We start from the raw sequence: 273,111 nt of genomic DNA, 5'->3' as shown, positions 1-273,111 counted from the left end.
GGAGCGCGTGTCACCGCCGCGGCTACCCGCCTGTCACGCCGTGGGGCACCGCCGTGTCACCCCCCCCGCACACACGTGCCCCCGCCACGGGGCAGCTCCCCGCGCCCCCAGACCCACTCGTGTCTCTTCCTTCCCCCCCCCCCCCCCCTCCCCCGGCATGTCACCCTATAAAGGCACTTCCCTGCGCCCCCAGCCCCACCCGTGTCACCCCCCAGGGCACCCCCGTGTCACATGCACACACACGTGCCCCCCCATGGGGCACCTCCTCGCACACCCTGACCCACCTGCGTCACCCCCCCGACGTGTCACCCCATGGGGCACCTCCCCACGCTTCCAGACCCACTCATGTCACCCCATGGGGGACCTCCCTGAACCCCCAGACCCCCCATGTCACCCCATGGGGCACCTCCCCACCGCCCCAGACCCACCTGTGTCACCCCCCCACCTGTGCCACCCCATGCGGCACCTCCCTGTGACCCCAGACCCACCTGTGTCACCCCACAGGGCAACTTCCCGCACCCTCAGACCTACTCATGTCACCCCACGGGTGGCCTCCCTGCCCCCTCCATGTCACCCCCCTGTGTGTCACCCCATAGGGCACCTCCTCACACCCCCAGACCCACTTGTGTCACCCCCCAGGGGACCTCCCTGAACCCCCAGACCCCCCTGTGTCACCCCATAGGGGCACCTCCATGTCACTTCTCCCCCATGTCACCCCACAGGGCACCTCCCAATGCCCCCAGACCCACTAGTGTCACCCCCCCCGACATGTGTCACATCCCTGCATCACCCCCCTGTGTGTCACCCCATAGGGCACCTCCCTGTCACGCCCCTGTGTCACCCCACAGGGCACCCCTCTGTGCGCCCAGACCTCCCATCACCCTATGTCACACACCCCCCCCATATCACCCCCTCCCCACGTCCCTCAGTACCCCCCTCTGTCCCCTGCTCCCCCCCCCCCCGCTGGGAAGGGGACACTGAGCAGCTCTGCCCAAGGTCAGCGGTGGGCTGGGAGCCAGCCCAGCGGGGACAGGGGACAGGACAAACCCTCCGGAGCCGCCACCTCCAGGCCTGCAGCAGGGAGGTGGGGACACAACCAGCAGCCCCCACCCGCGACAGGTCCCTTGTCGATACCCACCATTCCGCTCCAGAGTGAACGGCTCCCTAAGGCCCGTTTCCTGCAGGTTGCCAGGCTCATCCGCGTGGAACACCGGCTGCTGTGGGGCGGCAAGGCTTTAAGGAAGATTTTGAATTAATAATAATTTTTTAAAAAATTTATTAAAGGAAGAGAAAGGAAAGGAAAAGCTTTGACCAACAGACACCCTGGGGCTCCCAGGGGGTCTCTGCTCCAGCCCTGCAGACCACCATCCCTGAATTTCTCCATTTTCCCCCCTTTTTTTTCCTTAAATAACCCCATCAGCTCCTCACTGGGGGACCAAGGGCTTCACCCCCCCCGTCCTCACCTCCCCCCAGCTGGTGGGAGCCTGGGGGGAGATGGGGGGGATTCTGGGGGGGAGGGTGCGTGTGGTGTGTATCAGTATCACTAACCCCATTCTGCAGGTGGGGAAACTGAGGCAGGATGGGAGAAACCTGGCTGTGAGTGAGGATGGGGGGGGCCCCGGGCCCCAACCCCACGTGTGGGTGGGGGGCGAGGCAGGGTAGGGTGCAGGGGGGGGCCGCCCCCCCAGCCGGGCCCTGCCACGCGCTGGCGGCTGCACGCTCCGCAGCTGCTTTCGTTTTCCCCTGCTGCAGCCGGGGGCACGCCCGGAGCCCCCCCCGCACTAAGATCAGGCCCCAGCGCAGCCCCCCTCATTCCCCAAAACCCCTCCCCACCCCAAAACCACCCCAAAAACACCCGCAACAGGGATATGGGATGTTGGGGGGGGGGGGGGGGGGGGGGGCAGGACTCCAAACACCCCCCCATCCCGTCCCACAACAGACACGAGGTTGGGGGTGCCCCTTCCTCCAGCCCCCACCCCTTCCTCCCTGTGCCCCCAAAACCCCCACTGTGCTGACACCCAACCCAGGGACACCCCCCCCCAGGACCCCTTCCCCCCCCGCAAGATTCCCAGCCCAACCTCACCGACACCTGCCGCAGCTCCATGAGTGGAGTGAGTTTCTCCCGGTCTCTGCAGGACGGCCTGGGGGGGGACCCCACAGCACCAGGAGATGCAAACCGGGACCCTCTCCCCCCCAGCAATGTGCCACCGCAGGAGCTTCACATCAGGCACCCCATGGGGGGGGCACAGTACCAGGAGGGGCACCCAGTCATCCCCCCCCCCCCGAGCTCTCTAATGGCACAAAAATTCTGCAAAATCCAGTTATTTTTCAATTGTGATTTCGATTTCGCCAGCGCTGCCCCGGGGCAGCTCCCCCTCTCCCAGCCCCCACCTCCCCCTGCTTCTTTTCACCCCAAATATTGAAAAGCCATAAATATTTCACCCCAAACATTTGGGAGGCGATCCCGGCTTCCCCCCGGGGGCAGGATTTTTAAGGCACTGCACTGTCCTCAGACCCCGCATCTGGAGCTGGATAATTCCCGTATCGCCTGCTTCCACGGGATGCAGCCGATGGGCAGAGCCACCGGCACGACCGTGTCCCCAAGCACCGTCGGTGACATCGCTCCCGTCCAGGGAGCCAGGATACGCCGGGATTCCAGCTCCGCAGGGGTTAAAGCCACCTGCGGCACAACCAAGAAGAGGGGGAAAAAGAAAAAAAAAAAAAAAAAAAGCTGTAAATGTAAAGTGCCGTTTATTTATTTAATTTTTTTCCATGATGAAAATATTGAGTATTAAAAAAAAAAAATAATATCGATAATTGCACCAACAAAATGCTCGACACTTTTTCCTGCTCCTCCTCCAAAACCCAGCACCAAAACCAACTGAAAATACCCTAAATCCTTAGGAATTGTCCCCATTCCCCATCTCCCATTTAAATTAATAGTCAAACCCCCTAACAACGAGCACCCCCGGGGTGCCTTGTCCTGGACACACCCCCTCCCCAAATCTGGGATCATCCCCCCGGGTTTGCCTTTTGTTGGTGGGGGGACACAGACACACACACTGCAGCCCCCGGAGTTTATCCCCGAGCAGGGCAGCGCCTTCGCTGGGGAAGGGATGGGGGGACGAGGGGTTTGGGGGGTTACCAAGTCACAACGCTTGCTTCTGGGGGCTGGGGGGGGGGCCGGCACAGTGGGACTCCAGCACAGGCAGAGGGGACATCAGCCGCCAGCCCAAAGGGGCAAAAAACTAGCCTGAAAAAGAAGGAAAACGCACCCAAAAATGTCCCCCTGGAGGGCTTGGGGATGGCAGTGCAGGGGAGTGAGACACCCGAAAATATGGTGGCAAATGAGGTGACAGCGGGGACCTGCCACCCCCACAGCACGGCCAGTGGGGTTGGGGACAGATCCAGCCAGGATGCGGCCCCCGGGGGGGTTCGCAGGGTCCTTCCCGGGCAGGAAGGGAGGTGACAGGGAGGGACCATCGGCCACGGTGACCTTGGGACAACGCGGGTCTCCCCGAGTGGGTTCATCCCCTCCCTGCAGCACCGAGCACCTCCCGGCCAAGGGGGGGGGGGGGGGGGGGTCCAACGGGGGACCCCCCAGGGCTCTGCTGCAGCCACGGTGGCCTCGGCCACTCATGGGATGGGCGAGAGGCAGCCAGAGCGGGGAAAACCCAGAGCCTGGGGGGCACTTTCACCCTCCCCAGACCCCCAGGAGACGGTGGGGTCAGGAGAGGGACCCACGGCCATCATGGACAACCCGCCTCTCCGGGCTGGAAGGAAAACCGTGCTCTCCGTCACCTAAAGGTGACAGCCACGGGGCCCTGGTCCCCGGCAGCCACGCAGCTCCCCCCCAGTCCCCTCCCACTCCTCGCCCTGCGCTCGCCTCATCAAGACCCTTCCCCAAATCCCCCCCTGCGTGACAAGGACAGGCTTTAAACCAACCGTTAAAAACAAACAAACCCAAAGAAAATACAAATCTCTCCTCTCCCCCACCCCGCCACCCCCAGGCTGGGAGAGAGCTCAGGGCCACGGTCTTCTCCAGCTCAGCCATAAATCACCCCGCAGCGTGCCCGCCTCGTCCCCAGCGGGACGGTGACGCTGTTTGGGGACACCCCGGACAGGGTTTCTCCATTCCCGGTGCCACCGATTTCCACGTGAAAACCAGGGAGGGGGGGAAGCGCCTGCTCGTCCCCATCCCCTGCCACCATCTCACACACACGCGCAAGCGTGCACACACACACACACACGATTATTTTCTTTCTTTCTTTTTTTTTTTTTTCTTAACCCAAGTGAACATGTTTCCAAAAACACCAAACCAAAAAAAAAAAAAAAAAAAAGAGAAAAATTAACCTAAGCAGCACCACATTTCCCAAGTGTCAGGAGCTCCAGAGCTGGAGCAGAGGCCTGGAACACCCCCACATCAAAAGAAACCAACCCCGCTTCGGCTGGGAGGGGCGGCCGAGAGAGACGCTTCCGAGGGGACGGTGCTTTGCCGCTGGGACGGGAGGCGAGCTGGGGCCGGGGGAACCGTCATTGACCGAGGGAGGGGACGCGGTGACGGAGGCAGATGTGCTGGCACCGGGCAGGCGGGGGGGGGCTCGGCCCTCACATGGCAGCGCGGGTGGGCGTGCTGGGCTGGTTCAACCGCAGCGTTTTGCAGAGCCAGCCGGCGAAATCCACCTCCTCCACTTCCGAGCGCTTGATGAAGGTGTGACTCTGGAAGCCAAGGGAAAACAGGGTTAGGAGCATTGCTGGCTGCTCCCCGGCTCCCAAAATCCAGCCCTGTGCCGTGGGCGAGACCCCGGAGAGAAGAGAAGACCCTGGTATGACAGCTCAGGTTGCTCAAGAAGATTTTGGAGAAGTTATTTGTACCTTGGAGGCCTGTGGCTGGGATTTTAATCCATGTAGTCGACACTGGCATGGGAAGGAAGACTGAAAGGAGAGCGGAGCCTGTGCGGCCCCTGCCTGACCCAAACGCAGCTCCCTGGGGGCAGGCAGAGCAAGGTGCTGCAGCTCCTGCACTCCCCGGGGTCCCCGCTCGCCCCTGGCCAGCAAACCCCTCTCCCCCGGGGGCAGAAGGGAACGGAGAAGGACAGGATGACCTTCCCACAAGGGCATGGGGGCACAAGGACACAGGCCACCTCCTTCGCAAGGGCTACGTGGGAGCACCCAGATGTAGCTCAGGGGCTCAGCACAATGCTGAGGTCGACATGGTTAAACTGGGCTCACGGAATGGTTTGGGTGGGAAGGGACCTTAAAGGCCACCCAGTGCCACCCCCTGCCCTGGGCAGGGACACCTCCCACCAGCCCAGGTTTGCTCCAAGCCCCGGCCAACCTGGCCTTGAACCCCTCCAGGGATGGGGCAGCCACAGCTTCTCTGGGCAGCCTGGGCCAGGGGCTCACCGCCCTCACAGCAAACAATTTCTTCCCAAGATCTCATCTAAATCTCCCCTCTTCCAGTGTAAAACCCTTCCCCCTCGTCCCATGGCTCCCCTCCCTGCTCCAGAGTCCCTCCCCAGCTTTCCTGGAGCCCCTTTAGGGACTGGCAGGAGCTCTAAGGTCTCCCCGGAGCCTTCTCTTCCCCAGGCTGAACCCCCCCAGCTCTCTCAGCCTGTCCCCACAGCAGAGGGGCTCCAGCCCTCCCAGTATCTCCAGGGCCTCCTCTGGCCGTGCTGCTGGGATGCAGCGAGTTTCTGGGCTGCCAGTGCCCGTTGCCGGCTCATATTCGTCCCATATATTCATATTTATCGGCCCAGCTCAGGAGGTCCCAGGCACCTCCGCAGACACGGGACAGGCGGGTGGTTCCCATCCCGGGCTCCGCACGGGCCAGATACCATCACTGCCTTTGAATCAAAGGTGAGTCACTCCCTCTCCCAGGCTCAATTTGGCTCATCTTAAGTTCAGCCTGGGAGTTTCCAGCCTTTTGACCAAGGGAAGCACGGAGAGACGGGACGGGACAGCAGATCTGGTGCCACCCCACTGCAGAAAGAAAATTGCTCTCCCCCACTTACCATCAGCATCTTCAGATCTGCCCGTTCTGCTGGATTTTTAATTAAGCTGAAATGAGAAGAACAAGAGAGCAAAACCAAGGCTGAGACATTTCTTGTGGGAAACCGATTATCCAGCTGGAGAGGTCTCCAGCTTCACCCAAAGCCACTCGGCCTCCCGGCTGCTTTCCCCAGGAGCCCAGCAGGATGGAAACGGCTCAGAAAACGCAGTCTCCAACAGCCCGGCTCCCAGGGAGAGCTGCAGGATCCATCTCTTCTAGATCGTGTGGGTGAACTGTGCCCTGCAAATGGAGAAAAGGACCTAGTGCTTGGCAGGGATTAGTGATTTTTTTTTTTTTTTTTTATAACATCCAATCTCTGTGATTTAATGGGGGCTGCGGCAGCATCCTCAGGTGTCCCCCCGCACCGCATTGGAAGGTCGGGAAGTCGATGGTGAACGCCTGGTGCCTGCAAGGCTGTGGGGTGACTCACAGCCCCAGCAATCTGCTTCACCATCCCCCCGCCAGGCTCATATTTAGAAGGTGCTGGGATACTGCTAAGCATCACCGCAAATAAACTGCCTTTATTCCAACCCTTCCCAAGGCAGGAGTTCCCAGCACAATGCTGAATCCCGCTGCAGCCAGGGAGAGATCACCTCCGGAGCACGGAGAACATTGCGTTACGCTGAATATTCTGGGTGGAGCTGCCGCCTGCAGAGCTGTGGGGGAGCACATACAGGCCTCCACCTGCAGCCGTAAGATGAAATCCTTACCATTTATTTACAAACTCCTGGAAATCTTGCGTGAAAACTCCATTCGGCAGCTTGGGAGGTGGCTGCAGAGAAAAGGAGAAGGGTTTTTTGCATCACCGTGTCAAAAATGAGTCAAAAAGCAGAGTTTTACCTATAGCCTTTAATGAGCTGCAGAAAAGCTGCGCTCTACAGCCATCCTCCTCCTCGCTGCCCTTCCCCACCAGGGACGTGCTCCCTGCCATTTCTCACCCTGGCAGCAAACGGCCGCCCCAGCACGATGCCCAGCTGGGGGGACCCCACACCGAATGCCTGCCAAAGCCGGGAGACAGAAATTGCAGCGTCACAATTCTGGATCCAGCCTCGCAAATCCCAGCTCTGGCAACGCCTACAGCGGACGAAGCCATTCCAGAAACAATAGTTGGGGGTCAACTCCTCTCACCTTGAAAGGGGAAGCTGCTCTTTCCACTTGCTGGTGGGATGGACCCTACTTTGCAAGTCTGGTAGGACATTTCAACCTGGGATTTTAGGTCACCCTCATTCAGAGGGCTTCATCCCAGAAAACATGCATGACCTCGGCGTTCATCCTTTGCTGATCTAGGGAGGAGCACGTTTGAAACTGCCGGCTGGAGAAGGAGCAGGTTATTACAGCCAAGAGCTCCCCTCTTTCAAGGGTATTATGAACTTCCCCCTGCAGAGCTTTATTCCACAACCAGAGACACCTTTGTGGTACAGAGAGATGGGAACAGGGGAGAAGGAAAGGACGCCTGCAGCTCAGAGGGGCTCGCTATCCAAAACCCCCCGTTCAAGCAAAGGTTTTGGAGCCCACCCTGACTCAGAGTGGACACGGCACCGCGGTACCTCAGGGAAGCCCCAGCAGAGCCGACAGTAAAGCAATACCCACCTCATTAACTATATAATCCAGCAGTTCAAAGATGGCCATGGCAGGCCGGTTGTCCATCCCATGGCCTGCGTGGTTAAGATGACAAAAAGAGTGGTGAGAGGGTGTTCGGGGACAGCGAAGGGCCTCATTTTGTGTGAGCAGCATGTGTGCCGCAGGACTTTTGCCGGGAGAGGCAGAGGCAACCCACCTGGGAACTGACTCGCGGTTAAAAAAAACCCAAGGAAGAGAAAACCAAAAAGCATTCCGAAGTTTCGGATTTCTTTCCCTGTGCCTATAGTCCAGATTTATTTCCTAGCTTGGAGCATTTGGAGAGCACCAGGCCATCTGCCGTGGCAGGCTGGCAGTGCTTCTACAGCCTTCTGCTTCCAACCAAATGGCTCAAGCGGAGCCTCCTTCAAACCTCCATGCCAGTACGTCTATGAGAGCTCCCAGCAAAGTTTTTCCCAAAAAGTTGCCCCTAGCTTGAAAGAAATCTTTTGGGAGCACGGGCAGAGCCCGAGAAGCAACACGGGCTGTGACAGAGTCCCTCAAAGCATCTCCTCCAAGGGGTCCACATCCCAAAAGCCTGTGCCGTGCCCAGCACGGAGGGCTTTGCTGCATGGCCTGAGCCTTCTTGTGGGACGCAGCAGGATCTCAAGGCTAAACTGAGCTCTTCAAAGCCATAATAGGCCCTGGTTGGCATCCTGAGAGCAATCTCATCGCCTCCCCGCGCAAGACCAGACTCCCGCCTGCACTCGTTAGGAATTACAAACCTCCACGGTAGAGTGGATTCTGATGGAACATTGTCACGGTCCCATCTGCTCTGCAGAGAGAGGCCTCCCTAAAAACACTCACCTCCCCGCCACAACCTCATCCAAAGCGGCCTTTGGCTAACCCAGCTACACCAAACAAAACCCGACCCCTTCTCCCCCACCTCTGCGTGTTGTTTCCAATGCATACGACAGCCCCTACCACTGACGGGGCGTCCTGGGGGCCTGGCCCGCGGCGAGATGCTGTGAGACTCTCCCTCCGCCCCGTCCACCACAGGACGGCCAAATATTGCTTCCAGTTCCTTGGAGTCTGGCGGGGGGATTGGGTACCTTCCGATAGACAGCTCCACTAACGACAGACCCATGCTCCAAATGTCGGACTGGACCGAGTAGTGGGTGCCCTGCAACCGCTCGGGCTGGAAGGAAAGAGCACAGAAACACACGTCGACGCAGAATATCAATATGCAAAGTCATAAATATCATGCGCTGAAATTAAATAGGCGAGACGCGATATCCTGACGGTCTCTGCAGCTCTGCTCTCCACCCTTCCAGGGAAAGGACTGTCCCAAAGGCGTCATGTGCAAACATAAAGCACTTCCATGCATCTAATCAACAGCCACCGTTGAGCAGCATTTACAGCTGCTTATACTTAGGAGTCCAGAGTACACAGGAGGAATCTATTTCCCTGTATGCCGAGAGCTAATGAACTAAATTTATTAATTAGATTCTTTTTTCCTGGTCATTCCTGTTAATATCCAAGAGGAATTTGAGGAGCAGAAAACCCACTCTAGGCCTTTACCATTGAAATAAAAAAGAAAAAAAAAATAATAATCAAATGCAAGTCATCCATACTGGCAGCCTTAAGTCAGCTGTACCCAGTGGCTGAGCATGGAGGAGATGTTACTTTAATAGCCACTGTCTAACTATAACTGTACTTGAGTAACCATTCCCAAAATACGAGTGCAGCTCAGACCCAAGCACAGGAGCGTAGTCCGACGGCTTCCCTAATAACCCACCGCTCGCTCCCAGCCACGACCGCGCACGGTGCAGGGAGAAGAGCCCCCACCTCCCCTCTGCCTTTCAGCCGGCAGGACCTGGGGACCCGGAGCCAGCCAGGGGTCATTTTATTGTCACCGACACCATATTATCTGCAGTTGAGCTAAGGCCGATTATGTCTTTCATTTAGAGGAGAGGCACAATCAGCTCTTCCTGCAGTTCACGCTGCCTGGCTGACTCTCACCTGGCTTCAGTTTCCCCTTAGCCTCCGCTAGACTGGTTTTATGCCCTTTTTGCCAGCAAGTGCACACAGTCAAAGCAGCAGAGGAGGTGCCTGTATCAGCATCCGTGCCCCCTCCGCACTGTTTCTTGGACAGAATTTTGCATACAGAAAGAGAAGATGTTTTTGAACCCACAAACACTCTCCAAAATAAAATATGGAAGTATTCATAGGATCCGAAATGCCTTTCTATAAAAGTCTGCACTTCCACATGCACCATTGCCAGCCGGGCACAGGCTGGAGCCAACAGGGCACCCAACTCCTCGAGAGGAACAGACACCTCTGCATCCTCCAGCGCCGGATAGTGCCTCGAAGCACTGGGCTCACCCCTGATGTGAGCCAGGAACAGGGTGGTCCGGGTGAGGATGGAAACACACAGCAAAACCGTGAGCAAATGGGACACTACACTGATTCTGTAAGAGCCGAGTTGAACCCAAATTCTAAAAAAACCCCAATGAAAAGTTGAAAGGAACTTACAGACATGTAGGACCGAGTTCCTACAAAAGAGTTTGCCATGGAGTCAATGAGTTGACCGCTGACCCCAAAATCACACAGCTTAATCTCTCCTCGAGAATTAACCAGGATGTTAGAAGGCTTCACATCTGATAACAGCAAGAGAGAAGAGCGTAAACACGACTCTAGGTAAAATACAGGGCTCTTGTACCACAGGCAGTTATTTTTAGGTTCCTCCTCTCACCTCTGTGCATGATTTGGTGCTTCTCTCTCAGATACGCCAAGCCTCTCAGAACCTAGAAGGAAACCAAGGACAGGATGAGATCAGGGCTGGGGAGGGAAGTGCCTTCCCTTTGGCAGGACACGTTGCATAAACTCTGTGTGCCGCCACCCCGCAGCCTGGCGAGGAAAGCTGCCCCGTAGTGTCCATGTGTTTCAGAGTTTGCAATTTATCATCAAGTCAACCACAGGTCTCGGGTTTACTGCCCGAAAAAGCTTCTCCCAAACCCTCTCCAGGAGAGGCCAACACCAACCTTGGTGCAACACAAGGGGTCAGAGCTACAGAGAGTGGTTGGGAATACGCCTTCCCCCTCCCCGCTTGCACACACCACTGCCTGTTGCCCTAGGTCAGGCTAGGAAAACATGTACGGGGAAACGAAGAAAGCTTCCTAAGGCAACACAAGCATTATTCCCAAACCGTGCCCAGCAAATCCTTTCTGGAATCCCGGAGAGCCGCCGTAACTCACCGCTATACTGACTTTCCCCAAGATCTCCTCAGGAATTCTTTTGGCTTCTTTCAAGACTTGATCCAAAGAACCGCCATCCTAAAATAAAGAACATCGAAATGACCAATCTCCGGCAGGAAAACAGAGCAGCTGGCTGTACAGGAAAGCATGTCCAGGGAGGGCATGCAGTATGTGAGCAGTACACAGCATCCCCGCTCGGCTGCCTGCAACGTCTCAGCATCAAGCACACTCCTTTTATGGCAGAAAAAAAAAAATAAAGAATTGTATCTGGTGATCAGAGCTCAAGCTTCTTGCTGAAAACTATTTTAATGCTATCTTCTATCAGCTCTACGTCTTGCTAGTAGTTCTTAGCTTCCTTTCCCCTAGTGGTAAATGCGAAGATGATACGGTCAGCGCTGATCCGGAGAAGCGACAACACTGTTCTCTGCCAGAGACAACAGAAAGCGCACACTGTGCTTCACAGCGAGCTCCGTAGGGCGGCAGGTTTACAACATTTCCGTTTGGCCAACCCCCAAACCTCTGCTTCCGCTTTCCAAAAAGTCGATCTGTCTGTCATTTCGATGCCTAAGCAGGACGTGCGGCTCCTACCAGGAGCACAGTGGCCTCACTGCAGCCAGAGCAAGGCGCCATGGCAGCCGCCAGCACCAACCTCTTTCACCTGCAATTTCAAATCTCAGGGAGATGCGATTTGGAACAGTCCCGGGAGCAGCAGTTTGCAGAGGAGGAACGGGGACTCACCATGTGCTCCATGCAGATGGAGATCTCTCCGTCGCTGTAGAAGGCTCCATAGAAACCCACGATATATGGGGAATTACACTCATGCAGCACCTGCAGCTCTCGGATAATCTGATTCCTGATGGCCGGCTTGATTTCTAAATGAATCAGCTGCCAAGAAAGAAAGAAATATTCAAGGTGTAACAGCTGGAAAAACTTAGAGGAACCAGGTGAGCAAGTCCTGAGTGTTAGAAACAATAAAAACAAAACATCTTCAAGGGAAGCTCTGCTTGGGCATAGACTTTTGACCATTTGCAGACTAACAGGGATAAAGGGAGAGGTAGGGCCCCGGGCAGCCTGTTAGCGACTGAAGCAACTGCTGGCCATGCAACACGCGGAGATCACACAGGACACGGAGCGGAAAGACAAGTCAGAAGTTTGATGCTGATCTGACTCAGCAGATGGGAACATTTTCACAAGCTCCGTAGGTGTTGTAAGAAAAGGTGCTCCGATATCAAGGAAACCACAGAAAGTAAAAAAAAGAAACCCATGAAGATTATGCACATGAAAGAGCAATTGCTTTATTCCTTGGGCTCCACGTAGTCAGTTAACACAGCTGTGGGTAGGGGAGCCAGAGGCTAGGAAATATCATGGCAGGTCAGAAAAAAAAAAAAGACACTGTTACCGTAAGCTCTAGGACACCCAACCCCGGGGACGTCTGTCCTTCCCGCAGACCTAGGAAGGCCAGTCTCTGCAGGAAGGACAGCCGTGCTGTCCGACGCCACAGCTGGCCTTCGCTTCAGTTTGTGAACACAGAGCTCCCAACAATCTCAAAACCACCCACTGATACCCAACACTCCCAAATCAAACGCCCTGGAAGACTCTGAGAGCTCAACTCTGTGTGAAGCCACCCAGAGAAGCAGATTAGCTCACGAGATCCACTAAACCATCCCAACAGCAGGTGAGACCAGAGACTTTCCAGGAAGCTGTCCTCCAGACAAGCAGCCGCGCTGTTCTCACCGAGCACTGCCTTTCCGAACAGGCAGGCGAAGCATCTCTAGTTTTCTGCTATAGGGCACCACAGTAGAAGACGTCGCCCATAAACCCACGTCTGAGGGGAACCACTGTCACGGCTGCTTGGCACTACCTTGGGGATCTGTTAAGTAGGTGGCGAGGAAGGTGCGTGTGCCAAACCCATCCCTCCGCCTGCCCTTTCCAGTCCTCATTAGCCACGACCTGGGAGCCTCAAGAGATCTGCTTCTATGCAGTTTAGCAGAGTTCATTAAAACCAGCTTCACTGGAAAAAAAGAATAAACTTATGTTTTCACACAAGGTGCACAGGGACCTGCTGCAGAGAGCGCAGCCTCTCCCAGGGGAGGACTCGGAGACAGGCAGAGCAGCTCAGAGATGAAGTAGGAGAGGCTCCACCTAAACCTGTCTGGGGGCAGCCAAGACCTTGGTCCTGACCCTGGCAAGGCAGGTAGGGTGCAGATGGGTCACTGCAAAGAGATCCCAACCGAAGCCGGCTCTCCCAGAGCCAGGGCAAGTGCCGGACCCCTTCCAGCATGATGCCACAGCCCACTCCTCCCATTACCTTCCGTGCCATAACAAGCCCTGAGGGTTTGTGCTGCACTTTGGTGACCACACCGCCGTTGCCAGCCCCCAGTTCGGAGATCCTCTCAAAGTCATCGTCCTTCAGCTCGCCAACTTTGGCTTTCTGTGTGAGGAAAGCTTCCAGGCGCTTCTTCTGCTGCTCATCCAGCTCCAGTTCCTCCAGCTTCTTCTGAAGGTCCACAAGGTTTGCCCTGGAGAGGGGAAGAGGAGACGGGAGGGACAGTCAGGAGACTGCGAGGGCAGCACCAGAGAAAGAGTTAGGTTTTTTTTTAGGGAAGCAGAGGGAAATAACTGAAGAGTGTTGTCTGACACATACTCAGCCCCTGATATAGCAACGAGACCAAAGCAAAGCTCTGGAGAGAGGCAGGGCTCAGCTCCAGCACTGACAGGGACACACAGACAGTGAGACCCATGGTGCAATGTCTGCCCAACACTAACATCTCCTCTGGAGAGGAGCTTTAGTGCAGTCAGCTGTTTTGGGAAAGCCAAGGAGTAGGGAAAATCCTTCAACTCTTAAAGAGGCAGCACAGCTCAGCCCAGAGAGAATGGCAGCACCAGCACCCTCTCCCGACACAGGAAGCCAAGCTTGTGTTTCACTGCGAAACACGAGAAGGGTCCAGCAACCCCCTGCTCTGTTAGACACCCCCCTCCCCACCCCACCGAGCACAAAGGGGTGTCTGTGCTCCCCCAGCACCTGCTGCCCAGCTCCCATCGCCTGCACGGGCTCCAGCTGCTCTCTCCCATTTGCTGCCCACCCCCTTATCTCCCCCCCACTCAGGGCAATGGTTTTGTAGGGCCCCCTTCCACCCAGCATCCCCATGCGATGCTCTGCCTTCCCCCAGCACTGCCACGTCCCCCTCTCCACCACCCCACGCATCCTGCCCACCCAGCCCCAACTACTACCCCAAATCCTCCCCCCTCAAATCCTCCCCGCCCAAGCCCAGCCCCAGCCTACGTGCCCAGGCTTGGTCCCCACACACCCCAGGCCTCAGCTGCCCCCAGACCCTCCCTCAGCCTCCTCTGCCACCCCCCAGCAAACCTGGGGGTCAGAGCAGCCTCCACTCGCTACCCATCCCATCCCCACCTGTCCCCAGCCCACCCAGCCCCTTTAACCCCCAACCTGTCCCCAGCTCCAGCTCCCCGACCCTTTACCCACCCCACAACACCCGGCTGGGCCCATCCAGCACCGGCCTGGCCTGGTTCCCGGACTGTCTTGGCCCCCACAATCCTGCCCTTGCCCCCCAGGCCCGGTGCCAGCTTATATCGGCGCCCCCAGGCGCGAAGGCTGGCCTGTTCAGCCCCTCACGCCTAGTGCCCGACCCTCCAGGTCCGATGCCCGGCCTGTCCCGGGTCCTCCAGGTTCCCCAGGCCCCATGTCTGGCCTGTCCCGGACTCCCCAACCCGGTGCCCGGCCTGTCCCGGCCCCCGCAGGACCCCCAGGCCCAGTGCCCGGCCTGTCCCGAATCCCAGGCCCGGCACCCCCCGGCCTGCCCTGGCCCCACAGGCCCGGTGTCCACCGGTCCCGGTCCCGGTCCCTGCCCCTCGGCAGCAGCCGGGCCAGGTGCCGGGCCTATCCCGGCCCGGCCCGGTCCCCCCAGGCCCGGCGCCCCCCGGCCCGGCCCGGTCCGGTGCCCCTAGACCCCTCAGGCCCGGCCCCCCCAGGCCCGGCGCCCCCCGTTCGCGGCGCAGGCTGGGGCGGGCCCCGCCGCCACTCACTCACTCTGCGGAGCCGTCGGGGCTGGGCCCCTCGGCCGCGCTGGGGGCGATGTTGAGGGCCGGCAGCACCGGCTTCCTCTTGGCCGGCATGGCCGGGCCGGGCCGCGCCTGCGGGGCCGAGCGGGGGCGCGGCCGCGCGGCGCGGGGGGCGCGCGCGAGGGGCGGGGCCGGGGCGGGGGCGGGGCCGCGCGGGGGCCTATCGGGGGCGCGGCCGCACGGCGCGGGGGCGCGCGCGAGGGGCGGGGCCGGGGGGGCGGGGCCGCGGGGTCTCGCGAGAACTCGCGGGGGGGAGCTGGGGGGGGGCTCGGCCATGGCGGCGGGGCCCTGAGGTGGGGGAGGCCTGACGTGCGGGGAGGCAGCAGGCGGCAGCTGAGGGACTGAGCGAGCGCTAATTACCTTGGCAGTAATTAGCGACCCAGCAATTAGCAGGAGCCCCCCAGCCCCTGCCGGCCCTGCCCTCCCGCCTGACCCAGGCAGCAGCTCCAGAGGATGCTCGAAGGCCTTAATGAAGCCAGGCAATTAGCAGCCCCCGGGGGACACCATGGCGCCAAGCGGGCGGGCGCCCTTTGCTCGGTTCCAGGGGTTCCCGTCTCCACCACGGGGCCATAAACCGGGGAGCGGTCAGAGGGCGTCGAGCGGCAGATAACGGGACGAGGCCTTGTCCCCGCGCCACGCCTCGGTCACCTGCTGCCTTACTCACCCGTCCCCTCCCTGTGTGACGGGGACCTGGGGGGTGAAACCCTGGGGGACCCCGTGAGGAGAGGCTCTTCTGGAGGGTGACAGGGGTGACTGACACCCTCACCGTGGGGTGGTGGGGAGGGATGAACACAAACCGTAGGGAGTTCAGCCCCACAGACGGCCACAGGAGGAAACAGGCTGGGAGGGCGCAGGCAGCCCTGGTGGCAGGCGCAGGCAGCAGGACCTGGGTGTCCGGGCCAGCCCTGGCCGCAGGGAGCAGAGGGGACCAAGGTTTGTTGTGGAGGAAACCGTAAGTGGTAGAGTGCCAAGTCAACATATTCCCCGGATGTTCTCAACACCTATAAAATGTGATTAATGCTGATACACTCGTCTGAAAAAAAGGGAAATCGTCCCTAAAAATGGGTGAAAGTTCACGGGCAGCAGAGGTGCCCGGACTTCGCTCACCAGCCCCAGGCCCCTCCTGCCCCGCTTGGCGGAGGAGGACAAAAACATTTGGCTAATGAGTTACGGAGCGCAGCGGGTCCATCCCCAGGGCGGCCCTGCCATCGCTCACCGCCGTCCCCAATCAGGGATGGGAGATTTTGCAATCAGGGACGTTATTTCTGTGCAGTTGGAGTTTAAACTTTGCCACTCGGGTCAGGGCACTACAGAGGAGGAGGAGGAGGTGGCGGCTGGGCTCGGTGTCTACCCCGCTGCCCTGCGACCGAGTGGGTTGAGAAGACAGGACAGGTCTTTGGGAGTGGGATCTGACACAGGTATGTCCTGGCTGCCAACGCTCAACGGGGTCCCTCTGCCTGATAGTCCCACAGGGGCACCAAGGCTCATTGGAAGGGCTGAGGATGAAGGACAGGGTGCAGTAAAGCTCCTTGCCTGGGTTGGCCAGCCAAACATCACGGTAATGACAACCGTCCCCAAACCTGGCTTGAAGGACACTTGAGTCTGTCTTTAATAGGGTGGGAAGGGCAGTTGGGTGATGGGTTGGGTGGCTGGGGGAAGTGGGTTGGGTGGTGGGTTGAGTGGTGGGTTGGGTAGTTGGGTGGTGGGTTGGTCGATCAATCAGACAGACAGTTGCCTGATCATTCAGTTGGCCAGTGGGTTGGTTATTTGGTCAGTCGGTCAGTTGGCCAACAGGGTTGACCATTTGGTCTGTTTCTTGATTGGTACATTGCTTTGGCTGGTCAACCGGTTTGTCACTTGGTCAACTGATTGGTCAGCTGGTCAGTTAGTTGGGTTGTCAGTCAGATGATTGGCCAGTTGGGCCACTGGTCAGTTGGCCCATTGGTTTTCTCCAAGCCCGGGGTCTCGAGCACTGCCTGGGGTGGCAGTGACAGAGCAGGGCTGAGTCCCCTCCTTGGGGCTGGCCGGTGGCAGCAGTCTCCTCCCCCTCCGCTTGCCACCCAAAATGATTAACCTGATCTTCCGGAGCAGTCACGCACATGGACAGGGCTGGATGGGGGAGGTGACCCAGCCCTTGGGTCTGGGCGCTCATTGCGCTCCTGCACTTGGGGGGCACAGTGGGGCTGGGGCTGCTTGGTGCCTGTGGAGAGCCCCTGGTTCTGCAGTTCTCTTGGGGGAAAAAATAGAGGATTTGGGAGTTTCAGCTGCTGGAAGGAGACGGGGGGGTGCCATTGCCGTGCCCCTGAGTCCCTGCATGCCTGTGCTGTCCCTCCCGCAGGTAGGGCTTTGCCAGATGTGCCCACATGTGCTCACATACAGGTGCTGGCGCATGCGTGTGCACGTGTTCACGCACCCATGTCTGCATGGGCACACACGTGCACATTGCGCGGTCGTGTGGTTGCATGGACACGCAGCTCCGCACACGCGTGTGCCAGCCTGGCCTCGTGCATGCATCCGCATGGTCACACGCATGCACATGTGTGTAGATACACCTCCCCATGGTCTCGCACACATGTGCCCGTGCCCAGACGTGCACCCCGATTTGGGGTGTTCCTGGGGCTGGGGGTGGGGGGGGGAAGGTTGAGGGGCAATCGCGGGGACTGGCTTATGGACCTGACCTTGCCATCTTGCAGCCATGGCCTCTGGCGTGGGCAGCCTCGACAGCCTCGACCTGCTGGACCTCCTCTTCGACCGCCAGGACGGGATCCTCCGTGGTGTGGAGCTGGGGACGCCGCTAGGCACCTGGCACGAGGACGGGGTGAGTCTCCCAGGCTGAGGGGTCCCATCACCACCTCATCCCTGGCTCTGGCGGGACAGCCCTGTCCCCACGCCTTGCCCGAGAGCTGGGACCACCCCACAGCGCGGGCAGCTCCTGTGGGAACCCCACGGTGACAGGCACCCGTGTCCCCACAGCGTGTCCAGGACAATGAGGACTTCCTCAGCTCCATCCTGGGCTCTGGGGACTCAGTATCAGATTCACCCAGCTGGTCCCCAGCTGCCAGCGACAGTGGGGTCTCTGAGGACCCCCCCTCCGACCAGCTCGACAGCCCCCCCAGGTGCTTTGACAGGGGTCCCAGCGAGGTCCTGTACCCCTATGCCAACGCCTGCCGAGCTCTTCCTGTCCCAGGGGGGGGCAGGGTCCCACAACCTGACGTCTCCATCGACCTGGGTGAGCCATGAGGGAGAGACTGGTCAAAGGACCAGGCTGGGGGCACTGGAGGGACTGGGGAGGACTGGGGACAACTGGGGAGCTAAGAGGGGATGGGGGAACTGGGGTCTCTCAGGCATAATGAGGAAATTAGGGGGACTGGAGGGAACTGGGCAGACTGGGGAGAACTGGGAGGTACGGAGTACTGTGGGGGGAGCTCAGGGACATGGGGAGAGTTTGGGAACTGGGGTGAACTGGGCAGACTGGTGTTGGTGGGGGAGACTGGAAGAGGAGGGAAGTTTGGAGGGACTGGGGGTGTTGAGGTGGGCTAAGCAGCGTCGGGTGTTCTGGGGGGACTGGGACAGGAGCAGAAGGACAGTCTGGGGGGACAGAGTCCAGGGCCACTGGACTGGTAGGTGGCAGCAAGGTACCATAGCTCTGGGGCCATGGCAGGGGTGAGGGTCCTCCCCTGGGGATACTGGGGGACACAGGACTGCTGACAGCCTCTGCTTTCCCCTCACCCAGACATGTGGCACCCCGGCTTCTTCCTGGAGGAGAGCCAGGACCTGCCCGTGGTCTCTCCACCCGCATCCTGCACCCTTACCGTCAAGGACCTGCTGCTCTCGGGCAGCTCTGATGCTGTAAGTCCCCGCCTCTGTGTCCCCATCCCTCCTTGTCTCCAACCTTGTCCCTTCCTGGACCATGACCCCATCCCTGTCTTCATCCTCATCCTCATCCCTGTCCTTTCTGGACCACAATCCATCCCATCCTCACCCTGAAGCACAGTCCCATCCCCATCCTTGTCCCTTTGCCCATCCCTCCCTGTTCTTGTCCCCTTCCCTGGATCACGGTCCCTTTTCTCCCCATCCCTGCCCCTTCCTGGACCATGATCCCCTCCCCATTCCTGTCCCCATCCCACTCTGTCCAGTCCCCACACTTGTCCCCTTTCCATGGTCCTATCCCTGTCCTTTCCTGGACCATGATCCCGTCGTTGTGGTCCCCACCGTGGTCCCTGGGGTCAGGCGTGGGGTGACCCCGCCGCCCAGGGCCGTCACCCACCGATGGCCCTGCAGCAGCCACAGGTGCCCGGCTCCCTGCTGAGGCAGAGCCAGGGGCAGTTCCAGGAGCTGGTGCTGACTGAGGATGAGAAGAAGCTGCTGGCGAAGGAGGGGGTGTCCCTGCCCACGCAGCTGCCCCTCACCAAGGTGGGTCCCACCATGCCTGGGGAGGGTGCGGAGTTGGGGGGGGTCCCAGCCCCAGCAGCCCTGACCCCCCCTGTGTCCCTCAGTATGAGGAGCGGGTGCTGAAGAAGATCCGGCGGAAGATCAGGAACAAGCAGTCGGCTCAGGAGAGCCGCAAGAAGAAGAAGGAGTATATCGACGGGCTGGAGAGCCGGTACGGCCCCCAGACCCCTGCTGCAGGCACGGCTGGCCAGTGGTGGGCATGCTGCTCCCTGCCAGCCCCCCCAGCTGTTTCACACCCCCCTGACTTCATCCCCCCCTCCCTGTCCCCCAGGATGTCAGCCTGCACGGCCCAGAACCAGGAGCTGCAGAGGAAAGTCCTGCACCTGGAGAAGCAGAACTCGTAGGTGTTCCCGGGGCAGGATGGGGACAAGAGGGGGTAGGATGGGGCTGGGACTCCCCTGTTCCCCCTGGCCAGACCTGCTGGGGGGCAGGAGGGATTTGGGGGTGTTCACGGGCTCTCGCTGTCCCCAGGTCCCTCCTGGAGCAGCTGAAGAAGCTCCAGGCCCTCGTGGTACAGTCAAGCAACAAAGCAGCGCAGACGGGAACCTGCATCGCGGTGTGTGGAGCCCCCGACCCCCCCCACAGCCTCCTTGCTTCCAGGGAGGGAGGCTCAGACCCACGGAGATGTGCTGGCAGGGGTGGACGGAAGGGCAGACAGAGGGATGGACTTGTGCTAAGGCACAGGGGTAGATGCTTCAAGGATGGATGGAGGGATGGAGGGATGGAGGAAGGATGGATGGAGGCGCTGTCAGGGGCACTTGCACAGGGAGGGATGCAGGGACACAGTTCTGGTTCTGCCACCAGCCCCTGCTCGAGGAGCCATGTCCCAGAACCTGGTCTCTGCCCTCCACCACTGCGCATGGTAACGTCCCCTCTCTGTCCCCAGGTCCTGCTGCTCTCTTTTGCGCTCATTGTCTTCCCCTCCATCAGCCCCTTTGCCCCCAGCAGGGCCGAGGCAAACGGCGACTTCGGACCTGTGCGAGGTGAGGGCTGTGCTGTGGCTGCGCCGGGAGCTCCGGGCACTGGAGCGGGCCCTGACCCTCCTTTGCAATTAGTTTTCTCCAGGTCCCTGCACAATGCGGCCGCCTCCCGCGTGGCTTACACACAGCCCCAGGCCGGGGACGAGAAGGCCCTGGAGCCGCTGTGGTCTGAGCGCCTCGGAGAAGACCCCGAGACCCTGCATGAAGCCTTCGGTGGCCACGCATTCACCTCACGCCCGGACAAAGTCTCCCCCCGTAACAGCACGCAGCCGCTTGCCTCGGAGGGGCTGAGCCACAGGGATGGGGATCAAGCCGACACCATGTCTGGGGACAGCACCGCGCCGCACCATGGCATGGCATCGCTGGCTTGGACCAAGGCTGGCCACAGCAGGCCCGGAGCCGGCTGAGGAGCTCTAAGCAGCACCCAGGGACCACGGGGGATGCAATGGGGTGGCTCAGCACCCCATCCCCTATGGGATGAGCCCTCGGGGTGGCCCCTCTAGGATCTGCCTCCAGGGGTGGGCAGATGCTGGATCTGCTTGGCTTTGCTTGTATCTGTGAACTGGGACGATGAGACCGGTTCCCACTGGCCTTACTGGGAGGGAAGGGGCTACTCCTGGCCCCTGGGTGCAGCAGGAGTTGTGGAAGGGACACAGGGTCGCTCTCAGGATGGGAATGAGGAGCCCTGGGCTGTCTGGCTATTGATGTTGCAACTGGTTGGTTTTTTTTTTTTTTTTTTTTTTTTAAGCTTTATTTTAATCTCTAAATAAAAAGTATTTTGGAAAAAAAATCCACCTGCTTTAGTTTAATGCAGGGTGACCTAGAGGGTTTCAAGAACCTTTGGGCCGGGGCCGCCTTGAGCCCAGCTGCCGTGACGCAACATCAGTGTCCAAGAGAGCTGGAACACACATCCAGCGCCAGCCGAGGGCTGCCCCGGGCACAGCAGGAGGCAGAGGGGAGGGCGGGGGGACCGGGGCACCATCCCCCAGCCCTGCGCCAGGCCAGGATTCAGCCACCACCCGTCCCCTTCCCTGCCACCACCCAGCGACATCCCCCCATCACCAGCAGGACCGGGAGCAGCTCTGTGGGCAGATCGCAGCGGCTCATCCCAACCCCTGCGCAGCTCCAGCTGCGTTTGAGATGGCATCAGCTGCCCCCAGAGTCGCTGCCGAGCACCCTCATCCCTCTGCCCCTCCGGGGTCTGCTGGACCCCCCAACTGTCTCCTCGCAGAGAAGGAACCGGCTGCTCGGTCCCTTTCAAGCAGGGTCGGTGGGTGCAGCTGCCCTGACACACGTGATTCGAGTGTATTTAATACTTACATAAAAAAAGGGACAATGTTTAAGGGTATAAAAAAAAGTCGGTAGGAAAAGCGGCACGGACGAGTGTCTAGACAGACAGGGAACAGTCTGGGTCAGATAAGGAGAGGCTCCACCTTCATCTTCTTCACCGTCGTTGGCCCCGTGTCCGGGCTGGGACACTCCTGCTTCAGACTGTCACGGCGTTCCACCTGTGTGGTCCCGAGGTCGGGGCACAGCCCACCCGTGCCATTGTGCTGGGAGAGGGGCTCCTCCTTCAGCAGCCCACGAGCCCCAGGGTCAAATCCGAAGAGCTGTTCGGGCTTGGGGAGCTCCGCGCTTTCCACCACCACCGGCCCTGTCCACTCCGGGACCTCCAGCCCCAAGTGCTTCATCAGCTTTGTCATGACATCATCGACGTAGGCGTGGATGCGCAGGTCGGCCTGTCTGTCCTGGGGCGAGCGAGGGCAAGCGCAACGTTAGGGGACAAACAGAGTGTGCGGGGACAAACATCCCCTCCCAGGGAGCGCGTGGGGACAGGGGTTGGGTGATGGCTCAGCTGCACGCGGGCTCCCGGGCTCCTGTCCCTTCCCTGAGACACCATCATCCCTGGTGGAACACGCACTGACCCTGCCTGGCACCGCTCCCTGGCCACGCCGCGGGCTGACAGCGCTCTATCAGGGTGTGGCAATGAGATCCCCACCTTGAAACACAGCCCAGAGACGGGGACGCGGATGCAGAGCCAGGCCAGCGAGCCCAGGCCAGAGTGGGACAGGGACAAAGGAGCTCTAACGACACCCCTGAAACCCCCCAGCTCTGGTTATTCAAAAGACTTCGGACAACGGTGGCACCAAAACCAGGGCTGAACAGGAACCAGACGCCTCTGCCCTGTGGCGTGGGTTACATGTGTGCGGTTCTTGCACCGGAGGATACGTCAGGATTTGGGCCGAGTATTTATTCCGCTTTTAAAATTTACCTTCCATTTCTAGGTGTTTATCAGGAGTTGCAGGTTTAAGCCCTCCAACAAGGGAAGCCCAGCCCGTTCGATCACTATGTGAGGCCGCTCTCCCATCTGGCCGCCTGGGAGGGGACAACGTGCGGGGACTAACCTGTGATGGGGCTGGAACAAGTGACCGAGGGGAAAGGAGCAGCACAGAGCAAACTGCTGTGAGCGCAGAGCAGCGAGGACGCTCTCACTCACGTGTTTGGTTGCTTGTAGATTGACTATGACCAGCTTCCCTCCTCTCTTCTTCGTGATCAGCGGGAGGTTGCCGCTGGGTTTGATCTGCAGAGAGGTCCCCAAAGTGACGGAGAGATCAGCTTTCCTGCAGGGAGAAGACAAAACATCCAGGGCAGAGAAAAAGCCGTGGCTGCTCCAGTGTGGACTCTCCCAGCTGCCCAGCCGGGACACAAAGCTGTGGCCGGAATTTGCAGTGGTTTCTCTCGGCCGCTTTCCGGGGAGAGGGCTGGGTGTTGCCGTGCTGTGGGTACAGCCTCAGGGCTGTGAGGCACAAACCACGATGAAGAAAGCCAGGCAGGGTCAGCCCAAGGGCCTGCGTGGTACGGGCAGAGGATGGGGAGCCCGCGCAGCCTCCCGGGTCACTGCGAGCACTGCGAGCCGCAGGCGTCAGCAGCCACCACGGCACGAAGAGCCCAAGCGCGGTACCTGCAGGCTTCGTCCGCCAGCGTGAGGTCGCGGTCGGGCAGGGAATCTTCCCAGTCCAGAATGGTGTCTCTCAACTTCCCTCTAGAAAACACACACAAGGTCCATGGCTTCCCCTGCCAGGCAGGGACAGGCAGCAGAGCTGTCCCGCGAGAGGGGACACTGACCCAGATCCTGGCCCAGCACTGCGAAGGGACAGAGAGAGCCCAGACAACCCAAGGGGACTCACCGGCAGGTGAGGGGAGGCAGAGAATTCACCCGCGTGAGGGATTTTGTGGCTTGTGCTGCAATGCCACCAAAACCCTGGCTGTTTTGCCGTCCCAGTTCAGAGCTGGGACATGCTTTTCACTCCCCAGTCTCAGAGCTGAGCCAGCAGAGCTCTGCCCCATGGCCCAGAGCCCCTGGCTCTGCTGTGCCGCCTGGGTGAGAAAAGCAGCTGGGCCCAGGGTGAGGAAGCACGAGGGGCACGTGGAGCGTGTCTGGATGCCAGATCATCTCAGGGTACCTCCAGCTGCAGAGCTGGAAACACTACGCCACTGAAGGCAAGCAGCAGCGGGGCAGCGGTGGCCGTATCCTGCTGGAGGCGAAGGGGCTCTCTAGAGCTGCCATCCCACAGCCGGACATTCTCCAGCACTAGGACACACTCGAGATTATCGGCGTGACTGGGACTCCTTGGAGATGTGGGTGCTGGCTTCCTACCTGGGCTTTTGGAGATCTCCCCTACGCCCTCTGCTTCTTCACCTGAGCTGCAGGGACTGTGAGCCCAGCCCTGCAAAGCCAGGTCTGCACACCAGAGCCACCCCCTGCCACCCCCCGTCCCCTCGGGAGCCCTCGTCCAGCCTCCCAGCAGACGTACCTGCAGGCCCGCAGACCCCGGGCTTTGGTGACGCTGCACAGCCTGCCCGTTGGCTTCAGCCCCATGCTGCCCACCACCGTGTCCCGCACGTACTGCCTGCAGGAGAGACGGTGCCATTCAGGGCCAAACACGCAGGGAGGTGGCACCCGCTGTGACACACCCCCCCAACACAGCACACCTCACATCACGGGCACTGGGGGAAGCAGGTGGCGGCTCAGAGCCACAAGCAATGACTGGGGCACCTCAGTCCTCCATCGGACTCTGCCTGCGTCTCCAACCAGGCGCTGCTGACAGCAGCCCCACAGCTCTGCCACAAACCGGGATGGAAAACCCAGCTGGTAGCAGCCTCCTCTCCTCTCTCCAGCTGGCAGCACAGACCCTGCCGCAGGCAGCCCTGCTGGCACATCCGCCTTGCCAGGAGGAGCAGGATTTGTCGAAGGCCGCCCAGGCAACGGAGAATTCCCAGAATGTTCCTTTCCCACCATTTGACAGGGTTTAGGATTTGGAAGGACAGGTCTGTCCGTGCCTCCACGCACACTGCACCAGAGACCTGCCAGGCAGAGCCCCACGGCACGCGCAGGGCCTCCATCGTTCCCTGGGGACAACAACAAAGCCCCCACCTCGCTGATGCCCTCCCCAGGCTCAGGGCTCACGTACTTGCCGCATTTCACACACTCTTCCACAAACATGTTCCCATGGAGCTCAGCCAACTTGTCCCTGCAGGAGAAAACAGGCAGAAGTGAGCTGGGGAATGGTGGAGAGCCCTGGAGCAACCGGGACAGCTGCCCAAAGCCCCCTCCTCACCAGGGGTCCTGCATCTCAAGGGCTTCCCCACTCTCCAGCTCTGCTGGATCAGACCTGCCAGGTGATGTGGGGTGACAGGGACCCTCTGCCACGGCCTGGGGAGAGCGAGCCAGCACAGGGCCAGCACTGAGGGGAATTATATTAGGTATAGACAAATACGGCTGCATCGGAGCAAGGCACCAGTGCCAGGCAGGCTCTGGGGACACTGGGTGCCACAAAATGACCTGGCCTTGCTGCAGGGAGGCAGCTGGTCGTTGAAGGCGGCTGGTCCAGCCACCGAGTGTCGGGACTTCCCTGTGCCGAGTGTGGCCATCACATACAGGCCAAGCAGGCGCTGGCAAAACTGTGGCACACTGAGCACCTCTTTGTGCATTTAACACAAGAAATACCGTTCAAAGGGAGTTTGGGCAGAGCCGTCCCTCTCGCGGGGCAGGGGAGACCCAGAGGACACGTTCAGATCCCGGCAAGAGGCCTTCTGCGCCACAGTTTCATCTCCATCATGAAAGCACTATGCTATGGCCACCACAATTGGGACTAAGGGGAGGAACAGCACGTCCTGGCTTTTTAATTTTAAACATTTCCTTCCGCAGCACCAATTCTAACCCCTGTTCTGACCCAGCCTCAAATCCCTGCGCCCAGCAGTAACCAGGATCTTTGCTTTTCTCAGCACTCGGTGTTTCTCTCTGTCCTTGCACGGTTCCAGCCCTTTGCCACTTGTTTTGACTAGAACTCCCCTCAAGCTCAGCGCCAACCTCAAAGCAGAAGGCCAACGCTCTCCCGACGAGCCCCACGGTGACTGGGAACCTCCTCCAGGGCAGATGGAGACAGGACTGACTTGATTTCCCCCATTTTGGCCCCAGTTCAGCGGCGCTTACTTAAGCACATGCTTTGCTTGGGCGGAAGAGCTGCGCTGAACCAGAGTGGGAGCCGGTGGCAGGAGGCTGTGGGGAGCACGGCTGAGTTCTGGTCTTTAATTCCTATTCTTTTTCCCATGGTTGTTTAGCTTAAAAAGGCAAATGTGGCGCTAGGAGCAGGAACCAGGACTCAGGGCTTTTCATAATAGGAAATACCCCCCGGAGGCAGCCCTCTGCTCAGCCCGTGATGGCTGAAGACATTTGTGAGACGCATCTTCTCCCGAGGTCCCATTCATGCCCCTCATTCTCATCCCAATTACCTTCATTTTATTTTCTTACTTGAATTCAGCTGCTCTCCTCTTTCCTTTCCAGGCAGCTTGCCTCACAAGGCAATTGCTTACTGGTCTTAAGTGCTGGAAATGGGTTTTATAACAGGCTGAAGTTTCTTGAAGGGAAAAAGAGCCTGTTGCCGCAAGTGCTAATGGAAAGGCAGGGTCCTTTGAGGACATCTTTGAAATGGCCACCGCGCTGCTAAATGCACTTCAGTCCCCACCCACGCAGGGAGTGGAGGACTTGTACCCTCGGCTCCCGCACGTCGCAGCTCCCCGCAGAGGGAACACGGCCACGCAGGATCCCTGACCTCATCGCAGCGAGCGAGGAAATCGGAGACTGCAGCCGGTAAGTCAGACCAGTTCCAACTGCGGGACCCTCTCTCCCTCTCGCCACCCTTGCAGTTTTGCAAATGTATTGAGAGGAAAAGTATTTCTTTAAGGTATCTTGGGCCCAAGCGTGCTTCCATCATTGGGGAAGCAATGCCTTTATTTTCTCTCAAGAAATTCAATTTAAGGAAACTAAAATAGCACAAGATCCAGCTCTAGCAACGCTGGTAAAACTGGGCGACAGGCATCTCTGCGAGCAGCGGGAGTGGTTTCAGATGCTCTCATCCTCCCTCCTGTCCCTTCACCCCTCTGGGTGGGTACAGAGCAGCAGAAGGGACCGTGTGCCCCGAGCGCGGCTCTGAGCGCAGTTCCCAGGAGCATGTGCCCTACTTGAAGCCGACGTCTTGCTCCCCGGGCCACAAGCCCCCAGGCAGCAGCCAGCCAGGCTGCTCACAGTGGCACCGTCGGCTACAGCCACTCAGCTGGTGGGTGGTAACATGCGATGGCCCAACACCACGACCTGTTCGTTCTACTTGTGAACAAATGGCTTCTGGGGGTGCTTCTAGAGAGCATCGAGGCTGACTTCATTTCCTCACCCTCTGAATTATTACCATACCCTCCCTGCTCTAAATTCAAGCTGGTTTATGTACCCGTTCCCACACCGGCACATCCCAGTTTCCGCTCCCAATATCAGCGGGCAGACGCCTTCCAAGCCAGCCTTGGAAATCAAGCCCCAGCATCAAACGCTTGCCTGCGAGGCCATGCTAATCGGGCAGCAAGACCAGCCACGTGGCAGCGGCGGGGACAGGCACGAGGGACCCGGAGACAGGGCGGGAGAGGCAGTACCGTGGGAATCCTGAACGCACGTGAAGGCCGTCCACATTCTGGCTGACCAGGAATTTCAGGATGCCGACTCTCTGCAGCCCCAGCAGCGCCATGTGAGTCTTGGAGGGCCTGGCATTCTCAAAGGTAGTGTCAAATTTTGGGGAGAGCCCCTTCTCTTCCATCGTCCAGACACCATTGGGCCCCCTGTACCAACAGGGACAGAAAGAGCAAGAATTGAGAGATCAGGATCTAAAAACGCAGTTGTAAACACACCATAAGCCCTATCAATGGTGGATGAGCAAGGCACTGCGAAATGAAGGTCGTGGATCACCAGCGATTTTTGTTGTTAATGCAAGCAGAGCGCACGTAGGGCTTCTGTGGGTATGGCCTAACGTCAAATGGGTGTGCAGGAGGGAAACAGTATTTTCAGCTGGATCCAGGACCAGAGAAGAGGGATGGAGTGGGTCTGGCTGGGGTAGCAGGAAGCACAGTCCAGAGCGTTACAAGACACGAGATGGACTGGGAGGAGGTACCATCCTCCCAGCCCCTTGCCTGCTGCTCACCGCCCTTACCTGAAGTCAGGAATCCCCGAGGAGGTGCTGATTCCAGCCCCCGTGTGAAACACCACGTTGGAGGAACTCCTGATCAAGTCCGCCAGCTCCCGCACCTTCCTCTCCACTTCCTCCGGCGGGTCAAAAATCTGAGCAGAAGAGACAAACCACATGGGAATGGAGAGATGCAGGGATGCATCCTACACACCTCCCGGCACAAAGACCCAGTAAACCACGAATCCTTCTTATCCACCAAAGAAAAGAAGATTTGTCATTCCTTGATGACAAAATCATTTAATCGGAGAGAAACAGTGTTATATAAACCATCTCCACACAGGGTAAGGGCTAAAAACACCTAACGCAGAGGAGCGTATTTATTGCTCTTGCTGACAGGCAGCTGATACCCCAAGAAGTGGCTGGGCTCCAGGGCACCGCCGGGCAGCGGGAGGACAGGAGCGAACCCGGTGCCACCCCACGTGTGCCCAACTCCAGCTGTCACCGGCACAGCCACTGGCTCTGCAGACAGGACAGTGCCGAGGGACGGCGAGCGGCGCGGGAAGCCATGGAGGTGGGGGACGCGGGGACGCTGTGGCTGGATGGGATTGTGTGTCCAGCCGGCTTTCTGGCAGGGGCACAGGGTTTCATTTCTGTGAGATGCTTCTCCAGCCCGGGCTCCTGGGGACAGGGACTGAGGACAGGCCCCTTGTGACCCTGTTCCTTCACCCCCCCAGGCTCAGAACAGGCGCCTGCATGTCCCTGTCCCCTCACCCCAAAACCTGTTTTAAGCTTCCCAAGTACTGCTGAGGGCTGGGATCACCCCCACAGCGCCCAGACAGGCCCCTCACACCCACCCCCTGAGGGTCCCCGCTGGGGATCAAAGGGTCCCCGTACGGATGGGAGCCCCTGTTGGGGGGGCACAAAACAGGGGGATAGTGCTGGGCTGGGACTACAAGGAGGGAGCTATGGGGTAGGCCTGGGGGGACATGGAGGGAGCCACAGGGATGGGGGTACAAGGAGGGAGCCGTGGGGCTGGAGGGAACACAGAGGGAGCCATGGGGTGGGCCTGGGGGAAGGAGGGAGCCATGGGGTGGGCCTGGGAGGGGACATGGAGGAAGCCATGGCGCTGGGCTGGGGGAGACATGGAAGGAGCCATGGGGTGGGCCTGGAGGAGCCATGGCACTGGGCTGGGGGGAACATGGAGGGAGCCATAGGGATGGGGCAACATGGAGGGAGCCATGGTGCTGGGCTGGGGGAGACAAGGGGGCAGCCACGGGGTGGGGGGACAAATAGGGAGCCATGGGGTGGGCCTGGAGAAGCCATGGCGCTCGGCTGGGGGGGACATGGAGGGAACCGTGGAGCTGGGGTGGGGGAGACAAGGGGGGAGCCATGGGATGGGGGGACAAGGAGGGAGCCGTGGTCCGGGCCTGGAGGAGCCGTGGGGCTGGGCTGGGGGACACGGAGGGAGCCGTGGTGCCGGGTTCCTCACGGGAGACCCCCGCGGGGCCGGGGGCCCGGTTGCCATGGAAACCCGCCGGGCCGCCGCAGGCCCCGGGTTGGGGCCGGGACCCCGCCGCGCCGCGCTCACCTCGGGGAGGCCGCACTTGCCCTTGTCCGAGTAGGGCGAGAGCCCGGCCGCGTAATTCACCGCCATGGCCCGCCCCGGCCGCCGGAGCGCGCATTGTTGCCGGCCCCGCGGACGGGCGGAAGCGCGCGGGGCGCGGGGGCGGGCGGGGCGCGGGGCAGGGCGCCGCCGCCGCCATCTTTGTGCCGGGCGAGAAGGAGCCGCGGGCGGGGCGGCTGCCCTCACCCTCCCGGGCCTCGGCTGGATCCCCCCGTCCAGGGCTGGGATCGTGGGCGGGGGGTGTCAGAGAAGGGCAGGGGGTGTCGGAAAGGGCTGGGGGTGCCACGAAAGAGGAGGGGTGTCAGCAAGGGCAGGGGGTGCCAGGGAAGGGCCTTGGGTGCCATCAAGGGCAGGGGGTGCCAGGGAAGGGCAGGGGGTGCTGGAAAGAGCTTGGGGCTGCTGTGGAAGAGGAGGGGGTGCCATGAAGGGCAGGGGATGCCATGGAAGGGCTGGGGGTGCCATGAAGGGCAGGAGGTGCCAGGGAAGAGCAGGGGGGTGCCATGAAAGGGCTGGGGGTGCCGGCAAGGGTGCCAGGGAAGGGCAGGGGGTACAGGAAAGAGCTTGGGGCTGCCATGGAAGAGGAGGGGGTGTCAGCAAGGGCAGTGGGTACCATGGAAGGGCTGGGGGTGCCAGGGAAGAACAGGAGGTGCCATGGAAGGGCTGGGGGTGCCATGGAAGGGCTGGGGGTGCCGGCAAGGGCAGGGGGTGCTGCCTGGTAGGGACCCATCTGTGCCCCACACGACCCGCAGCCCCAGACTCCCGAGAGGGCTTTGGAGCCTGACCTGGCTGCCCTCAGACCCCCCCAGCTGCCCCTCCAGATCTGGCCCTGCCATGCCATGTCCTCTCGCCTCCGTGCCCCTGGGCATTTCAGGGGTGCGGGCTGACCCCCTCACCAAACAGGGCTGGTCCCCCCGGAGCCCCCCCGGCCGCCCGGCGCTGCCAGCTGTAACCGCAGCCGGCCGTAACTCAACTCCCTGGCGTCTGGTGTCCCCCTCTCCGGGCACTGCGGCTGGTGGGGACACGCGGCCGGCGAGGACGGGGCTCCAGGAGCAGCGGATCTGGGAGTGGCTGAGCCGATATCAGTGGGGGAGAGACCCTCAAGCACGGCCGTCCTCCATCCAGGTGCCACAGGGCTGAGGCTGGAGCCGCCATGAAGAGCCTGAAGGCCAAGTTCAAGAAGACAGACGTGAGTGCCATTCCCAGGGACATGGGGATCTGCCCTGGGATGTCCACGGGGACACGGGGTGCTTGCCCTGAGACGATCCAAGTTTCACAGGGACACACGGACCTGCCCTGGGATGTCCATGGGGACATGGGAACCTGCTGGGGGCTGTCCCAAATTTCACAGGGGCATGGGGATCTTCCCCAGGATGTCCCCAGTGTTACAGGGACATGGTGACCTGCCCTGGGACATGGGGTGGCTGCTTACCATGGGGACAGCAGCCCCATGAAGGTCGGCACTGCTACCCTGGCCAGTGGGATCGCGCTCCCAATGCACCCAAGGGTGCTCCCGGGGCCATCTTTGGGAGCGGGGCAGAGCAAAGGAAAAAAGGCAGCATCAGGGAGAGGAAAGCAGGTCCCAGGTCCCCTCCTTGTCCCCTCCCTGGGGACAGCTGCCTGCTTTCCGGCTGCCACAGCCAGTGGAACCAGCATGTCGATGCTCCTCAATTATTCAGCACCATCCTGGCACGGTGCCGCTGGCTCTCACCATCCTCTACACCAGGCAGGGGGTGACAGTGCTGTCCCCAGTGCCCATGGCATCATCGGGCAGGCATGTGCACTGGGGGACACATGGACGGGGACACACGGACACAGGTTGAACCCCCCCACGTGGAGTCTGTGGGCCTGCCCTGCTTGGGGTGCTCTGTGCCTCAGTTTCCCCACACTGCCCTGGATACTTCTGTGAGTGGGGAGGGGTGAGAGGTTCCTGCTGCCCCCAGGGGCTCTTCCAGGGACCCGTCGCATTTTGGGGTTCCCTCCTTGAGGGGAGTTTGCCAAGCCCCCGAGGTGCAGCCAGGGCGTCCTGCCCCTCCCTTGGCTCCAGTGCTGCGGGGGGAGGAAAGTCTGTGCCCCCCAGGGCAGGGGGGTCCCATGTCCCTCTCAGGGAGCAGGATCTGGGTGGCAGGAGAATGCTCATCCCTTTGGTTTGGGGGTGCATTGCTGCCTCACCTTGAGCATGGGGTAGGAAAGCTGGCCCCCCCTTCCCCAACCCCCAGCTCCCACTTTAACTGGGACCAGCCTGGGTGCTGGCTGGGATCTTGGTACCTGCTCCGTGGCAGGGATGCGGGGATGCCTGAAGCTCTGGATGCTGAGAGGGAGGGAAGGAGGGAAAGAAGGAGGGACGGAGGGATGGAGGGAGGCGGATCCTGGCTCCCACTGCGGCAGGAGCCAGCCCCCGCCCGGGCAGCGATGCTGGACCGAGCTGGGGTCTGGGGTCCACGGCCTGGAGCCCCAGCCTGCCCTCGCCCAGGCGGGGGGCAAGGGATGCATGGCTGCCCGCCGCCTCCTCCTCAACACCATGAAGCAGATCTGCCTCTGTGCGGCTGCCTCCTTCGCGGTACGTCCCCGTCCTCCGTCTCCGGTCCCCTTTGGTCCCATCCTCGGGGGTAAGCCATGTCATCCCCACCCCACCTGGGCCCCCTCCATCCCCATCCCTGTCCTGGGGCTCGGCTTCGTCTTCTCCAACCTGCTTTGTCCTTGCATGACAGGGGTGTGGGGGGGAGCAGGCACCACCCTGTCAGTTTGCCCAGTAACCCTGGGAGACTGGTTTATTCCCTGCCCCTGGACGGGGTCCCCTGGCCCTGCGGGGCTGGAGGGGCTTGCAGGGACACCAGGCTGGCACAGTGGCACAGGTCCCATGCCTGGCACCAGGCACCAGGCTGGCGAGGGGCAGGATGCCAGCAGCTCCCAAAAGGTGACATCCATTTCCTGCTGCTGCGGCCGCAGCAAGCTCCGGTTTGTCATCACGGGCTGCGGGGTGAACCCAGGGCTTCCCGTGCTGGTCCTGTCCTGCTTCTTGGGGTCCACAAGCCCTCCATCCAGTCCCAGTCCTGTGCAGGGGATCAAACCAGGACAGCCCCATAGATCCCAGGAAGGCTGGAGCCATCCCAGGGGACCTGCTCTCGCTGCCGACTGTGCTCACCCTGACTTCACCCCTTCCTTGGTGGGGAGCAAAGCAGGGCTTGGAACGGGCTCGGTGGGGAGACCTGGGCAGGGATGGGGCTCAGGCACCTCACGGGTGCTGGCTGTGTTTAGCGTTGGGGTCACTGGGATGGCAGGGGCAAGTAGGCAGTGTCGGCTCGCTTCCAAATCCTGGCTGGTCACAGCCCATTCACAGCTAAACTGGAGCAGCTCTGTAAATCTGCTGCAAACTGCGGTGGGGGGAGCTGAAGGGGATCCTCACCCGAGTCATCTGTCCCAGCTAAACCCTCCATAGCTGGGGGCCAGACACCAGAGCACCCAGGAAAGGGGTTGGCCCAGAGGTGGCCACGCCAAGGGATAGGGATGGGTGGAAGAGAGCAGCGATGGGGATGAGGACAGGCACCGACACCCAGCCCAGCACCCTGCCTGTCCCTGGGGACGGCACACCCATCACAGCCTCCTCTGGGCTTCATTGCAGAGCCAGGACTGGACCAAGAATGATGAGAAGCTCCTGCAAGCTGTGGACTACAACGATGCCGGGAGGGTGACATCTCTCCTCGTCCGCAAGGGCCTGGTCGCCACCAAATTGGACTCGGAGGGCAAATCTGCGTAAGCGCTGATCCATATCCCCGGGACACCGGGGATGCAAGGCTGGGGACAAGGCTGGGGGCCAGGGACATGAGTGTGACAGCCCCCGGTCTTGCTGCAGGTTCCACCTGGCCGCCATGCGGGGGAACGTGGACTGCCTGGAAGCCATGCTGGCTCACGGCGTGGATGCCATGACCAAGGATAGCTCGGGTGAGGGCATGGCCACCATGCACCCCTGGCTAATGCCATGGACCAGGCGGGGCCACTGGCACTCCGTGGTTGTTGCCACCCTACCAGCAGGTGTTGAGGCTGAGGGGACAGAGGTGACACCTGTGGGGGATGTAAATTGTCCCAGCTTTCTAGGGGGACTCAAGCACTGACTGATGGTGCTCCTGGGGATGTCCCATTCAGACCCACTCCAGCAGAACCTCCTGTGTGCCCATCCGTCCGTCTGTCACCCAACTGGTCCCCTCTGCCACAGACCCATCGTCTGTTCTCTGACCTGTCTGTCTGTCCCTCTCCCCAGGTTTCACTGCCCTGCACCTGGCTTCCAAGCATGGCCACCCGCAGTGCGTCAGCAAGCTGCTGCAGGTACCGGGACTGGGAGCATGGTGCTGCGAGGGAGGGAGGGTGCTGTGCCAGTGAGGTGTCCTCTCTGTCCTTTAAGTCCCTTCTCTCACCAGTGGTGTTGGTTGACATGGTGGTCCCCGGCTCTGCCCAGCACTCTGGGGTGCTGCCTGCTCAGCTCTCCACCGTGCCAAGGAGCCACGTCCACTGGAATAGTCTGTCTGTCTGTCTGTCCCCTGTCCTCCTGTAACCCAGGCTCTGTCCTTCAGGCCTCCTGTCCTGTGGACGTGGCCGATGGCAGCGGCCGAACAGCGCTGCACCACGCAGGTGAGTGGGGACAGTGCCAGCCCCGTCCTGCTCATGTCCCGGTGGAAAGCAGAGTGCTCAGCCTCTGTCCTTCTCCCCAGCGGTCAGTGGCTGCATCTCGTGCTCGGAGATCCTCTGTGATTTCAAGGCTCCCTTGAACATCAAGGACAAGGTGAGATCGCTCTGCTCCTCGCCCTGCAACGCTGTGCAGAGCAGCAAGGGGCCAGGCTGGGCCTGCCTCTGAAATGCAGCAGCTTCTGGGGTGGAACGCAGCAGCTGTCGGTACCTGGGGCTCCTGGGGTGAAAACACACCATGAAGTGGGACATGGAAATTTGGGAGATAACGGGAACAGGGTTCCTCACGGGGGGATGTGAGCCTCGTCTGCGCAGCCTCACCCAACCTGACCTTGCCCAGGATGGCTCCACGCCGCTGATCCTTGCTGCCAAGATGAGCCACTCAGAGCTGTGCCGGTACCTGCTGCACCGCGGCGCGGCTGTCAACAGCCAGGACCTGCAGGGGAGGTGAGTCTACACTGGTGGGGACTGGGGGCAGAGGGGGAGACAGAGGGAATGGCCCCCCTCACCTCTCTGCTCACCACTCTGCTCAGGACAGCCTTGATGCTGGCCTGTGAGAACGGCAGCGTGGAGACGGTGGAGGTGCTGGTCAATGCCGGTGCCCGGGTGGCCGTGGTGGACTCCACAGGTCATGATGCCGCGCACTACAGCCTGGCCACCGGCAACGCTCTCATCCAGCACTTCCTGCAAGAGGCTGCTCAGCGCCGGTCCTGGGCCAGCGGTAAGGCAGCTGTGCTGCTGGGCGCTCCTCGTCCGCAGGGCATGGACCCACGGGGGCATTTCCACCCTGCAGGGTACTTTGGGGCAGGGATGTCTAACCCATGGCTGGAAGAGGCTGAGCAAGGCTGGGGGGGGCATGTCTCCTTTTCCCATGTGCTGGGGGTGCCTTTGCCCATGCTGTCACCAGCCAGGGGCTGGGAGGTGGTGCTGAGCCTCGGCTGCCTGTCTGGGTGTCTTGCACATGCTTGCACACACATGTTCACACGTGTGCGTCAGCCAGTGTGTTTGTACGCGTGTGTGCATGCGTTTCCTCATGTCTGCACACGTGTGCGTCCCTGCAATTACAAACCCACGTGTATGCCCATATTTGTGTGTGTGTGCCCCGTGTGTGCACACGTGCCCCCCCGTGTACACACACGTGTGTTGTGCCCCCTGAGTGCCCACCCCTGTATGAGCACGTTCGGCGGTGCCCCTGCACACGCGTGGGCTCTGCCTGCTGCGCCCACCCCTACGATCCCCTAAACCTCCCCAATTTCTCTTTTCTCCCTCTCTGCCCCACAGAGGAGGAATCAACTGAGCAGACGTCCCAGGTAAGGGCCTGCCGGGCTGCCCACCTCTCACCAGGGCTGGCCCCAGCCTCTGGGTGGGGGTCTCCAGGAGCCCTGGGGCTCCCCAAGGTGGCAATGGCTCAGGAAGGAGGGAGGCCACTTTAGATGTGATGTCCCCATTGCCCTGGTGTCTCCACAGACGTCTTCGCCCAGCCAGTCATCTGTCAGGGAGAAGAACAGCACCCCGAGGAAGAGGAAAGCCCCTCTGCCTCCCCTGGGCACCCCCAGCCAGGTGAGAGGGGTCCCCCTTAACTCCACAGCTTCACCCGCCCCTGCGGAGGAGGTGGTGCTCAGGGGCTGGTCTGAGCTGCATCAGAGGCTTCGTCCCCGCTCCCGGGGCGCATGCACGCCCCAGCCCCCCAGCCCCTGCTGTTGTCAGGGCTATCAGCACCTTTCTCTCCACCTGTGGTCCCAAAACACACCTTCACCTGGGGGGCTGTGCTGGCATTGGGGGGGACGATGCCCTGCTGGAGCCTTTCCTTCTCTCTCTGGTGTCAAAATGTGCCCTGCACACCCCCGGAGAGCTGCCACTGAGCCTGCCACAGCCCCCCTGCTGAGGATGGGCAGGAGGGGGCTGACAGCAGGGAGGGGGATGGCAGTGCCCGGCACTGAGGCTTGGTGGCCGCTGATCTGCAGGAGGACCGGGATGCCTACGAGGAGATTGTACGGCTGCGGCAGGAGCGGGCCCAGTTCTTGCAGAAGATCCAGGGCTTGGAGCAGCAGGAGAAGCAGAGACGGGAGGTACCAGGGAGCTGCAGGGTCATGGGGGAGATGCCACCATGTCCCTAGGGAGCAGAGGGGACAGGAGGGATGGGGACAGCATTTATCCCCCTCTGTTTTCTCTCTGTTTTCTCCTGCTAGCAGGCAGAGCTGGACGAGGGCTCCCTGCGCTCCATGGAGAAGCAGGTGAGGCTGGTAAAGAGCTCATGGGTAGCCTCGGCTTTCTGAGGGGTCCTGGTGCTGGGGATGCTGTCAGGACTCCAGTGGGAGCAAAGGGGACTCCATGCTCGTGTCCTGCCCCACAGATCCGGGAGCTGGAGGAGCGGCTGGCGGCACGGGATGGTGAGAAGGAGCGGCTGGGCAAGGAGGTGGAGGCTCTGCGGAGCCGCTTGTCCTCACTGGAGGTAGGTGCGGGTAGCAGCTGGCAGTGCCAGGGGCTGGGGTGCGCAGGGACTGACGCCCACCACTCTGCACCCCCAGAACGAGAAGGAGAACACGAGCTACGACATCGAGACGCTGCAGGACGAGGAGGGAGACCCGCTTGAGTTCCCAGGTAGGGCCCTGCCTGCCTCCCAAGGCCCCCCGTGGGGCTGGGCAGCCCTCGGGGAGGGGGCACCCCGTGGCGGGGAGTGGGGACATGGGCAGACATGGCACCGAGAGTCCCTGCACCCTGCAGGGGCAGAGCTGCTGCTCTCCAAGAAGACGCTGAGCCCATCGGCCGAGGAGCTGCTGGCCACGCTGCAGGGGCAGGTGCAGTCCCTCACCGTGCAGAACAAGGAGCTGAGGGAGAAAATACAGGCAAGTCCCCGTCTGTCTGTCTGTCCCTCCTCGCTTCTGTCCCCTGGCCCCCGCTGGCCTCACCGTCCCCTTGGCAGGTGCTGGAGAACTACGAGCGGGACGAGAGCCACCCGTCCACCCCGGGGGACTTCGTGCCCGCCAGCCTCTACAACGCTCTCCAACGCGAGCTGGAGCGGCTGCGAGCGCAGCGCTCGGAGCTGCCACGGGGCACAGATGCGAGGGACGAGGCCAGCGGGCAACTGGAGAGGCAGACCGGAGCCTCGGAGCAAGCCCCGGAGCAAATCACGGAGGGGAGCACGGCGCAGCGGCTCGCCGAGGAGCCGGCCTGGACCTGGGGCGAGTGCAAGGCGGCGCTGGGCGAGCTGCGGGTGCCACGCACCCAGACCTCCTCCTCCTCCTCCACTGAGCAGGAGGCCAGCGCTGAGCTGGTGGAGGCCCGGGCAGCCCTACGGCAGGCGCAGGCGGCGCTGGAGGAGCGGGAGCAGCGGTTGAAGGAGCTGCAGGCCCGTTTGGAGGCGGGTGCGGAGGCTATGGAGGCGACGGCCTCCCTGGGGGCCTCCCTGGAGGAGGCGTCGAGGGAGAAGGAAGCCTTGCTGGAGCGCTGCGGCCGGGCGGAGGCAGAGGCGGAGGCCCTGCGGCGGGAGCTGGAGGCCAAGGTGCGGGACTGGCGAGCGGCCGGCGGCCCCGAGCTGGAGCCGGGGGTGCTGGAGCGGCGAGTGGCAGAGCTGGTGCGGCAGCAGGAGGAGGTGACATCCCAGCTGGGGCAGCTGCGGGAGACGCTGGGTCGCAGGGAGGCTGAGCTGGGCACCCTGCGGGAGCAGCTGGCCGCCCGGCCGGTGGGACGGCGGGAGCACGAGGAGACGCTGGCACGGCTGCGGCAGGCGCAGGCGGAGGCGGAGGGCCGGGTGCCACGGGAGGAGCACGCCCGGGCCATGGCGGCGCTGGAGGAGCAGGCGCGGGCGCTGCGGGAGCGGGCGGCTCAGCTGGAGGCAGCGGTGGAGGCCAAGGGGCGTGAGGCCGCCCGGCTGGAGGCCGAGCTGGTGGCAGCGGTGCCACGGGGAGAGCACGAGGCGGCGCAGGAGGGGCTACGGGCTGAGGCGGCCAAGCTGGCCCAGCGGCTGGGCGAGCTGTCGCGGCGGCACGAGAAGACGTGCGAGGAGGTGTTCCGGGTGCAGCGGCAAGCCCTCTTCATGAAGAGCGAGCGGCAGGCAGCGGAGGAGCGCCTGGCCGCCGCGCAGAAGCAGCTGGCGGAGGCGCAGGACGAGGCGCGACGGCTGCGGGAGCTCCACGGCCACGCCGAGGACTCGGCCCGGCTAGTCAGGGACAGGGACAGGAAGGTAGGGGACGGGGAAGAGGTGTCAGGGGGTGGCAAGGGGCTCCTGGGAAGGGAGATGGTGGCCTGGGCGCTGCTTGGGTGGGCTGAGCTGGTCGGGCCGGAGGGGAGATGGGCTTGGAAACATGCACACACGCATGCGCACAGATGTGCACACACATGTACGTACACACAGGCATATACCCACTGGCATGGACCTGCCCATACAAATGTGCTTGCCCATGGGCACATGGCAGTGGCCACGGCCATGGGTGGACCCCGGGGGAGTTGGGGCTGAAGGGTCCCTGTGTCCCTGTAACCTCTGTGCGCTGTGCAGATCACTGAGCTCTCTAAGGAGGTCTTCAGGCTGAAGGAAGCCCTGAATGTCCTCCCCGAGTCCCGGGGACCGCCACAATCATCCCCTGACAGTGCCACGCTCCAGGCCAGGATCCGTGCGCTGGAGGAGAAGCTGGCGGTGGGTGCCTGGGCGTTGTGGCCATCACCTGGAGGGTTCTGGGCTTCCACAAGCCCCCGGTCCCACGCTCAAACCTGCTCACTCTCTTGCAGGAGACAGAAACGCGGCACAGCAAGGTGGTGACGCTGTACCGGAGCCACCTGCTCTACGCAGTGCAGGTGAGGTGGGGACGTGGCTGTGGGGGAACTGGGGACACTGGTATGGGGAATTGGGGCGCCAGCCAGTCACACGTTGATGCCCATATGCATGTGGGAGGCAGCAAGGGGCTGGATCCAGCGACTGCCAACCCTGGGGTGATTGGGCCACACACAGAGACTCCCTGATGTCCCCTCTGATGTCCCCACCAATGTCCCCTCCACCCCAGGGCCACATGGACGAGGACGTGCAGAGAATCCTGTGCCAGATCCTGAAGATGCAGCGGCTGCAGGAGCAGGGCAGATGAGCCCCTGCCAGCACGTCTGTGCCACGGGGGTCGGTGGCACAACTGGTGACACAGCTGGGGGCCCAGGCCCATGATAGCACCCTCTGTGTCCCTTTGCTTCTCCGGGCAGCACCCTGTCACTGGCACGTGCACCCCCCACCCACCCGACACTGGGGGCCTGTGCCAGCCCCCCACTGCCCCCCGCACCCCACCACAGCAGCAATAAAGTATTTATACCCACACCAACAGGACGGCTCATCGCTGGGGGGACGAGGGTGGGCACAGGGTGCTGGGGGCTGTGGGGAAGGTTGGTGGAGCTGGGGACAGTAGGGGATCGGTGCCATCACCTCCTCCAGCCCCGATGTCCCCAGATGGGGGCAGCTGCCCATGAAGGAAGCGGGGTGGTGGCGTGGGAAGCATTGAAAGCCTCTTGGCCAGAGCCGAAACCGCTTTCCTGCGGGTCCAGGGCAGGGAGAGGCTCCGTGCACGGGGATCCCTGTGGAGCCACGCTGTCCGGCAGGTCCCCACGGGGGACGGCGTTTCCTGCGCGAGGAAGTGGGCTGAGGCCGGCCGGGGCTGCGGCTTCCCGCACCGGCGGCACGGTGACAGAGCCTCTGGTCCCAGATACCTGGCCCTGCTGCGGTGAGCATGACGGGGGACAGGGCTCCCCATGGGGCTGGGGGCATAGGGGAGTGCCAGGGGCTAGGGTTGGCCCCACAGCCATCTGGCTGGGGAGCATCACAGGGAGCCCCTTGTCCATGATACAGGGAAAGCCAGGCATGTCCCCCCGCGGGGCTGAGCCAGCCCACAGCCAGGGTGGGCGACGACAAGGGCAGGATCCGTCCCTGTGGTGCCGGTCTTGGTCACAGCAGGGAACTCAGCTCAGCCCCCAGGCTGGGTTTTGGGGGGGGTCTCTGTGCCCTGGGAGGTGGGGGCCATCCGAGCCCACTGGCCCCTTTCCTGGCCAAGGCCCAGAGTGACTCAAAACCCCGATTCCGGGTACAGGACCACAGGGATGGCTGCAGGTCCCCATGGGAAACTGCGGTCACAAAGCACCGCGGGTGCTTTGCTCCCGCCTCTGCCTTCTCCTTCCTCCTGGCAGCTGGATCCAACCACTGCGGTGAGAAACCATCGCCTGTCCCCAGGGCATGCGGCAAGGCCAGAGGAGAAACTGAGGCGTGGCACTGTGGGGTGGCCCAGAGACGGGCTTGAAGCCCCAGCTTTAGGGCAATGTCCCTGGACCACCTGGGGACCTGTGGCCGTGGTGTCCCTGCTGTCCCCTCCCCTGGGGTTTGACCATCCTGCCTGTTCCCACAGGTTCCTGGAACCAGGCATCTCTGCTGAGTGTCCCTGACATGAAGTGGCTTTGGGTGGTGGCTTTTGTGGCACCTGCCTGCACCGTTCCCTACAACCGTACAGTGGGCAGCACTGGGGATGGAGGTAGGGGGGCTGGGGACAATGGGGACAGAGGTATGGGGGCACGTGGGACTAGGGATGAAGGGACTGTGGCAGCTGGGATGGAGGTATGGGGGGACCTGGGGGGACGAGCAGGCTGGGGACAGAGGTATGGGACATGGGGGACGGTGGAGAGAGGGACTGGGGGGACTGGAATGGAGGTTGAGGGGAGGTGGGGGGACAAGAGGGCTGGGGACAGAGGTATGGGGACACGCGGGACTGGCCATAAAGGGACTAGGGGGCTGGAATGGAGATATGGGGGTATCTGGGGGAACTGGAGACAGCAGGACTGGGCAGACTGGGAGCGCTGGGGATGGGGGTGGAGGGAGCAGGGATGGAGGGTAGGGGCTCCAAGGAGACTGGGGACACCGCAGGAACTGAGGACAGAATAATAGGGCATCTAAGGATAGAGGTATAGGGACACTGGAGGGATTGGGGACATGGGAGGACTGGTGATGGAGCAGTAGGGACACTGGGGGTCTTGGGGACATGAGGGGACCAAGGACATTTTCACAGGGGCTGGGGACATTGGGGAGGGAGGGGCACCGGGGTGCTGGGAACAGAGCTGGGGGGCCCAGGGAGGTGCAGACCCTTCCTGACCCTGTGTCACCCCCTACCAATGCCTGCCCCTGCCATGGCATGTCCCCTGGACCCCCCTGCCAGGGACCGCTGCAGGGAATGGGGGGGTTGCCCCAGGGGGTGCAGCCGATGCCCACTGCCATGTCCCCCAGCCCGCTGCGCCCTGCAGCATGGCACCCTGGGCACCGAGGTGCTGCTGCGGTGCCCGGCCGCAGCGGGGGGACTGGCTGAGTGGCGCCGGGGGGACACTGTCCTGGGAAGGTACCCTGCACCGGGGCTGGCCCTCCCCAACGTCAGCCTGGCCCACGAGGGCCACTACAGCTGCCACCACCCTGACACCGGCGAGACCTGGGACACCGTCTGCCTGCGGCTGGGCTGTGAGTGACCCTGGGACCCTATGTGTCCCCTGCTGCTGGCTGGAGGTCCCCTGGGGAGGCCAGCAGTGGGGTGATGACTGTCCCCTGCCCCAGATCCCCCTGCCCCACCGGCCGTGGAGTGCTGGGCCATCAGCTACCCGCAGGCAGTGAACTGCTTCTGGGTCGTGGCCCCCGAGCCGCTGCTGGACACTGACTTCGTGGCCACGTACAGGTCAGTGGCAGGACCCAAGCCCCGGCTCAGCCCCCCAGGCCTGCATCGCATGTGGGGCTGCAGGCAGGGCAGCCCACCCAGCTCCCCTTCTGCCCCCCAGGCACAGTATGGGGGGGTCCACGGAGATGGGGGAATGCATCCGGACGGGGCCACGGAGCTGCTCATTTGGGGACGTGCAGATGTTCTCCCTCATCCCCTATGTGGTGAATGTGACGGCCATGAACCCCCTGGGCGCTGCCTCCCGACTCCTGCCCTTCCTCCTGGAGAACATCAGTGAGTGCTGCTGACAGCTGGCTCCCCGCAGACCCCTCGCACTTAACCCCCCGCCTCCCAAGGTCTCAGAAAGAAATTGTTTGCTGTGAGGGGGGTGAGCCCCTGGCCCAGGTTGCCCAGAGAAGCTGTGGCTGCCCCATCCCTGGAGGGGTTCAAGGCCAGGTTGGACGGGGCTTGGAGCAACCTGGGCTGGTGGGAGGTGTCCCTGCCCAGGGCAGGGGGTGGCACTGGGTGGGCTTCAAGGTCCCTTCCCACCCAAACGATTCTGATTCTGTGACCTCTGCAGCCTGCATTGCACAGCTCAGTCAACGGGGCTGGTGGACGCAGCGCAGTCCCGTGCCAGACGCCCCAGCCAGCACCTCACACCTTCGTTGTCTCCCTGCTTCGTTAGTAAAGCCGGATCCCCCCGAGGACCTGCGGGTCTCACCCATCCCTGGGGAGACCAAGAAGCTGCTGCTGGAGTGGAGCCCGCCAGCGTCCTGGCCCTTCCCGGAGTACTTCCCGCTGAAGTATCACATCCGCTATGCCCAGGAGGAGGAGAGCTCTGTCACCAAGACGGTACTGTCCCCCCTGCTGCATCCCACACCCTCCCGCATGGGGTAAACTGAGGCACAGCTGAGGGATGCCCCCCTGAGCAAGGCTGTGTCCTGCCCCCCGGCCCATGGGTGCCCCCAACCCCACTCTTCCCCCAGATCGGGCCATACGAGCAGACATCTTACACCCTGACGGGAGTGCAGCCTGGCACCCTCCACCGCATCCAGGTGGCCGCCAAGGACTTCACAGACTCTGGGGAGTTCAGCGCCTGGAGCCTGCCGGCCTCGGGGACGCCCTGGATGGAGCCATGACAGGCAGAGCAGGGCGAGTGTCCCCTTCCCCATCCTGCTGCTCTCCCTTGTCCCACCGAGGGACCCCACGCACCCCAGCCACGCTGTCCCCGTGCTCCCAGCAGCATGGAGCCACTGGTGGTGGAGGGACCTGCCAGAAACAGGCAATAAACCAGCTTGAGGCTCTGATCCCCGTCCCGCTTTGGTGATGTTTTCCGTCGAGCAGCCCTTGGGGACGGTCCCTGTGAGGCCGGATGGGGCCAGGCTGGCGCTGGCCATGGGCAGGGGGGAGGGCACAGGCTCCCACCGGCTTCCAGAGCACAAAATGAGAGACTGTCGTGGCTACAGTGCAAGAAAATGACAGGTAGTTTAAGCTGGCTGTCACTGTCTTTCGGGAGACAAAACACAGATAATGTTATACATACAATGCTGATCAATAGCTAAAGGGGGGGTGTCAGGAGGATGGGGCCAGGCTCTTCTCAGTGGTGCCCGGGGACAGGACAAGGGGTAACGGGCACAAACTTGCCCATGGGAAGTTCCATCTCAAGACGAGGAGGAACTTCTTTGCTGTGAGGGTGGCAGAGCCCTGGCACAGGCTGCCCAGAGAGGTGGGGGAGTCTCCGTCTCTGGAGACATTCCAACCCCGCCTGGACGCGTTCCTGTGCCACCTGCTGTGGGTGACCCTGCTGTGGCCGGGGGCTGGAGGAGATGATCTCCAGAAGTCCCTGCCAACCCCGATGTTCTGTGGTTGTGTGACCCCGCCATGCCCCACACTGGTTCCCCCCCACCCCGGCCTGTAGGGCCTCCATCGCCCCTCTCCACGGTCTGAGGTGGTCTCCAAGGCCCACACCGGTCTCCAGGCCCCGGGCGACCTCCCGGGGTCCCGCTCTCGCCCCCGGAACCTTCCCTCAGGTCTCCGCGGGCGGGCGGGCTCTCGGCGAGGGCACAGCTCGATGACGGACGGCAGACACAGCCAGTAGCAGACGAAGATCCGCCCGTCAAACCAATGAGCGGGGGAGGGGGGCGGGGCTACTTCCAGGAAGTGGCGGGTGGCATTAGGCCTGAGGGGGGTGCGCGGCCATGCCGCAGCGGGAGCCGGTGGCCGTGAGCCGGGGGGGGGGGGTACAGAGGCCGGGGGCGCTGGGGGCCCCCCGATCACTGTTGAGGGGATCTGCATCCCTTCCCAGGTCGGAGGGGTTCCTGACGGCTGTAGGGGGGGGTCCCCAGGCTGGGGGGGGGGGGCGCTAGGTGGATTCAGCGGGGGCAGCCGGCGGACCCCGTCCCGGCCGCGGATCTCTCGGGGGGGCGGAAGGGCCGCGGCCCAGCCCCGGGGCTCTGCGGACGGCGGTGCTGCCCCCTTGTGGTGCCGCGCGGCGCGGCCGCGAGGGGGCGCTGTTCGGACATGCGCAACGCGAGGGGCGGGCCGGTGTGCGCATTGGCTGGTTGGAGCCCCGTGCGCATGCGCAGCGGCGGCTGTGCATAGCGACCCCCCGCGCATGCGCAGTGCGGCCGGCCGAGCCCCCATGCGCTGTGTGGCTGGCGGGGCCGTGGTCTGCGGGCAGCGGCCTTCTAGGGTGCCTCAAAACATTGCACACACCTCAGGAGCTGCAGTCTTTGGCGTGGCCCTCTTCACACACGCTCCTCTTGCTCTCTCAGATTGCTCATATTTTTATTTTTTTTTCTCTCAGCCGCCTCTTGTCCCTCTGGCCCCTTCAGGACCTTCCTGCTTCCCTCGCAAGGCCTTGCTGACTTCTTGCTTGTGCCCCACAGCCGTCATCTACCTCTGTAGCTCCCTTTGGATCCCTCTTGTTTCCTCAGAACCTTTCCCGAGGTCTTTTTTGTGCCCTGGAGCAGTTTTCGACCCCTGTGCTATCTAGGATGAGTCTGTCCGGTCCCTCGCCCTGTGATGACATCTGAATCAAGAAATCACAGGCTGGTTTGGGTTGAAGGGACCTTAAAGCCCACCCAGTGCCACCTCCTGCCCTGGGCAGGGACACCTCCCACTACACTGGGTTGTTCAAAACCCATCCAACCGGTGCCCTGCTCAGATCCCACCTTGAGTTCCTCCTCGTTTCCCCAAGCAAGGGAAGGTGAGGGCCACCAGCAGCTTTCAGACCTGGCCGCTTCTGTGTGGGAAGCCCGAGGTGGTGGGTCTCTGTTTTGGACCTGGGCTCTGGCGAGGAGCTCGGTGAGGATGAAGATGAGGTGGCAGAGCAAGCGCAGAGCCCCGCAACCACCCTCACCCCAGCGCAGCCCTTTCCAGGGTGCTCAGGAGGCCCTGATGACCTCCAGACTTCCTTGGCACCTTCACCAGCCTTTGTAGGAGCCCGGGCTGTGTCCTTCTGCCCTTCAGACAGCCCCAGCGCCTTCACCGGGCTTTGCCAGGGCCCGGGCAGTGCCTGCTGTCCTTAAAGGGTGTTTTGGAGTTCATGTCATGCAGTGAAGTTCCATCTTGCTCCAGCTGATGGCACGATTGGGAGGGTGTAGAGCAGAGATTTTTTTCCCAGGAAGACAGACGGCGTGTTGGACATCTTCCCGGTTCTCCCGCTCGAGTATTTGATATTGTGCAGCGTGGGTCTCAGCCTCGCACCACGCCGGTATTCCCACCAATAATGAGTTCAGAGAAGAGCCTGTTTCTTATAAAATGAGAAAATAAATACAAGCCAGGCCAAGTCACTAGGTCAGAGATGAGACAAGAGTTATCTGCAGGACAAGCAACCGACAGTTTGAGGCTGTAAAGGACTTCCAGCCACAGGAACGGGCTCCCACCAGCAGGAGTTAATGGTATGTCAGTCCACAGGAGAGCTTCCTTCCACAGCATATGTGTGTTTGAGGCAATAATCCCTCCAGGGTTTCAGCTCCTTCTGTGTCTGACTTACAGCTGTGTAACCTTCCAAACACACAGCAAAGGCATTTTTCTCTGGGAAAGTGTCAGCTCCCTTTGGCCTCACGCTGACAATCAGCCATTGTGTGTCCATTCGGTGATCCAGAGCACACTAAAAGAGACTCCAAACTGGCTGGGCTGAACACCTGGGCTTTCCTGGTGCCGTTGTGTAAGCCAAATGTCCTTTGAGTTAATACCGTGGTGTATGGGGGGAAATCGGGTGTCCAGGAGGGGAAGTCTTCGCAGTTTGGAGCAACGAATGGCTCAGGAACGTGTGTAGGTTAGGAATGCATATTTGCAAGGACTTGCAACGGCAAAAATTGATTATACATATGGGGGCAAAAAGTCCACCTCCTGATTTTCTTTGCATTTTGTGGATTGTGCTGTTTGAGGAAGAAAAAAAATATATTACTTATTTCAGGGAGGCAGAGTTTCTTAGTACTTAAAAGCCAGGAACAATTATTTTTCTTCCTGTCTCTGTCACTTCCATCAGCGTGTGACCTTAGGAAGGACGTCAGCTTTGCTGCAAAATTTCCATGTCTTTAGGATGACAATAATAATTAATACCTCACAGGATGCTGGAGTGGAACTAGTTAATATTCAAGAACATCTTTAATCTTTTTGTTGACTCAGATCATAATAAAGCCATTGCTTGCAACACAAGGTTTGCATTCTAAAATCAGTTTAAAATGGCATAAATTCCATATTCTTTCTAAAATGTGATGGCAAATTCATGAGAGCTTTTACGGGATGGTTCCTGTCATCTGAACATTATGTGTAGTTTTTGTTTGTTTTCTCTTCATACCTTCTTAATAAGAAATCTTTGAATTTCGATTCTGATTAAAAAATGTCCTTGGCGGGGCAGTTCTTTATTGTTGCCTGGCAGCTCTCATAGCTTTCACAGATGTTTCTCCATCATTTACATTCAGATTCCATTTCTGCAGTTTTCTCTGTAACCAAAATACGCCACTTTATTAATTTCTTTATAGAAACTGAGTTTTTGGAATACAAGGCAGCGACCTGAGGCAGTTGGGGTGTGTGTGGTTATCGTATCTCCATAGCTGGCGAGGAACACGAGGAACGTGCGCAGCTACAAGACGAAACCGTGGACCAAAGTTTCGCCAGATCCTTTTCCAACAGGTAACGATTATCCCTGAGTGTGTTGTGGAAGGGACCTGCGTGGAGGGAATCGTTAGGCTCGCTGTGACAGTGCATGTGCTTTTCTGCCGCTATGTCATAATGTGATTTAACTGGGGTTTTTTATGCCAGCAACACAGCTGGTGGCAGACAGGGAGTATGTAACTAAAGCTGTGATTTGGTAAGAAAGGAGCCCACATACCCTGACTTTCCTGGGTGGAGAGCTTGGCAGTCCTCTGATAGATCCTTTCCAGCTTGGGTTTTTCTTTCTCTTTGGCCTCAGAAGAAGGGGCCCGCTGGGGAGCTGCCCCTTTCCAAACCTTGTCTCTATCTTCTTGCACCTTCACAAGGCTCCCGTGTTTAGTCTGGGGCTTGCTGTAACTTAGCAGCATTAGGGAACTTAACGATTACAGTAACCTGCAAGAATGCCTGACTGAAAACCCCTCTGTGCCAGGCAGAGGGGCTCCACTGGGGCGGTGAGGGGTTCCTGGTGTTGTACCCTCCCTCTTTTCCTTTTACAGCACTTCGAAGTCTAATAAAAGCTGCTGATTCCCGTTTAATGGATAACATTGGTTACTAACAAGCTCACCTCCCTCTTAAAAAGCCAGCGTCGGTCTCAGGAGATCTAATTTAGGAAGCACATGTAAGGCAAGGGTGTCCTGCAAGGGCCTCTGGGGTGGAAGCCACACCACGCAGTGCTCCAGGCTGGTCAGCTGCCAGAGCTCAGAGTATTTTTATCCACCAGCCAAGCTGCCAGAGGCTCTCCTCAGGCTCTGCACCACCTGAGCCTTGTGCAGGGCAGACTTGCCTCTACAACAAGCTTTAATTCTTCCTGAGTGGGGCAGGGACTCCCTGATGGCAGCATCCAGCAGCGAGCACTGGTGGTGGAACAGACTGGACACTGCAAACAGAAAGGCTCCTTTGGAGCCTTGTGCTACAGATCTCTTCTGGTGCCAGCGCTGGTACAATGTCAGCTTGCCCAGTTCAGTCTGGTCCACTGGATCTGCAGTCTCCTCCTTCTGCAGGTCCTCCATCCTCTTGCTTTCTCAAGGCATTGGTGCTCGCCTGAGGGACCAGTGGATTCTGCTCTAGTCCCCATTTCTCCTTCGCCATGGGGCTGAGCTACCACCTGCTTTTTCTCCAGGGTTTTGCTAGAGGATGATATCGTGCTGCAGAGCTCAGAGACTTTGATCACTTGTTGTCAAATGGTTCCAGCAGAGGCAAGGACGCGTTTCACTAGAGCAAAGCAAAACCACTCTATTAAAATACAGAGGGGAAAGGGCTCTTTCGGAATGCATGGCAATGTTTGGGTGTGGAAAGGTCTGATATAGTAAAATCTGTTTCGCTAACAATGACATCTGATTTCAGTGATATTTCCCATAAGGTGCCATTGTCCTCCTCAAAGTGGTGAGTGATGTTGGAGGACACCTGCGTTCTCATATTGAGTAATATGGAGAAGACTTAAGTGTTACTATGGTCATGCCGCTGGTATAATGCAGGTGTGTATGGGCACATCAGCGAAGATCACCGCTGTACATCGGCATGTGCTTATAGTCGCTGTCTGTGGCCGCCTGTGCTCTGAGCCATCTCCAGCCCCCTCCCTGAACACCACACACATTTCAAACCTGCCATTTCCACTCTGCAATACGGCAAAGGAATCCCTCCATCTGCGGCCTGTCGTTTGCACGAGTGACAAGTCTGTCAGAACACCACAAAAGCACGACATCCGTAGCCATGAATGCTGTTGTGATGTGAGTGACATGAAGCTAGAAGGGATCTTGGGTGTCTAGAGACAATCAGGAGACATGAAAGCAGACAGCTTCACCCTGTTCAATATGGTCTTCTTTAAACTATGTTTTTACTTCAGATTTGGGCTGCCAATAACTCATTCAAACAATGATCTAATGCCTATGTGAATGTTTGTAAAACCTCACTGCTCTGGCAGGTTGAGCGCTTGCCAAAAAGCAATCACATGTAATTAGGGAGAAGGAATTTGAATATACTGGCCTTTCAGTGCAGCATATTTTCCAGTTGTGTTTGTACCATTTTAACTATCTCATTAACTGGGGTTGTGCTCCGTGTTGGGGTATGTGTGACTTGCTCCTGTCTTCAAAGGGATCTTCTCTGTAGACAGCACTGCCAAAAACCTGTCTGCAAACTGCCTGGGATGTGAGGTACCTGTGCTGGACTGTTCCGCGGTTGTGCCCAACGGCATCACTGGTGTGACTTTTGAGGGATGTAAGTATACGAGGAATTCCTTATACACTTCCCTGGGGCCACGGTTCTTGGAGGCAATGGAGACTACACTGCGATCAATCAGTGGCCATACCCTTTCTGGGAAGAACTTTGTTCGTGTCTGAAAGCAAGATGGAGGAAAAGCTTTTCAGTCAAGCAGGATAATGAGCATCACACACTTGTGACAGTTGGTAAATGGCTCAATGAGTTTCCCTTGCGTTCAGCACTGGCACTGGTTACTGCTCCTTTTCCGTGGTCAATGACGGAATGAAGAGGAGAGAGCCTGGCACAGGCACTGCCCCAAATGGTCTTTCAGGTTCTCAACTCCCTCCACCTTCCGGTGTTTCCTGCTGTGCAGAAGGTTCCTGAGGAGGCTTTTCAGGCACGTTGAGTCCTGAACGAGCATTGGGAGCATCTAAAAGCTCTGCAGGAGTCCTTTTCCCAGGAGAAGGGGGCCACCACACAGCTTGACAAGGCCCCCGTAGGACTGGCAAACAGAACTGTTAAATGGTCATTGCTCACCTAAGGAGAAGTTCCAGCTCAGGGGGAAATTAGAGCCCGCCTGGGACAATAGATCCTTGAGAACTCCAAAACACCTGAAGGGTTGGTACCAAAGCACAGTTGATATCTCAACTCAGGAGGTCAGGGACACAGACAGGTCAAGTCCTGTGAGACCAGGACTCATTATTTATGGGAGGAAATTTTTTCCTGAATGTCAGAGAGGAGAGGTGGATTCTGCTCTCTAGTGACCACTGGAGTTTGAAAGCCTAATTTCCAGCTAACGGTCACCACACAAACTTGTGCTGAAGAACCTGACCTAGTTTGAATAATTAGAGGTAATTGTCAGCTCTTTCCAAATGACAAAACCCTTAATCACCAGCAGATGCTTCGCCAGCCTCACAAAAAAGGCTGGAAACCCATAATGGGATGGGAGTATTGTTGCCCCAGAGGCACCAAGTTTCAGGAATGGGCAGGGATCTTCCTTAGGGTCTTTTCCAATACATGGTTGGATGCTCGGACTGGGGCACTGATTCAAGCTCATGGACTGGGCATCTCTCCAGAAAAGATGTAAATATGCCATGAGCACATAGATGACTGACACTGACGTATCAGAGAACAAGTTCAAGTGAAATGGGGAGCTGGAAGTTTGGGTTGCTCCATGGGTTCCTGTTCCAGATCCCGGAATCTAGAGACTCACATCCCTCAGCTAGTCTGGGCTGTCCTAAAGCTTTTGGAGCCCCGGGCATGGAGGCTCTGACAGATGCCTGTGTGCTCTGTGGCAACAGATCCTTGGAGCTGTCTGCCAAGTGCACTTCTGGGAAGCAAAGGCGGCCCCGAGTTTCAGTGGAAACCCCAGAAGATCTCTGGAGATCTGTGTTCTGCCAGCAGAGCGTGGGAACCTTTGACTTGGAAGGCTGGTATTTTCCAGTCCATTTTGTTGGAAGGGGCTGGACTCCCAGGTCCTGGGGGCGGTGAGGCAGAGCTGAGGGGCAGCCGGGAAGGGAAAATACAAGACTGCAAGAAGCTGGGGACTACTCCCAGTCACAGAATCACAGAATCACAGAATCACAGAATCACAGAATGATGGGGGTCAGAAGGGAGATCATCTCCTCCAACCCCCTGCCACAGCAGGGTCACCAGGAGCAGGTGGCACAGGAACGCGTCCAGGCGGGGTTGGAATGTCTCCAGAGACGGAGACTCCCCCACCTCTCTGGGCAGCCTGTGCCAGGGCTCTGCCACCCTCACAGCAAAGAAGTTCCTCCTCATGTTGAGATGGAACTTCCCATGGTCAAGTTTGTGCCCGTTACCTCTTGTCCTGGCCCCGGGCACCACTGAGAAGAGCCTGGCCCCATCCTCCTGACACCCCCCCTTTCAGTATTTATCAGCGTTGATAAGATCCCCCCTCAGGCGTCTTTTTTCCGGACTGAACAGCCCCAAATCCCTCAGCCTTTCCTCATCAGAGAGGTGTTCCAGTGCCCTCAGCATCTTGGCAGCCCTTTGCTGGCCCCTCTCCAGCAGTTCCCTGTCCTTCTGGGACCGGGGAGCCCAGAACTGGACACAGCACTCCAGCTGTGGCCTCCCCAGGGCAGAGCAGAGGGGGAGGATGACCTCCCTCCACCTGCTGGCTACCCCCTTCTTGATGCCCCCCAGGATGCCACAGATAGGTGAGATGCACAGACAGTGCTTTCTGTGCATCTCACCTATCTGTGAACCAGGCACCTTATGAACTGTGCCACCCTCTTCCCTGCATAGTTGTTATCTCAGCATGGGAGGAGACTGCTGAAATAAGAGGGTCCTTGTAGAGCTGACGTTAAAAAAGGACCTGTCTGCAACATCTTCCCTGCTCTGGCTTGAGCTGCAAAGAGCGAACCCTCCACTCTCTTGCCTCATCCACTAGCCAGAGGAAAATAGTTCTGAGCCCCGTGATTCTGCCTCGCTGTATCCCCAGGCCATCTCTCTCCCCCAGGAATGTCTCCCTGACTCCTGCTGCTGCTTCCCTGCAACAGGCAAGAGGTCACAAGCTGCGTGTCTCCATCCTTGTCACTCAGGGATCTCAGGGCGATGCTGCACTCTCTGGCTTTCTTAACCTCTTTAAGCCCTAGTTTTTTCTTCCAGGGCTTAGTTTCTGTGGCACTTAAAGGTAGTAGTGGCACTATTTCAGTTTTCCGATCATGAGCTAATTGAGTCTAATGTGAGCGTGTGACGTTGGCTACACTCACATAAAGCTACACCGAGTTCCCTCAGGTTACACCGTAACCCCCACTGGAGTGGGAGTTGTTTCCAAACAGGCAAAGCCCTGAAGAAAGGAGACAGTATCTGATGGGGTAAGAATATCGATGGGAAGAGCAGGAGACACGGCACTACCTGAGATATCCCGGTCTTAGCGAGGCACCTGGAGGTGTTTAGACACTCCGCATAAGTAGGAATGGGTGCTTCTGGAAGGATCTGAACCCACCAGAGAATTAGTCTTCATTGCTAATTCCCTTATGTTGACTGCAAGTGGTGGCTAGGTGAGATCTGACTTAAGAGTTATGTGAAATGTAGGAAAAGGAACACTCCAAGATGATGCGAAGGGGACTGGCTGAGGGGAAATGGCGGGTTTGCTGGTGTGATGCTACCTGGCAGTGCTAAAAGAGAACAGACGGACAGGGAGCACGCCGGAGCATTTGCAGTACTGCAGGAACCAGGGCTCCCAGGGGTGTTTTGTCTTCTGTACAATTAGTTGGTGAAAAGTAAAGCAAAGGATGGGAAACCCCTGGAATCGGTCGAGCAAGGAGTTGTCCTTCTACCCAAGCAGAGAGCTGTGAGAGACGTACTTTCCAGAGAGGGTGCTGTAATGATGCGCTAAGATTGCTCTGAAGTGACTCTCGGCACATTTGGTGCGTTTTATAGCACACTAATATTCATCTATTCCTGTATAACCGCCTGCAGTGGGACTAATAATCAAGAATCCTGACTCTAAACCGACGACTCCCTTGGGAACGTGTCTGGGACGAGACTTACTCTGGGGTCTTTGAAGCGAGCAGTAATGTGGAAACAGTGACACCAGTGCAGTTCCCATGAAGTAGGGGGTCTCCCGTGTGGGCTTGGGTGTGGAGCTCTTCAGCCAAGAAAGGGTGAAAAATGAATCATAACACCTTTGGGGAGAGGTCAGTCTTCCCATGATGTGTTTGTTTAGGGCTTGGCTGTTACTACAGGAAGAAAAACCCCAGAGCAGTGGCACAGTGTGTGGTGATCAGAGCTCGTAAAAGGGGAGGTGGAGGGGATGAAGAAGCTCTTCCAGTCACACAGAGGAGGACAGTCACGCAAAGAAAGGCACTTTCCAAAGTCCTCCAAGGACGTTCATACGCAGCAACTTGCAGACTGGGGAGATCGTGGCTCTCCTAAACCCTTTTGTATGTATCGCCTTCCCTGGGTCTTGCTGATGGAGTGGGAAAATCCTGCTGTGTCCCACGGGGTCTGGAGACAACAGCAAGAGCCAGAAGGTGTATAGCCATGAGTCATTCCCAGGGCAGTGCCTACAGCCCCCTCGTCACAGCTGATGCCTTCCCAGGTCTGGTGAGTCTCAGCCGAGTGCTTTGCTCCATCCCAGCCATGCTCACTCCCAGACGCCAGCTTTCCCGTGTCCTGGTTCTTGTCCTGCCCATTCAGGCTGCCTCCTCCGCACCTCCACATTGCTTGGGAGAGGGTTGGCTGCTCCCTGCGGTACAGAGAGCTGGTGGGTGGGAAGGACAACACAGCTCTCTGGGCAGGACCCAGAAGGAGACGGTCACCAGACTGCCAGTGACAGAGCTGGGGACAGGCTCGCCTTGGACGTGACTCAGGCAGGACTGAGCTGAAATGGAGCTCCTGGCCCAGGGGCCCCAGGTGAGGCTGGCTGGGGACCGCTAAGTCCCACGAGGGCACTCAAGACCCTGACAGAAACGCATCACACAAACTGGATGTGGCCTTAAGCAAAGGCCATTTCTCCACTGCTGTCTCCTGCCAGATCTTCCCAGCCCCGACTCAGGGCCTCATATACCCTTTAAGATCTGCTGTTCATGCGTCTCTCCCCAGAGAAGGGCTGGGACGCCGCCAGACTCCAGCAAACCGTTCTGACCAGTCACCCAGTGCTGGCAGGTTACTTCTGCTGGAACAAACTCCATCTATTGCCTCTCTACAATGCTCCTAGCCCAGACATCCTCCTCCGCTCTTACTGCCAGCGTTGTAATGAAAAATGGCTCTTCTATTATGTCTGCTTCCATTTGAATCCCTCTAGGAAAGATCTCGTGTTCTCCAGCTCTTTGCTGCTGAAATTAGCACTGGCATCCTGCAGGATTTCAGGGCTTGACTCTCGCATCTAGCACTGGGAAGAGTTACTGAGGCTGCGGAGACAAGATGTGTTTGAGAGCCAAGTGTCCAAAAGTACACGCTTAATAATAACACAGTGAAAAGGAGGCGCTCCGGCAAGGCAGCGAAACCATCCTGCTAAGGATGGAAAAAAAAATATATATAAATGCGTTTTTGGGGTGCTTGCACAATGCAGAAAGGGTTAAACTGTGGCACAGCATTTGGGACAGCTGCAGAATGCTGGAGTGGGCACTGGGATTGGAACCAGGATGACAGTTTTAGGTCACTCACAAAGCTTTCTAATTACGCTTTTTTGGAAAAAAAAAATGGTGTGTTTTATTCTGTAAGTGCTGAACATTCCACAATTGCTGTGTTTAATAAATACAGCGGGGGCTCCTAGGAGACTGAATGGGGCTGAATGAATGAAGTATGCGAGACATCTGAAACCTATTAGTTGGAGCAAACTGTTAGAGAGGCAGGAATTCTTCTCTTTTTAAAAATATTTATACATTTTGCTTTAATGTCAGGCCAACATCTTATTTGGGGTTATGTTCCAGTGGAAGGAAAGGTGTGTCGGGGGGAAATGCAGGGGGAGGGGAGGTACATTTTTGGTTCAGTCCCAAAAAGAGCAGAAGGGCCGTGTGGCTTTAGTAGCATACTTTCCTCTCGGAATTGAACCCAGCACATGGAAACACAAGGCGACATTGCCCCGGCCTCGAAGGGGGATGAACGTCTTGGGACTCAGTTCATCCTGGTGTGCGTTTTGGGTAGCCGACTGGGCTCGTCAGACCTGGAGCCCCCTTGCCTGGGACACCGGGAGAACTCTGCAGCCCTCACAAGATTAGGTTTATGGATGCCGTGAGACTTAGCTTGTTTAATCTGGTTTTGATATTTAGAGAGGAATTAGAGCGCATGGCCAGCGTCTTCTCCAACACGTGGACAGCTCCATGAAGTCAGACTGGTGTCCAGCACCAGCAAGAATGACGCCACATCCCTCCCTGCTCTGTTCAGCGCCCTCTGACGCAAGGTTTCCACCCAGGCTTTTCCTTCTAGTGCAGAAATTAGCTCATCTGCTTATTAAAAGGCAGAAAAATAGGGAAGATGGATGGGAAGAACCAGAGAACAAGCAGAGCTAACGGCTTGTTAGGACCCACTTCACCTGCACAGATGTCTCTGGAAAGGGGTTTAGCAGAGTTGACAACACCCACCTTCAGTCTGGACATACTTTATGCTGAATTTTCCCTCTTTAGTGTCAGCCTCCATTGCGGAGAGGCCAAAGAGCCCCTGGAGAAGCAGTGGAAAGGGGAAAGGACCCCACCCGGCTCTGCGTGCTGTTCGACCCAGGGTGTGCGCACACGGCCATGGGCAGAAGGGAGCCCAACAAGCTGCCAGACTTCCTTGACTTTCTAGGGGCATGGCCGCAGGACTGGCTCTGCTCCTCTAATGTGTCTACATGTGTCAGCTCAGTCCAGCCAGGTCCAAATATGAGTGGCCTGGCTGCAGATGTGGGCTTTGTCTACTCTAATGTTCGTATTTATGGAATCATAGAATCACAGAGTGGTTTGGGTTGGAAGAGACCTTAAAGATCATCCAGTTCCAACCCCCTGCCCTGGGCAGGGACACCTCCCACCAGCCCAGGTTGCTCCAAGCCCCGTCCAACCTGGCCTTGAACCCCTCCAGGGATGGGGCAGCCACAGCTTCTCTGGGCAACCTGGGCCAGGGGCTCACCACCCTCACAGCAAACAATTTCTTCCTAATATCCAATCTAAATCTCCCCTCTTGCAGTTTGAAACCGTTACCCCTCGTCCTGTCATTATGCTCCCTGATGAATAGTGCCTTCCCATCCTTCCTGTAGGCCCCCTTTAGGGACTGGAAGGCTGCTATAAGGTCTCCTCGGAGGTCTCCTCATGGTCTGCTCTCTCTTCACCACCTGCCACTTCATCGATCTCGCCTCCATTCCCAGCTTCTTTCTCCTCTTCTAAGATGTCTACAAACAGTGAAATGCGCAAAGAGTCCCAGGAGACCTGGGGAGGGTAGGGGTCTTCTGTCTGCATACCATCACCCATCTTCCGAAGAGAGCTGGAAGCCCTGTAGGACCACACAGTATGACTGTCCCCACTCACAGGAGCTCTGATGAAGGAATGACTGCCCTTACAGCCAAGTTTCGGCTGTCCACATGCGCTGCAGGTCTGTGCAAGTTTCTAGCTTCCAGTCATCCAGTGAGCTGTGTCCTCCTCCAACTTGCCGTTTGGGCTGGGGTCTGGGGAGACCCTGCCTTGTAGTTAGTGAGACATCTGTTCCTCACACAGCCCCTTCTGGAGTTCTCAAGGGGCCATAGTTTCTTAGATTTGATTTCTGTGATCACATCTGGGAGGACAGGAGATGTGGGGTTGTGGGTGCTCAAGGGTCAGCTGGGGAGAGAGGGGAGCGGATGTTGCCAGAACATCTCCAAATTTAGGCCGCATGTTTCCTGCTGGAGGTCGGGGTTAGGGACTGATACCTAGAGCCAACTTGTACAAATTGGTGGCAAGTCTCCCAACCTTTGGTGCTTCATTTATGTTTCATGATCTGTTACCTTTTCCAAGACACGGAGTGACATTTGAGCTCACCTCTCCTTGTGCAGAAGCTTTGGACCAAAGCTAAGGATGGTGTCAGAAAGGTCCAGATTATGCAGTATTTTCCAACTGATAAGGGGTATGTAAATTATTCCCGCTTTTCTGTAATTCAGGGTGAGCTTTATTCAGCCCAATTTTATTGCACGTGGCACACATTCATACTTAAACTCACCCCCTTCCTTTCAGGCTTCCTGAAGCTAAAATGTAAAGTTTTAGGAAACTCAGAAATTCCAAATGTCTTCCATTATCCTCCTAATCTTCCAAAACCTATTAGATTGTAGGATATCTCTCCGCTGCATAGGAAACAGATGTTCTTCTTGCAGCGGGGACATGCAGGAGGCATCATTAAATTTGTTTAGTTTAGAGTGTCTCGGAGATGTGATTGTTCTTCGTGGTCACAAGTTGCTACAACCTTCTACGTGTGAGCTAGGGTCTGGTTGAATTTAGAGCGGTGCCAGTAGAGAATTTCTGTCGAGTTTCTTTTCACCATTAGTAACCATCCCTTAGCCGAGACTTTGGAAAATCATTTCTGGGCGGTTTTGGATTGCATCTGTTAGTCAGTTTGGAGGTGGCTGCTCTGAAAACATGACTGGGGCATGGGATGAGGCTGCTTCTCCTTTTAGTAAGGAAATAGTGTAACCTACAGATCCAGAGGGTCCATGAATGGATTTAACTCTTCCTAGAGCTGTCGTGGGGGAGGATTTAATTCTTTCTAGAGCTGTGGTGGGGGAGGCACTGAGGAGACATGGCATTTCAGCCCTCTGATCGCACTTTCTCTGGGGCATCTCTTCACCATCAGTAGGAGGATCTTGGTGGGTTTCAGTGTGGTCATTTTTGTGTATCTGTAACTTGTTTTTTCAGATCTCCTTTTTTTTTTTTCCCCTTCCTTTTTACCAGGTTCAAACAAAATTGTGCTTTCACTAAAGACACCAAGGGAGGTACCAGTGCTATTTCCAAAATTTCTTTCTTTTCCTGCAGATTGGAGGTTCAGAGTGTGCGTTCGTCTGTGTGTATGTGTGGGTGGTGATTGCATTTCAGAATTTCCAAGACTGTTATAGCTTTTACTTTTTTTCCAAGCAAGTTAGTCAAATAAGAGTTCTCCCTCTTGAAAGATCTAGACTCCACTTGGAACAGAGGTCTCCATGTATAAGAGAAGCTGAATAAAAGCTTCTCTCACTGGAGGAGATTATTTAAGGGTTAGACCAAAGCAGAACAACGTAACAACAAACACAGAGAGGGGACGCAGCGCTGTTTTATGTGTTGGACAGATTTTCCACCCTGAATATGTGTTGGTGGGAGTGCCAGGGACAAACGCTTTGGAAAAAGTGTCTTAAGCGTGAGCCAAGACTTTCCTTCACCAGCTCAGGTGTACAACGTATCATGACCTTAGTCTTGCTCATACGTATTTCTGAAGGTGTGTCTCATCCGAGCCTCTTGGGAGCACCATTTCCTCATCTTGTGGGACTGTCTGGACACGTTACCCTCCAGCCTCCCACCCTGCAGCTGGCCTTTGAGGAGGGCGGGTGCTCCCTGGCTGGAAATGGGTTGTTAGGGGGTGAAGTGACCCATGTAACGTGATGAAGATGAGCCGGAGCCTCGATATTGAATGGAGCAGCCCTGTCAGGTGCTGAGCAATTGCGGAATTAAACACAATTCTGTTTAATTAGAAGCAACTTAGTGCTCTAGGTCAAGAAAGGCAATGGATGGAAGCATTGCCAGAACTGCAGTCTTGGGATGATGGCAGGAAATTTAAGTGATGGTTTGAACATTAGACACAGTGACTGTGAGGACAGGCTGAGAGAGTTGGGGGAGTTCAGCCCGGAGAAGGCTCCGGGGAGACCTTCCAGCCCCTTCCAGTCCCTGAAGGGGGCCTATAGGAGAGATGGGGAGGGACTTTTTATGAAGGAGTGTAGCAATAGGGTGAGGGGGAACGTTTTTAAACTGGAAGAGGGGAGATTGAGATGAGATCTGAGGAAGAAATTTTTTGCTATGAGGGTGGTGAGCTCCTGGCCCAGGTTGCCCAGAGAAGCTGTGGCTGCCCCATCCCTGGAGGGGTTCAAGGCCAAGTTGGACGGGGCTTGGAGCAACCTGGGCTGGTGGGAGGTGTCCCTGCCCAGGGCAGGGGGGGGCACTGGGTGGGCTTTAAGGTCCCTTCCCACCCAAACCAGTCTGTGATTCTATGACTGCTGGAGGGCATTTAATAAAGTCGTTCGAATTGATGCAAAGGAAGCTCTCCAGCGGACGTCAAGGGTTCAGAAGAGTGGGCAGCACTCTGGTCTGGGTTACATGATGGGTAAGTGCAGTATAGTAGGAAAACGGGGTATGACATCAAAACCATGAGTGACTCAACAGCAGGTGGACTGTGCTGTGGCTGACAGTGCCAGACAAAGCACAACGTTTGCAAATGCGCAGGAACTCCAGTGGCGTGTATAACTTTGGGATGTGCAGGTGTGCCCAGCCTGGACTGCAGGCAGGAGAAGTTTGGAAGAGTGACTTTTCATAAGAAAAATGTGACATCAGAAACTGCAGGATCATTAAGTCGAGAGCAAACCCAACACTTGTTAACTTTACGTAGGGAGCCAGTTGATACCAGAACCAGTGATACTAGAAGTAAAAGAAAGGCCACAGGTGTAGATTAACCAAGTGAGGTCCAGCCTTACGGAGAGGATCTTATCCCCATTCCCCAAATCACGCCGCTTGAAAAATTTGTCCTGTTAAGAGATTAGAAGTGCAACTGGAGGTGTCCCTGCCCAGGGCAGGGGGTGGGACTGGGTGATCTTCAAGGTCCCTTCGAACCTAAACCATTCTGTGATTCTGTGATTCTGTGATTCTGTGGCTGCCGCTCCTTCAGCCGCAACGGGCCGTTCTCTTCCTGAGCTGTGAAGGGACTTGCTCTGCATCTCTCGCAAGCTGGTTTGCCGTGTTGCAGTGGCCTGTTGGAAAAAAAGCAGGACTTCTCTGTTTTCTCCTTAGCACTGAGGGAGAAATGCTCAGACTAACCCCAGCAGATCCAAACGAGCGGAGTGGGGAAGTGGCCAAGAGCTTGGAAGCGGTTCTGGGCTCCGAGCGGAGCGCAGCCCTGAGCTCAGTGCTGTGGCAGCTCTCCACATGGAACGTGACGGCTTTGGAGAACTGCACCTCTGCAATCCTCAGTTCCAGGAATGTTCTAGGAAGTGGGCAGAATCCTACTGATTTTGGTGAAAGCTGGAAAAGCCTGATTTCCCCTTGAGATCGCCTGTGGTCTCTCATAATGCCGGTGTGGCACAGCAGCCACGGATGATGGTTAGGGCCAGGAGACCCACCGCCCCCCATTTAACCTGTGCGCTTTCCTCTCTCTCCTTCTCTCTCATTCCACCAACCCTCTTTCCCTGCAGCCGGCAGAAAATAGGCTTTTCGAGTCGATACCAAAATAAACATAGCACTGTCCAACGTGGGAGGGGAGAGGGAAGGGGGAGACGGTGGGGCTCAGTTGTAAAAGCAGCACAGTAGGAGAGGGTTGCGTATCCCCAGCCTTGCGAGTGCTGGAGGTGATGCAGCACAGTGAAATACCACAGGGATCAGCAGAGCTGGGACGGGACCCGAGTCCTTTTCGAGCTCCTACGAGTGTTTATTGAGGGATTTTTCTCCCTTTTCACTTGGGCAGAGACACAATGATTGGCGCTGAGCGTCTGGGGTTTGTTCCAGGGCACTTCTTTTTAGTGATGGGGAAAACATAAGCAATTAGAGCAGATTCATTTCCCTACTTACGAACAAGAAAATGCAACGGGAATAGTGCAGGAAGCAGAAAAAGAGGCTGGTGGGGGTGAAAGGTCTTGCAGAAGATGCATGTGGTGGAAGGCAGCATGCAGAAATGGCTAATAATGTTCTGGACGTCTGAATTCTCTCTGCTAGTTCAGATTTCATCCACTCACTGGGAAAGATTAAAATCGTGCCGTTATATTTGCTTTTTGCCTAATTTGATTCCTCTCCCCAAGCAATATATATACATAAATAAACAGTTTGAAAAGTGGATTCAGCCTTTACTATGAAGAAGCAACCCATGATCCTCTAAAAAACCCCTGGCAGAGCTGTTTCAGACAGTCCTGAAGCAGTGGGATTAGATCTAGTTTGGATTTTTGACTTCTTTCCGTCGAACGCCCATGCTCATTCCCTTCAGCAGGCAGCTGGAATCCCAGGCGCACGGTGGGAGGCTGGCTGCTAAAGAAGAAATGGCAAGGAGGGATATTCAGGAATCTGTAATCGGGCATCTGCGAGGCTCTCGGCACCCTGCCTATGCCCTCTTCTGCTGTGCGGGCGATGTGTCTGATCGCCTTCTTACCTTTGTAAAGCTACTTCTGTCCCACGGTCCTATTCCACTGACTATAAACACTTTGTCCATTCGGTCTTTATCTGCAAACTTTTTCTGCTCTCAGCACAGAAAGACAACATTTCATGCCCCCGTGTTAAAAGCAACAACAATTAATACAGCATTTCAGAGAACGTGACTTTTCTGGGGTTCCACCCCTCCAGCCATGGATGCTTTTGCCCTCAGACAGGATTCCTTATCCCTGGGATGTCTTCACAAATTGGCCTCCTGGCCCTGCCTGGAAGGGGGTCTGCCTGTTTACGCTCTGCTGTAGAGCAGGGCTCATGCAGGCTGGATTGTATTTGGTGGGGCTTTTGAAGTGGAAACAATGCTGCTGGGATGGAGGAGGTTGGCAAACACGGAATGGCCAGACGCGTGGGAGGAGGAGGAGGAGGAGGAGGAGGAGAAGGAGGAGGAGGAGGAGGAGGAGGAGGAACGGGCCGGTCCCATGACTTTGTACCCAAATAGCCATCCTGAACTTCAGCGTGCTGAGTTCCCTTCCCCCTGAAAAACCAGTCCATACATTCATGTCATCTAGAGTTCACATCCCCATAAAGCAAATGACCTGAAACTCGACTGCCTGGGCTCCCTGACAGGGGCAGCTACAAGGTGTGACTCTTCTTTGGAGGAGAAGAGGCTTGATCATCCTGAGCCTTGTGAGAAGGCTGACTGGGACAAGCCAAGCAGGACTGTGTGTAGCTGCCTTGCCCCAGGCTCTGGCCCATTGCTCGCCCAGCTCACTGAACTCTGCCCATCTTTCTGCCACCTTCCCGTTCCCCGCACTGTCTCCAGGTATCCAGGAGTCAACTCAGAGGAACCTGGTCCTAGCCCACGCCTGAAATAAACTCTGGGACACCCGTAGAGGAGGAGGATGTTGGAGGGGTGTGCTGGACAGGAGAGCAGAACCACTCTCACGCCTGGAGGCGCCAAGTCCTCCATGCTGAAGCTCAGGCAGGTTGAGTCCAGCCCAGACATCTGGTCCTGCCTTGGGTCAGTTTGCCTTCGAAACTTCATCCCTGTAGCTCCAGAGCTGCTAATGAAATGACATATGTTTGTGTAAGAAGAAAAGTTTATCTTTTCCCCGTTACTTTCCCCCATCCGTACTGACATTTGATCAAACGCTGGTTCATTGAGGCAGGTGCTCTCAGAGATTTATACGGGCCTTTATGCTACACACGTCCACCTTCTTTTGTCTCTGCCGGGCAGACAGACCTCTTCCCTGCACACCAAAGGCTGTCAGGAAATTGCTTGTGAGCACAAAGAAAGCATGAAGGACTTTGAAGAATCCAACTGTAGGGGCTGAAATTGTTTAAGAGGGGAGATTAGATAAAATATTTCAGAGCATATGGGGCTTCTTGACCACTCCACTGTTGCCCATCCCCGGCTGTCAGACCCTGAGCAATCCCAGAAGGAGTTAATAGAGAGCTGGGCCGGAGCCAAGAGCTCTTGCCGGAAGCTTATCTTCCCCACCAAAATATCTGATGTCTGCGGCTACGGACATGGTATTGTCCTCATAAAACACAACAATAACAACAAAACAAGCACTGCTATTCACAGCTCGGTAACAAGCCATAAAAAAAAAAAAAAAAGAGCACTGGAAATGTAAGAGTATTTATTAAAATGGAACCATGTGTTTCACATAGTCCTGTCTTCATAAGCTTGTGCACATCACATTGATGTTTATGTTCTCCTCTGGTGTGTGAGGGGTTTTTTCCATGCCTGTTAGTGATTAGCCGGAGGGAGCCTGAATGAACTCATGTCTCCAGTGAGTAGGACCAGGAAACCCTGCACACGCTGGGTGATATGCAGCTGCAGGAAAGACACAAACTTCCTGCAGAACGGCCTTGCTTGTGTCCCGGCAGAAACAGCCAAGGAAACACAAGAGACAGGACTGAAAGGAAATGAGGAAAGAGAAAAGTCCAGGGTGAAAAGAGAGGAGAAAATTCTCCCCTGGCTCATTGCATAAAGTGTGAATTCAACCTCTGGGTTGAGATTCTTCCCTGGAGATGTCCCCTAAGGCTCATGTGAATCTGGAGCAACCCTGTCCAGTATGGCTTCATCCAGTGAGGCACAGAGATGGCTTGGGCCACTGGCAATCTATATTTATGGCTTAAGCACATCACCCTCGCCTTCTGATGGGGCCCACAGGAGAGTCAGCAGGTCTCTGGGGTCTTCACCACCCATTTGGTGTCCAGAGGAGGGCAACCAGGCTGGTGACAGGGCTGGAAGGCATGTCCTCTGAGGAGCGGCTGAGCGCTCAGGGTTGGTCTTGTCTGGAGAGCAGGAGGCTGAGGGGCGAGCTCATGGCTCTCTGAGGAGGGGACTTGGAGAGGGAGGTGCTGAGCTCTTCTCCTGGGGATCCAGGGACAGGATGCATGGAAATGGCTCAAAGCTGTATCAGGGAGGTTTAGACTTCAGCTTTTTGTTGAGGCCAGGTGTGATGGACCATGTAGGTGGCAGCTTTGGAGGTATCTCAGACATCTGTGCTGAGTATCCCACCTGGAGCACTGTGTCCAGCTCTGGAGCCCTCAGCACAAGAAGGACACGGACCTGTTGGAGTGGGTGCAGAGGAAGGCCATGAGAATGATCTGAGGGCTGGAGCACCTCTCCTACAAAGACAGGCTGAGAGAGTTGGGGGGGTTCAGCCTGGAGAAGAGAAGGCTCTGGGGAGACCTTTGAGCCCCTTCCAGTCCCTGAAGGGGGCTACAGGAAAGCTGGGGAGGGACTGTTTGCAAGGGCATGGAGCCATAGGACGAGGGGCAATGGTTTAAACTAGAGCAGGGCAGATTTAGATCAGACATGAGGAAGAAGTTCTTTACACGGAGGGTGGTGAGACACTGGCCCAGGCTGCCCAGAGAGGGGGTGGAGGCCCCATCCCTGGAGACATTCAAGGCCAGGCTGGATGAGGCTCTGAGCGACCTGATCTAGTTCAAGCTGTCCCTGCTCGCTGCAGGGGGTTGGACGGGATGGCCTTTAGAGGTCCCTTCTGACCCAACACATTCTGTGATTCTATGAAATGCACACACGTGGGATATTGTTTCTTAAATGAGGAGACCGACCCTTGAATAGACTCATTGTTAACCCTTCAAGCACAAGCAGAGAAGAATAGCCAGTTCTGGTCTTTAAGAGGGGTCTTCAACCCGCCTGAAGCCATCGGGGCACCAGCACGAGATGTGGCCAACAGCGCTTGTGGGTGACATGCTGGTAATCGGCCTGTTAGCTCCCTGCTCCGTGCTGCTGTAGAGGGATGCTCACGAGCGCTGACAGGCTCCGCTGCTCGCTGCAGAACACTGAGCACAGCCCTGCTGTCGCAGATACAACAGCAGCTTTGGTGAGTCTGCTCTTAGTCTTTTTTTAAAAATACAGACATATCAGGAAAGTTTGGAGTATAGATTTGGACAGGAATGCCCAGGGAAATAGTTTCAGAGGAGGAAACCCAGGGGAAATGGGTATTAAGATATTTTTAGCTGGAATTGTCAATGCCATAGTTGTCATTTTTATCTGGATGAACAGCCTGGGGAGGGACCGGGAATTCGTCACACATCCAGGAGTGATGACATTTGCATGGTTATACAGCTTCACAGAGCCCGGGGCCAGAAGGGACATTAGATCATCTAGAGTGACCTCATATATATCAGAGATTACTGAATTTCACCCATTTATCCTGGTACTGAGCCTAATCCCTCCACTTGACTCGTGCATTTCCTCCTGCAAGACATCCAGACTTGCTCAGAGGCATCAAAGACTGGGGAATCCATGGCTTCCTTGGCAGTTTGTTGCGATGGCAAATCACTGTTACTATCAAAAATGCTTTCCTTATTTCTTATTTGTAATCATCCGACTTTGCATCCAGCTGATCATGTTTTTTTCCCCGATGAGAAAGAACTCTCTTTTAACCCGCATTCTCCCCTTCCCCTGGTGATATTCCTGCATGGCAACCAGTTTAACCCTCAGACTCCCTTTTATTTCGATAAATGGAGCAGATTAGCCTCCCAGCCTTGTGGCCAGGGACTTTCTTCAGGCCTTTGATCAGTTTTGCAGCTCCGTTTTACAGCCGCTGTGCCTCAGCTCACTCCCTTTGATGGCCCTGTCCTTATCCTTGTCGAAGATTTGTCCGATTTGGGGTCTGCAGATGTTCCTAGCGGTACTTTCACATTTTTATCTGCGCCTCTGATGAAAGCATGGAAGGACACAGAGCCATAAATATTATTATACGCTCACGGTCCGTATTGATGACTGTCTTAACTCGTAACCTGTTCAGTACCCACCCTACCGATGCCGTTTGTGCAGTGTCTGCTCTGCCAGCATTTTCCCTGTTACACCCACACTGTCCTTGAACCAAACTTGTTTATGAAACCTTACTAGTGCAGCAAGCTCCAGCCGTATTGACCGATGTTAGCTCAACCACTACCCTTTAACTTGTCATTAAATGACTCCCACAGATCTTTATTATAGACAGCAGAGGGAGCAACACAGGCCGTACCGTTAAGCCTGTGTTACTCAGGAAGTCATCTTCGATTGTCGTTCTGTTCCTTCGGGCTTTTAATTCCCCGTCTCGGTGAAAGTCTTGAACATGGACCGTAACGAAAGACTCGCGGGAGTGGTGGCACACCAGCACCTTTCCTGGCAGAGCTCCCGGTCCCCCCACCAGCTGCACCAGCCCTCCAAGGCCAACATCCACCGCCTGCACCATGTCAGACGTCAGCCAGGAACTGCCTTTTTCAAGCGAATAAGTCATGTAGGTGTTGGCACTGAGGAAAATTCGCTTCTACTGTTAGTTCACAGCTGGCACCAGGCAGAGAGAGCTGAGAAGAGAGAGGGTGTTTTGCACCTCCCAGGGAAGGCAAAGAAGTCAGAGCTAAACTATTAGCTCAAACCTATGTATGTTAAAAGGAAACAGATTTGCTGCTGGCTCTTGGTTTATTCTCTCATTACATTCAACTGGAAAAGAGACCCTGCAGGCGACGGACTAAAGACATTCAGGTTACTATGGCCAAACAATGACATCAGCTGATAGACTAACTCATAACAGAGGGTGATGGTGACTCGCACACGACCCTGACAAGCAGAGCCTGTTAATGAGCCAAACGAATAAAAAGGAAAATCTATTTCCCCAGACTTTGAAATATTAATAATATTTGCAAGAGGACAAAGTAATGATGCAACTCCCAAGAGACACAGGATGATCTTCTGCCAGACAGCCCAAGACACAAAGACATCTGCTGCGTGTGTTTCTTGTGAGGACGCTGAAGGCTGCTCTGATCTCATGGGCTGAGACAGGAATCCTGCGTCCTTCTGCTGCTGGCCCTTCGTAGATGGCCATTGTAACGGAGTGGTTGGTGGACCCAAATTTGTTCTCATCCCTTTTGGTCTGTCTGTGTTTTTCAATAATTCATTTCAAATGCATCCTGAAGATTTTGGGTTCCTCTTAGACAATAGGGTTAGACCGGACAGACCCTTGCCTGGGGCTGGCCGTTGGTCTGTGACAGTCTGAGCCGATAACATGGCTAGTACCAGGTTTGGACAAGCCAATGAAGGGACTTCCAGCTGGTTACCATGCACTGTTCAGGGGATAACTGAGGTCGTGGTCCAGTTTAGATATCACTGCCTTGTTCTGGGGCAGGAAGAGAGTTTAAGGGATCTGGATGTGATCCATGACGTGACGGTTGTTTTCAGGGCAGGAGAACAGACCTTGTATTAATTTGAATGGAGCTGCATCCCCCTTCTTTTGGTGTAACATGACTTGTGGGCGGCCGAATGGGGCTTTGCTCAAGCGTTTAAAGTGCTGCAGTTTACTGCAGGGAGAATCCAGGGCTGAATTTGCTGCCTGGGATGGTTTGTTGTCTGTGGCACTGGACTGCAGTTGTGTGATGGTAAGGCTGTTCCAGCACACGCTGTACTGTTCCAGCTCCAGTGTTGCCTGTGTGGTCTGGCAATGCTCGTCGTACAGATGCAGTTTTGTGCAGCACCTTCTGTGGAGGCAAATCTTGGGACAAGATGTGAGGAAAAGAACGCCCGGGCAGTATGAAACCTGAGAGAAGTTTGCATTTACCAACTGGTGCTGCACGGGCAAGCAAATCAAAGTCTGTGGACCTCCTTGAACAGAACAAACCAACCGCTGTATTACAGATGACGTGTCACCGTAGAAGAATTATAGAGGGTCCATCCAGGGCAATGCAGCCGCATGAAGCAATGCGTGCCCCCTCAGGCGGTGATGAACAATCTGGCTGGGATATGATAGAATAGTTTGGGTGGGAAGGGACATTTAAAGGCCATCTAGTCCAACCCCCTGCCATAAGCAGGGATGTCTTCCACTAGACCAGGTTGCTCAGAGTCTTGTCCAATTGACCTTGAACCCCTCCAGGGATGGGGCATCCACAGCTTTTCTGGGCAACCTGGGCCAGGTTTTCTCATCGTAAAAAATGTCTTCCTTATATCTAGTGTGAATCTTCCCTCGTTTAGTTTAAAACCATTACCCCTTGTCCTATTGCGACAGGCCCAGTAGCCCAGTGGGCTCTTCAGTGCAGGGCTCCACCTGAATGAACGTACCGTGCTTCTCAGCAGGTCGTTTGTCCAGCAACCTTTCCAACAGGTCCTTTGGATGCAGCCACACAAGTTCTGGAAGTAGAGTACTCGACACTAAGCCACGCCACACCACTTAGCCTTGGGGCCAAAGAATAGTGCCTAGTCCATTTAGTTGCTAATATGGACATAACTGCTGAGAACTTGCGTACAGTTTCCAGTGCCAAGAAATAACTGATAAATTTCACATGGCAACTCTCCACATAAAGTAAAACGTGCCGTAGTTGAAGTCAATCACTGAAATTCCATGCAAAACCCTGCCACTGCCCTTCTGCTCTACCACATTTCCTCACGAGATATTTAAACCTGCTCCCATCCAACCTGTGGAGGGTGACCCGGCCGTACGTCCACCTTGATGTGCCGCTTGATCTTCTAATTATTCAGGAAGGTTATGGAAGGGCCTGTCTCTGGTATTCTGCAGCTGTAAGCTGCTGAGATGCTACGATAGTTCAGCTGGTGAAAACAAAAGGTCACCTAGCAAAACTAGAGATGATCCCATTCCATCTGTAAATCATTAAATGAAGTTTTTCGATTAAATATTTGCTAGTTCAGGGTGAGTCTTTCCTCGTGCTTTTTCAAAGAATAAGCTCACACATTTAGAGCTTGTCTGCAGTGCTTTTCCCTGCCCCATGCGGTATGCAAAAATACTTTAATCTGACCTTAAATTACAGCCAGCTCTGAAGCAGAAGGCTGCAGTTATTTGACAGCGTAGATCATTGCCTTCAGTTTCAGAAGTAGATGCAGAAAGAAGCGCTTGGGGAAAAAGCAGGTGCTTATAGCGAAGTTGGATTGTGGTTAGGCCGCTCTCAGTACGATTGGCCAACATTACTTGTGCTGCTGAAAATGGACCGCTTGCTGGGTACGGGAGAATGACTCTTAACATGTTTTGACAGTCTCGGTGGTATGTGGGAGCCTGGTGGCCATATGTGCAATAGAAGTTGACAAGTAGGGTTTTATTTAGCTTGCCATGGTCAGGGAGCTGAAATCTCCGTTATAAATAATTTGCTCAGAGATGGGAAGACTTGAGTGAAAACACACAGGATTTCCCATCTTCTGTGTTAGAACCGGGCAGGACTGAAGACAAGCCAAGACAGGACGTAGCGCCCAGGGGGACTCCTCCACGTGCGAACGTGTAGGAAGCGCGGCGTAAAACCTTCACAGGACATCCACGTCTCCACCCAGGGGTTCATCTAGCGCATCCCTGGGCAGACACACAGCTCCAAAACCGGTTTCTTTAAAACTGTCTGCTTTGAGTAGAGATTGTACAGAGTTCGAGAAGGCATCATGTGAAAGAAAACTATTAAAATTATTAAAAGGGAAATTATTAAAAGGCATAATGTGAAAGAATATTATTAAAAGGCAAAAGGCCTTTGCTTGAGAGTGAGTAGAGTCCCAAGAAAGAGCCGGCGTTACAGTGCGGGATCCGATCAAGGAAGAACAATGCTGCTTTGACACAGCGTTCTGCATAACTGCAAAAATTATCAAACATAAATATACCGTGCTTCATGTTTGCTTTTAAAGCGCTTTACAGACCTTGGCTTGCTAGTCAGCGGAAAGCTCTAGTGCTGGGTCAGAGGACACTTTCTTTTCAGGGACATTTCCAGAATTTACTAGGTTGAGATGGGTTAAAAATGTCTGCATTTGAAACACCCATTGCCAGTCCAAAGAGGGATGGTGGGAGGATCCCTCATGGCTTGTCATTCACGTTGCACGCCTCATACTCTGCTCTTGCCTTTGGGAGTCCTGAAGAATCCCTCGTTCGAACGGCGCAGTACCAAACATGAACAAAACTTCAGAGCTGCATGGTCTCCACCAACCTGAATTGTTTTGTCTACTGAGAAAGGAAAACAAAATACGATATAACCTCATGCATTGGCAGAGAACACAACAGATGACCTCACAGGTCTTTTCCATGTGAAAAAAAAATCATACACAAGACAGCTTTTATTCTCCAAGTAATTAACCCAGCTGCTTTCACCTTTACATAATGGGATGCTTGTTATTTGCCCCTCTGCAGTCCATGAAGATGTGAATTCAGTCTGGAAGTGGGACTGGACAATGTGTGAGGGGGCACCTCATTTGGAAAACACTCATTAGTCACACAGACCGATGGTGCCTTGAAAGCCAGTGGAGCACCTGGCTCTGGACACGCACAGGGGACTTTCTGGATCTGTGGTTATCTCTGCTCCGCTCTTGCTCAAGACTGAGATGTCTGTGAGACACCCTCCTTCAGGACTGCAGACTGTGAGAACTCCTTCATACCATGAAAGTCCCAAAAGATCTAAAATCCTGCTCCTCCAACACAGGTGATGTTCATGACAGGGATATCAGAATAGCGTCAGCTCTATAGCACAGGTCACCATAGCGCAGTGGTGGACTGCACCTGGGCCCAGCTCACAGAGCAGTTTTATCCAGACCCCAAGAACCCTGGCAGCACACATAGTTTGGTCAAGACTTCTCATTTTCTCCTCCCAAAACTGCCCAAAACTCTTCAGCCTTTGGTCACTAGTTGATCTCCCAGCCTACCCCTCCTGCTTAAAAACCCAGACAGACAGAATTTGACACGGAGCTGTCGTTTTAATCTTAAAACCATAGGCTTGTGTAGGCTGGAAAGGGTCTCCAGAGATGTCTAGTCAACCACCTGCCCAAAGCAAGTCCAGTTTGAGCACATTGTCAGTCTATGTCGAGTGGGAGTTGCCTCCAAGAATGGAGACCCCATCATCCCTCCATGCCTCTTCACAGTGTTTGACTAGTCTTTGTACAAAAAAGCTTTTATATCTGAGCAGAACTTCCCTTGCTCCAACACGTGTCCATTGCATCTTGGCCTTTCACTGCGCACCTCTGATAAAACAGTCTCTGCCTTCTCTGTACCCTCCTGTTAGGTGGCTGGAGACGGTACCAAGATCCTCCTCCCTCTGCCGTCTCTTCTTCTCGCTGAACAAACTCATTTTCCACAGCCTCTTCTCATACATCATGTTCTCCAACCCCCTGACCATCTCAGTGGCCTCTGCTGGACATACTCCAGTACATCAGTGTCTTCCTTGTACCGGGGAGCCAGAAACTGGAGACAGTGTGCAGATGTGGTCTCACAAGTGCCGAATCGAGGGGAAAAATCACTGCCCATGACCTGCTGGCTGCACTCTTGCTGATACAGCCCAGGATGTGGTTGGTCTTTCAAAGATGATGGAGAGCAGCCTCACGACAACTTTGGCCAGCGCCATCAGCACCTTCAGATGCATCCCATCTGGTCCCCTGCATATTTTTGTTTGGGGGGGGGGAAAAAAAGTCTAAGAAATATTAAAACGTGAAGTTCTCAATCTCCAAAACATATATGTCCTTTGTTTTGACTGAAAGAATTTGTGGATGGTTCCAGAACTTCAAACAACATTTTTTTCAGAAAATTTGCATTCCACGGGAAAATTCTACCCATCACCATTTCAGATCCGCTTGCAAACTTTATGAAATTGAGCTTATCGTAATTTTAACTGATCTGTCCTTTCTTGCATGGTGTAAAAAGACCAGTAACCACTTTACAATTGAAAAGGGGGAGCCCTCGCCCTCTGCTCTCTCCAGTCCCTGTGGGTTCATTCGTTTGCTCTGTCTCCTCACACCAACTGCTCTGGGCTGGGACTGTGCATGAGCACGGTCGTGTTTTTTACTCATTTGTTTGAACTCGAAGGAAAAAGAAGGACGTTCTCTCCCCTGAGGAATGACTCCGACCTGTGCCTTGCTCACGGCTGCGCTCAGAAGTGTGTGGATGTGCTTGAAAAGCAGGCGCAGAGCTCTGCCCGATCTTCGTCCTCAAGATAAGCTAGCTGTGGATTTCCCCACACCGATACTTCTATGAAGTGAGTCGTAGGAAAGGATATTACAGCTTTCCCTAAAAGTATCCTCTTGTTTTCACTTGAAATTAGTTCACATGGAATTTGCAGACTTTGGACCTTCCACGGGGGAAGTACGCTCATGTGGTGACTTGTGGATTGCTGATGTCCTAAAGAAAATTCCAGCTTCTCTATCTGAAAATTGTTTTTAGGCTTTGCCTTGGCAGACCTAAGCAGTAAGTGGCTGGAAATCCTGCACACGGCATTGAGCAGAAGTTCCTGGGATCTGGGGAGTTGGTCCAGTGTTCTCCATCTGTTCCAGCACCGTTGCCAAGTTAAACTTCTGTGCTACAGATTGCACAAAGGGGAGAAAAGAGCTACAAATGAAAAAAAGAAAAAAAAAAAAAGGTTTGAAAATGGGGGACTTTTTGAATTTAACCAAGGGAAAGGAAAGTAACGTGGGCCTCTTTGGGGCTAGAGCAGAGAGCTGTGGTGGGGAGACTTCCCATCTGCCTGGAGCTGACCATTCCGTGGCTGTGAGATTCCCCCCCCCACCACGAGCGAGGGCTGGATGCAGACCCCAGCCCACCTGAGGGCAACAAGAAAGGTGTTTGTATCCCTGATTTGAATTTCAGAGGAAATGGAGGGATCGCCTTACTCCTGGCAGGAGAAAGAGGCAATTTTCATTCTAAATAAGGCAGCTCCCATGTCAAAAGTTCCACAGTGAAATCCCACTGCACTCACTGCATGGCTTTTTATGAATAAAATCTTAATAAATGTCCAGTGCTTGATTTTTCGCAGCAGACTTGCCTGGCTTTGATCTACACTTGCCTGGGCTCGGCACGGCTGCTGCTGTCTGCCAAGCTAAAGAGAAAAAAAGTTACTTTCCTTAGGTTTAAATAAAAGTGTGTTTTTTTAAACACTTGGCTGTTGAGTTGTGTGTTATACATCATGCCTCGGCCCCATCCCTGCTCTCCCGATCCAGAGCGCACACTGAAACAATTTCCCTGTGGTTTCCCTCCTTGGTGGAGTCAAATTCCTAGAAAACAAAAGGAATGTTGCAACTGTGGTCACAAGCTCTGACTGCAAATCTTACACACCGACGGGAGCCTTGGCTCGAGCAGGACACTGATAGCAGCTTATCAGGAGTGGGCACCTCGGGTTTGATCCTTGCTGCTGGGGCCGGCCAAGCAGACGGGTCTGTCCAGTTCAGTAGACATCCCGGTTCCCACAGGAACATAACGCCTCACACGTGTCTGCAAAATTAGGGAATATTTCTACGGCCCTGGGAAAGGCAGAAAGCAGCGAGGATCTGATCGCCTTTGTTGGCCTCTTGCTCCCATCCCTGAGGTCAACTCCAAGCTTCCAGTGACTTCCAGTGGCAAACCCATCAGGACCTGGCTCTGACCCGGTCTTATCTAAACGCCCCTGATGAAAACCCAAAATCTTGGGATGGCGTCCAGGCTCTCATCCAAGTTAATCCACCTGGAACTCAGGCAAAGCTGATAGAGCCGAGGTTCATCTCGTTGGTGTTCAGGCTGTGGCTCCCAGCCCAGCTGGACCCAGCTTTCCTCCATCTGCCCCAGAAGGCTGATCCAGGTGGAGAGGTGGGCTGGGAATGAAGTTGTCATGCCCACCAAAGAGGTAATGCTACTCTTTGGGCTTGTGCAAAGCAGTGTGACAGCAGTGTCAGCATGTCCACCGCCCTATGGCTCTGTTCCTTCAGGTGTCCCAGGCTTCTGCCGCAGCAAACCAGGAAAACCCTGGGAAGGAAGCTGTTGGCAAGTGTCGTCCGCCCAGGCATCCAGAGCACAGGGCTGTCCCCTGTAGCCAGCACGCGCTGCCCAGGTGGGATCCTGTCCTGTTGCAGAGGGAAACGTGGGCTCTTCTCATCGCTCTGAAATGACTCCAGCGGGACCTGAGCAAGACCAGCCCCACTGCAAGGGCAAAGCCACTCCAGGCTCCGTTGGTGTCTATGTGCCATCCAAAATAGCGGTGGTTCCTCTGCCAGCTTGGAACTGAGCACTGGTAGCGTGAGCATCAGAGAGACCGGAGGATTGCTCCTGCTCTGCATGTCCGGAAGACAGCTGCCTTTTTCTGCCCGACCTCAATCTTTTCTGTCCATCATGAACGAGTATAAAATCTGGACAATGTGATGCAAAGGGCAAAGAAAAGAAGTAAGTGCCACCCACTGCTCTGTGTTTGGCCTTTCAGCAACTCTGGTTTTATCAGGCCTTTCTGCTTTTGGAAGTCTATGAAACAGAAGACCACTTTAACTACTAAAACACTCTTGTTTTTTGCACGAGCAGCAGCAGGACCTTTCACATCCCACTCTGTGAGCTGTGAGCAACAGCAAGGCTGGTGGTGGTGGGACATTACTGTCCTGCGTCTCTCCCCCTGGTGCCCTCACCTTTCTCCTCTCCCCCCATCTCCCACAGCTTCCAGCGCCTGCAGTAACACCCCCCACCAATGCCCCGAGTGACTGGGTTGCTCTGTGCACCAGGAGGTGGATGGTAGTGCCCTCTCCGGTCCCTCTGCTGCCTGTCACTTGCTGTGCTGGCAGCCAAATGCCTGTCCAAAGCCACCAAGCAAACTCTGGCTCTCTAGAATTACCATGATTAATGGTAAAGTGTGCCCACTGGGGACATTTGCAGTAAGATTCTCCTCCTCCCATAGATCCTGCTATAGACCCTCTTACATGAGTTGGAGAAGATCTTATGGAAGAGCATTTTTTCATAAAAAAAAAAACCAAACTTGCTTTTTTGTGGGCAGCTCCTCCAGGGCTCGCCCCAGGCAGTGACGGATGGATCTGGAGACTTTGAGGGCTGTTTCATGCCAGCGTGCGAATGCACCTGGGTTGTTTGAAGTATCAGCCATAGGGTGATCCCTTGGGATAGTTTGGGTTTTTAGGTGAATTTTAAAGGGCATCTAGACAATGCGCAGGAGTGGAGACATGCAGTATTCCGGGAGGAGCCACTGCTATTTCCCTTTGTCAGTAGATGGGCCACCTTGATCCCCTTTAGGGCATCAGCTGGCCCTGCCCCAGGCAGATGGCTGCCTCCTATTAAGTGCCCACCCCATCCCAGGGTGATTAATGACGGAGAAAATTTCTGGGGGTGGCAGTAGATTCATTGCGGTGGAGATCAGAGAGAGTCACATTTTCATGACAAAGGTGAGGTACTGGCACACCATTTAACCCTTCCCCGCACAGCCTACGCCGCTGGGGCCTTAAGTGGGGCAGCGGTGCCCAGCACAGCTTCTCCAGCGGTTTAAACCTCATTCCCTGGGCTCATCCGTTCCCTTCTGCTGGCTGCGGGAGTAGAGAGTTCATGTCCTGAATCCTAGCGCCTTGATGTCCACGCAGGACCTTTTTTACTATATGTTTTAGGCAAACAAATGTTACTGGACTCAGCCAAAGGTGAGGCAGCAAAATGATCTGGGCTGCATTATTTAGAATGTCAGATAATCATTCTGTGATTCATGTCAGAATGTCAGATAATCATTCTGTGATTCTCTAAGGTGATAAAACAGTCCGTTTTGATGTTAAAACCCTGTTGATCATGCTAGACTGTACGCTAAACTGCAAAGCAAGTGAAACAGTTAATGTTGTAGAACAATTTCCCAGAGGAAACCTTTGTCTGAATTTGTTCCTGACTGTGTTTAAATGCTTCATGTGGTGCTGCTGGCTTCCACTTTTGATCTTAAATAAGTTATGAAATTTGATGAGAAGTTTCTGGAAATTCCCTGCGTCTGTTTTTGACTCCTATTCACTGCAGAAGCATGTTTCAATGGAATATGGCATCGTGCCCCCACTTGGGGGTGTAGAAGCCGAAGCACAGAGAGATGTCATGATCATCCCTCAGCAGACCTGAAGAAAGACGGAACTTGTCTCTTGGGCTCTGTCTTGATCTCACAAAAATCACTTATGCTGGTAGAGCACCCAGAAACAGCATCACAAGCATATTGGCTAGGCGTGACAGTACGTGTCACTCATGCTCTCTGGGTATGCTGAGAAGGCTTTTGCCACAGGAAAAGCACAAGCAGATGCATCTGCCCAGACGATCAGCCATTCTGCTGCCATGCCAGGTTTATCTGGACATGGGTCCCTGCATGCCGGCTGCTCGGCCCCTGCCACACCAGAGCCTGAATTGGAGGGTTACTGCTTTGTACTGCCAGCAAACCCAGCCTGGAAGACAACCCCGGAGCTCTGTTCGCTTGCAGTGAAGCAGATTCAGGGGATGTGACTTCCCATTCCACTACCCAGCTTGTGGGAGCCTGGTCTATCTCTGGACGAGTCCTGTTCTTAGAGGGACAGGACTCTGGCCACTCTGGAGCAGCTGCAGGAGAAAGGGATGCTCTGCAGGTTGTTCTGGGCCCAAGGGACACCCACCTGTCTTTCAGGAGGAGTTCAGGGCTCACAGCTCCATCCCAGGTGGAGCATCTCTGGCTCCCTACCAAGGAGAGGTGGAGCCCGCAGTCACCTTTGCACAGACATGGCTATCTGGCTTCTTAGCATCCTTCTCCTGGCCTCCTCCATCCCCACCGTCTGAGCAGCTGGTCCTGGTGATCACCGCTCTGCCCGCAGGCAGCATCTCATGCTGCGTGGCACCACCAAAGCTCTCAGGTAGTGCAGGTTTCTCAGCCGCGTCCACTTCACCGTGTCATCCTCAGACCATTATACACCATTCCCTTTAAATAAAAAATCTCTTAATTTCTTAGTTTCAAAGCTGGAGTGAGCAGCTGTGGGCTTGCCAGGACACAGCCGTGCAGGGAGCTTGGAGCAGCAGCCTAAATCCCACATTCCCTGACCTCAGTTCTCAGCAAGAATCTGAACATAAGAGGCTGATCTTGATATTTGTTTTTTTTCTAAATGACATCACGTTTAAGAACTGTTGCTGTCCTGACAGCAATTGTGTCATCTTGCAAGAAGCAACATGTCCTAATTTTAGCAAACGCGTTTTTTAGATTACACTCGGTGAAGTCAGAACTGGAAAAGCTAAAGCTACTTTAACTCAGCTTTGCTGTGTGTTTTTGACGATCACTGATATGACTGAAGACACCAGCTACACTTTTATGCAGAAATATAGGAAAGAGGGGTAATAATGTGTAACAGCAGAACTGGCAATGGTGAAAAAGACAGAAAAAGCCAAATTCCTGTCTCTCATTATACTTATATTCGTAAGATCCTGATATCGTGTATTGCCCAAAGAGCCATGAAAGAGCCAAGTCCAGCGTTAAAAAGAAAGTTGAAGTTAACAACTGTCTAGGTAACTTTAAACATCCTCCTCTGTGCATTTTCGTGATTACCTCGACATCAATTAACGAGGATCTCCCGCTATTTTACCAGAGGAATGTCACGTGCGGTGCGTGCGATACCTGGAGCTCACCAAAATGAAGAGATGGGATCTTTTTCTCTGCCTTCTCAGACGGTCCTATGCATTATTTATTGCCCGCAGCTCAGTCCAGGCGCACAAGAGACATGGCAAAAATTGCCGGACCAATACTACAAAAAACTTGTAAATCTCTACTGAGTTTGCCAAATAGCTTTGACAAATAATGAATTATTTGCAAATCTTTCGTTTCACTAATCGTAAAATTATCTGCTGCACTTTCTGCTCTCAAAACAACATTTTAGCAGCTTGAATAGATAAAATAATTTAAAATTAATTAAAAACCCCTCCAAAACCAAAAGTAAGGGCATTGTTTAAAGTCAAATTATATGTTTATGTCAAGCTAAAATGTTCATCAAACCACCCCTAAATGGGTCTTCCTTTCTCTTCCTGTATTATTCAGTTTGTCCAGTGCAGCAAAAAAAAATGTACAGCTCTATTCTAAGCACATAATTAATAATAATAATTAATTACAAGCATTTTCCACTCTGCTTCACATGTTAGAACTGAAACACTTCACAAGTAGTTTATCTTCATGACAGCCCTGTGAACTAAGGCAAGGCGTTATCCTCCTTTACAGGCAGGGATCTTAAATGCGGCGCAGTTGGCATGAAAAAATATTTGCTAATTTTGAGAGGCTGGCAACTGATTATTTTCTAGGATATTAATTTTACAGCAGATCGCCCGCTTGCAAAAAAGTTTGGGCCCTTGGAGTTTTCAGTGGGTTATAATTTGGAAGGCACAATGGCCAAGCTAAGGAAATTTCCCTAACTTAATTATGTTTGTTAGTTAGGCAGCGTTAGTTAAAATAGTGGTTACTGTTCCTGTCCTATAGCAAACTTTGCTCCAGCTGGATCTGTTGTGTGATTGATACTTATCTGCCTGTTATTCCTACAAACAGGGATTCTCCATTTGACTCTTAAATACTGCAGAGGGGCAGCTGGTTTTTATTTAGGGTAATTTTGTGTGGGCTGCTTGGGAGTGCATTTAGCTGTCCTGCTGCTCCTCACTCTTCTGAGCTTTTCCCTTGCAGAGTGTTCTGGACCAGGGAACAATCCAGCTGACAAACATCAAATGTTCCACCACCTCTTGTTTCAGAGGGGGCTGATGTGCACCCCGGTATTGCTTGAAACAAAGAAGACTTTCCTCCAACTCTTTCTCCCATCCCCAGCTTGACGTCTGCCGTGAAGTTCCAGTGGATGCAAACAGCAGAGGTAGGTTACCAGCTTTGGGTATTCATAGAATCACAGACTGGTTTGGGTGGGAAGGGACCTTAAAGCCCACCCAGTGCCACCCCCTGCCCTGGGCAGGGACACCTCCCACCAGCCCAGGTTGCTCCAAGCCCCGGCCAACCTGGCCTTGAACCCCTCCAGGGATGGGGCAGCCACAGCTTCTCTGGGCAACCTGGGCCAGGGGCTCACCCCCCTCACACCAAACAATTTCTTCCTAATATCCAATCTCAGTCTCCCCTCTTCCAGTTTAAAACCATTCCCCCTCGTCCTATGGCTCCCCTCCCTGCTCCAGAGTCCCTCCCCAGCTTTCCTGGAGCCTCTTTAGGGACTGGAAGGGGCTGGAAGGTCTCTGCGGAGCCTTCTCTCCTCCAGGCTGAACCCCCCCAGCTCTCTCAGCCTGTCCTCCCAGCAGAGGGGCTCCAGCCCTCCCAGCATCTCCGGGGCCTCCTCCAGCCCCACTCCAACAGATCCAGTTGCCTTCTCCACACTGCCTGGGACCTGGTAGAGCCAGGAACGATTGGGGTGAATGTATTACTGTGCACAAAAGCAACGTCAAAACACCCAGCCACCCAGGGGGAAAACAGATGGGGAACTAGACAAACGTATACAAGTGTTTGTAACTCCCTGTGGCCAGCAACAAGCATTTGATGGCAGGGAAATAAAGAGCTGGTTGGAGGTTTGAATGAGACTTTGAAGGAGATCTTGCTGGGATGCCTGAATCCTGGGGCTTGCTATGCCCTAATCACATGCAGCTGTGCTGACAAGCCCTGCTCTAGAAAATCAGGGAGGGAGCTAAAAGCATTGTGTTCATAGAGGTTTGCATATGTTGGAGGGATTAAAATGCTTCTTAACCCTCCAGAGTGGAATGCAGAAAAAAGAGGAGTGTATTTCCCTCGCGTGGCAGTCACTTGTAGGGCTGTGTCCCACCGCAGCCCGCGTCGAGAGCCTGCAGAGAGGAGAGCAAACGCACCCGGGGAATGGTAATGAAGTGTGTTCTCTGAGATCAGTTATGTGTGAATTAACAGAGGAAGCGGATTGAGCAGGATCATGCCAGAGGTGAGACACAGGATAGCATCTATTCCAAGCACAAAGAACGGTCTTCACTAGCCCAGATACCCTAGACTGCACACCCAAATAAAATCTAACTGGCATTTCAAATGCTTTCCAAAAGTAAAGATCTGTGGTTAACTTAGCACCTGGAAAAGAAAGAAGAAAACTTCTCCATTTATGTAACACCACCTGCTTTGGACACTTGAAAGTCTGTTTTTTTTTTTTTTTTTTTTTTTTAATATTTGGTGGTCAAAAGTTGCAGATGGATTTCTGGGAGTTTCTGCAAATATAACAAAGACCCTGCGTGCATTTTTAGGTGTCAGAATACCTTTAACTATCCACATAAACGATGGGAGGATCACAGTATAGGACTGAGCAAGGACTAAACTGGACTAGATTGGAAAGGGAATCTTTTGCCTCAGCAGTTGTCACCAACTTGCTGTGCCCGTGAGAGGGAGGAAAATGTAGTTTCTTGAGCTTTCGCTGCTGTTCCGCTCTGTGCGATGCCCCGCTTCTGCCCTTCTCGACCAGGTGAAGTCCACATTTACTTTAAACTGAAGTAGATATGGCAGGATCAGGCCCAGGAAATAGTTTTTGTATCTCGTTGAGCTCCACGGAGCGCTGCAGACGTGTTGACAGAGCTGCATTCCTTGCAACGCTCCATTATTGGCTGCCTGTGAAAACGAGCTCTGCCTTTTCCCTGTTAGTCTCCACAAGTTTGCTGTTAATTAGGCTGAGCATCATTCTGACTTCTATGAAGCTGGTAGGGGGTTGATTAGGAAGAGCGAAAAGAACAAAGCAGGCAGCGAGGACATTTCAAAGAGCGGCAGGAGGAGAAGGGATGACAGTCTCCCTGCCAGCTTGGGGCTTGCCCTGGAATTTCTGCACCTCTGTGAACCGATCCGATAGCTGCATTTGAACCCTCATCCGCCGGGTGTAAAGAGGTAACGGAGCTCTGAGCCAGATGGTGGGATAATCGGGAGGCGTTCGCCTCACCCGGTGCGTCGTGCACAGCTGTTTGGGTTCCGTTTGGTGCAGAAACTTCTCTCTACCTCTTTGACCTGAAAAGCAGCTTGATTTTGGGCTTTCTGGGGAGAATTCTGGCACCTCCGTCTGTCCACGCTGGGGGACTTCCACCTCCTGGAAGAGCTGCGGGTGTGCAGAGGCACAGAGCAGAGGGAGCTCAGAGGAGGGAGGGCCATGTGCACTTTATTATATCTTATTTAAAGAAAAGCCATCAGTAATGATTCCTAAAGTAAGAGGAAAGATTTCTTTTTTTTTTTTTCACTGTACAAAAGAGTGGAATTAGACTCAGAGCTGGCATTCAGGCAAAGTTCTCCCTTGGAAGAAATGCTTAATATCACCAACGTACTTTTTTTTTTAAATATATGTATTTTTTGCTTTTAACTTCCAAAACTTTCTCTTCTGGAGCTGAGGTAACTTTTGAGCATGAAGGTCCTGGGCTGGGTCACCCATCCTTCAAGCCATCTGTCTTTCCTTAATTGTTTCACATTAGTTGCACTAAGTACAGGAAAATGATCAGCAAGAGAAGTGACTTTTACTTGAAATCTCTCTTCTTTTTTTTTTTCTTCCCCCTTCTGTTAACACACCATCATTTATTTTTTTTTAAAAAAAAGAAGAAGAAGTCCCAAATTGAAACCGAATTATTTTTCACCAACTCTTTTGATGTGAAGCCACTGTTGCTAATGCCCTCCTGCCTCCCGCAGCTCCAGCCTAAATTTGGGACAAGCCCTCACCGCATCCAGCTGAACGGAAAACGGTCCCTAATTAACCGAACCAAACGAGTCCTCGGCTGGGAAGGAATGGCTAGGTGATAATCATGTCTGCATTCAGATGTCTCTTGCTAAAACCCAACCTCTCCCCCAGCCCCTCCTTGAAGTTATAAACTTTTGGCTGAAGAATGCGGTAGGGTTGTCCTCTCGCTACTCCCACTCCTCCTGCACCCCTTTCCCCGCCGCAAGGCCCTCCCCCTGTCCAATTTGGATGAGGCTGTACCTTTTCTTCTCTCCTTCAAGAGTGAGGGTTTTATTCCCTTCTTTTCTGCCCAGATCTCCACTAAACAAAGGAGCTCTGGGCACATCACCAGTTCCAGGACGTAAAGGTATTTAAACAGTTTCAGACTAAATCCAGAGCTGCATAGCTAAGAGCTGATTTCTTTCTCTTTATCTGCCTGATTGTTTGTCTGCCTAATTGTATTTTATTGTGTTTTGCACATTTTTTTTAATTGATTGATTTTAATTTGCACACTCCAAGGCATGGGTTTGAAACGTCTTTCCTGATTCCCTCCAAACTTGCAAATCAGTTTAAAATCTGATTTAGTGATTGATTCTCTCTTTGCTTTGTCAGTGTATTTCTTACAAGTGGTGTTTGGTGGAATTTCTCAGAGCTGAAAATAGATTTTTAAGGCTTTTTTTTTTTTTTAAAAAAAAAACAACCCGCTCTTCTGATGGTGTAAATGACTTTTCCATACTCTCTTAGTAAGACGCGTGTGAACGCTCTCAGAGTACGTGCCTGTGTATCGATCATTTGTCATGCTCCTGATTTCTCTGCAAGGAAATGGGTGCATCTGGACTTTCTTCAGTTTAAATTTCTGCACCAAGGCTGGAAATCTCCCGAAGTGCAAAACTTTGGGCTTTTCGTGACTACTTATTTTTATTTTTTTTATCCCCCCCCTCCATCCGTGCTCCACCTCGGGAGCTCTGTGGGAGCGGAGGAAACCCTCTCCCTTTTGTCTGGCGGGCGATAATCGTATCCCAGCCCTCGGCGGCCAGGCGTGTGTCGGGAGCCCCAGAGCTCTCCGGGCTGCAGGGAGGGCAGTTTCTTTGTCTCTGCCTCTGCTCCCAGCCCTGCCTTTTCCCTTCCCACTCTTGTCTTTCTCATTCCCCGCGTTTGAAATATTAGAGCCTGAAAAATGCATGCCCTCGAGAGCTCAGAGATTCCCAGCCGGGACGCTGTGAGATGTGTTTTTTAGTTTGGGGGTTTATTTTTTAAAATATTATTTTTCCTTCTTTGGTTCAGACACATTTTCTGCCTTGTCTGGGCTGACTTTTTTTTTTTTTTTTGCCTGCTTTGGGGCTGGGCTGGAACTGCTGTGGGAAAGCAAGGGGGACAGTAAGGGGAGGCTCGGGGGCCCCGTCCCTCCCCGCAGGAGCGGGCGCCGAGCCGCCCGCAGAAAGCAGCCGAATATTTCCACTCTGGGAAGGGGAGACCCGTGAGGATTTCCCTCCTTCCTGAAGGAACAAACTTTTGGGGGCCCGAGGTGAGAGATGCTGCTTCCTGCCCCTCCGCCGGCCAGGAGGAGGGAGGAAGGGTTCCCCATTTTCACGTGCTGGGCTGGTATTTGGGGAATGGGGGGGAAGATGGGGTTGTGGGGGAGGAAGGGGTAGAGTCTGTGGAGCACCATGTGTTTTACAGAGCCTTTTCATCGGGGTTTCTCCTCACCTCCCTGCTCTCCCGGCCTCGCAGCCCTGCCTGCTCCCGGCACCCCTCAGGCCGGGCCCGAGGCCGTCTGCCTCCTCACAGCGGGGGCTCAAGGGATGGCCGCCCGGCTCCGGGGGGGTCTCTGCTGGGCCAGGGTCCATACCCCTTGCCCAGGGCTGTTCTCCTTTGCCCCCAAAGCCTCTCAGTCCTGTAAGGACTAAAATAAAGTCACTCCAGAGGTGGCCATGGGCTCTCTCTCCCCTCAGGGCCCACAGCACGGGCTGATCCCCTGCTCCCCCCTGGGCTCTGCCCCTTGGCTCTGCTTGCCCTGGGCCCATGGGAGCCCTCCGCCATGTTGCCCACCCCCGTGGGAAGCCGGGCTTGTGCCTTTTTCCCTCAGGAAGGGGCTGTGTTCATCAGGATGGACTCTCTCCGGGGGATGAGGACCTGCCCTGGTGTGATTCAGGGCCAAGCTCTGCATCTGGCCACTTCCCGGCTATGGCCATCTCATAGGCTCGGTTGCTGGCCCCAGCCCCGGGGAGCTGGCCATGTTGTGCTTGCCCCAAGATCTGTCCACAACCAAAAGTGTGAGGGGTCTCCTTGCTGACTCCATTGGCCCACTCCCGCCCCTGTGCAGGGGCTTTGGACCCCATATCATCTCCTTCCCCATGGCCTCTCATGGTTGGCTGGCTGTCCCAGCTCAGGAGCTCTTCTGCATCCCTCCACCTTCTCCTCCCTCCCTTCACCCTCTGTGGAAACCAGGCTTGGCTTAGTGTACCATGTCTTCATGCTCTAGCCCCAGCTCACAGTCCTCCATCTCACGCCAGGCCACGATGACCCTTTTGCCTGCCTTGGCAAAAGGGTCCCTCTGATGGGTTTGCCAGCAGACCGCTGCCCTCAGAATTACCGGTTATCTGGGAGGTTGTTCTCCAGCAACCTTTCTCCATGCCGTGGCCTGTCTGGAGTATGATGCAGTAAACCAGAGCTGTGGGAGACCCGGGAAGACGGTCCATAAATAGGATCTGCTCTTTCTTGAAGTTCTCCTCTTGCTTCATAGTCCTTTATCTCCCGTTCCTCCTCTGAACCAAGGCACTACGCCAGGGCAGTGTCATAACCCACCACCAAGGGCAGAACCATGACTTTTGGAGATTTTTCTCTTGGTTCCCAGCTCTTGGGAAAGAGAGGTTTGGCAATGCTGTGGTAGGGAATGATGCTGTGAATGTGTTGGCGCCATGTACAAGGAGCCAAACTCGGTGGGACTGTCTGACCCCACTGTATTAACTCTGGGGAGGGGCTGCCTGGGGGGATCAATCATTTTAAAAATGCAAAAGCCCTTAAGAACCTTGTGTGTCTCTCTTTCTTTCCTCTGTTTTTGCTTCTAGAAAGAGAACGGCAGGACGGCACCTCGGCACCCAGGGGCTGCTGCCAAAAACCATCCTCCACCAAGGCAGCAGGGACCCTCCAGCTGGAAGAAGCTTTCGGGACAGCCGGGGGAATTGAGGAATCCGTGCCATCATGGGGGTATTATGGCTGGCCAGGTTCATGCTGGGATGTACAGCAGTTATGTATGTGGAACAAGCCCAGGGTCAATATGAAGGGGACTTGCAGACAGATAGATTTGCAGGCTACGAGGAAAGACAGCCAGCAAACAGAGTGAGAAGAAGAGGCCAAGACACTTTGCGAGGGTATGTTTCATGTTCTTTTCTATTTTACAAAGCAGAACTTGGGTTATTATCATAGCGCATAGAGACCTGCTTACAGAATTGCCTTTCCTTGAGCGCAGGAAGGAGTCTGCTCTGCAGACCCACGGTAGGAGGAAAGCTCATGCCACAGGGGACAACCAAGCAGCCTCCCATGGGAGCAGAGAGCTGTGCACTGAGCTCTGTGAGGGGATCGCAGCACCTTAGGGCTCACCGGCCAGGACTGTGAAGAGCCATCAACACCCTGGCTGTTTGTGGGAGGGATGGCTGTGTCTGGGCTTTCCACCATGGCTAGTGGGGATGCTGTCAGCTCAGGTTTTGACCCTGGAGTCACCTTCGCCTCCCTGCTACCTGTCAATGCATTGGGCTGTATTGAAAGGTTATTGCTTCTGACGGCCGCTTTTGCGTGATGATTGTTGCTAACGGGAAGGTGTCACACTCAGTCCCTTGTTGTGCAGCATAGCTGTGGCTTGTGGTCTCATCTGTAGACAAATTGGTGTGAGAGCCGGACCTGTGAGCATTTTCCACCTGAGGAGGGAGACAGGGCTCAGTTAGAAAATCCTGAGGCTTGTGCTGGAGCTCAGCTGTGTTTGCATGCTCTCAAGATGGTTCCTGGCCCCGGCACTGATTCAGGGTTATTTTAAGTCTCCCTGGCTGTAGTTCTTGGAAAGTGTTCCTGTGTCAGTGGGCAGAATCAGAGCAGAACGTGATACACGCGCGAAGCCTTGGCTGTGCCAGAGTCCTCCGGCACTTGCTGGGGAATGCTGCTTGAATGGGATGGAGTGCCGCGCTTTCAGCCCAGACAGTCAAATGTGCTGTGTTTGGGCTGGAGCTGGAACATAGAGCCTGGCCGTCGAGCTGCCAGGGGCAGGGCCGTGGGGCTGGCGGAATCTGCTCTTGGAATTCAAACGTGCGTGGCCACTCCCTCCTGCTACGGTGGATTTGGAAAAGATGGACGGCAAGTGTGCTGCGGGTTTGGTCTTCTCAAAACCAGCTACCAAAAGCAGCCATCGGCTCACTCACAGGGTAAGGACACCCTGTGTCTCCCCCAGTATGACCCATAAGTAATTTCACCGTGCTCCTCTCTTTGAGTCCATCAGCCCTCAGATAAAACACCTCAAATCTCTATGACTATTGGGGATGAAAGCTGTTTCTTGAAAAAGATGGGATGACAGTCTACCAGATCCAGAGACTTCTGTTCAGCCCACCAGCCCAGGGCTATATGTGATCGATTACTGTGCTTATAATGGGAACAGAAAGAATTGGAAGGAGTTGATGTGTGCATGGTTAATCCTGTCTCATGCAGCCCTGTGAAGAGAAAGGAAGGGCAGAGCGAGGAAACGATGAGTGTTTCCATTCCCCCTGGGACCCCGGAGAAGGTCACTGCTTTCCAGGGGTCTTATGGCACTCAGTGACTTAGGTGACCAGATCCTGTTTTCAAAAATGATTTACAGCTTAAATCCTTTAGACTTTTGGTGAGTCTAAAGGGTCCAAATCCCAAGTGCATTTTAAAAATGAAGCCCAGATTCCCAAGTTAGAAGTTACTTCTGGAAACCCTTCTCTACTTTAAAGCCTCAGACATGGACTACCATTTAAGTAAAGTAATACCAAACTATCGGTTGTGTAAGTTCTTAGAGGCCACACAGTAAGTTCGAAGCGGGATCAGAATCAGGCCTGAAGTGTTTGGCTCCCAGTCCCCTGCAGGGAGCTGGGGACCACACTGCTACCTCCTTCATTTTCTCTTCTGCGTTCCTCATGCCCTCTGAAGCAATTGCTGGAGGAAAAGAAAAAAACCCTACTGGGATAAGTGCAGGGTCTGTTTAGGGAAGTCTGCGCAACTAAATTTAAGACAACTGAAGAATCATTGTTTCTTGGCCCTTGGGAGAGCAGCCTTGTTTCAAGGGAGGGAACCATGGTGGACAACACAGGGGAAGCTGGCGAAACTCTGAGTGGCTGGAGCTTCTGCCCCAGGCGCTTCCCACGCTCCGTGTCGAGCGACCCTGACAGTCTCCTAGGCTTTGTGTCCAAATCTCTCCTTCAGGATTTCCACCCCTTCAGCAGTCGCTCTCTTTAAAATCTCTATTTTACAAGCAGATAAAAACCACTTGAGATGAGAAATCTATTGAAGAGTGATGTTTTAAATAATGTCTACTGGGCTTAGAAAGCAGCTACAGATGTCACCAGCTGCAGTGCTGTAGATGGGTCTGGCAGCCAGTGAAAGCCATCTCCTGCAGAGCCACAGACCCAGTGATTTTTGTTGTCGATTCCCCAAACAGTGCTAGTCCCTCATCCTTTATGCTCTGCCTGGAAACAATTCTGGAGAGTTGCAGTTATGGATCAACATCTTCCCCCCCCCCCACCTGAGTTTGGCTGCCTTAAGGGACCAGGGTTCTTTGCTGCAGTGAAATTCAACTGAGTTTGACACGCTTCTTTGTGTCACAATGTCCGGTTCGGTTTACTCGCAGACTAGCACTGCAGTAGCAAAAGAAATGAAGGAACAGTGGGTTTGCTTGGTGCAACTTTAAATGTAAAGGAAGGTAGGGTTGGTTTGGCTTTCTTCTTAAATTTGGTGTTATTTTACAATGTTGGCATGCAGGTGGCTTATACTGACTATGGTGATTTGTGGAATTAGCTATTCCATAATGCCACGCCTCTAAACACACATCTGAATGTCTAAACACACTTATCTGTGGTGTCTGTTTTAATAGTTTACGACATCATTTCAAATATTTGCTTTGGCGTTTGCTTTCAATGACCCACAACTTTCAGGGAGATAGACTAATTTCAGTCTGACTTCCATCTAAAATATCTTTGGTTCTGAGGCTTCCTTTGGTTCTGAGGCTTGCATGAAAGGAATTTAAATGGAACTGGAATTAAAATACAGCAAAGCTTAGCTGCATCACATGGGCCTGAGCTGGCAGCTCCCCTGGTGAGCCCTGGGCCACCACCCCCAGCCGCCGTCCTGAACACTCTGGTTTCTGTGAGAACGTTCAAAAGTTTGTGTATTGGTTCTGGATGGGCGGAAACAGAGAAACAGATTTTGAGGGTTCACTGGATAGATCTAATGGTGACACAGTGCAGAGTCCTCTTCTCCTTTGTGGCAACCTTCTGCTCAGGGCTTCTAGGCTGTCTAACCCTGGATTATTTGTTCCTTGAAAGCATTTGTTTTGCCAACACAAGTTAATAATTGCTTTCTTTTCATGCACCATGCTTGATACCTTCTATCCTGCCAGGTGTCAAAGCCTTTTATGATATTAACATGCCATTTGCTGATAATGTTTTCCATGTCAGAAATACTTTTGCTCCCAAAGCAGAATATGACAGGCAGATACATTAGAGGACTTACGGGACAGCCCCCTATCCCCTGACAAGCTACATCTGGCTCTTTTTCTACCGTTTCTTCTTATATGTGCCTCCTTTTCTCTTGGGTGGGTGAAACCGTGGATTCCCTCCATCTCTAACTTGTGTTATATCACAATTTGGACAAGAAAATAGAATGAGACTGGAACTGCACGGAGAAGTGTGACCCAGGTGTCTGTCTTTATAGGGAAATTTTTACCAACTCTGGAATAATCAGATACCCAAACATAGTAGATTGCTCCTTCCTTCATTTTCTCTGAAATATCTTCTACTCCTACACATAGTGCAAATAACTTCTTGTGGGTTTCCCAGGCAAGTCTTGGGTAAGCCCCAGTAGCACAGGATATCTGCTCTCTTTTGGTAGCAAGTTACTTTGTGTGAAGTGTTAGTCGATTAGTAGTAAAAGAAATACACAGAACCATTTAATATCATAGAGTTCGTAGTGGGAAATTGCTCTCTAGTAACTCCGACGTGACCAACACAAGCTGAGACCTGGAGTGAACGGGCTGTGTGCGAGGACGGTTGTAGATGTCTTGTTGGTTAAAGAAGCTTCAGCAATGCAGGAGGAAAGACTGTATATGGTTCTGCTGGAGACGTTTATTTGGAGCTCCGTTCCCATCCCAATCCCCTTTATTAAAGGGATAAGTCTGAAGTAAATGTAAAGCATGAAATAAATGCAAAATAAACAAGGCTGTTATTCACCAATGCCTTTACAAATAACAATTAATAAAGTAATGTGGGGCAATAAATCACAGCCAAAGCCATGATTTAATCTGTCCTTAAACTCATTAAAGTAGAGACAATTTAAAATGACCGTCTCCTGAAAGGAACAGCACTGACAAATCCATTTATGAGGCAGGATTTGAATGGGATTATTAGTTTAATGAACTATTGAACAGTTTCCAAGAGCAAGAATGTGTTTAACAAAGGGGAAAGAAAAGATGATTAGTCTGCAGCCAGCTGAGCTGTTTGCTGGCAGCATGATTTCCTGTAAGTTCACGGCTGCCTGTTTTTTCAAGTAAGAATAAAGGCTCAGCTATAGCCTGACTTTAAACACAACTAATTATGTCAAGCCCATTAATTACGAAATGGCCACTGCAATTGAGAAGATGGATGAAGGGAGGATGTTTGGGGAGGCGTTTGCCATACCTCTTCCCTTGCTCTGACTTATGCAGAGAGACAGAAAGTGTCTAAATTAATCGTGGGGAATGGGGAATACGAGGAGTTTCCAAGCTGCTCTCCCGTAGATTTTTTTTTTTTTTTTTTGACACCTTCTTAGTTTCCAACTTGCCATTGGGGATGGAGAGGAAAGGCACATTGTGTACAAAAGACTGCTGGGATGTCAATGAGTTCTCCCTAAGCTTGGAAGCTCAGATGCAGTGGAGAGGGAAAACCGCGGGCAGTGATTCTGGGCCACATGGCGCCAATTTAAACTGGACCTGACACTGGGATGGTGTTTAATGTCGAAGGGAGACTGCACGTAGCAGAGATGAGCTTCACCACTTTTGCCGTTCACTCTGAGATGTGCACAAAGAGCAGACGATTTCCAGCAGTGTGTTAATCCAGCTCCATCCCTGACGCTACAGTTCCACAAGCATCTTGCTACAGGCGTTACAAAAGGTTTTTTTGGACCAGTAGCAATTGTAATTTTCTTCACTCTCGCTTTAGGTTTATCAGAAACACGTGCCTTTAAAAGGAGTTGATGCCCAAAGCAGAACCGGCACTGTCAGATGTTTCATGATTCAGGCCCTGATTCTGCCTCTGCCAAGTTCGAGCATAACATTTGAGTTGACTTCACGGAAAGGAATAAGCCCGAAGTGGGAGTCGGCAAATCTTTTCTGCAGTGTTACCATCTCCGCTGCTACTGTAAATCTAGCGAGAGGTATTGATTTCCTCAAAGTCTCGGAGTGGAGTCCTTTAAATGCAGAAGCTCAGTTTTCATTCCTTATTAAAAAAAAAAGATTTTTTGATCTTGAAGTTGTAGAAAACTCTCTTGAAAATGAAATCCTGGTAAGAGTAAGAACCAAGGTGCTACGAAGAGGCAGTGGAAGCTAAAATGTCCCATTGCTGTAGTTTAGGCAACCAGACTCTGTCCTACTGATTGTGTGGGTTGGTTGTGAAAAAGACTCTGTAACTATGGTGATTTAAATACTTAAAAAAGCAAATTTGTGGGATGTGTCACTAACTACACCAACTGAAACTACACGCATGTGTAGCCAAAGAGTAACAACAGAACTCCAGTACTTATTAAAAATTGCCATCTGAAATGGACTGTGCTGCTTGTGGTTGCCCACATCTCATTGCAGTTGGACTAGATGATTGTTATAGGTCCCTTCCGACTAAAATATTTTATTCTGTTGTATTCTGGTCTATTCTAAATACCAGTTTCCTCACAAGATGGTGAAATGCATGTTCACAGATGCAGAGAGGACTCTCCCTCTCCAAGGAGGTAGCTTTGGCGCATCTCCACTTAGAAATGATGAGGAAGAACATGGCAGGGGAGAGCATGGTTAAACTCTAGCAAAGCTTTCTTGCCTTCTCCCACCATGTTCCTGCCCCGGGCAGGACACGGGTCTCCGTGCACCAAGGCTTGCTAAAGCTGAGTTTAGAGTGCGGGTACATCCCTTCAGTAAAGGTGCAGCTGGAGCTTCTGTCGCTGTGATCCAGTCAACTCTTGAGCACGTCTCAGCTGCTTCCAGGTCCACATACTCCACGCGTGTAAACCTTGATATGTATTCATAGAGCCAGACGTGAAATACTACAAAGAACAGAAGGAACAAAATTAAGGCAGCAGCTGGAAACTTATGACTTAAGACTCTTGTTCTTAAATTTTCCTTGTGTCTTGATTTATATTGTGAAATGGTTGATCTTGGACCTCTGGCCCAGGCTGGTTTCTCTTGTTATTGGCAGAAAACGTGAAGGCAAGTATTGGCATGGCAAAAGATTATCTGGCGTAGAAGTTAATAGGTTATATGGGTTTTGTTTGGAAGTTTTAAGAACTGGATTTGAAGTTTTGATTTATTTCGGAATTTAAGGGGAGGAGAAAAAGATGGAAGAGTTGGTAACGCTGCTTTCCAAATGAAAGTGTTAAGTAGTTCCTGGAAAACAGTTGCGTTTTTAGTCTTTTTTCAAAGGAAAGTCTTCTGTGTGGTTCCTTGCTGATATATATGATTTAAACTTAAATGTGCACAAATAAGGGAAGATTTTCCCTACCATCACTCATAAAAAATGTGTGAAGATCAGAATAAAGGGGGAAAAATAGTATTATTGATGAAGGAGTATAACAAAAGATTTTATAGACCCCCTTTGCTAAAAAAAAAAAATAAATAAATATTGTAAACATTATTGATCTTGAACTTGGCATTAATCTAAGTAGATGGAATCCAAATCCTATACAGTCTTTGTAAGACTTCCCTTGCATTTTGTTGCATTCCTTTTCCGAAACCGAATAGTAATCGTGCATATTTTAAAAATTATTTCCATTGTTCTCTTTTTCATAATTTTCAGGTACAATTCGGGTGTCTACCCTGCAGTTGGCTCTGTGTGGCTCTGGTCACCTGAACTTGGGCAGCGCTTTGTTGTGAGCATAGAGATTTATTTTGGTGTCAGCTAGTCACCTTGATGGCAGCCAGGCAACCTTCTCAGCTTGGCTTTCTCTCCACGTGTGTGTGTCCGGAGTCCACCTGAGCAAGGGGTCCCAGGAGACCTCTGCCTGGGTGCAGGGATGATTTTTGAGCCACGGCTGCAGTTTTGTACTGGGGAGGTCCCTGATGGGGCTTCCCTTCATTGTAGTCTCATGCTCCATCACCTTATTGGTGACCTTACCGATAGCTGCATCTCAGCAGGAGAAGGCAAAAGGGGGCTGAGATACAGAGATCTGGAATGTTTCAAGACTGCATCTTTGTATTTAAGATGGCCCAAAAGCTGCCTTCTGCTCTAAATTAGAGTAGGGAATTCAAGCCTGAGCGTGGGGGGAGGAGAAGTACCATTGAACATTAAATAGGCCCATTTAATGCTCTTTCAATTTCAATCCAAAGACAATTTAATATGTATTAGAAGTAGAAATGTAATAACCACCTGGAAAAAATAAGTTAATTTCTCCCCATTTTCTAATAATACAAAAATGAAGACAGTAAACACCTGAGTAACTTCGCTTGAAACTACGTAATTGCTCAGTTAAAAGGCTTATATTTTGATATCATGCATTTTGCTGGTTGATTAAAGAGAGTGCTAAATTAGGTGTCAAGGCTATCTTTGGTTTCAGACCATTCATTCTCTAGGAAAAAATAACTAAACCGTAAAAACAGAGATGAAAATAACTACTTAAATTAAGGCTTCCTTTCTGTTAACTAAAATAGCCAAAAAATAAATAGATCTTAAATCTAGAGCCCCTCCTGGGTTCTGGGAGGAGCAGCAGTGGGTGATGTATGCTTCCACCTCTTCCCAGACCTCCCAGTTCCCTTAAGGAGAGCTTCGGTGGAGGATCAACAGCTGAATTCAAGTGCTTGAAAGGCTCAGCTTTCTTTGAGTATCTTATGTCAAGGTCTTCTGGGTCCCAGCTACTTGCCCTGGGCTCGAGCAGAGACCAGGTCAGCATTGCTAATTAGCGCAGATGAGAGATGCTCAGTAACGTGCCAGGGTTTGCTCAGGAGGGAGCTGTGCACCGGTTCACACCACCCTTATCCCTGGCGATGGAGGTGGGCGTGCTCCAGAGACCACGGAAAGTAAAGGGTCTCCAGCAGGAATGTGAGAGACACCATAAGCCTGGGGCTTTGGTGGGAGCAGAGAAAAATGTTTCTGTTGCCACAGATGTATTTCTGGCTATTACAGGTATTGCTGAGAGTCTTGGGAAAGCAATCTGTAGCTCGGCTCTGCAAACAACTTCAGGATGTCTGAACTCTGAATACTTCAGTGCTTGCAATATTAGCCGGCTGTTAGCAGTTTTAAGGTGTGTGACTTCTACTGGTGGTAACAGAACCTTATCATCTCCGCACCTTTCAAAGTGAATTCTTAGAACCAAAAATAATGGAAATTACTGGGACTTGAACTCTTTCCTAAAAGCTAAACAGATGCTGGGCTGCTTTGCAGAACAAGAGGATGATGTTTCAGGTGGCAGAGGCTGGGCACCTCCTTTGCAGGACCGAGTCGATATCCTTAAGTTAAACGGGGCTGTGCCTGGCTAGGAACTGCTCAACTTTCTCTTTTGCAAATTACTTATCCAACTGTATCCATTGCATGCACACGTATAGAACTGGGGAGGTAACAGTGAATGTACAGATAGCATAGTCCTAGGCTCATAAAACTGATAAATCACTGAAATAAATACTTGCAGTACATTTGAGGGATCTGGTAAGTCAGGAACAAGGAGGACACAAATATGTTCCCCTTTAGGCCAAGGATCCAAGTCAGCATTGTTTCAAATCTGTTCTCACAGACATGACACAATCCCAAATCCCTCTGGGTGGGGAGATGCAAGACCAAAAACCACTATCACATTTGGCAGTAATTATTGTCCCCCTGGCGATCTCCATTGAGGCCAAGGGTGACTGATGCCTGCAGTGGTGCTCCCCAGTTATTGTGAGAGATGATCCCTGGGGCCCAGCAAAGAATCAGGCTAAGATCAAAACCAAAAAGAATCTTGAATTATAGGAAAAATTTCCAGCTCGGGCGGAGAGGTAGGATCATCATCCCTGGAAAAGCCACATGCTTAAGTCGTATAAGACTGGAGAATGTAGTGGTGATATTCATACGCGTTCATTTTATTTGACTCTCTGCTGGGGCATGATTTTCACGATAAGAGGAGGGCTGCACGGGGGGGGGCAGATACTCCAAAACGAAACTTCTATATCTCTTCCCTAAATTAGCTTTTCTGTGGATAGAAGACAGCTCTCCTTTTTGCAATATCAAATCAGAAATCCTCGCTAGCCTGGCATTAGCTAAATTGTCACTGAGTTGGTGAATTTACAGCACAGGGTGGCTCTGCATGGTTTGGGGAAATCTAGAGCAGTATTTGGGCTGATGGCCGTTCCTAAAGCTGAACAGGTAGAAGTGCATTGAGAATTGGCTTAATCTGTAGCTGGATGGTTTGATTTCCCCATAAATATTTCTAAGCTGAAACTTGAAGACAGAAAAAAAAAACCCTGAAAATAAGGGAAGGTAGGAACTATGGGCATGCCAAGGGGTTTCCATTCATCCCATGGAAATTGTCAGAATTGCTGCAACCCAAACTGGATGCGTTTGGAGAGCAGAAGAGAGTTTTCCATGTCTATCAACATACTCAGAGAATAGAAAGAGAGAACAGAAGAAAAACTGAGATTGAGCAAGTTTAATAGACTCCTAAAATTAGGAGAAGCAGAAGATGGGGAGATAGCTCTCCTGGACCTGCTGACCATGCTTCTCCTCATCTAGCCCGGGATGTGGTCTGCTGCTGTGGTGGATTTCTCCCATCTATTTTGAGGACCAGTGTCACGGATGGAGTGTCTTACCTCTCGATCATTAGGTTTGTCACTGGGTAGCTAAGTTGTCGTGCTTCTCATCCTGAAATCACCGGGTGTTGATCCCATGTGCTGGTGGGAAAGTTGCTGCTCACCCTTTCATAAACCACTGGGCTCCAGCCCTGCTACGAGCCTGCACAGTTGTACTTTGGCAGGGCAGCAGGGTGGTTTTTACTGAGTGTTTTGTTTGAAACACTTAGAGAAAAAGGAATTTGTGCTTGGTCACTTGCCTGACTTGCATCTGGGATCTGGTAAAAGCACAAGCCATACTTTTATTAACAAAGTCTTACAGGAAAAAAAAAAAAATGAAGCGGTGTGAATTTCTGAGAGCACCTACTCTGTGATCGTCACTTGTTCTCATCACACTAAAGAGAGCAGAGAAGACCTGCAAGAGATGTGAAGTGTTGGCATCTCTGCCCTTACCGCGGGACTCAAACTGGGCCAGAGAGCCATTGCTCCGTGCAGCCGGACCCTCTTAGCTCAGATTCCTTTTCCCATGGAACAGGGAGTATCTTGGAAAGTAGCGCTCGGGAGACAGTCACAGCACTGAGAACCTGTTTTCACCCAGCAGGAAGAAGCTTTGGGCTGTATCAAGGAGGGAAATAATGAATGACTGTGATAAATATGGAAAAGGCTCCCCACGCTCAGGTAGCAGATACCCATCCCAAACTTTTCCAGGCAGACACAAAGAAAGCGATGAGCTGGGAGAAGCGTTTGCTGACCATGCAGCCAAGCAGACTACTTGCAAGGTCACAGCTCAGGGAGTCTCAATCACTGGTCAAGGGCCTCCACTTGGTGAGAAGAGCAGGAAATTGGCCCAAAGTAATGAACTACAGTGAATTCTTCCTGAATTAATACATTGAATCCCCCTGGATGAGGCCAGCGAGAAGGAGAACATGTGAGCAGCCGGGGGAGCAATCCCTGTGCAGAGCAGAGCATCTCTGAGAGTTACCCCAGCCCTGGCAAACCACCAATTTTCATTCACTTCTGTCTTCCTCTAATTTAAGGAATGGAAATGCCGCTTCCGAAGGCCAGTGACAACTGAGGTACACTGATTGCTCATGACAGGGGAGACAAATCCCGGGCTGCTGTTCCTGCTGTCTGGAAATCATAAGCTACGTGGAGCCAGGGGTTCATTAGCTGTGGGTCCTGCTGGATGGCAGGAGAAGTGCTCCTTGCAGGACGCTGCCGTTATTACACAAACCAGCCCTTTAGAGACCCTGCAGATCTTTCTGGAGAAGGTTTGGAGAGCTCATTCTGGCTGGGTATTCTTTCTCCCATGGCTGGAGGAGTGGACAGACCTGCGTGCCTGCGTGTGAGGACATAGCTGTGGGTAAGCAGGAAGCTCAGGGCGACTTAATTTAGTTTTTGGCTAGCATTTGTGTCTGCAAAGCATTCTCAGCCTGGACTTCACACGCTGTGCTGTCTGCCCTCTCCTACCTTTAACAATGAGTATAATTCTGCTGGGGTCACACTAGGCATCTGACAATAATTGGCAGGACCTTTTCGGCTGCTTGCTCAGCTAGTAGGCAACAATTCAGTGCTCCAGGCTGTCTTTCCCAGGCTGCTAACAGGAACAGGGTGCTGCAGCAACAGCCAGATGCCGCTTGTGTTCTGTCCCCACAGGAGGGCTGGCACCCCGAGCCTGTGGGCAGTCTTGTGGTATGGAGCCTCTCCCGGTCCTTGCTCATGCCTCCGACTCCATTGTGGATTTGGGAGAATGGCTTCTCTCGCTAACAGCCATGCATTTTCACATCACGTAGCCACAGCTCAGCTCCAGTGGGTTTTTTTCTTGGCATCTCCCAGTTCTCAGATGGAGCCACTGCCAGCAGGCAGCATTTGGTGCCATCAATTGAAATTCAGGCTTACTTTGTCCCTGCTTATCTTTATAATCCTATTGTTTATTTAAAGTGGACAAAGCAGGCGCTATGGCCAGCGTTGCTTTTCCCTCTGTCCTTTCTTAGCATCACCCTTTTGGCCATATTCACATTGATTAAAATAGTTCTCCGTAGCAGCTAAGCACTTTCAGCCCTTTCCGAAGCTGCGCAGAAGGTGATGAGGAAGATGTGCCTCATATTGGGAGGTCTGTTTTCGCATCGGCTGAGCCCCGGGAGTGGACCAGGAGTGCCGTCCTTTGCCAGAAAGGTCTAGCATAAACATGTCAGCTCTTATCTCCCTGGCTCGAACACCCAAAGGAAAAGTCACGCAGGCATTAGCACCATCTCAGCGGTACAACCATGTCTCGCCATGACTCCATCATGTCTGGGTAAGACCCCCTCGCTACTGCTGGCTGGCAAGGAGGCAAAGCTGAGAGTGAGTAGGGTAAAAAAAAAACAAACCCAAAACCTTTTGATTTTTAATTTAGGACCGATTATTATGAATTTTCTTGATAGTTCTGAAATGTTTGCGGATTTTGATTATCAGAATGTTATGGGCAGGTTTATTGAATTTAAATGCTTTTTCCTCTAACCTTGACCTTCCTATTAGCTCTTCACCACAAACGATGGCTGCAGTTTTCTGTTTAACAACTAAATAACATGCCTTTTATCCACACCTTCTTGCTGATGAGAACGTGGCTTTCCAGCTTGTATTTCCCAGGAGATAACTGCTATTAATTTTAAAAAACAATTTGGTCACAACTTTGCTGAAGATGTTTTTTTGGGTTGTTTTTCTTTTTTTTTTTTTTTTTTCTTACAAAACAGCATTCTCTTTACTGAGTTCTTGCTTTGGAATCTAATTTCATTCTCCCTCTAGGTCATTTCTGTGACACCATTAATTTCAAACCATTCAAAATGGGTTCTCCCCCGTGTTTTGTTTTGAAACTCTGCTAATTTTTAGCATATGCTTATAAAGGTTCAGTTTTGGAGGAACAATATGATCTTGCAGTTTAGCCTACTCTGTAACAGGGCGCCCAGACCTCTCCCAGGATCCCTGCACAGGGTCTTGGCTGACTGTCGTTTAGAAAGAGGTGGTACTTACCACCATAGTTTAAAATACCCACTTCATTATCAATTTCATTCGACCTCCACTTTCTTCGGTCTTAGTCTATGGGATTGATGCCAGATACCACTTCCTTCACTGATTTTTCACACAATCACTGAATTTTGGGTTTGGCAGGGCCCTCTGGAGATCATCTCCTCCAAGCCCCGGCCACAGCAGGGTCACCCACAGCAGGGGGCACAGGAACGCGTCCAGGCGGGGTTGGAATGTCTCCAGAGACGGAGACTCCCCCACCTCTCTGGGCAGCCTGTGCCAGGGCTCTGCCACCCTCACAGCAAAGAAGTTCCTCCTCGTCTTGAGATGGAACTTCCCATGGGCAAGTTTGTGCCCGTTACCCCTTGTCCTGTTGCCGGGCACCACTGAGAAGAGCCTGGCCCCATCTTCCTGACACCCCCCCTTTCAGTATTTCTAAACGTTGATAAGATCCCCCTCAGTCATCTTTTTTTCCAGACTGAAGAGACCCAAATCCTTCAGCCTTTCTTCATAAGAGAGGTGATCTGTGATTTTGACAAAAAACCCTCTTAGTCTTTTGCCTGATAAAATGGCTTTATAATATTCTTTACTCTTCAATAAGGCTTGCAGTAGGCTGAGGCCGGGGTGTACTAAGTCAAGGGCTGTTCACATCCGTGTGTTGAAAAGGGGGAGCCAGCGGACAGATTCAGGTGGAAGTCAAATTGCAATATTTGATGCCTGGTTAAGAGTTGTCTGGACTGCCTACACATTGCATGGAGGGTTCTGTATCAAAAAAAGATCATCCATTCTGCATGCTGGGAAGCTGAGGGCTGAATCTTAGGCTTTATAGGCCCTCCATCTGCTCAGAGTGAACTTATCTTCCCAGTTAATGCCAACCACAGACATATGTCTACTTCTAACTGGAGATTTACTCTTGAAGAGCAGTGGCAGTGCTAGCTAGCTTTGTATTTTATCCAGCCTAATGCAACCAGGAACGGCAATCCAAGATGTTCCCCCATCTGCAGGGAACCTTAATCCATATCAGCAGAAACAACTCTGCATTCAAGGTCTCCTTTTAACTTCTAAGCACAGGAGAAGCAACAGATGCCCAGCCTTTTGGGCTCTTTTGAAAATGTGGGCTCTTTTGAAATCAAAATATAGATTTACTCTCCACCTCCAGCCATAGCACTAAATTATTTTAGCGGAGCCCTCGATTCTATGTTTGCAGGGCTGGTGCAGGAGGCTCCACAGAGAACTGGGCAAATGCAGGTCATATGGAAAACCAGTTGCCACAGTTTCTACACTGGTCACTGCGTGCTCTGGGAAAACTAGAACTGGGAAGCAGAGCAGCACCCTTCATTGCACAGAAGGTCATCCACCGTGGTCTGTGTTGCTCAGGGATCTTCTAGTCACCATGAAGAGGAGAAGCTAGGATTGCTTTTACATGGGAGCATCATTGCTCAGGAGAGGGTTCTTAAAGTCTGCTCTCAGTCCGGCTTGGTGTTCTTGTCATTAATGCCAACACTGCCCAGTTCCTTTTTCCATGGGAAAGCATCCTACTTCTTCCACGTTGGAAAGGTACACCTGCGGCGTGTCTGCCGCACATCTGCGGTGTGTGTCCGCACACATGCTGCACTTCTGCTGCCTCCCCGGTTTGTGCCTGCGGCGCCTCTGCTCTGTGTTTGCTGATGCGACTGCTGTACATCCAGCAGTCTGTGTAGCTATCTGCTGCGTATCTGCTTCACGTTTGTGGTGTGTTCTCTGCACACGTGTTGTACGTATGCTTCATCTCTGCTGCATGTCTTCTGTCTGTCTCCTGTGCATCTACTGCAATCACGCTGAAGGTGGAGGACTCACGTATGCCTGGGTAATGGATTCAGGGTGTTCTGGGATCCACTAGCCTCTCCCCAGCCAGACAAGGAATCTGCTACCCTAAAGCACCACAAGTTCCTGCCAAAATCCAGGCTGGAATCTGGTCACCTTACAGGGTAACACTGAGGTTGGTTGTTGTGCCCAGGGTGCACAGCCATCCCAGCACCCTCTGCCCTCCCGCTCCCAGCTTGCTGCGGGAACCTGAGAATGGCAACTGGAGGAAGAAAATCTTCAAAAAAAAAAAAAAATCCCCTCCACTCAGGCACAATTTCTGGGTAGAAACAAAGAGGAGTTTGGGAAAGCAGAAGGCTCTGAGGAGACCTTATAGCAGCTTTCCAGTCCCTAAAGGGGGCCTACAGGAGGATGGGGAGGGACTCTGGGTCAGGGAGTGTAATGACAGGACGAGGGGGAACGGTTTCAAGGTGAAGGAGGGGAGATTTAGATTGGATATTAGGAAGAAATTCTTTGCTGTGAGGGTCGTGAGGCAGTGGAACAGGTTGCCTGGAGAAGCTGTGGCTGCCCCATCCCTGGAGGGGTCCAAGGCCAGGTTGGACGGGGCTTGGAGCAACCTGGTCTGGTGGGAGGTGTCCCTGCCCAGGGCAGGGGGTGGCACTGGGTGGGCTTTAGGGTCCTTTCCAGCCCGAACCGTTCTGTGATTCTGTGAAAGCAGGTTCATGGCACCCCTACTGTAACAGACCTCAGGATTTGAGGAAGGCCAAGCAGGACAAGCCCTGCAGTAAGATAGTTACTATCACCAGCCCCAGGCAATCTGCTGAAGTGGTTGATGAAAATCTTAATTAGTAAAGATTAGAATGAGGATATAGAAATTTTAGACAATAGAGCCTGACAAACCAACCTGATATTTTGCTTCTCTTATAAAAGAGAAAATTAAAGGGTGCTGTAACAACCTACATGGGTCTCCTGGGCAAAGAGACTTTGTTACCAAATAGTTCTTCAGATTTAACCAGATTCAATGGCTGAAAGTAGAAGCTGGGATAGACTCGGACCCCAAGATAAAGCACAGAATTTTAACAGTGGGGATTATTACTCCCTAGAAAAACTCCAAAGTGTATGTTCTTTCGCTGGTGATTTTAGTTCAAATTCTCTTGCTTTCCTAAAAGATGTGATCCCCCAGCAAACCTCCCAGAAGAGGTTGGAGAGTTGCTGGCCAAGGTCCAGGCAAGGTCTAAACTTTCCATCTACACTCACCTCTCTTCGGCCTTCTCCCGTCTGTCCGATCCTGAGTTAGAGCCCCAGTATCTCTGCAAGGGGCTGCATTCTCCTGATTCCCCACTTGGCAATGTCACAAGAGTATGAACATGGCATAGGTTTGTGGTTTTTGTGTTTTCTTTTGGGAATTTTTGGGGGGAGGTCTGTCAGTTCATGTATGGATGTGTGGCATGGCACAACATGGTGTAAATGCCATGCTGAGGTGTGTGCTCCTGATTCTCTGCTATGTGACATTGATTAAACCATCCAACAAACAAATGAAGACAAAGAAACCCATGGGCAGCCTGTCTGATGGACAAGTGGGAGTGTGCAGGAGTTTGTTATTGTAGAGTCAGAAAGGAAGAGCAGGGCTTTGTCCACCTTATGCGTAAATAGCACTGCTCAGCTACATTCACAAGGCGACAGACTTCCTTCTCCTGTTCGGGTTATGAAGGCGTTCACTTGCCTGTGGTCTCTAGGGTTGTCCGGTGTCTAGGCCTCTCTCATCGCCCATGGAAATGCAGGTCTCCAACTGACTGTGTCTGACCTTCTGGGTACGGTCCCGTGGCGTGGCTTGGCTTCAGGGTAGGCCTGGCTGTGCCTCAGTCCCTCGCTCCTCCCTATAGCCCTAAGAGGGTCACTGTAAGATCAAAGCCCCAAAGCATTCCGCACGGGGGGGGTCAAAAATTAAAATAACGTACGGTGGCTCCTTTTGGTGGGAATTAAACGTGGCTGGTTCAAACGCACAGTGAGGGAATGGAGTTTGGCAGAGAAATGTCACGCAAGGAGCTATTCAGCTGCTCTCCTACAGTGATGATACATGCTGAATTTATCCAATGGCACTGCACAGAAACAGGGGAAAAAAAATTGTTTTTAATTTTCAGACCCAATGTCTGTGGCTCGAGGTTCCACTCCTACTGCTGCCCCGGCTGGAAAACGCTGCCCGGAGGGAACCAGTGCATTGTCCGTGAGTATCCATTTTCCTCTTAAGGGCACCGAGGGAACTAATTGCCATGTGGGGAGCAGAGCATATCTCACACTTCAGCAGATGACAGAATATTTCATAATCCACTGGGGCAGGAGCAGCGATTGCTGGGAGTTCTCATCTCTGCTAGTCTTGATTAAAGCGGGGTGGTTGCAATCAGTCCCATTTAGTGCACGGCCTTTTTGTCTTCTGCCAGATTGCCACTGTGTTCCTTGTTGCTTGGCAGTTTGTGTGCCTGCTTTAGAAGATTAGCCTCAAAGGGGAGCTATTGGTGACTCCCGAGAAACTTATTTTAGAGCTGCTTGCTTAGATGAATAGTTGCTAGAACAACGGCTAGATGCTGACATTGCAAACGTGATGTCATGAGACAGCGTCCGCAAGCAGGAATTTGCATCTTTCAGTGCGTGGCCATCCAAAGCAGGATGCTGATTTAGATAAATCACGCCCCTGTTTTGGCAGAGAGCTTTCCTGTCTGGAGTAGAGCACTGTTGGACTCTCAAGTGCTGGTATACACCTAGAAAATCCATTGAGGAGTTCATGTTTTGCATTTCTGGAGGTTAAAGGCATGAGCTATCGGGAGCTGAGGGAGCCTGCCCTTTGGAGGATGCTCCCATGGGAAGTGAAAGTCAACTCAGGAGTAAATAAATGATATTTTCACTCGAGGCAATAGGGGTAACTGTACCTCTATTTGGTCATGTTTCATACTGAAACACAGTAAATACACGGTGTCCAGGAGACATTAACCATAACCTGGACATACAAAATAGCAGGCAACACTAGGGCAGGCTTGTATCTCCCAGGATTTTAGCTTTTTGAATGAATCTTCTGCATTAGAGCACACTTGGAATTGTATGTGAACGCCTTTTTCCAAAACTTCCTAAAATTAATGGACATTGGGAGGTTTCAAGTTGAGGAAAACAATAGGCTCCTCTGGCGGCATCTCCCACATAATACAGGTCATGTATTTCAGAAGTACTTCCACCTTCAGAGTCAAAAACTCAGCCATTTTAGAGAGAAACGCCTCGTGTTTCCCAATATGGAGCTGTCTGGGACCTCAACTGTTCAAAACTGAGCCCAGAGCTGCAAGTATTCTCCTCTCAAAGGAAACGGTGTCTGTTGTGTTAGGAGTGGTGGGGCCGGTTGATGTGTCCTCGCACACGATGAGTAACCAGTGCCAGAGTGCGGCATTTTACTAAGAAGGGCACTCAAGAGGTGTGATGACTCGAGGTGACGTGGAGTTCTGTGCCCTCTCCTTTCCCCATGAGCAGAGCCAGGCGCGCTCACAAAATCCTCCTCGCCATCCCGTGGATGGCGGATGCCCCACCAAGGAGACAAAGCTTGAGTTTAATGCTGGCTGCCGCGAAGGGTTAAGGAACTCGCAGCCAGAGAGCCGCTCAGTGGCATGCGGGGTTAGCGACATTCAGGGTTGTCTGCTGACTTTTCTCATAACTGTAAAACATGCCATCTGGGCTGGAGGTCCTCAGGGGACTCTGTGTTGTAATTGTATTTATAAAACACACAGAGATGAGATGCTTTCATGGGGCTCTAATAAAAATCTGTGCTTACACAGGTGGAGCAATACTGCCAGCTATGCTCTTGGCTCCCATGGCACAGGAAAGGGAAGAGATTAGCGGGGGTCCCGGGCAAGAAAGGATGGAGATTGAGATGAAGGCATCCTGCTGATGCATCTCTGGCTGACTCAGGCTCAGCTCCTCATTCAACAGGAGATGTGTCTCGGTAACAGCCAGTTCCCTCAATGCCAGACCATGGAGTGCAAAACGCTTCGTGGAAACACACACATTTTAAGGAAAAGAACAACCTGGCTCAGTGAGAATGTCGCTTGTCTCTGCTGAGAAACATTTTTAGCAGGCAAAAGTAGTGAAGTGTACCTTCCCCATCCTCTGCTGCTGAAAAAGCGTCGTGGTAGCGGGACCAGCCAGTCTATGATAAAAGGAAAACGCCTCCAGGAACTCCCTGTGAACAAGTGGGTCCTTCCCGCTGTTGCACTTCCCACGCCAGGGTCCTCAAGAGGTGCCCCAGCTTCCTCCCCAGGTTATTATTCTTAAAAGAGATGAATTCACACCCTTTTGGCAGCCAAAACCACATCTGCCAGCAAGTTCACAGGCTAGCACATTGCGCTAATCGCTGTGTTCTTCTCTTCCTCCAGCAATTTGCAGGAATTCTTGTGGTGATGGATTTTGTTCACGGCCAAACATGTGTACGTGCTCCAATGGACAACTTTCTCCCAACTGTGGCTCAGCTGGAGGTAAGAGGACATGGCTGGCGATTCTCCTCCCTCTGGAGTAGTTGTGTGCTCTCTTAAAAATTTCCCAGTCACAATGAAAGGAAATCTCTGAAATATTTTGTGTTTTGGCAGCCAGGTTCTAATCTGAATTGGGCAGTCAGCACAAAATCTTTAATTTCTTATGGCGTTTTTACTAAGGATCCTCACTGCCCCCGATACCGAGAGAAAACTGGGAACCTGCTTGCAATTTCTGCTACTTTGGTTACATCCTACAGGGTGCAGCTCCGAAACCACATCTCACAGCAGCAAAGAGCGACACTGCTGCCAAAGAATCCAGCCGCCCCGTCTTTTCTTTGAAGTGGAATTAAATCTGTCACTGCTTTTGTTAATCAAATAAATATTTTTTTCCAATGGAAAAAATATGAAGTTTTTCTTAGGGTGTGATTTGGATGTCAGGGAGAGTTGCCCAGTGTTTTTAGCAAACTGCAGCGACACGATGAAGTGACACGAAGCTGGGAATGCAGAAACTGTGTTGCCACTTTTTCTGCTTTGTTCTCCCGTCTCAGACCTTCAGAACAAAAATCTGAAAAGCTCTAGGAAGAGGGACTGGGTGGCTGAGGTTTCTGGAAAAACAGACTATGGAGGACTCAGCAGGTCACATACCCAGAAGGCAATTCCTGTATCCCTCTGGCAATCCCTGCAGGACATATTCAAGACCTGATCCTGCTTGCAACCACTCTGTTACCCTGCAGCATGTGGCTCTGCTCGGAAAACACTCCTCTTGCTTGAGTCTAAATCCCGATAGCTTGAGAGAGTCTTGTGTACTCTCTGGAGGGGAATTGTTGCTCCTCTGTGCCCCTTTTTTCACTGGGTTGTATTGCTGGAAGGCACCTGGGATTTATGGTAGACACCAGGTTGGAGATGAGGCGATAGTCACGTAACAGAGGTCCATGGCCACAAGTTGCCGCTTGGGGTGTTCAAGCCCGGCATGAAGAAAATTTTCTTATACTGAAGGGTATTGCAGTGCTGGGACAGGTGACCAGAGCTGTGGGGGATGGCTCTCCTTGGGGGGTTGGAAGACTTAGCTAGACAAAGTCATAGCCTGCCTGGTCTGTGGGGAGGCTGGATGGAGACGTCCAGCAAGCCCTTCCACTCGTGCTCCTGGAAACCAGCACAGAGACCCGCTGGTCTGCCCAAAAGGTTGTTTCTAAAGCAAGAACAGCGTGTGATTGGGGGCTGGCCTGCGTTCTAGGTCTCCAGATGCGGACAATGATAGTGGGTGACCATTTGCACCTGACTATAGAAGCAGTCGACACTACTCAAACACACCAGCCAAAAAAAATCTTGCAAGCAAAGATACAGAACTGGGGCACAGTATTGTTTTAAGAAGGTTGATTTTGCTAGCGGCCTATGTAGAAATGCAGAAATTAATGGGCGTTTATAGAGTCTTTTAAGGTCTCAGATGGCCATTGCTAGAGACAACCCAGAAATTTATTTTCTATTATTGCCCATCTGTAGGGAAGCTATTGTTAATAAAGTGACTTGCAGGCATCTGATAGAAGGCCAGAGAACTAGCCCCCCCAAACCTCAAAACCGCATTCAGGGTGTGACTCAAAGAATGAAATTCCCAGAATCTGATTCCAAAGTGCCACGTTGTGCTACAGCCCTGCAGATGTCCCCGGCAAGTGCTCAGCACCAGAGCCTGCGTGTGCGCGGCTCCGCAGACCTTCCCCGTCCTTTGCTGAGAGGAAGGTGCTGGAGACACAAGAGTTTCTGGAGCTGGGGTCCATATGTTAGCAATCAGGGAGGAATGCAAGGAATGCTGTAAGCACTATATACATTTGGGCACAGACCTGGCGTTCCCCTGAGCCTGGGGTGGATTTCAGCATGCGCCGGGGCCGGGGGTGGGGGGGTGGGGAGGTGGGTTTCTCTGCAGGGGCTTCATCAAATCTGGCATTCATTGTGGGGGTGTTTGGATCTGCATTTATCATGAATGCTTCAGGGAGGTAAAGCAGACAAATTGTGCATTCCAGAGGCAATAAAAGCCACTCTGCCTCTCTCTGTCATAACAAAAAGCTTGGTTTCCTACTTCGGGGAGTAAAGATATTTTAGGAGTAATTTACAAGTGACTGTTTAGATAGTAGTAGCCAGTAAGCAGACCAAAAACCTGCCTGCAGACTCCACTGCTGATGGCTGGCAGAACAGCTGCAGCCACTGATCCTTTAAAATAAATTGTAGAACTAATCCAATCCAATCCAATCATGGGAAAAGTTAACTAGGGCGAGCTGTCAGTCTCTTTTTGCTAGAACTTTGGTCTCTGCTACCCTGGAAAATCCTGACAAAGTGTAACAGGCCTTTAAATTCTTGGTTGAAAGATGTTCTTCTGCGCTCCAAATCTGCAGGGGGTTCTGACAGTGCCAGACTTGGAGATAAGTCAGAGGGTGATGGGACTTCAGGGCCTTTGGGATCATGGCAGAAGTAAGAAATGGGACCTGCTCCGTGCAGGTCCAGGAATAGTCTTTGCCAACTAGTTGGAAAGTATCTGGGTGAGCATCAGGGCTCTTTCCAGACCTTGACCTCCTAAAATTCCTCAGCCTCTCTAAACCTTACCCCTTGCCGAATGTGCTGAATGCTGTGCAGGGAAGAGCTCTGACGGATGGACGACTCTGACAGACAGACGCTTCCTAGCTACCTCTGTCTCTGGGCAGCCCTCCCAGATTTGCTCTATGTAATTGCTTTCCCAGGGCTGATTAATTGTAGCGAGGGGTGTAGGGTAAGCGCGTGCTGGAAACAGTGCCTTTTCCCAGAGAGACGGGTCTCATGTCTGACAGTCTGGGCAATGCTTTGAAGCTTCAAGCTTAGTTTCCTTAATGATTAAGCTTTCATCTAAGTTTGGCCTGATCTCTGGCCGTAGAGCGATAGGAAGAGTAGTAGACATCATGACTAATTCAAACCACACTAGCAATGCATGGATTAAATGTACAGCACATGTGCCGAGCATTTTGAATGCAAAGCTCTGAGCCTTCCCATTCCACTCCTCCTTCCTTTCAGGCTTCCTATGAACAAGGCGTCAACCATATAATTATCCCTCTTGGACAATTGTGAGTCCTACTACCTTTTGGACAGACATTTCACTTGCCCTGGCCCCGACTCTTCCCTGCTTGGAACCGATGTTGCATGCACAAGAGAAGACACGAGCCACAGCTGAGCATCCACTCACATACGCACCCTCCAGCCCCTCCTTCTTCAAGCTGCCAAGTCACGGCCCCTCCTATCCCTGGCAGACACCAACTGTGGTGTACATGCTGAAAAACAGTTTTCACATAACTTGCTGTAACCTCAGGCACTTGCAGTTTGAGTTGTCACATCTTCCGAAGGAGGAATGCATTGTTCCAGGCGTTTCAGTAAAGAATGAAAGCTGTTTGACCTGTATTTGTAACTCAATGTTTCCCAGTAAGCCTCCCCTTTTGGGCTCTTCTACTTTAATACCACATTCCTTAAACATTCAGTCGTGATGAAACAGTTAAAACCAAGACTGCCTTTGTGTCTACATCAGTATAAAACTTCCCAACTCTTTATTTATTGCTATTGTGTTCCTACAGTACAGTAGTCACATTCAGTGTGCCTTAATCCAGCATGAAAGCTGAACTCTAACATGGAAAGAAGACGATGCGTGCTTTTCTTTTCAGATTTCTTCAAAAAAACACTCTCCTATTAAAAGAATCTCACTAATAAGGCCACGTAGTAATTGTAAAAGGAAGAGAAATATCCTAAAAGTTGATGGTTTTCCTCCACCAAAAAAATTCTATCCTCGAAACATATCATAGATCTTTTAATGTGCCTCTAATATGAAGGCATTTTAAAGATTAGACAGCCCAAAATATGAGAAGCATATTTTGAAAATGGTGTAATACGGAGGGTAATATTTCTTTCCCTGCTTTTCTCCACAGTCCAAACCTGCAACGTGAGATGCATGAATGGTGGGAGCTGCAACGAGGAGTCCTGCCTCTGCCAGAAGGGCTACACTGGGACATACTGTGGGCAGCGTAAGTACCTGCAGCACCTGCGGGGTACGCGGTGGGCTGACAGGCAAGGCTGGATTCACGCAGCTGCGTGACGAGAGAGGTCACCTCGCACACACCGATGTGCTCTTCGATGTCATCACTATGTTGTCCTCTCCACTGGAATCTCAGCCCGCTCTCAGTAGGGGATATAGAAATAGAGATATATTAGATATAATTTCTCTGCTTAAAAAAATAATATATATTAGATGTCATTTCTCTGTAGGTAGTTTTAGATGAACATCACATTCGGTAGGAATGTTCTTCTGTGGAAAACCTTCATTTTAGTTCAAATGAAGTCTTCTTTCAACTAGACAAAGAAAAATTAAAAAAAAACGCCAACATTTGTTGATTATAAATTATGGCAGGTTACTTTGTGGGGGCGGGAGGGCTCAATTTTAGCTCTGTTTATTTGACAACGCGGACTTTCTATAGGGAAACCCCAATATAGTCATTGAAAGGCAGTTTATAATGTTTTATAACTTGATTTTCTATTTTGCAAAGCACCTATACCTTTCATAGGGAGAAAGTTAATCTTTCCCCCTAGTTTCCCATGAAAGGCATTTGGCAATTTTAAATCATTGCTCGTGCACGTTGTGGAATTAACAAACAAGTGCTGTCTTTAAGATGTGTCTAGTAAGCAAGTATGCACAATGGTTTTGAAAGAATCTCTGATGGAATGGAACTTTCCAGGCAAATTTCAAATCCCTCTATCAATGTGAGAATCACTAAAGTTCTCAGTGAAGTCTCTGAGAATTTTTGTAAAGATGGGCAAAACACCGTATTTCCCCCTAAACTTATCCTCAGCTCTGACTGATTCGTTTTTGCTGAAACTTTCCAAAAAGTTCAACTAAAGGCAGACACACCATATGGAAAATTTCTTTCTGAACAGCTAAAGCTTGGGAAAATTATAAGTAACAGCAAACCGGGGCTTATAATGGAACGCGCTAGGCAACCTTAATTACGTGCTGCTACCAGCTCCACCTATAATATCCTCAGTAGAGTTTTCATAACGGTTCAGATATTGGCAAGACATCACTGACAGGGTGGGGAACAACGGAGAGTCCCACTGGCAGCATCCCAGCACAGCAGATTTCGGCTTTCTCAGCTCTAAGATGGGTGTAGCCTTTGAAGGCTGTGAAATGCAGCAGTACCTGGCCTCTCCGCAGCTCAGAGCTTGGCACCCGACCAGTGAGGGCCACACTCGGCTATCGTACAAGCTTGCTGTGGACCTCACCTTTCATGAGATGATATTCTTCTCATCTTCAACGCGTTGGTGGCGTTGGGCAACTGAGTAGCTCAGAGAGTGAAGCTCTGTATAGGAACTTCAGGAGCTGTCGCAACAGCATTCCTCTAATTAGTCATTACAGCTGCTGAGATTTTAATAAGTTAATGACATCTGTCACAACCAGCAATTGCTCATGTCACACGCAGAAGTCTTCCTGCGACCTTTCAATTAGGTCCTCAGCCCAGGACCTAATCAGCGACTCGCTCCTTTGAATTCAGTCCTAGACTATTGACTGCAGGTTTTCAACTAAGGTCCAATTTTAAGTCAATGAATACTTGTGTGCTGGTCAGACTGGTTCTTCTTTGCTTTGGGTACGTGGGATTAAATGGCAAACAAGTCTCCTCTCCTCGCATTTCACTGTTGTCATACGTTAAACATTTGCCTTCATGCAGTTTCTCATTTGTTCATCTTGACCTTGACATTTAAATCCCAATGCTGACTTGAATGAACTGAGATTCCAGAGCGCAGGAAATCCTCTCAAGTGAAATAAGGGTTTATAGCCTTTTTATAAATGGCTTCATTCATAAACAGGAAGTAATTTTCTAGGAAAAAATATCTGACTTTTCTCTGTAAGTTCACTGCATGCAGGAGATTCTTGATGGGTGAACAACACAAAGTAGGTGCTATTCCAAGTCCTGCCAGCACCACACGTCTCACACGGTGGTTTCACTAAGAGCAGAAATCGCTGAGTTCTCTTTCTCTTTCAAAATAGCTGTGTGTGAAAACGGCTGTCAGAATGGAGGTCGGTGCATCGGACCAAACCGTTGTGCTTGTGTCTATGGATTCACGGGTCCCCAGTGTGAGAGAGGTAAGGAACACGTTTTCATGACATTATCACTGACAGAGCATAGGCTCAGGAGTTGTATATTTAAGCATGTGTATCAAGGATACTCAATTGTATGTGAATTTCTGCTCGATTCCTCTGCCTGATGATACAGTCTCTATTGACAACCTTGTGCCCAAAGCACCCCCTGAGGTCCCTGGTTATTACACGTGCGGGATGTGCAGTGCCTACTGACTGCACGGCTGTTCGCTGTCTCTGGATCCTCCTCTCTACATGTGGCCCCTTGTAGCTGTTTGTTAAACATCAATAGACCCCCGTGCTGAGTACAAAAAGGGTATTTTTCTCTTGGGCATTTCCCTGTTTCTTGTCTTGATAACCTGAGAGTGGCTTAGAAATGCCAGGAAGCCCTTACTACAGTGTCCTCATGGAGGGAAGGTGACGCCATCAGTCCCTTCCTAAACACTAAGAGAGAAGGGAAAAGAAACCTAAGCCAAAATTTTCCAACCTGCCCGTGTGATGGGCTGACCCCAGCCAGCAGCCAAACACCCACCCTACGTCTCACTCCCCTCTCCTGTGGGATGGGTAGAAGAGAGATGGAAGTCAGAAAGGCTCATGGGTGGAGATGATGTCAGTTTAATAAGGAGACAAAAGCTGTGTGTGGTAGCAAAGCAGAATACGGAATTGATTCACTGCTTCCCATCGGTAGGCAGATGTCCAGTGAATTCTTGGGAAACAGGACCTCAGCACCTGTAATGGTGGCTTGGGAAGACAAACACCATAAGCATCTCATATCCCCCCTTCCTCTTTCTTTCCCTGAGGTTTTATTGCTGAGCACAATGTCACATGGCATGGAATATCTCTTTGACCAATTTGGGTCACTTGTCCCAGCTGTGTCCCATCCCAGACTCTTGCCCAGCCCCAGACTACTGGGCTGGAGCTGGAGAGCAAGCCTTGGTGCTGTGCAAGCACCGTTCAGCAGGAGCCCAAACACCGGTGTGTTATCCGCACTGTTTTAGCCACTAAAGCAAAACAGAGCACCACGATGAGGAAAGTGAACTCCAGCCCAGCCAGACCACAGGCAGCCAACAAATTTTGGTGCCCATCTTGAGTTACCCTGAGCGGGACTTGCAGGAGTCTCAGCATTCACTCTCACCGCGAGTACTTCACGCTGCAGCTCTTGCAGAGGAATGATGTTTCGGGAGTCAGGGACCACACGCAGTTAAGGACCACATGCGAAACGCTGGTTTAAGGACTTGGCCAGCTCGCACAGGAACTCCGTCAGACATGGGTAGACGGCAGTTCACCGGGTGAGCGCTCAGCTCCTGTAGCAGTAAGACCATTTCTGCAGCCTCCCGCCTCTCTCACTATATAGAATCAGACTCCTGCAGCAACTTGATTAATTCCCCGAATTTGACCCATCCCATGTGTCCTTTTGGGTGAAGGAGGTCAATACCATGTACCATCAAAAACTAAACCTCATGATACCATCAAAGTTAACAGCCAACAATTTTCAAATGAACATTGACCCGAAACCCCAAAAGTCAATATTCCAACCTCTGCAGAATTATTTTTATGGTTTAGTAATATATTTACTTGAAAAACCTTGAAAATTATGACCAGAACTTAAGATTTTCCATGAAAGAGCCTTATTTTAGTAAAAGCGTTTCGAAGGGAAACATGAGCCAACTCTGGTTTATTGTAAACCTCACGCGGTTTGATGCCAGCTGCTCATCCAGTATGAATCGAAACAGCTCCACTAAGAACCACGGTTTTCACCAGCTACGAATATGGCTCTCAGTGGCATGTGGCTTTGCTGTATTTCATCCAGCGTGTGCTGAGTGGCTGGATCAGATTTACGTTTGGGCAGCGTGGGTATGAGTGTGAGGTTTTGGCTGAGACACGAAATTTCTGCCTTTCCCGTTGGCTTAGATGGACATCTCATGACACCGCTCTGATATGATTTTTGGCCAGGGCCAGAGTGGCACAGAGCAGAAATGAAACTGAAACACGAAGCCCATGTGCAAACTCCCAGGATTAAGATCAAAGCACCCTGGAAATATTCTGCTTTTCCAGCTTCTCACTTTCCTGAGATTGGGCTAATTCTGTTTAACTCCATGTCCAAGGATTGGACTGTTCTTGCCTTTAATGTTTTTTTTCCAAGTTGGGGATTCTTGGCAATGAGATTTAGAGGGTGAGATAGGAATAACAGTTGGTTTCCGGTAGCCCAGGCATCAGTCAGCCCAGCTTGAACAGCGGCCAGCAGAAATACGCAGAACCCACCCTAGCTGCGCAATGTTCCCTGGGTTGCAAAAATCTACTGAACCGAATGGTGCAGGTGCCCCATAAAAAGCTTCTGCTGTGGCTTGAGCCTCGCATTTATTGGATGGGGAGAAGGGAAAGCTCTTTAAAAGCCTCCACACACATTTACTGAAGCAACCTTTCATTGTTCCAGCCTCCTCCTTTGTCCTCTCCTGCAAACACAGATATCGGTGCAGCACTGCAGTTGTAATATAGTCTTTAATCCCTCTCCCTGCCTATTTCTAACACACACGCAGATATGCATTGCTTTAGTTACGGAAAGGTATTATGATAACAGCCCTTCTCTTTTGAAGGCTCTGCCTCGTGAGATTTCATCCCCTAAAACCCTAAACCCAAGCTCCGGAACCGTGTCTGTAGAGCTGCTTTCCATTTTTTTCTAGCTCATGGGGAGATGGAGTATGGAGATTCATAAATCGATACGGACATTGGCTGTGTTTGGAAAAGAAAGCTGGAAATTTCTTAAAAGAACCTTCTGGACACAGCAATGCCAGGAGGGACTGAAAAATCCTGACTCTGTGTGCCTGGTAGCGGAGGGGTAGGAGAGAGGCAGGGAAAGAAGGGGTCTGAGCAGGGGCAGACTTTGGAGACATCTTGTAATGTATAAAATTCTTTAAATAAAGAGAGCATTTTTACAAAGCCTTTAGAGATTTGGTTTAGTCCAGACTTGTACTAAGAGACAAAACAAGCTCTCCAGCTGTGTATACACAGGTCTTCCCTGCCAAGACAAACAGAGCGCTTGCTTTCCTAAGAGATGTTAAAAGTTACACTTTTCAAAGAGGCTCCTGGCTGGGCAGCCGGGGAGTTTGCAGCCAGGTGAGGTGGTTGTGCCTGACCTACCGAGAATAATTAGCGTGACAGCGAAGAACTTAACCCTTCCAAGGAGAAAATGAATTCCTGCTCCGTGGCTAGGCCTGTTAAGATGAAGTCCCTCAGCGCCAGACTTACTGGAGACGCGACCACTGGTGAATTTCTGTTCAGTTTCTCCATTGAAAGCAGCCACGGTATTTGACAGGTTTACAAGCATCCTTGGGAGTCTCCGGGAACAGCAGACTCAAGTAGCGGGCTCAGAAGCAACACGGATCATCCATAGCTCTCAGTTTAGCTCTGAGTCTTGTTCCTAAAGATATTTTTTGAAGAAAGATTAATTGAAAGCAGAGCTTGAATCCAGTAGCTTCATATGTAGGAAGCAGAAGTTGCAGCCCAAGGCTCCGTAGTGATGCTCTCATAGCACGGCTGGGTACGTGGTTGAGTCCTCTGGAAATTCCTCGGATTCCTGCCTGCATCTCCGCAGGCAGAGAGCTTCCACTAATGCGCGTCACAGTCTAGTTGAGACATCGTTCACCTTTCTCCTTCCCACGCAGAGTAGCTACTGTGATGGTTCTCATGAGGGAACCATTGCTAACTACTAAACACAGAGATAATGCCACACGTACAACGCTTATCAATATCTAAAGGGGGGGTGTCAGGAGGATGGGGCCAGGCTCTTCTCAGTGGTGCCCAGGGACAGGACAAAGGGCAACGGGCACAAATTGGAACAGAGGAAGTTCCATCTGAACATAAAAAATTCTTTGCTGTGAGGGTGGCAGAGCCCTGGCACAGGCTGCCCAGAGAGGTGGGGGAGTCTCCGTCTCTGGAGACATTCCAACCCCGCCTGGACGCGTTCCTGTGCCACCTGCTGTGGGTGACCCTGCTGTGGCCGGGGGTTGGAGGAGATGATCTCCAGAGGTCCCTTCCAACCTCGACATTCTGTGATTGTGTGATTTCCCTCAGTTCTGTGCTGCGAGATGTCTGCTTACAGGAACCATCTGGGCTGGCGGATCGGACCACCCTCAGCCTGCAGAAGAGAGGGCGTGTTGTAGGATACATCTCTCCATCTCTCCCAGCCCCATTACTGAAATGGGTCAGTTGGTTTGAACCACAGCTGGAAAATGTGGATATTTTATGTTCTGAGCACAGGACAAAGCAGTATGAGCTCTACTCCTCCATCCTGAGCCTGGCCCACTGCTTGCGCTTGTTTGGGCAGCTCATTAAATCACGCCGTTATGTTTCTCTGTAAAATAATAAACATTTTTCTGCCATATGGGAACTGTGAAGAGTCAACAAAGGGTTGCAGGAGAGCTGGTAAATCAACTGCTAACAGTGATAAAAGCATGATCGAGGCAGGACTGTGTTGAGATACAGTCAACTGAGCATTTGCTCTTGTTGGTGTTCCCAAGTAAGTCATCTCCAGGCTGGAGCCGCAGTGTTAAATAAACCATGAGATGCCTCAGACCGAAAAGTTGTGTTAAGAGACCAGTCTGATAGGAAGGATGGACTCGCTCCAGCTCATACCGCTGTGGCTGGTTGGCTTCTGGACCACGAGTTGGTTCGCCTCCAGCCAGCATGGACACACTGGATATTTGACGATGTGCTTTTACAGGTGGAGATGTTACCTCAAGCTAAGAAAAGACACTGACTATTTTCAGCCTGAAATAAATGCCAGGAAATGTGGTTTGTAAAGAGCCCCTCGTTATCAAAATTCAGTGGTATCTGTGTTTCAAGCGTAGCAGAAGCAGGCCAAATGGTACCTAGCACACAGATGATACTGAACTGCTGACTCTTTGGCCTTGCAACTTGCTGTTATATTTGGGGACCTTATCTGTCTGCTCCTCTGCCACTCATCTGCTCCCCTCCCAAAGAGCTCTGTAGGATAAACCCCTCGAGATCAGCACAGGCATAACCAAGAATCCCAAGGGATTTCCTTCACCCAAGAGAAATCTCTTAAGTGGTTTCTCCAAGCTGAAGTGCCAGTCTTCCTCAGGGACATTTCTTCCCAAGGACACCTGGGAAGCGTGTGCATTACTTCAGGAATGGCCTTCGGTCAAACCCACTTTGTAGCCTGAGGGCTGTATCCTCACCTGCGGATGATGTTGGACTTCAGACCAATTCATTCTTACAGATTTTAAATCTGTAAATGCCTGAACGGTGTAAAGGTAGTTCTCTGTAGGCTTCTCTCTGCTGCAAGGCACAGCACGGTGCCACGGTTTCGTATTGTTGTGTGTACAGGAGGTAATACCACGCAAAGATACTAACTTGTGTCAAAGAACACAGAGCTGCATTAGTCCAGATAATTACCTGTGCTGAGGAGCCGGGATTCTCAGAAAGGCTCATCAGCTTTGTACAATTGCTGTTGTTTCTGGTGGGGCCGTTAGCCGTTCCTTGGCTCTCTGGCGGTGAGCTTTCCGACAGGGTTTGGGGTGTCAGTTCAGACGGGCAAACGCTGAAAAATGTGCCCATCTGTGTTGATGAAAAGGCGACATTCAAACCCTACAAATCTGTCAGATTACAGATTTGTTTGGGCGTTTAATTGTGCTTTATTTTGGATTTCTTTTGCTATAATCGTAAAAAGGGATAATTTTCTTTATAAACTGTAATAAACTGAGTTCCTTGTGCTGCCGTGCACTCAACAAGCGGCGTGTTCAACAGCTTAGGGCTCCAGTAAGAGGCTGCTTTGTAATGGAAGCAATCTGACCACCTTCACACTTCATTCAGGAAATACTCCACTTCAGAGGTAAACATCGTAATAGCTTGGTACTCAGAGCACCTTAGCATCATTTCCTCCCTCTACTTGACATCTTCAGGGATGAAGAATTAGTGCATATATTGTATAACCCCAGCAGCCTTTGGTAACATGAACTCACATTACATCAGTGTTGGAGGAAAAGCTGTAGCACAGAAAAAATGAATCTCTGGGGAGAGAGGCCAACTTCTTTTTTTAATAGTTTTACAGAAAAATGAAACTTTTTGGTGTCATGTCTCTGATTTTACCCTCCTTCAAGTAGGAAAAAAATTGTTGTAAAAAGTGACAACATTTGATGGAGGTGAAGGTGTGGAAGCTTCTCTTGTGTTACAAGGATGAGGTTTAATTTGGGTTTTTTCCTATCCAAATGCTGAAGTCTTCACTGTGGATGCCAGTTGCTACCTCTGGTGAAAGAATATCTCCTTTCACTTTGGAAAAAAAGATTTTGGGAGTAATATTCTTGATCTTGTGGGGACTGTCTGTGGTTCCTACGATTCGTCTTGTTCAGAAGGCACTTGCTAGGTCTGCATGTCCTCTCCTATCAAGGTGCAAGGTTTCCAAAAGTTTAATTAACGAACTCTTGGGGTGGCGTCCTTCAGTGCAAACACTTCTGGGCTGAGCTGAAAGCTGGCTGTGCTCTTGAAGCCCGGCCTAGTTGTTCCCAAGTAGAGCCTTGGAAGGGATTGTGTATATTTAAAGGTCATAGCAAACTTAAAACTGGCATCCAGTGTCTGAGTTCTGACTCTTCACTAGCCAGTACAAGAAAACAAAGCCCTATTGCTGCACACAGTGTTTCAAACACGTGAAAAAATGCAAGGATTAGAGCCACAGTGGGTCCTAGACATGCAATGTCTATGGAAGAGGCAACAAGTGTCTCCCATTCTGCCATAGTTCTCATTGCTGCACTGCTCTCTTACCAAAACCATAACCATGACTGGGTTGGATTGAAGTGAAAATGCTCCCAAACAGCAGCTTCTCACCAACAGAATCCATGTCTTTCAACAATTCATTGCTGTTCTCAAGAGATTCTTATTTCTCCTATTGCTTTCCAAACACCTCAAGAAGGACTGTCAACCATTGAGTGAGGAGGACATGGGCTTTCAAAAATTGCCGTGCTTAGAGAGATTAAACACATGACAAAGAGGAATTGTGGGAGCCTGTGTGTGGACCTTGATCCCACGCCATGGCAGAGCCTTGGTCAGTCTTTTTGTGACAGGTCTCCAGGTGAAACCACAGCAGCAGTCAGTGAAGAGCAGATCGTGTTCTGCGTGTCCAGTGCTTCTCCAAAAGCACCATAAAGTATCAGGACCTTGGGATATAACCAGCTGTATCCCTGGTTATATGAGGTTATAATATAACCTGATATAAAGCAGGTCCCAGGTGTAAAAAAGACGTAGTACATGGGAAATGGGACAGACAGCATCTAAGTCACCGCTCCGTACCTTTCCTTTAAAGCTGGTGCTAACCCGCTCCTGTGTTCTTTCTGCATCTCCATTATTCTGCTTGTACCAAGATACACCTTTTTGTATTTTAGCGTGTACATAACATGAAAATCTCCTTTGATGTGCACTCAGGGAGGATTTCTGAGCCTCCGTAACACGTCTGTGTCTGTAGCGTCTCCAAAGTTTCAAAAGGATTTTGATGTCTTTTGGGAGGGGGGTGCAAGTGAACCTGGGGTTCCTTCTAACTGGTACAATTCCAGTCCTGGAAGAAATCTCCATTCACAATGAGTCAGACTAATGCAAGTCCCCAGATGAACATATTTTTATATGCTATATCAATTTCTCAAAGATCCTTACTGTATAGGACAGTAGTTCCTCTCATCCTCATCATTTCATTTAATTTCTATCAGTCTAACTGTCACGCGTCCATTGTCCTGAAATATTTAAGCATTAGAAGAATTGTGTAAGGAGGCTGTGGATTTTCATATCGGTAGGTGTTTAAGAGTGAAGTTATGCAAGTATTAGTTAGGTCTAATTCTGGTAGTCAGTCTTGTCTAAGGGAAAGAGAAATCCCAAATGATCTCTAGCGTTCCTTCCAGCCGTAGCTTTTCTAGTGACAGACACCCCAGGCCATATATAAACAGAAGACGTGATCCAAAACACCATCTTGTAACGTACAGATGGATGTGAGTGAGTGTCTCAGCATAAATTGCGCTTTAATCCACTCAGATTTCCAGATGGTGGGAATATTGCAGAATACCCCATTATTCTTGCTTGTAGGGCCTCTCCAACCCCCCTCCTGAGAAGACTTATTAAGAGTGGCTTTGTCTCAGCTTTTCTGTTTCCTCTTCATAATGATTTTTTTTTTTTTTCTAAATTTTCAGTCTAATTTGGAGGCTTAGGAGAAACGAAGCAGCCACACAGGATGTGGCTGATCCCCATGCGTGCATGCGAAAGCCATAGCAGGAAGCAGCCGATGGCAAACGTGGTCCCTTTGCTCCCTCCTTCCTAACTCAGGTCACAATCCCGAACATCCAAAGTGCTGCTCCTAGTGAAGTAATGAGTTGGGATGTACATATTTCATGCCTTTAGCTGGAAACTCCCCCAGAGCCCAGGCGTGCAAGAACATGCATCATGCTAACACGAAAGGGACCACAAGTAGTTCATGGAAATTCAATATCTGTGATAACTCGGAAAGGTCTTTAATCGCAGCCTTCGCATTTCAGATGAAGATACAGCAAATTCATTTGAGTTGCCCAGTAGAAATTTTGTTCTGGGAATAAATGTCAGGTTGGCAAAAATACCTCCTCCACACACAACCTCTGGCTGTGCCTGAGGTCCATGCACGTTGTGAAACTGAGCCCCAATCCAGCCACTCTCCCAAAAGTGGAGCAGCACACAGCAACAATCCCAGAGAAACGGAGAGATCCCAGAAACCTTGACCGGGATGTGGCTCCTGAGACCGAACTGAAATTTCCTTTGCCTGGGCCTCCACACGCATCTGCTGAGATGCAAGGCATTTCCCATGTGTCATGGATTCTTATTAATTTCTTGGAATTCAGTTCTCTGGGGTAGGAAAAAGACAAGTGGCCTACCAGTATCTTAAGGGGGCCTACAAGAAAGCTGGGGAGGGACGTTTTAGGAAGTGGGGTAATGGTAGGACTAGAGGGAATGGATTAAAACTAGAGATGGGATGATTCAGACTGGACGTTAGGGAGAAGTTCTTCACCATGAGGGTGGTGAGACACTGGAACAGGTTGCCCAGAGAGGTGGTGGAAGCCCCATCCCTGGAAGTTTTTAAGGCCAGGCTGGACGGGGCTCTGAGGAACCTGATCTAGTGGGAAGTGTCCCTGCCCATGGCAGGGGGGTTGGAACTAGATGATCTTTAAGGTCCCTTCCAACCCTAACAATTCTATGATTCTAAGGGAGAGCCCTGGCTCTGGTGGCTGCTTTCTGCCGTGCCCACTCAAAGCCGTCTGGGTGGTGTGAGCAGAGTATGCAGCTGAGACACGAGTTTGCCCGGCTCTTGGCAAGCTGTTCTCCCTATCAATTCCAGATTAAGCTTGAAATTCAACCAAAAATCTTATGGAGCAATGCTACTGGCAGTGGTTAAGATTATTTTTTTTTTCCCTGCCAGATGAGCTTTTTAATAAAAGGCTGTGTTTACAAAGAGATTTCTCATCCTCGTTAGAAACCAGGCCTTCCGCTGACTTCTCCTAGCGCTCTGCTAGTCCAGCTGTTAAGACATAAAGCAGAACTCGTAGCTGAGGTATGTGATGGAGCTCCTTCTCCTCAGCCTGCCTCCAAAGGTGAGGCATAAGCTCCTATTTCTCTACATTGTGGTAGAGAAAGCATTTTGATAATGCCTTCCAGTCCCTGAAGGGGGCCTACAAGAAAGCTGGGGAGGGGCTGTTTGCAAGGGCATGGAGCCATGGGACGAGGGGCAATGGTTTAAACTAGAGCAGGGCAGGGTTAGATCAGACATGAGGAAGAAGTTCTTTACACTGAGGGTGGTGAGACACTGGCCCAGGTTGCCCAGAGAGGGGGTGGAGGCCCCATCCCTGGAGACATTAAAGGCCAGGCTGGATGAGGCTCTGAGCGATCTGATCTAGTTCAAGCTGTCCCTGCTTGCTGCAGGGGGTTGAACCTTTAGAGGTTCCTTCCAACCCGACACATTGTATGATTCTGTAATCAATTGTAGTCCAAAGAGCTCCGACATCTACTGCTATAACTTGCCCGCATTTATGCAGAAAGGTCTGGCAGAAACTTCACCATGAGTGGAGTTCAACTCTGTACTCAATTGTAGGTTGCCATTTTTCTCCTGCAGACAGGTTTACTTGATAATATAATTATAGTTCCGTGAAACCACATTTCCCTCTGATCTCCGCGGAAAGCCAGTCGTAGTCTGCTGGGAGCACTGGTGGGATGTAGACGCATCCTGCACGTATAATTTTCCTGCATGCCCATGGGCTTTATGGTACGAGCGTTAATGAGACAATCACACACTACTTTCCCCCCTGCCAGAGGGTGGGCAGCACTCCCAAAGCACAGCTACTTAAGACCGTTGTTTTCTGCTTGGTGTTCAGCATGTGGCTCAGAGGCCAGTTCACTGCGCACAATGGGAACCAGCCTCCGGAATCAGAATTAATTTCCTCCAGAGACCCTTCACGGAAACAGCATTCCCAAGGTTTATCTTTAAATCTGACAGGAATGTTTTGACTGGAATTTTCCAAAACTGCTTAGCCTGGGTACAAACCTGTTTCAGCCTGAATAGGTAAAATTCGGCAGAGGTACAGGTAATAGCAAAGAGGGTCTTTGCAAAGAGATGGAGGAGTCAACCTTGTCCGAAGGCAAGCCATTTGCATGGCCACGGAGAAACACAGGAGCATTTGAGTCAGCTGTAGCTGAGTGAGCCAAGGAGGCTCGACCAGCATGGGTTGGGACCTTCTCGTCTCTGCAGTGGGCACCTGTCTCTGCATAGTGTGCCCTGGGTTGGCCAGGAAGGTGACTGTCTTATGTTCTGACGCTTCATCGCTCTTAGATGCAGTGACACATGGCTTTCCTTCTCCCTGTGGGGAGGGGCGTCCATGAGCAAGAGTATCCTGATGTTGTTGAACCTGCTGATCCTTGTGGAAGAAAAGTGGCCTGAAGATAAATGCTTGGTTTCACTTTTCACTCCAATCTGGAGATTCCCTCTGCCAGCTGACTGGGAGGAGTGTGATGGGACTTCACATCAGAGTCGCAGGCTCAGCGGAGCACGTTTGGAGGTAGACGCATGAATGTCTGCAGTTCAGGTGCACTGATTTCAGCCCAAGGCTGTGCACCAACCTCTGTTCTCTGCAAGCCCGTGAAGATGGAGGAGGAGGAGCACAGACTGGCAGGAGAGCCATTGCTTGGTCCACGTCTACTCAAGGCCCTTGGGCAGTTCTGTGAATGGGCACCCAGCTCATGGTGGCCCAGGAGCTCCAGGCCAGTCCAGCCAAACAGGGTCCACATACCCCATTTGGGGCAGGGACCTGGAACGCTTCCCATTGAATGCAAAGACAAAGCCTGCTGGAGTGTACTGGGATAAGAAGATGCTATGGAGAGTGCAATGTTTCCACTTCCGTTAATTCAGTCTGAGAAGAATCTCGTAACATGCTATTTGTGTCTGCTTGGTCACTGCTGAGACTTCTTCCTTCTATTTCAAGATACTTTAGCTGTTGATACGCCTCTTCCAAAGACCACCTTGCCCTCCCTAGCACAAGCCATGCACTCCCTTGCCACCTTTGAAACGCAGCAAGATGAAGATGACTGCAGCTCATCCATAGCAACATTAGTACAATCTGGCAAAAGCCGTAAAACCAACCACAGTGTTTGGAAGTCCTTGCTCAATAGTGTCCTTGCCATCACCTCCTCCAAACTCATTGTCCCCAGAGGAAAGTAGGCAAAGTCCACAAACCCTCTGCCCTGAAATGCTTCCCACCTGGCAAACACAAATTTCTCCTTCCCTCGCTCAGCCCTATCAGGAGCACACAATCGGGTGTCCAGGAGGAACCCCCCCAAATCCAGTCACAGCTCAGCCCAGCCCAGCCACCATCTCCACGTTCTCTTTCCTCCGATATCCAGGAGCCTGCCCACAGCCATGATATCTTCCAAAGGAGTCTGAGAGGTTCAAGGCTTCCACCTGGGGCAAGAGTGTGTGTTTGGAAGAGTTCGGAGCTATCAAAGCCCCATGCCACCTCCAGCACCTCCACTCTTGCGCCTCCATCTCTGCGCTGGCTGACCAGGCAGCGATTCAACAGCCCATGGCATTCTGACCCCGTGGTCTCCTCCAGACGGAGGACACAGTGTGGCAGCGCCAGGCTCCTGCTCCAACCCTCCCAGACGTTTCTACAACTGCTGGAACTACTGGCCCCACGTTGCCGTGTGCGTGCTTTGTGCGTCAGATGCTGCTGGAGTGGAGAGCCCTTGGAGGAGGATTGTGCATGGAGCTCTATCTCAGGTTTCATCGGGCTAAGACTTTGACAGGAAACTGTAAAAATAGGACAGGAAAACTTAAAAAAGTTCTCCCTTTACCATTTCCTTTGAATATGTTTTTTCAGCACTTGGAATGTCTGGCCTTATAAACTGCCCCAGCCAGCTTTTTCTTTTCTGCAAAAGTCCAAACAGTTAAACATCAGGAATGCGGCTGTGTTTGTATGAGGTAAGGAAATGACTAGGTAGAGAAAGTATTCCATGAGAAAGGAGCCCTTTACGGAGACCCTCACGCTGTTCTCCCTGTGTCCACCATCCCCCCCCTCGCCAAAGCTGTCACGTACTGACACAGCCCGAGAGGCTTAGCAGAAATTTAGAGGTGCATTGTCTGCAGGGACCTACGATCGATGCTGTAAAATCTCTGCATTCGCGTTCAGTGCAACAGAAATAATCGCAGGATTTTTGGTTGGCTCCTGTCAGGTTTGTTGTTTGGCTGGTGGCTTTTGGGTGTTGCCCCCCTTCGCCTCATGCACTTTCCCATACGTTCATGGTCTTGCTATGAGTAAGGCATGAATCACAGAATGATAGAATGGTTTAGGTTGGAAGGGATCTTAAAGATCATCTAGTTCCAACCCCTGCCCTGGGCAGGGACACCTCCCACCAGCCCAGGCTGCTCCAAGCCCCGTCCAACCTGGCCTTGAACCCCTCCAGGGATGGGGTAGCCACAGCTGCTCTGGGCAACCTGGGCCAGGGGCTCACCATCCTCATCGTAAAAAGTTTCTTCCTTATATCTAGTGGATTTATAGTTGCTTTATCTCTAATTGCTCCATTGAGCATTTAATTTGTGAGTTATCAGCTCTCCCGGCAGGTCCCCGAAGGCATGGCCAGCCCTGTGGTTACAGGGCATACAGCTGAAATAGCTCAGTTGGGAGAGCGTTAGACTGAAGATCTAAAGGTCCCTGGTTCAATCCCGGGTTTCGGCAGCAGTTACTTTTGTGGGTGTCAGGAGGATGGGGCCAGATGCTTTTCAGTGGGTGCCCAGGGACAGGACAAGGGGTAACGGGCACAAACTGGAACAGAGGAAGTTCCATCTGAACATAAAAGAAAAAATTCTTTGCTGTGAGGGTGGCAGAGCCCTGGCACAGGCTGCCCAGAGAGGTGGCGGGGTTTCTGTCTCTGGAGACATTCCAACCCCGCCTGGATGCGTTCCTGTGACCCTGCTGTGGCCGGGGGTTGGAGGAGATGATTTCCAGAGGTCCGTTCCGATTCTTTGATTCTCCATGGGCTTTCTAGGGAACACCCCCATCACAGGCAGCCAGAGTTCATAGAATCATGGAATGGTTTGGGTTGGAAGGGACCCTAAAGATCATCCAGTTCCAACGTCCTACCCTGGGCAGGGACACCTCCCACCAGCCCAGGTTGCTCCAAGCCCCATCCAACGTGGCCTTGAACCCCTCCAGGGATGGGGCAGCCACAGTTTCTCTGGGCAACCTGGGCCAGGGGCTCACCACCCTCACAGCAAACAATTTCTTCCCAAGATCTCATCTAAATGTCCCCTCTTTTAGTTTGAAGCCATTACCCCTTGCCCTGTCATTACATGCCCTTGTAAAAAGTCCCACTCCAGCTTTCTTGTAGGCCCCCTTCAGATACCAGAATACATACAGAATTCTAGAATGGTTCGGGTTGGAAGGGACCTTAAAGATCATCCAGTTCCAACCCCCTGCCCTGGGCAGGGACACCTCCCACCAGCCCAGGTTGTGTGGGAATCTTTTTGGGTGGAAGTTTGAGAGGGATCTGCCAGCTCGGTGCCTTGCCTTGGTTGCGCGGGCTCCCGCTCGCTCCCAGGGCTGACTGTTTGTCTTGCTCCAAAAACCCAGAAAGAATTGCAAGGTTGTGCTCCCGTGGCCTGGGGGACCAAGCCTCCCGCTGATGGAAATCACGCATTGAAAAGAGAAAAAATAGATATTTGGCTTGATAGCTGTTCTCCTTGCTCCCCGGTACTCGCTTGCTGGAGCTTTTAGAAAGCAGCGTGGAAGGCCGCCAGCGCCTGGGGCATGTGTTGCAGTGACCTCACCCCAGCGAGGTCTGCGGCTCCCCGGGGATTACTTACAAGCAACGTTTGTCCTTACTGTTTTAAGAAAAAGCCTTCAGCGAAAGCGTTGTTTATTATGAGAAGGAATTTGATTTTTAGCAAAGAAAAAAAAAATCTCATCTTCCTCCCTGCTCTATTTATTTATTTGGTGAAGAAGGAATTCACCCAGCCCCATGGCCTGGCTCACGAGGGGATTCCAGCCAAACGGTGCCGGAGAAAGGACAGGCTGGAAACGCAGAGGAGAAGCTCTTCGGTCCCTTCGCCTTCCTTTTAGCCTGGACTCTGCAGATCTGCTGACACGTCGGGCATATTCCTGTTTCTAGGCTTTATTTTTAAGGAAAGTAGTGCAATTGTTTCTCCTTCTGCATCTTTACCCAGGGATCTGAATTCCCCTTGCAAACTCATTTTTAATGACTCATAAACTCATAAAATTAATTTACTCAGTGACACCCTGCTGGCGTAGATGGATGTTACAGAAGGGGGGTAAGCTATCTTTTTGCTTGTGAAAATTTTCAAGCAAAATGCTTCTTTTCAAAAGTTCCTTGTCAAAAACTACCCATTTTCCCAAAGGGATAGTGAGAACCAGTTGAAAGGGAGTAAAATGTTAATTTTAAACGCCTTTTTCTTTTTTTTTTTTTTTTCACAAAAGCCAAGCAATGATTTAAATTGGATGTGAAATAAAGTTGTAAATATTTCAGGTTCAGATACTCTTTCAATTCAGGTGTTGCAAAACATTTGAAAAATGCTCATGTTTATGGAAATATTCAGTTTGAGATCTCCTTCAAAGAAATCAGACTGAGTTGCTGAAATTAACATTTCCCTGCAAAATAATGGCACCGAGTTATGCTTTATATCCCAGGGAAACATTCCCTACAAAAGATTCTATTGTTTTCATTTAACACTGGGGAAAGGGAGCAATAGAGAAGGTGCCTTCCAACTGTTGTACATAAATGTTTGATAGCCTCAGAGTGGGAATTTTAAATAGTCTGAAACTGATTATTCTTTTTTAATGAGTCCAAGCTGCATTTCTGGCATAAATTATAGCCATGATTGGCAAAGAGTAGCGCGTTGGTCTTTATTACCTCTTGTAGGAGGAGAGACAGTTTGAAACTGGAAGAGGGGAGATTGAGATGAGATCTTGGGAAGAAATTGTTTGCTGTGAGGGTGGTGAGCCCCTGGCCCAGGTTGCCCAGAGAAGCTGTGGCTGCCCCATCCCTGGAGGGGTTCAAGGCCAGGTTGGCCGGGGCTTGGAGCAACCTGGGCTGGTGGGAGGTGTCCCTGCCCAGGGCAGGGGGTGGCACTGGGTGGCCTTTAAGGTCCCTTCCAACCCAAACCAGTCTGTGATTCTATGAGACAGGTCCTGGCAAGGTGAACTTGGGTTAAGTAGGGTAGGCAAAGCCAGGGCAGCGTCCCTGGTCAGCACAGCACCCTGAGTGCTGGAAACGGGGAAACAATGAGGTTTCGTGCGTTGGCTCGGCTGAACCAGCAGTATTGGAACCCACTTTCTGCACTGAAATGTCCCACCCCTTCCAGCAGGGCTCCATGCAGCACATGGGTGAAGGCAGATGTCCACAGCAACCGTGAACCTCTCCTCCGCTTACATCCTAGACACGCTAATTAGGAAAGTTAAAAATGTCTACAGGGATAATTTCAGGAAGCCGTTTGCAAGCGGAATAGCATGGCTCAGTGTAAGAGCATGTGTAATGGCAGAGATCCCACCCATTAACTCCCCAAGGGTCTGCGGCTTGGAATTGTCAGGAATGACCATTCATTAGCTATAGGGGTTCCTGGCGATCTCCATGACAACCAGCCAAACATGGAAACTGGGAATGAGGTCTATTCCTGTTACGCTTCCTCTTCTGAGCACATCTGGGGCCTGTGTTGGCTGCAGGATGGGGTTGATAAGACTCAGTGTAGCCCCAACCTGACTCCGCAGCATCTGCAAAAATCCCTGGTCCGGGCTAGGTGGTGCTTCAAAGCCATTCGTGGGGGGAGGCGAGGGTTTGGAAAACAAAGAGCGTAGCAAGGAGTCGGATTTCTTGTGGTTAATGCAAACACATTGACGCCTCAACTCCGATTCCTCGGTGCTTTTTGCAATTTGAGTGCTCTCACTCTTTGCTGGCCGCTCAAGACGAGGAGGCACGAATAGTAACCTGACTCGGCGGCGATAAGAAATCTACAGACTGAACGCGCTGAGCACAGTCTGCTTGGAAGTTAATAGGGCAAGAAAGAAAAACGAGATCGGTGCGCGGATGAGGCTGATGATAGATGCTGGGAGAGAAGCCGATGTATGCCCTATGGCGTGTATTTACTGTTTGCAAAGCTGTGATTGGGAAAGTTAAGCCAGGCCGTGAGCTGACATGTTGTTTTTTGCAGCTACAAGTGATAGGTAAAGGCCCAGATACGCGTGGCCCTGCTGTGTTCAAAGTCTCAAAGATTCTGACTGATTCTCAAAATAAGGCCAGATCCAGGATCTCTTGGATCCAGGATCTCCAGGATCTCTTAATGAGAACTTTACCTGCAGATGGAAAGGTGGAACTCATCCGTGGCCTCCCACTGGCCACGGTTATTGTAAGGCCGGGTGAGCCTGAAAGAGGGAACGGGAAGAAATCCCCGCTTCCAGCGAGGAAACCGCCCTGTCTCCGTTATTCTGAGAAACGTACCGGCAAAGACCAGACTTCTGAAGGACAACTGCCCGCGACAGGGTTCCTGGAAGACGGGATCCCATACATAGAGTGCAAAAGGGCTTTAGACATCTCCTAACCATGCATATTTCCTTAATAAAATTTGATTGGTGCCTCATTAAAAATTTAATAATTTGACCATTAAAATTAGCAACAGATGGGAGCTGGTGTGCAGCCAGGCTTTCTGCACTCCAGACTGCAGTTTCCTTGGCTTCATTCCCTCCGAAGAAGTAATCTACATATGAAAATCTATTTTTGTCAGTTATTTGTTTAAAAGGGGGTGTTCTCCTTACAATCGCGCTTTCATTATTGATCTCAAGGAATTCTCGCCGCAGCGTATTCAGTTTTCCCCCGCAGGATAATGCAGGAGGTGCAAGTTTACCCCTTTCCTCTCTGTACAGCGCTGCTATGCCTCAATTTTGGGTTATACATTTCTGTGATCTGACTCTCTTCGTTGATCAGAGCCCTTTGTAGGTGCAACCACAACGGCATCGGACACGCGTTCATCTCCACGCTCCTTTCAACTAGGAAAGGGGAAAGCAAGCCCTCTTTATTAGGTGTTTCTGCATTGTCCTAGGGTTAACAAAGCTTCGGAATAGCTCATAAAATGTCGGATATTTCAGCGTAAGCCCATAGGCGCTGCCATGTTCAAACAGAGCTGCACCCACCCGACCACAGGTACCTAACGCAGGCTCCAGCCGCAATGATGCTGCTGAACCAAAACCAACTCTTAAATTTAACTGCCCGGGTGGCTTACAAAGTGGTACGAAGGCGGATTGAGGGCCACTGCCTGAGGTGAATTTGTGCCTCAAAGCTCTGGCAGCGTCCATAAGGTAATGTCTGGGGAACAGCATAGGAACAGGGCAATCCTACATGAGCCTCCTCTGTAGGACGCTCCTGGGCTCCAGGCGCCTGTAGCTCACGAGCTTTGACGATTCACAACGTCCTCCATTAGAAGAACTCCCCTTAACTTATACGTTGCCTGAAGAACCACGTTCCTCAATTTATCTTGAGCCAGCAGCACTTCCTATCTGCCTGTGGCATCTCCTGGTTCCACAGGCCTATTCCTCCCCCAACCCCTCATGACCCTGCTATTAGGTCTTCCTCCAGGTGTTTCTTTTTCAGCCTGAGGACTGCTAACGAGCGAGCGCAGCTCTTCCTCCTACATAAGCCCTTCCCCACCTTTGATTACTCCTTCTGCCCTTTCCTGATCCTCTCCCAGTGCTGCTGGTGCTTGCTGGGCTGGGGTTGCAAGCAGCCCTCAGGATGGAAGCCAACTATGAGTTTAGTGCTGATGTTCTCTCTTTTGCTCTTTATTCCTCTCTGAACGCTTTGGTACAGTCTGTTAGCCTTTTTTTTTGGTCTTTACAGAGTTGATTTCTCCATTGAAATAGGGTTACAAAGCAATTTATTTCATAGTTCCCTGGGTATGATCATTGAGAGGATTTAAATGTTCGTTGGTGTGGTTATAAAAAGTTCTCCTTGGCCTTTTTCTCAAGGTCGAAAATTTGAGCGAGAGCCTCTCAGCTTTACAAAAAAAAGACAACGTGTGAGAAAACAACTCAAATTTTGTTTCTTTTCTAGGAATAAACTAGAACTAACTAAAGCATTAAACTTGGTATGGCAGGAGACATTAATGAGGACCGTGTGCTTTGGTATCTTCTTAAAATTTGGGTCAAAAAAACCCGGAAGATGATTATTTGGTAACTCACTATTGCAAACATAGTACATATTTCTGTTCTGATTTCAAAAAAAAAGGTGTTTTTATGAGATCATCTCACTTTTATACGATGTAACTTCAAAATCATTGCCCTTTTTTCCCCCTCAAATCCCTCCTGCTGTTTACCTCTCAGTGACATCCACAGACCAAACTTCTTTTGACACTTTTATCAGCATTAATTTTTAAGTATGCCTCTGCTTCCCAACTGCTCAAGAAATACAAATCAGAGGGAGCACTAAGCTGGAAAGAAGCAATTATTGTGCTAATTGATTCTTTCCCAGAGACAGAGGGGAATTTCTTGTGTGGTTTCCGCGTAGCTTATGCTTGCCCTGGTGCCGGCTGGGACAATTATAACACAGGTGAACCTCACACGGCTTTTACGGGGCGCGAGCAACAGCGGCGAGGAAGGCACATCAACACAGCGATTGTCAGTCTAAAGCCTGCCCTGATTACCAGCCTTTCCAGATGAACTTTTACAGCCCAATAAAGGCACTCTGTCGTGGTTTCACGCAAACGGAGCTTCTGCCAACGGGGCTGTCGTGCAAACATAGCCTATGGGAGAAAGCTTTCTGTCTCAAACCGTCTGTTCAGTGGTTTTCCTTGCTTTTTATTCTTTGCACATGGGTGTCAGGATTTTAAATAGAAGGGAGCTGATTGCAAGGATCATGTGTGGAAAGACTTATATCTGAGAACGTGCAGGCCAAGAAACGGAGCTTTGCTTTGTGGAGTGCCTACGTTATACTGAGGCATTTCTGGAAACAGAACTAATAGTAGATGTGGATGCCAGCGCTGCTCGTGATTTAGGTCTAACCATTTTTCACGCGAGTTTTTTGTTGCTTCGCATGTCAAATCCAAAGGTTTCACTGCAAAGACAGCTGTGGGCTAATCCGGGTACTGATGCAGGGATTTGGGTTCACAGTCAATTACTAATTACTGGGCACTCCAACATCAAAATTCCCTAAGCAACTTTGCAAATCTCAGCCAGACTATCTGAAATAACGGCTATTCGACCAGCTTCCTCAGACAGTTAATGTGGAATTTTCTGGTCTGACAATAACATGGTTAAAGGTCCTTTTTTCCAGCCACAGATCAAACACTTGCATGCAATCATCTATTCCCAGTAGAAGGAAAAAAACCCTCTTGTTTAAGAATTTTGTTTCCTGATGAATGCCTGCTGTGCTAATATCCCTAATCGAGGGTCACAAGAGCCCAGACAGTGGCAAACCCACATTCCTTTTAGTGCAAACAAGCCCTTCAAAATCTTTTTGGTTTTAAAGGATAGGAGGATCCTTGTTGGGAATGAGAAACAGGCTGGTTGTTTCTGCAGCGTCTGGGTTTTAAAGATCCAGTTAAAATTGTCAGGGGACCTTTAGGAGTTAAACCGAAGAAATTAATCACAATGACATGTATTAGTGCAGGAGGTTGCCTTCACAGAGACTGTCAGGGAGCGTAGAAATCCCTTTGTGGGATTTACAGTAGACATCACGGGGAAAGGTTTGGAAATTCTCTCCCAGGACGTTTTGTGGGTGAGATCTAGGACCCTTCCTCTGCGAGCCAAGTAGAAGTCATCCGGCAGGAAGATATCTCCATCATCCTCCGTGTTTATGTTCCATGGGTTGTCAGACCCTAAGGCTGTCCATGAGATTCTTTTACCACGTCATCTCCATATGCGTCTTTGCCCCTAACTAAAATGAGGTTTGATTGCTTTGCCCACCCCAGCAGTTCCACAGAACAGGTGAACTTGCGGCCCTGAAATTGCCTCTTTGCCTGGTGTTTCATGTTTTGAGTTCATTCTGGGGCCAGTACTTAACGGGACTGACTCAAGGCATAGAATAACTATAGTTCCTGGGATGAGCCCGAGGGAGACCAGGAAGAGCTGGCTTGGAGAACCTCTAGGTGATCACATGAAGCATACAGCAGAAAGAAGGTTACTGTGTCCAGCACTGGTCTCCAGCTTGGACTTAGATTTTTGTTCTTTTCATGATTGCAAGTTTTTTTTCCAGAACTTATTGACTTTGCACTTGAACGACTGTGCTGGTAGGAGGAGGAATAGACACTGTGTGTTAGACAGAAAATCTTGTGTTTGTGTCTTGATCCAACCTGTGGGTGTTTTTGTTCCCTTTCAGACTATCGTACTGGTCCCTGCTTCAGCCAAGTAAATAACCAGATGTGCCAGGGCCAACTCAGCGGGATCGTCTGCACCAAGACCATGTGTTGTGCCACCATTGGACGGGCCTGGGGTCACCCATGTGAGATGTGCCCTGCCCAACCTCACCCCTGCCGCCGAGGTTTCATTCCCAACATTCGTACTGGAGCCTGCCAAGGTAAATCTCATGAAAAGGAGGTTCCCTTATCCATCTTCATGTGCACTGAAAGGGCAAGTGACGAATGCCTGTCAGGAGCCCCAATACAGAGAACAGTTCTCTGTGTAAACTTTGCTAAATCCATCATTGTGTGTCCCAGTGCATCACTGTGGACCTTGAGTCTCTCATGGGCTCACCTAAGATCATCTTAGCTCACTTACTTAAACATTCTGTCTACGCTGTGGCAATCCTCCATCCCACAAGATGTAGTGGATCAGGCTGGTGTTTCTCCAGGTTTAAAACCAAATTGCAGCATTCCATACGCCCTCACTCTGTGGTGCTGCTGTCATTGTTGGAGCTTCTGTCCCAGCACTGGAGCATGATCAGCACTTGTATCGGGTGACTAGTGCTCTGTAAATTGTATTATTGGTTCAGAACAGAAGCCATAACTCCTTTGAGGTTGCACAAGCAATTAAAATGTACATAAGTCACATGCTTAGATGTTGCATTCAATGTCTAGGACACCCAGACAAAACCAGCAGAATTGTCCATGGAGTTCCCATCAGCAGATCCTGTTGGCAGCCTTTCTGGAGCTGCTGTTGGTTCTCCCCACTGACGGGTTGCAGGGCTCTCCATGTAGAGTTGCATGAATTCCTTTCTGCATCTGCAACTAATTTCAGCCTTCACCTGCCATGATCAAAGGCCAGAATTACAGTCCAAGTCCCACATTGGCCAGTGTCTGTAGGATAAAATTGGGAAGGCTGAAGAGGAGAACTCTCTTGCTGTTTAATGTAATCTCCGTTTTATGGTCCCAATCTCTTCAGGAGAGCTTGGCCTATTGAATAGATTTGTCACTCATTGTTACTGCGAGCAGAACAGGAGTATAAATAATGTCAGCACACCAACGTGCTGGTTCTAGCAGCAAGTACTGAGGCCTTCCTGAGGTCCTTTGGAAAGCAGGGTGTCCCCTCACAGATGAGGAGACCATGGCTGCAGGATGAGCCTTCCTGGGACGGGGCTGAAGAACAAAACCTTACAGTCCGTGGGTTCCCCTCTCTGCCCTGCAGCAAATGTTGCTCTCTGACGGCTGCAGGAGAACATCCCACCAAAGCAATTCTCGTCCTCAACTCAACTACCAACCTGGAATGAACCATGATGGGGTAGACACATTGGTGTTTGCTTTGGAAAACATTACTGTATTTTTGTCTCCCTCTTGCTTGTGTGGATAAGGCAGCAATACCTTTCTGTCCATTTTCTGTCCTTCACCATATCTCTAATGTAATTGTATGGGTAATTGCATTATCAAATGTAAATTCACCTACTTGGAGGAAAGCTGCTTCTTTCTCATAGTACTCCCACCATGCTGGGATTGAACATTCATCTGTGGCAATGGCTTCATTTTCTAACGTCTTTGCTCTTCTTCCTGCAGATGTGGATGAATGTCAAGCCATTCCTGGCCTCTGTCAAGGTGGTAACTGCATCAACACAGTGGGTTCTTACGAGTGCAAATGCCCGGCGGGACACAAGCAGAGCGAGACCAGCCACAGATGTGAAGGTAAGATTGCAGACTTCCGCGCGGCTTCCCCAGGCTGCCCTGCGCTGGGATCCCAGGCACACTCCGAGAGCACAAAAGCATTTAAAAACTTGAGAATCTCTCCACTCACAGGGCATCTCCAACGCTGGCAAAGTAGAGGTGGGCAACAGTGCCCATGCCAGCCTTGATCCTAGCTTCCAGTTAGGAGGGAGCACTGCAAGCATCAAGGCATGTTAGAAAATGTACTGCGATAGGAATCTCTGGTCTGTTTGTCTGCTTCCTGCAGTCCAAGGCAAGGAAATAAGGAAAAGAGCTTGCCTGATCTTCTCTTAAACTAGAAAGAGTTCTTTTTTTCATGCAGGTGTTTTCTGAAAGGTATTTTAATGGCAATGCAGGCTCATTGAACAAGAGAGACCTCTTGGAGGGCTTTAGTTCAGCCTCCTGCTTAGATCAGGGCTGGCTTCAAAGCTAGATCGGGTTGCTCGTGTTTCTCAGTTTGATTGAGTTTTGAAAACTCAAAGCCTTTTCTTTTGGGGCTCTTGTCCCAGGGTTGCACCACTGTCACGGTGAGGAATGTTTTCCTTATAGCCGCTTGATGTTTGTCTTTTTGCAGCTTGCAACTTGCTGCCTCTAGTTCAATAGAGTAACTGGAAGGAAGGCAGAGCGGGTGCAGTCTGGCTCGCTGGGATGATGATGGAGTAAGACAACCAGAAATAACATCATGGCTCTCGGTGCAGTGCAGAAGGTCTGATTCCGTGAGATGAGGGTGTGGAGCAAGTAAATGCAGTGTTGCTTCACTGCCTTGGTGATATTTTTCCAAACTGACATGTTGGCCAGAACCTGAACCTTGTCCTCGAGTACAAAGCAGGCACAAATGAAAGTTTGGTATTAGAGACGTGAAGTGCCAGCCAACAGCATGTCTGTGAGTGTCCCTCCTTTGAGCCAGTGGCCTGTTACCGTCCCAGCCCTGATGGGGAAGCATAACCATCTCGCCAACCCAGGCTTGTCTGCAGACGGCCTGCCCGCTGTGCCTGGTTTTCCTGTCTTTCTGGTGACTTTGTAGGATGCACCTTGCTCATCTTCAACTGAACTGTAAATGGGAGTGACCTTTTCAGCCTCAGCATCTCTCTTGGAAATGATACAGTGCTTCGAAGGCTTGGTTTGTGCTTACAGTTAGGGATGCTCTAAAACATCATTGCTTTAGCAGTAGCTACGGAGCTACCGTAGCTGGAAGCCAAGCGGTGGGGAACGCAGTCGGCCTCTGAGCATCAGCCTGAGCCTGGTGCTGTGGCAGCCTGGGGAGTGCAGTCAACTTTCAAACTCTCTGGCGAAGTTCCCAACCTGATGGAAGGGAACTTGGCAGAAACTCCTCTTTGCCTCTTCTTCAGCACAGAAGTTGCAGGAGTTTAAATATTAATTACCTTCCAAAACCAGTTCAGTTGAGGACCCGGATGATGAGTTGCAGGTGCAACTCTGCTCCGAACACGTGGGCAAGCAGACCTGCAGCGTCGGCAGTCAGATCCCTGCGTCTGGACGTAGGACTGCAGGAAACAGGAAGGACCAGTCTCAACAGCTCAGCGGGGTCTGGTAACATGGTGCAGAGACCTCTGCCATTTTCAAGGGAAATACTTTCCAGGTGGTTAGCGGAGTTGCTTAGAAACGGCCAGATAACCTGATCCTCAGAGCAGAGGACTAGTTTCATTTGGGGTGTGAAAATTTAACAATGTTAAGAGCAGTTGTGGTAGTTAAGGCAGAACTCCGCCTGGTTCTGGCAGCCCCTAGAACTGCTCTTTGATCTTGGACTCAGCGTAAGTTGGTCTGCTGTATTACTTAGTTCAATTCAGGACTCGCCTAGACAGTGAGAGGCAATGTCTTGGTGTCTGTGTCCGTGCTGTAAGGCACACGCTTCTGCGTAAAGTCTGGAGCACAGGTAGGATGAGGTGCAGTTGGTATGTTAAACACTCACAGTGCCACCAATCTGAGCGCTCTGCGTGAGAGTCTGGCGCCAGTTCCTTAAGGTCCAGTCTCAGCATCTCCTTTATCACGGCTCGGCATGTCTCCGAGAGGCGTGCAGACCTCTATAGAAAGGACACGCTCCCCCCAAGCTTTTTGCAGCGATTCTCGTGGGCCTTGCCATACCTTCTGTACCTCTCAGAAGTAGGGGAATAAACATTTGTTGTATTTTCCAAACATCTGGCAAATGAAAAGGAAAACAGCATTAAACTTTTCCTGCCTTGGTTGTTAAAGCTCCTTCCCACATACCCTAATGAAACCCTGCTGGCCTGTGTTTGCTATTTTGGGGATAAAACGTGTTCGTTGTGCTGGTGTGACTGCGTCCCACCTAGCTGGGCTTCAGGAACTCCACTTCCCTTTCATTCCTCTCCAAGGCTCTGTTGTAACCAAGACAAGCACTAGAATCCAGATGTTTAACCTGCAATTTGTTTCCAGGTGGCAAAGTTACGCAGAGAGAGCAGTCGGCATGGCAGCAACCCGCCCCATGGCACTGTGGGTTTGCCAGCATACGTTGTCCCATGGGATTTCTCCCAACAGTCAGTTCTCGGGGAAAGGAGCGTCACTGCTTCCAGGTGACTGTTCCCATACCCTCACCCTCCTGCAACCCAGACATTTTCCTTGCTAGTATAATTCTAGTAGTCTTTATGTCAGTGCATGCCGTGTGACCTGGGTTCAGCCCTTCAGAAAAACTTGTCCAACGTGAGACACCAGCTACGGAGGTTGATCCTTCGGTGGGGGATGGATGGCCTTTTATGTTGAGAAGACATCTGTGTCAGTGGATCTTCCTTGGCAGGATGCCAGGACACTTTCTAAAATTTTAACAGCAGGGTTGTTTTTTGCAAGTGCTCTGGCATCCAAAGGCTTGGAACTGTTAGGATCCAAAACAGCCTTTTTACAAACATCTCAGGTGAAGAACCAGTTCCCCGTGCCCAGTGATGTCCTGTGCCAATTTGGCTGGCCGATGGGCTGCACTAGAACCAACCTCAGGACACAAAAAATTGTTCTTGCCTTGGTCTGCTTCACCCGTGCTGGCTGGGGACCAGGCAAAGCACATCTGAAATCAGTTTAGCTGGAATCTCCCATATACCAAGATTAAAAACAATCCATTGTCTGAATCTGTCATCCAGATGCGAGGGGCCTCTGCGTGGGTCCCCGCTTCCCAGAACGCCTGCAAAAGCAGCATGATGTGGCCATAAACAGCTTCCTTTCACTCTCCTTCCTGGATGGCCATAAAAAGAGACATCTCCAGCATCTACGGTGTCTGTTCCATCACTTATCTTACCTCAATTGCTAAGGAGACCACCAAAAGAGGATGCTTTTCTTTGGTATGATTTATTGACCTAGGGATCCTTCTGCGAGAATGACATAAACACGAGGGATGCTCTAAAGTGACAGGGTTGAGATTGTTTTTGAGGGCTTGTTTCCCAGACATGAATCACCGGCGTGTCCCCACCAGGCGGCCAGGAGGTGAAGGGGATACCTTTGTCTGGGTTATCGCCGCTCCCCTCTAGGACATGTACCCCACGTGAGTCACTCCAACTATGTGAATAAGGAAATAAAGAGCCAGCATCTTGTAAGGAGTTCAGCCGATGCCAACACTTTATAAACATGGGAAGATGGGGGCCCTGTCTCAGTTTGCTGCGTGTTTTGATACCTCAGGAGCGAGCTGTTTGGTACAGCTGATAGAGCACAGAATTCCTGATTTCCTGAAACTGTGCTGCCAAAGTCGCTGTATCAGTCCAAGCAACCTCCTCACTGAGCCAAGGCTTTTAATCAAAATAACGACCACAAAGCTTAAGAGGATATTTTCTTTATCCAGGTGTGCTCCAAGCTGAAAAATCTCAAAGCTGCAGGAGTTCCCCTGTTGAGTCTGTCTGCGCTAACTTTATGGCTGGTGAAAGGAGTGATTTCTCAGCTTGCGCTGAGACCGTCTTGCTTTAGGAAGAGGAGATGGTTTCCCCTTGTTTTCAGATTCCTTATCCAAGCCTAGCGTCCAGGAAATATTAAAAGTAGATTAAATGTCTATGTTAAATTCTTCCCTGGTTCCCAGGAGCTTATATTTTTTGCTTAGAAGATTCCTCCTGGGGAGTGAAGTCAGCAGATGGGATTGCGTTTGAGCCAAAGGTCAGAGCCCGTGTCACTGTGTCTGCTGATTAATGATGTCTCCCTCATTAACAGCAGCAGCGTGTACCACTAATCTTCCTTGGGCTGTTTATTGGTGGGAATAGGCAGGAGTAGAGATAATGTTGTTCGTTTCCGTAGTGATACTTATCTCTTCACACAAATGGCACCTGGAATTAAGGCTCCATTTTCAGTCCCTGAATCCCTGAAGAATAAAGATGCTTTTCTTATGCGAGATCTTTGACGCTGATAACAGAGGCCAGCTCAGGCCCTGGTCTCCTGAGCACATGAGGGGGCTGCAGCTGGATGCACTGGATGAATTTTGGTCAACCCCAGAAGGAAAACGATGTCCTTTTTCTATCCGCGAAAACGTGCGCATGACATCGAGTTTGGATTTGAACCTAAATATCCTCCAAATTCAGGGTTGCTCAGTTCCAGAGTTATTTCTGCAGCTCATCTCTAATGAATGTGACACTTTCAAATAGTGGCTTATTTTATGCCTTTGTTCATTGTATTCTGAGGGAGCCGGAGGGATCAAGAGTTCCTGAGCTTGGGGCTGTGCAACATAGAATGAGAAGTTTCTGGCACAGAGTTGCCTGCTTATTTTCTGAAAGATAGAAGCAGAAACAGAGCGGTGGGGGGGTGGATGGAGGCTGGGGAAGGGGAAGGCTGATCTCTTAACCCAGCGCCTTAGACAAAGCCAGCTTTGCGAGTGCCGAAGAATTGCATTTATGTTGTGTTTGGATGAAAAGATGAGCCAGGAGGGCAGATGTTGCCAGCTTAGGGCTAAATTCACGGATACTATGCCTGGTTTATGGGAAAACTGGAAAAGGGAAGGGTCTGTTGAGGTTTGCAGGGAAAGAAGCGCGTGAGCACCGAGGGAAGGGCATGCTTCTGTCCAGCTGACTTCTTAACGCTGCTGGGAGAAAAGAATTGTTGAGGAGGACACAAGAAAGCCCTCCTGGCAATAATGGCGCAAAATGAAGAAAGGAAACATCAAAGCTGAAATCAGACACTCTTCCTGCTACAAAGACCTTTATCAATAAATCGTAGGGAAGCGGGGGGTTGTTACACAGAGTGACATCCTTAAATTATCCTGGAAGCAACCATAAAAATTACACTTAAGGGAACCGTTCCATGGCATGTTCTTAAGGGTGGAATCACTGACTGCATAAAGCTTTTCCTTCCATAATTTTAGTTGTTCTCTGCCAATAATTGAACTTCTTTTCTTAATAGCTCTTCCTCTACTGCATAATAAAATGCTAAGCCAGCTGTTATCAGTGAAGTCTGTAATGTCAGTACCTGACCCAGGATGCTTTCCGATGCCCCCAAAGGAGTAAGTGTCTCACATCCAAAATTGTTCCAGGATGATAACATACAAGATACAAAAAAGTACACAGAGAAACACCAGGCAAGGGAGCGAAAGGCTCTGCATGCTCTGTGCGACGAGCTCTCTTCAAATCCGTCCAGGGTAGATCCTTCTTGATGGTCTTTGGCATCTCCAGGAGACATATTCTGCCAAGGGACAACAAATCCTTTAATTACTGATCTCACCTCGTTTTAGTCACCCCTTTATATTTAGCATATGTAGGGTGACATATTAGATGCTACTTCTATCCCTAGGGGCTAGGCGTTTGTCACCACCACGCAAAATTCCAAATTTGCTAATGAAGACAAGGCTCTATTTTTTTTCCTCTGTTGAATCTCATTCATGTTTCTGAATCGGAGGGAGCTTTCCTGCATTTTCCATGAGCAGAGCGGGTAGGCTGGCCCGCTTTCCTCACGAATGGAACACGATAGCCATTTTATTAGCGTGTTTTCAATTTTCTTACAAAATGTCTACAGAAGAGCTCATTGTTTGGATCCATTAAGAGCTCATTTCCATGGATTTGGTGTGGTTTGGAGGGTTCCATTACTCTCCTCTGTGGTTTCTTTGTGCTTTCTGGAAGGGAAGGGCTGCGAGTCCCGTGCACTGCACGGGAGAGGGCTGATGAGGCATGACCTCTGCTACGTGACACGGAGATGTTTTCTCCATCAAGTCCTGTTTTTTTTAGCCGATGGAAAGGTTGGGGTTTCGACATGTCTGTGGGCACCCGACTTGGATGGGCTTCGCCGTCTGCAACTCTCTTTCTGAAGCTCTGTAGCCTTTGGCTTCCAGCATTTTCAGCCTTAATGATCAGGCCAACTCCAACCCAGCGAGTTGGAGACCGGGTCCAAAATCAACGTTTGCATTGAATTCTGCCATTGTCTGAAGAGCAAAGCGCGCCGAATATTGCTTTAATTTTTAACAGAGAGTTGGAAAAGTCGTGAAGTAGCCAGGTTGGAGTTGGAAGAATTCCCTCCCCGGAGCTGGCAGCTGGGTGTTAATGAGAGGTGTACATATCCATCCCACTGTGGCAGGCTCTCCGTGGGCTTCGGCTCTGAATGAATCAAAACTATGAGACGCTTTACAGAGAGAAACTAAAGAAGGCAAATGCGGTGGGGAAGAACTGAAAGAACAACAAAGCCCAGAGCTCAGTTTCTCAAAGTACAGGATGTGCGAGTAGGCTTGAGAAACTGGCTTTTTTTCGGCTTCTTGGGTTGCTAACAGTGGTCTCGTCTGAGCTAGGATTTCCAAGGAGGGGGAAAAAAAGTGGCAGTTTGATTTAACCTTTTGAATTAACTCCTTTTTTCCTCAAGAATGGAATGTAGTTGCTGCCCCCACAAACACGTACGCTTTTTCTTGGATGCCTGATGCTGTGTCATAAGTATTGATCTAACAAGATGCCTGTCTGTCCGCTGGCCTCCTGATCCCTGATGCAGCAAACTTCAGGAGAGAGACGCAGAAGTTTGAAGCTGTTATTTCTAATACTGCAACCAGCGTTTGCTTCGAAAAGCTCTTTCCCTTCCAGTGTTCTGCAAATTGTAACCAAACACAGGCCTGTAATTAAAGGACAGGGCAGGCTGTAGTGATAAAATCTCTTTCGCTGCAGGGGCCCAGGTGGGGGAAGCGTTTTCGGTGGATTTGCATTGCTGCCTTTCCAGGTTTCAAGTCAAGTCTGTCTTTTGCAGGGGCTCTGAGCATCAAAGAGCTAAAGGAACACTGCAAGGACAGAGGCGATGTCTCTGCCGCTTGCAAAAGGCGGCTGAAATCTTTGGCTAGCTGTGAGATTCATTTTGGAGTCCCTGAGAAGCCAAACAGGAACGCACCTTCCCCTCTCGACAGATGAGTGTAGAACCTGCCCTGGGCACTTGGGCTTAGTTTTGTGCGTGTTGAAATGGAGGTTTCACTTGATTCCTCAGGACTCGGAGTTGCAGCCAAAGTAAAACAGAAGATGCTTGTGTGTGTTACAGGTTGTGTGAAGAGAGATGGAAGATTATTTCTTTGACCACGTGAAGCGCCCATGGAGGGGGGGTCTCTCTCTGTATCACATCCCTCACTTCACACGGCAGCTCTGCTCATTTTACTTAAACATGTAGATTGTCGGTGTCTGTCGCTGAGCTGGGTGGGATGAATTTCGCTGTGTCTCACTTCGCAGGGAAAAATCATCACTGTTAGGGCACAACTCTTTGGCTGCGTTCTGACATTTCCCTTCAGATGAGATGAGTTACTGCCTGGATGAGCTGATCGCTTTCTGCTGAGTGCAAATGGCACCTAGAAGAACTGGGATGGAGATGCCTGCGCTGTAACCATCTAACACATCTGACCACAACTCAACATGCACCACTGTCCAGATCATTTCTGCATCTTTTCCTCTAGAGGTCTAACAGTGTGGACCCTCTTTTGCCTCAGAACCAGATGGGGGCTTTGTGGTGATGGGAATTAACAGTCATCATCAGATGTCCATGGCTATCCCACCCTGCAGCCAAAGGCAGGTTTTTTCCAGGCGTTGCGTCATCCCCCTGGACTCTGAACCGATCCATTTTGTTAACACCCCGTTGTGAGAGCTGACACCGCACAGAGCTGTGGCATCCAGGAGTGATCCTGGTCAAGTGGTAACATCACCTGCCTGCTTCTGCTTGGTGTTTCTCCTGTACATCTTCAGGGCTGCGCTAGCATCGCCAGCCACTGCATGGCACTGTGAGATTGCAGTCAGGCATTTAGACTCACAGAATCACAGACTGGTTTGGGTGGGAAGGGACCTTAAAGGCCACCCAGTGCCACCCCTGCCCCGGGCAGGGACACCTCCCACCAGCCCAGGTTGCTCCAAGCCCCGTCCAACCTGGCCTTGAACCCCTCCAGGGATGGGGCAGCCACAGCTTCTCTGGGCAGCCTGGGCCAGGGGCTCACCGCCCTCACAGCAAACAATTTCTTCCCCAGATCTCATCTCAATCTCCCCTCTTCCAGTGTAAAACCCTTCCCCCTCGTCCCATGGCTCCCCTCCCTGATCCCGAGTCCCTCCTCAGCTTTCCTGGAGCCCCTTTAGGGACTGGAAGGGGCTGGAAGGTCTCCCCGGAGCCTTTTCTTCTCTAGGCTGAACCCCCCCGGCACTCTCAGCCTGTCCTCACAGCAGAGGGGCTCCAGCCCTCCCAGTATCTCCGGGGCCTCCTCTGGCCCTGCTCCAACAGCTCCATGTTCTTCTTATGTTGGTGGCCCCATAGCTGGCAGCAGTACTCTGGGTGGGGTCTCATGATTGCCTTCCTAAATTTCAGATTTTTCTCAGTTTCACACTGGACAGGACACAGCTCACCACACCCGTTCCCTTCCAAAAAATTCTCGCCCATCTCTCAGATCTGTCACTGTGGCTCATATCCACCATCACAGCCAGGTCTTCCATCAGGTTTCGTTCAGTCCCTCCCCTGCCCTGATGGGGTGGGTTCAGGCAACTCTTTCCCGTGCGTGTATGTTGCCTTCATCACTGACGTCTGCTAGATGAGCTCTTCCAAAGGCATCCTCCGTTCCCACTCCCAGGTGAGAGGTCTTTGCTGTTCTGCTTTTTTTTTTTTTTGCAGATAATTCTTTGCCCCGCAGCAGCTCTAACCTCCACACATGCGAAGGCCATCAGGCTGTGCGAGGCTGTTGTGCTGTTCACATCAGGAAAAAAGCCTCGAATGAGGAGACTTTGACCAGTTCCTTTTCATTACTTTCCTGCCAGCCCCAGGCAGCGTCTGAATTGCATACAAAAATCCCCTTATCCATTCACAACAGCATGATAGATTGAAAATACAATAAATAGAGCAGCTTAACAGAAATAATTTATTTTCCCAATTGCCAAGACATTTTTTTTTTTGCCACTGTAAAACTCTCGGGCAAATATTTCTTCTTGTCTTTTAGCACCACCTGAACCATGACCACCAACCAACTGCTTTGGGTGGACTAAGGAGAGGTTGGATCTAATTCCATCTCAGCCTCTGAAACAGGTTTCAGTTGGCAATAGAAAAAAATCTACAACCGTGATCACAGGCAAATCCTTAGAGTCAAGTGCCCCACAAGCATGGCTGGGCCCTATACGTTTAATTATATTCACAATTTTGACCAAAATTTGTGGAAAACAGATTGCCATTTTCAAAATTGCTGATTTGCCACTCCGTTCCCTTTCATTTTCCCAAGTTTGGGACCCCAAGTGATAGCTGCAGACAGAATTTAGAGGCTGTCTCTCTCTGTATCTTCTGTATAGTTAAGTGTTGGATTTCCTGCTCTGTCCTCACCCTTTTCTGTCACAGTTTGGCTTTGGTTAAGCTGCACTTTTCAGGCTTTCTGTGTGGTTTCCCATCAGTTGTTAACCAGAACTTTCACAAGGATATGAAGCTCTTTAAATACCCAATACAAAAAGAGCCAAAGAAATAATTAACTCAAGAATGTTCTCGAGGTTGTAATATAAATGGCCTGGGAAGTTTGGAGAACTCAAAGCAAAGCCTATAGTGTCTCATCTTTCCAGCTCAGTTCTTCCAGCGTGGATTAAAATCTAACTGTGAACAAGGTTTCAAATATGGGTTTGTTTCAGGATCCAGACTCGGGCATCCAGGATCTTGGCAATGAGGTTAGTCTCCGTGTTCAGCTTGTGGGGAGGGTCTCCCATGTCTCCACCCTAGAGACAGGCTTGTAGAGCACATCCTAAGTTCAAATGGCAGAAGCTACAACACTGGGGTGATTGCCTCGAAATTTCAGTACTTTTGTAATCTCTCAGCAATTATTACCGTGTGCCTGAGCACTGGGGCTGCCTGGTCCCTCTGATGTATCTGAAGTATGGAACGGGTTGCCCAGAGAAGCTGTGGCTGCCCCATCCCTGGAGGGGTTCAAGGCCAGGTTGGCCGGGGCTTGGAGCAGCCTGGGCTGGTGGGAGGTGTCCCTGCCCAGGGCAGGGGGTGGCACTGGGTGGGCTTTAAGGTCCCTTCCCACCCAAACCATTCTATGATTCTGTATGTATTCCAGTATCTGAAGGGGGCCTACAAGAAAGCTGGAGAGGGACTTTTTGCAAGGCCATGTAGTGATAGGACGAGGAGTAATAGCTTCAAACTGGAAGAGGGGAGATTGAGATGAGATATTGGGAAGAAATTGTTTGCTGTGCGGGTGGTGAGCCCCTGGCCCAGGTTGCCCAGAGAAGCTGTGGCTGCCCCATCCCTGGAGGGGTTCAAGGCCAGGTTGGCCGGGGCTTGGAGCAACCTGGTCTGGTGGGAGGTGTCCCTGCCCAGGGCAGGGGGTGGCACTGGGTGGGCTTTAAGGTCCCTTCCAACCCAAACCGTTCTAGGAGTCTATTTCTGAGTCCAGATGTTGCGCCTTGACAAAATCTTTTACAATGTCCTTATTTTCCATGCTCTTCCATGCGGGGAGATGGACCTCGCTGGTGTGTTGTGTGGTCACACACACGGCAGGGGGCTGCTGGGGAAGCAGCTGCTGCAGAAGCAGTGGGTGGCAGGGCTTGCTGACGTGGATGGGGTTTCTTTGATTGCCGTGGATAATGAGGTGTGATCTTCCGAGGACTCAAAGTATATCTCTGTCTCACTAATCTTCCCTGTGACGAGATAAATCGTTCAAACTATGGCATGCTCACGGCGTTGTTATGCAAATCAGCTCGCACTAAATTAGGGCTGCTGATTGAGGAGCTGAACCCACAGAGTGATATGTCCAGACTCCCCTTGCCTAACTGATAGTACAGAGGCCTTTCCACCTGTATTTAGATGCCCGAATGTACTCATCTTAAAATTGAACTGAATCCCTCCCGTATGGAGAAATTCGGTGAATAATGCAGGAGCCTGGCGCTTTTTAAAACCGTAATGTTGTCTCTGATGTAGCATCTCTGCTTTCAGAGAGGCCTCCAAGTCACACAGAGGGACCTGCTGGCCAGGCAGTCACGCACCTGCGCAGACGCGTTTCTGTCCTCCAAGGAGCTCAACCTTTTAGATCAGCCTGCCCAAAGGCCCGTGCTGTCAGTAGAGATAAGCAGAGGACTCCATGAAGCCACTATCTGGGGAGTCTTGCTTCTTGTTTTCTGTGCTGATCCACTGCTGGGAGGCCACGTATACTCTCAAACATCCCACGACAACCCATAACACCAGCTGTGATCCCAGCTCTGGTCCTGGATCCAGACTGCTGATGGGAAAGGAGATGGTTTGCAGGGAAACATAATCGTTGTTGGTTTGTTCTTTTCTAGATGTGGATGAGTGTGGCGCAATCGCTGGCGTGTGTGATGGCGGCGAGTGCACCAACACAGCGGGCAGCTACGTGTGCACGTGTCCCCGTGGTTTCATGACCAGCCCTGATGGATCACGCTGCATTGGTAAGATGCTAAATTGATCTCAGGACCCCAAATATAGGGAGAAACCACACCCTGAAACCCAGATCTGATGACTTGCAAATCACACCCTGGTGATGAGCAGATTTGTAAATCAAAGGGCACGTTGTTCCTGCAGTAGCTGGGAAATGTTCTTTTCCATGCGGTGTCCGTGCATGTGCCATGGCTGACACGGTCTGTCCTGGTCACAGGTTTTGATGCTGTTGCAGACCAGGGCTTTCTCCATCTCCATAACTTGTCCCGTCACTTGTTTCGGGGGAGAAGGGACCGCCCCGCTATCTGTTCTACGATTCTGTGATTTCTGGCAACACAATGACTCCCCGGCTCGTATGGAAATCACCACTCCTGCAGTCCCCATCCTGCAGACTGCATGAAGGGCTTGGTGGGGCTGGTGTGTGCTGCTCCACCGGCTCTGACGTACCTGTTCACCCCCCCGGCTCAGTTTGGCTCCAGGTGTCTGTATTTCAAAGCTTCCCAGAACTGGCCTGACTCCAGGCGAGCCTTCCCCGGGCGGACGAGCTCTCCTGCCTCCCGATTGCAGAGCCTGGAGTGAATCTTGCATGTTTAACAGATCAAAATTCCTTTCCAAGCCTTGTAAATATTTGATGGTCCATTTCTCTTTGTAACAGACAACAGTTTCTGCGATAAATAGATCGGCGCTCTGTTTACTTGCTCTCAGCAGGGGCAATTTAGCCAAAATGAATCCCAGGGTTTGTCTCACTGATCGGAAAGTTCATTCGCCTTTACAAAGGCGAGGATGCGAGGATTTGTAAAGAGGAACTGTGACGGAAAAGGCAAAGATCACTGTTAGTGTTATGGAAAATGTCAGGTACAGCTTTCTGTTGAAAGTCCTGGAAATTCATATAGAAAAAAAAAAAAATTCCATATTCTTTTATATCCACAGAACCTGGAGTAAAAATGAATCATGTTCTAGTTCCGGAAAGAAAAATGTTGTGAGGTATAACGTGCGAGTCACCTTGTTTGGGAATCCGATAGATTTTAATGAGAATGAAATTCTTTTCCTCCCTGTTTCCCAGACCCTGCCCTAAGCCCGGAGGGGCGTGACGCCTGTCGGATGAGTCATATGGACATTTCTCCACTTTCCTTGAAACCGAGTGCTTCAAGAAATGAAAACCAAATAAAATTAGAAAGCCCAAATTTAAAAATAGTCCAAAGCTTAGTTAGCTGCAGTGGACTATGACTGCATCTGAACTCAATACATCATGCTCTAGCCATTTCCCTGAGCTAATATATGCTGCGAGTGTGCTGTCACGTTTTGGGACAGATAATATTTTTTCTGGCAAAATGCACAGTTACCGTTGGGGTGGTGTTGCCTCAGGATCCGTGTCTTGCAAACCCCGCTTCTATCGTTTGAGGGGGTCTTACTGCTCGTTTTGAGACTTTATGGTAGTCCGAGGCCACAATTTACATCCTCTGAAATAAATCAAATCCATAGTTTGTAAAATTGGAAATTAATAAATAATGTGGCCACCCTTAAAGCACAAACAGCATCAGGAGGGAGCAGAAGAGATTGTCACACTGCCACCTCCCAGATGTTTAGACTGGAAGCGACCGCAGTGTCTCGTATATCATGGGGCACCAGCGCTGGGTACGCGGAGGCTTTATGGTGGCAGCCTTGATGTATTCCCATCCCTTTCCCCTCCCTTTTTGGTAAAGTAAACACCTTTTTATTGCATTTGAATAATCTCCTGTAGTTTTTGCAGCTGAAACAGCAAGACACGGAGCTTGACTTGATCCCAAATCTCATTAGCTGCTTTCGCTGCCTTCCTCAGTAAAATGCAAACAGCAGCGTAGCTGGAGAAAGTCCGTCATAGTTTGAAATGAACATTTATTGAATGATTCAGCCACCTGTGCTTGACAGAAAGAATCCAGTTCCACACATGTTCATAACAGTTTCATTCATTTATGCTTGTAAAAGACAGGCTCAGTGTTGTGCCGGCAGCAGAAGGATCTGCTCCCACAGGCTGTGAGTTGCGTTTTTTTTTTTTTCTTTTTAGGTACAATGGGTTGCTTTTCAACAACAGCTTAAAAGAATAATTTTCACATGAGAAAAATGGCCTTTCAGATGCATTTCCGTGTTCATTGCAAGTCAGCACTCCTGCACGTTGCTTTCTTTGCTCTTTTTCCTTGATGCTGCAGCAAAGCGCTGAGAGATTTGGGTCTTATCTCTCCTTGGGCAACATCAGCAGATTTACTGCCTAAAGTTCCAGCTAGGGCGAGATCCTGCTCATTGTTGCAAAGTGCTGGGCTCAGAGAAGGCTGTGAGCGTGTTCCTGAGGACCTCACCTGCCTGGAGAACCCTTTTTGCCCGCTTTGATCATTCTCCAGGAAAGGAAAGAGCAAGAGGAAAAAGAAAATATGAGGAGATAATATTTATGAGGGCAAGAAATGACAAAAGGGAAGCGGTGTGAGGGTTGTAGGCTCAAAATAGATTGATAAGGAGCTGGGGAAGGACCCCAAGGCATCGAGGGAGCTGGGAGTGCTGCCAAGCAGAGCTTGGCCTGGACATCTTGGTAGGACTAGAGGGCATGGATTAAAACTAGAGATGGGTCGATTCAGACTGGACGTTAGGGAGAAGTTCCTCACCATGAGGGTGGTGAGACACTGGAACAGGTTGCCCAGAGAGGTGGTGGAAGCCCCATCCCTGGAAGTTTTTAAGGCCAGGCTGGACGGGGCTCTGAGCAACCTGATCTAGTGGGAGGTGTCCCTGCCCAGGGCAGGGGGGTTGGAACTAGATGATATTTAAGGTCCCTTCCAACCCTAACAACTCTATGATTCAATGATCTTCAGGGACCAGAGGGTGCAGATAGGCTCTGTGGTTTCTGGAACGCCAGTGCGAACCTGTGCCGGGAGCTGGACTGTAAAACATTTCCCCTAGAGAGGATAATTTTTTATCAGATCATTTCAGGGATGCATTTATACCTCAACCTTATAGCAGTTGAGCTGGGAGGTGAATTTGGAGAAGAGCGAACAGCCAGGGAGGGAGTGAATTTATTATAGCGCTTACCAGCAAAGAAACTGTGCTGCAATAACAGCCATCCCAGGTGCACTGCACCCCCCTGCGGAAGCTTTGGTGGCCAAGGTGTGCCGTGGATATTGCACTTTGCTGGGAGCCGTGCCCAGAGGGATGCTTTGTGGCTTCGTTCTGCCGTGACTCTTCAATGAGACAGACACCACCGTCTAGCTTAATATTACCCAGACAAGAATGAAATCGGTCAGTTCTCCAGAAACAGAGAACATAGGATGGCATTCATACGTCTAGACTGAGTGTCCTCACCACAGTGTGAGGCTCCTTTTGCGCCCTTCTTCCTTACAAACCGAGCACCATTGGGCATGTTGGGTGGAGAGACCTTTGGCTACTTGCTTCTCTGTTGTGGCTCCCTGCTGAGCTAATAGCCCTCAGGTCCTCTGTAGTCAGAGCCAACTGACTTTTGCAACCACTGGTTTGTTTGGGTTTGGTCACTTGAGCTTCTCAGTTTCTGTACGTGACAAGACACAAAGCGAGAGAAATAAAGTTCTCTCCGCACTTTCTGTTCCTCCCGTCTCTCCCTGCCCCTACCCCACCACCTAAGAAACAAACCAGGTTTTCATCAGGATGAAAATTCCAAGATCCCTTGTAGGTGCACAGCAGATCTTGGATGTCCGCATTGAAAGGGAAGATAGAGATTGACTGTGCTGGATAGTCACTGTGCTGGATAGTCACTCAGAGGGTGCAGCTCCTGGTGTGGGGCTTCTCCTGGGCATCAGGACGCACGCCTCAGGGCATCACGGCCCAGCAGATGGGTGCAGACTCTGCCAGAGCCCAGCAGCAAGGTCCAGCTTGGAGTCCCTCCTGTGCCACTATTGTAAGGAGGCCAAACTCAGTCTCCTGCTCCACGGCTCCTGGCAGGACCTTCTAAAGCCTCCACAGCCTCTCTGAACCAGAGATCTCTGACAGACCTGTGGCTCTATCCCCCACCTCTGTGCGCTGGCTAATCTCATGTGGAATTTTACCTCCGTTCTCGCCTGCAGCATTTCTGATTTACTGAGGTTATTGTGCAAACCTGTTCCCTTAACAGCTGGAGAAGAAGGCAGAACAAAACCGCAACGGCTTTGTGCTCCTACCTCCAGCGTGTGGGTGGTCCTGCAGGAGGTCACAGAGGGACTGCAGGGACCCACTGTTCTTTCCATCCGCCCCTCTCTCTGCCCAAGGCAGCTCCAGATGAGTTTTCAATTAGTTCTGCCCTTCATTTCTGAGAGAGATTATTACAAACTACAGCAAAGACAGCTGAATTTAATAAACGTTTGTCCAGATGAATAAGGGCTGGACCATTCCCTCCCTTACACAAACTGCTGTGACCTCCCTACCTTGTCAAACTTGTCAGCACATGTCTGTCTGTGGGGAGAGAGGTTGCGTTCTCCAAATCACTCCTTGCCCATTAACTGCCTGGCTGTTGCCGTGTATCACAGCTTTTTGGGACAGCAAGCATCCCACAGGAGAATGGAAGGAGCCGGGTGGGATCTGTCCTCTCTGATGCCCAAAGGGTTTATTCCAAACTACCACACTCAAATCTAGAAGTTCATTTAAGCTCAACCCTCAACTGCCACCAAGGGTTTGAGCTGCAGCTTCTCCAAATGGCCGCACTGTCCTGTCCTGGCGTGTTCAGAGAGCAGCTTCTTTCTGGAGTACAAGATGCTACGGAACATCAACCTGTCAATGTGCTGTGGAAACATGGCCCTCTTCTACACTCCAGAAGCTGCTGAAAACTGCAAAGACATGAGCTTTGCTCCTGTCCCCTTGCCACTTGCCAGGGACCCAGGCCATGGGATGACCCAAACACCCACGTGGCTTGTACTTCATGAGGATTAGGAGCTAATCCAGTGTTGCGTTCAATCCCCACACTCGAGTTTCCCTTCTCCTGGTCTCTCTTTCTTTCCGCAAGTCTCTTTGGTGGAGGAAGCTTGGGAAAAGGGAATAGTTCATGCTGAACTCAGTGCTGCAGAATGGCGGCAGGGATGGAGCTGAGAAAGGACCTGCTGGTTTAATCACCCTGGCTTTAAATGGGGTCACTGTCCTCTGCAAGTCACTGAGCTGTGATTAGGGAAGAAATGTAACCACAGCCCGCAGATCAAACAGCTCCATGCAATTAATTTCAATTATATTTCAGGAAAGTGTCAGCCTGCTGGCTAATGTCAGTCTAGAGGCACAGATGACAAATCAGACTAGACTTTCCCCCTCATTAATTTACTTGAGAAACAAGAACGGGAGATGAATGAGTGGAAGATTCCAGGTTTTCCTAGAGGACTTGGTGCCAGACGGAGCCTGCTAGACATGTGAAAGACCCTCAGTCTCCTGGGCCTTGTCCAGAAGCCACACACACCTAACACCGGTGCCAGGCTCGGTGTCTGTGGCTTTGGCCAGGCTCGTGGACTTTGACCACCATCCAGGGCTCGTTCTCCTCCCAGCTCAGTCCAGGCTGTGGGAACGAACCCATGACCTGAAACAGGCATCCACTGGGAATGGGAGTGATCAGGCTGGAGGGATGTGGAATTGGGAACAGCTCCGTTTGTTTAGCGAGAGGTGCTGGGACCGCAGGGAGCTGGCAGGGGATGCGTCCTCATGGGAAGCCTGGGACGTGGGACATTTGCCATGGGAAGGAGAGGCAGGTCCTTGCCAGGCCTGAGGTGAGCAGGACCACACTGGACAGCAGTGGCTGTGGAAAGGTCCTTGCTTAGCACAGCATTGGAGATCACTGACTGACACTGGAAGGGTTGTACCTGGGTCCCCAGCCTGACCAAAGTGGTGTAGGAGATAGCCGACCACCTTGGGAAAGGACTACTGCAGCCAAAGCTTCAGCCCAGAGCAGGAACGGCTGGGGAATGCCCGCTTGCTGTCTGGGAACCCTCAAAATAGTAGCAGGCAGCGCTGGATTGTTTTTATCACAGGGAAGTGTTTTTAGTGGCAGGAGTTAGAGGAAAATATACCATGCTGGGTCCAACAGCCCAAGAGAGGAGAAGACACTGCCATTCCATGTGGCCAAGTTCAAGGGCCTGTTGTGCAGTTACATTGGCACTGATGGCCAACCCTTGGTCACGAATGTAATCCAAAGCAGCAAGACAGGCTCTGACATCAGATGCAATTTTGTTGAATAATGTATTTAGTCCAGAAGAGTTTATCTGTCCCCATACCTGTCCCCACCTGTCCCCATTTGTCAGGCTGTCCAGTAGTGGAAGTGTCAACCTTTGCAGTGGTCTCCTGCAGACCACCTCCCCATAGTCTGCTCCCTCTCCCAGCTGGTGTGTTGGGTCAGTGGGGGCACCCATCCCTGACATCTCTTATCAGCACGGAAGCTCTAGTGAGAGGAGGGAGATACCTGTAAATATTTCTTTGGGACGGTGAGGAAACATGCGATGAGGTGAGGGATCTCATCTCTTTTCTGCTCCGTGAATTCAGCCAGAATCTGCTGGGTCAGCTTGTCCTTCCTGCAGGGCAAGGAAGGCAGCTCCCAGTGGAGAATCCAATGGAGAGGCATTGCCCAACTACTGCCTGTTTCTGGCTTGGTCAGGCTGCTTCGGGTATTTAGGAGCCTAAATGGGAATGTGAGATCTAATACTGGGGAATAAGGCCTGGCCCTACAGCCTTGTTGTGCTCCAGATGGAGGTGCTGGAGAACCTCATGATCTGGGAGGATGAGGCAGAACAGGAGGTCAGACTGGGACGTTGGACAGCCAGAAGAGACACCATTGGGAATAGGCACTCAGGACCTGACCAAGAGTATGGTGATAACGTGTTGTGAATGTGTCTCCTTCTCCTCTCCCTCTCTGCAGACCAGCGGATTGGGACGTGTTTCTCTGCTCTGATTGGGGGCCGCTGTGCTGGGGACCTCCCTGGCCAGTACACCAAGATGCAGTGCTGCTGTGACTCAGGGCGTTGCTGGGCCATTGGCCAGACTCCAGAGATGTGCCCTGTCCGGGGGTCTGGTAAGTGCTACACAAAGGACCTCCACCTGCTGCTGGGCCAACTGGTGGCTCTGGTAGCCCTAGTGGTACCCCAGGCTTGACGTGGAGAATCGTCAGTGTAACACAGAGGCAAAGGTCACATGGGGATGCTGGCTCTCCTGCCTGGGTCTCATCTGAAGTTGAGCCAGATGAGTTCAGCCAAGGCAAGAATTTATCCCTTTCCTCCTACCCCTTCAGCTCTCTTTGGCTCCCACCATAATTGAACCTTGGGGCCAAATGAGGGTGAGCCGAGGCCGCAGGAGGCCTTGAGGGAGGCACAGCGCTGTAGATCTATCTCTCTGCCTCTCTTCTTTCATCACCGGCTCTGAGCAGGGCAGAGCTTTACCGTGGCTGGCCCCCTCCTGTGTCCTGTTTTCTCCTGCGTGAAGGGAGCCCACGGTGCCAGCGGTCCCACGCACCCCGAGAAGCTGTTGCCAAACACCTTGGCAAGCTGTGTCTCATCATCTGCTCCAGAGTGGAGGGTGTTAAAGCCCTCCTCACCCATCTGCCCTGTTCCCATCAGCACCCACCCTCTTTGCTCCCTGCCGGTACATCTCCATCCCTCTCTTCTCTGGCAGAGACGGGAGGGGGATTCAGGAACTCTTGGAAAAGCACTAAGGCAGCTGTTTTGTTTCAGATGAGTACCGCAGGCTTTGCATCGAAGGACTCCCAGTCGTGCCAGGGTTCCCTGGGAGCTTTCCAGGAATTCCTGGATTCGGGCCCAATGGTGTTGGGCCGGGACTCAACGGGCCCGGAGGCATCGGACCAAATGGGGCAAATGGACAAGGCGGGATCCCAGGTCTGCCTGGAATGGGCCCAGGAAGTTCAAGCATTGGTAATTAAAATTACTTTCTTACTGTGCTGACCCGATTTGGCTGCCTGTCTCAGAACACGGGCAGCCTTTCCGCCTGCGTGCCGGCCCGCTTCTCCGAGCTGTGCACACATGAGCAAAGCGCCCGTGCTCTCGGCCAGCTACGAGGTTTATTTTGACACGGGGGGAGCGATGGGATGTGACACTAATGCTGTGCAGGATGCTGAGCCCAGAAGCAGATCAAACAGCGTCTGCTGGCAGAGCAGGGGAGCCGAGGCTCGCTCCAGTGCAGAATATCTTTCTAATTACCGAATAGGAATGAAGCTTTCACGTCACCGCCTCTCCCTCTGCCTCCTCGAAACAAAACTGGTTTTCCCACCACTTTGGACACCCATCTCCTGTGCATCCCTGTATAGCTCCTTGCTGAGGGCTGAAGCCTGTGAAAACGCACTGGATGTCAATGAATGTTGATTCCCACCTTGCTTCTGAGAGGCTGGGCCATCTTTGTGCGTGTCAGTGGGGTAGGGCCATGCCAGATACTGCAGCACCCTGCAGAGATTTCTGAGGTGGCTGAGTTTGTGTCTGCAGCCCCATGGCTGTTCAGGGCCCAGGAGCATCGCTGATCCATCACGGTGTTTGGATATTAGGAAAAATTTCTTCACCAAAAGGGTTATCCAACAGTGGAACAGGCTGCCCAGGGAAGTGATGGGATCGCCATCCCTGGAGGTATTTGATAGACGGGTAGACGTGGTACTTAGGGACATGTGTTAGTGGTGGTTTTGGCAGTGTTAGGTTGATGGTTGGACTCAATGATCTGAAGGGTCCCTTCCAACCGAGACGATTCTATGATTCTATGACTTACTGACCCTGCTTCCTGGGGACAATGGAAGGAGCTGTAATCCTCTACCTGATGCCATCTCTGTGTTTTCCAGGAACCGCCACTTTGAATCAGACCATCGACATCTGCAAGCATTTCACTAACCTCTGCCTGAACGGACGCTGTATCCCCACCCCGTCCAGCTACCGCTGCGAGTGCAACATGGGCTACAAGCAGGACGTGCGCGGAGAGTGCATTGGTGAGTAGGCTCTGCTTGACACGCACACGCGCCAGCTCCAACCATGCCCCACGCCTGCTCCTAACAGCACCTCGAGCTGCTGCCCCGACAGCCCCCATCCCAGTCAGAGCTCCCCCCAGGAGGCTGGAGATAGAGGGCTTGTGTCCAGTAACGAAGCAGCGTGATGGAGGGGATATGTCTGCCCTGCAAGGAGCACCCGGGGTGACAACTCTGGTAGCCACAACTTTGCCATTGGCTTAGCGGTAGCCAGTTCACACTGTGGGAAGCCCCATAGAACCGGACCCCAGGCAGTCTGCCAGTTCCCGGGCTGCTGCCTGCTCTGCTTGCCCTGCAGGCGTAGGCTGCGGCCCCCAGGGTCACCCCGGCTAGCTGGTAGCTGTGCCAGCCTACTCAGAAGCTTGAGGTCTCCAGGGAATTAGAATTTGAAGGATGGCATCTTTCAAAGGAATTATAATTTTATAAATAAGCAGGCTATTTTTTCTGAGATTCACCTGATCAAGTTGAGCAAGAAGGTCTTCACCAAGAATGGAGCCAGACTTATAAGGAGACCTTTAAACCAAATTTAGTGGGAGAAGGGGATGGAATTTTGAGCAACAGAGAAGAGCCAGGGGCTACTGATGTATTAGGAAGCAACAGGGAAACACCTGTGAAATGCTTGAGAGGAATTAGGGTGTGTTCCTCTAAAAAGGTGAGAGGGTGGAAAGCCCAGGTGAGGTGCCTCTATACCAACGCATACAGCGTGGGTAACAAACAGGAGGGGTTGGAAGCCGCTCTGCAGCTAGAACGCCACACTGAAATGTGGTGGGTCTAATTGCATGACTGGAGCGCTGCAATGGATGGCTATAAACTGTTCAGAAGGAAAGGTATGAAACTCATAGAGGATGGAGACAGCCAACATCAAGGGCAAATTGTGCCTGAGTAACGTAGTGGCCTTTGATAACAGAGTGACTGCATCAGTGAAAAAGAGAAGAGTTACGGATATCATCTACGTGGACTTCTTGTAAGGCCTTTGCTATAGTTCCCTAACACATTTTTACCTCTAAATCGGGGTGATATGGGTTTGGTGGATGGACTGTTGGATGGATAAGGAATTGGCTGGAGGGCTAGGAAGATGGTGAGGGCACTGGAACACCTCTCTGATGAATAAAGACTGAAGGATTTGGGTCTCTTCAGTCTGGAAAAAAGATGACTGAGGGCGATCTTATCAACGCTTATAAATACTGAAAGGGGGGGTGTCAGGAGGATGGGGCCAGGCTCTTCTCAGTGGTGCCCGGGGACAGGACAAGGGGTAACGGGCACAAACTTGCCCATGGGAAGTTCCATCTCAAGACGAGGAGGAACTTCTTTGCTGTGAGGGTGGCAGAGCCCTGGCACAGGCTGCCCAGAGAGGTGGGGGAGTCTCCGTCTCTGGAGACATTCCAAGCCCGCCTGGACGCGTTCCTGTGCCACCTGCTGTGGGTGACCCTGCTGTGGCCGGGGCTTGGAGGAGATGATCTCCAGAGGTCCCTTCCAACCCTGACATTCTGTGATTCTGTGTGTCCAAAGAGTTACAGTCAATGGTTCAGTGTCAAAGTGGAAACTTGTAATGAGTGGTGTCCGATAGGGACACCTATTGGAGTATCGAAGGGACCGATACTATTGGTACTGTGACCAATACTATTTAATATCTTCATCAATGATGTAGATAATGGGATTGAGTGTACCCTCAGCAAGTTTGGAGATGGCACCAGGCTGAGTGGTGCAGTTGATTCCCTTGAGGGAAGAGATGCCATCCGGAGGGGCCTTCTGGCCATGCTGTCAGGATGCTGAGCACTGGAGTGGAAAGGACGGGCTCAGCAGCTCGCAGGAGGCAGCCGTTGTTTCCTGTCCCGGTAGCTCCCTGTGTATAATGGTGACTCACGGGGTTAGGCTTTTCTTCTTGCAGATGTGGATGAGTGCTCCAGCAGCCCCTGCGTGCACGGCGACTGCGTGAACACACCTGGCTCCTACCACTGCAAGTGTCACGAAGGCTTCCAGAGCACCCCCACAAAGCAGGCTTGCATCGGTAAGTCTGTTCTCTCTCTCTCTTTTTGGGAGGACGCGGCCTGCCGCAGAGTGTCAGCGGAGGCCTAGGCACCAAAGGAAAATGGTTGTAAAGGGGAAAGAGAGTGAGGAGTCCCCAGCACCAAACAACCTCCCAGCCAGGTGGGTGATGGGGTTTCCCAGCAACTTAGTTGAGCTGCCAGCAGCGTCCTGAAATCTGTCCAGGAGAGGTTTCCTCTGCCTGCCTTTACCTTAAAACGAGCTAGCGGCAATTAAGGAACTTACTTAGAGTGCTTTTCAAGAGCAGAACTCCATCTAAAGATTACAGCATTTTGCTCTGACAAAAGATAGGGTTTTGAGGAATGTTTATATGGATTCTGATTTCTAGCAAAGTTGTTCTGTCAGTGTCTCGCAGCAAGATGGGGTGCTGGGGGAGGGACTGCTAAAAAAGAATGATGGGAAGGTGACATCCCACGCGAACAAGAAGCAAAAGCAGATTTCTCTGTCAGTGCCTGACTTTTGATTTTTTTTATATTTTTTTTTTCTGTGGAGTGGCTTCTGATGAAGGGGTTTCCAAAGGACCCCCCAATTGCCTGACAATGTGAAAGACTTTCCTAATTTCCACACTAAATCTTTTAAGCTGAATTCTTCTTGTAGTTCTTTTTCTGGCTGTGAAAATTGGTTCATCGCTGTCTCCTTTACAACACTTACATGTTGGGAAACTGCAACTTGTAACCCTGCTGTCATCTCCCTTCTAGACTAAACAACTGCAAGTCTCTCAATCTCCGCTCATTGATAGTGTTTCTAAGGTTCTCATTGTCCTGGTTTTTATCTTCCCAACTTCCTCCATTTTGTCTTTATCTTTTCTAATGTGTGGTGCCAAAAATGGGATGTCATTCTTCAGCTGTGACCTCTCTAGCTGTCAGGACAAGAAGCTGTCCCGGAGCTCTTCTGTTGATATCGCCCAAAAAGGAGGTTTCCTTCTGTGCGGGGCCACCCCATTTCGTCTGTGGGTCAGACCTTTTTCTGCCGGGCTGCTCTCAAGCAAACTTCTCCACGTGAGCAGAAGTCTACAAAGTGTGGGGATCGTCCTTTGCTGCTGGGGCCAGACTAGTGGATTTCTGTAATTTGCTCGTAAAATAGCTCGTCCTGTCTTCCCCTGGTCTTGACAAAGGGTCAGTAACAACCCCCTGCCTGAGATAGTCCTCAGCCTTTCTTCTTTCGTCTTTCCCCGAAGGCATTCAGTGTCTCCCAGAGCGAGTGGACACCGTGTTCTTGATGTGCAGCAGAGCACCTCCCCTGCTGCCGTCCTTCAGTCCCACCGTACCCCACCTTCTGTCCTGGAATTCATTTTGCTGAGGCATGGGGGCCACATCTCTGTGGCTCGCCCGAGTCCGTGGCTGTCGGTCTGAGGGCTTTTGCTGTCTGCCACGGACTTGGACAGCCCCAGGGCAATTTGAGCTGCAGAGGGGACATCTGGGGCAGTTGACAAAGACATCGTGGAGGGTCTGAGCTCCCAGAGCTTTAACCTCACAAATGTCTTGCTGCTTCCAGAGCATGCAGAAAGCTTTTTCCACATTTTTTCCATCGCCTGTAGTTTGTGCAGAAGGGAAGAGTGTGATCCCGGAGCAGGGCACACTCCGAGCGTCTGAGAGCACTTGCCTGGTTTTCTCATGGAGCAGATTAAGCTGCAACTGCTTCTTCCTCCACCTGCTGCTACTTCCTGATGTTTCTTTCCCTGCCAGATATTGATGAGTGCATCATGAATGGAGTGATGTGTAGGAACGGCCGCTGCGTTAACACCGATGGCAGCTTCCAGTGTATCTGCAACGCTGGCTTTGAAATCACCCCCGATGGCAAGAACTGCGTTGGTGAGTTATTCCCTGATGTGCCGTGGGGAGGTTGGGACTGAGCTGAGGCTACGTCCTCCCCAGGGATTGGTGGTTACTCTCATCTCTGCAGTACTCGCTTCATCTCTAGGGCAATGTACATCTTAAAATGAGAGGACTGAAATAGGAAGGTGGTTTTATAAGGGTGCTGGTGCTTCTGGAGTGCTCCTGTAGGTTTTGGGCTCCAGGAGCATGAGCAGGACTGGGTTTGGAAGCAGGATGTTCTCTGGCAGCCTGTGGCTGAGTCCTGCTGCGAGCTGCACGGGCTGACCCAGGTACCAAGAGCGACAGGGACACAGCAGGACAGCTCTCACCAGGAGAAGCAGTGGGAACTCTGCCTTGAGGATTAGCACCCGCTGCCTTAAGGAGCAATTTGACCATGAGATGGGGCACAGAGGGTTTTTGAGCACAGGAGAGTCATAGAATCATAGAATGTGTTGGGTTGGAAGAGACCTTTAAAGGCCATCTAGTCCAACCCCCCTGCAGTGAGCAGGGACATCATTGACTAGATCAGATCGGAGTCTTGCTGCAGCTCTCAGGCTCAGCTCCTGTTTTCTGTTTGTCTTCCCCAGATCACGATGAATGCGCCACGACCAACATGTGCCTCAATGGGATGTGTATCAATGAGGACGGCAGCTTCAAATGCATCTGCAAGCCCGGTTTTGTGCTGGCTCCCAACGGGCGGTACTGTGTCGGTGCGTAGGTCCTCAGGCTTGGTCTTTGCCCTCATCCACGTTCCCGGGGACTTGCGATGTGTCTGAGGCCAAGGGGAGCTGAGAAAATACAAGGCTGTCACCAGAGATCTCCTGCTCAGCCACCAGAAATTACCCCCTCGCAGAATAATGAGCACAAGGGAAAAATGTTCTTGCACCTCCACTACTTCAGCACAAATTGGAGCTGAAATCCTCTTTCTGAAGGAGGTTAAGCAGGGCTGTGAAGCTCCGGATGGCCAATGTGAGCTGGCAGCAGTCATCTCCACAGCTTTCCCAGCCTCTGCAGCACATTCCACTATGGTTTGTGTGCCACGTCCCAAAGCCAGGAAGGTTGGGATGTGAAGGCAGAGTGGAGAAGGGAGGAGGAAGAGAAAACAGCATTTCTTCAATATGCTGCTGGGACACAGGGTGAATTCTCCGAGTCACTGCCCCAATAACAGAGCAGAGACCAGACCCTGCTTCTCTGAGAAGGGGCTGGGTCTCAGGAGGCTGAAGAAGCCCAGATCCCTGTTCCTTCCCGTGACCCACCAGGGGCGGCCAGCAGAGCATGCAGGGGATGTGACGCTCTAAGATGCACCTCTGGCTCCCTCTTAGTCTCCCAGTGACCCTGCAAAATAGCCCAAAGCCCCTCTCTGTGGGTCCTGCTGCCTGTGGGTGGGTGACAGCCAATTTGTGCTTCCTCTTTCAGACATCGACGAGTGCGAGACACCAGGAATCTGTATGAACGGCTGGTGCATTAACACCGAGGGCTCCTTCCGCTGCGAGTGCCTCGGGGGCCTGGCGATCGGGGTGGACGGCCGAGTCTGTGTGGACACTCACATGCGCAGCACCTGCTATGGAGGCATTAAAAAGGGCACGTGCGCTCGTCCCTTTCCGGGAGCCGTCACCAAGTCCGAGTGCTGCTGTGCTAACCCAGACCATGGCTTCGGAGAGCCCTGCCAACCCTGTCCGGCCAAAAACTCTGGTGAGCTCCTCTTCCATCTGAGTTTGCGAAAAGCCAGGAAGGTGCTCGGAGACATTCTGTGTCCCTGCCGGGTCCCTGCCAGGTCCTAGGCAGCTTGGCAGTGACGTGGGAGCCATAGGCAAGGGGAAAGGGACGCCATGTGGTCAACAAATTTAGGTTGGATCCACAAATGTGATGCTGATCTCATTGGAGGGATTCTCGCGGTGTTGGACTACAAACTGCGAGTATCAGCTCTAAAATACACGTTGCAGAAGTAAAAACAAACACTGCTCAGAAGCCGACAGATGACATTCTAACAAACAAACAATAAATCCAACGTTATTACGCAGAATTAATGTCACTGTGCAGGAACTGTCGAGGGAAGCTAACGGTTCTCTTGTGCTTTCTACACAGCTGAATTCCAGGCTCTCTGCAGCAGCGGCATTGGAATAACAGCTGATGGGAGAGGTATGTGCATCCCGTGTACCAGATTCTACAGGCACGTCTAATGTCACTCTTAACTCTTTCTTTCAACTGCTTTTAACGGAGCGTGCATGCACCTGTGTGCCCGGGGGAGCGTGTGCCAGGAGAGACTTGGCACTGCAGAGGGTGTGCTGGAGAGTTAGCATGTTACGCCGCTTTTTGGGGAGTAAGAGCTGTTCAGGAGCAAGCACGGGGCAGCTTGCACAGCCTGGGTGGGCGTCAGTGCATGCAAGAACCTACCTCGGTGTTAGTGAGGGTCTGTGGGTGCGACGTGAGCTTGGGCGCAGGGGGAGAGGGGTGCTGTGCGTCTCTTCTCCTCCCTAAAGCACCACGAGTTAAGGTTGAGCGAGCATCCCCAAGGAGCGTGGATTGGAATCGAGTGGTTGATTCCTGGCACCCTGTGGGAACTGCGTTTCTGGGGATGCACACGCGGAGTTTGGCTTTACTCCCTGCTTTGATGGGAATGAAGAGCGTGACCAATTGCATCCTCTTGCTTGTTTCCCTCCTCTGCCCTCCAGCTCCCTTGATCGCGGGAGAAGAGGGTTCTTCCAGGGAGAGGGAGGTGATAAGCGCGTGTTGGGATGTGTTGCCAAGGGGCTGCTTTGAATTAGCCAGCTGTGCGAGAGGTCAGGCAGGCGGCCGCGCTGCCAGCCGTGGGCAGTGCTTGGATCAGCAGGAAGAGCACGAAGCAGCCAGATAGCTACGGCCTTTCAAAACTTTCCAAATGGGAATGAGCCAGAGGCAAAACCCTGGTGGCTTCTTGGGCTTCCTTCCAGGGCACCGTGTCTTGGCCAAAGTCAGCCTCAGGCTAACGATAAGACGCTTTCTAGCAAGAAGCTAACGTCAGACGTGCTCTGGTCAGTCCATCGCTGCCCGCAGCCAGGACTGTGCACTCGGCGCTCTCTGGGGTTGCGTTTCCCGGGGGATGTAACTGAACTCCGACTGCATGGAGACAAAGGCCAGCAGTGTCTGGGAAGCCCTGGCCTGGGCTGTTTGCCATCTGGCACTACGGCACTGCGAGGACACTGCGGTACAAACACAAACCTGCCCTGTTCCGTGGGGCGGCTGGTTCTCACCGGGGTAAAATCTCCTTGCCTGGGCAGCAGAGCTTTGCTCCAAAAAAGAGGATGATGATGCAGATGAAGAGATGCTGCCCACCTGGCTGCCACCCTTCTGGGTTACTCTCCACACGCACTGGGTGCTTGGTGCTGTTGGCAGCAGGGCCGGGCAGGAGGTGGGTGGTGGCAGAGATGCCTGTGGCTCTCCCTGCCAGACACCCTGCAGACCTGAACCCAACCACCGTGTGCATGGGCAGCTGGTGGTACCCACTGCGTGTTGCTGCAGAACCATCCAAAAATCTCTCAGTTTGGGGCAAGTATGTCCAAGGCACTTTGCAAACCTTTGAAACTAAGGTTTTGACATCCTGCAGAACTTGGCCCCTGTCCCTCACCCAAACATAACACTTCTGTGTTCCTGCCCTACCACCACATCTTCTCCAGGGCCAGGACAGGCAGAGGCCACAGGTCCTCACTTCTCTCTTTCCAGGCTGCCCAAGCTGCTTTCAGACAGTTCTTTGTGTCGGCAATAGGGAAAGGAACTTGACTTTGGCCTGATCAGGACTTCTTCCAGCCTGGCAGCAGCGTGGTCAGGGAGCCTGTGCAAGCTCTCAGCTTGGGGACCATGGCTGGGCTAGGCGATACAGGGGCTTTGCCATCGGAAGGGTTTTGCTGTGACCACGGACATGACCCTCTGCCAGCCGACAGCAGCTCTCCGATATGTCTGAGTACTCTTTGTCCTGTTCTGCCCCCATAATGGTCCCACACGGTAGGGCTGTGTGTGCACAGGGAGGTTGTCCATCCTGCTCTGCCCTTACCCCAGCTGGCCCCAGCATCCTTACAAACAGCTGACAAACCCTACAAACAGCACCTTCCTCCCACCTTTTCCAGTAGGAAGGATAATTAAATGGTCTGACCTGAGTATCTGGGATAGAGATACTGTCAGGAGACTCAGGAACATAACGGAAGGACCTGGGAGCCCTTGATATGGAACTGAGTCTGGGCTTATCTCAACCCCTTATCCAGTTCTTTCCTCCTGAGCTCAGAGCCCTATTGCTAGATCAGCTGTGTATCCCGAGGACAAAGATGCCCAGCTCCACAGCACCAGGAGGAGAGGAACAAGGATCCCCAGGGCCTACTGGGTCAAACGAGGAGGATAGGTAGGGCAGGAAGGAGGGACTCGTGCAGAGGGGTGCCCCAGCTGGCTATTGACACCAAGGAGCAATGAAGAATTAGAGGGTGGAAGCTTTCTGTATTTGCGTTTGGGGTGGTCCAATCTAATTTCACTTCTTTCTCTGTGCAGACATCAATGAATGTGCCCTCAACCCAGACATCTGCCCCAACGGCATGTGCGAGAACCTGCGTGGGAGCTACCGCTGCATCTGCAACCTGGGCTACGAGTCGGATCCCACGGGCAAGAACTGCGTGGGTGAGTTCAGGGCAGCCCAGGCTCTGCGTGGGTGAGTTCAGGGCAGCCCAGGCTCTGCATGGCGTGGGGAACCAGGAGCTGGGTGCTGGTGGGGAGAGGGATGCGCTCGGCGTATGAGGCTGGGAGCCAGAGGCAGACCTCCAGCTGCACGGGATCCTGAGGTGACACAGCAGTTGATGCCCTCAGGCACTGTCCCCGCTCAGGTCCGCCTTGTCCACATGGAAGAGCACAAGGTACTGTGCAAGAAACTACACGTATGTGATTTAACATACGTTCCACGTTGTATTGGTTTGAGGATGGTGCTGCATTTCTGTGCCTCTCAGGCTGCCAGAGCTCTGTAGGGCTGGCAGAGTAGACGAGCGGACGCTGGTGTTGCAGCTCAGAAACCCCATCTCTCTGCCCACAGACGTTGATGAATGCACTGTCAACCGTTTGCTGTGCGACAATGGACTGTGCCGCAACACACCCGGCAGCTACACCTGCACCTGCCCCAAGGGCTTTGTCTTCAGGACGGAGACAGATACCTGTGAAGGTAATGTGATTCTGAAGGCAACGGAGAACATCTGCACGAGATGTAAGGAGCTATGGCCTGAGGTCCTGCCTGAAAGAGAACTCAAGGTCTAACGTGTCTTTGGTTCCCTTTTGACCACAGTGGTTTCAACTGGAGCAGGTCCAGGCTTTGGGTTTGTGGGTTTGGTTTTTTCCTTTTCCTAGGGGGAAATTTCACACTTCATTCAAAATAGTGGACCTCCAAACCCAGAACATCTGGGCTTTTCAGTGCCTGAAAACCAGAACAATTTCCTCTAGGCCCCCAAAATTTTAACTAAGACCTGACCAAAATTGCAAGTTTGGGGGATTTGATTGAAAGCTTACAGTTCGGAGTAGGGGAAATTGTTTCCTGGCCACAAAGTCCTCAAACATTTGAGAACTGGCACTTTGCACGAAAATATGTTTAGAGATTTTCTGTAAAGAAGATGAAAAATGGCAAGTCCTATGTAGCCTCACATCTGGTTCAGATGTTCTGGTACATGAAGGCCATATCCAGCTCCATCTTAGCCAGGAGCAGCCCTGAGCGAGCGAGTCCATCATTGCCCGGTGGCTGCACCAACCACCCTCCATCCATCCATTCCCTCAGTCCTGAAGAAGCTCAGTAATTTCATGGTGTCTGCTGTCAGTGCCCGCCCTCCTTGAGATGGTGCGTACTTGAGTTGTACATGCAGGACTCCTACGGCCTGGACTGGTGATCTCCTGAACAGTTGCAAAACTCCTTTCTTCCTGTTCTTTGTTTCTCACCTCCCCCAGTCTCTGGCCCAGAAAGCTGGGTCCGTGGCGCTCGCTGCGGTGACAGTCCCTTTCTTCCCGCAGATATCAACGAGTGCACCTCTAACCCTTGTGTGAACGGCGTCTGCAGGAACAACGCCGGCTCCTTTGCTTGCGAGTGCTCCCCAGGGAGCAAGCTGGACCCCAGCGGCACCATCTGCGTGGGTAAGGACGTGGCCTTCAACGGCAGCTCTGATACCAGCAGTGCCCATCATCGCCCCTTCTTGTTCAGCTGAAGCAAGTCCCACGGTCCTGCCTTAGGGATGGGGATCCTTTGAGGCCCCTCTCTCTCTCACCTGGTGTTTTCTTAGTTGTTGGTAACAATTAACATCTCTTTTGAGCATCCAGGGGGCCTGAAAAGCTGCAACCTCAGGCAGTGCTCTGAGCAGTGCGTGTCAGAGACAGAGACCCCAGACAGACAGCCAGACAAAGCGCAGACGTGGGGTCCCAGGAGACCCTGCAGGGCAGCAGGATGGTGGGTTCTCACTCACCAGATGGGTTTGTAGTCTGCTGACGTTAAGGCACATCAAGATGAAGTAGATTCCTTCTCATCAAGGTGATAAGAAGGTTCCACTTCCTGCTCCTAGATGGTCGGGGCCTTGCAAAGCATCCCAGGGGCAGCTGGAAAGGACTGTTTTTACCCAGAAGAGGAGCAGGCTGGGACCGGGAAAAGGGCAGGACACACAACTGCTGCAATAGCAGTTGTATCAGAGAGAACGGAAATGCTGCCGCACAGCAGTGGGACGGGGCGCTGGGGTCCAGCACACTTTGTGTCCGTGCTGCGAAAGACTTGGCCCCACAGTGTGAAAGATAATAGAGCAATAGTCACATTGCAGCTCAGGGATGGCTTCTCCTCGTTGCTTCTCATGGCGGCCTGGCTGCCATGAAGCTGGGAACCTCCGCCAAGGGGCAGCTCTTCACTCACACCTTGGCTTTGCCCCTACAGACAGCATGAAAGGCACGTGCTGGCTCAACATCCAGGACGGGCGTTGCGAGGTGAACATCAACGGGGCCACACTGAAGTCGGAGTGCTGTGCCACGCTGGGGGCAGCGTGGGGCAGCCCCTGCGAGCGCTGTGAGATCGGTAAGGCTCTGCTTGGCACACAGCTCAGGAAGGCAGGATGCAGCCCATTGCTTTGCTGACGTCCCTTTGTTTTCTTGCAGATACCGCCTGTCCCCGGGGATATGCTAGGATGAAGGGGGTCACATGTGAAGGTAAGGGATGCAAAAAACTTTTTTTTGTTGGGAACACGGTCATTGTTTATTTGTTGTTATCCCGTATCTTTGAGTCTGGCTCTTTGTTGGAGTCTCTCCAGTATGTCACTCTCACACTGAGGAACCCAGAACTGGATGCAGAACTCCAGGTGTGGGCTCACCAGTGCTGAGTAGAGGGGAAGGATCACCTCCCTCGACCCGCTGCCAACGCTCCTCCTAATGCAGCCCAGGATATCACTAGCTTTGCAGCAGGGGCGCGTTGCTGACTCGCGTTCAACTTGGTGTCCAGCAGCACCCCCAGGTCGTTTTCTGCCAAGCTGCTCTCCAGCTGGGTGACCCCCAACGTTCTGAGGGGGGATCTTATCAGCACTTATAAATAGTTAAAGGGGGGGTGTCAGGAGGATGGGGCCAGGCTCTTCTCAGTGGTGCCCGGGGACAGGACAAGGGGTAACGGGCACAAACTTGCCCATGGGAAGTTCCATCTCAAGACGAGGAGGAACTTCTTTGCTGTGAGGGTGGCAGAGCCCTGGCACAGGCTGCCCAGAGAGGTGGGGGAGTCTCCGTCTCTGGAGACATTCCAACTCCGCCTGGACGCGTTCCTGTGCCCCCTGCTGTGGGTGACCCTGCTGTGGCCGGGGGTTGGAGGAGATGATCTCCAGAGGTCCCTTCCAATTCTATGATTCTATATGGGTGCATGGGGCTGATCCTCCCCAGGTGTAGCACATTGCACTCCTCCTTGTTGAACTGCACGAGGTTCCTGGCATCCTGCCAAGGTCCCTCCGGATGGCAGCAAGACCTTCTGGTGTATCAGCCACTCCTCCCAGTTTTGTATCATCAGCAGATTTGCTGAGGACACACTGTACCCCACCATCCAGATAACAAATGAAGATGTTAAACAGGATCGGGCCAAGTATTGACCCCTGGGGTTCACTGCTAGTTGCTGGCCTCCAACTAGATTTTGTGCCACTGGACGCCACTCTCTGGGCCCAGCCATTCAACCAGTTTTCAATCTACCTCACCATCTGCTCATCCAGTCTGTACATCAACAGCTTGTCTATGAGAATCTTATGGGAGACAGTGCCAAAGGCCTCACTGAAGGCGAGGTAGACAATATCCACCACTTTTCCCTTGTCGACCAGGCCAGTCATTGCATCGTAGAATTTTATCACGCTCATCAAGCGTGACTTCCCTGTGGTCAATCCTTGCTAACTACTACTGTTGTCCTTCTTGTCATTCATGTGCCTGGAAACGGGTTTCCAGGTTTAGCTGCTCCATCAGCTGTAGTCATGTTTGTGAGTCCCGGTGCAGCTCTGCTGGGGCTCTGCCGCCTGTGGACACGTGCAAGAGGAGCACCCTGTCTGTCCCTCCCTGACAAGGCTTTGTAATGCAGCCTCCTTGCAAAAGTGTCTGGGCATGGCTGTAGCTATACATGGAGCATGTGTTTTTCTTTGCCACAGGTTGCCAGTTTTAGTCTGGTGGGCAGCTCTGGGCTCCTTCTGTCTCCTCCAGGAGCCCCTCAAGGCCATACTGGGCTTGGCTGTGTGCCACTCTTAGACCTGTCTCTTCCTTTTGTGCCAACAGATGTAAATGAATGCGAGGTCTTCCCTGGCGTCTGCCCAAACGGACGCTGTGTGAACACAGCTGGATCCTTTCGGTGCGAGTGTCCAGAAGGTCTGACCCTTGACGGCACTGCTAGGACGTGTGTGGGTAAGGACGCCTCATCTCACCCAGCCCCCGGCCTCTGTTCAGCTCTCTCTACAGGGGTCCAACCACCCCCTACCCACCACGTGCAGCAGTCTTGGGAATTGAGTGATGGCGCATCATAACTGCTGGGGCTGACAAACCCAACAGCCTAACCAAGGCAAGGCTGCCACAGCTTCGTGTCCCCGGATTCAGCCAGTAGTGTGGTCATTCTCCTTGGGTGGACTTCAGGGGTAGCCAAATAGATAACCTAACTCGTTAATTACATGTCCCAGAAGCCCCAAACCAACTCTTGGCTGCTTTCTGGGTGCACAGTGACAAACCTTTGCCCTTCATAGGAGCCATCTGCACTACTAACCTCACCATAGAGGGTCCATTCTTGGTCCCTGTTGCCAACAGTCACAGGCTGGCCATGTCCATACTGTTCAATCTCTCCTAGCATCCCAAACAAGGTGGCCTCATCCAAACAGCCCATACCTGGGCATTGCTTGGAGGATGCCCCAGCTAAAGCTCTTCCAGGAACCTTGCTAACTATGTCACAGAAAACGATATTTATAGCTTTACCAGAGGTTAGGTGCTGGAGGCAAGGGCTCAGCAATGCTCTCTCACCAGATGTGCGTGTGGAACAGTGCTACATGAAATGGGATGAAGATGAGTGCACGGAGCCTCTGCCAGGCAAGTACCGGATCGACATGTGCTGCTGTTCGGTGGGCTCAGCCTGGGGCATCGATTGTGAAGAATGTCCCAAGGTCGGCTCCAGCGAGTACAAGGCCATCTGCCCAAGGGGACCTGGCTTTGCCAACCGAGGAGACGTACTTTCAGGAAGACCCTTCTACAAAGGTGAGAAGAAAGAGGGGAGCTGATGATCCTGGGCTGTGCCTGTCTCAGCTACAGCCCAAGGAACCTGCTGCCTGCCCTGGGACCTGAGGTTCATTGCGGACATCCCCTCCCTAAAACACTGCTCCTCTGCCTTCACCCACAGATGTGAATGAATGTAAGGTCTTCTCTGGCCTCTGCACTCATGGGACCTGTCGAAACACCATCGGCAGCTTCAGGTGTATCTGTGGCAATGGTTTTGCTTTGGATGCTGAGGAAAGAAACTGCACAGGTAAGGGAAGAGTAGCCCCTCTCCAGACTGCTCTTGCCCATCTTACTGCCTTGCCTGCCTTGTGGGATGCTTAGCATGATGGTGGTGCCCAGAGCAGCCGTGGCAGTTGTCTTATGGACATGCTGAGAAGCCAAGGGCAGGACCATGAGCAGAAGGCTCCTCCTGCTCGTGGGATGAAGGATGAGTCCTACAGCAGAGAGAAAGCTTAACTGCTGTCTCTCCCTTTGGAAGGAGGAGTTCCTTGGTCTGCTGGGTCAGACTTGCCAGTTCTTGCTCATTGGATTTGGTGTGCACTACAGGTGGCCCAGTGCCAGCTGTAGCGGTGCTTGTAGCCTGTCCTGCCTCCACTAGCTGGTCTTCATCCCCACAGACATCGATGAGTGCCGCATCTCACCAGACCTGTGTGGCCACGGCACCTGTGTCAACACGCCAGGCAGCTTCGAGTGCGAGTGCTTCGAAGGCTACGAGAGTGGCTTCATGATGATGAAGAACTGCATGGGTAAGGACTCTTCTCCGGGGTAGGGCAGCACCCTTCCTCTTTTGCAACAGGGAAGAAAGTAGCTGGTGCCAGATCTGACAAAGGGCTTCATGCCGAGCTGCTCTCGGTGTGTCTTGCTGTCCTGCTACCTGTCTGTCTGGCTCTCCTGGTATCTCCCTGGTATCCCTGGGGGAGTCATAATGTCCCTATGCTGCAGAGAACCCTGGCAGCCTCTGCTCGTGAGTCTTCTGCCTTGCTTTGATTGCAAAGGCAGAGCTGGGCTGAAGGGTGGCACGTGTAGAGAAACAAAGCGCTGTGTGTGTAGCTGAGAGCACCATAGGTGTAACCCTGGGATGGGAGGACGGCAAAATGAAGTCAGGGGTCCGTGAGACACAGCACAGGCTGTCTAAGCTGGAGGACATAAAGGGAGAGGCCATGTCCCCAAGCAAGGCTTGGCTTGGGCCCCAGACCCCTCCAGAAATGGAGGGCAAAGAGCTGCGTGGGTGCTGTGCCTTGTGGGGCCAATAGTCCATCAGTGACTGTCTCTGCTACCAGTGCCCCCGGGGCTCTGTACCATGCAGAGAAAGGACAGACCATGAAAATGTTGCCAGACTCGGGGTCAAAACTGGGAGCCTTCCCTCAGAGACATCAATTTATGAGGACCTCCTGGGCCAGAGGCCAGAGCCTGGGCTGGTGGTGCCCCATGAGCTGGGGAAGGAGACCGGCATCCCAGGCCAGCATCAGGGAAGACTCTGGGTATAGCACCTGGCCCAGGGGAACATCCTGGGCTCTTCCTGCTGTGACGTTCATGGGACATCGTTGGTCCTGCCCTGCCACCTCCTGGCCACCATTACCTCAGCTATGGGAGCCCACACTGGGAGCCCATGGGGCCACCAACCAGCTCTTCTCAAGTTCTTTCCCATCCCTTTCCTGCTTGCTATACCCAAAGGGCATTTCCCTACAATCCCAGTGTGATGTTGCCTTACTTTTTTCACATAAGACTAAGGTCTTGTATTTCCTTTTTCATTTTGCACAACATTCATTCTTCCTTATTCTGTACTCTTCCTTCACTTGGACCTTCCCTTGCGCCAAACCTTGGCTACTAACCTTTCCTCTTGTTTCAGCCACCAGCAGCTGGAGCTTGCGCCTGGCATTGCCACTGGGCTGGGACAGGATCCATGCCTGGTATTTTCATTCCTGCTATATAAGGAGACGGCAACCTTTGTACTGGGGATTGGCTAGTACGCAGTGGAGCTCTGCCAGGCCAGCAGCTTGAACTCAATGGCTGCGAGCTCCAATTCTCAAACACGCTTGGCTATTTCCTTCATGTGACGTCTCATCTCCTTCAGCGTCTTTTCAGCCTTGTGTTACCCATCTATTATTTATTCAGCCACAGATTATTTATGTATCCACACTCTAAATGTACACCCATCTCCAGGCGTTATTAATATCATATGTTTAACACTTACGTTAAACCGTTCATTTTCAAACACTATCGCAGAATGTTTCTCAAGTTGTAGATCTTTTTGTGTGATACCCTGTCCATGCCATAACAGTTATCTTCTTAACCTGATACATCTACCTGCCCTAAATGCTGTCTCACATACCACATCAGTCATTTTAATCCAGTTACATGTAGCTTGGTCCCTTTTCTAGATAATATACGTTCCTTGCAAGTAGCTGCCAGTTATATCATCATTAGATTGCATCACAGACTGCTGAGATTAGTAGATCCATTATTTCCACTCCTATATTGGGAGCCACATTAAGCTTTGGCCGTTATAGCACTGCTTGGCCTCCTGCTGTCATTGCACATCCTACAGCCATGTGCTATTAAACCAAATGCCTCTACTGGCATGAGAACACGGAGATATCTCATACCTTGCCCAGCAAGAGGTTCAGCGTTTGATAGCATGTGTCTCTTGTAGCTCTGAATCTTGCTGATTCATTCAGTTTTTCTTGGGCTGCTTTCCATGGAATCTTGTCTAAAAATGACAATCAACAAATCTAATCAACTTGTTGCTGTGTCTGCACCTTTCCTTGGGATCGGAATCCCCAGCAGTTTCATACCAGCCTCAACCATTCATCAGGCCCCTGTCCGGTTCCTCAAACTCTTGCACAGATCAAGTCCTCCATGAGAAGTTCTGGTGGACTGTCTGAATTCTTCTACCCCACCCTATTTCCAGTTATAATCATTAAGGGCTCCCTTCCACCTGCCCATTTAATCATCCTTTATCCTCAGATAATTCTTTACAGCTCCTCCCATCTGGCCAATGCTTGTTTTTATTCTGTCAGATTCTCATCTGGTTTCAATTTAATAATTCTTGTTTGTAGCTTAAAAAAAAAAAAAAAAATCCCATCAATGACCTCAGTACCTCAGTTCGTCTCCAACAAGTCAGCCAGACTCTTGCTGTCCTCTAATTCCTGGCATACCACGTTCCTCTTCTCGTCTGTCTAGCCAGACTGACCTAGTCTTAATATTCTGCTCTTTCTGCTTTGGCTTGGACTTTCAAACCACATCAATCCGTGGCATGATTCAATACCACTTATTTATTTTTCATATTTGATTCCCTGGCTTCTCTAAAATATATCACCGCCCTGCCACTGGCATGGTTTTCTGTCTTTTTCCATACAAATTGTAGCGTGGGTTACCACACTCACGCTGATCGTCTTCCTCCTCTTCCTCCTGCATTTCTGAGATACCGAGAACGTCAGTCCCCACTGATGGCCTGCTAACTTCTGTCACTAATGAGGTTTATGATATCTTTCTATAAGGATGTTGTGTTTCCTTGTTCTTTTGTTTTAATGCTCGCTGTTATCTGCACGATTCCACCTTATCCTTTTTCCCAGCTGGCAGGAGATTGAGTCATTTCACCCCCAAAGGCTGTTGTGACACTATGGCATTTCCCGTGGTCAAGGATTAACTTCTTCCCGCCCGTGTCTGGCAAAAGAACTTGGCTTCTGCCTCCCGAGGGAGGAATTCCTGCCAGCCCCTGGCAATAAATAACATCAGCACTGAACCTGCGTCCTGCAGTTCGTTAGGAGCAGTCTCCCACCACGGAGAACCGGAGGCATGGGGCCTGTGGGACTGTCCGATAGGGACCCGTCACCCCATCGCCACGTGTGTTCCAGTCCGCTTCAGCTGGAGATAAGCTGAAAATCTCAACAGAGTGTTTTATTCAAGTAAGGTGAAAGATTCCATTCAAAAATGGATTCTTTATATCTGACATCACCCCCTTTGCCTGCTGTCACTAAGGGGTTCTTGGGGGCATTTTTTTTTAGCTCCCGCAGTTCATTTATGTTACACCCAGTGGCTTTGTGTTCTGAATGCACGTTCCTCGGAGTAGAGCTGGGGACAGATGAATCCTCTGAGCGGTTCCAGGGAGGCTCCCCTGCTCCGCTCTCTTCCTGTCAGCCCAGGACATCTTGGGTCAATTTGAGGGGCATGCAAGAATGCAAACTCTTTTGAATCTATCCTGGGACCAAAACAGAGAACCTCCTTCTCAGATTCCTCCTTCCCAAGTTAGAGGATCAGATTCATCCAGCACTCGCCCTTCCAAAGAGCATGACTTGCCCTGTGAAACACCGCGGGTATCGCAAAGACTGTTACCTGTACAATGTCGTAGCAGATCACAAAGAGCTTTCTCCAGGAGCCCCAGATGATGACGCAATATCAAGGCTTCCCAGTTCTGATACTCTCAGGGCTTCATCTCCGCCTGCTGTTGGTTTTAGTTTCCAACCATCACCACTGCACCATTCCAGTAGTTCCCTCAGAATTTTTTTTTAATTTTTTTAGTCTTGCTTTTATAAACTTTTATATCGCTTTTTTTTTTTTTTTTTTTCCATTTTTAATGCCAGAAGCCTGGTTTCATCTTTGTTTGGCTGGTTCACATCTCTCTTACTGCAGTTTCATCTGTTTCAGGAATTTCTCCAGTTCCTGGTAAATTCTATCCCTTTGTCCGTGTGTGATTTTCTCAGAAATGTAGAGACTATTCCCCAGCCCTTGTGTGATACTGGAACTACCCCGGAGGCTGTTAACAAGAAAGCTTGTCTGTTGGTTTTCTATCAAACAAAATACGCATTTTCTGAGGAGCTCTCCCTCTGCTGATGGAACTTGTGAAAACGTACTAAGATGGGTGGGATGTGAGCTAGGGACTGTCCTTCCAGACCTCGCTGGCAAATCTGCACAAAGCTAATAACATCTTTCCTCCTGATGTTTTTACATGCTACTGAGGTCAAGGCAAGAGTTGCGGTTTCCCAAAACGCATATTCAACCACTGGACTCACCCAAGCCCTGGATTTGCTGCCCTCTTAATTTTGTGGTGCTCCTCTGTGTTGGGGTGTATCTCTGGTGATGAGACTGTGGGTGATGGCGCCACCCCATTATTGTTTGAGGAAGAGGAGGCTGAGGGGAGACCTCATCGCTCTCTACAACTACTTGAAAGGCCATTGTAGAGAGGTTGGTGCTGGTCTCTTCTCACAGGTCATTAGCGATAGAACAAGAGGGAATGGCTTCAAGCTGCAGCAGGGGAGGTTTAGGCTGGACATTAGGAAAAAAATCTTCCCAGAAAGAGTGGTCAGACACTGGAATAGGCTGCCCAGGGAGGTGGTGGGGTCACCATCCCTGAATGTGTTTAAGACTCGTTTACATGTGGTGTCGAGGGATATGGTGTAAGGGAGAACTTTGTAGAGTGGAGTTGATGGTTGGACTCGATGATCCCAAGGGTCTTTTCCAACCTAAATGATTCTATGATTATCTGGAAAACCCAGCCGAAGGGGACAATCCACCGCATTTCATATCGTTCTCTGCAGATATCAATGAGTGTGAGCGGGACCCACTGCTGTGCCGAGGTGGGATCTGCATGAACACAGACGGCAGCTTTGAATGCATCTGCCCCCCTGGACATGAGCTGACTTCCGAAGGGAACACTTGCATAGGTGAGCTGATGGAAAGCTGTGTTATGCCCAGAGCCCGTTCAAGGGTAATGATATGGGGAGACTTGGATCTCGTGCTGGGCACATGGGGCTTTGAGCAGCCTGGTCTAGAGGAGTTGTCCCTGCCCAGGGCAGGGGGGTTGGAACAAGATGATCTTTAAGGTCCTTTCCAACTCTGACCATTCCATGATTCTGTGAACCTCTCCTTCCAGTCCCATGTGTGGGTAGAACACAACCTCCAGGAGGGACCAAGGTCACTCCCAGGGTTTCATTGCATTTATGATGTCTGTTGTTCTACCTGCTGTTCACGGAGGCAAATGACAAATTGAGTGTGGACACAGGAGTGGGTGGGGGTACCCAGGGATGGCTACCAAATAATTCTTAACATGGCATCAGCATGGCTGGCTTCTCAAACTGTCCTTCCCACCGCAGATATCAACGAATGCTCCCTTAGTGACAACCTGTGTCGCAACGGACGCTGCGTCAATGTCATTGGTACCTACCAGTGCGCGTGTGATTCGGGCTTCCAGGCCACACTGGACAGGCAGGGCTGTGTCGGTGAGTGCTCCCATTTGCCAACTTGCCATGCCAAGACCACGGTACACATCCAGAACCCTCCTGGCCTCATTCCTCTTATAATGCTCAGTGGGGTGCCTGAGGGTAAGGCAAGGGGGGAACCTCCTGGCTGCCCCACGGCCAGATTGTCGCTACTGGTAAGGGGCTGCCATCAGCTGTGAGCTGCGAGTGGTCAGCAGAGGAGAAAAGTTGTGCTTTCTTCTCACTGGGGGAGCTTTGTTTCCTCTTCAGCATCTCTCCCACTCTGTCTCTGTTCTGGCTCTGTGTCTGAGCAGCTCTGCTGCAAGACACGTATCCCAGCCCGCGACCCTTCTCCCTTCTCCCCCAGACATTGATGAGTGCACCATAACCAATGGCGGCTGTGACACACACTGCTCCAACTCGGAGGGCAGCTACGAGTGCAGCTGCAGCGAAGGCTACGCATTGATGCCGGACAAGAGATCGTGTGCAGGTGAGCAGTCAGTTTGGCTCTCGTAGGTGCTGCCCCAGGGACCTCTGCATCCGTTGCCAGTCAGCCATAGTGTTGGCTTCAGGGTGAGGGGGTGTCATTTTTAGGTTACTTCCAGAGGTGATTTCCCTGGCCAGATGTTTTTCTTTTGCACTGCAAAGTCCAGCCCCTCGTTACAGGCTCCAGATTCCTGTAACTACATAATTGGGAGCAAAGCCCTTGCTGCGATTCCCTGCTGCTCCCGCAATACCCTTTCACTGGCTCTAACGTCTTTACTTTGGTAATGGTCTCTTCTCTCTAGATATTGATGAATGTGAGGATAATCCCGACATCTGTGATGGTGGGCAGTGCACTAACATCCCTGGGGAGTACCGCTGCCTCTGCTTCGATGGCTTCATGGCATCCCTGGACATGAAGACCTGTATTGGTGAGGACAAGGCTGTGCCCTGGGCACGTGCCAGCACGGCATCACAAGGCTGCTACGGAGTGTTGCTCCAGAGTCACATCATGGTTCTTGTGGTGTTCCAAGTCTGTCCGTTTTCTCCCGCAGATGTGAACGAATGTGATCTCAATCCCAACATCTGCCTGCACGGCGAGTGTGAAAACACAAAGGGTTCCTTCATCTGTCACTGCCAGCTGGGCTACTTCGTCAAGAAGGGAACCACAGGCTGCACAGGTGGGAACGCACCAGACCTGGAGCCAGGGGTGCTGGTGGGGGCCCTCACAAACACCTCCTGCAGCTGCCATGGAGGCAACACCAGCCCTGTGCAGGGGGATGCTGTGGACACCGGGGAGGTGTCTGTGTGCTGGGAGCCCCTCCTGGGCAGGCAGATTTCTGGGAAGGCAGGCTGCAGGCAGGAATAGACAGTTTCCTAATTTATAGCCAAGCCAGGGACCTGCCCTTCCTTTTGTCATCATCTCCCAGGGCTGAGCAGAGATCGGCTCTTCAGCTCAGGGGTACAACCCCAGGCAGCCTGCTCCCAGAGCACCTTGTTCCCACCCCCTGGGGTTCAGCCTCCCTGGAGCTGTTGGTGCCCAGACCCCTTAGCAGGATGGTACCCGGCTGCCCCCTCCTCTCCTGGAGGAGCCGTGTCAGCTCTGATGTCCTTCCTTCCTGCAGACATTGATGAATGCGAGATCGGGGCTCACAACTGCGACATGCACGCCTCCTGCATCAACGTGCCCGGGAGCTTCAAATGCAAGTGTCGCACAGGCTGGCTTGGAGATGGGCTGAAGTGCAACGGTGAGTTCTCGTCCCAGGGTAGGAGCTCCGTGTGTCCAGGTGCTCTGTGGGCATCTGTGAAGGCTGGGCTGAGCCAACACCTGCACGTAAAAAGCTCTTGAGCCCTGCAGGAAGATTTATGGAAGCGTGGAGACATGTGGGTGTGCGACAGAGGGGAGCTGTAGGTGTGGGGGTGCGGGTGCTGCACTGTCAGGCTCTGCAACCGTGTCTGTGAAGCCGTGAATGTGGGAGCGAGGGCGCGTGTTAGCGGGATGTGGAGTGTGTGGGCAGGGTATTGCGCTGAGTGTGGCTGAATGTCGTCGTCAGGTTGGCGATGTGGCCATGTGGTGATGTGCTGGGGCGTGGTGTGGTACGTATGCAGGGATGCACAGGTGTGGGAGGTGTGTAGGATGCGTTGGTGTGTGTATGGTGTGTGTAAATGGGTGTAGGGAGTTACTGGCATGTGTGGGGTGTGTATGAAGGGATGTAAGAGCGTGTGGGTACCTGTGTCTGATCTGGGGAGGTGCTAGCGATGTGGGTACATGTGTGTGAAAGTGTCTCGCTGCCACCTTGTCTGCATCAGCACTGCCAGGGCAGTGTCTTCTGGCCACAGAGGCTCACAGAGATGTGTTGGAGCCTCACAAGTGCTCCAAGTGCCTGGAGGCTGCTGTCTCCTGGGCTGTTTGCGGGCGCCCCTGGGCCTCTACACGAGCTGCCCGGGCTTGGAGGAAAGGCCGGAGGCAAAACACTGACAAGGGTGTTCTCCCTGCCCAGACCTGGACGAGTGTGCAACTGAAGAGCACAAGTGCAACCTGAATGCCAACTGCGTCAACACACCGGGCTCCTACCGCTGCGCCTGCCGAGAAGGCTTCAACGGGGATGGCTTCTCCTGCTCAGGTGAGGGCCGTAGACTCAACTAGCAGCAGAAACTTGGGCATCCTCTGGGACACAGGGTCACTCTCTCTTATCCACCCGCCTGGCTGCCTGGGTCTGGGGCTCCCCAAACCACATGTCCCCCCAGACTGCCCTGCACCACAGCCTGCTCAGATACCTTCAGCAGAGATCCACCTTCTTCTCAGCAGGTGTTTGGGGAGATTCAAGGCAATGCGAAGTATTGCAGCCCCCTCCCCACCTCCCAGCAGAGGGGTGGGAACAAGCCTGTGGGAATTTTCTGGGCAAGCTAAGGGAAGATTCTGTCTTCGGGTGGACACCACGGCAGTCTCATGCTTGACTCTCTCTAGATGTGGACGAGTGTGCGGACAATGTGAACCTGTGTGAGAATGGACAGTGTCTCAATGCACCGGGAGGTTACCGCTGCGAGTGTGAGATGGGCTTCAATCCCACAGAGGACAGCAAGGCCTGCCAGGGTAAGTGCCCAGAGTTTTGGTTGGTGCTCCAGGAGATCCAGCGTCCACCTCCTTTCTGTCCTTGATCTCTCCACTGCATTGTGACCACTTGATCCATTACTAAGCAAGAGCCACCATCACCTGATGGTGCAGGGCTCCTGAGGTGCCAGCTCTTCCGCTTAGAGGAGTTGTCCCCAGCCTGCAGAAAGGTTGGGCTGAGCCAAGGATCCATGTAAGATGTGGACAATCAGCAAAACAGGGATTGAGGGCAGAGGGCATACGCACAGCGTGCCTGGTCCTGCTCACCCAGGAGGTGGTGTCCCCAAGGCACTGAACAGATGGGTTACCCACACCTGGGCTGCGGCTCTGCTTTGTGACGGGAGCAGGAGAGGCCTGTCTTGGCCCTCACTCTGCCAGGTCCTGAGTACCCAGTTCTCCCTCTTTTGCAGACATCGACGAATGCACCTTCCAGAATATCTGTGTCTTTGGGACCTGCCAGAACCTGCCTGGGATGTTCCGCTGCGCCTGTGATGATGGCTATGAACTGGACAGGAGTGGAGGCAACTGCACAGGTATAGGACTTCCACGGGGCTGTTGGGTGAGGATCATTGCTGGGTGATAGCTGGTGTGAGCTTGCCCCAGCCATGACAGGGAGTGGCACTAGCAGCCTAAAGCCAACTGAACATCCCTGGGTGATGTCTCTTTGCTCTTGGCAAGGCCTCGATGCTGCTGGAAGAGGGGCCTTCAGTGGAAAGGAGGGAAGGCTCAGTGGGGTTCTGCTCCTTTCTTCTGACTCTGGGCAGGGTGCTGTGAGGTAGGACAAGGCAAGGTCTGTTTCTAGAGCCACTTTGCTTACCATCACATGAAGAGCCTTAGAAACACCATGGTCATGGGGATACACCCTGGACACACAGTGCAGAGTTTAGGGCTGTGGCTGTGGTTTCTGTGGCAGTCTTCATCTTTCTTTTCAGTCGTCATCTTTCCATCTTTTCAGACATCAATGAATGTGCAGACCCCGTCAACTGTATCAACGGCCTGTGTGTCAACACCCCTGGCAGCTACCTGTGCAACTGTCCCCAGGACTTCGAGCTGAACCCCACCGGTGTGGGCTGTGTGGGTGAGTGGGGACCTGTGTGGAGAGCACACCTTCCATCCAAGAGCTTGGTAGTCCTTCTTGTTGGTCCCACACAGCTGGAACCGGCCACTACCAGAGGCTGGGGTGGCTGACCACGATCTGCCCTGCCAAATACCTGCCTGTCCATGATGGGCTTAACCCTGCAGCAGTAGAAGAGTACCTACCTCCTGTTACACCTGGCCCACCTTGTGTCACCAGTGGTGACCATCTCCTGGTGGAAGCAGTGTTGTCCCTGGGCACCTCTGGAGCTATTCTTAGCCCTTGGTTTCTTGAAAGGCCCTGGGTTACTGATAGCGTTATTTGAGTCATGCTCCTTAGCTGTACTGAAGACAGGCCACTGTGCCATGACCTCTGAGTGATACAGCGTGGCTTTTACCAGACAAGCTGGGCGCACTTTATGCTTGAAGGGTTCCCAAAGTCACGAGCTGCAAGGACAGTCTGGATGTGGTTTACTACAACACAGGTAGCTGCCAGCATGGACATCTGGGGCAGGACTGGGACCTTATCCCTCTCTCTGCTTCTTGAGGCCATAGTCCCTTCATTCCTCCTGTGCGCGCAAGTCTTTACTGGGGAGGCTTTACTCATCCACTACTGTCTTTGTGCAGATACCCGGGTCGGGAACTGCTTCCTGGACACCCAGGATCGAGGAGATGGGGGCATCTCCTGCAGCGCAGAGATTGGAGTTGGGGTCACTCGGGCATCCTGCTGCTGCTCGCTGGGTCGTGCGTGGGGCAACCCCTGCGAGCTTTGTCCTCCAGCCAACACGAGTGAGTTGGGAAAACGTCTGGGGTAAACCTGGGCATGGGTCAGGTGGGCAGAGCAGAGGAGAGAGATGGGGCCGCTTCCCTGTGGCTTCTCAACTCAGGCTGGGGGTCCTGGGTCCAGGATATGCTGTCGTCACGATGGAGCAAGGGAAGCTGAGGGAGAAGACCGCAACCTTGTTGTGTCAGTGTGGGGCTAGACAAGTGGACCAGGGCAGGGGAGAGGTGGGGAGACTAGGTTGGTTGTGCCTGGGGGCTTCCAGTTTGAGATCCTTCGTTCCTGGTCACAGTAAGCACGAGGAGGGCAGTGGACGTGGAATAATCCCGACCGGGGGTGGGCAGGCAGAGACAGGGCGGCTGAGTTTGCTTGGCATGTGATGGGAGTCAGGCTGCTCCATCTGGACCGCCGTCACCATCCTCATGGCCTATTTCTCCTGGGTTTCTCCTGGTTCCCTCTACCCTTCCTGTTTCATGGGAGCCCGCTCAGCTCAGGATCCCCCTGACTGACTTTTTCCACAGCCGAGTACAAGACCTTGTGCCCTGGCGGGGAAGGTTTCCGACCCAACCCCATCACTGTCATCCTGGAAGGTAAGCCTGCAAGGTCCCCAGTGTCCCCTCACCAGGGGCTTGGGTGCTGGGGGAGCCCAGCCCCACCTGGGCACTGTCTGCCGTGGCGCTGGGCTGGCTGGAAGCCCGCTGAGCCCCTGACCACCGCATGAGGAGCAGCAAGTGTGTGCTCTCCTCGGGTGCGCTCTGGCCACCTGGCCGAGCCGCTTGGTTGCCACCAAGGGCTGGAGGTGGTGGGATGAACCCGCCGGGGGTCCCGGGCTGGAGGCACTGCCTGGGCTGGGCTGGCGGGCAGTGAACCCCCCCCGGCTGCTCTCCCTCCTCAGATATCGACGAGTGCCAGGAGCTGCCGGGCCTCTGCCAGGGCGGCAACTGCGTGAACACTTTTGGCAGCTTCCAGTGTGAGTGCCCCCTTGGCTACTACCTCAACGAGGACACACGCATCTGTGAAGGTAGCTACACCGTGGTGTCCGTGCTTGTCTGTGTGCCTGGCGTATATGGCACACCTGTGTGTGCGTGCACGTGTGTGCAATGGAGTCTTACACGTATCTGGGCTGCCCTAGGAGCAGTTGGCTCCCCTTTCTCTTCCAGCCTTCCCGTCCTCATCACAAACCCCTTTCCCAGTGCCAGGCCGGCCTGGTCCCTGTGCCAGGCCCATCCGTACCTTGTGCCAAGCCTAGCCCCAACCCCACGTCAGGCGCTTCTCTACCTGTGCCCAGTGCTTTGACCTCCCGTCTCCTTTATTCGGCAGATATCGATGAGTGCTCTGCTCACATTGGGATCTGTGGCCCTGGGACCTGCTACAACACCCTCGGCAACTACACCTGCGTGTGTCCCCCTGAGTACATGCAAGTCAACGGTGGAAATAACTGCATGGGTACGGCGTGGTCCGAGTCTGCGGGAAGGGGTCTGGCCGTGCCCTGCCCATGCTCAGCCCTTGGGTTGTGCTTTGGGCAACGTGGCTGAGCAGATGGAGCCGAAACGCTGGGAGCCGGGGCTGGGATTTGGGACATCTGAATCCACCAGTGCCTCGCCGCATCCCTGTCCCTACACCGTGCACGTTGCCCGTGCCAGCGGGGCTGATGCTTGCCTCGACAGCAGTTATAGGGAGGACGGCTGGGCACGAGGCGGTGGGAAACCCAGCAGAGCATTGTCACTGCCTGCTATGGGGCAGGACCCAAGGATCTCAGTGGAACAGGGCTTCACCCCATCACTGCAGCCACTTTGGGCTCCCCTGTGTGTCACCTGCAGTCCCTGAGCACCAGGACAGGGCGGTCTGGCATATCCCCAGCATTGAGCACCCATTCCCGGGGCTGGTGGGACCTATTCCCGGGGCTGGTGGGACCCATTCCTGGGGCTGGCACAAGACACTCTCTGGGCTGCCTTTGCAGACATGAGGAAGAGCGTGTGCTATCGCAACTACAACGACACGTGTGAGAACGAGCTCTCCTTCAACATGACCAAGAAGATGTGCTGCTGCTCCTACAACATCGGCAAGGCCTGGAACAAGCCGTGTGAGCCCTGCCCCACACCAGCCAGCCGTAAGTCAACCTTCCTGGAAGGACATCTTAATACCATGGCTGCCCCCTCGCTTTTCTGGCGATTTTGTGCACTTTGAGGCACAGCACTAACAAAATAGAGGGGGAGAAGGGAGAGCAAGTAGCGCTTGTGGGTGACTGCTGTGGGGACGCTGGAGGGACACGGGGGACCGGGACAGTATTGCGGAGAGGAGATGATGTGCGGGCTGGGTGTGGGTGGCGGCGTGGCGGTGCGGAGTGCTGGCCGTGCACTGCGTGTAGAGGTGAGCCTGTACCTGCGTGCGAGGCATGCAGATGCCACGCGTGTGCGTGCCTTTTATTGCGTGTGTATGTATGCAAAGTGCCTGGCGCCATATGTGTTCTTGGGTTCCCCATATGCCGGCCCATGCGACTCCCCGCTGAGCACCATGCCGATCCCCTCCTGCCTGTCAGCGCCCCGCCCCCGGCTCTGCTCACTCCAGCCATAGTTGGCCCTTGTCCCTCTCATCCCTCACTGCATCCCACTCTGCCCGCCGGGCACGGCCATGACCTCGGTGTTCCCCTTGCAGCCGAGTACCAGATCCTGTGTGGGAACCAGGCCCCTGGGTTCATCATCGACATCCACACGGGGAAGCCGATCGGTGAGTAGAACCCCCACGCCCTGCAGAGCCAGGTCTGCTCTCTGCCGCCTTCCCACAGTGCCCATGAGCTCGTTCCCTTCCCCTCCCTTAGTAAACTAAGCCCTGAGCAGAGGAGAGACAAGGAAGAGAGGTGGCAGACGTGGCTGCAAGCAGCTGGCCAAACCTTCAAACCTATGTCCTGAGTGGCTGGGCTGCCCAGACCTCCCCACATCTGCAGCTGTGCTTTGGTTTCTGTCCCACCTGGAGAGAGAGGTGGCCGGTGACCACAGAGAGCGGTTAGTGGCTAGGTGGAGACCTGCACTAGCCCTGGCGCTCACAGTGCCAGCAGCACCGGCCCTACAGCAGCAGGGCACTGCTGAGAGCCAAGGTTTCAGGTTTATGGTTTGGTACATGGAAAACCAGAGGAGCTGCTGAGTGTCCTGGGATTTGTGGGATGTCTACAGATGTCTTGCAGTCTTGAAAGATGGGCTCGCTGTCAGTTTGTGAGAGCAACAGATTAGTTCATCATTGCTTCACCTTGGCAGTGCCAGCCAGGGGACTGAAGAGGAGGGAGATGAGTCCATCTTCCGCTCCCAGGAAAAAAATGCAACAGAGGTTAACAGTGCAGGGCTGGCGGTGGATTGTGCTGGGCACAGAGACAGAGTCAGGGACCCTGGAGCCATCTCAATATTTCAGTGGCCCCCTGACTTCCCATTTGCAGCCTGGTCCCAGAGCCTGAGCATAAAATCATAGAATGGTTAGAAGGGACCTTAAGGATCATCTAGTTCCCACCCCCTGCCCTGGGCAGGGACACCTCCCACCAGCCCAGGTTGCTCCAAGCCCCGTCCAACCTGGCCTTGAACCCCTCCAGGGATGGGGCAGCCACAGCTTCTCTGGGCAACCTGGGCCAGGGGCTCACCACCTGCACAGCAAACAATTTCTTCCTCAGATCTCATCTAAATCTCCCCTCTTGCAGTATAAAACTGTTCCGCCTTGTCCTATCGCTCCCCTCCCTGATAAAACGAGCAGGTGACCATGTTTACTGCAGACGCACACTTGGAGGAAAAGAGGTGGATGTCCTGGGTGGGATCCCTCCCAGCACGTGCTGTGCAGGCTCTGCCAGCAATCCCTTGGCTCCTACGGCTCAGAGTCTTGTGTGGCTCTGCTGGAGACCCAGACCTCTGCACAGCGGCCCTGGCATGATCTGCAGGATCCCATGCCAATCCTCCAAGAGTTGCTCCACTCTCTGTCTGGTGGCCCTTTCCTGCCGGTCTTCTTTTTAGGATGAACAAGGGCAGCAGTCGCCCAATGATGGGGGATGCTTCCATGCATCTGAGCCAGCAATGTGCCCTTGTGGCCAAAAAGGCCAATGGCATCCTGGGGGGCATCAAGAAGAGTGTGGCCAGCAGGTGGAGGGAGGTCATCCTCCCGCTCTGCTCTGCCCTGGGGAGGCCGCACCAGGAACGCTGGGTCCAGTTCTGGGCTCCCCGGTTCCAGAAGGACAGGGAACTGCTGGAGAGGGGACAGCAAAGGGCTGCCAAGATGCTGAGGGCACTGGAACACCTCTCTGATGAGGAAAGGCTGAGGGATTTGGGTCTCTTCAGGCTGGAAAAAAGACGCCTGAGGGGGATCTTATCAACGCTGATAAATACTGAAAGGGGGGGTGTCAGGAGGATGGGGCCAGGCTCTTCTCAGTGGTGCCCGGGGACAGGACAAGGGGTAACGGGCACAAACTTGCCCATGGGAAGTTCCATCTCAAGACGAGGAGGAACTTCTTTGCTGTGAGGGTGTCAGAGCCCTGGCACAGGCTGCCCAGAGAGGTGGGGGAGTCTCCGTCTCTGGAGACATCCCAACCCCGCCTGGACGCGTTCCTGTGCCACCTGCTGTGGGTGACCCTGCTGTGGCCGGGGGTTGGAGGAGATGATCTCCAGAGGTCCCTTCCAACCCTATGATTCTATGATTTCCTCCCTGCTGCCTTCCCGGGGCGCTGAGAGATGTTCTCTGTGTGCAGATATTGATGAGTGCAGTGAGATCCCCGCTATCTGCACGAACGGTGTCTGCATCAACCAAATTGGCAGCTTCAGGTGCGAGTGTCCCATTGGATTCAGCTATAACAACATCCTGCTCATCTGCGAAGGTAACGGGGCAGCCGGGACAACGCTGCCGAGGGCGCCCAGGGGGGTGGGGGTCCCCAGTGGGGCATTAGCGTCTCCCCAGCTCATGGGGCACCTGGGGGAGGGCTGTCAGCAGACACGGACAGAGTCTACATGTTCTCAGCCTTCTTGAAATCTTCATTTTCCACATCAAAGGTTGGATGAAAATTGCTGATTTTCATTCATGTTCCTCTCTGGTTTTCCCCTCCTCTGTTTTTGGGTTGGTTTTTTTGTTTTTTGGAAAAAGTTTGCAAACGTGAGCGTTTCCAAGTTTTGACTTGAAACTAAAATTCACTATTTTATTGCAAAGCGATAGAAAATGCTTGAAAATTGACCCTGACTGGAGCAAACCAAGGGTTAAAATTCCATTGACTCCGCCGAGCCCTACCAGGATGGTGGTGCCCGGTGAGCCCTTGGCCCCCTGCGCACTCCGGGTTTGTGTTGCTCTTCCCCCTCCAGACATCGATGAGTGCAGCAGTGGGGAGAACCTCTGCCAGCGCAACGCCGACTGCATCAACATCCCGGGCAGTTACAGGTGCGAATGCTCAACCGGATACAAGCTGTCGCCTAGCGGAGCCTGCGTGGGTAAGATGGGAGCTCTTTGCTACCTATTCCAGAGACAGGGGCGGGAGGCACGGACACCCCTGCCTGGGCTCTTCACGTGGCTTTGCAGACCAGCCTGTGCGGACCCAAGGAGGGACAGCGTGAAGGACACGCCAGTCCCACGCGTGGGTTGCCGGTCTTTTGTCAAGCCTGGGGACTATGGCCTTGGTTGTGCTGTGATTATGGGATACCTGTACTTTTGGAACAATTCCCAGGGATTGTGGGCCCCTGAGGGATGAGAAAAAGGTCGCTGTGAAGTGCAGCTTTAGTCTGGCAGCTCAGGCCATTTTCTCCAATTAAATTTACTGTTTTAGCGATGGCAGTGCATCAGTCTCGTTCTCTGGGAAGCCGCCTCCCAGAAAACGGAGTCCCCGTTCTGCTGTGCTGCTGCTCACAGACACAGCTTCCCACCACCTGCAGAAGGCCAGTGCCTCGCCTCTTCCCATTTGCTCCATCCCTTCTGCTCACTGCTGCCCGCTTTTGCTTTGTTTTAGGTCGCAACGAATGCCAGGAGATCCCCAATGTCTGCAGCCATGGGGACTGCGTTGACACCGAGGGCAGCTATGTCTGCATCTGCCACAACGGCTTCAAGGCCACGGGGGAGCAGACCATGTGCATGGGTCAGTGTGACAGTGTGACTGCCACAGCCCTGCCGCAAGTCAGATACCAGCATGGACATGAGCTCTCTCCAGCACCCGCTGGGTAGTGCCAAGGACAGCCAAGGGCCACGGTGTCCTCTCGATCCCCGGCTGCCCCTGCAAGCCACAGGGGTGTTGGGCTGCCTGGACCCTGGCTGCACACCCAAGACAGGGGCTCTCAGCTCTCTCAGCCCCTGAATCAGCCCTGACCTTCTCTCTGCAGATATCGATGAGTGTGACCGACAGCCCTGTGGAAACGGGACCTGCAAGAACACAGTTGGCTCCTACAACTGCCTCTGCTTCCCTGGCTTTGAGCTAACGCACAATAACGACTGCATGGGTGAGTTGCATGAAATCCTGACCGTGTGGATGGCTGATTGGGGTCAACGTGGCAAGGGCTGTGGGGCGTGGGGTGTCACACGGTGGCATACAGCGGGTCAGCTCTGGGTGTCACCTGGCAGTGGCTGTAGAATTGACCTCTGGGTGTCACCTGGCAGTGGCTGCAGGGGTGGTTGTATGTGACACTCACATGCTCTGCATATCTCTTCCCGCTGTGCTTATCATTTCCCTCCCACAGACATTGATGAGTGTTCATCCCTGGTGGGGCAGGTGTGTCGAAACGGGCAGTGCATCAACAGCATCGGCTCCTTCCAGTGCTTGTGCCAAGAGGGGTACGACCGGACCCCTGATGGGAAGAACTGTGTAGGTGAGTGTCCGGGCAGCAGGCTGGACCTTCCCAGTCAGTTGAGCTGTGTGTTGGCATGGCTGGCATGGTGCAGTGCTATGAGACCTGGTCCCCAAGCTGGTCCCGTCAGAGGCAACTGAACAGTGGACTCTCCAGAGCCACTCACAAGGCCCAAAGTCCTCTGGAGCCAAAGCCTGATTGTTTGACTGCCTGTGAGAAGCTGGACTGGGCCCCAGTGTGCCTTCATGTCCCTTCCTGCAATGCAGGGAACAGTCAAGCCAGTCCCTTTCCATGTGCTGAGACCTGCCTGACAGCGAGGAGAAATGTTGTCCTGTCCATGCCTCTAAAGCATGGAGAGTTGTACCAGGGATGCCTTGGGAACCACCCTGCAGGCAGGGGCCGTGGGGGGAGACAGGCACATCGCACCCTTGTGTCCGTCACTCTGCCTCCTGCAGGGCTGAGTCCGTGTTCCCAGGGCACACGAGGTAGAGCATCCTGGAAAATGTCCTATCCGCTTCCCTGACATCTTTAGGGCAAAGCAGGGTGCAGCTGGAGGTAGGGCCTGGGTGCAGCAAGGTACCCTGCACCCAAGTCCTCTGAGCTGAGCACAGACGCTATCACTGGTTATTTCCCCTCCTCTGCAGACATCAACGAGTGCGTGAGCCTGCCTGGGACCTGCTCCCCGGGCACCTGCCAGAACCTGGAGGGCTCCTTCCGCTGTATCTGCCCCCCTGGGTACGAGGTGCAGAACGACAACTGCATCGGTAATGTTGGCTCTCTGCCTCCTCCATTTCCAGCACAGCATGTGGTCACCTTGGACTATTCCCAGAACAACCGTATTCTTCCTGAGTGGGCTGGGCCATCCATCTCCCCCCGCCCCCCCGCCACAGATAGCTTCTTGAAAGCAAGTAGAGATGGAGCAAGGCAAGGCCTGCTCCGATGATGGAGGAGGCTTGATGGTTTTGCTGTCCCCTGGCCTCTTCATTGTCCCATTTGCCCTGAGGGTGGGTTAAGGGTGAGGGCTGGGGTGATGTCCTGCGGGCATCAGAGCTCCCCAGACATCACAACTGGTTTTGATGCAATGAGGAAAGGAGTGACCTTTGGCTGCTCTGTAAGTAATATGTCCCTGGTGCTCCCAGATATCAACGAGTGTGAAGAGGAGCCCAACATCTGCCTCTTTGGGACATGCACCAATACCCCTGGCAGCTTCCAGTGTGTCTGTCCTCCGGGCTTTGTGTTGTCTGATAACGGCCGACGGTGCTTTGGTGAGTGCAGCTCATCATGGGGGGGAGGGAACCATAACCATCCTGGATGTCTGCAATGACCTATGACTTTCCCCATCCACCTACAGATACTCGCCAGAGCTTCTGCTTCACTCGCTTTGACAACGGAAAGTGCTCTGTCCCCAAGGCCTTCAACACCACCAAGGCTCGGTGTTGCTGCAGCAAGATGCCAGGAGAAGGCTGGGGAGACCCCTGTGAGCTGTGCCCGCAGGAAGGAAACGGTAGGTGTGCTGGGACCTAGCTCCATGGGAGAGATGGCTGCATGTGTCTCCAACATGTGCAGAGTGTGGGGAAGGTGCGCAGGTCAGAGAACACAACCAGCAATGCAAGACGTCCAGCAAAGTGGGCTCCTCCATCTGGAGAGTACCGCATTGAAACCTAGTAGCCCTTCCTGGACTGCAGTATTCCTTGGATCTCCAGCAACCACAGTCAGCCTTATTTCTGCTTTGGATCTGCTCTCAGTTCTCTGTGGGGCTTTAGATAAGGCAAAAGCATCTCAGTGCCTCCAGATCCAAGGGCAAGCACAGGTGTTTCCCAACCAGCTGGGCTTCTGTGGCCTCCCATGGCCACAGAGCTGTCAAGCTCTCAGTCATGCTCTAGAAGCCTCCAAAAGCACATTTCAGTTTCTGTGAGTAGAAGCACTTGTAAACATATCTGACTCTTCTGCTTTTTTCCAGTTGCCTTCCAGGAGCTATGTCCGTATGGCCATGGAGCCATCCCAGGCCCAGGTGACACCCGAGAAGGTAAGGTCTGACCTAGGGATGAGAAGAAATTTGTTTTGGGGAGGGTATTGCCTAGAAGCAGCCAAACTTAGGCTACGTGGAGAGTAGGGTAGAATCCCAGAGGCAGGAGGGGACGGATGTAGGACTGGGTTCCCTCTCAAGCTCATGGTCTCTGACTGCTCACCAGAGGTTCAGCCCCTGGCTCTGGAGAGGGAGTGTCTGGGATTGCAGGGTCAGTCCTGGCTATGTGCTCACATGAGGTTTCATTGCTTTGGTTTCCCCTCTAGATGTTAATGAGTGCTCAGAGAACCTGGGTGTCTGCATAAACGGAGCCTGCATCAACACTGATGGGTCCTTCCGCTGCGAGTGCCCCTTTGGGTACAACCTGGACTACACAGGAGTCAACTGTGTGGGTAAGGGTCTGCATGGGGGGAGCACCAGCTCCCTCTTGCTTTTATCCTCCTTACGTCAGAGGCTATGTTCAGTCTGGAGAAAAGAAGGCTCCGAGGAGACCTTATAGGGGCCTAGCGGTATCTTAAGGGGGCCTCCAAGAAAGCTGGGGAGGGACTTTTTAGGAAGTCGAGTAATGGTAGGACTAGAGGGAATGGATTAAAACTAGAGATGGGTCGGTTCAGACTGGACGTTAGGAAGAAGTTCCTCACCATGAGGGTGGTGAGACACTGGAACAGGTTGCCCAGAGAGGTGGTGGAAGCCCCGTCCCTGGAAGTTTTTAAGGCCAGGCTGGACGGGGCTCTGAGCAACCTGATCTAGTGGGAGGTGTCCCTGCCCAGGGCAGGGGGGTTGGAACTAGATGATCTTTAAGGTCCCTTCCAACCCTAACAACTCTATGATTCTATGTGAGTGCGTGTGGAGAGAAGGAACTTGCTTCTCCCCTGCCCCTTTGCTTTTTACCCCTGGCTCCTGGCTTTGCTGGGCTTGTTTGGATGCTCTGGGTGCATGAAGAGACCAGCCTGCACCTTTCCCACCTAATTCATTCACCTAACGTGGTCCTGGCTTCCTGCAGATACCGACGAGTGCTCCATTGGCAACCCCTGTGGCAACGGCACCTGCACCAATGTGGTGGGAGGCTTCGAGTGCGCCTGTGATGAAGGCTTTGAGCCAGGTCCCATGATGACGTGCGAAGGTAATGCTGCTGTGGGGCAATCCCTTCACCCTCATTGCATACTGGGCAAGTGTGTGACCCCACTACCTGGGTGAGCAGCAGTCAGGTCAGCCTCTGATGGACAGTGGAGAAAAGCTGGCTGGGGCTCATCTCCACGTGAGCGTGTACATCAGCACCGGTCCCCTTCGGCTTCCTCTGAGGCTGGAGCCCAGGAGGAGGTCTGGAGACCTGCCTAAATGCAGGAGCTGCCTCACCAAGGAGCCAGGACCCTGTCCCCATCAAAGCTGCCAAGACACCAGGTGGCTGTCCCTCTGCCACAGAAGCCCATGACAGGAAGGCTTGGTGGAAGAGAGCTCTCATGAGTTGAATTCACGAGGAGGGAGGGAGTCTGTCCTGGGGAGGCCCACCACCTTTACTGCTCAGTTGACGCCTGAGAGCACAGAGTCGAGCTCTCCCCTCTCTCCTGCCTCCCAGATATCAATGAGTGCGCGCTGAACCCCCTGCTCTGTGCCTTCCGCTGCATCAACACCTTTGGCTCCTACGAGTGCACCTGCCCCTCTGGATACGCCCTCCGAGAAGACAGGAGAATGTGCAGAGGTAAAACCCCCTCCTGCACCCATCGGGGAGCTCCCACGCTCTCCCCAGGCCCCCGCACTTTGCTGGGCTCTGGTGCTGTGCAGAGAGAAGGCAGGACTTCTGAGCTGGCGCCTCTGAGCTTGTGCTCACTCTCGCCTGCCTTGGTGTCTCTGCCGTGTGCCAGCCAGCCCGGCCCAGGGCAGTAGGGCTCGGTGGAGCAGTGCAGATGTGAGCGCTCGGTTCCAAGTCGCCCCCCGAGTGCTGCAGAGTTGGCAGGTTGAACGTGGCCTCATTGAGGTTCTCGGTTGCAGATCTGGATGAGTGTGCAGAGGGATTGCACGACTGCGAGTCTCGAGGGATGCTGTGCAAGAATCTCATTGGCACCTTCATGTGCATCTGCCCCCCAGGAATGCAACGCAGGCCCGATGGAGAGGGCTGCACAGGTACCAAGGACCAGGCTGGGAGGGGTTCCCGGTGGGGATAGAGACCATCCTCTTCTAGGCAATGTCCACGTAGCTTTATTTTATATCCTACTGTCAGACAGCTCCTCCCCAGGGTTTTCCATATGTCAGAACTTCCCTTATGTCCTATTAGATGCCTTCACAAACAAAATCTCTCCATCTCTGGACCCATGGGTCTACGCAGTTCCAGCACGAGATGACACAGAGCTGTGCCATGTGTCCTTTCTGTTGAGTCTTTCCATGTCGGTGTCAAGCTCCTTTGCACTGAGCTGCTTTTGGAAAGGCCAGCACTGGAGAGCCCAGACTTGCACGCTGTCAGGCACAGCAGGAATGCAGAGTGAGCCCAGCTCCACTCCAACCCCAGCACCTTGGTACTTGCAGGTGGAGAAGGTGCACTCTAGGGAAGCTGGGTGCTCAGCCACCCCGCTTTGGGGGAGGTCCGGGGCCGGTGGATGTGTTTCTCAGCTGCCTAAGGCCGTGGAAGTGGTCCTCAAGGACTATGTGAGGGTGTTTCAAACTGCGTGGTAGCGTGGGAACTCATGGAAAGCTGAAATTCGTCCTACGCCTGACCATAGCTCTTTGCGGCTCCTTCCATCCTAGATGAGAACGAGTGTCGCACCAAGCCTGGAATCTGCCCCAACGGCCGCTGCATCAACACGGTGGGAAGTTACCGCTGTGACTGCAACGAAGGTTTTGAAGTCAGTCCCTCTGGCACAGAGTGTATTGGTAATTACCAAGTCCTGGTGGGTCCTGAGCAGCCTCTCATTAGCAGCAGATGATGCTTTTCAGGTGTTTCAGGGTTTCCGAGGGGAAAGGCTGTTGGGGCATCGCCTTAAGCATTATCCAAACCACACTACCCTCCATGCTGGAACTGGCACAGGCTGGTCGGGCTGCTCGGTTATCCCTGGTGCTGACACTGTCTCAGATCCTGACCTTGTATCCCCCACTCTCTCTGTCCAGACACCCGCCAAGGATTCTGCTTCACTGAAGTACTGCAAACCATGTGCCAGATGTCCTCCACCAACCGCAACCTGGTCACCAAATCTGAGTGCTGCTGCAACAGCGGGCGCAGCTGGGGCCCCCAGTGTGAGCTCTGCCCCCTTCCTGGAACCGCCCAGTACAAGAAAATGTGTCCTCATGGACCAGGGTACTCCACTGATGGGAGAGGTGAGCTGGGGCCCAAACCACCTTCAGTGCAGAGGGGAGAAAGCAGAGGTGTGGGTACAGGCAGAGTTCCCCCAGGAACTGGCTGGGGCAGACCTACACGGTGCCTGGAGCAGGCAAGAAGCTTCTGCAGCATTATCTTAAAACTCCCTAAATGTCTCTGGCATCCCAGGGAGAGTCTGAGCCGCCCTGGCACAGTGCTGGCACAGGAGCATGGGGACAGAGGCCGCATTGGCACTAACAGGTCCGTCCCTCTCTCCCGCAGACATCGACGAGTGCAAGGTTCTGCCCAACCTCTGCAAGAACGGACAGTGCATCAACAGCATCGGCTCCTTCCGCTGCCACTGCAGGCTGGGCTACACCGCGGATATCACGGGCACAGCCTGCGTGGGTGAGTCGGGAGAAGGAAACCCTCGGCAGGCTTCCATCCCTACTTTTCAGTGTGCAAAAAGAAGGTCCTGGGACATGTCCTCACTTCTGTCCCTACAGTTCTGCAAATCCATAGCGGGGCTTTGGACGCTTTGCCATATTGCACGGTCCTCTGTACATCAAAGTCATCACTCTGTGTTGTTTAACTCCTTAAAACCCAGGCTCCATGTCTTCTCCCTCTGACCCCAGGGCCCACAGGGACTGGCAGGGAGTGTCATCCAGAGACGAAAGTCAGACCAGCCAGACCTTTTGTTGGCAGAGCATTTATCTGGGGCAGGGAGTGCCGGGATCCATAGGACCATCTGACCGCTTAGTTACGTGGGGCCATGAGACCTGGGATCACCTTGTGTTCGGGAGCCCCTTGGTAGACTGAATGGTCCAAGGGGTGGTGGGGGCCCAGTCCAGCAGCACGACCTGGGAATGCTGACGTGTCTTGTCTCTCGAGTCTAGATTTGGATGAGTGTAACCAGTCCCCTAAGCCATGTAACTTCATCTGCAAGAACACAGAAGGCAGCTACCAATGCTCCTGCCCCCGAGGGTACATTCTGCAAGAAGATGGGAAGATCTGCAAAGGTATTGACCCAGGAGAAAGCAGCAGAGACCCTGCCTCATCTCTGGCAGCCCGGGGGATGGCAAGAGCTGAAAAGCATCTGCCAGAACAGTCAAGTCTGTCTGTTCAGCCCCAGGACAAGGCTAGACATGGAAAAAGGTGCCATGCTGGACCCTCCTGGACTGATGCATCAGGGTTTCATCCCTCTGCAGATGCTCTAGATCTGTCTCATCAGGAAAAAAAATAATATTCCTTGCCCTTTCCTACAGACTGCACAGCATATCCCAGGCTGTGCGGAGCCTTGAACCTGCCGGTCTCCTACAGGTGGGCTGGGCACTATCAGGGCCCCTCCTGGTGCTGGCAGCTGCCAAAGTGGGGCTTTGCCCACCTCTCATGGTGCTGATGTATCAGGAAGGTGGCCTATGAATCTGTGAGAGTCTGGGATTTGTGGATTACGAGAGAGGCAGAGAAAAATTTCTGCATCTTCCAGATGTGTCTGGAATGACGAGGCTCCCTGGACTTGTGATTGTCACGCAAGAATTTTGTGTGTGTTGTTCCTGAGGCTGGTCCATGTCAGCTCCTGGCCTGCCCAGGACCACCGTGTATCACCGTGTGCACGTGGGTGCCAGAGACTCGGACCGTAAAGGTAAGATAACTCAGTAAGATCAGTTGAGACGCATGTTCTTGTTGCTTTAGACTTGGATGAATGTGCCACCAAGCAGCACAACTGCCAGTTCCTCTGTGTGAACATTATCGGAGGATTCAACTGCAAGTGCCCTCCAGGCTTCACTCAGCACCACTCCTCCTGCATCGGTGAGTAGAGGCATTTGCTGCTCTGCTGTACAGCACCACCAAGGTCCCTGTGGGTGAGCTCTAAGCCCAGGAGAGTCTTTCCAGCCCCCCAGCTCTGGGTTTAGAGCACTGCCCCTCTCCAGCCGGCCTGGGGTTGGGCATCTGACGTGTCTGTCTGCTGCTGGGACTGGGCTATGCTCCATGATGCAAGGTAGCTGTCTGCAAAGCTGCACGCAGCCACGTCCTTGGGGATGGACTTACAGGCGGCCGCCGGTGTTTTGCAGACAATAATGAGTGCACAGCTCAGCCCTCTCTGTGTGGAGCCAAAGGACAGTGTCTGAACACGCCAGGCAGCTACAACTGCGAGTGCCAGAAGGGATTCTCCCTGGACAGCTCTGGTGTCAACTGCGAAGGTGGGTCTTTGTCTCTGGGGCTTTGGCAAACACATGTTCCATGTGGAAGAGTTCCTAGTTCACTCGCAGTCTCTAAGGCAGCTCAGTCCAGCCAAGAAGGGACTACTCCTTACTGTGGGGCACCAGAAACCCACACGGGAAGCCCTGGTGCAAAGGAGAGGTCGGTGCCTGACCTGCCTGGGGCAACACCGGCTCTTGGACAAGTAGATGAAGGTCTTGGTGCTGCAACCGTAGCAGCCAAGGGGAGGAAAGGAATGGTCCTGTGTCTGATCAGGGGAGATCTCATGCCGGCCAAAACCCACCATGTACTTATGCTAAAGAAAAGCCTACGTTCAGCGCAGACAGCCAGAAGCAGAACAGATCAGGTAACGGTTCAGGCCAGACCTTAAATCAAAAAACATCCAAGCAGGGGGTGCAAGGGGAGGTATGTGGGCCTGGGGGCTGAAAGCGTTACTCAGTTCCAAGCTGCAGAGACATAATTAGGCAGAAGAACCACCCACCCCCATGAACACCCTCAAGGATGCCGGCTGCCCGGCACATACCGTGTGCGCATGGTCCCTACACGCCCAGGGCAGCCCACGAGACAGGGGGAAGCTGTCTCACCACCATCTGTGTTACGTTGCTGCAGATGTGGACGAGTGCGATGGAAACCATCGGTGCCAGCATGGCTGCCAGAACGTGCTGGGAGGCTACCGCTGCGGCTGTCCACAGGGCTACGTGCAGCACTACCAGTGGAATCAGTGTGTGGGTGAGTGTGGGATGGGGCTCTTGTGTCCCGTAGCTGTAGGGATGGGGGATAGAGGGCAGCTACGCCCCGAGTCCCTCTCCAGCCACCCCTGGCCGTCTCTGACTCTGGAGTCTGGTTCATCTTTGAATCTGTTAGGTTGGAAGGGACCTCTAAAGGCCATCCCGTCCAACCCCCTGCAGCGAGCAGGGACAGCTTGAACTAGATCAGGTCGCTCAGAGCCTCATCCAGCCTGGCCTTGAATGTCTCCAGGGATGGGGCCTCCACCCCCTCTCTGGGCAACCTGGGCCAGTGTCTCACCACCCTCAGGGTAAAGAACTTCTTCCTAATGGCTGATCTAACCCTGCCCTGCTCTAGTTTAAACCATTGCCCCTCGTCCCATGGCTCCATGCCCTTGCAAACAGCCCCTCCCCAGCTTTCCTGTAGCCCCCTTCAGGGACTGGGAGACTGCTATAAGGTCTCCCCGGAGCCTTCTCTTCTCCAGGCTGAACCCCCCCAACTCTCTCAGCCTGTCTTTGTAGAAGTGCTCCAGCCCTCAGATCATCTTCGTGGCCTCCTCTGGCCCTGCTCCAACACTAACCCAGCGCTGATCTTCCTGCCCTTGCCCCAGAGGAGGACCGTGCCTGTGCCCACAGTCGGTCCCCCTGCCCTGGCCCATGTTCCCTCTGCAACAGGGAACATCAGGAACATCTGGAAGCTGCTCTGCAGAGTGCTGAGCTCCCAGAGCTCCTGACGCCAGCAGTTCCCTGCATTGCAGGAGGATAAAAAAATGAAGGCAGTCCTTCAGGGACCTGCATGGGATGAGGTCTCATAGGGGAGCCAGGAGAAGGGAGCCTGCTGCCAGCTCAGCGATGGCCGTGGGCAGATTTCCTTGGCCCTGCGGGGTGGGGAGCCCCAACAGCACAGGAGCTCCCTTCCGCTACGTTTCTGACTGGTTCTGCTGTCTTTGGGTGCAGATGAAAACGAGTGCTCCAGCCCCACCGCCTGCGGCTCTGCCTCCTGCTACAACACTCTGGGAAGCTTCAAGTGCGTCTGCCCATCTGGCTTCGATTTTGACCAAGCCTTTGGTGGGTGCCAGGACGTGGATGAATGCTCAGCAGGCGGCAGCCCCTGCAGTTACGGCTGCTCCAACACAGACGGAGGCTATCTCTGCGGCTGTCCCGGCGGCTACTTCCGAGCAGGGCAAGGGTAAGGGAGCAACCAGCAGGAGTGTCCCCACAGGCACCTGTACGTTCTTGGGGGGATATTGCAGGCTGCCATGGTGCCCCCAGGCATGCGCCATCACCACGCTCCTGCTCTCTGCCACCAATACAATTTGAAGGAGCCCCAGGAGCCGGTAAGCTCCCATTCCCACACGAGTCCTTGGCTTCCCCAGGCCGGGCTGTTCCTCACCCATCACAAGATCCTCATGGTAATGCGCATCTCCTCTCCCATTTCACTCCCAAAGGGCAGTGCAGCTGCAAGCATTGTAGCAGATGTTCTGCAGATCCATCTAGTCCAGGGTGCGGACAGATTAAATCTACTGGCCACATCTAAATAAGATGTGGCCTGATCTCTCAGAGGCATGTCCTGTGTACAAACGATGTCCTATACCCAGGCACGATCCTCCATGTGTTTCTGGATGCCACGTGGAGAACTTGTGAGGGCAATGATAAGATTTCCTTCTTGAAGCATGAATCTGAGATGGGTCTCTGCTTTTCTGCCACCAGACACTGTATTTCTGGCTTGGGTTTTGGGAAAGGTTCCTACCTTCCTGCTCCCCAAGAAGAAGATGAAGACAACCTGCTCTCCCCTGAAACCTGCTATGAGTGCAAGATAAACGGCTACCCCAAGAGGGGTCGGCAGCGACGCAGTGTCAATGGCACTGAGAAGCACCAGGTAAGAAATCCATGGCATCCTGGATGGGGTGAAGCAAGGCAAGAGCTGGGTCGCTTGGGGAATAGCTGCTTGGAGTGGATCCCAGCCCGTGTGCCCATTCCTGAGGGGCTGCCTCAATCCAGACGGAGCGAGAAGCTCACTCTGCCCATGCTGGGTGCTCGGGTGTTTGTGGATGCCACTGAGTCCAGAAGTCCTGCAGAAATGGAAGGTCTTTCACAGTATGTTAGGGGAGGTCAGGACGATCTTAGGTGACACACATTTGTGTGGTTTGGCCACAAATGTCTGGAGGTACATGCAACCAAGAAATAAAGCAGACGCGTTTCCTTGCAAGGGGGGCTGATGGAGGAGCAGTCCCCATAGGGCCTTAGAGGACCATCAGCACTTACTGTCTGGCTCCAGACTGGACCTGTCACTATAAATACAGGGTATTCCTTGGAGGGAAGTTCTGGCCCCTGTCCAAGGCTCCCCCAAGAAGTTCACAGGCCTGGGCAGGACAGACTGGACTGGGAGGTCATCATGGGCCCTTCAGGCCTTGGGAGGAAAATGCCTCTGAAGTTATTGGTTCTTCCCCTGAAGATGAGGGCTGTGTACTGCCCGGTTCAGTCTCAGCAGCACAAACAGGGTACCAAGAAACACTTGAAGGAAAGCAAGGCCCATAGAAGTTGTAGCCAATTCTGCTTTGAGGTGGCCCATGGGACAGAACTCCTCTAAATCAAGTCCTTCACCTGGCCATGAGCTTTTCTTGGTGTCTGTCAGTAACACGCTTGGTTCCTTTTGAAGGATCATACTGTGAACTTGGCCAGCATGGATGTGGATGCTCCTCTGTCCATGATGCTGAACCTCTCTGACCTGGCTCACAAGGAGCACATCCTGGAGCTCCTGCCCGCTGTGGAGCCCCTGGAGAACCGTGTGCGGTACCTGATTTCCCATGGGAATGAGGATGGCTACTTCCGCATCCACCAAAAGGAGGGGCTCAGCTACCTGCACCTCGGCCGCAAGAAAATAGTGCCCGGCACCTACCTGCTGGAAATCGTGAGCGTGCCCCTGTACCGCAAGAGGGAACTGCAGAAACTAGAGGCCAAGAACCACCTCAACTACTTAGCAGGGGAGCTGGGCCAAGCACTGAGGATGAAGCTCCAGCTCCAGCTCTACTAACGTCCATGAGATCCACCCACCCAACCGACAGTACAGTCCTTAGCCTTGCCATCCACACCTGGAAACAACTGCCTCTTCTCTCGCTGCACCCCCTGCCACCGCCTCCCCCACTGCACTGTACGACCGATGGGAAATGTCCCGCCGGGCTCAGCCCTCACCTTGGCCATGCAGGGATACGCCGCTTCATGGGGGGCTGGAGTCAAAACCAAGCCACACCGCAAAAGAGCTCGTGAAAGCTTTTGCCAGAGGTTCAGACCTTGTTAGCAGGGACTCCCTCCCTCTGCTCAGCTCTTGCCCGTCTCCTTTAACCAAGATACTGTTAGTCCGAGCTGGCAAGGGCAGTAGCACGGGGAAGCTGCCTGTCCTTCATGGTCACAGGCCAAAAACCACCCCACAGCCCAGGAAATGCGAGGGGGGGAGGCTGGGGGCAGCTTTGGAAGGAGCTATGGCACGGTGTGGTGGTAGTGCATTTCCCAGCAGCTCTTGTCCCTCCTTTGCTTCCGCGTTGTCATGATGGTGCTGCAGAAACCATCCCCTGCCTACACTGGCTGTGCTCTGTCTCTCTCTGTCCTCTCCGTGTCCTCCGCTCCTTTGGGGCTCCTCTGTCAAACGGAAAAGGTCACCTCTGAGTGAAGTTTGGGTTTCTAACCTCGCATCACCAAGCAGCCAGGCCCTGGGACCACGGGCTCCTGTAGGGAACGTAGGGTTTTCGCACTGAACACGTCCATGCCCTCCAAAGATTGGAGCTGGAAGGGCTTTTCCGGAGCTCCAGCAAGGCCCAGGGGTTAAGGTGTCCCTCTATAAATGAGGAGGAGCTCTGGGGAAAGGCCAATAATTGCATTGTTGGATGTGGTTGGACAAAACTAAACTGGCAGGAAAAATGTCATGAGGCTGGTAGAGAGCAGCTGGATGCTCCCCATGCCAGGGGGGCCGGAGGGCTTGGCAGGGCACGTGTGGCATCCTGCAGGGACGCGTTTCCTGGCCACCACCCACACGAGTGTTTGAAAACCCTGTGAACAGTTTCCCACCAGCAGGAGCAAGATGGGGATAGGGGTGGTCTCTGCAGCCTGGCGGGAAGAAAGAGGCAGGGAGAGCCAGAGCTTCGTTTTCCAAACAGTCCTTGACTCCGAGCCACCCCGTCTGCGTGACTCTGGTGCTCACGGCCAGAAACCACCCCCCAAGTCAGGAGCACTTCTGACAACGGGGGCCGCGCGTCGCTCCCTCCGGTTGTCGCGTACGTCTTGGTCAGTCCAAGGTGACACCGGAGATGGACGGTCTCTGGTTAACGCAGCCAAATGAAATGCACTAAAAAGAGTCTGGAAAACATTAATTAAGTGAATTGAGGTCTCCCTGCTGCCTCAAGCAGCCTCTCCAGACCCTTCTGTCCAGGTGGGGCTCTTCTTCTTCCCTCCCTCCGGTGTCCTTCGCGCAGCCGGTCTCTGCCATGCCATTTCCTAGGTTTGCATGAATCCATTTTCAGTCCTGCGTCACCCCTGTGCCTCGTCACAGGCGAGAAAGGTGCTGATTCCCTCTGGTGCCACACACGACTACCTTCTCAACCGCTCCGAGGTGCTTCCAGCTTCCAGAAGCTGGTGCTGGTATTGAATCGTCAGCGTTCGTGCACTGTATCCATCCACCCTCTCATATTTATGTATAACCACCAAAGTTACGATTGCTCGCTGTTGTGAGGAGTGCATATTCCTGTAGCTTTTTTTTTTGGTACTTGGGGAGGGGATGGGGAGGGGGGGGGGTTGTGGGTTTTTTTTCCCCGCGGGGGGTGGGGGAAGCGTATGTGTATGCTGTATTTGGGCTCACGTCAAACTTGAAAACTCTTTTGCGTAACGCAGCTCCAGACTCTGGATTTTTGCAAGAGTCCCAGAGCTTGTGACAGGATGGGTGGCCTGATGATTGGGGTTGGTTGTTTTGGTTTTGGTTTTTTTTTTTTTTTATTATTTTGTTTTGTTTTTCCAACAGGTGCTTTTTTTTAAAAAAAAAAAAAACAAAAAAACAAAAACAAAAAACAAAAAACTATTAATAATAATAAATTAGCAGAGATGGGTTTGTGTGTGTGTGTTGAGCCAAAAGTCTCAAATGAAAAAGCTCAAGGTTTCCTTCCTTCCTCTCTGGTGCGGTGTTTTGGTTTTTGGTTTGGTTTTTTTTTTTGTATTGACATTTCTTGCTGGTTGTTTTTTTGGGAAGCGTTGAAACCCAAAACCTCTGCCCGTCCCCCCCCCCGCCGCCCCTTGTCCCGCACAGAGAGGTGGCTCTTTGTGGAATTCCTTTTTTGTATCAGAAGCAACAGCAACAATAAAATTATTTTGGGTTAACTGGGTCTGGGTCTGGGTCTTCCTCCTCGTCGGGGCGCAGCATCGTCCGGGGCTGAGGGGCGGCGGGGGGCCCACGGCGCAGACAGCCCCGGAACATGGCTGGACCCATCCCAGCTCCAACAGGAGCGAGCCCAGGCTGGTGTCCTGCCTGTATTCCATTCCATTGCCCGTGCCATTCCTCAGGGATGGATTTTCACTCTTGCAGCCTCACCCAGCTCGCCCGTCTCAGCACCCATGGGTGCCCATGGGGTCCTTCCCAAAGCCTTGGAGCAGAAGGCAGATCACAGACTGGTTTGAGTTGGAAGGGGCCTTAAAGCCCACCCAGTGCCACCCCCTGCCCTGGGCAGGGACACCTCCCACCAGCCCAGGTTGCTCCAAGCCCCGGCCAACCTGGCCTTGAACCCCTCCAGGGATGGGGCAGCCACAGCTTCTCTGGGCAACCTGGGCCAGGGGCTCACCACCCTCACAGCAAACAATTTCTGCCTCACATCTCATCTCAATCCCCCCTCTTCCAGTTTAAAACCGTTCCTCCTCGTCCCATGGCTCCCCTCCCTGCTCCAGAGTCCCTCCCCAGCTTTCCTGGAGCCCCTTTAGGGACTGGAAGGGGCTGGAAGGTCTCCCCGGAGCCTTCTCTTCTCCAGGCTGAACCCCCCCAGCTCTCTCAGCCTGTCCCCACAGCAGAGGGGCTCCAGCCCTCCCAGCATCTCCGGGGCCTCCTCCGGCCCCGCTCCAACAGCTCCGTGTCTCTCCTGTGCTGAGGTGAGGGAGGAAGCACAGAGGCACCAGTAAAGCCTCTCCTGATCCTTCGCTCTCTCCCAGCAAGGGCTGTGGAAGGAGAGCGATGCCAGAGCTCTGAGCCTGGAGCCCGGATCGCTGAGCCCAGCCGAGGGGTGGCTGCACCCCATCGTCGCTGCCGGGCTGGGGGGAGGCTGCGGGGGCCAGGACAGGGATGGGAGGGGGCACAAGAAGGGCTGGCGGAGAGGAGCCAGAAGGGATGCAGGAGAGCGTAGGCAAACCCACTGCCAGGACCGATCCTGCCTGGTGCTGTGGTCAGGGAAGATGCCGCCTGTGCTGTGGTCACCCTTGGCTCATCCGCCTTGGAGGAGCAGCTCCGCTCTTGGTGGTTTTGCTAAGCTGGGCTTGTGCAGTCAGCGTTACGTGCAGGGTGGGCGATGACGCTTGGCCAGCGATCGTGCCGTGGGTCCGGGAGTCAGGGTCCGGCCCGTTGAGTTCCGCTCAAACCCTTCTTCCAGGCTGATATTCTGTTTTTTTAGGAAGCTCTTCTTGGCTTCCCAGTCTGGATGCTGAGCCGTGTGCCACAAGAGGGCAGGCAGGGCTGCGGCATCCCTGCGACTGGGAGGGAGCCCACTGCCTTACTGGGTGGTGAGAGAGCTGGGGATGGGGTGGGGGTGGGGGTGGGGCAACCACGCGATGAGACCTGGGCAAAGGAGAACATTGAGCCCAGGCAGCTGGGAACTGTCCCCCAAACACCTTCCTGGGCTTGGCGGTAGGTGAGGGGCGGCAGGCGGTGGGGAGCGGTGGCAGAGGAGGTGCAGGAGCGGGGTGCGCTGGGCCTGGGTACCCAGGTCCTGCCGGTCACTGCTCTGCAGCACCCAGCAGGGACTCCTTGCCTCTTCCTCCACGTCACTCATGTGACCCCGGGGACTCTCCGGGGATGGCCTGTACCCACACATCCCGGTCTCTCTGGATGCAGAAGAACCTACCAGGCTGCTGCCCGCGCAGACCCGGACTGACGTAGAGGACATGGCCAGGCACAACCCACGGGTCCTGCAACGAACGTGGCCAGGCTGTGACCATCCCCGTCCAGCAACGCTGCCCCAGATGCCCCACTTCGGCCAAGGAGCACCTTCTGCGTGTCCCTGACCACCGCACCCACAGTACCGTGGCCGGGCGGTGATGCTCCCGTCCCACGTGGCACCCATCCCCTGCGGAGCAGCCCCAGCTTGTGCTGGGGGCCGTGGGGTCTTGGCTCAGACGGAGAGAGATGGGGCAGCCCCACCACTGCCCGGGAAGCAGCCAGTTCTCCTCCCAGTGCCTGCCGGGACACGCCAAAGAGCAGAGGACGAGCCGTGTGGGGTTAGCACAGTGCAGCTTTATTTCCATGGTTGGGGGACGAGGTTCTCCCCCGTGGGCTCAAATCCCTTAGTACAAACCTTCTCGGTGGCCCGCAGCCATAACCCACCATGGCTTTCGCTAGCCCTGTGGCTAGCTGCAGCACCCCTCCTCAACAAGCATGGTTCCCACAGAGGGGCAGGAGGACAACCGTGTTTTCCTCTCGGCTACTTACGCAGCCCTTCTGATACCCAGATGCAGGATGGCCAGGGAAGGGCTGGCCACCCCCGCCCCCAGCAAGCCCCTGGACGTGGGGAGGCCACTCAGGTCCTGCTGGAGCAGGGACCGGCCAGGGTGGGATGCCGGTGGGAGGCTGCCAGGCTTGGGCTGGCTGAGGAGCATCTCCCAAGCGTCCTGTGGGACTTTTGGTCCCTCCGGGGATGCCGGCAGGGCCACCCAGGCAGGTCTGCAGGGAGCTGCACGGCTGCGCCTTGCTCAGACCATTTTCACCAGTCGGGCAGGGACAAGTCACTACGGTGGGAAGCGGAGAGCAGGCTGCAGGGCTGGATGCCGAAAGGGGGCTGCGCATGGCGGGGCGGGCGGGGGGGGGTCTCCATCTCCCCCTCACTTGTGGCTGAGGTGGGGGGTGGGCACTTGGGGCTGCCACACAGAGAAGAACAAAGCCAGCACTTGGGTCTGGTGCCTATAAACCCCCTGACAGACACAGCTCAGCTACAGGGACACACACACACACACACACACGTGCGCACTGGACCACAGCACTCCCCCGGGGGGCACAGACGAGGGCGACGTGGGGGGCAGGAGGAGGTGGGGGTCAAAGCTCTGGCCTGGCACCAGGCAGAGCCGCCCAGACCAGGAGCCCCGTGGGCCGTGGCTGAGGGCAGGTCCCGCCATGCCCTGCCCCATCGCCTCCTGCCCCTCACCGCGACACGCGACGCTGCCCGGGGCCACGGTGGGCAGCGGGGAACTGCGCGGAGTCACATCACCCCTCCAACACATCTCTCCAAGAGTCCCGCAGACTGCGAAGAGAACTGAAAAGTGCTTAGAAAAGAGAGAAACCCCTAGAAAACCCACCCCGGACAAGAGCCCAACCTCACCTCCCTGCCCAGAGCATCCCTGCTGGCCCGGGGCAACACCACAGAGGAAGGGGGGGCCGGGGCCGGGGCCAGCTGGGGTGGGAGGCACACGGAGCACCCAGGCTCGCCCCATCCCTGCCCTCTACACCAAGGCGTAGTCAAACTGGCCCCTCTCCAACCCCTCCTTGTGGTCAGTCCAGGAGGAGGCGGGCATGCGGCTGTAGGGGTCCAGCAGGATGCGGAAGCAGCGCACCATCAGCATCACCAAGAAGACCAGGAGGAAGATGACAAAGGCAAAGACGGTTTTCTGCTCGGCATCCATACCCGCGGCGCCGGCTGGGTGCTCCACCAAGGAGGGGGAGAGCAGTTCATAATCCATCGTCGATGCATCATTCATGGCAGAGGCGAGGAGCGCGTGGCCAGGGCGCATTCGGCCGCCCCGGTGCCCGGGCAGCCGGCTTCAGCCTCCCGCTGTGCCCACGCACCCGCAGCACGGGTTACTCCATAGCCACCAGCGCCGCTACGCCGAGCTCGGGATTCACTCCTGCCCGGGCCGAGAGCTCCTGGAGGGGAAAGCAGAGATGGTGAGGGGGGAGGAATTGCCCACTGCCAAATAACCAGGGGCAGGAAAGGGCAGGGAACTTCACAAGATGATCCCTGAGCTCAAGAAGCCGCTTGTGAGGAGCACAAAAGCATGGGATGGGTGGGAAGTCCAGGGCACTGGTGCAGAGCTTCCCTCTCCAGTGATAAACCCCCAGGATTCCTCCAGAGGGGGTGTCCACCTGCTAAGCCTAGCGCTGCAGGACACTTTTGGATTCAGGTGCCCTGAATCATAGGACAATTCACACTGAAAAGGACCTCAGCTGAGGAGTCAGAGTGGGCTGCTCAGGGCTTCAGGGCTCTGGTCTTGAAGTTCTCCCCGGATGGACACAAGCTTACAGTTTGCCCGTTCCTATGGAGGGACACGTGTCCGGCTCCTGTATTTCCCTTGGCACAGTGACTGCCTTTGGGCTTGCACCAGGTCTAGAAGGAGCTGAGTCTTGATGGAGAAGGTGGGCACCTACCTCACTGCAGCTGCGTGGGGACGCTAGCATTGCTACTGCAGCAGGAGGAGGAGAGGGCTGTGTCCAAACAGCCACGTCACTGCGGAAAGGTCTCCAGGGTCCAGCTCTCTTGGGCTAGGGATGCAAAGCAGGACAAAGATAGCACAAGAGGTTAGAAGGACCACAGCCACTAGGAGTCATAGCAAAACACCACAAGGCACCTCTGAAGCTCTCGGTGTCTCTTAGACCAGCACCTGGATGGAGTTCACCTTGGGCAACATCCACACCAACCTCCCCTTGCAGCATCCCGGAGCTGGAGTGCTCTCAGAGCTCTGGAGACTCCATAGAAAAAAAAAAAAAAAAAAAAAAAAAAAAGAAAAAAATCCACACAAACCCAAGAAAACCCACTGGGAGATACCAGGAAACAGCCCTCCCAGGCAGCAACATTGCCCAATGTCAGTGGGAAAGCAAAAGGCAGAGCCCAGTCCCGAGGCCGAGGCACCCAGAAAGAGCCCGGAGCAGGTTCCGCTCGGCTCTGACTCACGCTGAGGACCGGCTCCCTCCCCTCTGCCCGCGGCTCCCGGGACACCACGCGGAGCAGCGCTTGCAGGCTTTAAAAATCATTTCATCCAACAGCAGCAAAATAAAGGGCACGAGCAGCAGGGGGGCGAGCACGGCTGCTCTCCGGCTTTTCACCCCGGTTATTTGGTACGATCCCTTCCCAGACACGTCTCTGGTGTCCGGACCAGACGTGGGATGTCCGTACGGCACTGGCCAAGCCAGCCCTGCCCCTCCTTGGGACAAAACGTCACCATGGGGGTGGCGAGCCCTCAGCTGGCGTCCCCGCGTCAATATTTGGCCAGGGAATCGCTGAACCCCCCCCAAACACTGACCACCCCAAAACAGCTGTTTTGGCAATTCCACGCACACCGGCTTCCCAGTTGCCTGCTGAGGCTCCGGGCGTCCTCTGGGGCTGAGCGGGGGCTTTGCCCTGGTTTGTCACACTTGCACTATCGCAGGGAAGTGCCCAGTGCAGCCTCCCCTGAAAAGGGAACTGTGCCTACACCCCACGTCACGTTAAGAGGACGTTGGCCACCCCTAGTGTGACTCCATCCAGAAGTCCCTCAGATTGTCGCGCTTCCATCATGCTGGGGTTTATCCGCCCCCCCGCCCCCATACATCCCCAACTGTGCGTGGGGTACAGAGATAAGTCAAAAAAGGTTCCCACAGGGCGGGTACCACATCACAGGGTCATTTAGGTTGGAAAAGACCCCTCAGATCACTGAGTCCAACGGTAAACCCAACACTGCCGAGTCCACCACCAAACCACGTCCCTCAGCGCAACGTCTACCCATCTTTTAAATCTCTCCGGGGATGCTGACTCCATCTGCTCCCTGGGCAGCCTGTTCCAATGCTTGGCAATCCTTTTGGTGAAGAAATATTTCCTAATACCCATCCTAAGCCTCCTCTGGTGCAACTTGAAGGAGGGCAGGAGTGACCGGCGCCAGAGGAGCTTCCACCTGGGCAGAGAGCGGTTGGGTCTCCCCTCCCCAGCCAGCGGCGATGGCTCCACATCGTCCTATCTAGGGGAGGAACACCCACCCATGGAGGACCATTGATGGGACAGAGCATCCCCCTTCTCTCCACGGAGGTCTCTGGGGATGGGCGCAGCTCTACAGCCTCCATCTCCTTGAGGAGCTCCTGGTGCCCTGGGAGCCCTCAGGAACCCCCTGGGCTTTGCAGGTATTGCTTGGGGGGGGGCATCGCTGCCTCTCCGCTGCACTTCTCTGGGTTCGGGGGAGGTTCACGCGTCCCACGGACACGCCTGGGTTAAGGAAAAAATCCTCCTTCATGGTTCTTGGTGCCAGCGACGCTCGGGACAGGCCCTGCTGCGATACAGGTGACCCCAGCACAAATCACGTACCTGGAGATGCCCAGCTGACTCATAGCAAAAGCGCAGGGAGGAACAAGCACGCTCAGGACAAAAATACAAGATTTTTCTACTAAACAGTGTCCCTAGTATTATTTCCTATAGCATTCAGGATAAAGGCTTTCCCTCTCATTTGGGATGTGTTGCTTTTTCATTATTGTGTGAAAAATCAGCTCTTAATTTCCCGGGAATTTTGAGCAGAGCAAAAAAAACCCGCCACTGATAAGACAGTTAAATGAAGGCAGCTGTTATTTAAGGAACATTTGATTGAGTTTTATTAAGATTCATGTTCCCTTAGTAACTAAAAAGAATACACGAGCGAGGAAATTGCTGAATAGGGCCAGATCTCACAAAGGAGGAGGATCGCTGCGGTGAGATTCTTCTGGGTACGCAACACAAATTAAATGCTAATTTGGGAACGGCAAAGATCTAATGAGATATGTATTTAAAAAGTGGTACGGAGCGGTGTTTACCGATGCGGGATGCCAGCTGGACGGGGGGGGGTGGGGGTGGGGCCTCACCCTTCCCACTACAGACACCTCCGAGGTGAGAATCCGAGTGGGCAGGGGAGGGGGGTTACGGGGGCTCAGCAGGGATGGGGCCACACGGCGCCGGCACGACTCAGCCCACGCTCTGGACTACAAGAACGCTGGGGAGGGGCTGTTTGCAAGGGCATGTGGTGATAGGACCAGGGGTAACGGCTTCAAACTGGAAGAGGGGAGATTGAGATGAGATCTTGGGAAGAAATTGTTTGGTGTGAGGGGGGTGAGCCCCTGGCCCAGGTTGCCCAGAGAAGCTGTGGCTGCCCCATCCCTGGAGGGGTTCAAGGCCAGGTTGGACGGGGCTTGGAGCAACCTGGGCTGGTGGGAGGTGTCCCTGCCCAGGGCAGGGGGTGGCACTGGATGATCTTTAAGGTCCCTTCCCACCCAAACCAGTCTGTGATGCTAAACGTCCAAAGCAGAATCAGAGCCTAATTAGGGAAAGCAGCTGGAGAAAGCCTTCTGTGTCAGCTGAAAAGCAATTTCTGGATACCAGCGTTTCAGGTATTGCTTATTTCCAATTTCCAGCGGAGTAATCTCGCTTAAAAAAAAAAAAAAAAAAAAAAAGAAAAAAAAAAGAAATCTGTTCCTCCTCCGAACAGTTTACTCCCACCAGCAAAGAGAAGAGGAAGCCGGGAGCCTTGGCACAGCCCCGCTTCGCTCTGCGTCAGTGCAGGGGACGGGGAGAGGGGACCCCAGCTCTGGATCCGGGGTCTCAGTGACAAGGACCTTCCCCCCCAAATCATGGGTAAATTTGGGTGCCGGGAGGTTAAGTCAGCTTCGCAACACCCAGCACCGAAAGGGGTGCGTTTTATCAGCAGGAATTAAAAGAAGATCCCCCCCCCCCAGCCCCTGCCACGATTCGCACAATGAAGCAGAATCGCGCCAGAAAGGTTTGATCCGCTCAAAGAATCAGGCTGGAAGATGACAGGCCCTGAGCCGGCGCGGAGCAGGGTTTAATTGCACAATGTCATGGATGCAGGCCAACAACTAGGGAATTACTCAGTTTACGCACTTTTAAATATACCCAAATTAGTACTTTTATAACCAAAAATAGACATTCACAATTATATAACAATGAGAAATGAGACCGATGTCTTAAAAGGAGAAAGCGGAGCTGGTTTTGATGGAGGCGAGCGAGGAGGGGCTAAAATGCTTAAATTCGAATGAAGCTTTTGTCGGGACGAGAAGAAAACGACCGCGTGCGCAACGAGAACCGGAGCGAATTCATTGGGACGGTGCTAAAACAACCCCGCTTTGAAAAGCGCCACCCAACTCTTGCTCCCCGTGCGAATCGATCGGAAGCCTCCAGGAGAAAAATCCAAAAGAAAGATGCATCCCAGGCTCCCGGGAATGTCTAAAAGAGAGGGTTTTTCTGGCCAAAACGAGCAGGGCGGGGGAGCAGGGTGGCAGCGGCACTGGTGGAGGGCCGCGAGAGCGTCTGCCGCTGGGTGGGAGCCCGGGGGGGGGTCCCGCAGGACCCGGCTCCGTCCGCTCCCTTGGGTTGACGTCCTCCGCGTCGCCCAATGTGGGGCACAACCGCCCCGCGCCACCGGGCAGCAAATGCGCTCACCGGGGAGGTCTGGAAGCAGCCGGCCTCGCGAGGACGGCAGGCAAAGGCGTTTCTGCCTTAGGAGGGGGATTTCTCGGACCGAAGCTCCTCGGGGCGGGGTGGGAAAAGGCTTTACTTGCGAGCGCGGTGGGGCCGTGGAGCTGCTCCCTCCGTCCTTCCCCAAGGGTCCGTGGGCAGCGGGTCCGCTCGTCCCTGCTGGGCGCCTTTCTGGGACGCGCACCCTGGTGCTGGCGCCGTCAGGAGGAGCTGACGGAGCGGCCGAATTCTTCGCCGGGTTTGCATTGCCTTTTTCAGTAAATTTTGCCGCTGGGTCAAACGGAGGAATCCCGCTGGGTTACGGCACGGCTGCCGGCGTAAGCACAGCCCAGAGGCTCGGCCAGGGGAAGCCGAACTTCCAACGGGAGGCAGACCCCGGGAGCCAAGAGCTTCACCGTGTCCTCAGAGCTAGTTCTGCCCCAGAAAAAAGCAGGTTGTGACCCTCCTGGGTGCTGAGAGCACCGGGAGGTGTTTATGGGCTGCACCCTGGACCTGTGAGCAAACAGGGCTGGGGCTCTCCCGATGTGTTTCTGTCTTCCCAATTCGTCAAAGCCGAATTGCCGCGTTGTCCCTGGAAATGCGGCTCCTGTCATTGCCACCGACTACTGGCATGGGGCTCACGCAGGGGCCATCTCCTCTGTCCCCCACCAAGCAGACAGCAGAGTAGTTTCCCATTTCAGGAATTCTGCTGGGATCTCGCCTTCCCAGCTTCCCTCTCACTGCTTCCATGGAGGCACCCGAGCCTTAACCCCGGGACGCTCCACTGAACGTCCCTGGCAGGGAGAGACCCTCCTGCCCCCGCCGAGGTGGGTTCGTGCGTTGCAGAGGCCCAGGGGGGATGCTGAGACACCCCCCCACCTTCATCCTGGCTGTGTTGGAAGCACCTGCGGGAGGTATCCCACCCCGGCCGTGCAGGCAAACTCTGGGCAGCTGCCCAGGGACAGGCAGTGCCAAGGGACCGCAGCCCAGGTCCCGGCTCCTGTCTGTCAACGCGTGATACCTACAGCAGGCTCCTGAGGGGGGTCCTTCATGAACCCTCTCCATCACCCGGCCCTGTCAGGGCTCAGCGTGTGGTTGGACAAGGACATATGGGGCCCAGGAGACATCCTGCCATGGGTCTGGACCCAAGGAAGACCCCAAGTCTCGGCAGGATCCCCCAGTTGGGCTGACGTAGACAGATGTCCCCTCACGCTCTGAAGCCTGCTCACAACATCTCTGTTCAAGCATGTTCCACCACAAGGAACGGCGGGACAGGCAGGGACTCCAGCCCGGCACATCTGTACCCCAGACCCCGATGTAAGAGCTTGGCCAGTCTTCTGCTAAACCCTTCCCATGGCTAAGGGGAAGGCCACCTTCTCCACCACCGCTTCTCCAGACCCCGGCAGCCACCGCGGAGGGGCTCTCCCAGCAAGGCAGATCTGCTGGGCAGGATGGCAGCCATGTCAGTGGCAGATGAGCAGAGCCCGGACATGGCGGGGAGCACTGAGCAGACCAGGCCACGGCAGGAACGCAAGACACTGCGTGCGAGGGATGCCCCATCCACTTTTTTTGCCAGACGAGGGGCCAACCCTTCAGCCAAGGGAGAGGTTTAGCCCAGCCCCAGCTAAGCATAGATGCTTGCCCCCAAATCCCAGGCTCTGTGATCCCCGGGGGAAGCATGGGAAGCCCGGCCAAGCGCAGGGCTCTGCGGCACACCCTCCGCGTGCCTCCTCTCCGCGGTCATCCCAGCACACATGGAAGACCCACCACTGCCAAACCAAGAAGAAAATAACACCCTGGGAAAGGTTGCTCCCACCCATCCCACCCCAAAGCCCGGCCTCCTGCCCTCTCCAGCCAGACCTGACAACCGCCATTGGAAGATACACCGGACCCCAGCGCCAGGCAAAGGGCCACCCCCATCCCCTGAGCCCACCACTGCCAGGGGTGGGGGGTCCCTGGCAGCTGAATGTGGAGGGAACCACCCCCCCCCTTGCACTCCCCGGCTCTGCTCCCCACGGCGTGAGCGCCGCAGAGGGGATGGGGACGGGGCAGGGACGGTACCTGGCTGCCTTGGGCTCCCGGCTCCATCACTTGCCATCTCCAGGGAAGGAGCAGCCGCCTCTCTCCTGGAGAGCGCAGAGGGAAGGCAGCTGCTCTTCACTCACGCTGGAGCGGGTTCCTATGGCGATGCAGAATCAATTATAATAAAAGGTGGAGCACAGCAATTGGAGAGGAGAGAAGTTTCGTGAGCTGCGTGCCTGGGAAAGCCAGACCGTGGGAGAGCGCAGGGCTGGGGGCTGAGCCTGCCCGTCCCCGGGCTACAGCTCCTGCATCCCTGTGTTCTCCTTAAAAGCCCCTTCAATCCCCAGGACAACGTGCATCACTGCCCCTCCAAGACATCCAAGACCCTTGTCCTTCCACAGTGTGCCCATGTCTGTCCCAGACCCATGGCGCCAGTCCTGGCAGCCTGAGGTGGTCCGGAGCAAGCCCAGCACCCCTGCGGGGCAGGTGCAGCCCAGCCATCCAGGCCACCGCCTGCTGCACCCAGGACAGGGGACTGTGCATCAAAGAGATGCTGGGGGTGCGCAGCTGGCCGTGAAGATGTCGGAGGGACTGCATAAAATCTCACCGCGCACCTTCCCACCCCGGGCTCGAGCAGGGGGTCCAGCTTTCTGGGATGCTTGCAGGGAGTCACACCCCGCTGGCAAGGAAACGTGCCTGGGCTCTGGGAGCTCTGCAGGAACCTGATTACATGCCTGGACCTGGACCAGGAGCCCAGCCCGGCCCTGCCACCCAGCAGTGCCGCACAAGCCCCCAGAGGATGAGCGTGCGTCGCCGGCTCTGGCTGCTGCCGCCTCCCACCGGCCTGCCCTCCCCACCTCCGCGAGCCAGACCTCTACCAGCAAACGCGAAAGATGCATTTTTTCCACTCTGGAGAAAGGCAACAGAAGCCTTGGAGCCTGATGAGATGCAATTTGGAGGAAGAACTAGCATCAGATGGTTGGTGACCACCACCAGGACAGTCTGGCCATAGGTTTGTTGCCCACACCCAGCACCGAGGGACATCCTCCAAGCTAAAAGATGCCGCAATTACAGGGTCCGAGCCCCTGCCGGGAAGGGGTCGGCAGGTGAAAAATGACCTGCAAATAAATAGACTCGGTCACGCCACAAAAATCCCCAGGCTCTTGGCACTGCCTGGCTGTCTGAGCTCCTCCCAGGGCCCCAGCAAGAAGGATCTGGCCGTTTCCAGCCATTCCGGGAATATTTTCAGGTCAAGCCCTGGGAGCAGGATGCCCCTTTGGGCAGTTTCTCCCCTAAGCTATCACTGTTTTGGCCACATATGGCTCATGGCACCTGCTGAATGGCCGATCGTGGCAAATCCCCATGAAAGAGAGAACAGAAGAGACCTCAGGTCCTGGTGTAGAGGAGCCCCAAGGGGACAGAAGCAGGTAGGAAGAGGAGGAGGAAACTTCATGAGAAGGAAACCAGGGGGGACACCCACTGTTAGCTGCTCTGGGACTCATCCCTCCTCATCCAGGTGCTCAGGAGAGGACAGAAAAGACTCCAGCTGGCTGTTGGAGGCACCTGGAAATGTGGCTTAGATGCCAAGGTTGCACGTAGCTGCCGGGAGCTGATGCGATCCCTCGCCACGCTGCTTCCCCTTTTACAATTTCAGCGATTTCCCCAGCGCAAAAAATTCACCCTGCAAAAATTAATCACCAAACCATAAAAGCAAACTCCTCTACGTGTAACAGTACCGGAGGAGCATAACTGTGATCCCCAGCCCCTTCAGCACAGTGCAGCATGCCCCCGTCCTACGATGAGGTGATTCATTGTAAATATCTGGAAATAACCACCCAATTTCCTGCGCGATCTATCTTAGCCGCTAATTGAAATGGGTTTTTTTTTTTCTGAAAGGTGCCTACGGAGAGCATTCTCACGCTTAATCAGTGCAGGGAACGCTCACTGCCTGGGGCAAAGGGGAGACGGGACACATTAGTGGCCTCCCTGCAAAATTAATATTGCTTTGCTAGTCGTCCGTCCCCTGGCAGGACTGGGAGCGCGTGAGCGAGCAGCTCCTACGGGCCTTCACATCCCTGGGAAGAGACCTGGGAGCCTTTTGCGCTCTCTGGTTCCCTGGCTGTGGAGCCCTGTCCCCTGCAAGCCACAGGACCCGCTCGTGTCGAGGGTCCTCGGAGCCCCGCTGCTGACGGGTACCCACTGGCGGAGCATCCTCCGTGCAGTCCACCCCAACCCGACTCAGCCCAGTATAGCTCAGTCCATTCCGGCCCACCTTAGCCCAATCCAGCCTAGTCCAGCCCCGTCTAACCCTCCCTTTGGCCCCAAAGCCATGATTTTCCTGCGTCTCATGCACCATGATGAGCTGAGTAACTTGCCACCTCCTGAACATCCCGTCTCCAGGCCAGGATGAGACCCCTGAGCTGGTCACACACCAGCAGTGTCCAGACTCACCATGGCAGCTGATCCCTGAGATGACGGCAGGAGTTTTCATCATTCCCAGCTGTTGCTTGTTTTCCAGACCCAAATTTCTGTGGGCTTCCCCTCGGCTCATTTACCCACCGCCCCATCCCTCTCCGAGTGACCGCATCTTTCCTGGTCACCCTTTGTCCCACGCTGTTGGGTTGTGAGGACAAGGGAGCGCAAACCAACCCCTCCCTGGGTGCCCCGGCACTTTGCACGCTTTCCGTGAAGGCCTGCTCCACCTTTTGCTCCTGTTTCTAAACCCTGTCTGTGGAGAGGGGTCCTCAGCGCCTCCCCCAGCCTTCCCCCAACCTCAGAAGCTGGGTGCCATGCACAGACCTGCTGTGGAGACCCAGGCTGCAGCCAGAGGGGACCGTCCCGCGCCCCAGGGCATCCTCTGTCCTTCTGTCCCGTGCCCCAGGGCATCCTCTGTCCTTCACTCTGTGTCAGCCTGTGACAGCAGCTCTGCTCCGTGGTGGAGACTGTGGCTGCATCCCAATGAGCTCCTGCTGATTTTATCTCCTTTAGGCTGATGAGGGTTGTTTGTGCAAACACAATTACTTCAGCCGAGGGCTCTCCATGAGCCCAGCCATCTTCTGGGCTGGGCAGGATTTCCCTTGCTGGGATCGCCTCCAGCCGCGCAGGCTGCGTCCGCGACACCGACCGGTCCCTTCGCGCCGAGTGAGAGCCAGGGGGAGCGGGAATACGAGTGCTGAGCGTGCAGGAGCGCGGCTCCCGGCCCACATCTTCCCAAAAAAACACCGGGAATGGCGTATCCGTGACCAACAGCACAGCCGGGTGCCGTGGTGTCAGTTGGGATGGCGTTAAGTTTTTTCACTAGCGGCTGGTGTAGCGCTGTGGTTTGGATTTGGGAGGAGAAACCCTTTCCGTAGCACACAGGTGGGTTTGGTTGTTGCTGGGCACTCAAGGCCTTTTCTGCTCCTCACATCGTCCCGCCAGCGACGGGCTGGGGGGCGCAAGGAGTTGGGGGGGGGACACAGCCGGGACAGCTGACCCCCACTGACCAGAGGGACGTTCCACACCATGGGATGTCTCGCTCAGGATATAAAGCTGGGGGAAGGAGATATAAAGGAGGGGGGGACATTCAGAGTGATGGCATTTGTCTTCCCGAGTCACCGTTACGCGTGATGGAGCCCCACTCCCCTGGGGGTCGGCTGGACACCTGCCCACCGATGGGAAGGAGTCAATTAATTCCCTGTTTTGCTTCCAGGCTTTGCGAGCACGGAGTCTGCTTCTCCCCTGGTTTGTTTTGCTGTCCTGCACCGATCCTCGCCCCTCGCAGCGCTGTGCCCTCTTCCCCCGTCCCTCAGCAGACAGAGAGGAGCCTGGAAACCTAAATCCAACTGCTCTAATACTTTTGTCTTGAATTTCCCCCCCTCCTCCTGAAGTCTCTGTTAAAAAGTACACACCGGGGGGAATCACTACGTGCGGAGCTTCCCTCTCAGCCCTCACTTCTTGGAAGGGTTTCAGAGCTGGAAAGTATCCTTCTGCCGGAGATTTTGCGTCTTACAACAACAACAACAAAAAAAAGCTGGATGAGCCTCAGGGAAAACTCGGGACACGAGTTCCCGGAGGCACATGGAAGATGCTGGCTTTCAGAAATATCGATCCTGATGCACTTCGGAGCAGGGATTTAATACCGCGCCGCAGCCGGCACAGGCACCGCCCCAGCGGAGCACCAGGATGGGTGGTCCAGGCTTTGGATTACGCTGAACTAATTGCACCGTGGAGATGGCAAGGGAGTTCGTGCTGCCTGGACTTGATAATTAAATGAGGTTCAGCCTTTGCATTATCTCACCACTCAGCCAAGCATTTTTGAAAGAAAAAAAGTGGAGTGTTCCTCTAATCAAAAATCTATTCACCTATGAAAAGCAATAAATCTCAGAAAGGGATCTAAGCACTTTTTTTTAGTGCTGACGAAGTGATATTGTAAAATACTGCAGTGGTTGCACTGGGTAAAACCCTGTGGCACGGAATGACTGTTTTTGTCTTTGAGGACAGTGACTGCAAACGCACACTTGGATGCGTCAGTTCAAGGCAAAAACAGTTGCCCACGGCTCAACGAAAACCATTCTTTATTCATGCAGGTTTCACCCGTTAAAGATTTTAATTTAGCTGCCAATGGCAATTAACAAAAATTAACTCGCGAGTTATTGGGAGACGGGGTTGCAGCAAGGGCTGCTTCAGAAGGGCTGGAGGACGCAGGAAAGCTCCTCGCCTCCCCCTGGTCTGAAGGCAACATCCTGAGCCACCGCCGACTGCCAGGGAGCGAGGTCAGATACCCCCACTCCGTTTCTTAATGCCCTGAGACTGGCAGGGCTCGTGGCACGCTCCCATCCCCTTTCCTGGAAAGTACCGAGCGCCGACCTGAACCTCCCTTCCGAGGGCTGAGGACACATTTCTCAACGTGCTTGGGTGACAGCGAAGGAAGAGAGTGTCCTTTCCAGGGCTCATCCGGAGCTCTCAGGAGCAGCTGACTCCTCCGTAATGGCAGCTGATCAAGCAGAGAATGGCACCTCATTACTCTTCCCTGAAAGCCAAGTTCAGCTTTGCAAAGCTATTATGGATAACGTGAATGATGCTTCATAGTTGACCTGCTCTTTGGTACCTGCAAGTGCTGTGACCCCTCCCCGTGCAGCCCCGGCAGCTTCCAAGAGCTCCCTGAGAGGGGAGGAGAGGAACCATGGTCCTCCAGACACTCCAGCACCTGCAGAGTTCATGACCACGTCATCTCCAGGTCCTCTGCAGAGCAGGGACCGCAATAGTCACAGTCAGTCCCGGAGAGGACCAAGTCATGGTAGGGAAAGGCCATGGGGATACGGTTCCTAGGCCGTATCTTGGAGGGTGAACAGGCAAGTACAGTGCAAAGAGAGATGACCAGCTGCTGCAGGCCCCAAGCCTGCACATGCCCCATCTGGTTGCATCGCGTAAGACAGAAGCATCCCAAAGGTCTTTGCTCCCAGAGGCTGCTACTGCCACAACTTCTGCCTGAGAGACACACTTAGTCTTAAGAAAATGTAGAATAGATGTGTCACCAGCTGGGCTTTGTGTCACCAGCTGTGGCTTTGTCGGCTGGCATTGGTCAGTAGACTGTTGATAATGGACTATTGAGATCTTCTACTTGATCATCTAAGTTTGACCGACTTGGTCCGTATAATTCTCTTGAAGACAAACTGCTCCACTGCCGGTAACCAAAAGAAAGAGCACAAGGGCTCACCTAAGTGCCTAACCCAAGGCTGGGATGCAAATTCAGAGCTGTCACCAGACAAAGACCAAGCTTTAAGCAAACGTTCTCTGACTTTTGAAGCAGACCCTCCTCTGGGAAAAAGATCCCTTGGACGCCACACAGCCAAAGGCAAAGAAGCCCCTCCTGCACCCCCAGAAGGTGTCCAGAGAAGGGACTCCGCTCTCCTCACCGAGCAGTGATGCCAAGGGCTTGGCCAGGTTATTGGCAGCTGCTGGATTGAGTGCCCAAATCCACAGCTAAGGAATGTTATTGATGTTGCAAGGTCAAGCCACTTGAAAGCTGGGATTTGCCAGACAGAAGGTTGTCTCAGCCACTTTAATTAGCCCCCCTTCTGCGACAGCATTATGATACAGCAATTAATGGCAAAATCACTCACTATTTCTTCCTATGCCTGGGCAGCTGTTCAATGGCTCTGCTTATTTTCTTTTTTCAGTGTTTGGCCTTGCTGTTCCATGTGCTGCGTCCAGCCCTGTTTGGACTACAAGACCCCTCGCCATTGCTGTGGTGGACCTGAGCTCCAGGATTGCCGAAGAATCGCTCCCCCCGCCCTGGCCCAGCACAGAGAGTGAAGACAGACAAGGGGTTGGGAGGAATTTGTTGCTGGTTTCAGTCTCATCTCATCAGATGCATGAACTGACATTTTCCTCCCATGGACAAAAGTGGGCCAATGAAGAGGTAACCAGCAGCAGCACATCTTGTTTCAGGTTCTGTTCTAAAAGACAGAGGTTTTTCTTTGTGACAAGAAGGAAACATAAGTTTCCTCTGATTTCATTCAAGCCAAACTTTTCCTTCCAAAAAGAAAAAATGTACCCTGTGGTAGCTCCACGGCAAGCTCTTGTTAACAGGTAGAGCTGGCGCCGTGACAAGCAATCAGGGTACGAGTTTACAAAAGAAGCCACTAGGCAACACTGGCTCTACAAGAGACAGGAAAATGAGGGAAAACCTGGTCTTTTTAGCCTAAATCTGATTCTTGGGACTGCTGAGGAAGACAAAGCTGCAGGAGCCCTGTTGCATGTGCCACGTTGCACGATGGAGCTGCTGAAGTCCTTGAAATCGCAGCTCTGCTCCTCCTGAGATGGGAGGTGGCTTTCATCCTCCTCCCCTCATCAGATGGTCAGGAACCTTCTCATTCCCAGCTCCGTTGTGTCCCACCCAGGTCCACACACGGATTCCCAGACCTGCTGGTCACCAGGGACCTTTCCCGCCTGTGTGGCACCGGCTGAGACCCACCATGTGCCCACGGCAGGACGGGGAGCGGGGCTGGAAACACCCAGCTACTGCAGTGCTGTGGGGCAGGGAGAGAGAGAGAGCGCACCTACTTCCCTCTAATTAGTGTGAATCATTAAATAAAATGTCCCCTTCCTGACTTCAGCACGTGTTAGTGAAATAGCTCTATCAAAGCCGCCTTGTCAGGGGACAAGAAGTATCTTTCTGCTGGGATTATACAGCCGTGGAATTATCCCTTGCCTTTGACAAGACCAATTAATTACTTCAAAGTCATTTGCAGTAATAAATTAACTTCTCTTCTTTCCTCCCCGTTAAGCTGGAGCGTAGCTGCTGAGCAAATAGCGGTATCTGGGCAGGCACACAGTGTCCAGCTTGTCACCCCCGCGGCTGGGCTCTGAAGCAGATGAAGGCTGAATTTTTCTCCCTGGGGGTCTCTGCCGGGGTCCCTCAGCTCCCTGCCCGGCCACGCTGCAGCTCTGCCGTCCTGGGCACCTCCAGGGTGTCCCTGTCCCTCCTTGTCATAGCCATGGAAGCACACATGCTCTCCACCACCACCCCGAACAGGCATCTTCAAGCCGTTCATGTCCTTGCAGCCCAACTCATTCATGCAGACGGGGTTTACCTCCCCTTTTCTACTCAGACACTGGATCAAATGTTCGGCACCAGTTAAATCAGCCCCAAAGCATCCCCATATGTCCCAGCACTCCTCCCAGAGGTGATGAGCAAGGGTCCTTGCCTGGGGAATCTGTCTTGTGAACACTGGGTAAAGGGTGAGAGGCTGGAAGGACTCCAGAGGAGGCTGAGAAGGGGAACGGGGTCCTGGAGCAATAGTTTCTGGGGGCCCGGAAACACAGACAAACATAAGGAAGACACCCAGACTTTGAGTCCCAGGGAGAAGACTCTTGAGGTCTCTTCAGACAGGCCACTTACATGGGGGACTAGGAGCTGAAGTGAGACCAACAGAGGGGGAACACACCTACAGCCACAGACAACCAACCTCTGAAACAAATTCCTACAACTTTCAGTGAAAACCAGACATTTTCTCGTTCAGCCAGGGTGGCTTTACCAGTGGTTTTCTGACAGACATGCTGGTGACTGAAAAAGAGTGAATCATAGAATCATTTAGGTTGGAAAACACCCTTAAGATCATGCACGGCTGCTCCCGTCCAGCCCCATGCCTGATGGAGTATTCCATGGGTGTCTCCTGCCCCTTGCGTCTTGGCTGTGCAGAGGCAGGAAGACCCCTGGAGGACATGGCACAGTCCAGGCAACACAGTCCATGGGCAACATCAACCAAGGTCCAGGTCTTGGTCCCACCAGCCACGTGAGGGCAGCCCTGGTGACTGGCTCTGTCAGACACTCATTGGCAGCAACTGAGTCGTCAACCCTGCAGTTTTCTGGTTTCTCTTTTCTTGCCATGGATTTACAAAACTAGATTTCACACCCAGGCTAAGACAGGCTGTGTCCTTGACCCATCCTTGAAGGTACTGTCCGCTCGGGGAGACCCATCTGCCTGGCTCTGGAAATGGTCGTGTCAAACCCAGGCCCAGACTACAGCGAAGGGAGAAGCACCCGAAAAGCAACACGGTTTTCAGCAGATATATTCGCATGATGCGTCAGCCCAGGTGACATGGAGGCTCTGGGACACAAATTGTGTTGACACCTTCACTGGGACACATTAATCTGGTCCAAGATAATTCACGCCAAGAGTCTAGTGATAAAGAGAAGCGTTCCCTGAGCAGGCTCTTTCTGAAAGAATTTGTCACCATCAATAAATTGCTGGGAGATTTATTTCTGCTAGCCCTAAAACTGCACACAAAGTAATGTGATTTGTTCAAACTCTTTAACATGCTGTTCCCCTTGATTTAAAGTCTGTTGAACTATCTTTATTTTCTTAGCACATTATTAATTCAGATTCTGGCTCTGACGTGAAGGAACTGAGATGCCTCTAGAGTCTGTTATTTGGGGATGGAAGGAGGAAAGGGCAGATGGAAGGGCTTAGGCAGCAAAAAAGCAGCTCAGTGTAACGGCAAGCTGGGAATAAGCAAATGTTATCCGCATCTTGCACATCACTTCTTCATGCCTACAGCTTTGACCACATCAAGATAACCCAGCTCCAGAGCTCCCCAGGGGACTTTCATCCAAGACTACGTAAATGTATTTCACTCTTCTCAACTCTCTGACTTGCAGTCTGGGCTCCAAGGCCAGGACAAGAAGTCTCTGAGACTTCACTGAACTTAACTGCTGGAGGACAAGAGCCATCTCCAACCCTTCAGGACAGTTTGCCAGGTTTTGCAAGACACCTGATCAGACTGTGCACAATTTAATGGACCTTTCCTCCACAGTAGCACCTCTGAGGCCCCTGGTGAAGAAGCTTATATGCTTTTAGCTAGGCTTTGTGCCACAAACTATGGTAACATCTCACCAAAACTGCCAGCTCCAGCATCAGGTTTCTTGCAAAAGCTGGCAAACTGTCCTGAAGGGTTGGAGATGGCTCTTGTCCACCAGCAGTTCAGCGCTCTGAACTATTTATAGAATCATAGAACGTGTTGGGTTGGAAGGGACCTCTAAAGGCCATCCCGTCCAACCCCATGCAGTGCGCAGGGACAGCTTGAACTAGATCAGGTCGCTCAGAGCCTCATCCAGCCTGGCCTTGAATGTCTCCAGGGATGGGGCCTCCACCCCCTCTCTGGGCAACCTGGGCCAGTGTCTCACCACCCTCAGTGTAAAGAACTTCTTCCTCATGTCTGATCTAACCCTGCCCTGCTCTAGTTTAAACCATTGCCCCTCGTCCCATGGCTCCATGCCCTTGCAAACAGCCCCTCCCCAGCTTTCCTGTAGGAAAAGTTTATTCTCAAAGTGTTATAAGTGTTATCCTCAAACACTTAACAGCCATGCCAGAACAAGAAGTGCAGCCACATCAGTGGGAAGGCAAAGCCACCTCCGGCAGGGTTTGACCCACACACGGTGCCTGTTGGACCCTCCTGATGCTTCACTGGTGCCATCGCTCTCTCAGCTCATCCAGCTCTCTCAGCCTGCCGACTCCCACAGCATCCCGGCTCCACGAGCAAGCCCGTGGCCAGCGCAGGTTGCCATGGCACCCGCAAGGTACCTTAACTGCATTGACATTAACTGCAAGGTTACGGCACAGCTCTTCTAATCACGCCGCTGGGCGTCAATGCCTGGCTACGGCCTGGCGCAGCTCCCGGGCGGAGGGAAGGTGCTCAGATCTCCATATACTTTACTCTCCCTTAACAGTGAGCAGAGCTCAGCGTGGGATCACTGCCATCTCCCTCACTAGACTTTTTTTTTAATTTTTTTTTTTTGCCTTAAATCACTGATTCATATCCTCAGTCTTAATTGCATCATAACCCAGTTTTGTCTGGGAATCTATTCCAGGAGCAGGAGGGTGCCTAATATAAAGATACTGGAGGGACTGCATCTCCCAGAGGTGCAGGCATCATCGCGGTGAGGGCTGGTGCCAGCAGAATGTGCCTATCAAAGTATCATCGTGCAAAAGGGCCTTGATACGTACAGCAACATGCTCGAGGAGCTAAGAAACAACCCCAGTATTCCCCAGCATTACCCAGTTCTCCCAACCATGATGGTTCTGCTCCTGTGGGGCTCCTGTGCTCAGCACTGGTGAGGCCACACCTTGAGTATTGTGTCCAGTTTTGGGCATGTCAATATGAGAGAGATCTCGAGGCGCTGGAGCGAGTGCAGAGGAGGGCAACGAAGCTGGTGAAGGGCCTGGAGAATAAATCTGATGAGGAGCGATTGAAGGAGCTGGGACTGTTGAGTTTGAGGAAGAGGAGACCTCATCGCTCTCTACAACTACTTGAAAGGCCATTGTAGAGAGGTTGGTGCTGGTCTCTTCTCACAGGTCATTAGCGATAGAACAAGAGGGAATGGGTTCAAGCTGCAACAGGGGAGGTTTAGGCTGGACATTAGGAAAAAAATCTTCCCAGAAAGAGTGGTCAGACACTGGAATAGGCTGCCCAGGGAGGTGGTGGAGTCACCATCCCTGAATGTGTTTAAGAGCCATTTAGATGTGGGTTTAGGGGATATGGTGTAAGGGAGAACTCTGTAGAGTGGAGCTGATGGTTGGACTTGATGATCCCAAGGGTCTTTTCCAACCTAAATGATTCTATGATTCCTTGGGATCACCCAGGGGAAACCGCAGGCTCCAACACATCCACCCAACATCTGATGACGATGTCCTGTGGACACCAGAAACTGCAGGGATCTACAGCTCTGTGGACTATGGTTCCTTTTCCCAGAAATTCTGCCATACCAATGAGAGAAGAGTCAGAGAGTCTGGACTTCGGTGAAAAGCTCTTCAACAAAGGGGAGGGAAGCTGGTACCTTATTTTGCTACAGATTACCTAGAAATCACGGGAGAGGCAAACCTCACTGGCAGATGGACCAGCTGGGTCACGGCGGGCACAGATGTCCTGGCTTTGCTGGGTTTCAGAGCGAAGGGCTCCTGCGTTCACCTTAGCTGCTCTGGGAGCCGGAGCTGCAGCCAGGGGGACAGAGGAAGGATGCCAATTCAGAGAGAGAGCCAGGCATGGGGCCAGTGGGAGCAGCTTGGTTGAGCTGAGCATCAGTCTGAGAGCTAACACATCGTAATCAGCGGGACTAGACAATCTGTGCCGTGTCTCCCTTGGAAAACCAGTGCTTAAAGTCAGGAATCTTTAGTTGGGGTTGCTAATGACTGTGTTGAGCCAGGATATGTGATTACAGGCTATCGGTCACTCTCCTTCTCTTTCTGGAGAACAGCAAATATAGTTCCTGGACTGAAGAAAGAACAACAGAGACACGAGTTCTCTGTGTCCCGCTACAACAGCGCTCAAGGTTTCTGAAGTAAGCTGGGAACAAAACAAAGATGTATATGTGAAATAAGAGAAGATGCTGCAGCTTTCACAGAGTATGACCACAGCAGGCAAGCTGACAGTCCTCTTCAAGAAGATCGCTGTTTGTAGAAAGAAATTCCATTTAATGTCTTCTACCAGGATGTCAGCAAAGCACTTGGTATGGTGAGAAATCTCTAGTCGGGCTGGGGGTGACAGTGAACGAAGTAGGATGAGCTGTCAGCCAGCAAGGAAGATGTGAGGGGGCGTTGCTGAAAAGGGAGCGTGGAGAGATGTTTCTAATGGAGTTCCTCGTGGCCCATTCCTGAAGACTGACCGCATCTAAGTTCTGTTACTGGGCAGACGTAACCCAGTAAGAAATTTTCTTGAAAAAAAAATATGGAAGATGGAGTTTGAGAGGCATCATGGAGGCCATGGAAGACTTGGGCATCACTGGAAAGATCATACGGTCATCGAGAAGCCTAAGCTATAAAGAAGAGGGGATCTGAAGAACAAGGATAATGAGATGAGAGAAGCAAGAAGGGTAAGGTTTTACGAGCCCTCATCTGGAAATGTGTGTGCAGGTCCAAAACATCGTGTCAAACAGGGCTGGATGCAGGAAAAGCTGTGCGGGTCATCAATGGGATGTGAAGTTTTATGATAGGAGACCAGAAGAGCTCAGCCTAGTGAAAAAAACAGCAGAGAGGTAATGACTGCTGTCTAAAAAAGAAACTGCTAGGGAATAAGGAGAATCACGGAATCACGGAATCTTCAGAGTTGGAAGGGACCTCTAGAGATCATCTAGTCCAACTCCCCTGCTAGAGCAGGATTGCCTAAAGCACATCCCTCAGGGGAGAAGAGAGGGAGAAGTGCCATTAAATATAAAGGCCAAGAGTAGCTCAAACACACCGTCCTAGGCCGGCAGGGAAATATTTCAGCTGGAATGAGGCAGCGCTCTTCCTCATCCTGAGGACATCCTGACCTGGACATGGGAACGCCCATCTGCTCACCAAAACAGATTTTCTGGTGTGGCAGCGGTGGTTACATACAGCTGCTTGTCTGGACGCTGCTGGTCTCTCTAGGTACCTCCCAAGGCCTCGGAGACACTGATGCTGGCTGCTACCCAGAAGCTCCTGAATCAACCCAACTGACCCATCTAAACCACCTGTAGCAGACAGCAGGTTTGGATGTTCCTACGTTGAGCTGTTTCCCCATTATCCACCTTCAACGTCTGCGAGCAGATGGCACTCCAGACCCTTGTCAGCAAAGATAAGGAACTCAGGAGCATAAAACAGATGCTGAAAACTTCACTGCCAATACTGTAGCAGTGGAAATAAAATGTAGAAGGTCACAGAGGAAAAGAGACAACCCTAGTTTTGTTCTAGGGCTGGGTGTACAAAGCACCTGCAATGTCTGCTTGTCCAGAAGAAGCTGCTTCTCTCCTGAGGGTCTTCTAGAACCACAGCAGCATTGCATTCAAGGATGGCTGCATCTCTACTGGGACCACAGAGCTGCACGCACCAGCACAGGGTCGGTCGGCAAGGCCACCATGGGGACACAGGAGCTGCCACCAAGCCATGAGCAGGGCTGCTCTGGGGCCCTCCCCGGTGTTTCCAGCTCTCCTCCCAGGTGGCCAGGAGCAGGTGGAGGAGGACAATGAGCATCCCAGTCCCTGGTCGGTTGGGCGAGTTCCCCCTGTGCACGCTCCATCTGCGCAGCAAGAGTGGCTTGGACAAGAGCCAGCGTGCAGAAAATGAGAAGCAGATGTAATCTCAGCAGAACAGGAACCAGGGGACACAATTAGAATGACTGTCTCAATAATTAAAACACCCTAATGAGCGTGCTGGCAGGGAAGGTCTCTGCCACTACACTGCAGGTGAGGAACTGATGCAGTGCCATCTCCTTGGGACCCAGACTTGGCATAAGGAGGGCCAAAATCCACTCGCCGAGCTCCCCGGAGCTCTCTAGAGGGATGCCTACCGCAGGTCTTCCCTGCCTGTCCTAAAACATGGATTTGCAGTGCAGGAGTCAGACTTTCAGACTGCAACCCTAAGCATCCTACAGCAGTGACAGCTTTTTAGGAGGAGAGGGAGAGATGGCTCCATCTCAAGGGAGCACCTTGGCTGTGAGAGCAAGAGGGATGCGCAATCAAGGTGATACGAGGAGATTAGCTCCCCACAACACCAATAAAGATGTTCCCACAGGTGGCCCTCTCTGAGCAGGGGAGGACAAGGGGGAGGTGAAACCAGATCCAGGAGCTCAGTGGATGAGTGGATCCAAAGGCAGGAGCGGGACTCATGTCTGCTCAGCCCATGGCTGAGCTCGGCAAAGGAGAAGGAAAGCCACTGAAAGAAGAAGAAAATGCAAAGCCAGGGTTCTCCAAAAGCCCAGCATCACACCCATGCTGGTTTCCAATTTTCAGGTCCTTCAGGCAAGAAGTACTTGCCAGTTCTCACCATTTCCTCGTACCTCTTGTGATGCCGGAAGTCTCACAGCGAGCCTCTGCCTCTGAGGTCACAAGAAGATGGGGGTTTTTTAATAAATAAATAAAAAAAAGCATCACCAACTCTCAGAGTCCAGCTAGGAATATGAAACAAAGCTGAAGTAGGCCACAAATAGGCATTCAATAGATTGTTTTCCGTATATGTGTGCATATATATATATCTCCAAGTGAATGTCACGAATCTGAAGTTCTTAACCTGCCCCGAGGTAATTCCTCTTCGTAGCAGATATTGAAGAATTGTTTTGTTCTTTGAAAACTGCCTGTGCTGTTGGTAACTGAATAATATCCTTAAAACCTGCACCTGTACTTAGCCTGAGCTTATTTAGCTTCATCTTTCAGCCACTGTGCTTAGGTACACCTTTGCTGGGTAGAGCAAGGTGGTTCTCCAGCAAGGCTTTAGTAGCCTGTGGCTAGGACACCTCTCATAACCCAAGCTTTCGCTGTCAAGCCTCTGTTTCCCATCTTCACTCATCAGTCACTTTTCTCCACTGAATGTTCTCCGATTTATTAGCATCCTTCTGATCAGCCCCGGTGACTAATGGCAGTAAAGTCATAGCCCTACTGTTGCTCCAGACTGCAGTTCTCCAGCCAAGGATCTCATTTGAGTGTTAGTCACGGCCGCAGGCTGGAAGTCCAGCTCCCATTCAGTATTCACCCTGCTTCCCCGAACCTCTTTCGTTTTTAACAAAACACACCCCATTGGCTGGGTGCACCTGCTGAAGGAGCGATCCAGCTCTCTATATCACTGACCTGCCATCTTAATTACACACATACGGCTCCCCCTGTCTCTACATCCACCCGATTTTTTTTTTTCCAGAGATCACATTTTGATTTTCTGCCAGGCCATTGCTCATCGAGGAGAAGCAGCCCTGCAGAACCCAGCTGAGTCTTCGGTGCTGGTCTACCCATGGTCGTTACCTCTCAGACCTATTTCTCACCCTGTATCAATACATTGCACAAGTGTCCGGGCCAGAGTAACCACCCAACTTCTGCTTTTGGTGCCCTTCCAGCAGAGCATCAGCCCAGCCCCTTGAAGTCCGTCAGTTTGAAGTCCTCCAGCTGTGAAAGAACCTAACCCTCGCTGCATCCGACACGGGTTCTTATGGCAGATACCATGGGATACCTGTGGCACGATGCCATCACCGACTGGGCCTAATCTCACATTTTAGCTAAAATGCAGACAGGAAGGGTTCTTCTTCGGCAGTTTCCCCATCGTGCCCTGGAAAACAATCTGAGGAGATTTGGGCTGAATACTGGACGGTGCGGTGGGTGAAAAACTACACGGACTGTCGGGCTCAAAGGTCGGTTGTTTAAGCAGAACAGACAGTTGATTGCAAGTGATGTTTACATCTGCACCAGCATTGCCCTGGGAAAATCTCAAAACCTCAGAAAGCTGGAGGAAAGAACTAGCAGAAACCTCAGCAGATACAAAGCCCTGCCACCGCGCCAGAATAACGCTGTACACCAGGACCAAAGGGCTGGGAAGCAGATCCGCAGCCGAGGACACGGAGGTCCTGGTGGACATTTTGGCCAGGAGTCAGCTGTATGCCCTTGAGGGGATGAAGGCCAAGTGCTGTATGATGTAGGGGAGGTGTCAGCTGAACCCATCAACCAAAACACGGGTGAAGAGAAGAGCTCCACTGGAGAGTGAAATGAGGGAGCAGTAGAGAGGGCAGAGGGTGCCGGAGCTAAAGGACTAATTTCCAAGAACTCTGACAACCAGTTAAAGCCTCCAGAAGTGCCGCTGCCCTGGGACAGCACACAGCAGCACACCTCCCTGTGGCCAGGACCAATTCTCCTGCCCCTTCCAGAAGTCCCAGTCACTTCTTTGCTGGTCAGAGTCCAACAGGGTGGGAAAAACTGTCTTTTGCAGAAACAGCTTGCACGCAGCAGCTGAAAATCTCACATTTCTGATTATCACTTAATAGAAGGAAATGACCGAGTCTAACAGAAACTGGCAGACTATTATTGGGGATTATTTGATTCCTTTGCTAAACTGGAGCTCTGGCCAGCTCAGAGCCCCTTCCAGGCCCCTCTTTGGGCAACAAACCCCCATATTTTCTGCTCTGGACAACTCTGAATGCGGGAGGAGGTGTAAGGACAGGACAAGAGCACATCTGGGGACAGGGCTGATGTCCTCAGAGACCCCGGTGCAATCAGCCTGATGGCAGGTAAACAGTTCCACATGTAGGTTCCCAGAATGAAACATTCCCATTGTTCACAGGAACGAAACTGGTCCCCTACTTCAGCGTTAAACTTTGTAACAGAATGTTGTATAAGCAGATCCCTGTCATTTTCATTAACATTCGAAACTGAATGCTTCCACATAGAAAAGAAAACAGCATTTTTTTTCCCCCCTCAAAGTTAACATTTTCCCATGGAAAATATTGACCCAAACATCAGGATGCTGATGAAAATATTGCCAGGAAATATTCGTCCCGAAGGGTCTCGGGAAATTCAAGCCCTCTTCTAGCACCGCCATTCATTCACCGTGTCCTGGAGAAGCCCCTCTAGGTCAGGAGTGGGTCCACCAAAGGTGGGGAAGGCGTCCTGCAGGTAGGCACCCTTGAGCAGGTCGACCATACAGCACTCCAAGTTAGAAAGGGATGAATTTTCCCTGTTTTCTCAAAGGTAGCAGAGGCCACATGTACCAACCCTGACTGCGTGGACGACCTCAGAAAGGGGCCAGAGAGACCTCGCCTTGCAGGGACCCAGCTTTGCTTTGGCCTTGTGAACGTGGCCCGTCCCCTTCCCAGTGTCAAAAGCTGCGAGTGAATCGTTTGAAGAAGCCGGGTAATGAACTGACATTGAGTAAGCATTCGTTATTGGGAGCGTGTGACTCATTACAAATATTTAATGATGAGTTCATCGGAGCAAGACCTTAGCACATCCCTCAAGCTCCCTTCAGAAGAGCTGAGAACCAGCTCATACCGCCACAGTTCCTCCTCCAAATACCCAAATCCAGCCCCAAGAGCACCTGCAGACTCCAAACACCCCCAGACACCGACACGGAGCACTCTCTGTACCCACCACGCAGCCTCCATATGCACACAGGCATGCGACACGTGTGCCATAGATACCCCACCTCCACACTCACCCTCTCCTCCCCCCACACCCCGATGAGCACACACGAACACTCCGGTATTCCTGCACAGATTTTTACTCCTCGGACAGCCCAGACCAACTGATCTGCCCCCAAATCCTTCATTTGATCCAGGACCCCTGGGGTTTTTTTCTTCCTGAGTGTCTTCCATAAGACTGAACCCTCCCGTCCTTGGGTCTTACATCTCATTTGCCTTCCTCTGCACAATACATAGAGCATCCCAGCACATCTCACTGCCTCCTCCCGGGCTTTTCCCAACAAGCTGAGGTCTCAGGGATTAGAAAAATGTCTTTTTGGCCTACTTGTCGCTCCCACCTTGAAGACAACTTCTTGGATGCTGGGGACTGCTCTCTCTCCAGGACCTTTACACACCATCCACGGCCACGCGCAGCACGAGAGCTTGCAAGTTCAGACGCAGCAGGGGCTGGTGTCCAGGGGACCTTCTGCAGGGAAATGAAGGAGGAAGATGGGGAACGAATCTAGGCATTTTCCACAGTCAGCCAGTGCTTCTCCGTATTTTTTTTCTTTTTTGGAATTTGCATTTTTCCTCATGTTTTTAATAGCCATTAAAAGAAGATGGGGTACATGCCTTCCATCAGCACAAATACAGGGATAAGTTTATGAGATAACTGCCTAAAAAAAAAGAGTACGAGTGTTTATGCTCTGTGCAAACAATACACAGAAGTGCTGACTAATTCTTATAAGATGGTAAGTAACTGTATTATTGTTAATTAGCAATTAAATGACTTGGTAATTTCTTGCATTTAAATAGTAATGTAAGTACAAACAATGCTAAGCAAATCAGATCTTTGGCATTTAATTACCAGGCTCTTCTATGAATTATTTAGCAAGTGGGCAAATACGCTACTCCCAAGAAATCCATTGCTGCAATTAAGTGGTTTTTAAATTATTTCTTTGTCTGGGTTGGTGTCTTGCCTGGCACCATTCATGCGCAACAGCAGTGCCTGGGTATTTCTGGGGATGGTGGAGCTGAATTCCCCAGAAGAACGATCCAGGCTGGCCGTGGGATTGCCTACCCCAGCCTGCCCAGCACCACGGGCGGATGGCACCACCAAAAATCGCAAGTAGCTACCCGAAGGCTATCCTCAGGAAGGTTCTAAACAAGGAACATCCTGGATTCGTGAAAACACCAGGATCTCCCACAACCACCTGCCCCCAGCGCTGAATTAAGTCCAAGGATGCTCAGAACAGCCACTTGCTTTGTCAAAATGCAGCTGAAGGGGATTCTCCCAGAACTCCCTCGTTGCCAATCTGCATCTCACTCATATCTAACCTAAATCTCATTAGCTCCAAATTAAACTGATCGCTTCTCATCTTGTCCCAGCAGACGCAAAGAACAATTGATCACTTTATAACAGCTTTATGTGTTGGGAAGAGTTCACTCCCTTTCTTTGCTAATCAAATTCAGCTCATTCTGTCAGCCCTCCTGGTCCTTCTTAACTCTCTCAAGTCTCAAGCTTTCGCCGGTGGGGTGGGAGCAACTTTGGGAATGCACGGGGCTCTGCAGAGGGATGTATCCCAAGCAGGGAACCAGCTCGCCCAGGAAAAAACTCTGCCAAGGCTTCCTCTTCCCACCCTTCTACATTGCTTCCCAGTTTCGGCGCTTATTTCTCAGGTCTGGTGGCATGTGGGTCAACCCAAGAAGATTAGAATTGCAAGAGGAGCATCCCATCCCATCCCATCCCACCCCAACCCCATCCCATCCCGCACTGATCCTGCTTGGTGGAAGGGCGCTGACTCTGCTTTCCCTGGGACGTGGCCAGGGCTGGGTTGCAGGACACCGCGCAGAGAGAAGGTTCCTTCTGAGGGCAGTCAGAGGGGAAAAGTTGGAGCCCGGCAGAGTCTGCTCCGGGCCTGAAATCGGATCATTTCTCTTCCTCCTCAGATCATAGCATCACCACCAAGCCCCAGCGCTTGCCCAGGCAGCGTGTTCCACTACAGCTCAGGTTTCAGAGGGAAATAAGTAACATTAACAGAGGCAGCTTTAAATTAAAGCGTTGCCCCCTCAGGTGGTACCCCCTCAGCCCTGCGCATCAGCACATGCTTCCAAATCAGCAAACGTCTCCTTGAGGACTTGAATTATTCAAGCCATTTTGGCAAGATAGCTCACGCTTTGCCCAAAGATGCTCCGTGTATCCGTTCCGGCAATGGCAGCATGTGAAAACCATCCGCTTCCGCTGCTCTGGGCTTCCCATCCGCCAGCAGGCAAGAGCACGCCGGAGAAGGAACAAGGAGGGGTGGCACGGGATGCTTTTCCTGGCAAGGGCTCTGCCTTCTCGCCCCTGAGCTCAGCCCAAGGTAACAGCAAAAACAAGGGCTGTGGCAGAGCAAGCTCCTGGGGAGTTTTTGTGATTCCTTTGCTCAGCAACAAGGAACTGTGCCCAGTTCTGGGCTCCCCGGTTCAAGAAGGACAGGGAACCGCTGGAGAGGGGACAGCAAAGGGCTGCCAAGATGTTGAGGGGACTGGAACACGTCTCTGATGAGGAAAGGCTGAGGGATTTGGGTCTTTTCAGGCTGGAAAAAAAGGTGACTGAGGGGGATCTTATCAACGCTGATAAATACCGAAAGGGGGGGTGTCAGGAGGATGGGGCCAGGCTCTTCTCAGTGGTGCCCAGCGACAGGACAAGGGGTAACGGGCACAAACTTGCCCATGGGAAGTTCCATCTCAAGACGAGGAGGAACTTCTTTGCTGTGAGGGTGGCAGAGCCCTGGCACAGGCTGCCCAGAGAGGTGGGGGAGTCTCCGTCTCTGGAGACATTCCAACCCCGCCTGGACGCGTTCCTGTGCCACCTGCTGTGGGTGACCCTGCTGTGGCCGACCCTGCTGTGGCCGGGGGTTGGAGGAGATGATCTCCAGAGGTCCCTGCCAACCCCGACGTTTTGTGATTCTGGGACTGGAAGGGACCCAGAAGCCCACCAGCCTGGCCTGCTGCAATCAGAGGTTGTACAAATCCTTCCAGAAATGGATCCTGCTTTGCTAAACCCGGCTCAGCCTCTGTTCACCGAGGCTGTTCCAAAACCCATTGTTCAGATGGGCTGGTTTCCAGCCAGAAGGTGTTCATAGTAAGGTTGTTATCCTTGCTTTTCCACCAGCACCAGGCGTTGCCTGCCCTTGCCCGTTATACCCCTGCCCATTGAAGATGGTGGTCAGACCCTTTTTTGTCCTCAATTCACTAAAGAATATTTCTTCTGTCCTGGGACTGGCTCTCCTCAACCCTAGTCTCCCAGACCACTCTGTCTCCTGCCTCTGCTGTCCTACATAATTCTGGGTTTTGCTGTAACACCCAGAGCTCCACAGAGCCTGCAGGGGGTAGTGCTGGGTTCAAGGGCCAAGCCTGCAGGAGCCACACCAATACCCCAGCCCAGGGTTGCTGCTGGCCCTTCTGCCACTTGCTGTGAGCAGGCACCAGGAGGAGGAAGGAACATGCCCTGGCGAGGGGTCTTCAACATCTGTCCTTGTGCTAAGGACCACAGTGGCTTAGGTCCACCACAGTGTAGCTAAGAAGTCCACACCCTCCACCCAAGCCATGATCTGGCCACTATTGGCATCTACACAGTATCTGAAACATCTCCTGGAGCTCCTGACATCTAAAAAGCAGACACCCATGACCATTCCCCATCCTGCCCACACTGGGCTCATCGCACCATTTCTCTTGGGTGTGGTGGGGGATGAACATCCACAGCTCAGGACACACATGGCTGCAGCCCACCCGATCCTGCTGACATCTTCAGGCGGCCAAGCCATAACCCAATTTGGGGAGCTTGTTACGGTGCTGGGGAACTCATCTGTAGCTCACCACCTGTGTCCAACTCCTGGACCCTGGGCTACATCAGAAAGGGCACAGCCAGGAGGTAAAAGGAGGCAATGGCTGAAAAGAGGGGAACACTCATGAAACCACATATGGGCACTGTGTCCCATCAACCTTTGGTTGAACCCATGACTCTTGGTATTAAGATCACAAAGCTCCTGTTCTCCAAATGAGAAGTCCAGCCCTGCTGCTGACTCACAGACCTATTCAGAACTTCTCCACTGGGCAGGACTATCCCATCCATTCCAACAGGGACAGTTCTGGCTTCAGCCCAGCTCCAATTGGCTCCTGCCAAACTCAGAAGGTAGCGAGAAGAGAAGAGCAGCCAGGAAAGGGCAGGTCTGGAGGGGGCACAGCAGACAAACTGCATAGACAGAGCCCTAAAAAGAGGCAAGATGATAGAGGAACATATTAAGAGCTTCCTTTGCCATGGGTTTGACAAGTGGTCTCCAACCCAGCATCCTCACACGATAATAAATCCGAAAGGAGAATGAAATTTTCAGATGCCAACATGGGGTAATTGCTCTCATTAAGGAACGTCACAGGAAAAAGCGCAAACACCCTGCCTTTGGCAGTTCCGTGCTCTGGAATTTATACCCTCCACCCGTACAGTTCAGAGGCAAACAGAAGCAGGAGAGGGAGGGGAGAAAAGTGAAGGCAAAACCTTGCTGGAATTGCTCTACCTCTTCTACAAAGCATCACAACCGTTAACAGACCTGCACAGTTTGCGTGTGAGGGCTTCCCAGACAAACCGCCTGCAGTCCCCTGGTAGGCTTTTAACTTGGAGAATATCCCTCCAAATTTTTGCGGGCAGGTGCATGACATTGCAGGACCAAGCAGAAGACCAGGGGAGCTGAGGCAACCAACAGCAGCGAGCCCAGAACAGAGCTCCTCCTCCGCAGCCTCAGAACCTCTCCCGTCAGCTGAGATGAGCTGATAAAAATGCAGATCGATTCCAGGGCCAGGTCTTCAGCTCGTGTAAATCGATGCTGTTCCCGTGACTGGAGCAGATTGCTACTAACTCAAAGTAATGGTATCTACCATCGGCAGCAGGAGACACAGAGCTGCAGGAAAACAGGGTATCCCATTTCTGCTTCCCTTAGGGAAGGTGCTAATCAAATCTCACTTCTGCCATGCTTCCCAGCATCTGAAGCCCTCCTCTAGCCCAACCAGTGCTTCCACAAGCCATGCAGACACTGGAACTGGGAGCTCCTGCGTGGATCGAGGTGGCTGCCCTGGGGTTGTGGAGCCTCTTGAGTCTAACTGGATTCAGAGCCTGCTCCAGGGATGGGCTGGGGATGGACACAGCTGATGTATAACATGAGAAACCAACTGCAAGAGGTACGGAACTAAGGCAACCATGAACCTGCTACAGACACAGCACTGCCCTGGATCACAGCAAGGGCTCGAGCAGATCGCTCTGACCCATCATCATCGTCATGTCCCTACCCCTGGCTGTAGCCAAAGCTGCCCATGACTTCTCCAGTGTATGACACCATGGCCAAGGAGGCATCTGTGCTGGAATGGTGGGATGAGGACAAGAGGACATCTGGGCTAAACCCTCCTGCCTGGGTGATGGTTTTTTAGCGCTCATGGAGGCCCAGGACCTTGCTTTCGTCATCCCCTGTCTACAGTCACTCAGATATCCACCCAGCACAGGGCAAAGCTCTCCAATCCCTACAGTGAACTTAGTCAGCAGTACACAAGACAGCCCCCATGCTTGATGCTGCCTCCTCTAGTCATCTGCTGTTGGCAGATATTTTGGTGCTAATGAACCCTGGCAATCTTCTAGAGGCACCAAAAGGTCACCTTCAGTCCAGGAAGAGTTTGCTGGCTCCTATAGATTCAGCCGTCCTGCTACCATTGCCAAAGAAAGCCCTACAACCGAGTCACTCCCCCCTGCCCTAGAGCTGGTAGGAGACTGTCAAGACGTTAATTTGCAGGTACTTTTTGGTTGGTGCCCGAGGTCCTGCACAATTCCCCGGACACCCACCAGAGCCCTCCTGCCTCCCTCAAGGTCAGCGCGGCTGAGACAGCTCAGCCAAGCAGGCTCACGCCAAAGCCAAGCGGACACAAGGCTCCTCACTGCAAAACCCAGGGTTTCAGAAGGGACCCAGCCCTTCACCAGGCTGGTACCCAGAATATTGGCACCAGGAATATCTCACCCAGGTGCCACAGACAGCAGTTCTGCAGCCTGCTGCTGCTCTCACGGCCGGACTCTGCAGCTCTGGACTTCAGCATATAAAATTAGGGGGAAACAAGACCACGCTGCCCTCCTCTCACGGGTAGGGACACTGTCTTGGGGGACCAGAGCAACAATATCACCCCTGCAGCTCAGCACTGGGATCGCTGAAGCCCTCTCTCAAGGTCACAAGCTGGGGACCCCCATGTCAGGCCACCTACAGACCCCCAGCAGATACAGACTGTCTACGTCGGGAGCCCGGGCTCACCAGAATCCCATCAGGCACCCTGCCCCGAGCCAACACATGTCGCAGAGCGGCCAAAGGCGCTTAGCTCCTGCCTGATGTTTCCTTCTGCGCGGGGTTCGCCACCCGGAGCCCTTTCCCAAAGTTCAACACTCACTTTGCAGCAGGTCGTGCTGCTTTTGATCCCGAGTCCTGTGACTGCTGCCGTTTCCCACCGGGGAGGGGAAAAATCAGGATCAGTCCCATAATCCTGAACAGTCAAACTCTGGGCCTGGGCACGAGGTGGAGTGGGAGGGAAGGAGCATCCTCAGAACGAGAGCCTCAGGCAACAGAGAGACCCCAAATCCTTCCATCCCCCTGCTGAAACGCTTTTCTCCTTCCGCATCCCCTGTGCCAGCCTTATCCTGTGTGCGCAGAGCAGGAACAACAGGCAGGACACCTACAAACCATGGGTCCTGCTGAAGAAGGGCCGTGCTCATGGGGACCCGTGTCCCGTCTGCCACCAGCTCGGGGCTGCAGCTGGTTGGGTTGCCACCGAGCTCAGCTCCGGCGCAGAGCCAGGTATCTCAGCTCACAGGGCAGCGTCAGTCCTGCCTGTTCTCCCCTTGCTAATTGTACAAGGGCCCTCATGCCAGGACACATTGTGCCATCTCAATGCCAAGGGCTTGTCATCACTTCTGGATTTGCTTCCCCGCCATGTGAGAGCCGAGAAATGCATCCCCGCGCTCATTCCTGGAAGCAGGTCGGTGCCCCAGGAAGGGTGGCTGATGCGAGTCCTCTGGCGAGACTGCTCGTGCTGGAAGAGGGAATCGCAGCCCAGAGACACATGGTCTCTGCCCCAAACCCTGGCACCTCCAGGGAAGAACACCCCTTGGTTGATGGGGATGAGGTTGTCTCCCCTGTGACCTCTCTGCTCTGCTCCCCGGGGACCGTCACTGATCCACCGCTTGGCTCCAGAGTCTCCACCCTCATTTACACCAACCCCACCAAGAAAAGACAGGGTAGTAGACGGGTCTACTGGTGTAACTGCACCCACAGCAGCAGCTCTCAGTCACCATCCATCTCCCCGGTGGGTTTATTAGAGGAGCTGACGCTTCCCCCAAGCCGTGGTTACATCCCATTTATTCCTGATCTGGAATGAAGAGGATCTCGTGGCTGGACAATGACAACAGCTTCCTGCTCCGTGGGCTGTCAGAGACCCTCCTTTGCAGAGCCCTTGCTCCCCACAGGAGACAGAGCATCACTGACCACTTCTCCCCCTCCCAGGAACATGTCCAGCCCTGGAGAACGTCCTGATCTTTGCTGGAGAAGTGCTCCAAGCTGCCAACGCACAATGGAGAAACCAGGGAGAAGGGAACATTTACCTTGCTGCTGGACAAAGTTAGAAGGGACAAATGGACACACAAATGGATTTGGGTCTACCCGAGCAGGAGTTAAACTTTGCGCCACACTCTTTAGGAGCAGTCCAGGACAGATGGGAACGTGACTCCCAACCGAACCAGCTCCATGCTCAGCCGCTGCTCCAAGTTAATCTTTCCCCGGGGTTGCAGAACCAGAGATGGGCAGTGACGTGGTGGCCCCTGCTCTGCACGCTACAGCAGGGATTGACGAGCATTGCGTTTGGCCGTGAACCCTATTACGTCCAGTCGGCTCCCTCCCTTCAGTGCTGCCCTACAGGAGAGCCCATACCTCTCCCACAAGGTGGCCCAGCTCACACAGCGAAGAGCAGGAGCGGAGCAGGAGCCAACAGGGCACGGTGTCCAGCCCAGTCATGCTAGAAGCAGGGGAGATAACGCAGGACAACCCGAGCAGCCTCTACCCATCCTGCTTTACCCTTCTGGCCACATTATTCCTCTAGCTGGTATTTGCCTGTAGGTGGGTCAGGTTAATCCTTTCTCTCATCCTTGCTCTGACCCCCTGTACAGCCACAGCCAGGCTGGACCCTGTTCCCCCCGTCACAGGTACCTCCACCCCAGTGACACGGTGCCCGGATTCAAGCAAAGTGGCCCCGTGGCCCTCTGTTAATGGGAGGAAGGGTTGGCCAGCTGGTGGGGGAAGGAGGTCTGGGGCAAGTGGTCCGTATCCAGAGTGTGGACCAGCATCACTGGATTCCAGTGAGGAGGGGGAAACCCGGAGGCTGCGCCAGACAGAGGACAGGGATGAGGGAGGGAAAGGAGAGACGGAGAATGTTATAAAACGTAAGACCTTGAAACGGGCAAGGAAAAAGTTGGCCTGCATTGCTCACCCTTCCAGGCCTTAATCCCTTCGTTAGCACACATGCCTGATACAATTAAAGACAAACTCCCAAATCTGCAATGCAGACCATCTGCGCCAACAAAGGGTCCGGTGAATTCCTCTCCGCATTAATTGCGACCTCCCAAGCTGAGGAGCATTTCCCACGTCGTGCGGCTCTATGGGGCTGGCCCCCAGCCCCGGCTGCCCCCCAGGCTCAGGGAGTGGGCTCTGTGGAGGAGCCCCAAGCATTGAGGAGGGATGGGAGCAGGCTGGCCGAGCCACAGGAGGTCTCTGCGCCAAGCAGAGCTGGAGCTGGTTACACACCACCAGCAGGAGCAAAGGTACAGGCAACAAATGCAGAAGGTGTGACCAACGCCAGGAGAGACAGCATTGTGGTGGGAACGGGCCAGGACAAGTGAATAAGGTGGAGAGGACAGGGCAGACAGGAGACGGAGTGCTGGGGCTGGTGAGGGTTGATGGTTCTCTTGTCACTTGGTCTCTACACTCCCACCATGGTAGCCTGGAGGTCTCCCCGTCCTTCTAGATCACCAGCAGGACCCCGTGGTCCTGCTGTGGCTGAGTCTCTAAACACCAGGGCAGCACAAACAATAAAACAATAGAGAGACACATACCACAGCAAAAGACAATGGCTCTTTGGGGCAGCCCCATCTGGCCTTAAGAACCTGCAACCCTGCAGGACCCAGAACAACGTGCTGGCAGGTTCATCCCAGCCTGAAGCTCGTGCCCTGACATCTTGCCTCAGCAGCTTCCTATGGTCCCTGCCAGGAGGTGGGAGATGGGTTCAGGTCCCCCTTACCCAACCCACGTCTCCCTTAAGCGACTGTGCCAACAACTCTGTCACCTCCACACTTTGTGGAAAACAACAAGAACCTGCAGCCTTCGGCCCTTGCTGGCCCACGGAGGCTCCCCATCCCCCCCAGGTGCCCACCAGCCCAATGGCCAGAGCTGTCTGAGGCTGTTTATGTCGGCAGGGGCTGGGAACAGGGCGCTGCTGGGCACTCACAGCCCTCGGCAAGCGCTGAGATAGTGGGTGTCCAGCAGCAAGGGTGACCCTGTGTCCACCCCGTTGCATACGCAGGCAGGAGCAGGAACATGAACCAGGGTGGTGAGGCACAAACCAGGCTGTAGGAAAGGGAGAGATGCAGCGAGACAGGGCAAAAAACCTCTCCCCCAAGGCAGAGCGCTGGGGCGGGGGGGGGGGGCCGTTCACAGCGATTTTTTCACCTTCACCCCACGAGCGTTGCCAGAGCTGGCACCACACCAAGACCACGCGCCCCACAAGCGGAGCCTTCAACCCGCGTCCCCCTGAGCTGGCAGCTGAGCATCCCACCCAGGAGCTCGGCACCACAGTGATAACGCGGACGAGGAGGAGGAGGGAATGGCAAAACCACCTCTGCACAGGCGGTGTGTGACCGCGCACAAATACATACACACACCTGTAAGGGTACACACACCTGCCCGCCGCCGCTCAGACGTGCGCTGAAGAGCAGTGAACGGCTCTGCTGCTCCCCGAAGGCCGAGCGTTTATCCATCTATTGTTGCTGTTCTGGGCCTATCGCTTTCTGGTTTATTATCCCCTTGCATTTATTTCTTTATTTTATTTAATGCATTGAAGAATTGATATGCTGGGAGCATCGGCACTCGGAGGCGCTTGCAGAGCCACCTTGCCAGACGATGGGCTGCGGTGGCAGGTCTGGTTTGCGGTGGCTGCTGGGGTGGGAGAGCTGAGTGGTGGGGACGGGCATCCCACAAGAATGGGGTCAGGCATCCCACACGCAGCAGCACCGTCCGGCCACACATGTGAGGAGTGACGATGCCTGTTTTGGAGGCAGCCGGACAGCATGGAGATGAGGGAGGAACAGCGGAACTTATGGGGAGGAACACCTCCAGGTCTCCCTTCTTGGAGAAACAGCCTGATAGGTAACTGCTCTTTGCAGGGGACCCAGAAGCTTGGAGGTGAAATTGCTACAGATCTTGGGAGTAGGGGAAAAAAAAAAAAAAAATTAAAAAAAAAAAAAATCAAGCAAGCAGGTCCCACAGGATCTACGGAAGAGGGAAATAAGGCTGCTCAAGATCCGTTATGGCATTAAGCCCTGCGTCTTCATGGATCCCCAGAGAGATACGCTCACTTCTGTGGCTGCACCCCCTGCACCCACCCCCGTGCCTCCTGCCTTCCTGGGGAAGCAGCAGCATCTGCTGAAAGGAAAGGACACACCGGGGGAAGAAATATCATGGTTCCTCGTGGGACGTGAAAAGGCCCAGCACAGCAAAAAGCAGTTGTTTGGAGAAGAGCCCGACCGTGCAAAGTCATGCCAAAGGGATGCCTCACCATGCCATGCAGTGGAGCAGCTCCCACCGGGAGCTCTGAGCCCAGACTAGTCTGGGAAGGTCCTACATGAAGAGTAGGATACAGCTGAGCTTTCAGCAGATATTGCACACCATAGAGGAGAACCTCGGTTCTCAGAGGTACGAGAAGTCAGACAGAGCGTGGTTGCAACCATGAGCTCATGAGGTGCCAGAGCTTGTCCATTCCCCAGGAGGTCGGCACAGGTCACGAGCCCATATCCAGGGGACTGGTCCAGCTGGCCAAGGGCTACTGCTGCCAGGTGTCAGCCAAGACATACGAAATGTGCATGGAGACAAGGCCCGTGGTGAGACCCAGGTGCTAGAATAACACTACTCCGGTGATCTAGCCCTATCCTAGAGCGAGCCACTCTCCAGGTTGGGAGTCAGGAATTTGGCCCTGGAAGGGGCTGTTGGCCACCAGCCACCATACCCTGTAATCCCTCCTGGAAACTCTACACTCTAACCTAAAACCGGCTTGTTCCTCCCCAAGCAGCGCTCTGGAGGCTGCTCCAGAATCTCGGTGAAGCGCCTGCAGATGAGATCAGCACAGCCCACGCCCAGGACGAGCGTGACAGAAGCGCTGGCATCTCCTGCATCTCCATACTGGCGGCCAGATGGGGAGACCCAGGTCCTGTTGCTCACACCCTTCTCCCTTGCAAAGTTGGCACTAAGGTGTGCAGACACCCCCCCCGGCAGACCCCAGCCCCTGAGAGCGTGTGGGCAACACCTCTCTGTCTCCTGCAGGCAGGACAGACTCCCACCACCACAGACTCCTGGTCCTGCACTGCCGCCCTGTTCCTCCAAAGCCAGCAAGCCCACAGCTCCAACCCTGATCTCCGCTGTGGAGAGAAACAACTGCTTGGAATACATTCCCACAGCCAACATCGTCCCTTTACCCCTCAGCCACCGCCCCAGCGCCAACTGACGGGTGACGCTTTGGGACAGCATCGTTAGCAGATGGGGCTGAGCAGGCAGAAAAGCAGCAAGTTGAGACCTGGACCTCACCCCACCTCCCGGACACTGCGGAGCCAAAGAATGGGAGTCCCACCAATGTGGTACCCATGGCTCTGTTCAGAAGTGGGGCTGAGCATCCTCAGGTCCTTGCTCTCAGAGACCACACTGGTCCAGGGATGGGCAGGAGAACGTGTGCTGCCCTAAATCTGGGGGCCCACTAGCGCTTTGCCACCTTCTGTTTCAAAGTGTCCTTGAGAGCTCTGCGCCTCTCCCCACTGCAGCGCCACCGCACTCGCCCGTCCACCAGGCAGGATGCTCCAGCCCATGGCATCTGTCAAGAGGAGCCTGAAGAAGACCGTCAGCTCACAGAGGACATTCGGTGGCGTGAATCCCTTCCCAGTTGCAAAGTCTCCTTGTTTAGGCTGTAGCCAGTTACACTGGGAGCAGAGCCTTGGAGCGCAGTAGCTGTGAGCAGCGCTGCCCCACGGCTCCCTCAGCCTCTGGGCGTAAGCGGGGATGAAAGGTCCCCCAGAACAAGGTCAGGATCCTGATGGCACCACATCCAGAGCTGTGTCAAGCACACACACTGCCTTGTCATCTTGCGCGTTCAGAGCCCCAGCAGCAAGGGACTGGAGTGTTACTGCAGGTCTGGAGATGGCTGAGTTCCTCAAAAAGCCCATCAAACCCAAAGCTGCGGGAGACCCCTCACACCCCCAACGCTGAGGACCCAGACCAGATGCAGTTCACCCTCAGATCCTACCCAGAGGCGGAGAAAAGCAGGCGGAGCTGCAGCAAACTCATTGCACCCACATCACTGCGGCTTCCGTTGGAAAGCAGGACGGGGCAGAGAGCTCGACAACAACGAGACCACCAGCAGCCCATGGCCAAAGCGCCTCCCTTCTCCCCGAGATCCTGCACGTGAGTTGTGACAGCCCGGGAACGTGGGAGGAGAACGGAGCTTGCTTTTGCTCTACAGCCTGCTGACGCTCTTCAGCGGCATTTAGTGCTACAGAGCCCAGACAAGGCTGGGGAAGAGAAGTTCAGTAAATCATGTTCTGCCTATTTTGGAGCTCCCAGGAGTTGTTTGTTCCTTTGCATGGACTCAAGTGATTGCTCTCTTGTGGGCGCAATGATATCTGCTCGAACCCCTTCTGCTCTTAAACACTTACATTAACTGGGTAATTCAAGCAGCAGCTACGCGTGCTTCCAAACACGGTGGTTTAGAGTACAAAAATCCTCCCCAGAGGAGGTTCTGCCTTGGTGTCTGGGATGTAGAGACCCAGCAGGCACTACGCCCTGCCAGGGTGGGAAGACAAAGGCAAATCGGGGCTCAAGAGGCCATCGATAGCCATGGCTCCAACTCCTGTCCCTGAAAGGGTCCACAGGCTGGAGAGCCACGGGCAGAGCCAGGACCAGGGACTTCAGGGGTGCTCATCCCTGGAGGCTTGGCCATTTCAGACCCATGTTACCAGTCATTCCTCGGGTCAGGAGGAACACTACCCTGGCGGGTAGAAACTTCTCCTTCCACAGACCTCACAGCAGCTTCCCCCGACTCTGCTCCAGGTCCTTGTGCTCCATCTCCTGGCCCCGTGCCCCGGAGCAGCCACCCCCCTGCCACCCTCCACCCATCTGGCAGCCCTCTTCATTTATCTTTATGCCTTTATTCCTTCCGTTAAATGGCGCAGCTCTGCACTCAAAGCTGAAAAGAAACAGCCTAATGGCCATTAAGTTCCCCTTCGGAATATTAGATTCAGATCCATCAATTTTACTTTGTAGAGAATATTTGCAGTAAAATCAGAGCAGGTCCCAGGCGCCTGACAGCCCAACAGTGTTTTCTTCCTAAGAGCAGCTGCTCGGAAAACACATCGGTGCAGGATTTACTGGCAGTTGGCACCACCAGATAGTTCAGAGCCAGGAGCCAGAGGATGCCACCCGCTTCTGTCACCCATGTCAGCTTCCGTGATGAAACCACAGAGCTGATAAAACACATCTGCTGCTCTAACCCGCCGGCTTTCCGGCATCCGCCCACGGCCTGCCGTTGCTCCAGCCCTGTCCTCGCCGAGGAAGTGCTGGTCACTGGTCTGCAGCCCACTTCATCCCCACTGAGGGCTGGGAAGGCTGCCCCGGCGACGCTGCAGACAGTGCAGCAGAGCCGGCCAACTGCGAGGGGATAAAAAGAGCGGGTTTCTCTGGCCGGAGCACAGCGAGGAAGGCAGCGGGACTTGCCGACATTGCCCAGCCGGTGCCACCTGCAACAGGTTGAGCTCCCGTTGGTGGCAGCAGCCGTCCTCCCCCAGCCCGGGGAGCCATTGGCAGGCAGACAGCACATTGTGCATCCCCAGAGCGGTGCCAAATCCTTTCCAGGGGGACCTGCCGGTCAGGCATTTTACCCATGCAACGTGTTTACAGCTTGCAGAGGGGATGCCAGGTCTCTGCCTTCCCCTCCTGGAGCCGTAGCCATGGGCAGCCGCCCTGGGCGATGCCCCCCAGAGGGTCCCCTGGAGCTCGGGGAAGAGCAGAACCTCACCCAAAGATTTGCACATTTCGTAGAATCATAGAATTTGCCCGTTTGCTGCCTGCAAGGAGGAGCAGTGCTGCTAAAGGCAAGACCAGAGGTAGGAGAACACAGAACCAGCTTCCACCCAGGACAACCGTCCCCACCTCCCGTCCCATGCACCAGCACCACCAGAACCACCACAGAGCAAAACCAGCAGCATCTCCACCACCTCCCAGCTGCCAACCCAAATACCGGCACAATCCTAACGATATTAACAGCCAGGAACACCACCAGATTGATTTTATTTTTATTTTTCCTTAGCCCCAAACTGTTACTGGGGCAAGTCCCCACTGTGGTTCTGCCCAGCTCCAGGTCTGTGCCCCAGGGTGACAGGTACCAAACTGGGCAAAGCGATGGGAGGCCTCGAGTGCCTTGTTACGGCATCACAGCCCGAGCTTGGGGTGACGAGGCACTTGCAGTGCCTACGGAGGGGGGGACTCGTCGAACAGATGGAACCCAGGTCTGATCTTGCCCACCTCACCGCAAACGAGTCTGCCCTGCCCGCCCGAGGATTTCACCTCCTCTTCTTTTAGGCAGATTTCTGGCAAATAACAACAGCTGGGAGAAAACAGAACATCTCCAGGAACGGCAGGAAGGTGAGGGTGGGAGTCAAGTGCTGGGGAGCCCCTAACCACCGTCAAATCCACACCTGCCGCCGCTGACAGCTTTCATCCCCATCTTTAACATGAGGCTCTGCACCAAAAACTGTCTCCGGCAAACCCAGTCTCCCCAGCGCCCGGGAGAGCCGAATTCCCTCTGCCATGGGTAGGGCTCACCAACACTCCCGGCATCGCATGGCGAGTTCCCGCAGGTCCAACTCTTCCCAAGGGGGCCGAGATTTAAATCACACCGGCTCCTTCCTGGGGCTCTTTGGCTTGTCCCTTTGTCCCAAGGCTCCGTGCGACTCTCCCCTGCTTCCCCGCAGACCCACGGCTCCAGAAGGGCGAAACCAGCTCCATTTAATTCAAAAGTTTCTCAGATCGACACCAGCTCACCGGAACCAGGGGGTGGGCACTCTCCAAGGCCCCTCAGCACAAGGGGTCTCGCACAGACCCCCCCCCCACCCCATCGCTTCCTGCTATAAGAACTCTAAAATCAGCAGTTTTGCAGCAGCTGCAGAAATTCCCTGTTTTCGACTTCTTCTTCCCCAGAACGCCCATCCTGATTTTCTCATCTAGTAGCGACGCTTCTCCAAAAAAAAACCTTCCCCCCCACCCCCCGCCAAGGGTGTCACAGATCCCCGGGGACACCCCACCTCCCCGGACCCCCCTTTCTCCGCAGGGTGCCCCGCAGGCGGCCCAAGCCCCTCGGGACCCCCACCCGGGCGGCGGCTCAGCCCGGGGTGGGCGGGGGGGGGGCACACACAGACACATTTAGCACCGGGAGAGGTGTGTCCCCCCCACACCGCCCCTGCGGAGCCGCTGTCGGGCTGCGCCCGGTGCATCCCCGGGGCTCCGCTCAGCCGCCGCCCCGGTGATACCGCACACAAACTTTCCCGGGAGCCACCTCGCCCCCGGTTCTTCCCCCCCGCCTTTTTCCCCCCCGCTCACCTGCGGTCCGGGAGACGGGCGGGGGCCGAGCCCGCCCCGCGGCTCCCCGAGCCCATCCGTGACCGGCCCCGTTCCCCTTCCCGGCCCCGCTCCACGGCGCAGCCTTTCCCCGGGCCGGGGAGCGGAGCCGCCGCCGGCGCTTGCGGGGCCGGGGTTTGAATTCGTCCAACCCGCCCTGATTGGGCTGCGGAGGGAGGGGGGGGGTGGGGGGGGGGCCGGGATTGTGGAGGGAGGGAGCCGGGGGGGGAGGCGGAGTGTGGCTGCGGGAGGTGGAGGGATGCGGGGGGGTGTGGTAGCGGCAGGAGGGGGGGGATGCAGCGGCTGTGGAGGAGGCAGGAGGGTGTGGGGGCCATGCGGGGGAGGTGGGGGTGGAGGGGAGGGGTGGGGGGCGGCAGGGGGGCGTGGGCTAACGTGGGGATGTTGTGCCGGGGGGATGCAGGGGGGACGTGGTACCCTGGAGATGCGGGCGGAGGGGTGGGGTGGGGTGGTACCCTGGGGATGCAAGGGGTGTGGGGGGGTGTTGTGGGTGCCGGGGGGTGTGGTACCCCGGGGATGCAGGGGGGATGTGGGGGATGTGGTACCCTGGGGATGCAGGTAGTGGAGCGGGGGTGGGGGGAAGGGGGCGTGGAGGGATGCAGGGAGATGTGGTACCCTGAGGACGCAGGGGGTTGCAGGGGGGCTGTTGGGGATGCAGGGGGATGTGGTACCACGGGGTTGCGGGGGGGTGTGGGGGGATGCAGGGAGATGTTGTTACCCTGGAGATGCAGGGGAGGGGTGGGAGGATACGGGGAATGCAGTGGGGTGTGGTACTCAGGGGATACAGGGGGTGTGGGGGGGTGTTGGGGGTGCAGGGGGGTGTGGTACCAGGGGGATGCAGGAGGTGTGGGGGTGATGCAGGGAGATGTGGTAGCCTGGGCATGCAGGGGGTGGGGGGGCGGTGTTAGGGGTGCAGGTGGATTTTGGTACCCTGGGGACACAGGGGTTGCAGGGGTGTAGACGTGCAGGGGGGTGAGGTGCACTGGGGGCTGTAGGGGGGGGTGGGGGATGCGGGGGGATGCGGTACCCCCGTGGGCCGTTGGGATGCAGTGGGTGTGGGGAACACGAGGGGACGTGCTCTCATGCGGGCGGGGGGGTGATGCAGGGGAATGTGATGCGACAGGGGCCGGGGGCTGCAGGGTGGCAGGGGGCTGCAGCGGGTGTGGTGCTACAGGACGAGCTGGGGGATGTAGCCGGGGGGTGGGGGGGACACTGGAGGGAGGAGTAGTGCCATGGGGGCTGCTGTGGAAATGCGGGCAGGGGGATAAGGAGGCTGCAGGGGCATGTGGTCCTGTGGGGGATGGCCAGGGGGGTGGCAGTGCCATGGGGAATGACCACGGGGGGGCAGGGGGCAGGCATGGCCTTGGGGGTGCAGGGATGCAGCGCTGTGGGGATGCTCGGGCGCAGGGATGCAGGGCAGTGTGGTGTCGTGTGCGATTGCCGTGGGGACACAGGAGGTGGGGGGGTTACGGAGCAGGGAGAAATGCTGGGGGGAGGATTATGCTTTGAGGATGCAGGAGAATTTCGGTGGTGCGGGGGGGCACAAGGAGCGGTGCCATGGAGAGGATGGTGGCCCTGAGAGAGGGTGCGGGGCGGCAGGGTGCCATGAGAAGGGGTGGCTGGGCGAGGAGGACGGTGCATGGGAGCCACAGAGGATTGTCCCGGGGGTGCCACAGTTTTTTGTGGGACCAAAGGGGGTGATGTCGCTGCCAGAGGTCAGAGCAGGGGGGTGTGGGTGGCACCTCTGGGCAGCAGAGGGGCGAGGGAGGAGGGACAGCAAGGGGATGGGGTGAAGGAGGAGGCAGAGCAAGGGGATGCCGGGGAAGGGGACCCAGCATTAAAGCAGAGCCCCTCTGGGACAGGCAAGAGGGATCGAGGCTAAGGCCCCACAGGATTTTTCAGTCGGGATTACACCCCTGGCAGCTGTCACCATGGGGTTTACAGCATCGCTGCTGCTTGTGCCCAGCGCCAGCTCGCAGCTGGGACCACGCTTTGCTGTCAAAGATTAGCAGAGCTAACGCTGGGGCACCTCCAGGGGACTTGCGGTGCCAGCCACGGGGTGACAGCGGGGACAGGAGGACAGTGATGGAGCTGCTGGTCCTCTCTAGCGAAGTGCTACCACCCTCAGACCATCCCTGCAGCCGAGCTGAGTGGCTGCTGCTGCACCACAGCCATCCCCTGCCTGGATCCGTCCCTCCTGCTCTCCCGAGCGATGCACCAGCGCTGCCTCCCCGCGCCAGCCCCGCAGCGGGGCACAGGGAGGGTGACCGTGCTCCCCTTTTCTCCACTTCACCCCAAAGGGGCTTGGAGCTCCGCAGCCTCCTGTGCATGCTCCGGTCTCCCCTCCCAGCATCTTCTCAGGCTGGAACCTGGCGCTTGGACTTTTGTCCTCTGCAATGGTACGGAATAGAAATACAGGGCAATAATTGTGTTAGGAATGTATGTATTTTTAAAGCCTATATAAAAAAAGAGGGGCATTCAAAGGGGCTGGTGGGCAGGATGGGGTCAGCATTCTGCTGGTGCTCGGTCCACACTTGTGGGCCTGTGTGTCCGTGTCCCCCTCCCCCATACTCAAGTTTCTCGTAACGTTCCCCGTGGTGGGACCCCCCCCAGCCCCAGCGCCCGGGCGAGCGCTCTCAGCAGTGCTGGGCTCACCGCTGGCAGCAGTGGATGATGCTCCCTCCCACCGGCTCCTTTCCCGGGGGACACTGGCTCTGGGAACCACGGCAGGGTTGTCCCTGTGGCGCTGGGTGCTGGGAGCCTGGGCTGTGCCCAGGGAAGGTCATTCCAGGCAGGGCTCTCTGCGAGGCTTCTGATGTTAGCACAGACCTTCCATCAAAGTCCTTTTTCTCTGAGCTCCGTGCTCCTGCAGAGCAGATGAAGCACCTGCTGCGAGCTGGACCTGGGGGGTGTCACCCCTGGTCTGGACAACCCAGCGCAGGGGAACCGCAGGAACGTGCACGGATGAACTGGGATGGGGAGGGATTTGGAGCCCTCCCAGACCAGCGCCTGGAGGAAGCCACAACCGCAGCGGCAGCAGCTCCCAGGGAGCTGTGGGCTCCCACCGCCAGATGCACCACAGCTCCCCAGCCGGTCCCTTCCCCGGGATGGGTCCTGGGCGCTCCCCGAAGGATGCTCTGGGACCCAGCAGAGAGGCCACACTTGGTTTTGGGAGGAGAGACGGGCTGTGCCTTCCTCCCTCGCCCGGCCCTGCCCCGTGCGGGTGCAGAGGGTGCAGATGCAGCCCCGGGGTCTGCTTCGAAAGCAGGCGATCTCAGGGCAGCGCGGCTGCATCCGCGCCACGGAGGGTCAGAAAATCCCACCGTGCTGCAAAGGAGGTGCCAGGCCAAGCTGGCCCTGAGGCCGCAGGCAGGAGTGGCCATCGTGTGTTCAGGGCCATCATGTGTTGGGACCAAATCACACCCTCCTCCCCTCCTCCGGGTCCTCCTGCATCTCCCAGGCTTTGCAGGGGCTGCACAACCTGCAGGAGATGCAGGAATGATCCATAACGGGCAAACAGCAGAGGCAGGACCCTGCCGGAGCGGTGTGACTCCTCTCCTGGGTGTCCTCGAGGTCTGGCTCCTGCTCCCTGCGAGCCCTGGAGCCATCGGAGATCAGTCCACATCGCACTTTGCCAAGGCCAGGATGAGTCACAGCTGCTACAAAACTCACACCTCCTGCGGGTCCCTGCTGGTTTTACCCAGCGAGCAGACTTTGGCGCATGATATATCCAAGAGAAACCATTCCTGCTGGGATCTGGGCAGCCTTTAGCCCCGGTCCCCAACACTGGAAGCACCATGAAGAGCCCTGTCTTTTGGAAAACCCTCCAAAGCTCTCAGGGGATTGACTGGGCGCAGAGCTTCTGGTTCTTGCTGGGGCGTTTTGGGACGCACTGGTGATATTTTCCCCTCAACTCACAGAGGTCCGCAGCTCCTGAAACCCCACGTGCAGCCCAGCAAAGGTCCCACCACGCGTATTCCCCCCTCCTCTCTCTCATCCTGCCCTGGGGCTGTCAGGACTGGCTTCCAGGAGAGAAGCTGCTGGGCTGCGTGTCCCAAAGCAGGACCTTGGGCAGAAATTCATAGAGCCATAGAATGGTTTGGGTGGGAAGGGACCTTAAAGCCCACCCAGTGTCACCCCCTGCGCTGGGCAGGGACACCTCCCACCAGCCCAGGTTGCTCCAAGCCCCGGCCAACCTGGCCTTGAACCCCTCCAGGGATGGGGCAGCCACAGCTTCTCTGGGCAACCTGGGCCAGGGGCTCACCCCCCTCACGGTAAATTCATGGCAGACTTCGTATTAAATGGGAAAAGGTGCCCGTCGGTGAGACAGAGACCTTTGCCTCCCAGGCAGTGGGATGCTGAGAGCAAAGATAAGCTTGAATAAGGTGCTCCCCCCCCCTCCCCGCCCCCGCAGCGCCTAGAAAAATTCACCATTTCTATTTGCTTAAAATTTTCAGCCCTTGCTCTGGGAAGAGCCCGAGTCATCGCATACGGGAGGAGGCTGACAGCATCTAAGAGGCGGGGGGGGGGGGGTGGGGGGGGCGGAAAACCAAGCCCAAACGTGGAAAAGTGTTGCTGTGCACCGCTTCGGTGTATCTATGGTTACGGGAGATGGTGTCAGAGGATGTGAGACGTTACCGGGGAAATCGGACGTGATGGTGTCGATGGAGAACTGCGGGAGCTCATCCTCCGCCAGGGCAGGGTTTGGCTGCCGGGTGCAGACCCACACGGCAACCAGGGGGGGTGGGGGGGGGGGGGGGGCGCGATAAAAATAAATGCCAGCCATTTGGAGAAGGAACCATCCCACACACGGGCAGCGAGGGGGGCCTGGCAGGGAAATACGAGTCCCACCCGCTGCCGCAAACGCTTGGCACGTGTTCCCGGGGAAATTTAAGCGTGTGCCGAAAAGCTGCTCCTGCCCGGGCAGTTTATTGCGTAGTCACGGCCCTGGCTGCAATTAGAGCTTGTCAGGGTGTTTGGATCGACCGTCGCATCCTTTCCAAAAGCAAACATCGCTGGGAGAGAAAGGATTCTTTCAAAATCACAGCAGCTTTTCAAGCATATTTGAAGAAAAGGGTTTCATTCGGTTTCCGCTGCATTCGCGTTTCGAAAATTGCGATATTTTGGGATGTTATTCTTTTTTCTCTTTCGAAATATATGTAAATCCCATCAAATAGCTCCAGTTACCAATTAGCGGTATTGCAGCAGCAGAGGGGAAAATGAATGGAAGCCGTTTGAAAAAGCACCTCAGCTGAAAGCATTCCAGGGAAATACAAGATTTAGATCAAGGACAAAATAAAACTAATGCACCCATCTATTAATCTGGAGTCGTTTCTCTATCAAGAGTCATTTTGAAAACCAGCAGTACCAAAATTACATGGAATCGTGACGGCTTTTAAGGGCTAAGGCAGGATCCTGCCTCCCCGTGGGATTTCCATCCCTCCTCTCCACTCCTGGGACATCCCTGAGGGTTTTCCCAAAGGTGTCTCCAAGCTTTTTGCATCTCGTTGCCGACAGATGCCGGCTGCGGCGTGTTCAGCCACAACGCTCGGCCCCGCTTCAGATTAGGCATGCTGTGTCAGGATGCTTCTGATTTTGGGCATCTGCCCTCAGACACTTTAACGTGGCTGCGATGTTGGGAAGCGCTGAGGAGCGCTTTCCCTCTGGAAAGTAAATTGCTGATGGCATCTGCAGCTGCTGCCCGGATCATAATTCAGAGCTGACAATTGGAGTGTGGTTATTTTTTTTAATGACGTTCCGTGTCTCGGTTGTGCTACCGGCTCTCTGCTGACGCCGTGCCGGAGTCACGGCGGTGACTCCGCAGTTTAAGAGCCTGCAGGTTTAACGCCTGCACCTTCCGAGCCCCTTCGCGCCCCGGGAACCGTCTCCCAGCGTCACGGAGCTCAGCCACAGCTGAGCCCGGCACGGTCCCACCTCCCGCCATTCCCCCGCGCTAATGCTTCATTTCAAACAGAACCTTTCAACGTGGTATTTCCTCTCCGTGTTTCCTGCCCAGGGGAAAGTGTTTTTAAAGCATTTGCCTTAAAGAAACTTAATTTTAATTTTTTTTTTTTTTTTTTTTTTTTAAATGTGGGGGTATCGTCACAGTCAGAAGAATCCACACATTTCTCGGTAACTCATTCCTCCGCCGAGCTTGGCGAAACCCCCCGCTGTTCTCTTCAGCAGCACCCAGGGAGAACTCACAGCACTTTGGGCTGATCTAATAAAGGAGAAGAATCATCCTGGAGTCATTCACCGCGAAAACGAACCCATCTCAGAGCCTTTGGCAGCCGAGACGAGCACCTTGAGAGACGGCACAGAACGCTTCTGTCCCACGGACCTGCACCTGGGCCAGGCAGGTACGATCCTGAGATGAAACACACCTCATTCAAAAAACCTTCCACCTCTAATGAACTGTTCTTAAACGAGGTTGATGCATTGGTCTTGGCAGGGCACTTTCCTTGTAGCTGTAATTTGGCAGCGAACACTTTGTATGCTAAAGTCTGGAAAGAAACAACGCGGTGCCAGAAAGCCCAGAGAGGACAATTTCATCTGGCAGCACGGGCTGCATCCCTAATGTCTGCCATTTGGTGGAGGAACAGAGGACCAAAGTGCACGGAGGGAGTCACTGGGGACATGTTCAAGACCGATCCTGATCATCACATTTCATCAAAATCAAGCAGAAAACTTGGAAACAGCTGAACAAAATCTTCAGTGCGAAGTGTTTGGTCTGCAAATACACTGTCTAAATTCAAACACAACAGGACCAGCGGGGCAGTGCCCGGAGATACAGCATGGGAAGGTCTGAGATGACAATTTATCCTGCTTCCCCTCAGGCTCTCAAGGCCACCCCTGCACGTTGACGGTGTCATGGTGCTGGATGCCAGATGGGACAAGCAGATCATCTACTCTGACCTCCTATATGATGTGGGCCAGGTACATCTCAGGCCTATCTCATGATGGGACAAGACATTTGTTGCTAAAAGCCATCTAATCCAGACCTGAAGACCTCTTTAGCAGAAGAAACCACTATTTCCCAAGGACTTTGTCTACATTTGTAGAGTCTGTGGGCAGGAGAGACAGGAGCAGGCAAGGAACATCCCAGCTCGCTGGGGACATCTGGCACAATGCCCTTGGTTGGGTCCAGCACTGCTCTTGGTCTGCAGAGACGGTGCTCCCTGAGGGACAGGTAGCAATGACATGTCCACAAGCCCACCTTGGCACGCTGTGCTCCACAGAGTGACCTTAGCTTTCCAAGAAGGAGACACTTCCCCACTTGTTGGCAAAAAGTAGCTCCTGGCCAGAGCCACGTTGGGTCCTCTGGCCCCATCTCTGACCTCCAAAGCCTCCAAATAACCCAGGTACCAGAGAGGTCCATGTCACAACCACTGCGCCCAAGAGTCCCTCTCATAAAAGATGAGGCCACTGGGTCCTCCTCACCCAATGGCCATGGCACTGGAGAATGGCCAGAGGCCTTCCCAGGGCTCTCTGGGAAGGCAGTGGCCAGGGGATGGCAAACATCTGGATGGGCAGTGCCTGCACAAGCTCCTCAGTTGTATAACAGCTCCTACAGAAGGAGGGTGCGTGGGGAGCCCAGGCAGGTCTCCACTAAGCTGTCAGGAGCTCATGTCCTCTATGGCCAGCCCACCAAGACCCCAGCATCATGTGTGTTCCTGCACCACGGAGGGGTGAGGTGAGGGAAGGAGGACCATGTCCTTGTCCCTGCGCCCCAGGCCAGATGGGACCCATGTGGGACCCCACTCTGGAGCCAGCCCTGCTCCGAACGTGCCTGTGTGGGGTGGACCTGTCTCCCCCTGAGGTCCCCGGGGAGGGAGACAAATTGCTTTTTCCCCAACCGAGAGTATTGATTGTGGTCAGGCCCGCAGCTCAGAGCTCGCTAATGAATTGTAATTGGAAAGAAGTTCCACTTTGACATGTTTTATTTTATTTATGTCAGGATTTGCCATGCATTAAGCTAGGGGCTCATTAAATTAGCGAGGCAGACAGTTCCCGCCAAGACGGCCTGAGCTGGGCAGACTTCAGCTGGGGACTGGCAGCAGCAGACCCAGGCGAGACGTGGGCTGCAGAGAGAACAGGGGTCCTCCTGCTTCTCCGCTCCCCCCATGTCGTCGGAGGCTCCAGGACTGGCATGGCCAACGCTTCTGTGCCTCTTCGAGCCCTCTGGTTGCCCCAATTATCCCTCGCAGCCCTTTCTTGCCGGGAGAGGACACCAGGACATCGTCTGTCCTGCCACAGCCCTCTTCTGCGCCTGGCTCACCATGGAGGATCCACCTTGCCCCTCCTTCACCTCACGTCTGCTGGCAGCCGCAGTGGCCTCTGGCCTCCAGACAGTCTCCGGGTCCAGATAGGACCTGAATTTATAATGTTGTGAAAGGCAAATCAAACATAGAAAAAAAATCTCTCCCCATCCAGCCTGCTGCCTCCCCGCCTTGGCCTGGCCTCCTGCCGCTTCCACGCAGACCTTCCCTGATGGCCTTCCCCTGCCCCAGAAAGTTCCCCCATCCCTGTATCTTCTCCCTTCTCCTGTTCTTTGCCCAGCTTTCTGCCATGTGCCTGGAGTATGAGCCTCTTCCCTCTCCAGAGGGGCCTGGTTTGCCTTCAGGAGGGTGGGAGGAGGAAGTCAGATGCCCCTTCCTCAAGCAGACATCATACATGATGCAATGATGTCTAGAACTGGGCTGGAGGGTACCTGGGAGCGTGGTCCCCCACTGGAGACGCCCTGCTCCCATCGGGGCAGCAATCCAGCCCCTTGCCCCTTCCTTTCCCTGTGGGTCCCTCAGCGTCTCCTTGCAGACCTTCCAGCCCCAGTTCTGGTGTTCCCCATCAGGCCCACGGTGTTTCACGTGGTTAAAGCTGGGGAGTGTCCAACTTCTGCGCAGGACCTGCTGGAAAATGCCAGTTTTCTGACCCTACTTAGGATTTCCACAGCACAGGGAACAGCTCCTCTTTTCCAGGGAAACGACACAGTGGAGTTTGGTGTTCAAAGGGTGGGACAGGGGCCACGCTGTCCTCTTTATAGAGTATTTGTACATCCCTGAGCCAAGGGGAGGGGAGGGGAGGGAGAAGAGAAGAGAAGAGAAGAGAAGAGAAGAGAAGAGAAGAGAAGAGAAGAGAAGAGAAAAGAGAAGAGGTGAGACCAAGAGTAAACAGGCCAGGAGCACTTTCCACATGAGCAATGCAGGACCCAGCCTGAAGACTGATGCTCACCTGAAGGCCAAAAGGGCAGTAGACAGTAAGAAGACAGCTCAGCAGAGCAGGATAAAGCCGTGCCTGACCCGTGCACACTTCTGCAGCTTGCTGGCCTTCCAGACTGTGCTGCAACGTGCCTCTCCAGCACCATCCCAGTACCATGAGCTGGGCTGTTGAGAGATTTGCTGTTCTCCAAAAGACCAGAGAGATCTGGTGCTCTGTCCCCTCTCCCAGGATTGCACTGCAGTGCCTGCACACCTTCCTGCCAAGCACCAGTGTAGGCTTTGACATTAACCATGGACTCCAAAGAGGCCATCAGTCACCAACAGGAACAGGACAAGTAGAGAGAGATGCCACCTGAAACGCTGACGCAAGTCAAGCTCTCCACGAACACAGCCGCTAAATAGAAAAGACTCAGGTGAGAATTTTGTCTCTGGGTAAAAGCAAGTACAGCAAAATGGACAACACCGAGGGTCACAGGATAGATTTTCTATCAAGGTCTGCTCATTAATTAATGTCAAAATTAATCAAATCCCTAAATTGGGGCATGAAATGTACTTAGTAGAAGACTAGGTGATGAAAAACAGGCCGGTTATTACTGGTATTTGCTACAGAAAATACGCTCCATGCTCCCAGGAAAAAAAAGGAGAATATTTTACAGTGCTCATAACGGACATGAGATTTGAGTGAAATACTTGACTTGCAGAATCCGAACCCCGAAGGCAACATCGTAATGCAGATCAAGAGGCCTCCAAACCGATGGGGAAAAAAAAAAAAAAAAGATGGGGGAAATCACAGATTTAAGCAGCAAAAGAAGCACGCTGCCGTGTAATGCCGAGGCAGCCAAGTCTGGGGGGACAGTACAAGGTATTGAATCAAAACTACAAAAGCAGGACTTGAAGGAGAAATTAAAACAAGACTATGAAAGCAAATGGAATAACGCTGCAGGAATTAAAGAGGGCATCAAGTGGGGAAGCAACTTGGGTAGAAGCAGTGTCTTCCCTTTTTACCAGTCCAGGAAGATTTCCAACGAGCACGTATAGAGCACGGGCTTCTGGCTGGTACTGTGAACAGATGGTATATATGAAGAAATAAATCAGAGAAGGGTGTAAAGTACCTGTAAAATATGCGGAGAGGTGTGGCAGCAGCAGGACCTCACAAGATTTATTAGTTGGAACTGGTGGAGAGATGTCTATGTTCAGGGAAAATTATCCTGAATAAAAATGGAATAATTCTTACAAAATTAGACCAATTCTTCTCGATAGATCTGGTGCTCGACTTAATGGCCTGCCTGAAGTTAGTCTATGGAAACTGGAAAGAAAATACAGCCACATGGAACTCTTCCAACTAAACCTTAACTAATACCCTGGGTTCCCATGCACAGGTGAATTAGATGGGGAGGTAAAATAAAACCGTCGTCTGCTTTGGTTTCAGGAAAGGAAAAAGCCATTCTGGGGCTGAAAACGTTCAGTCTACTTGAAAAAGGGAACACAGAAAAAAAGGAAAACAATGGCAAAGTGCAACAGCGGTATTGCTCATAGGCATGTTCTGATCCCTACTAGAGGGTTGGCGGAGAACTCTCCGTGAAAAAAAACAAAACTATATACTGTTTCAGGACTATTGCAATCCCAACCCAGAAATGGACTTTCTAGAAAGTGCCATGTCTGAATGAGACCTGACAGCTCCAGCTGGGACCTGCTGACTTGGGTGTCAACCAAAGAGACAATATTCTGACGGTTAAAAATATTGACTTTTGATTTGTCTAAAGGGTACAACATTAAACACATTAATTTGCATTCGGGGCCCACAAATTGTTATCAAAGCCTTAAAAAAAGGCAGCCTAAAAAAAAAAAAAAAGAGAAGAGCCCAGTTCCCAGTTCTTTCTGGTTGCACAAAATTACGAACCAAGCACATTAGAAACCGAGGCTGTTGCCTGCTGAACCGTTGTTTAATGGAAGCTTAAAATCAGGCAACCTGGCGGTAGCCGGTGTCTGTGGAGAAGGGAATGGGCTGGAAGGGAGATAAATTGTAAGAGTCTGAAAGAGATGCAGAAAAGTCACTGGATCAAACTATAGCAACGGGAAATGCCGAAAAATGCAGGGATACAATCCTGCTCCAGAGATCTACGCGACAAAGGATGGTGCCCTGATGCGATGAGAAATGTTTATCTATTTATTGAATAACCACCACTACTGAGAGTTCCCTTGGAAGGGGGTGATGGGTATGTGCCCACAGAGCCGCGTTCCGCAGTGGGGCACCCAGCAGGGACGGGCAACAACCCAACAGGGCACTCGACGTGTCTGCTGCACCCAGTGGAGACCCCCCGAGCTGTGAAGAACCTTGCTCCCAGCCTCACAGCTCCAAAGGCTGGTGTTTGCTGGCCAAGGACGTTCTGTGACACCAGACCAGGGTGGGGACAGCCCTCAGAACCCTCAAGGCACCAGGGCGCAGAGTCTCCCTGTGGACACCACTGCTGGGAGGGGGCTGGGGCTGTTTGCACACCTCTTGGGCAAGGACAGTGGCACGTGGGTGGTGGGACAGGATCACAGAATCACACACAGACCCACAGAATGTCGGGGTTGGAAGGGACCTCTGGAGATCATCTCCTCCAACCCCCGGCCACAGCAGGGTCACCCACAGCAGGTGGCACAGGAACGCGTCCAGGCGGGGTTGGGATGTCTCCAGAGACGGAGACTCCCCCACCTCTCTGGGCAGCCTGTGCCAGGGCTCTGACACCCTCACAGCAAAGAAGTTCCTCCTCGTCTTGAGATGGAACTTCCCATGGGCAAGTTTGTGCCCGTTACCCCTTGTCCTGTCCCCGGGCACCACTGAGAAGAGCCTGGGCCCATCCTCCTGACACCCCCCCTTTCAGTATTTATCAGCGTTGATAAGATCCCCCCTCAGGCGTCTTTTTTCCAGCTGAAGAGCCCCAAATCCCTCAGCCTTTCCTCATCAGAGAGGTGTTCCAGTGCCCTCAGCATCTTGGCAGCCCTTTGCTGTCCCCTCTCCAGCAGTTCCCTGTCCTTCTGGAACCGGGGAGCCCAGAACTGGACACAGTACTTCCCCCGTGGGCTGTGTCCCCTGAAGGTCCCAGGTCCAGCCACCCTGCGACCAAAGCCAGCTGGGATGGCCAGGGCCAGCTGGGACGACCATCCTGCACTCACTCCGAGCCTGCTCTGCAGGCAGCTGGGCAGGTAGGTTGGGGAGCAGCACAGCATCATCCATCACTGACACATCTTCCTGCAGCAGAGAAACACCCTGTCTGAAAGGCCTCATTAGCATGTAAACGAGCTGCTCCTCAGCACAGCTGGGGCTTCCCTCTCCAGCAGGTCACAACCGCTCATTTCCTCCTAACTACCACAGAAAGCCAGGATGCTCGAGCCCCCCCAGATGCGGATCTGAGCACCCATGTGCTCAAGACCATCATGGACCATCAGCTCCACTGACCCCGCTCTGGCCTGGAGAGCAGATTCCTGCTGGAGCCACCCACAGCAGGACACAGCTACAGGAGAGTTGAACCTCCAGGGTCTTCCCATGGGCAGCTGCTCCACGTCGGAGAGTGTCCTTGCTCGGCGTTGGCATCTGTGTCCTGGAGCTACCCAAACAGCCTGCTTGCATGAGCATGACATGAGAGAGGAGTAGAAGTTCCCAAGATAAGACTTCTTACTCCATACCTCACCCAAGGTCACACGGCAAACTCGGGGAATAGCCCTCCAAAGGTTCCTCAGGAGAAGAGCTATTCACCAAATCCAACTTACTGCGACGAAGGCTTCTTGCTTGATGCTACAGAGGGAGAAGTTCTGCCCTGATTTTAACCTGCTTCAGTGGGGTGTGACCATAACCCACTGGGAAGCTGCTGCCAAGCTGGTGTTCCCCATTTCCCCCAGTCTGCAGGCACCACTGAGACACCAGCCCCTGGATATACGGTCCTCTTGGAGCTATTCCTCTTTGCTGCTGTGTAAAGAGGAACACAGGGAAGTGCCAGAGCTACCAGGTGACAGAGCCGATTTCCATGTCCCATGAGTATTTACCTATTCAAATAAAGCCAAACTGCTCCAACAGGAGATGCTGAACAGAAAAGGAAGGAAATACCGGTGTCATAAAATGGCTGGGGATGGTTTTCTTGGAATTTGTGGAGGAGTGATGGACGCAGTGCTATCCCTAGAGGTTTGACACATCCTCCCCCGGGTCTCAGCAGTCCCGGCACCTTTTGGAGAGGTGAGGTCAACCCCCGTCACCTCCAGCAGCACCTGTGGGGACACCCCTGTCACCCCCCTGTCACCCACCGTGTCACCTCCCACCACCTGGGAGGCAGGTGAGGGCCTTGGTGGCTGGAGGACCTGCCTTGGATGGCTCTTCCCAGGGATAAGCCGGGCTGGAGCTAACAGAGAAGCATCGTTTATGGGTGAGGTGAGGAGGAGAAAACCCAAGGAAGGATTCTAGTGAGGAGCTGGGAGGACAGGAGCTGGGGCTGAGGGGTCGGACACCTACACGGCCAGCCCGGACCATCCCACATCAACGCCTGAAGCCATCTGCCACCCCTGCACATGGTGCGTCACTCTCCATTTAGCAGAAAATCGAGGCTACCCCACCAAGGGAGCCTGGGGGGGACCAGGGAATCATAGAATCATAGGGTTGGCAGGGACCTCTGGAGATCATCTCCTCCAACCCCCGGCCACAGCAGGGTCACCCACAGCAGGGGGCACAGGAACGCGACCAGGCGGGGTTGGGATGTCTCCAGAGACGGAGACTCCCCCACCTCTCTGGGCAGCCTGTGCCAGGGCTCTGCCACCCTCACAGCAAAGAAGTTCCTCCTCGTCTTGAGATGGAACTTCCCATGGTCAAGTTTGTGCCCGTTACCCCTTGTCCTGGCCCCGGGCACCACTGAGAAGAGCCTGGCCCCATCCTCCTGACACCCCCCCTTTCAGTATTTATAAGCGTTGAAAGATCCCCCTCAGGCATCTTTTTTCCAGCCTGAAGAGACCCAAATCCCTCAGCTCTTGGAGAAGAGCTCCGTGCCTCGAGCTGCACTGCAAAGCAGCAAAGCCAGGGAGAGAGAGAGATTCACTTTTATTTATAAAAGCAGGCCATGTTATTAATAACACGTAATGACTGTATTTCTGTATACGGCGCTGTAAATATACACATCGCATTACAGAGCCGGGCAAATTCCCTGCTGCAAATTGCTCGCAATTTGCAATCGACTGTGTCTATAATCACGGTGACTGCATGATTCTTGCTTTCAGTGCTGGGAGTCTGGCAGGATAATGAGTGGCTCTGCTAATTGGAGTTCCTTTAACTAGAGTTTCTTGCAGGGGAGAATTGCCCCCAAGGCCAAGCCTTCCCCCTCAGCGACAAGAGACCAGATCTTTGACTGATCAGCCCCATTCTGGGCCCAAACCCCAAGTGATTTTGCCTCAGACCTCTCCGTCCACCTTGCAGGTTTCCCACCTCGCACATGCCTACTGCCGGCCTCCCTCGGCTCGTTAACAAATGAATGTCATTGCTTTGGGATGGCCCCCATCTACCTCCCACTGCTGGGATGCAGCCGATTTTAGAGGTCACTCTGGCCACATGAGGACACCACAGAAACCCTCCGTGTCCTGGCCAAGCTCCACGCGCTGGCTGCCTGGTTGTGGTACGCAACCAGCAGCAGCAGCTGCTTGGGATGAAACCCAAGCTTAAGGTCATCAAACATAGAATCATATCACAGAATCATGGAATGGTTTGGGTTGGAAGGGACCTTAAAGCCCACTCAGTGCCCCCCCCTGCCCTGGGCAGTGACACCTCCCACCAGACCAGGTTGCTCCAAGCCCCGGCCAACCTGGCCTTGAACCCCTCCAGGGATGGGGCAGCCACAGCTTCTCTGGGCAACCTGGGCCAGGGGCTCACCGCCCTCACAGCAAACAATTTCTTCCCAATATCCAATCTAAATCTCCCCTCTTCCGGTTTCAAATCCTTCCCCCTCATCCCATGGCTCCCCTCCCTGCTCCAGAGTCCCTCCCCAGCTTTCCTGGAGCCCCTTTAGGGACGGGAAGGGGCTGGAAGGTCTCCCCGGAGCCTTCTCTTCTCCAGGCTGAACCCCCCCAGCTCTCTCAGCCTGTCCCCACAGCAGAGGGGCTCCAGCCCTCCCAGCATCTCCGGGGCCTCCTCCGGCCCCGCTCCAACAGCTCCGTGTCCTTCCTTTGCTGGTCCCTTTTCCAGGGGATGTGGCAGGTCTCTCCTTCCTTTTTAACTAGCACCCAAACACCTACAAGGTGCATGGGCAGTCATGTTGATGCTCCCCAACCCATTCAAGGTGGCAGCAATTGCTCACAGCGATGAACACGTGTTATAGGGGCCACCTTCTGCCTACCACAAAGCTCTGGCCGTGTTCTGTTCCTCCCTGTCTCTCATTCTGCTCTCTGGTCTCACACTGACGTCCCACCACCGCCTGGGGCGTCTCACACGAGCCGGAGTGACAGCCGCATTGAGCTTGTGCTAAGGGCAAGTTTGCGGGCTGGCCCTAACTTCGTGCCGGTCCTTCCACCCCCTCTCAGCTGCCTGCAGACCCCCGAGTCCACGGTGCCTGGACAGTTGGGGTCCTGCTAGAGAAACCCCACAGCTTACAAGGAAGAGAGCATGAGGCAAGGGGGAAGGAAGGGGGCTCAAGAGAGCCGGTTGGTATTCAAACACCACTTTCTCCAAGCTCAGGATCGGTGCATCCCTAAGAGAAAGAAACCAGGCGGAGACGCAGCTGGGAAGCCCTCTGCTCCCAGGAGCATGAGGAGGAGCAGCCAAGCCTCTGCAGCCAGGCGGATCCCACAGCCCTGGTGATGCGCGTGGGACCAACGGCACCCCCCCACGCTGGGAGACAGCCCACGGGAACGTCAGACCCCCGCATGGAGCGGCATTTTAGCAGCCGGCTGCTGGCAAAGCAGTGAGTCACTATTCCCATGGCAACTCCACTTACCTTAAAGACATCCTGGGGATGGGAGCCACCATCATGGATCACTGAATGCCCAGCACCCTCCAAGATGGAGCTGGACCCCTTCCTCCCAGTGCTGCTGGGACCAGAGGGCAAACACAGGACACACCGGCGGGTCCCGCACAGCCCTGTAGCACGAGCATCCCCATGGGACCAGGGGGGAGCAGATGGAGGTGGGCAGGGGCTGCAAGGTTCAGCCTCCTGTGGGGAGAAAAGCAGGAAAATCCTGATGGACTTGCTCTTCTCTGTCTTGCCATGGGGTTTTCCTGGGAGGATGCAGCTCTAAGAACAGTAGAAGACAGGCAGCGAAAAACTGGAGTGAGTCTGGTTGATGCCACCAAGATGGGCAAGGGCTGGAGCACAGGCAGGAGGACGAGAGGCTGAGGGAAACGGGCTTGTTCAGGAGGCGAGGTGAAGGGCAGAGATTACTGCTTCTGCTGCTGCCTAACGGGAGGGTGAGACAGGGGTGGTGAAAGGAAAAGAAGCAACGGACACAAGCTGGAACATGGGAAATTCTCACTATAGATTAAAAAAGCTTTCACTGTGAGAATGGCCAAATGCTGGAACAGGAGACCAGGGACATCAAGGAGGTGTGGGGGTGTGTGTGTGGGGTGGGTCTTCATCCTCAGAGATATTCAAGTTCAACTGCACAGGGCCTGGAACACCCTTCAGGGGGTCAGATCAGGGACCCCAGAGCCTCTTCCCACCTGTATTATTCTTGGTTTCGCTGGGGAAGAGGGAGGGCAGCCCAGGACGGAGCCCCTGGAGGCAGCAGCACCCGACGCTTCCGCAGGTTCAGGCTGGCGGTGGTTTCGCTGGGGACGAGAGAAGACAAGCGGGGCAGGGTCCCATGGTGGCGGGACCCATGGGGGCTGCTCAGGGAGGAGGCCAGGCCACGCTGCCAAGGACAAGTGACAGGGAAGACGGAGGGCTGGGACCAGCACAGCCGGTCGTGTCCCAGGCAGCAGCCCCGGCTGCAGTTTTACAAACACAGGACGATATTTGGACTGTGCTTTCCCATCCCCAGCACAAGTCACAAGCAGGTCATTTTTCACTAAGACACAGCCACCGGCCGGTACATAAAGCCAACAATTCCCACCCCACCAGGCCCACGGCAAGAGAGGCACTGCCAGCAGAGCAGCCGTCCAAGGGAGTCACCAGGGACTCTTCAGAGCTCAGCCACCGAGCAGGATCTGCCACTCCTGGAAGAACACGTCCTTGAGGCCGACACAGAGATGGCTCCTTTTCCTGAAATGCTTTGTCCCACCCAGCAGAAGACACAGAGCGGGACCCTGGCAAGGTTATCTGACCTCCACCAAGCTGAGTCAGGACCTGGGGAGGCTTCCTTGGGAGGAAGGGGTGGTGGGATGGAGGAAGGAGCTGTAGCAAAGCATTTACGCCAGGAGAGGAGCTGGGGGCACGGAAGGGATGCTGGGTGGGAGATGGCGAGGGGTTGCCTGGAGAGCGTTGAATGCCGTGTAGGGTCTCGCAGCCCTGGTCTCCTTGGCTCCCCTGCTCAGTGGGACCCTTCCCTTCTCTCATCTGACACCCCCAATGCCCAAGAGCTGCTCAGGGATAAATCTGGACGCAGAGATATCTCTGATGGAGCAGAGGCCAAAATACCTGTCAGGCACGCGCCTCCGTCAGACAAGACTCAGTGGCAAGTCCGTGCTATTTAATTACCGGGAAGATGGAGTGAAAGACCAAGCCTGGCAAAGCCAAGGGCCGTTCAAACTTGCCAAGGGTGTCTGGGCTGGTGGCTCTTGTAGAAAGGTGGGGAATGCTCAAGGATGTGCACAGCTACTCAGGACCCCTGAGAAAAAGGGTGTCCATGATTCCAGCCGCCTCCATGAAAAGGCAAAATGACCACCGGAGCAGGCAGGGAGGGAGGCTGTAGCAGGGGGTTGTGGACAGCAAGCTGGGGGTATTAAAGCCATGGGCGCGGGGGTGGGGGGGATACGCTGATGGATGCGGGCTGTGAGGATGGCCCCCCCTTCACCCATCCTTGTGTCCAAGCAGCTGGGAAGAAGCCCTGGAAAGAAGCTGAGGGGTGGGAAGCGGGAGCTGCGTTACCGAGGGACATCTGAGCGGTCACGCACAGCTCACACACAGCCACAATGTGGGAACCCATCGACCGAGGGACCCCTCCCCTGCCCCCTTCGCTAGGACCTCTGCCCCACCTTCGCTTGCAGATGGAGAACCATCCGACCCCACATCCCTTGTCCCACACTGCTGCCATCCCACCTCCCACGGGGGGGGCAGACCACTCTGTAGCAGAGAGGACACAAAAAACATGGAAGGTTGGGAATTCCCCTTGCATCAAAGCCACTTCTTGCTGTCACAAGTGCCCTTATCCCCGCCAAGAGCGTCCTCGCAGCCAAGGGACAGCTGTCAGCATGGATAATGTCAAAGAATTACCTGGCAGAGCTCCCTGCCCTTGCCAGAAGGCCACAGCTGGTTCAAAGGGTGTCCATCCAGGGTGCAGGAGAGCTCAGCGCCTTCAGCCTGCACAGAGCAGCTGGTGTCCCACCACAGCACTGCCCCAGCAGGGGATCCAAAACACCACTCTGAAGTGGCTGCTCTACTGCAGAAAATGCCTGGCACGGGGTAGAAACACAAGGAAACCCCTTCACAACCACCGCGCCCCCTGGGGAGGGATTCAGAGCAAGCCCAGGCATCGACCCGTGGCTCGGCATTTTCCTGGCTCTTGGCATTTGGCTCTAAAGTCTTCCCAAAGATGGATTCCCTTCTGCAAGAATGGACACCCTGGCTGCCCACCTGAGCTGTGGGTACCCAAGATGCCAGGCTCCCTCAAGCCCTTTTACAGCTGAAGCGTCTACATGCCACCATGGAGGTGTTGGAGCAGGGAGAGAGGGAGCTAATTAGATCAGAGTGACCCAGGATGTCTCTCGCTAACTCCTCGATTTGTCCAGAGGCATGACATCATGTCCAGAAAACACTGTGTGCAGCTGTCCTTCTGCGGAACAGATGCACTAAGGAAGGCTGCTGAGCATGAGCTGGTGTGAATCCACCACTTGCCTCTTCCCATGTATCAGCTGCGCCCCGGCGAGAAGCCCAGGGCTTGATCCAAAAGCCAAGGGCTTCCTTTGGAGGCAATGCAGCACTCAATGCACCAACACAGCGGCTCCTTTGGACCAGAGCAACCAGTTACGCACGGATATCCTCTTCCAGAGGTAGCTACCAACGGCCGTAACACCATTCCCAACCACCCATGGTGGACAATCACTTAGTGTGGGAAGCCTCTTTCAGTGGCAGATGAAAGGACTTGTCTTGCACCGTTTGAAGAATGTAGGTCTGAAATGGTTTAAAACATTTTCTGGTACAGCGTGATGTCCCCAGGCATCCTCCCCAAAGAGTGTGTCACTCTCAAGCCCTCTCCTCTCCCTCCCGAGCAGAAGAGCGGCTGCACTTCCCGGAGACAGAGCTTTAGGCACAGCGGGCATGAAAGGCTCAGCTTGATCAAATTACACTCTCCCAGGCTTGGTGCCTGCTTGATCTCATGAAACATAACTAGATTTCTCCTAAGAAGAAATCAATAAGCTAAGTGTCAGTGACGATGCTGAATTCCGAGCTGTCCGGAGTTAATTACACCCCCCGGCTCTGTGCAGCCGGCCCCGGTGCTCCTTGACTCGGGTCAGTCTCTGCCGTTACCTGCATCTCCTGGTGACCATCAACGGGAACTGGGATTTAAGTCCTTGGGACAACTCTTAAATTATCCCTTTCCCACCTGACTACATGCAGCCAAGGCATGTCTTACTGCCAGGTACAAAGCAGCTGGAGGCTTTACGTGAAATTAGGGGAAGGAAGGTAGCCCATGGGCTACTTCAAATGCAAGAGAGTTGGGGGAGCACAGGATTCACAAGCCCACACCTGGGAACCAACAGTGGAGCCACCCGAATGCCCACGGGTGCCTACAAAGCGTGTGAACCGGATTCTCTAACCTTTCCTCATCTAGCAGTGAGGGGACGTAGGGAACAAGGGTGATTTAGTCAAAGTGAGATCCAGTCAGCCTGGTCAGTAAGTGTGGGCTGGGATTCACCTCTTGCCGGACAGCTGGACTCCACCAGAGAGGCCTCCATTGAAGGTGGAGGAGCCACAAGCAAAGAGCTCAGCTGTAGATACCCACAGGAGGAGCGATGACCCCCCGCTCCCCAGACACCTGCGGTCAGGCCAGAGCAGGACAAGGATGCTCCTCCTGGGACGGCAGGGCTGGCACACTGCTCCACACCATCATCGTGGACAACGGCCGCCACCAGACTCTCGCCCAGCCTGCTCTTCACGTGCAGAGCCAGGCTGGGGAACCACACCGAGACTCCTGCACCAAGCCCTGAGGCTGCTGCCGAGCCCGGCCAAACCCAGGCAATGTCTCTCGTCCAGAGAGCCCAAAGGACGCCACGAGCACCAGCTGCTGTGGGAGCTGACCTTGTGGCCACAGGCACAGAGGGCTGGCCCACTCCCACGAGTGGGTCAGAGCTGTCACCTGGAGCATGTAAGGAGCCAGGACAGCAGCTGCTCTCTCTCACCTTATTTCTACAACAGAAGCACCCCCAGCTTCCATGGGTTGGGCCACTGGAGGTGGGAGGAGTAGCAGTTCCCAGCAGGGATCCTGAGGATGGTGCCAGGGCAGCGCTGGAGACCTGCTGCTCCTCTGTAACTGCAGCCAAAGAACAATCAGCGTTTCACAGTCTTTTAGCGGCTGCTTCACACATCCAGCTTGGATCATGTTTGCTCCTTCTCCCCTTTCCGCCTGGCCTCACACCAGCCTTTCCGTCCTCCCTTTGCTCCCACCCTTCCAGCTTTTCCTGGCTGCGTCCAAGTTACTTGTTTTTTGCTGCTACGTAGATTTGCATCACCAAGATGATGGAGGACAGGACCACATAGGGATGGGAGTGGGGAGGAGAGGAGAGGAGAGGAGAGGAGAGGAGAGGAGAGGAGAGGAGAGGAGAGGAGAGGAGAGGAGAGGAGAGGAGAGGAGAGGAGAGGAGAGGAGAGGAGAGAGGAGAGACTTTCAGTCGGAAGAGACCTACAACGATCATTTAGTCCAGCTGCCTGACCACTTCAGGGCTGACCAAAAGTTAAAGCGTGTTCTTAAGGGCATTGTCCAAGTGCCTCTTAAACATGGAGACACTTGGGGCATCAACCACCTCTTGATGATGCCTGTTCCAGGGTTTGACCGCCCTCTCAGTAAAGAAATGCTTCCTAACTGGGTGGGAAGCACACGGTACTCGGCACAGCAGAGGGACAGAAAGACGAACACACGCCTGAGCTGTGTACGGAGACGCTCAACGACAACACAACAGACAACGATGAACGGCAGCAGGCAGACAGTCTCCAAGGAAAGCTTCTCCTTCAGGAGAGTCTCTCATGATGGATCTGGTGATGGGTACCACCATTTCAGACACAGCCTGAGAAGGGTCCAAACCCCATCAGAAGCACCCGAAAAGCTCCCGTTACCTTTTCCCTTCCTTTGGCGTCCTCCATCCAATTTAGACTCCGAATGGTTCCTGCCTGAAATATTTTCTCAGTGAAGTGTTCTGTACCTGAAGTACCAAATGCTTTTCTCGGCTCCGAATTCCCACATCTGCTGCATTTTCCTCACTCACACATTCCCCGAAGCTCTTTTTCACTGAAGTATTTGGGCTTTCTGGCAAAACGCATCCCAGTTGGCCTGAACCTCCTGTTGCTCCAGCTTCTGTTACTCTTGCTATTTGTGGAAATTTTGCATTTTAGTATTTGGGCCATTATTTTGCCAGTAGCAGAAGTTACACTTAGGGGGCTGCAGCTCGAGAGACTGGGTTTATTCCCTTTTTCATCTGAAAGCTGGGTTTGCTTTTCTTTTTTTTTTTCCCCAGCGTCCCTGGATCTTACAATCTGCCCAGCAAAGCGACTGTCAAATTCCTTGAGCATCCTGTCCCACCACGCAGGTCCATCGGATGATACGGGTCTATTCTAACACGTCAGATATTTCCTGCTTGAATTACCCGTGGTTTTATCGGGGTGGTGAGGCTCAGGTGTCTCTCGGTCTCCAGGCATGGAATAATTAGGGACAAGCTCAAGTGATGCGCATACAATCCAGGGCAGAAGGCAATGTCTAAGTGTCATCTAAATGTCTACTCAGGGTCATGAGATGCTTTTAAGATGAGCCATGTATCACTTACGGACGCAGTGCCACCCCGCAGGCACGTCAGCACCGCAGGGCTCCCAGCCCAGTCCCAGGCCGGGGCTACCCAGAAGGGACAGAAGTCACTTCAGAAAAATAAAAACATTTTCCTTGTGAAATAGCCCCCCCCAGATGTCACCTAGACCTGCCTGAAAAGTTGCTTTGAACTTGCCCTGGGGTTATTTCATCTCTTTTATATGGGAATTTGTTAGGAGTCGAAAAGTTCAGTCTCGAAAAGACAAGGCAGAAACAATTCCTCCGCCTTTTTCTCAATGTGTTCATCACAGCTCCCACGCACCCGCCCTGGAGCTGGGGCTCCTGCCCACGCTCAGCAGAGGACACCTCACAGTGATGGGGCTGCGACGCCACAAATTCCTGGTCCAACTGGACCATCATCAGTGGTGTGACATTGCAAGGTCCCTGCCCACCAGCCAGTTGAACTTCAAAGCAGAGACCGCTCCATCACACCGGCTTGGAATTGGACTCAGAGCACCATATAGATTGAAAGTGTCCAGTCCAATTGTCCTACCCAAAGCAACACCAGTTTTGAAGTTAAAATTAAGTTGCTCAGGGCTTTGTCCAGATGGGTTTTGAATACCCTGATTTAAATATCTCACCTTGCCCAAGGAGATCTTTACAATGCTGTGTTTGAGACCTCCAGCTCACAAAGGACCTCATTTTATCGAGTCTTACCCCAGAGGAGAGGAACTTCCCAGACCACCGCACCGCTGCATTATGGCATGGCCTACACACCTTCTGACCAGAACAGGAACCCAGTGTGCGACGCACTCTTACACCTGGGACGGGAGACAACACAAACCACCACTGCGAGCACTAACCGACCTGCACACAGACTCACAGAACGTCGGGGTTGGAAGGGACCTCTGGAGACCATCTCCTCCAACCCCCAGCCACAGCAGGGTCACCCACAGCAGGTGGCACAGGAACGCGTCCAGGCGGGCTTGGAATGTCTCCAGAGACGGAGACTCCCCCACCTCTCTGGGCAGCCTGTGCCAGGGCTCTGCCACCCTCACAGCAAAGAAGTTCCTCCTTGTGTTGAGATGGAACTTCCCATGGGCAAGTTTGTGCCCGTTACCCCTTGTCCTGTCCCTGGGCACCACTGAGAGGAGCCTGGCCCCATCCTCCTGACACCCCCCCTTTCAGTATTTATCAGCGTTGATAAGATCCCCCCTCAGGCGTCTTTTTTCCAGACTGAAGAGACCCAAATCCCTCAGCCTTTCCTCATCAGAGAGGTGTTCCAGTGCCCTCAGCATCTTGGCAGCCCTTTGCTGTCCCCTCTCCAGCAGTTCCCTGTCCTTCTTGAACCGGGGAGCCCAGAGCTGGACACAGATCACTGCACACTCCATTGCCCCCTGCGTTGTTAGCTCAGCTCAGTCCCGCTTTAGGCAGTTTAAATACAAGGGGTCACGTCTCCAAGCCACCAAGGACTTTTCTTGGCTCATGGAGGCTCACAAGCCTAGACGCTTCCCCATTTGTTGTTACTCCATGGAAGCAAATAAGCTCTTGAGCCGCGGATGTGCAGTCGATTGATTCATACATCACTGGGGAGAGGCACAGGCATTTCTGCAACACATTCTGTGCAGCAGCCGCGAGCTGCAATGCGGTGTCATCAGATAAATCTGTTACTCCGTGCTGGAAAACCATTTGGATTGTGCTCAAATTCTCAAACTTCCAACTGGGTTCCAGGCACTATTTTTGACTTACAACAATGGGGAGCCGTTTCATAAATTCCCACTGGAGAGAGGCCTCGGTGCCTTCTCTCTCCCCAGGCAATTTCGAGGCCGTGCTCTGCGGGAACGCTCTCTGCTCGGTTGACGGCTGGGAAGCCTTGTTCTCCAGGTCCTGCTGCACCTTAGACAGCAGTGGCTCCTCAATGGGGTGCAGACAGAGTTCTGCACGACCAGCAAGGGTCGTAGACCTGAGCATACTCCTCCCCATCCTCGCCTCCCCTTCCTGACCATGGCAACCTGTCCCGTGTGTCAAGGTAGGTACCAGGAACGGAGCCCACGGTCCTGGTGCTGCAGATGAAGAATTGGGTGGCACAGGAGCTGCACCCATTAGGAGATGGTTGATCCCAGGTGGGAGGGTCATCCCATGAGCTCCTCCAGGAGCAAAGGCCATTTCTGAGCAGGGACCACTGACGTGGCTGCTCAGGCTCCTGCCCCAGCTCACACCCAGCGCTCTGCTGCATCAAGACCTACAACAGCCCTTCCACCAGCTTCCGTTTTGTTTGTAGCACTTGGGATGGGGATGAAGACCCTGGCTTGGATGTGTTCATAGAAACCTTTTGAGTAGCTCAAACATAACCGCTCAGTGCCCTAGGACATTGAGCCGAGCCTCCAGGTGCCCATCCAAGAAGTCACGGATCTGTAGGCAGCCCTTGTTGTAACCACCCCCCACCCCCCCCCCCCAGGGATGTCTCAGATACCCTGGGCCAACATCTGGTGGTTGAGCTGAGCCCTTGTAGGCTGCTAGGCAGAAAGAGAGGAGGAGAGAACCCCGGGGAGGCTTTGCAGCTCGCAGACAGATGAACGCGGGATGAGACCCAGGCATCCCGCCAGCCGCGCCGGCAGCCGCCGCCTCAGCCTGCTCCGGCTCTGTTTAACCATAACCACAGACTTAAATAGTTGTCTTGGCTGACTGGGGCCCCGCTTTCCCCCCAGGAGTCTGGATGCTCTTTCCGAGGCAGCTCAAGCCTGGCAGGTCCCTGCCAGGGCTCCATTCCTGCCAGCCTCCCTCAGCCCCTGCCAGCTCTGCCCCAGCGCTCGGTGGTTCCGCGCATGCCTCCAGTACGGCTCGCAAGGCAATTTCCCTCTTGGCAGAAGCCATGTTGCTGCGGGTGCTGCTTTTCGTGGCTTGACTTGCCCCCTCCAAAGGTGAACTGGTCCACACAGATCCCCCACAAGCTCCGAGGTGCTCACGGGGACCCAGCACTGAAACACCATCACCCCAGATGCAGCCTCCACACCACGTCCCACAGGCCCCGCTCCACCTAGACCTCAGCCCAAGCAGGTGATGGCACCTCAGGCTTAGAGAACAACCTGGGCCACCAACACACAACCGTCATTTAGCCCTGGAGGCCTCTAAAATCACATGGCACCTCCACTTGGGGTCACACAATTCCAGTCTAGGATCCTCTTTATAGTGCAAAGGAGTTGGACTAAGAGCACCGTTGGCTGGAGCCAGCTTCCTCCACACTCACCCAAGGACGCAAGTGCCAGGGGCTGAGGAAGCGGCACAGAGGGGCTGCTCTGGGAAGGGGACTCACCCTCCCAGATCCCTGACTCCATCATCTCCCCACCACAATGCCTTGGCACTAAAGCAGCCATGGTATCACTCCTGGACACCCACCACCTTAACGTATCTGCAAGTCTGCAGATAAGGGGGTCCTGCAGAGGACCCAAGGAGCTGGAATATCGCCCCAACCCCAACAACAAACGATGGGCTTGGGCAAGTCGCATGGGAAGGCAGTCAGCATTTTGGAAACAATGAGACCAGTGATGACAAGAGCTCCTTGGGACCCCCTGAAACATCCAGACAGCAGCAAGAGGAATCATGATGTCAAACAGAAAAATTAAACAGTGAAATAGGGACCACTGGGCTCTTGTTGGGGATACACGGTCTTCTCTGGAACATTCCTTGAAGCAAAATAAAGGTAAAACATCCAAGAGAAGGGCAGGCTGGGCTTCACCAGGAGACATCACACCACTGAGCAGCTCCCAGTCATCGGAGCTGCACTGACCTTCATGAGTCATGAAACTTGGCACACCACCTCAGCCATGGAAATGTCTAGAAGGAAACCCAGCCATGTTCCAGCAAAGGGCAGCCACCGCCACCATCTTCAATCGATTTGGTCATGGAAAATCTGTAATTTACAGGGCGAACTGTGACTGTTCAGCTCTAATGTGATTTCTACTTTAATATACAGCATGAAGGCTGGAAACCCACCAAAGGTGCAAATGGACGTCAGAGCGCTGCTGAAAACAAAGAACTGAGGGAAATATGAAAGGTCAAAAGGTATAAATCTGTCCCCAGCACCAAGATTCATTGCAAAGGCCAGGAACTTATTATCGCTAGAGCTGTCCAGGAGGAAAAAAGAAATCTCAGGAGGCTGGAGTAAAGCAGGATCAGCTGCCACGGCAGCCTTTGCAGAGGAGCTGTAGAGCAGCACGTGAGGAGAGGTGCCCATGAGCTACCTATGGTCAAACCTTGGGGATGTTGGGTGTGAAGAGCATCTTAGAGCAAACAGGAAAAGGAGAGCCCTACTCAGCCCTGAACAAGCCTTGGCAGCATAGAAATGACTCTCATTTAGGGACCACCTCCAGCAATGGATCCTCTTCCTCCGTCTTCCTCTTTGGAAAGGCGAAGGATGAGCCCAAAGGGCTTGGGTCTGTCTGACGTGGCTGCAGAGAGGCTCCACTGCTCAGCCTCTTCCTCTTGGAGAGCAGAAGCGTCCTCTGTCACCTGCAGCAGTTGGAAGAGGTTGATTATGACCACAAAGGATGTGGAAGTGCCAGCAACGCCAAGAAGGAAGCAACGGCTGCCCGTGCTCCGCTTGCAATGCAGCAACATCATCTTTTGGTGTGGGACAGGCTGGGGAGCAGGTGGAAGGGACCTCTCACCCCAGGGGAAGGCTGGTGTACCCCACTGTCCCAGAGTAGTGCAGGGCTTGCTATCCCACCCGTAGGATTCCCACCAGGAGTCCGGGGGGAAAAGATTTAGCCCAGGATGGAGAGAATCAGGGCAAACCCTGCCGGCGACAGCACCCAGCCCACCCAACGCTCCCAAACGCTCCCACACATCGGGGTGGTGGTAGCACCTTGCGAGGCTCAAGGCATGGCTCGATCCGTAGCAAGCCAGAGCAGAAACAGCACGAGAGGTTGTTTATTACAGTCATGGTCACTTAACTGGCTTAAATGAGTATTTAGGAGCTATTACAGTGAATCATGGCTGTGTCTGATCTGAATACACACAGCGGGAGCCATTGCAGCCAGGCTAAGAATTAGCTGGCAAAGATAAATGAAGAAAAATTAGAGCCTGGAGATGACCAAGGAAAATATTTTTCCGTTTCAGGTGATGCACAAGGAAAACTGGGGGAGTTATTTGAGGAGCTCGTGGCTGACTGTCCCATCAAGCAGCACGTGGCCAAGAACTCCCCAGCTTCCAGAACCCTGCAGTGTTGTGTGGCAGCTTCAGGGTGGACCAGGCTAAAACACTGGGAATCAGTCAACACCAGCACACCTGAGTGCCAGAGGGAGGGGACACGGACCGAGACAAGTCACCTCACTGAAACAGCCATTCCGGTTTCTTTTGGATTTATAAGTTTCTCTTGAGCCGAGGCGTTCACAGCATCCCACGGGGCAGGAGCATCCCTGATCCGGTCCAGAGGTGAGAGCATCCAGGCAGCACAGCCCCAGAGCCGCCCCGGGCAGTCCTGGATCCTGCACAAACCAGCAAATGAGAGATTTATTTATAACAACGGTAATCACAGAGTTACAACAGCAGGAGGAATGGGATGAGCTATGAATATTCATAGCCAAACCTCATAGCCCAGGGCCAATGAGCAAAATCTTCTGGGAATGGCTTGTGAGTAACCAATTTGGGGTTGATTTTTCCATGCATATCAAAAAATATGGAACTCATTTCTTAAGCAAGTTCTCATCCTGAACTCATATCTTCTCCAAAGAGAGAGCCGTCAAGAATGGAAGGCTGGTAAAAAATGGAAGGCTGTAGCTGTATCGATGTTGATACCTGACAGCAAGGGCTTCTGGCGGCAGATGGAAGCGCCCAGCATCTGAAATTCAGATCATATTCACCAAATCCCACACCTGAATTTTGAGGACAGCCCCCGCCACGTTCCTGAATGTTGGCCTGACTTGTGGCAACCCAGTGGCAGGAGGAAAGGCATCCTGTGTCCAACGTGACTGTACAACTCCTGCAGTTCTGCTCACACGGAGCCGCCGGGGGGGAATCGCACCCCCAGGTGATCCCACCTCTTCAAGCCCGGCTCATTTCCCAGTACAGCCCCAATAAAGCCCAGCTTCATCAGCATCGGTTACTCCAAACGACGGCAGCTTCCCGATGAACCCAACACACTCCTCTCCATCCTGCCGGCTCCCCCGGCACGCCTCACAGCACCGGATTTGTCAGAGGCCACCAAGGGATGTGTTTATCACTCTGACACCGCTGGGACGAGCTAAAGTGATTCCATTCATCTCGGAGGAGTCGCAGGCTGACAGCCCGGCTGCGCAGGGGATGCAGAGGAGGTGGCCGTGGCCCCCAGCTCGGTCCCCGCTGCGTTTGCCAAACACAACGGCCCACCGCAGCCTTGGCCAAGGGGCTTTGGCCAACCGTCACCTTCTTGCCACCTCGTTGCTACCAGAGGGTCTCTCGATTACCCTGCCATCGTGAGAAAAAAGAGGAAGAGGTCAAGTTCAGCCTTCCAAGGCTGGATCAACAGTGTGACAGCAAACTCCCTGAGCGTGCGTTAGTCTGCCTGGGGATGGACACAAGGCTCATGCCCTGTCTGGAGGTGAGGTTTCAGAGCGGCTCTCACCGTGCTCAGAGACACAGGGAGACCGTATCAGGGAGGAAAATGGAGAAGCCACCAGGGTTCCATGCTCTGGCCAAGCCAGGAAAGACACCAAGCCCGGTCGTGCAGAATCAGCCTGCCCTGTCGATCCGCCCTGCACGTCTCGGGCCAGGGTTCGATGGGGAGTGAAGCCAGGACGCTGTCGGGGGGACGAGTGTCACAAGCTTTAGCGTTCCCATCTAAACCCTGCACGTCCTTATCGCCTACCACAAAACCCAGACCTGGTTCCAGGGCCCACGAGCCAGCAGAAGCACAAGATGGAAGATGGGCAGCGGCGGGGAATGAGGGGCTGCCAAACCCCCCCACCAGCCAAGGCCACTCCAGCCACGGCACTGACACTCTCCAACACAGCCCTGAGGAGCAGAAGCCCTTTCCCAGCCTTGCCGTAAGCCCCAGGGAGGGGTTGGGGTTGTAGCCTGGCATATTCCCTGCCAAGGGAACGGTGGCTTTGGTGCCAACCGGGCTCCCCAGTTGGACCTGGCAGCCCTGATGTCCTCTGCAGCCCAGCGCCGGGGCGTGTGGGTGCTCACACACCTCCGCCAGGAGGGTGAGCTGCCCAGAGAGCTTATTTTGAGGAGTAAAGCACAGAGGAGTTACCACAAGGAGCGTTTTGCTTCAATCCCAGCTGTCTCCCTGTGAGCAAATTGATTGCTTCTACCAGTCCCACAAATCAATCTGTCTAATTAGACAGCGGCCAGCTCCTTCCACACATCAGCGGCCATGGGCAACACCGGGGATTAAAAAGTCTCATCACGGAGATGCCGACGGTGCTTCTGAGCACGAGCGGGGGTAACGTGGGATGTGGTCTTGCTCCATCATCTCCTTCCCACGGACAGAGCATCGTGGGGGACCAGCATCAGCCCCAGCCCCTCCGCCTGCCCCACAGGGCCCGGGGCAGAGGGGAGCATCTCGCTTTGCTTCGGATATGATTTAATTCGAGCAGCCCCCACTGCCCGAGCAGCCCAGACCAGTAGGGACTGGGGGGGATGTGGGGACATCCCAGCCTGGCCAGGACCTGCATCCACCATGGAAAAGCAACCATGCCAAGGGAATGTTTTAGGGAAGGATGGAAAACGCAGGGTCTAACCACACTAATGCTGTCTCCTGAAATTGCTATTTGCCTTGAAATCATTCGGTTATTCATGGGAATGTCTGAGAACATTTGTCAAGGAAATCACAGAATCTTCTAGGCTGGAAGGGAGCTTTAAGATCGAGTTCAACCATCAAATACCAACACATTTCCCGTATTGGGTCAAATCCACCCATGTAGGGAAGTGGGCAGGGTTTCCACAAAAGCCTGAAATTTTCCACTTCAAATGCCCACAATAAATGTTGCCACTTCCATCAAAGTTTTGTACGAAAAGCCAATTCCCAACAGCCGTAGCGACACATTTCTTATTTGTTTGTTTCTTTATGATTTCTAAATAGAGCCTCTGCCCATAAAAATTATTTAATTTCCTGAAAATAATGATCCATCTTTCGAGAGTTTTGGCAAATCCTGGGAGGGAAAAAAACCCACCAATCCGAGCTTGTCCCTGGGCTGTGCAGTGCTGCATCATCCCCCCCTGCCCCCCCATGGGATGCTGGCAGCCGCAACGATGGACCAGCACCCGGTCACCCCCTGTCCCTGCTCGGGGACGGGGAGCAGGAGCTTGGGGGTGACTCTCCTGCAGGTCCTCAGCAGGGTCAGCTGCCTCCTCCGAGTGCTAATCCTGGGCTGGATCCCTGCCTGGGGGGGTGACTTGGACCCCCCCACACCTGGAGATGGGGCTCTTTCCTGGGTGGGGGGAGCTCATCCAGGGTGTCAAACAGCCCCGTCGGGCTCTCACACGTTCCGTCTGCTGCAGACTCTGCCCCCCCTTACTCCCGCCCAGGCCCTACGGAATCACTCGGGATAAACGCAAGAGCCTGTTTGTACCTGATGAGTAATTGGGCAGCGCTTTGTCACCCAGGGTAATTGCCGTGTCCCCCCGCAGCGACCTCAGCACCGCCTCCTGCCCTGCAGCACTCAGCCTCCCCAGGCTCGTTAAACACCCCGACGCACCGCTGTTAATTGGCTTAGCCCAAAACCCCTCCACTTTGGCAGGGTTCAGGCCCTAATTACAGCAAATTATCCTTCATTCATTATTAATGAAATGCAAATCCACATGAGCAAACAGTCCCCAGGGTTCAGGATGCAAGGCTGCGGTGTCTCCTGTCAGCTCTTGGGGGGAAGGATGGTTATTGTCCCCAAGCCACTGGTGTCCCCGAGCCATGGTGCCAGTCTGGTGGGTCTGCACTGATTTGGGGCCACACACCAGGGCACTGAAGGGGGGTGGGGGGGATCTTCTCCCCACAGCAGATCTTGGCAGCTGGAGGGGGCCATGGGGAGCCAGGCTGTCCCGGCAGCATGCCCAGAGCAATCCACCCCAGCCCCTCAGGTCCTGCTGTCCCTCTCCCGCTTCCCAGTTTGGCCTTTGTCTTCTCAGAGCCCTCCCCAGTCTGTTATTTT

The 273,111-nt window shown here is 53.6% G+C and overlaps 7 protein-coding genes and 1 non-coding gene across 21 annotated transcripts; 5 read left to right on the top strand and 3 right to left on the bottom strand.

Moving 5' to 3' along the window:
* Positions 1–2,734: 2,734 nt before the first annotated feature.
* Positions 2,735–15,046, bottom strand: MAP2K2 (mitogen-activated protein kinase kinase 2). The gene is made up of 11 exons (XM_054182206.1): positions 14,915–15,046; positions 13,175–13,385; positions 11,605–11,751; positions 10,867–10,944; positions 10,365–10,416; positions 10,145–10,269; positions 8,594–8,807; positions 7,643–7,707; positions 6,763–6,824; positions 6,015–6,060; positions 2,735–4,719 (listed from the first exon to the last, which is right to left on the bottom strand). The coding sequence occupies exons 1-11, from the start codon at positions 14,998–15,000 to the stop codon at positions 4,609–4,611; spliced, it is 1,197 nt and encodes a 398-aa protein (XP_054038181.1). The 5' UTR covers positions 15,001–15,046; the 3' UTR covers positions 2,735–4,608.
* Positions 15,047–15,329: 283 nt separating this feature from the next.
* On the top strand, positions 15,330–21,127 carry CREB3L3 (cAMP responsive element binding protein 3 like 3). Its single transcript, XM_054181955.1, is given in 11 exon segments — positions 15,330–16,364; positions 17,640–17,764; positions 17,920–18,175; positions 18,680–18,795; positions 19,228–19,359; positions 19,443–19,549; positions 19,670–19,738; positions 19,870–19,954; positions 20,285–20,381; positions 20,454–20,772; positions 20,774–21,127. Coding segments are annotated over 11 exon segments (1,584 nt in total). The 5' UTR covers positions 15,330–16,108; the 3' UTR covers positions 20,796–21,127.
* Positions 21,128–21,283: 156 nt separating this feature from the next.
* SIRT6 (sirtuin 6) lies at positions 21,284–29,590 on the bottom strand. The gene is made up of 8 exons (XM_054181957.1): positions 29,472–29,590; positions 27,908–28,035; positions 27,357–27,539; positions 24,851–24,910; positions 24,194–24,289; positions 23,341–23,421; positions 22,876–22,999; positions 21,284–22,126 (listed from the first exon to the last, which is right to left on the bottom strand). Exons 1-8 carry the CDS (start codon positions 29,535–29,537, stop codon positions 21,791–21,793), a joined length of 1,074 nt encoding a protein of 357 aa, XP_054037932.1. The 5' UTR covers positions 29,538–29,590; the 3' UTR covers positions 21,284–21,790.
* Positions 28,345–39,474, top strand: ANKRD24 (ankyrin repeat domain 24). Of its 6 annotated transcripts, XM_054181952.1 has the most exons (20): positions 28,345–28,454; positions 30,630–30,693; positions 33,127–33,257; positions 33,358–33,446; positions 33,763–33,827; positions 34,073–34,130; positions 34,211–34,281; positions 34,525–34,631; positions 34,718–34,905; positions 35,466–35,494; positions 35,652–35,744; positions 36,149–36,253; positions 36,374–36,418; positions 36,538–36,636; positions 36,713–36,785; positions 36,909–37,030; positions 37,108–38,367; positions 38,680–38,817; positions 38,910–38,975; positions 39,182–39,473. In XM_054181952.1, exons 2-20 carry the CDS (start codon positions 30,658–30,660, stop codon positions 39,257–39,259), a joined length of 2,853 nt encoding a protein of 950 aa, XP_054037927.1. In that variant the 5' UTR covers positions 28,345–28,454; positions 30,630–30,657; the 3' UTR covers positions 39,260–39,473. The 6 variants fall into 6 exon arrangements, with proteins under 6 accessions (XP_054037927.1, XP_054037924.1, XP_054037925.1 ...); XM_054181949.1 differs by lacking the exon at positions 28,345–28,454 and having other exon boundaries at positions 29,830–32,064; positions 36,377–36,418; positions 39,182–39,474; XM_054181948.1 differs by lacking the exon at positions 28,345–28,454 and having other exon boundaries at positions 29,831–32,064.
* A 97-nt stretch (positions 39,475–39,571) lies between these two features.
* Positions 39,572–43,146, top strand: EBI3 (Epstein-Barr virus induced 3). Its single transcript, XM_054181956.1, has 7 exons — positions 39,572–39,880; positions 40,556–40,678; positions 41,425–41,649; positions 41,743–41,860; positions 41,961–42,133; positions 42,525–42,691; positions 42,826–43,146. The coding sequence occupies exons 1-7, from the start codon at positions 39,610–39,612 to the stop codon at positions 42,976–42,978; spliced, it is 1,230 nt and encodes a 409-aa protein (XP_054037931.1). The 5' UTR covers positions 39,572–39,609; the 3' UTR covers positions 42,979–43,146.
* Positions 43,147–77,888: 34,742 nt separating this feature from the next.
* On the top strand, positions 77,889–197,364 carry FBN3 (fibrillin 3). 3 transcript variants are annotated; one of them, XM_054182291.1, is made up of 65 exons: positions 77,889–78,010; positions 83,902–84,204; positions 100,991–101,073; positions 103,259–103,357; positions 107,287–107,382; positions 109,398–109,493; positions 130,368–130,565; positions 131,974–132,099; positions 143,784–143,909; positions 150,752–150,904; positions 151,560–151,757; positions 152,666–152,809; positions 154,734–154,853; positions 156,577–156,702; positions 157,293–157,415; positions 158,122–158,397; positions 158,791–158,844; positions 161,218–161,343; positions 161,750–161,875; positions 162,709–162,828; positions 163,610–163,747; positions 163,828–163,878; positions 165,460–165,585; positions 166,192–166,419; positions 166,562–166,687; positions 167,058–167,186; positions 171,978–172,103; positions 172,533–172,658; positions 173,005–173,127; positions 173,426–173,551; positions 173,675–173,800; positions 174,245–174,367; positions 175,121–175,243; positions 175,588–175,713; positions 176,142–176,264; positions 176,687–176,809; positions 177,433–177,594; positions 178,108–178,176; positions 178,482–178,607; positions 178,907–179,032; positions 179,547–179,696; positions 180,242–180,313; positions 182,304–182,429; positions 182,905–183,030; positions 183,543–183,668; positions 183,910–184,026; positions 184,264–184,392; positions 185,016–185,135; positions 185,511–185,636; positions 185,723–185,875; positions 186,332–186,397; positions 186,664–186,789; positions 187,401–187,520; positions 187,974–188,096; positions 188,387–188,518; positions 189,137–189,262; positions 189,497–189,703; positions 189,966–190,091; positions 190,580–190,702; positions 191,376–191,492; positions 191,756–191,884; positions 192,513–192,632; positions 193,586–193,817; positions 194,339–194,507; positions 195,288–197,364. In XM_054182291.1, exons 2-65 carry the CDS (start codon positions 84,035–84,037, stop codon positions 195,660–195,662), a joined length of 8,622 nt encoding a protein of 2,873 aa, XP_054038266.1. In that variant the 5' UTR covers positions 77,889–78,010; positions 83,902–84,034; the 3' UTR covers positions 195,663–197,364. The 3 variants fall into 3 exon arrangements, with proteins under 3 accessions (XP_054038266.1, XP_054038267.1, XP_054038265.1); XM_054182292.1 differs by lacking the exon at positions 77,889–78,010 and adding an exon at positions 79,012–79,084; XM_054182290.1 differs by lacking the exon at positions 77,889–78,010 and adding an exon at positions 81,150–81,200.
* TRNAF-GAA (transfer RNA phenylalanine (anticodon GAA)) lies at positions 122,656–122,728 on the top strand. The gene has a single exon. It is a non-coding gene; the product is annotated as a tRNA-Phe (tRNA).
* A 2,725-nt stretch (positions 197,365–200,089) lies between the features above and the next one.
* CTXN1 (cortexin 1) lies at positions 200,090–241,753 on the bottom strand. Of its 7 annotated transcripts, XM_054181920.1 has the most exons (5): positions 241,614–241,753; positions 226,011–226,138; positions 208,321–208,438; positions 202,224–202,337; positions 200,090–201,722 (listed from the first exon to the last, which is right to left on the bottom strand). In XM_054181920.1, the coding sequence occupies exon 5, from the start codon at positions 201,587–201,589 to the stop codon at positions 201,302–201,304; it is 288 nt and encodes a 95-aa protein (XP_054037895.1). In that variant the 5' UTR covers positions 201,590–201,722; positions 202,224–202,337; positions 208,321–208,438; positions 226,011–226,138; positions 241,614–241,753; the 3' UTR covers positions 200,090–201,301. The 7 variants fall into 7 exon arrangements, with proteins under 7 accessions (XP_054037895.1, XP_054037894.1, XP_054037897.1 ...); XM_054181919.1 differs by lacking the exon at positions 208,321–208,438; XM_054181926.1 differs by lacking the exon at positions 208,321–208,438 and having other exon boundaries at positions 201,588–201,722.
* Positions 241,754–273,111: the final 31,358 nt, after the last annotated feature.

Source organism: Rissa tridactyla, chromosome 22 (genome assembly GCF_028500815.1).
Source record: "Rissa tridactyla isolate bRisTri1 chromosome 22, bRisTri1.patW.cur.20221130, whole genome shotgun sequence".
NCBI lineage: Eukaryota > Metazoa > Chordata > Aves > Charadriiformes > Laridae > Rissa > Rissa tridactyla.
The sequence above is the reverse complement of the archived record's forward strand: the minus strand, read 5'-3'. Positions and strand labels throughout refer to the sequence as shown.

Bases quoted from the DNA above. Each gene is read 5' to 3' on its own strand.
- MAP2K2 (XM_054182206.1), bottom strand. From the start codon at position 15,000: ATGCCGGCCAAGAGGAAGCCGGTGCTGCCGGCCCTCAACATCGCCCCC. The intron at 10,417-10,866 runs GTGAGTTACGGC...GTTTCCTTCTAG, and splicing joins TGGGGAAAGTCAGTATAGCG to GTTCTGAGAGGCTTGGCGTA. The intron at 8,808-10,144 runs GTAAGTTCCTTT...CTTTCCTTCCAG, and splicing joins GAACTCGGTCCTACATGTCT to CCCGAGCGGTTGCAGGGCAC.
- SIRT6 (XM_054181957.1), bottom strand. From the start codon at position 29,537: ATGGCGGTGAATTACGCGGCCGGGCTCTCGCCCTACTCGGACAAGGGC. The intron at 24,911-27,356 runs GTACTGCCTCTC...TTTCTCCTGCAG, and splicing joins GTGCGTTCAGGATTCCCACG to GGACAAGTTGGCTGAGCTCC. The intron at 22,127-22,875 runs GTGAGTGAGAGC...CGCTCGCCCCAG, and splicing joins ATCTACAAGCAACCAAACAC to GACAGACAGGCCGACCTGCG.
- ANKRD24 (XM_054181948.1), top strand. From the start codon at position 31,789: ATGCGGGGATGCCTGAAGCTCTGGATGCTGAGAGGGAGGGAAGGAGGG. The intron at 34,632-34,717 runs GTGAGTCTACAC...CACTCTGCTCAG, and splicing joins AGCCAGGACCTGCAGGGGAG to GACAGCCTTGATGCTGGCCT. The intron at 36,254-36,373 runs GTACCAGGGAGC...TTCTCCTGCTAG, and splicing joins AGGAGAAGCAGAGACGGGAG to CAGGCAGAGCTGGACGAGGG.
- EBI3 (XM_054181956.1), top strand. From the start codon at position 39,610: ATGGGGGCAGCTGCCCATGAAGGAAGCGGGGTGGTGGCGTGGGAAGCA. The intron at 42,134-42,524 runs GTGAGTGCTGCT...CTGCTTCGTTAG, and splicing joins CTTCCTCCTGGAGAACATCA to TAAAGCCGGATCCCCCCGAG. The intron at 42,692-42,825 runs GTACTGTCCCCC...CTCTTCCCCCAG, and splicing joins AGAGCTCTGTCACCAAGACG to ATCGGGCCATACGAGCAGAC.
- FBN3 (XM_054182291.1), top strand. From the start codon at position 84,035: ATGGGGGTATTATGGCTGGCCAGGTTCATGCTGGGATGTACAGCAGTT. The intron at 173,552-173,674 runs GTGAGGACAAGG...TTTCTCCCGCAG, and splicing joins GGACATGAAGACCTGTATTG to ATGTGAACGAATGTGATCTC. The intron at 185,637-185,722 runs GTGAGTGCAGCT...ATCCACCTACAG, and splicing joins TAACGGCCGACGGTGCTTTG to ATACTCGCCAGAGCTTCTGC.
- CTXN1 (XM_054181920.1), bottom strand. From the start codon at position 201,589: ATGCGCCCTGGCCACGCGCTCCTCGCCTCTGCCATGAATGATGCATCG.